The sequence below is a fragment of the Trachurus trachurus genome, assembly GCF_905171665.1.
Source record: "Trachurus trachurus genome assembly, chromosome: 24".
NCBI classification, from domain to species: domain Eukaryota; kingdom Metazoa; phylum Chordata; class Actinopteri; order Carangiformes; family Carangidae; genus Trachurus; species Trachurus trachurus.
In genome coordinates, this window is record NC_139910.1 from 17,013,870 (window position 1) to 17,302,227 (window position 288,358).

Here is a 288,358-nt window from a genome sequence, read left to right on the forward strand (position 1 = left end):
ATCTCCCAAGCAAGCCGGACAGTGGGGCAGCTTGCATGACACAGAGAAAAACTGATTCCTAGTCGGTGTTTCTTGGGTTGATAATAATCAACTGTAATAATAAACACTGTTTATCGGAATGAGTAGGAGGGACATAAAACGTAGATGCAAATATTAATCATTAATCACCACATGGCCTCACAAGAAGATAACCTATTTAAACTTTGTTTCAACTGGGACCGGAAAGGGGACTTGAATCAGTCATAACTTCTGTTCTTGAAAAGGCAATGAATCTCATGGTAATAAAAAATGATGGCTGATTTGATGATGATGACGGCAGTGAATGACGTTTCAAATTAAATGTAGCCTATATCTGCTTACACACAAACACTTCTTATTGATTTAAAATGTATATTAATGACCATAAGAGAGAGAATCACAGAGGAGCAGTGGCAAAGTGATGAACAGCTTTTTTCCCCCCTCTCCACATTTGACAACATAATTGTCACACACACAATGAGTCTGCCTGCATGAAACACACAGGCTACAAGCTTTCAATCCCACCTATGGTCTCGGGTGTGAATGTCTAACCCATTTTTTGTCAAAGGTTATGCCCTATGGTTAGAGACCAGCCCATGTTAGCCCACACTCAACACCTCGCACAAACACACGCAACCAAAGAGTGACATAATTTTTTCCTACTAATTTTGTACCACAAGAAACATATAGCCTATCTACCACAGAGGGGAAAGAAATAAGATGCAAGTGCTTGTGTTATTGCATTTGCAAGCTTTTGCACTTGTTTTTCTGTAAATAAGTCTTCATACTCATTAATGTTTGCAGGTGTGTGCAAGTGTGGTTTCTAATACGCTGTGTTGTCCTGATCTCATCTATTGTAGCCCATGTGTCAGTGAAAGAGAAGAAGATGAAAATGTCAGACAATAATGTGATACCAGTGATGCAGGTGAAGTACACTTGCACATCTGCATGGTGAAATGAAATATGAGGTTTGGCGTGTCTCCCCAACCTAAAAATAGAGCAGAATAAAGAAAGACATCTGCTTAGGTAATTGAAAAGACCTTTTCACAATGAATGGCTCATATTGCAACCGGCAGTTTGACGAAGAGCAGACTGACAGAGGTTAGTAAGAACGAGAGGGGGATCATTCATATCAGGAGCGGACGTTAGTCAAGGTGTTTGTTATTTATTGTGGCCATAGTTTTACCTCTGGTTAGGGTTAGAGTGTGCGCGTCGGCGCGTGCATGTGTGTTTCTAAGTGGGTGGAGGTTTCCCCTCTAAAATTCCACTTCCTGCGTTTTGAAGTCTTAGTTGCAGATCTACATGTCAAAATAAACAACTGTGCACATGCACACATGGAACACACATATACAAATAAACACACATAAACATGCTCTTTTTACAGGGTCACACAGGTGACACAGAGGGAACTCTTCCTTTCCATCACTGAAATGTTTCTAGGACATTTTAAAACCAAAGGTAGCAAACAGCACCTGATCTGTGATGAAAATGGAACATATTGCCTAAGTGTAAGGTAGAAACAGTCTCAACAATTACCTTATATAACATAACCTACATAACCAAAAGCATTTAAAAAAAAATCTTGCTAAACACAACAATGATTTAACTTTATTCATGTCTTAAGCACATGATATACATATATATATATATATATATACATATTCCCTTTTGTGCTTCATTTGTTCATTTGTCATTTGTATTGTTTACTGAGTCTCTCTTCTTTCTTTGTGCAGTCAGAGGTGAATTAAATATGTGTGTATTGCGTGCCGAAGGGAGGCTGAGGTGTGATTTTCACACCTCTACACACTAGCTGAACATGTATTTCCTTTGAATGTCTTCTAAGCACTCCGGTCAAATCTGTGCTGCCGACGTGGCCACAGAGTTCATGGAAAGTCTGATCAGTGAATCAGCGGCGGGAGAGAAGGGTTTCTGAGAGAATTAATGTTGGACTGATTAGATGGATTAAACAGATGGACGGACAGATTGCTAGAAGAATGGGCGAATCAGTGGTTGGGTGCTTTGTTTAAATGATGTATAAATTATATTACTGAATGATTAATAAACTTTGTGGTTTGTATCCATCATAGTTCCTTTGTAATTGAATTATAGAGATGTCACAAAATTGTTTTTTACAAGTGAATGACAATGGTGTCTTTGGAGTCCAGTGAAAGCAAAAGGTTGTAAATCTGTCAAAAACAACATGTAAATCTGAAAGCAGATTAACCCTGGTGTAATTGTAGAGGACAAAGCCTTTGTATAAGTGGGTGAGGGGTGAAGTCCATCCCAAAAAAGTTGGCATTGGGTATGAGGTAATGCTTTACATAATTTGCCAAAGGCACAAGGCATGAGGAACTCACCACTGGGGAAAATGCAAAACTTGCACCCTTGGCAGTCTTTGACAGGTGGTCCAAACAACTACAGTCAATAAAGAAACACGTGTTGGGTCCTCAAAATGGCATGTTGTGAATTAAAAGTAAAAAGAAACTAAACTCTGAGACTAAAACAAAAGAAATAGTTATTTGGTCAAATAGGTTTGATATTTGATTGACAATTTCAATGTTAAGGATTTGTGTATGATTTAATTGCTAGTTTTGTGTATAGAAATGTAGGCTACTGTTCAACAAGAATAATACCGAAATCTGAGGCATGTTTTGTAAATTACCAGGTATTTGCAATTACTCAACATGTGGGTTTATTTAACCACATAACCATACAGGATCACATTCACTGGCTGTTTGATTTGGGATCAGCCTTTTCCAAACGCAGGCCTTTACATACACATTGACATAGTCACACAGACAATTAACAATACACATTTGGCCTTCCCAGCTCTGGATTTGAAAGCCTGGTGGGATGATATCTCAAGCCCAGGGGCCATCATTAAAAATCATTCAAATGAACCAACCTGTGCACACAAAGCTTTGCAAAGGGGGCAGCCATCACAATACCTGCCCTTAACCTGTCCAATCGCGCCCATGCAAATGACCTCAGCTAAGAGTCAATGGGTCCCAGGCTTCCTGCTCAACCTAGTATAAGAGTATTTGCATACCCTGACTCCCTTCCTTGAATTTGGTTTCAGATAACAAGATGTAGTTTTTAATATTACCCTCGAGGGAAAAAAAAACACATGGGGCTTGTGTAGAAAACAGCTGAAGACCCCTACAGAAAGTTTTTCAATGAAGAAAGATTTACTTTATCTCATCTTACTACTATAGATGCCTTTATTTCCCTAACCCTTTATTTCTTCAATAAAACTGATGTTTTAGTGATTACTTTTTGTACTATATCTCATCTATACTGGCTATGTGGTAATGTTGTGTTGCAATGTACAATAGCTGCTGTGTAATTAGAGGTTGATTTGAAAAGATTAGAAGTACCACCTCCTCCAAGCAAAAGTGGCTGGAACAATGTGTACACAGGTGTGTATAGGATTTGAATCCTACAGGTGATTGCAGCCACGCAACCATACAATTATATTGCAGGCCTGTGGTTATCTGTGATGGCATTTAAAAATTAAGAGCAACATTTTTCATGTTTTAAAATGTGCAGCCATATGAATAATAAAACAAAGAAAAAATATATATCTTCAGTGTTTGTAATTTAACCCATGCATGCCCAGTCCTGGAAGTTTCCATTATTCTTTCCAAGTGCTTCACTTCAGTGAGCACTCTGTCCACGCTGTTGCATCAAATAGTGAAATTTGCACTCCATGACCATGTGTGTGTGTGTGTGTGTGTGTGTGTGTGTGTGTGTGTGTGTGTGTGTGTGTGTGTGTGTGTGTGTGTGTGTGTGTGTGTGTGTCCCTTTATAAGGCACTATAATGATGACTACCCGAGGACAATAGGCTGGTCTGGAGAGATGATAATTACAAGTGACCAGGACAATACGGTCGCGTATGGAGGAACTAATACAATGAGAAGACACATTTATACAAATAAAGTATTAACCCCACTCCTCCCTGCAATGAATGGTTCAGTGACTACAGTCTGGGCATGGGGAGGATGGACAACTCAACCAAAACAAAATAATCATAATACATGGTGGTCAGTTCCCTCAATATAGAAAAATGCAGAAGTTATGCAATACAACCCAGACAGGAGAATTGTTATTATTACTCATGTATAAAAGAGGGTGAGAAAAACAGGCTCTTCTTGTTTCTGATTTATGAATTTTTCTGAATAAACTCCTTACTCATCAGCAAGCTGCTCAAAATGAAACTTCAGGAACTCGGATTTATTGCACGTAGCCTACACTAAAACGCAGCGTGCCCTTTGAGTTATGTGCAATAAATCCACAAAAAGTAGAAGTGCCACTGCATTTCTGCATTTAACTGTCTTTGTCTAGACCAGCACAAAGGCTTATCGCTATACGATAAGAGAAGGTCTTGCGTGTTTTTTATCACTGAGAAACATCTGTATCTGTAACACCAGCAGGCACTACACAAACAGGTAGCCGAACACACTGAGTGCGGTTACTTCGCATTTCCTTTCATGCCAACAACCCATTCCGCAATTGTTTACTCCGTCCAGATGCCTTGGTTTCCTTCTCCTTTTTCGGTAGAAGAGAAGTAGGCTAACCCACGAAAATTGTTGACAATAAGAGTTTAGCGCGGACAGCCAGGCAAAACGCGCCTTCTACGAGTCTAAGCTGCAGTAACCTGGTGCCTTCATGGGCGCCTCGGAAATCTTAACACTCTCCATTGACACGCACTATCTCTGTGCAATGAAGTCCTGAAATAATCACAAAAAATGGGAATTGATCTTTTTTCATTTGTAACATATTATTCAACCATCTTTTCATCATGATAGTTATATCGTGGAATTGGTGTAGCTATTGTGTAGTTCTTTGCTTGGTAGTAGATGTAGGATTAGATAGCCAGCCTAATGCACTTTTTTCACAACGTAAGAGCATAATATAATAGAATGTATTTAACTATAGCAAATATTCATTATCATTGTATCGCTTTCTGGGATATGAACTAAAATCATGACTTTACTCATGTTTGTTCAAAGCGTGAAGGCAAAACGTCGGATTACAGTGAAGGGGGCCTATTTTAGTTGCGCATGCGCAATGGGCCGCACACATTCACTAGCGCCAAATTTACCGGGATGAGAGTGGAGGGAGGAGCAGTAGTGGCTGCTCGTAGTTTAAATTAATGTCATCCTTCCTCCTCGCCGGCAGAACAAACTCAGTGCAGATAGCGAAAGTACGTGCTCAGCGCAACCTGCGAGCCGCTCCACACACTTCAACATGGCTCGGCGGCCGAGAAACAGGTAAGCTCCAGCAGCTCTTTAACATTACAACTTTATTATTTATTCTCCATGTGCGTCTCATACGCAATTGCTTGTTTATTGCCGTTTACTCGTTTCGGCCACTACTGCTGGATACGGCGTGAGGTTGAGGGGTCAGTGGTGCATCTCATTGACAGAATTTATGATTTTATTCTCCTTTTTCAACGTGTTTTTTTATGCTTTTGTTGCTGTTTCTGGTGTTTGTGAGCCGTTTTGTTGAAGCAGAGCAGTGGTTTGGGTATCTCGCTCGCGCGCTCATGACAGGTGGTGGTCATCTGGCATGTGCGCTCCTCGCGCTGCTGTCAGTGGAGAGAGAGAGGGAGCGCGAGAGAAAGGATCCTCTCTATCTCTCACACACACGCGCGCGCGAGCGCACATACACACATTAATAACATTCGGCGGGTGGACAGGCGCGTGTCATGCTGTGCACTACACGGTGCGTGGCCATTGGTTTTAATAGGAGCCTATAATAAACACAATGCATTATTACGTCTCAGTGTATTTTTGGCTGAACGCCCTCAGACACTTTAAAATGTGTTTTGCAACAATTTCACAACCTAAATTTAGTTCGAGATAGCTTTGAAATCATTTATATTTCACGAGGCTTTGTTTTTTTTCTGCTGACCATCACTCCACTCAGACACAGGTTTTCACTTTCATGTTTGTTTAACTCGCGGACTGGACCTTACGCCTGTATCTAGCAGGTATAAAGGTCATTTTAAAGTCTCTTTGATGAAATATACCCCGATTGCTGCCGCAGCATCGCTGAAAGCGAATGGCGCTTACTGTTATTTTGGACACCGCTTTCACTGCGTCCTCTGCGCTCACTTGACCCGAGAGGAGGCTACTTTTTTTTGGATATCTTTTGTTTTGACACGCGCACCGCTTCATATGATCTCGCTCACTAACATAGGCTACTCTCTTGAAGGGCATCGATAGGTACATCTTTTTTTCCCTGAAAGGCATCTGGTTAGGCTGCTTGAATTTAAGCGTGCATGTCAAGTGCGGGCTGTTGGTTTATTCTCATGGTCTGACACAGATAAACTGATAGAAAATGTGACGAGAGTTGACTTAACACAAAACCACCCGGGCGATTGAAACGAGAGCAGTGGTCATCATTAAACAGCTTCATGCTGCAGTTTTCGGTTGATTCATCACTCTTACTATGACTTGGATGTGTTGTACTCACACGGTCCTTTGTTTGCTTGTTTTTGCACAAAGTGCTGACTTTTTTTGTGATTGATAATTGCTTTTTATTTTGTTCTGAAATGAGTGTTAGTTGGTTGCTGGTTAAAATGTGAAACGTTTGTAATTTGAATTTCTTTATTGTAAAGATAAAAGTTAAATGTCAGCTGTTTGTCAGTTTTTCCATATGGCCATAACTGTAAATCAAGAAACACAGGCACATTGGAGTAAACTGTAAAAATAAAAATAAAAAAGGAAGTAAATAGTAAATATCCTCTTACATAGATAGGTGCATGCACACCTCAGGGTTCACAGGTTCCTGTTCACCTGTTACTGTATTACACCAGAGTACCCAACCTAGCCTCCTATGTTCATGGTCTACATCCTGATTGGTTAACAAAAACAAGGTGTGTGTGCGTGTGTGTATGTGTGTGCATGGTGCATGGTGCACAATGCCACTGCAGGTCCCAACACGCCAGAGTCATGAAATTATGATCGCATGTGCCAATCCCAGTATCTGTGGAAACTAAAAACATTGGAACCTGTTCATCCATACCCCCTCCCTCCCTCTGCTCTCTCTCTCTCTCTCTCTCTCTCTCTCTCTCTCTCCCCTTGTGGGTGTCTTGGCTAAAAGCCTGCACCCAAACCTTCAAGAATGACTGGTTCTGTCTGTGTTGACACCTGATGAGTTAAAGAGTGGGCTGAGTTCTTTATGCACTCTCTAAAGAGATGATTAGGGAGTAGTGTGGAAATAGACTAAGTACTTATTGTGCTATTATTTACCTTTATTCTTTTTCACACAGCCACAGCCACCACCTCTTTTTTTAAAATGCTTTGTCTCTCTCTCTTTCTTGCTGTCCGCAGTGTTTACAGTAGTGAAGAGGATGAGGAGGAGACCGAGATGTATGAACATGATTATGATGGATCACTGGCCAAGACGGGGAAACGCCACCTCGGCAAAACACGCTGGACGCGAGAAGAGGTAGAAGCACAGACACCTGCCAAAACAATCAAATATATTGAAATGTTAAATGGAAATTCCCTCAGGAAAGATAATTACCCAGAAACCTGGGAGCCTTTTCTTAATTGTTTGGTCTTACTACACACACACACACACACACACACACACCAATGCCCTCATTTTAAAATGAATTGCAATTCTCTCTTTCCAGGACGAGAAGTTGAAGAAACTTGTTGAGCTTCATGGATCAGAAGACTGGAAACTCATTGCAAGCTTATTAACTGTAAGTAATACGTCTGTTTGGTTCACACATGCATGCACACTGAGACAAACAGAGCATGCTTGTGGCAAAGTGATGTCAAAACAAAGCCTTTTTTTGTTTTATCCCTTTTCTCCATGATTGCAAAGTTTACTTCTAAATGATATCTACTGGTTTATTTGCATATAATCTCCCACAATGTGAGAAAAGTGATAATTAATGCCCTTGTTCCATGACCTTTGCCAGAATCGTACAGATGTGCAGTGTCAGCACAGATGGCAGAAGGTGCTGAACCCAGAACTCATCAAAGGGCCCTGGACGAAAGAGGAGGACCAGAGGGTAAGGAAAAACAATGCAGATAACTTAATTAAAGCCTTTATAGTATTATATTATCAACATGAAGGCGCTCTCCAGAGAGCCATCAGTGGTGACCTTTAACACCTACCGAGGTTTCTTATATTAGGCAATTTGGAGTAACATAGTACTCACAGGAAAGAGGCAATCAGTGTCATCCAGGGTGAAAAAAGAATCTAAAAACTATTTCTTTATGTTCCTGTGTGATTAAAGCAACTGCTCTGTAGCAACTGCTTGGCTGCTGTTGCACATTTTAAGTTACCTAAAAAAGTTGCCATTACTCAACACAGAACGTGTTTAGTCTCTTACAACCTGCAAAGTGTTTATTGAACTCGTCCAAAGGAGTTATATTTCCACCCAGATGCCACTGTAATGATTAGCAGAGGGGCTAACGTTCCACTGGAAACTCCCTCGGTGCTCACCAGCAGGTGTTCTCGATCACCTCTTCAAAGTTGAAAGATAAAGAAAGAGGGAAGGAGGGAAGATTGGAAAGAAGGAGAAGGGAAGTGTTTAGTGATACAATGCATGGGTGTCTTAGTTTTTCTTTAATGGATAACTAACAAGGTTGTATTTTCTTTTTCTCTCTTGTCCTATCATACCCCCCCCTCCCTCCCTCCATATACCTTTTACTTCTTTCCCTTGTTGTTTTTCTTTCTCTGCACCACTCTACTTCTCCCTCTCCTCCCTGTTATTGCGCTTTCCTTCCTCTTTCCTCATGCCCCGTCCACTACCATTCACTTCTCTTCCCTTTTAACACTCTTCCTCCTCCCCTCTTGGCTTTCCTCTTTCTCTTTCTCACCTACCCCCCCCCCCTCCCACACACACACACACAAACATGTCCACCCCAGGTGATTGAGCTGGTCCAGAAGTACGGGGCCAAGCGCTGGTCGGTGATCGCCAAGCACCTGAAGGGGCGGATTGGCAAGCAGTGCCGCGAGCGCTGGCACAACCACCTGAACCCAGAGGTGAAGAAGACATCGTGGACTGAGGAGGAGGACCGAATCATCTACCAGGCGCACGAGAAGCTGGGCAACCGCTGGGCCGAAATCGCGAAGCTGCTCCCTGGCAGGTGAGGCAGAGATTGAAGAAAAGAGAAAGGTGGATGGGAAGAAGAAGAAAAAAAGAGAAGCTAGATGAATCACTGAACCCTTGTTGGTTGGCTGCGCAATGTTGTGGTTGAGAGAGTGAAATGGTGGGGAGGACGCTGAAGGAGGAATAAAAAGAGAAGAAGCAAATGATGAAGAAAAACACACAGAAAATTAAAGAAGATGGATGTTTGAATACAGAAAGTTTTCCCTTTTGTCTGAAAAGACACGATTGGATAGAGTTACAGCATGAATGGGAAGAGAAAAAAGTCACACAGAGAAATTCCTACAATCAAATGATGAAGACAAAGAGAATAAGTGAAAAAAGATACTGTAGTTTAGACACGATTGTAATTGCTCTGTGCTGATAACCTTATCAGTTTGAGTGTGTGTACATAAGTGTGTGTAACTGAGACTTTATCTGTGTCAGCCTGTGTGTTTGCCTGTAATGATAACACTATCAAGAGGTTGGCCATTTTGCATAGTTACGGGTGTGTGGATGTGTTTTATAATAATTGACCCCGTGAGCTAATTAAGTGTCATTCACGACTCTCAGGACTGACAACGCTATAAAGAACCACTGGAACTCCACCATGAGGCGGAAGGTGGAACAGGAGGGCTACCTGCAGAGCGCGTCGAAGGCCGGCAACGCTTCGCTCTCCATCGCCCACGGCTACGTCAAGACCAGCGGCCACATCATGGGATACCCCGGCCACTCGCTCAATCAAGCACAGCTGCCTCCATTGTCGCCAAATTACACCTACATGAACACACACAGAGTGAGTGGGCTTTACGCTACAGTACATTTGAAATGTGGGATGGATGCTGCTGGCGGGAGAAACTGTGTCTAAGCTGGAGGAGTTTCATTCATTTGACCCACGCGTGTTTCTCAACAGGTGCCCTTCTCCATGGCCGTCAACTTGAACCTCCTGAACATTCCCCAGCCTGGAACCGCTGCTATACAGGTAAGAAAGGAAAAAAGCAAGGAAATGCAATATGATTGATCACTAGTGAGGATGCAGAGAACTAAAATCTGCCTTCTGCTCTTGTCCCCCCCTCAGAGACACTATAACGAAGAGGACCCCGAGAAGGAGCAGAGGGTGAAAGAGATCGAACTGCTGCTCATGTCGACAGAAAATGAGCTGAGAGGACAGCCATCACTACCAGTGAGTCATGTGTGTGTGTGTGTGTGTGTGTGAGTTCTGGGTGTGGGTGAGCGTTGAAATGTGAAAATGTGACAGCTCAATTTATGTGCATGTGTATTTGACCCTGGCTTTAAGGACAGTGGTTGGGTCTGTGTGAATAAGGAGGAGGAAACATCTGGGGGGTCTGTTTCTGCAAAAGTGATGAAACAGGACCTCATAACCATGTTGGTGTTCATGACCCCTTGTGCAACTCTACTTAACACATCTGTCGGCATTTACATTAAAGTTCCCTTTCTCCTTCTCTTTTTCTCATTCGTTCAATTCGCACACCTCTTCCCTAATTATCAGCCTTGCATTTTTTTTTCTCTTGTGCTATTTTGACACTTTAATATTTTCAGATATATTTATGTATTTTCAGCTCCTCAATCTTTACGTCTCTTTTTTTTCCCCCCTGCAGATGAGTTCGCCCTACCAGAGCTGGGTCAGCCAGAGTTCTTTGTCCAACAGCTCAGAGGGTGTGGCCATGTCTCTGCATCATCACCTGGCAGCCGCCCCTGCCCTGCCTCTCGGCCAGAGCTGCCTACCGGAGGAGAGCGCCTCGGCAACACGTGCCCACAGCAACAACAGCAGCAACAACAACAACAACAACAGCAACAGTCACCACAGTCACCACAGTAGCCCGGCGTTCTCGAATGCCATGCCGTGCCGTGAGTTCATGGAATCCGTCATTGATTCAGTAAGTGTCTTCAGTCTGAATTGACAATATGTTTTGTTTCTCCTTTGGCTTGAAGTTGATTTTTATTCATTTTTGTGTCTGCTTTGACCAATTATGTCTAGATTGGAAAAAGATAGCTTAGCAATTAGTGGTGTAGATCATTCCCAGTAGTGGGCCTTGACCCCTATTTTCCCCCACCCTTTTCCCAGAGCCCCTCTTCAGTGGGTGAGGCCCCTACCAGTGGGCTCGTGGATAAGAGAGTACTCAAAACAGACAGGGTCTTACCCAATCAGGGGTCAAGAACTACCAGTTCACCAGTCAGAAATCTACCCTTTTCGCCCTCACAGGTAGTTAAAAGCAGCTGCATGAGATCAGAATCCATCCAATCACCAAACTGCCATCTCATGACATCCAAAACCAATCACCCAGAATTAGTGAATTAGTCTTTCTGCTCTCCATCCTTTTTAAAATTTCACTTCACTCATTCCTACTCTTGAAACACCAGTCCTGTTCACTCTATCCCTGTTCGTCTGTGTAGTTAAAGTGTGCTGCTGTGATCTAAAACATTGTTAGTGTGAAAACTTATCCTTGTCAACCCTCCTTAAGTGATTTTCTCTCCGTTTGTCCCACAGTTTCTCACCCAGTCGATGAGCCCAGACCACTCCGACAGCGACAGCTTACCGATGCACTCACCCGTGGACACCAAGCCTCTGATCGACCACTCTCTCAGGCCTCAGAAAGAGAATGAAATGTGAGTAGCTCTGTCTCTGATCTACGGGACTGTGAATATTTGTTGTTGTTGTTGTTGGTGAAGCTTTACTAACAGCAACATCTCTCCTCTCTCAGGTTCAGAACTCCAAACATTTGCCGTACGATCCTGGACTCAACGCCTCGCACACCCACACCTTTCAGGTCAGCTCTGGCCCTGCAGGAAGCCAAGTTTGGATCCCTCCCCCTCAAACTAATGGTAAGAAACACTCTAAAGAATAGTGTATTTATCCACTTTTGTTGCTCCTATCGTGTGTGTGTGAGACTCACTGAGGGATTTGTGTCTTTTCCAGAACAACCCTCTGGAGCAGCAGATGGTCAACTCCATTAAACAGGAGCCGATGGAGTGTGCGATCGAGCCACCTCTGAAGAAGATAAAACAAGAGGTACTTTCCACTCACTGTAACCACTTCATATATAAAGAAACCATGCAGAGCAGCAATGCAACACACAAGAAGTTTTAGTTTTTATTTGTAGAGAAGGCAAAGTGTGTGAAAAATTGAACGTACTTTCTGTTTGCGGTTGTGGTACTGTAGCAAATGTAGGGGAATGATTTGGGGTTTTTTATGTTTTGTTTTGTTATTTTTTCAATTTTGCAACACATTGTCGATCTGCTTTAGGAATAACTGGAAGTAGCTGTGGTGAAGGAAGCCCAGTTTTGCATGACTCATGATAATAATGAACATTACATGATGTATGATGTGTTTTGCATCTCAGGTGGAGTCCCCATGTGAAAGGAGCCCGTGCATGCAGTGGGAGGCACAAGACCTACACACACAACTCTTCTCCCCCAGTGGTCCTGCACAAGAAGTACCTGTAAGTTTCCATTTGAACTTTTCACACCACATCCCATGCACCTCCTCCTCCTGGAGTAGAGTATTTGATGTAATATAGGTTGTTGTACATTACTTTAACATATGTTTTTGTCATTTTCATTCAGGACCTACTTACAAGCTCATTATTGAATGAAGACAGGCACAAAACCTACCACCTCCCTCGCAGAGGCATGGGCAGCCCACTACAGGTGTGTATGTTTGTATATGTGTATGTATTGATGTGGATTTATACGTAGATTCGTAGCTGTTGTATTTGAACCACAAAAACTCATTCACTTCATCTTTGGTTTACAGCAGCTCAGTACCTGGGAGCAGGTGACCTGTGGGAAAACAGAGGAACACGTTCTGGCCTCGGAGCAGAGCCACAAGTACATCAACACTTACCCTACAAGGACACTGGTCATGTAGACAGAGACACATGTTGATCTGGAAACGTCAACATTCCCTGCGCTGGACGCAGCGCAGCGGGTTTCATATTTGTTGTGGTACAACAGTTGGGAGAGGCTCTATGCCACCAGTGTTTTTACACTCACACTTGTTGGATTGGACCAACCAAAGACTATTACTTTTTTGTTGTTTTTTTTAATATCTTTTACATAGAATTTGCTTCGGGTTTTTATAAATGTTTGTTCTATTACTTTTTGTCTTGTGTTATTATCAGTGTTGTATTATAAATGGGATAGGGTGGCTATATAATTTGCGTTGGGCTGTATTATTCATTCCGAATTTTGATATTAATATAAAGAACAAGTTGATTAATTTATTTCTTTTGTTTTAATATTACTTTGTTATTGTTTTTTTGTTTTTGTTTTTACAATTGGCCAATGGAGCAGTGTTGTAAGTAAAGTATTTAAGCCCTCTTAGCATTATCATATATCTTAAGGCATATTAATGAATTCAAAACTGACCTCTGAAACTTTTCTGTTGCTTTCTTTAATAGCATATATTGGGTCTACTGAGAATTTCAAGTGTTTGGTCTATGCCACCGCATGTAAACACTTAACTACAAACTACTGAATGAGAGCAGCTACGTCTGTTCTTGCATTATTAACCTATCTTTACCATAAGTCATAATGCTTTTCTCAGCAGAAGGGGCCAGTTCTCTTAGTATTACCTGATTACCACATTGGCACCTTTTATTTCATAAAAAAACTGAACTGAAAAAATTGAAATTTCATTTCAACTTTCCATTTGTCTCTGGCTGTCAAATTATCATGTATGAGGAAATATCCAATGAACAAACAGTTATATTTGTTAAAATTTAAGTATATAGATATACACACACATATATATATAATATAATTATACATGTTAAACTATTGAATGATCTTACTTGTTTGAAACCATGAGTTTTCACCCAGTAAGACTGAGACAAATCTGCACTTGAATTTTATATTCTCCATAAAAAAGTGAGAGTACTAAACACTGATATTTTATATTATGCTACAAACAAAAGCCCAGTTGAAACTTTTGTATGGTTGTTGTTTCTTAACATTTCTTTGAATAGTTTGTATTGTTTTATAATGCATATTCAGTCAGCAATTTGTTGTCATACTAAAACTGCAGTAGCCCATGTCAAACACTTAGCAGACAATCTTTTTATACATTTTAATGCATTGTTTTTATACTAGCTTTTAAATGATTTTTATAAAAGCATTTATACATGCCAAGTTTTGATGTTTTTTATACTTTTTTCTATACTGCCTAGAAAATAAAGTGTGTTGTTTTATTACAGCCTTGTGTTCAGTGTCATTTTCAAAGTATTTTTTCTATTTGAACAATACCTTGAGTGGGAGCTGCAAAAGAAATTAAAAAGCTATTCCCTTTAAGACAATAAGCAATATTTCATTGTAAATATGTTTTTTATTACTCATAACAAATAACCTGCAGTGGTTACAAGTGTAAATAGCACTGTGAGGCCACACTATTGTCAAGAGCAATTCCTCTGTTTGAAGTGAATGAACTGTTTGCTCTCTTGGCAGAAGTGTATCCTATCAGTAGTATTCAAATTTTTGTGACGACTGTAGTATTCAAAGCACCCCAGCATCGCCACTACTACCACACACACAAAGCTGCAGATACAAAGGTTTGTGTGTACAGTATTGTGCAGACCATATCATAAAACTTTTCCTCCATCTGCCAATTACTAAGTGTGCATAACTTTATCAGCCACTGAAAGGTAATAAGCAAATGTCCCCAACCGTTCCTTTTTTTCTGGGACAAGGGGGATTACGGGTTTCACAAATATCCTGGTGAAGGTGGTGCCGTTCAAGTCCTTTATGCAGAACTGTGAGCACATGTGGAAGTGACAAAGTGCACAGTTACTCTATTATACACTCACTCCTCATTGTTCTCCACAAACACATCATGCACACACGTGTATGAGCTCCACATTGAGTCTCTTGAGGAGGCTTGTTTTCCTGTGAGACCATGAAAGCCAAGGGGCCCAGAGACTCAAAAACCAGGAGCTATATTTATGACCCCACCCCCTTTGCCCTCCCTCACATTGATCCACCACAGTGCCCTCAAACATAGATTCCCATCTCAAGTAGTGGTCTCAGAGGGACACATAAACAGAAATGACATTCATCATGACAGACACAGCGGCGCAGATATCAGGAACTGTGACATTTGAGGCAAGGCCGAACAGAAATAGTTTCCTCAGGGGTGCATTGTGTGTGCCTGCTGCTACTTTTAGTGACACATACAGTATGGAATCATATCCATATGTCCAAAAGTTTTGATTGTAACTATAGTAACAATGAAGACAGCAGAGAGACGAGTATGAATGAAATGAGTAAAATTCCCTGTCAGCAACTGTATTGTGTGTGTGGTTTTACGTGACTGTGTGTGTGGTTGTCTTGTGGAAAGAGGCCAGAACAAGCAGCAGACTTTCACACTGGGAATTTCACCATCTTCTACAACACCCAAAAGAAAAGAAAAAAAAAGAGACTCAAAACCCCAAACCCCACGAGAGTCACACACACACACCTGCTTCCACTGAGTGAGAAGGCAGCTGCCTGTGTGTGTGTGAGTGTGTGTGTGTGTGTGTGTGGTTTATTGGCAAAAACAATATAGACGGATTAATATTGTGCTGTATTTTATTGACAAAACATCCTGTAGTGATGAGAAGGATGGATCAGTTTCAGGGCACGTTTGAGACCAACAGGAAAAAAAAAACGGATCATCTTAGACCCTGACATCGCTTGACCAATCAGCACATGACTGTAGAAAACAAGTCATCACCCACTTCAGTGTTTGCTCATTTGATCAAGTATGAAATTGCAGAGGAATGTGACTAAGTTATCATTGACAGTGCAGCAATCATTTCAGAGAGGCAACAGGACAGTGATACTGCACACCATAATCAAAACATTGACCAACAGTGAATTCAAGCTGTTTTTTTATGCTCAGTTCCATTTGAAAAGCGACTTAAAGTACAAGTAGCAAACAAAAGTACCCTTATTCAATCATGTTTTGCTGCCCTGTGTCCAAAAGTACTATTATATGAAATTGTTATAAACTGCTGTGCTAAAGTTTAACCGGCACTCAACACCACCCTGTAATGAATAGATGATGATGAGATTCAGAATCAATAAGGGTGACAATGACAAAGATGAAATGTGCTCTTTTTATATTCATTTTAACAGAAAATAAGATTAAACAGAAAAAATAATCATATGCCACTCAGACGGATAATGTGCGCTCAAAAGAGTTTCTCCTTTAATGAGATGTTGCATCCTTCTTCAGTTGGGATTCTGGTTGGGCCTTGATGCCATGGCAACAACTTTATGAAGACTTTGCTGTGCAATACGACAGGTGAAGAGAGGCATTAGCTGGATAAAGGGTGTGACTTTTTGAATACAAGCAGGAGCTTTAGATTCAATTTTCTCATTCAGACTTTATGAGACTATGTCAACATTTAGACACAACCCTGCAAAGGATGAATATTTGTACAAGAGATTGTTGATTTTTTTTTTTAAATTGTAGATTTTTTGTGAAAAAGTCAGCTCGAAGAGTCACTCTCACTACTCCTTTCCCTTTTCAAATCAAACATGTCTGTCGCAAGCAGATTGGCTCATAAATTCAGTTTGACGTGTCACAATAGATTTATAGCCGGATGTTGCAGAAGTGGCGGGCTTCTGAAAACGCGCGTGCATACTCACCAAACACACACACTCTGCACATGCACAAGTTGGCCAGCGTGCCCTGGGCCTGCATAGATTACTCTAGCCTAATTTCCTCATTCCCTGGGCGCTGTTGTGGTCGGAGATAGAACTCAGGCAAGAGCAGCCGCTCCCTGCTGGCAGCGGTCAGGTAGGAGGGCTGGGCTGGGCTGTCCGGGCCTGATAACTACCCTACCCATCCTTGAGGAGAGGAGCTGGGGGCAATTGAAGAATAGAATAAAAGTGATGAAGAGACAGGGAGAGAAAAACAAGGGACCTCTACAAACCTATAAATGTCTGTCTTTTTTTTAATATTTTATCCTATAAGAAAAAGAAAACCAGAAACAAAGTATTTGAAAGCAGAAATATTAACCAAGCCAAAGGATTGAAAAGTGTTAGATCAAACACTGGATTAATTAGATAAAATTAATTCTGCCATGTCTGTGTGTGAGGTATGGAGCAAAAGCTGGGTGGGCGTTCACTTAGTTTAGCTTAGCTTACTTGAAAGATGCCAAGTACTGAGAAAGCGCTAGTCTGCCACTGTCTAAGTCTAAATAATTAGTATCACCCATAAAACTCATTTTAAAGGGGAACTATGCAAGTCCGGTCCCTTTTGCAAACCCTCCATGTGCATTTGTTTTCAACGAAGCTGGCGAGAAAGCAATCCATGGAGCAGTGGATAACGTTATATAACATACACGTGTTACGATGTGTATATTTATGTAGTCTTATCTGTCATAAACAAGAGATTATAGGTTACGGGCCACATTTCTGTCATGGTTCTGCCGCAACGAGAGCTGGGACACCGGGTCGGCTGCACTGATCTTGTAAAGTTGGTTTTCGGCTGAGAGACGCTACGTGGAAGGCAGAGAGCCTCCATTCCCCCTCTATAACAAGTTACAAGTCATTTATTTAACCATCACAATTACTCCAAAGCTGTTTTAATTGAGGTAAAAATCCTGCATAGTTACTCTTTAACACATTGATTTAGTGTATTTACATACTATAGTAGTTACAGCAGGAGGCAAAGTAAAACTTCTGGCACAACATAAGTCCAGGTCCTTGGTCCGAGTCTGGCCCATGAACCGCACATCTGGGCGGACTCTAACTGTTATCCTTCTTGGTTTTTTATGTAAATGTACTAAAAAAAATCAAATTAAAATGAGAAAAGAAGAAGAAACACAGTAGCCTATGTGCTACCTTGCAAACAACAGGTGGCTGCATGGTGCAGATTGTCATTGCTCTTGCTGTGCTTGTGTACAAACTCAAATTCCAGTGTTGCTGGTCCATTTACATTTTCTTATTTACTATATAAATTAATCAACTTGTTCTTAAGACTCATCTATGACAAGTCTTTAAACCAAGCCAGGATGAGTGCTCCATATCTCTAGCTCTGTTGTTGCTGCAGGAGTTATATACGGGTTGTATTGATTACCTCACTCTTGGCAAGTCAGCTGATGCTTCATACAAGGAACTGAGCCATCATTAACTTTCTTATATATGCAGGCCTTCTCTTTCTCCTGTGACATGTCAAAATGTTCTCTGTGAAAAGGGCCAACAGGTTGGGTGAGTGTGAACGACTTTAGTGTGTCGCCTATAAGTGATATTGTGCCGTTAAAGTCTAAAAGGAAGAGGAAATTAAATAATTCAAAAGGTTAAAAAACATTCAACAGAACTTTCCCAAGCTTCAGGATGGATGGATGGAAAGAAAGAAAGAAAGAAAGAAAGAAAGAAAGAAAGAAAGAAAGAAAGAAAGAAAGAAAGAAAGAAAGAAAGAAAGAAAGCTGTGGTTCAATAAGTCGCTAAAGGTGCATGAGTTAAAAACTGTGGCCAGTTATCTCTGGCATCATATATAAATATCTATGTAGAAACACAATATGAGCTTTATCTTGTTTCATCGAAAACTGTGGTCTCTGTGTGTAAAGTGTTATAAATGAACCAAATGGGAGCAGCCTGCCTTCAGTGACCTGAATCAGACACAGATGGGATGGTGTAACCTATATGTGACAGAACACCAGCAGGCTCGGGCTTGTTTAGCATCATGACGTCATTCAAACAAACTATTTCATCGCCTATTGAAACAATAATTGCAAATGCTGATGAGACAAAAGTGTGTGAGTTTATATGTATAGGGTGTGTGTTCGAGAGTTAGAACATATAGTTCTGAACAGTTTTCTTTGATTTCAGTTGTCCGTTTGCAGATAGAGGTAAAGGTACGGGACCCCTGCCCAACACGTCCAAGTTCGACTACGGCCACGTGAGGACCACAACACACAGGCATGCATTGCTTCACAATCACAAAACGCACATACATGCATTTACTCACACACAACCAGAACACACAGATTGAGCAGATAGACCCCCTGCAATGTGGAAAGAGAGACTGAGGGTGGAGAGATAAGGGGGTAAGAGGGGTGAAGACTGAGAGAGGGAGAAGAAGAGAGGGAGAGAGAGAGCAATAGAGAGCTCCAGTGAGAGAGAGAGGGGCTGTTGGAGCTGCTGCTGAGGTGATTAGACTCGTCTGTAACAGTTACTGTCTTCCCAGATTTGGCTGCCATTCGTTTGGCCGTTTTGTTGTTTTTCAGGTCCCCAAAAAATGTATAGACCAAATGTGCCTGATGCAGATAGCCCAAAACAATAACTGTAAACATTTCAAAAGTGGGTCAGTACTGCCAAAGATCAAGAAAACAAAAAAACAAACGTTTGATCATTTGATAAATAACTGACAAAGAGGGGAATAAACAACAAGAGAAAAAAAATAAGGGAGGTGATCTGAAAGCAAGAGAAATAGATAATGATGTGTTCATGAAGAACAATCCTGACATACAGGACGTCTACCATTTGTTTCCACGACAGCTTAACACAATTATATTTGTTTTTGGTTGAATATTGAAATTATACCAAATAAGGGCATCTGATATCCAGACCACCTTGTGAAAATTAAGGGGTGTAAATAATGATTGATGAATTATGATTTAATCCAATGATTTGGATTGCTTTGATTAATCATTCAACAATTTGTCTGAAACAAATGTTAGAAAATAATATGCACACATGGGGACAACTTTAAATTCAGTCCAGAATTTGAAGATGTTCAATTACTATAAAAAATCAAATAATATTTTTTTTTTTTTGCTTTAGAAATTACATTTTACCTGGACTTTTGATTAATTGATTTATAAGAAGCTACAGATACATTAACTCAAGAATGTGTATTTGGTGCTTCATGTTTTTTTGCTGTGGAAATAATGGGGAAATTGTGTTGTAAATGATAAATTAATGAATATGTATTCATATAAATAAAACAATTGTGTTAACTAAAGGGCTATGTTGATTTGAGAATTACATTATGTAATACTTCATTATGGGCTTCATATAATTTAGTTGAACTGCACAAATTATCTGAACATAATTTCAATGAAATGCTCCCAGAACCAAAAACATTTACATGTCTCCTCTGATTGTCATGGCAACTGGGCCTCAGGTGTCAGGAGTCGTCTGACACCTGTTTGAGTTGTACAAATCCTAGTTAGATCACCTTTATTCATATAACTGTTCTACTGTGGACGGGGGAGGATGTCTTTTTAGTGTATGCTCTTACGAATATAGATGCATATACATATACATACATGTGAGCCTTTTCATACCACGATGACAAAGACACAAATAACAGGACGGCTTCAAGCGTGACTAGAAAACAAGAAGGAGAAAAAAAAAGAAGATTCATCCAAGCTGAAAATAAATCTAATTCATTGAAGCAGGTGTCATGAGTTAAAGAGGATCTTTATAAATAACCACAAACACACACATACACAGAAATGGACACGCACATGCAGACATCCTCCACAGCCTTCTGGTGCTGAGTGTGTGGTCAGGTTTGTCACCCAGTTTCCTGACTTGCTGAGGCAAAGGGCCTTTTCCCATGCAGCACCCCATAAACACACACACACCACACATACACACACACACACACACACACACACACACACACACACACACACACACACACACACACACACACACACACACACACACACACACACACACACACCCGACAGACACTTCAACCAAGACCTCTTTTTGTCTACTTTCACACTGGCTGTGTTTAGGTTTCCTTCATTACGCGCCTGAAAACAGAAAGATAAAGAAAGAGAGGAAGACAGGGGAGAAGACTCTTAAAAGTAGTTTTATGCTACTATGAATCCAAAACATGTCTGGGAATTTCTGATGTGTGTTTGTTCCCGTATGTGTGTCAGTGTGTGCTTGTGCGCACAAATGTTTGTGTCTATTTAAATTCAGGGTTGAAAGTGGGGGGTGGGGTTGTAGGGTCATGTGGCTAACTTTTTGTCTTGAGAACTTGTGCTTATATACAGTCACAAGTACCCACCCCACACTCTCTCACACACACACACACACACACACACACACACACACACACACACACACACACACACACACTTGCACAGTAGAAAATGACATGTTTTCCCGCTCAGGCTTGGTCCAGCTTCCCTATTCACCTGGGTAAATAGAGCAGAAGGAAGGGCCTTTCAGTGAAGCCCAACACACACACTCACATTGCGCACACACACACACACACACAATCACCATAACCTCACCCCTCCTGCCACCGCCTCACAACACCAGCATTACGACTGCACACAAATACTCACATTTCAATTCTCCCTCTATCTAACATCAAATAACACACACACTTATTAGTCTCGTAAAAACACCGCTCTCCTCTTCTTGTCTCCTCTCCTCTCATTCGTCCACTCCATTGTTGTCACTAAGTGATCCTGACAAGTCGATTCACATGGCACGATCACGCCTGACCGCCCCGATTTAGGATACTTGTCACCAGGGTCCTCCAGCCGTCGATAAATGTGCCCTCCGTCCACCCTCCACCCCCCTCCAAAACACACTCACACACCCCCTTCAGATACACCCCCTACTGCCCTTGAACTCATTTGGAGAGTGGGTGTGGCTGGAGGTAATGGGGTGAAAGTTGTGTGTGAGTGAGTGGAGTATAATGCACCAATGAGATAACAATACTCAGACCTCAGGCTTGTTTGTGGTCTGCAGTCCAAAACACAGACTGGCTGAAAAGGCAAACACACTCATATTCACACACACACACACACATGGATAGGCGCACACACTTGCTCTTTGTATGTATGACACCTGTTATGAAATAAACGGGTGAATAGAGCGATGACTGTCACGTCCTGACATCATCGTTGTTCCAAGTTAGACAGCTGAGGCAAGCAAATGTTCCTCTGTTGAGTAGACATATGGGAGGAAAATGTGTAATGAGGGAAACAAACAATACAGGAAAAAAACAGTACAGCTGGCAGAGGACAGTGAATGCATCACGTAGCTTTATAGGACAGTACAGCAGTGTTCTGCAAATGGTCATTATGGATAGACACTACAAAGAGAGAGGGAGACGAATAGTGAAACCAAGTGAGCCCAAAATTGCAGCATATGCATGATACACTTGTAAAGTCTCCAGTGAGAAGCAGCTATAGTTGCACAGTTTTTACTGTAAAGAGTTTTTAAAGGAATAGTTCACCAAAAAATGAAATTCAGGCATTTTGACTCACCCTCATGAGGTGAATTCTCCAGAGTATTTTTTTTTTTATATCAAACTGCATCTGGAGACCCTGGAGTATTGTTCGTAGTCCATCAAAATCCTTATATGAGAGTCAATAGCGCCCGGCACAAAAAGGTCCATAAAACTACACAAAAACCTTGTAATATTCCTCCATACTGCTCGTCCACTGCAATCCAAGTGTCCTGAAGGGATATAGTCCAGAGTTTACTCGAATTGACGTCATTTAGGACGTGTTCACGCAATGCATCGCGCGAATGTGAGAGCACGCCCCAGGCAAATTCAATACAGGACTGTTTAGGCTGTAAAAATGTCCTAAATGATGTAGTTTTGAGTAAACTCTGGACTATATATCCCTTCAGGACACTTGGATTTCAGCAGACGAGCAGTATGGAGTATTTTGTGTAGTTTTATGGATCTTTTTCTGTCAGGCGTTATTGACTCTCATATAAGGATTTCGTTGGACTACAAACCCCCCCCCCCCCCCCCCCGGGTCTCCAGATTCACTTTGAGGAATAAAGAACTACTCCACAGTATTCATCAGCATGAGGGTTAGTCAATAATGACTGAATTTTATATTTTGGTGAACTATTCCTTTAAGGTGAAGCCACACTATACACAACTAAATCGCGGAGTGTCGTGTCACTGTATTCTCAATGAGAGCGACACAATACTCTGCGATTTAGTCGTGTATAGTGTGGCTTCACCTTTAAAGTGCAGAGTGTATAGGCTAAATGTGTCAGTCAAGTTGTTCCATTGCCTCCTGTAAGAGGGTTAAATGCAGAACTTGTCCATCTCGCATCATCTGGGTTCCTCAGCCTGGTTCTGGCCTCGGGGCTTCCTGCCTGAGGCAAACAGTCCGTTGGCAGGCTGGTGGCACCCAAAGATGCAGGAGGTCTTTATTTACGCCTGCTGTTATAAGTGCCACTGATGGTGGGTAGGCTGCTGCTATGGTGATCCCACTGCAGTGCCTGTCTGTCTATCTGTCTGTCTGTCTGTCTGCAGCAGAGCAGTTGCTGTACCACGCAGTGATGCAGGAAGTGAGGGTGAGGGTGCTCTCCACCACACACCTGTAAGAAGGAAATGAGCGCTGACGTGCCAAGGCCAGTGCACTTTACAATAAGAAGCCTATTTAAGCAGCAGAGGTGTTGGTGTTGCTGCTTCAGGTGTGGGTTTTTCAGAGATTTGAGAGGCAGCTCTCATAAAGTTCACCTTCTTCTTTCTTCATTTATAGAGAGGCTTTTTATTTTATTTTCCAAAGGCCTCAAGTTTTTCCACTTCTAACCTGTAGCCAGATAATGTTCCATCATGACAATGTCTGCCATCTGCAAACTTCACAATATGATTGCTCAGATGTGAGGCGGGGCTGTCAGAGATCAACACTCTATGAATTTGAAGAAGTGACCCTGGATTTTGACAGCATCAGCGTCTATAGACCTCTCAACACAGAGATGCATCACCAGACACTGAATGAGGAATCATTCTCCTGAATCATATGGAATTGTTTTAATCAAAGAGTGTATGGGATACAGCGGTTGTTATGCCACAAAGATCTGCCTGGCGTAGGTGATGTTTTTCCTCTTTGCATTAGGGATGTCTAAAACAACTGAAGAAAACAAACTGACTTACCGGACTCATCTGCTCCAAGTGTCCTGCTTCTGGATGCTTATTTCAGCAAAACAGTAAACTGAGATGTTATTGCCCTGAATCATGCATCCTGAGCTGACTACATTGGCAATTCTTGACTAATTTCATCTCACCATGAATGCTGATTTAGTTTCTTTCCTCTCATTTCTTCTATGGAAAGAGACAGGAAGAGGAGCAAATGCTGACAAAGTGCAAACTAACCCAAAGAACTCTCAGTGGGAATCTGAGAGTTCAAGTTCAGTGGTTACAAATCAAAGTGGTTTAAACAAATACGACACTAGTAGAAATACACATGTTTTTTCATATTAAAACATTGATAGATTCTCCAGTAGGTTGATTTCAGCTGTAAATGATTCACTACTGTGTTCTGGGCTGTGGTTCAAGTTTAGAGGACAAAACACAGCAACAAAGACAAAAGCTGCAAACAGCCAGTTCAACAACAGATACATATCAATATTACTACATCTAAAGTTCCCTTTGTTGGTTGTCCATAAGACTTCGTTGGCTGTAGAGCTATTATGTTATCAGTGGCGGGAAATTCTGAGCAAACAGTTCTGTGTGTGAATTTGTGTGTGTGTATGTGTGGGTGTCTGGGTGTGTGTGGGGGGGAGGGGGGGGGCTATATGTGATTAATGTACAGAGTAATTCAGACGGCAGGTTTTGAGACACCTGTCCCCTTAAAGATAAGATAAGTAGATACCAGAGAGGTGGGAAGGTGTGATTCACATGTCGTATCTGAGCTGATGTATCTTCAGAGTCGGGCGGCATGGTACTGACACACATGTGTACACACAACACACAATAAAGATTATGCAATATCTATCTATATCTATATCTTTATCTACATATGCGTGTGCGTATGTATACAAATGGGGGGGAAAAAACTGCTCGTCATTTTTGAAAGAACATGACTATGAGTTAAAAACACTATTGAAACTGACATATACTGTACACATACACACACGCCCACATTGAATGGGGAAAAATGAGCGATCTCAGTGACTGTGATTGTTGGTGCTAGGCGGCCGATTTGACTATTTGTGAAACCGATGATCCCCTGGGTTTTTCATGCGCAATACTCTAGAGTTTACTCAAAATGGGGCAAAAAAAAACACTAAAACCATCCAGTGAGCAGCAGCAGCAGCAGCAGCAGCAGCAGCAGCAGCAGCAGCAGCAGCAGCAGGGGCTCTGTAGATAGAAACTGTCTTGTTAGAATGATAAGGTGTGACAACCAGTGAATCATGGTTTGAGGGATTCAGCCTGAGTGTTGTAGCTGAACTTATACATCCCTTTATGACGGAGCAAATGTCATCTCAAACTGGTTTTGTGAACATGACAGTCAGTTTAGTGAACGGGTGACTAGTTGTAGCACAAGTGTGCAGGGATTATGTGATTTGTGATCATGTTTACAGCTCTAGTGGGATCGATGCCACATGGACCTGAGGCTGTTTTGGGAGTGTAGTACTAAAACATTCCTTATAAAGTGCTCAGTGAGTGTATAGTATTCTTCAACAAATTTAACAAAAGTTAATCTGCTTTTTCCATTTGTTTTATTTATAAAACACATTATGATGATCAAAAGATCTGATCTGAAGTCAGTGCTCTGTTCTGATGAAAGAAAACAATTTAAAGTATCAGAAATGTTTCATATACAGTATATATTATACTGTACTAATGAGATCTCTGCCATCAGCCACATGTCAAACAAAGAGACCGTGTCCAGTGATGACCAAAAATGAATCTATATGTAATGCAATGTATGGAGAAGTTGTTGTGTAAACATGTCCTGTGCGTTGCATCACAGAACTTCATAGATGTGCAGTGTCGGCATGCATGCTGGTTCACAAACATGCAAACATGGATAAGAGTGTAGGACCATGCAGCACATCATTTGTTGACCTAATCAATTTTTCTTTTCTTTTCTTTTCTTTTCTTTTCTTTTCTTTTCTTTTCTTTTCTTTTCTTTTCTTTTCTTTTCTTTTTTGTCTTTTCTTATGAATTATTGATTATGTAATTATTACTATAACTGGCTGTGTTATCATTCTTCCTCTTTCTAGATAATCAGCTTCTTCCATCTCTCCCACAGAACAACTACAGTCGATACATATACTCTGTTACCTGAACCACTACTCTGATGAAACTCATTTTTATACAAAGCAGATTATAGAAGATTTAATATAAAGCTTAAGTTCGGTTGTGGCTTTTTTTTTGTTACACAATAGATATAGAGATAGTGAGAGTGTTTCTGAGTTATCATGCAGGCCTCTTTATGTGTTTTATTGTGCAAGGAAAAACACAACAACGTTTTATATTCATTTTAGTTTATTCTTGTCTTAAACTAACAGCATCTTGAAATTAGGGTAATTACTGTATTATACACATCTTGAGAATTGGTTCACACGCACACACACACCAACACACACACGCACACCCAAAACCACAGGCTGCACAGTGTAGTTATCTGGATGCAACATTGGGGTAATGTGACCAAGCAGAGGCGCCTTGGCTCATCAGCAGAACAAGAGGGGTTTTAGGTATATGTGAATGTGTATGTGTGTGTGTGTGTGTGTGTGTGTGTGTAGGGAGGGGGGGTCTGAGGATGGGGGGTGGGGGGGCAGGATTCAGGGGTGGTAGGAACACAGCCGTGCAGAGAGATAAGAAGTTGTGGGATTGTCGAGTCGAGAGAGGGGGAAAGAAAGCAGAAACAACAGATGGATGTAGAGACCGTGTGCATGTGTAAGTGTATGAAAGACAGAGAATGAGTGTGTGTGTGTGTGTATGTGTGTGTGTGTGTGCATGTTTGTGCTTGTGTGTGTGTTTATACCACAACTGTGCAGCTCCATTGCAGCCATGACAAAAAGCTCATCAAAGTATTAACCAACTTTCCTTCAAAACAGTTTTTGTTGAACATAGTCCAACACATAAGAACATTTAATGGTTGAGGTGTTGCTTTTATAAACAAAACAAAAAAACATGTTTATAGTCAACATGAAGTTCAGAAATTATTTTTGTTGCATCAACAGAGGGACATCATCTTCTACTGGTTAGTGAGAACAAACAGCAATTCATCATTACTATGAGCAAAGTAATAAATATAAAGTTTAACTTTATGCTCAAAACAAGAATTCATGCTGCTCTAATAAATGTTTAAAGCCTCTTTTATTCTGGAGGACATGAGTTAATAATGTACATCTGTCACATTCAGCCCTTATCCACTCACCACGTACCATCTGCTGGGTGCAGCACTCTACCTTTCTTTTATCAATGGAGCCGTTTGCAGGGGGGTTCCCGATTCCTCCCAGAGTCTTACTCCTGTGATTTGAGGATGAGAAGTCCAGTAAACGCAGAGAGAAACCTGCAGGTAAAAGGTTGTTGTTGTTGGACAATATTCCTCAAAGAGACAGAGAGTGTTAGAGAGCACAACCAGAATCTGAATGCTGCTCCTCACTGACACTGATATCCAAATAACTACTGAGGGATCATGGTCCAGGTATAGCGCATGCGTGTTCGGCACCGCTGCTGCAAAAACATGGAAGCACATGCATGTCGGGAAGCACGCAACAAGAGCACTGTACCTGCCGTACATCCTGCACATGTGCACTGCGACACACACACATACGAGAAGGCAGCTCCAGTCTCGCACCTGCCTTTCATGTACAGTTTAAAGTGTTGCTATAAAACAAAAAAAAGGTGAGAAACAAACACAGAGAAAGCTGTTACATTACTTTCACACACATCGTCTTCATGCAGCCATTCGCTTGTTCTCACCAAAACAGACCCGCAGCACGGCTAAGCTGAGGTAAGCAGATCTAGTCTTTGCTGTTAAAACCAGGCTTCGGTCATTCCTCGCACAGTAGCTCACAGCCCTCATCAAACACACACACACATACAGAGAGAGAGAGAGAGAGAGTACCTGTCATTTCCTGTCTTCCAGAGGAAAAGCCGGACTTGGAAGGACGTCCATGTACCTGCACAGTGGACATCAGGGCAGAGGAAGCCAAGGGAAGCGAGATGAGAGAGTGCACAAGGAAAAGAGAAGCAGGAGTTATGCAAAAACAATCACACGGCTCGACTTCGTCACACAATCAGCATGTCATTATCTGGATGAGTAAAAAAAAAAAAAGTGCTCAGCAAAAGCGCTGCTTGATGATGAGTTTGTATGGTGGAGGAGAAGATCATATAAATGTGCATTTGCGCAAAAGGGAAAATAAATGATGTGCTCGTCTTTGAATATGTGTGTGCACGCGCATCACACGCCGTGAAGGTACATTCAGTTTAAGTCTTATTCTGAGAACCCGTGGGCCCACATCAGATACTTGTGCCGAAGGTATTAAACGCACACACACACACACACACACACACAAACACACACACGCACCCTGTCATAAACAAAGGGTCCTGTGGGAGGAAGTGCGAGGGAGGGAAAGTACCTCATCAAGACAACAACAACAGCAGAGGTGCAGGGAGTGACAGCTGCTCACTGAGAGAGGCATGAGGGATCACCTCTGTACCATAACAACAAACACACACGCACACACACACACACACACACACACATTGCACAGTGTGACTGCTACCACACCGGCTGACAGGTGGGGGAGCAGACTGACGGACACATCTGATGTGTCCACATGAGTCGAGTCTCTTTCACGCAATGCACATCACAGTTCAGTCGGTTCAGGGGTTTACACACTCTCCTCTAACACCACTGCTTTTTGCCTCTACTGTGCCAGGTTATATTTACAAAAAAGACTTCAACCTGCTTTTATGATGCTTTTCTTCAGCCTTTCAAATCTGCACTTATGAATCCCAGCCATGTTGAACTCACATCAGCAGCTACATGTTTCCTGATAAAAATGCAACCTCCCACACATACTTCAGAGTTCACATTTGTTTTCGCCATCAGAAGCAGTCATGCACAGGCTAAAAATGGGGGCATTATTACTGTCATTATCCTGATTTGTGAAATAGTTTGTGGTCACTCTGCTCTGTTGACACAGAATTTTAGCTTTTTTGGGAAGGAAAGAAAACAGGCTCAACATTTTTTGGAACATTTTGAAAATTGGGTTCTCATGTTTTAGTGTGGATGGAGAGTCTTTGGAAAACCAGTTGGGTAGGAAATGTCCTACTTTGCCTTAGGCTACGCTGATCATGCAGCATGGCCACTGTCCAAATATACCACTTGAATTTACATTTATTCTGTTGGACAACTTTCATCATCTAAATTGTGAGTTAAAACAGCTGAGATTCAGCAATGCATCTTTGTTGAGTGCCCCACTGTTGACCTGTAGGGTTAGGGTCAGTTACTGTGTACAGTTTTATTGACTCATAAAAAACATCGACAGGTATTTATTTGTAGACATTTGTATGTTACACATTAAAAAAGAAAAAGTCTATCCATATCTTCAAATAATGGTCCATGGGTACAATGATTGCTATATTCTTGTTTGTGTTGTCTCTTCAACTAAACAAAAGGGATACTCTTTAAACACTACATGTGCTTTTATAGTTGTATTTTCTACTTGGGGGTTATCCGTAGACCTCAAATGTTTCCACTTCAAGGACCTCTACACTGACACAAATTACATGTAGACCACGGACCTTTATTCGATTTGTCCCACTGTTCCCCATCAGACAAGATTTTTGGTATAGGATGTTTTCTTTCAGGTAGCCAAAATAGTCATACATGTACATTCTGTGAGTACTCACAGATGTAGCTACTGTAATTTCGGTAAAAACAAACAAATTCCCTTTTTGCTGGGAACAACCAGGAAACCCCAAGGAATCCTGGCCCTGAAGAGTGCAGTTTTGTTTTCACAGAGATGTAGACTACAGACTCTTGGTCAGACACCAGAGGCCTTAACAAACAAGTTGTCCCTGATTCGTGGCTCTGACCTGGAAACCCCTTTGGCCTTTCTCCTACAGTCTTTCTGCAGGAAATGCCTATGGCGAACAATTTCTACACTTTCTGTGACATCACGTTGCTGACTTGACCTTTATCACTTTTATTTCTGAGTAAAAAGGGCCCCAGCCTTTTGTGGGTATGATAGGAGCAAAAAGCCCTGCCCGACTCCACCCATCCTGAGCACAAACCACACACGCACACACACACACACAAACACACACACATACACACGCACACAGTATCTGACTACAGTAGGTGCATCTCTTGACCACAATTGACTACAATCAAACCAATCCTGAGCAAAAACCAAGGCCACACCTATTGGCACGTGCTGGTCCAGCCCTACTATTATGTAAGACAGAGATGATGCAAATTTCATAGTGACATTCATTTCACCCAGACACCGAGGGTGGTGTTTATTGTTATGTTGGGAATCCTTGAATTGATGTTTGGGCTATATTAATAATATGACTGACATAATCATTTTGCCATTTAACAATGTGATGGATTGATTAGCGGAAGTTGTGAATTATTGAACTCAGGGGAAGTCCTGGCTGCGGAGTCCCTCTCATACATTCACACATGTGTAAACAGGTACACACCTGCCTCAGGGGGGGAAACCACCTCAATGGGCATGGTCTTAGATAAATCGATTAGTCATTATAATAAACAAAATGGCAGCAATAAATATGGACAGGAAACCCCCGCAGTTATGTGTAACAGAGGCAGCACATAGAGGTATTTGGCCTGACTCAGTTGTCATTAGTGTCATTGTCTGGCACGTTAGTCAGATGAGTTGTAAAGTACAGGTGCACAGCCTTCTGGACAGATAACTGCAGGGGGAGGAAGAGTTTTTCATATGCAAACACACACGTACGCATGCGCACACACACATGCACAGGTGCATCCAATTAGATAGCCTGGTGTCGTGCAATTTTATCACCTAGGTGGATGTCTCAAGTTCTCCAATAACTACTCCCAACACCCACACTGCCAAACACTTTTCGTGCCAATTCACACTTATTTGACTAAAGAAAAGAACAGTCCAGACAACTGGACAAGACTATTTGTCTTTGAAGACGTTTCGCTCCTTATTCAAGTGGCTTCATCAGTTTGTGTAGACCAGACTAGACTGGCTAATCTAGTCAAATTAAGTCTAATTAAAGGACCTTTGTTCTTTCATTTCAAGTCAAACTTGACTTGACTAGCCAGTCTGGTCTACACAAACTGATGAAGCCACTTGGATGAGGGGCGTAACCTCTTCAAAGACAAAAAACTAAGTCCAGTTGACTTGATTCAGTTGGCTAGAGTTGCCTTTGACCTAGAAAACTGAGAATTTGCACAGAAAATAACAGTGAATACTCTCACCAATCAATTAAAGGTTCAGACAGTATATGGTTCAGACAGAACAAAGAGCCACCACTGGACTACACCAAATGCTATGGCTAGCTCGTAAACAGAGACTGTGTAGGCCTATGTGTGGTCAAACTACAGCACGTGTGACCAATTTAAAAACTAACTTCACTTTCCAATTCATTCTACACAACAATGCAAAAGAAACACTTTATGCTCAAGATGACCAAATGGTGACAACTGAACCAATCAGCTAGGCTATTTTCTCTGCCACAGAATGTGGTTTCTCCCAGAAATGGTTATAATGCACCCTCTGACCAATGCTACATCTACACTACCAATGACGGTGAATCGTTATCAAAAGGTAACGAGCTGGGCCAGGGCTAGCTGGTTACCGTGAGCCTCAGTAGAAGAAAAGTTGTGATGGAAACAAGTTGACTGTGGTGTTTCCATTGGTGGAGACAGTTGTTGGTGAGGGAAGGAATGAAGTTTGATGCTGAACCCAATGTATCTTCTAAACTTTTAAGTAAACAGAGGTTCAAGCTAAGTTGTTAAAGGTTAGCAATAGCAACCCTTACATATAGCCTCTTTAGTTGTTGAAACTAAATGAAAAAGTGAATTTTTTTTTTTTTTTTTACAAACCTTTGTTGTCAACATGAGCAGAATTAGCTTGCTAACCACTGATAAAATAAAAACAACTGGCACAAATCTGTTTTTTTAGAAGCATTTTTTTTCTACCTGTGTATGAAACTAGAGTTTAATTACTTCATAAATTACTTAAAGTTATCTGTAAAGAGAAAGTTCAGATGGTGTTTCCACCACATCTGAAATGTGTTTGTCAACCTGTTGTAACAGCTTATTCCATAAATTTGTATTTATTGCAGCTGAAAAACAAGTTTGACTTGAATGAAAGAACAGATCCAAATCCAAATCCCTTTGTCTTCTGTCAGGAAAGAGTTGCCTGCAAGCATTGATCAGAACTCCTTGATGTGAAAAGGTCCATGATGTGTCTCAGGTCTGAATGCCCTCTGAGGGGGTAGAAAACATGCTGCTCCTGATGTAGCCAGAGGCAGACGTTTTCTGGGAGGGCACGGTGAGGATTACAAAACAGGAAACACAGGGCCTTGATAACTTACACACACACACACACACACACACACACACACACACACACACACACACACACACACATTCAGGGCACTTGAACATACAAAGTGTGCGTGTGGATGTTGCATAGGGCATATTTGGAAATAGGTTAAAGTGAAAAAGAAAGAGTGAGAGTATGTGCCACAGTGACAGGGCCCCGTCTGATGCTCTTCTCTACACACCTCAGTAAGTACAGGATGTTGCTGTGTTAGTGTGTGTGTGTGTGTGTGTGTGTGTGTGTGTGTGTGTGTGTGTGTGTGTGTGTGTGTGTGTGTGTGTGTGTGTGTGTGTGTGTGTGTGTGTGTGTGTGTGTGTGTGTGTGTGTGTGTGTGTGTGTGTGTGTGTGTGTGTGTGTGTGTATGAGAAGCTGTGAAGCCAAAGATGCATTTAAAGCTTACTGTGCATGTGCCAAAATAGTCACACGGTGTAATTGATGGCATGGAGGCCATCAGTCGTTCTTCAGGATAAACAGGTACCAAAAGCGGGAGGCCCAAAAAGTATAAAGGCAAAACATCACAAATGAAAGAGAAGAACACTAACATGAGTAAGCACTCATTAAGATGGATGGGTACCTCCTTCTCTTCTTGTCTCCCTGTTGTGTAATACACAGAAACACACACACTCGACACACTCTTTTCCGTGAACCCTAGGACAAGTTTGAGCATGCACATCGGCCCATAACACATACAGATGCCGAACCGGTCAGGCAGCAGCTCTTCATCAGAAACATGATAGGGTTGTCATGAGGCAGTCATTGTTGCAGTTGGTTTATTTGTGACAGAAGATCCCCCATCCTCAGGTGGCACAGTTAGGTGGCTACCACTCTGTTTATGTCCATGTTAACATAAAAGAAAATCATTTTAACTATCATGATGATCACATCTTTGTGGTTTAAGTTGTCCTGATATCACACCCGCACCTCTTCGCCAATCCAGTTATGGCTCTTTCTGTTCTTACTTCTTTTATCTCATTGTTGTTGTCATCCTCATTGTTCATTTCACTCCCCGGGGGCCTTGATGTTTGACCTGGTTCTCTCTTCTCTGCTTAATCACTTCACATTGTGGCATTTACTGTACATATCTGTAAATCAACATGATATACCAGATATAGATTTGTAACAACCTTTGATTTTACCTCTGTGGACAGATCAAGATCTAGGTAAGTCTGCACATGCTTTGCAGTCAAAAGTCCTTTTCAGACACAGTGTTCTCATTCAGATATAGGAGTAATTGCACATAATGATGAGACAGTTATGGAACCAAATGCCTTTGAGGAAGCAGTTGAAACGTTTTGATGACATAAAATAATCACCATGACTTGCCTACGCTTTTGTACGGTAAATCTCATCATACATTTTCTTAGTCATGTTATTTATCAGATAGAAAATTCAGTGCTTCTTTACAAATGTCTGTCGAAAAGCACAGGTTGGCCAGAGTTATTTGGCTATTTATCTGCTGTATTTTAAGAGTTTTGCTGAAAAAAAAAAAACTGCAAAAAGTTGAATATATGTTTTGGGAGTCCTTCTTATGTAGTTTCTGTTACATATAATGATGGAAAACATGTTATGTTTATGTATATTATAAGCTCATAAACAGAGTTTTTATTGTATCCGTCCTGCATCAGAAGCAATGATGGTAAGACGATGGAAAGCGATTGCAGATGTTGAGCAATAGACTGCCATATAATATTTTTGTTTCTCCTTGAATCACAAAAACACAGACTGCTGTTTCACATTAAATAGCATTTATTAAAATATTAAAAGTAACATACAAACCTCTACAGAAAATATCAAAACTTTTTTTCTCTGTTAAGTGAAAATGTAAAATTAAGAAGTCTCCCGCAGGAGCTGGACACTGAGACAATATTTATCTGTTACTGAAAAGAAACACTATGCAAAGGTATGTATGGCTTTGTCTTTGCCATTATTATGGGGAACTACAGTACATGCTTCGGTATGGGTGGATGTGTGTGTGTGGTGGGGGGGGATTCTCTGGAACAGGATGTAGCTGTGCAAACGCCTAAAAGCTTCTTTTGCTTGTGTTTGCACAAGAGATGAAACAGCAAAAAAAAAAAAAAAAAACACAGATCCTTTACTGTATGCGTCAGGACCGTAGTGTAGTGTACCCATGGTGGGGACTTTACCACAACCTGTCACCCAGTCAGTCTGAGGGAGGAGAGAGAACCCAGAGATCAAAATCTCAGTGTGGGATTTACTTCAGTATAACCTGGACCTTTTGACCTTCAGGCAGATGGCGAAAAGCTAAATATTTTACAAATAGACAGGTGAATGGGTAACTTGGCAAGCAACAAACTCTGAATGCAAAACTATGCAAATTAGATGCAAATGGTGAGTCAATGCTTTGATGGAAAATTTTGTCTTGGCTCAGACACTACTTTTTCAATAAGGTGATGAAATAAATAAAATGTGAATAAGCTTAACTTATGACCATGATCACGCAATAGTATGTTCGCTAAATTTATTCTCTACTCCACTACATGTCAGAGCAGACATTAGCCTACATTTTTTACTTGACTGATACACCCATCAAGTAGCCTACTTTTACCTTTGATACGTAAAGAATATTTACAAATCTTATTTAGGTATGGTTCTGCATGCAGAAAATTTACATGTAGTGCAAAAACATGACAGTAGATTCTTGTTTCAGCTGCTCCCTCCACAGGGAGGTCAAAGGTCAGGGTGAGCCACAGTTAGGAACCTTGCTGGAAGGCACCTCAGCTGAGCAGGTGCTCGTCCTCACCTGTCTGGACTCATCCCTCACAGTGTACATAAATGAAGTGGTATACATAGTACTTATAGGGATTAACGCTCTCATAAACTTGTGTCCTTGCTTAGCTCCGAGTAATTCCCCTGCATGTTCCTCAAAAGACCAGGAAGTGGCGGTGAAGGAAAAATATCCCTCCAGATCCAGTTGATAAATGAAGACAGAGAACAGGTTTGACAGCTATGACTTTATCCTCCCCAGCAAAGCCAGCGAGGGATGGATGGAGGCGTTTGGAGGAAGATGGGAAGAGGAGAATAAAAGAGTCAGCGTCACCGGGACTTCCCGGTACATTTGTGGGACACATCAGGTGCCAGGTGAACCGCACCTTGAATTTTCTTTGTCCTATATATGTGTCCGCATGCAAAATGGCAAAGGTTAGTTTTAATCGCATTTGTCATCTCAGGTGTTCTCCTGGCTTTATGAGCCTGTTTCCAAGCTGAACACCACTCAGACAGTTATAAAAACGTTGTGGTCCAGAGGTGGCCGGCTGATGCCTATCTGCTGCTTTTTCTCATGAATCTCACACTTAATCCCTCTGACTACCTGTCTGCCTGGGAGTGTACCAGACCCCCACCTTACCCACCTTTACACAGTATGTATCTATATATCTATCTCCCTGTCTCCTGTGTCTGTGCTGACTCCTTTTTTTTTTTTTTGGCTTCTCCTAGACCGAAAAACGCCCGAGGTTTTTCTCGTGGGAAACTCTCGGGGAGGTATGTTGCTCCGTGAGCAGGGAGTGAGAGTGGAATCCCGTTTTTCTGGGTCTGGCCTCACTCCCTGTTCCGTGATCCCATCCCAAAGCTTGGTGTCACGACCGGCATCGTGTCAGGACTCGCAGTGGTGTTAAGAAACTTTCGCCTGTTCTCGCTCAGCCGGATCTTGGGGTTTTGGTTGCACACTGCCTCCTCTGTCCCATCTCACTTTTTTTCTTTTTTTTTTTACTGCATCACATTTGTTTTCCTTTAATTGTCATTAAGTTTAATCATGCTTTTTCTTTCATTTTCCTTTATGTAGCTGAATTTTAGCCCCAGGGAAGGAACACATGAGCATTTACACAACCATCTACTACTGCAGTTCATAATGTCTGAGAACTATCTTACAGTTACTTTTCTCTTTCAGTCAAACAGTAACCACAAGATAAGAAATAAAACTAAACCCTCAAAAAAAAAGACTTTCTTTTCACTGTATTTCTGCCACATGATAAAAGAAAAACATAACTAAAGAAGCATTTATCTGTGTCCTCACACCTGCTGTCAGACCTACTTATCAAACTCCCCAGTCAAGTCAAACCAAGCTCTTTTCCAGAGGTCACATGATTTCCAGTAAGTGGCTTCACTATCAAGGAGGAAAAACAATGGTGAGAGGTAAAGTATGCTTTCCTTTTCACCACACTATGCATTTAGATATAGATCTTTTTAAAATGTAAATTCAAGGTTGTTGAAGTGAGTCACGCATTTTCCCATGAAGGGAGGATAGATACATTTTGCAGAAAAAAAAGGAAACATGATGATATCGTGAAGATTTTCACTCCAGATGTGCTACTATAAACTATAAACTCAAAGGTCAAAGGTCAAAGGTTACTTTATTTGTACCCTCAGATACATTTTGTTTGCAGTGAATTACATGGCATTAAAAGACAAACTAACAGCAACTGGTGGCTGTGTTAAACCTGCTGTGGATATTAAATGATGGTTGCATAAATAAGCTGGTGCGAATATTCAGGTCAAGTGTTTGGTGCTGTTCAGAATGGTCATACTTGAAGTCAGGCCACGATGGCTGCTTATCAGATGGAGATAATGGTGTCTCTGCTCAGAGATATTCATGGTGTTTTGCCCATTTGTGTAAGCAAAACGTTAAGGAGGTTAGTGTGATAAGAATTTTAAATTACTAGAACCTAGAAACTTGTGAGATGGTTTCATACCATCTGGCTGACCATCTAATTCAGTGACTAGTGAGCTATAGGATCTATTGACTTTTTATGCTTATGCCTTTGCAAGGCAGCTGGATTTCTTGCAGGTGAGCCTCCGGCTTGCCAGCGTTCCAACCTTTTTGCTTGTGGCTCCATCGTCCCACAAGGGAGGAACTCCTGGCACCTATGGAGAGTTGACTCCTTTGGTATTTGGTAGAGTGCCACTTATGCATATGAACTAGCTTTCAAAACTCCCAAAAACAATTTGTTGGGGTGGTCCTCTTCAGGGAGACATATACTCATAGACTCATCCAGTCTATATATTTTAAAAGCACCAGCCCGTTTTCCCACTCATCCCCATACATGGTACATGCAGCATTTATTTTTTATGTTAAAAATTTGTGAGATATCTGATCAAACTCCACATTTTGAACTGTCTTAGTTATGAACATTGAAACTTTCAGACTTCACTTATTAAAACTGACATTTCTGTGTCTGAATAGTAGATATCTGAAACATGACGTGAGATTACACATCATGATATAAACAAAAACATGCAAAAAAAAAACACAAAACAAAACAAAGAGATACCGTCTCTCTGACTAACTTCCTCATTCCTATTCTTCTCTCCACATTTCCCAGAAAGTGAAAAGAAAACAGGATCAGCAAAGGAGGAACCACTGTGTGAGAACATGCAGTCTTTTTTTAAATACAGATCGCTTGTATTTGTGCGTGTATTTTAACACAATCTACATAACAACTACAAACACCAGAAGGGGATTTTGTCCAGGACTTTTTGGGTCTGTATTCTTCACTACAAGAGTCTGACAGTTCTAAGTTTAACACAGTTGAAAGGAAACCACAAGCATTCGCCACTGCATTGTTATTTTGAGATGTTTTCGATGTACAGTGTATCTTAAAAGAAGCAGAGTAGTTCACATCCCCACACTACTTTCAGAACCATGTCGACTCTACATCCGTACAATGACGATGTTCACTCCATTCTGTTCTATTCTATTCTATTCTATTCTATTTATTCTATTCTATTCTATTCTAGCCATGATAGCAAGGTGATAGACATACAATAAGAGCACATACAAACATACACACACACACAGGTAGATAGGCACAGGCCACATGACCACGGCCACAGTATGAAGAGGTACACTTACAAACAGGAAAGGAAAATGAAAAGAGAGGCTGAAAGTGAGCACAGACACAGTCACAGACTCACACCGAGATGACACAACAGCCGACGTCCTTTTGCTTCGTTCGTGTGTAGAGACGAAAAAACTGAAAACGAGAAAACCAGATCTTTCCCCCCGTCCGGGCCCCGAGTTCGAGCGAACGGACGCACAGAGGGTGGACAAGAGGAGACAGCAGGAAGTGAGTGTGATCAGCTGAGGGAAGAGTGTCAGAGAAGAGGCGACACTTCCTGGGTCACTCAGACAAACACACACGTGTGACTGTGTATACATGCGCGTTAACGGGCTAACATGAACGGTGATGCAAGTGACACCATGGTGACATAACCACAATTACACATCTAACTCACATATGCTGGGATGCGTTTTTCTGCAAACATTTAAATCTCCAAACGCACAAAAATCTTTCACACATGATGCAAACTTATGCGTTTCGGTCTCTTAGCTTGTGGGGAAGGTCACAGCAAAGGTCAGATTCAGAATTTGTTGGCTGCCGGGAAGTAAAAGAGTAAAACCAAAGGAAAGTTTTATTGGGAAGCAGTTTGGTTAAAAAGGGGGAACCATCTTTATTTTATCATACCGTCTCATGGAGAACCTTGCATTAGAGGAAGTTTGATACAGGAGGAAGAACCAAAGCAATAACCAGTCCTCTAATATGTGTGTCACATTAGCAGTGAAGCATTTGGGTGTATTCTTCTTCTTAATGCAATATGCCCGCACATGCAATAACAATACACACACGGGCACACCCTCTCTGTGTGGCACATGCAGCGAAGAAAAAGAGGAAATTCTCTTTCAATGAGCTGAACAATACTTGACATATCTTGACATATTTTTTACTACACACTTCCCCTCTTTGTGACAACTTCCCCACAGTTTTCACTACCCGTACTACTTACTACTAGAGGCTGCATATGAATGAAGAAAGACGTGCACACACACACACACACACACACACACACACACACACACAAACACACATGCAGGCAGAGGGAAGGAGAAGAGAGTTGTTTTGCAACAAGAAAGAGGAAGGTACTCGTGTGTCACTCATTCTTTTGTGATGCAACATTGACAACTCAATGAAGACACACACACACATGCAGGGACACTCTCTCACACACCAATACACACAGGCTTGTGTTATGTTCCCATCTCTTATCCAGGCACATATGCAAAATATTATAGGTGGCCTTGGTTACATTTTCACTACAAAACAAAGGAACTTGTTAGCCCAGGGACAACGAGGGATCTGAGGGGGGCAAGATGGAGCATGCATGTCTGGATCCCTCTTTTTCTCTCCACATACACACACATACACACCGCAGTGTGCACTCGATCACCCATCTCTCCCTGCGTCCACCTCTCTGGCACAGCAGATTTGCATGAGATTTGCCAGTCAAATGAGATAGATGCATGGGAAAGTGGGAGTGTAGCTTTGGAGAGCAAATCTCCCCCAGAGTTTCCCTCAATGAGGAGACTCCCAAATCACTTCCAAGGAAAGGCTCGGGCCGGCTGGATTAGATGATATCTGCTGATGGTATCATCATTACTACTGTAAACTCTAAGATTAGTTAAATGGTTTTACACAAAAAAGAAAATGTTGCACACCCACCTGTGCACGTGTACGCAGCTGAAAGATTCTGAACACGTCCAAGTGGTTAAAAAATTATATCTAAATAAAAACACAGTATTGAAGATTCAATGTACTTTATCGGAATCAGGCCTAAGGGCGGATTCCTAAAGAAAAAGTGCTGTCACAGTCGGTTGTTTTGCTTGTAGATGCGCTGCTGATAGAGATGGAAATGTTGTCTTTGTTTCCTGCTAATGGGTGCGTCAGGGGGTCAAGTCCTTGCCCTTCACAGGCTTTGACTTCACAGCCAGTCTGGCACTAGTTTGACTGTGAACCCCCTGCTGAGGTCAAGCTTTTAAATGCACCACATGTATTTGTTTTTTTTTTCAGGTTGCATACTGGACTTTTATAACTCATATAAAGCATAGGAGGTACAATGTTGCATAATGCCTGGTTGGGTTTCACTGCAGCACCTATTGACTCATGATTAAACCAAACACAAATTAAAGTTAAATTAAATGAACCAAACAACAATATGTGAAGATTAATAAATTGACCTTTACCATTGATGTAAATTTTCATGCACAACTGGAATCATATATAAAATCTGCAGGAGGGTTTAACAAAAACTGTAAAACTATGATCTCTCTGCTAAGCTCACCAACATGATGGGCCTAATGACTGGGTGACATTTTGACTATGCAAATGTGGGTCTGCCCTGTGGTCTATTTGGTCCTTAAGGTAAAATAAAAGTTAATTTCACTTTGTTTTGGATCATTAAGGCTTCAATTGGGTCCTCTACAGGCTCAACGTCAGTCTTTTGTTTAAGCCTGGCTGCCTGTCTGCCTTCATTTTCGAAGACGATGCCTTTATTCAACTTATTCAAACTTGATTTACACTCTGTATTTAACACTGGCACTGCTGTGGTTTAGGGTATATGGTGCAAACATGAACACAGCTGTGGTCATGTTTTAGTCTCATAATTATAAGAATAAATCTTACATGTGAATTGCAGAACAAAACAATAGCAGATTTCAGGGGAATTAACTGTAAATGTGGGTGTGTTTCCCTGTGTAAGGCTTCTGGCACAACCCTACCATTAAAAGTTGTCATGGACAACAGCAAGCATGACAAATCCCCTCTGAATCTAGACAAAATAAACAACGGCACACACGGATTAATCCAAAACTAAAATGCAATGTTTACATCAGCAACAACATCCCGGAGCCTGTGTAATTATGACTTTGATAGCAATATGATTTGACTAATGATGCAGAGCTGGAGGAACAGGCCGAGCAGGTTGGACTGTACTTGTAAAAACAGGTGGAGATGTGACTTACAGGAAGCGGCTTGTACAGTATTCCCTCAGCTCCGCAGGCCTGAGGAGGAACTGAACACACAGGAGCGATGTGGCTTCTTGTGAATGCTGACTATTTGCAATAAAACATAAAGAATCAGTATTTAGTTATTCTGGATATGACAAGTTGAAAGACTTTCTTCAAAGCATCTGAAATTTATAGCCGACAAAAAAAGTAATTTTTTCTAACAGTCCTATAATGTCTCTGCTATTGAGTTGCATCATGGGAATTGTAGAATCGACAACTGATGGAGACGGACCCACGCCAGGAACTAAAAGTCAGGATTTCTCACGATTGATGTTTTCCTCTTTAGTGAGCGATACCACATCACTCTTCTTCTTTAGAACATTCACACTTTCGTGCAGAGATGTGTTTGGTCGATACTTTTGGACTACTGATTTCTGGGTAGCACCGTAGAGATCAAAGATCAGCATGTGCAGCATATACTATTTGAACAATATAAGCATCAGCAAAAGGCAGGAAGTCATGCGGAACCCGCTCAGATGTTTTGGTGGAAAAAACACTTTCATTGTGTATAATAAATGAGAAAGTCACAGTCGCAGGCTGCTGATGCTTTTCTGTGGAAATGAACATCTACGCAGGTCGTCAGTGCAAATCTCTGTGCAGCCACTTGCTTTCTTATCTGCTGCTGAGACTTGTGTCAAATGGTCAGAAAACACAGAAACACAATGTACATCATGTACTTTTCAGATGGTAAAAAAGAGTTTCTCATCTGCCCACACATTCTTACACATGCAATATGCAAATTTGTCGAAAGCAGCCAACAAATCTGTTTGGTGATTTCTGTTTTGTTTTGTTTTTTCGGAGGGGGGGGGGGGGGGGTTGCTGCCCGATAAACGTGGAAACCTGACCACAGATGACTGTACTGAGATGTACATACCTCACCGTCCATTACGCACACATTAACTAAACCTAATAACATAACCCCTGGCCTTGGCCTGACCCATGCTCTAACCTTAACCACTGACACCAATGGGGACACGGCTTACAGAAATGGAACAGGTGAAATGTGGCAGGTGTGCCTGTACAGAGGCTGAGGGTTGTGTATCTTTAGGCCAGAGTTACAGCAAGGGGGGATAGGGGTTTAGTTAGCAGGCAAGATATAAGATAAGAGGCCTGCACACACACACACACACACACACACACACACACACACACACCTACACATTCAGTTGGAGCTGCAAAGATGTTTTGCCTCTGGATATTGATCATGTACATATTTGTTTGCAGGGTGTTTGTGAGTGCGTGGGTGTTACATGTCACATACTGCATGACAAATTAACCCTTTATTTCCCCTAAGTGTAGCGCTTTAGTCATTCCACAACATAGAGGGCTGCCTGGAAACCACCTGCTGCAGAGACACTCAAATGCAGGGATCTAGTGGAGTGTAAACCCGCCAAAATCCAGTTTACATAGATTTTCAGTTCAGTCTATATGACCACAATGTATAGTTCTCATCACAGCAAGAAGACATACAAATTATGTAATCTAAAAAGTTGGAAGGTGATGTTAAACACAAACCCTCAGTTGGTTTCTGACCTCGCCTGCTCCTTTAAAAACAATATACAATAGTATATAGTATATGTTGTATGTGTGCAAAAAAAAAAAACCCTCATCTTTTCTAACACTCACCTTATAGTCAAAGTAGCTTTAAATGTTGTGGAAAGGTTTTAATCACACTGCCATGTTTCGAGTTGTGCCACTGATTCACTTGAAGCTGTTGCTGCAGATTATTGTATGCATGTACCTGAGGTTCACCTCTGTCTATTTAGCAACTTTATTTCGTAAATTAGTCTTACTGATAGGATTAAAAATATATATAAGTCAGATAATGTGCTAAAAATTCTCAACAAAGTAGTTAAGTGATCAACAAAGTGTTAAGTTGAGTGAGTGAGCTGCAGGGGAGTTTGTAGTTCAAGGTGCACAACATTTAAAAACCGGTTTGGCCTATAGGTTTGTGTACATATAGATGACATATAAAATACTTTAGGTTTATTAATAATTGGATGGGAGAGCCGTGTGCCAAGAGATGATTATCACTTGCTGTCAGTAGATGCAGACAGGTATTACAGTATATGTGACAGACAGCATTTACCAGCTCCAGTGACAATAGGGCAGTGCAGCGTCTTTGGAACCACACTGACTTTGATCTAAATGTGAAAACCGGCTCCTTTAAGTGTCTGACATTAGTCTTTAAAGGGACACTGGGGGGGATGAGGACATATGCAGACTCTAAATGTGGGGAATAGGGGTGCAGAGGGTGGACAAGATAAAGAAAAGGGCCAAAGGAAAGTAGTGGCTTTTGCTGTGCTTGACAATTCAGTAGAGTGAAATAAGAGGAGAGAAAGATAATGCAAAGAGATAAAGAGAGCATGTGCGGTACACACAGCAGGTGACTAACAACAAGAGATTAACCCTTTCAGTGCACGGCAAGACAGACAAAGTGAGACAGACACAGCATATGAGCACAAGTTTCATTTTTCACTTTCTAAACACACAGTCTCGACTCTCCATCTCACAGCAGTGTGACCAAATAAGTGGTAGAGAATCTTGAAAAAAAAAAAAAAAAAGGTGTGCAGTTGATTCCTGTGTAGTCTCACACAGCTATTGGTGCAATATGACCAAAAAAAAGGTTTGCATGTGGAGGTAAGATGGTTATCGACACAATGGGCTGATGGAGTGAGTGTTTTCACAGAGGGAGTGGTTGGATTGGTTGACTGTCATTTAAGGGGCAAACGAGGGGGCTCTGTTTGCAGTGTCAATATTTACAGTGACACATGCTGGATGAATGCTGACTGACTGGGATGAATCGTGTGTGTGTGTGTGTGTGTGTGTGTGTGTTTGAGCGGGAGACAGAAAGACAGATGTCATGCTCTGATGAACAGATTCACGTCTTAAAAACATAACTTCTATCTTGTCTGGAGAGACCCTGTGTGGTGAGTTAGGTGAGAGTGGGTGCTCCCATCCCTCCAACAGCAGCACCCGGACTTGGGAAAAGCCAAGAGTTATAGCTATAACGTTTGAGAACAAAACTTCACATAAGATAAAGTTTAGAGAAGTCAACCAGTAGAGTGTAATGTTATTTAATAGGTGACCAATCACAAGTGGACTCTGTCTCGGTCACAATCTACGAGCCTCATTTACATTGCAAATCTGAGATATGCAAATTAAGGGGGGGGGGGGCACAGACTGGGCCTGTGCCATTGATCCGCTCACTACACTGCATTAATAGATAATAGCAGCATATATCAGCCCTGCACTTACAGTAAATTCACATTTTTTTATTCTCTCCTTTCAGTACAAAATCCCCGTTAATCCTCTACTCAGAAACTTCCCCTCTGACTCTCTTCACCTTGCACCCCCTCCCCCTATTAGGCTCTAATGCTCTGCATCACATTCTTCTTTACACACCTCCTGTGTTACATAGATGTTTAATTTTCACCAGGTTAGAAAATGCTGGTAAACTCAGTATACGGTGACTCATTCAGCTTCTTAGAGTCTTTTGTTTGTCTTGCAAACTAAAACTAAACTCAACTTTACTCTGATTCCAGTCTGTCTTTCTTCTTACCATTTTTTTTTGTTTACATGCGGGGCCCCAGTGGCCCCCAGCTGTGCTTACATCACAGAAATTGTCATGTTGATTTACAGGCTGTCTGTTGTGTTTATACTGTATACAAAGCATTAGGGTAGAGGATCCCTGTCATGAGGAGCGATCCTGTCGCCCTCCGTGGCGTCTCTCTTGTGCACGGAGCCACTGAAATGATTTTGTTGCCATCTAGTGGTCGAACACACTCAGAACATTTCCTTCTGCCAAAAACAAAGAGACACAGCAACATGTCTGATGTTAATTTAAAAACATTTATTGTTGTTGTTCACAGTGCTCAGAGGTTGGTTGTCAGAACACAAATATACAGTTATGATTTTGGATTCACTGGGCTGAATTTCAAAGGGGCCATTCAAATATGTTTACAGTATTTATTAAGCTGGTGATTACATTTCTCCAAAGACATGAAGTTCTTCAGGTAGCGAGCATGTTGCTACCGACTGAAACACAAACTAAATGGACATAATGAAAAGACTGCTGAGTTCAAGGTCAAGAATGAACCTCTGCCTTAAACGACAAAGAAGACAAGCATCTAAAACCCACAGAGAAAATTTCAATTTACATTTCAACGTCAACAGTTCCACAACTGGTGCATCAGTCTCTGTGTTCTTCTCTACAGTTTTGCAGCAGTTTTAATTACAGTAAAACAAATGAGCAAAACACAGGAAAGTAGAAAAAAAACATTTTAAACTTCTCTCAGTAACTGTGGTATTAGATTGACTTTAATCCACTTACAGCAAAAATATTTCAAACCTTCAGGCAACTGATTACACTACATGTGAAGATAGAAGTTAAATCATTAAAACACATTTCAGTCTGAAGTGGATTAGTCCATTAAACACAGTGGTACTTTTAACAATAGATGACCCTTTGAGGGTGTAAAAATAGGAAACACTGCCACCTCAGTGCATATGCATAAAAATGTTAATAACTATAGACAAGTTGAGATTTCTCTTAAGATCATTGTGTCCAATCTTATAATGTAAACTACATACTGTATATATATAATAATATAATACCAGCTGGTCCTGGTTGAATCTCCTGTGACCATTACAGTCAAGTTTCTGCTATAACTACTCTGATATAAAAACTACAGTTCATATTAATATATGGTTGTGAACCCAGTATGGCCCAGTGACCCTGTGTCAGTGCTTATTCTGAGAGGTATTCAAATACAAGGCGGCCCGAGGCCTGCTATATCTTGACAAGGTCTACGTCATGGCAGAAACATTTGTCAGTTTTAGGTAGCATGAAATGGTGTTTCATGAAAAAACAAAAACAAGATTGAATTAATCAGTGAGCTTTCTCAGTAACTACTGGTGATCGACAACACAAGAGTACATTAAATCAGTCAGCATTGTCAGGCTTTTCATAGATAATCTACAACTCCCCATTACAGTAGAGGCATAAAAAACAGTGACAAGTACGGGGCTTAAATATAATGGGAGTTTCGGCATTGCCAATACAGTGCTCTAGTGAGGAGACATAGGAATAATTTACAAATAACCAGAGCTACAGATACATATGAATATGGCCCCTTTCTTACAACTTGGCCAGTGACTCAACTTTATTGCACTGCATCTCATAGAAAAGGCTTATATCACAGTTAGTGTAACCTCTATTCAGAAAAGGAAAACTTTTTTTTTTGTTACATCATTGGTTTAACATTTTTCATGAACAGACTTAAACATAATTTGAGTTGTAATGATCCAACAGAATTCACTGTGTGTTGGCTGGGTTGTAGGAATCATAATTCTCAGGTTATTCTTCTATTATAGTTTAGGGAAGACGTGGAGCCGGGGCCTCTGTTAGCACTGTGTGCACAGCCTCGACCATGCTAGACATGAACCTCAAGACTGACAACCTTATCTATACATATTTAGAGCAGACTGGTAAAAAAAAAAAAAAAAAAAAATTCATACCAGTATTTTATTCTTGGACCAACTAGTAATACTTGCTTTAAGTTACATCAGTGACATATGGATCAGCTTCAAATAAATCTTTAATACAAGTACCATTGGAAATTGTACATATTTTTTAATAATGAACTATGATATCTCTTTTCTGTAAAAACATCTTTATTGACTTGATATTTACTGCAGGATATTATAAAGTAGTCGATATTAGAAATGTAAATATCTGTAGTTACTAATTGGCCCAAGTCTGTTGATAAGATACAGTGCACACAGTGCCTGCAGCAAGTGTAAAAACAAAATCATATAAAAGCCTTAGAGAGGTAACAGAGCAGTGAGTCAATGTATCAGTACAGTACATTGGCACCTTGGCAAATACTCACTGAGTGTATGACCCAATCTGACCCTAACACTGGTTGGGAGAGATCAAATGGCTACAGTACTGTGTGTGTGTGTGTGTGTGTGTGTGTGTGTGTGTGTGTGTGTGTGTGTGTGTGTGTGTGTGTGTGTGTGTGTGTGTGTGTGTGTGTGTGTGTGCGTGCGTGCGTGTGTGTGTGTGTGTTTAGTATGCTGGTATGGCTGAAGAACAACAGGCAACGACAGTTTGATGGTGTAAGAAAGCTTGTCCAGAAAATGGTAAAACACCATTACAAAATTCACAGACAGACCAAGTTGCTGTTAAGGCTTTGTTGTGTATGAGCTTGTAAAGTGAGGTTATCAGATAAGTAAATGCACCCATTAAGTTTTTTTTTTAAACAAAGGTAACATCGGTATAAGGAGAGTTATGTTTCCCAAGATTCATACGCAGTAGAACGGTTGATACATCGCTGTGATTTTGGCATGTGAAGTGCTGAGGTCGTACATCACAGTCTGAAAAGATTATACTGTTCATAACATGACATGACAGGGGAAAAAAATGGCTTGTTTGTGATCTCCATGTCGGTGAGTCGGGTCTTGTCAAAAATCATCCAGCAGAAGGTTGATATCAAGGGTTCAAGCAACTCAGCAGCAGCAGCTGAAGCCGCCTCGTGTCAGTCGTTAATTGTGTGGGTCAGTCTTACAGGTTACACGGTTTAAACAGAGTTACGCGTTACAGTTTACCATACTTTGACATACCAACTTAGTGCTCGAGTTAAAACGCACTTCAGTGAAAAGTAGACAAGTGAGACACTTGTATGAAAGAGCATCCAATAGAAGTGCAAGCTGTACAAAAAAAAAAGACAAAAAGTGAAAAGAGCTTAATATGCATTGTTTAAAAGTTTAAAAAGCATAGTATAGTCGATATATAATATATTCCTTTCATATATTCTATAGCATCTTTTCCAGCACAGTCCAGCTGACTTATTCAATTTGTATATAATTTTGGCTTTTCTTTATTCTTCTAGCAGCGTTGTGCAGACACATCAGTATTCATCTTCGCTGATCCCTCTTCTGCCATCAGCCATAACCTCACCATCCTATACCTGTGTCTCAGTAGCTTTGAAGCAGATATCACAGGGTTAAAGAGGAAGGCATGACTTTGTCAAATTGGCCTTTTATTTACTAAGATTACCAATCCATCTGCTCTACCATGGATCTGTCTCCATCTTCTTCTTTTTTTTTATTCCTGCAGCGCTGAGGGAGCCACTCACTAATCAGGGCCACACTTCCATCCTGCGCTTCCACTTCCAGAAGCCGTGTGCACCCACGAGTGGGAGGAAATATGCTGGAGGATAAACAAGGAGCCTCATAAACACTCCTCCTCCGTTAGCAAAGAAGATGAAACACCCCGAGAAACAAGGAGGGCGATTAAGGGACGCTGTCTCCCTTTCCGCCCCCTCCTTCGGGCTCGGGCTCATCGTTGTCGGGGTGCGTCTCTGTGTCTGAATGTGTTTGTGTGTATCGGAGGTGGCTCCAGCGCGCCTTGTTCTTGTGCAGGTGACCCATCATGGTCTGGCTGAGCGGGCTGGGCTCGGTGAAGCGGTACCACTCCTCAAACAGAGGCTGCACAATGTAGGAGATAAAACCTAGGACACATAGTGAAGGCAGGGAGAGTGATCAGTCAGGGGGAGCTTATGAATAAACTACAAGTTCACTAGGTCACAAAGAACGTTAATCTCGTGATAAAAATATTGACGCTGTTAAAATTGATTTGCGTTAACGCGTTAATAACGCAATATTTTTGACAGCACTAGTGAAGATACAATGCTCTGTGTGTTTTGTACTCACCTATCTGGATGGCTGGGACAGAGTCAGCCTGCTGGTTACACAGAGGACTGATCTCCAAGTCAAACTTTCTCTCCAGGTCCCCTGTTAAGAAATCAAATAGATAGTAAGGAATAGATAATAATACAGAAAGACAAAAATAAAACCTCTACAATATTATGCTGAAGTAGCTACAATCAGTAAGCATCTTAGAAATGGGGCTTAAAACTAGATATTTCGCAGGCAACCACAACACTGACAGGCGACTAAAGTAAAACAGACTGTTTCCATATCGATATCAGCAAATTTAAAAAGTGTTGGAAACATTAAGGTTAATTCAAGTACCCAACAGAATACAGAACATAAGTCATTCATTGTAATTCTTGATTTTCAGATCTAAAATGCTTGGATTTCAGCAGCACCCCTGGTGTCTTGTATGAAAATTTGACAAAATATGTCTATTTTTGAAAGACAAAGTTCCCTTACATTAAAAAAAAAGGCAACTTGCAGTGTCATAGCCATATTCTCTGATGTATTTTAATCTTGAACTAAGAGAAAACAGTTAACTCACCCTGTCTGTAAAACTCTTCACACACCCTCTCACTCCACTGTCTGCTCAGCTCCCAGACCCGACAGGGGTTACAGACGTCGGCACACTTCAGAGCGATCTGTGGGCAAACAGACAGGGGACAAAGTCATTTATTTAATTTAAATTACATAAAGAATCCATGAATATACTTTGTTGTGAGGCGTGTGGCTGTGTGTGAAGTGTACCTGCAGCATAAAGTGCCTGTGTGAAGCCAGTTGAAGATCCAAGTCCTGGTTGTCCAGATGTTCTCTGAAGGTCAACAGGAACTCGTTCTGCCGGCTGATGTCTGTGGCCAGGATGAGAGAGCCCAGCTGCTGTTCCATGTCCTGCCTGCAGAGCGGAGGGGGGCGACACTGAGCAAAAACAAACACTAATGTGCTCCTCTCTCTGACTTTACCTGCATCATAAATATACTGCGTGTTTATTGGTAAGTTATCAGTGGTTTTCTACTGTTTTTCATAGTGATGAGTTAAATGGAGAGTTTCTGGTGTTCTGTATCTGACCCTGACCTCTAAACCTTCCTCTGGAAGCTGGTACATGAAAGAAGCTTATGATAATAAACGAGTAAATGTTTCAGGATTATTAACCCTAATCAAATATTCTGATTTGTCTGGTTGTATTTTATATATGTGTGTAAATCCTTTCCAGAAGCATCAGTGTGTCAAAGTCAGTTCTGTCATGACAAAGTTTTCTACAGAGCATCGATAAGTTTATTTATAACTGGTTAAAATGTCTTAATTCATATGTACCTTGGTCACATTTCAATGACAAGAAGGGGGTATTGTTTTACAATAGCAATAGCTATTTGCTTTTTGGTTCGAATTTTTTCTTAATCTGTGTTAAGTCTCTGTATTTTGTATTTTTGTTGTACAGCACTTAGGTCAACGCTGTTGTTTATAAATGTGCTTTATAAATACATTTGTATTGTATTTTGTATTTGCATATTGTGTAGTGTGTGGTGTGTTTATAGTGTGTCAATGTGTCTAGTTACCACATATCAACAGGCAGATGTGACAGCAGTCCTGACTCTCGCAGCATCCCCACAGTCGACCTCCAGTGGTGACTCTCCAGTACAGATGTGTTCTGTTGGTGACGGGAAAAGATTGCAAACATTTTTACAAAGAGACATAGTTTCAGCTCTGACACTCCAGCTACCATCACACACAAACACACACTTATAACCAGCGCCGCCTCGGCTGTGTACCTGGTAGAGCGATGCCAGGTGGTGTCTGGTCTTGATGAGGAAGGGCTGGTTGACTCCAGGATGGTCCACGTCGTGGGCGGCTGCTGCCATCAGACCCAGGAACACATCCAGGGGGCTCAGCTGCTCTGCCAGCTACAACACAAGGAACACAGACACGTGTATAATCTTATTCTGACCTGAGCACAGTTTCCTCAGTATCATCGCTGAGAGACCGACTGAGCACACAGTGAGTGTGGAGAAACTGGTATTTTTTACCTGTACCTGTAACACATTAGATCACAGTTCTACACCTGAAATTACAGATGTCAAGTCTGACCTTCAATATTCTTTTTATTGCAAGGTGCACATTGGATAGGATATACTGTATGTTGCTAACAAAGCAATCATATATTTGTTGTTAAGTGACAAAAATAAAGTAAAAAGTAAAAAATATGAAAGAAAAAAAAAAGAACCGCATCAACATCGAACATAAAAATAGATTGGATCACCAGATAAGAATATCTGAGGCCTCTAGACATATAACTGAAATTCGCACCGGTTCTGGGAATACAACAAAAGACCAATCAGAAATAAATCTCGAATTCAAACAATTTTATTCTAAACTATATACAAGTGAAACAGCAGTTAATTCTGGAACTATACAAGAGTTTTTTGATAACTTGGAGATCCCTTCCATCTGTCAGGATGATAGGAGTTTGTTGGAGGAGCCTATAACTCTAGAGGAGGTTACCTCAGCAATACGCAGTTTACAAAGCTCGAAAGCACCAGGCCCGGATGGGTATACACCTGAATTTTATAAGACTTTTGTCACGGAGGTTGCACCTCTTCTCTTGAAAGTTTTTAACGAATCATCTGAGACAGGGTTTCTTCCGGCAACATTCTATCAGGCAACAATTTCTTTAATACACAAAAAAGGTAAAGACCCACTGGAAGCAGCATCTTACAGACCAGTGAGTCTGCTGAACATAGACACTAAAATTCTAGCTAAAATATTGGCAATTAGACTAGAAAATGTACTCCCAACAATAATTCACGTAGATCAAACGGGTTTTATTAAAAACAGACAATTGACACATAATATCCGCAGACTATTCAATATTATATATACATCTAACTCCAACTCACTCTCTGAAATATTATTATCATTGGACGCGGAGAAGGCCTTTGACAGGGTCGAGTGGGGGTATCTCTTCTCGGCCCTGTCAAGGTTTGGTTTTGGTTCAAAATATATTTCATGGATCAAGCTCCTTTATGCATCCCCAATGGCTTCAGTACAGACAAATAAGATTAAATCGGAGTACTTTAGGTTAACACGTTCCACTAGGCAGGGATGTCCCCTATCTCCGCTGCTTTTTGCACTGGCAATAGAGCCTCTTGCAGTCTCTTTGCGAGCTTCAAAAGAATATAGCGGGATTCATCGAGGAGGCAAGGAGCACAAGGTTTCACTGTTCGCCGATGATTTATTAATATACATCTCCGATCCTTCTAAATCAGTCCCTGCAATAATCTCAATTTTGAACAAATTTGGACAACTATCGGGATATAAAGTAAATATTAGCAAAAGTATATTATTCCCAATAAAGACCATAAAAGACCAACAACTCCTTGATAAATTACCCTTTAGGACCTCAACTCAGTTTAAGTATTTAGGTATTAATATTACCAAAACATTTGCAGATCTATACAAGGAGAATTTTCAAAAATTACTAGACATTACAACAGAAGACCTGCAGAGATGGTCCCATATTTCCATAACATTAGCAGGTCGAATTAACATAATCAAAATGACCATCCTCCCCAAATTTCTTTTTTTATATCAGTGTATTCCCATATATATCAAAAAAGGTTTTTTTCAAAGCATAGATAAAATAATTTCAGAATTTATCTGGAATAAGAAAAAACCTAGATTAAGGATGAGCTTTTTACAGAGACCAAAATCAGTAGGAGGCATGGGGTTGCCAAACTTTAAATTTTATTATTGGGCAAGCAACATTAAAATGATGACCTACTGGCTACAAAAAAGGCCTCCGCTATGGTTAAGTATAGAGAATGCCTGTTGTCACCCTTCTTCTCTCCCAGCTATGCTGCTCTCAGCTCTGCCCACTGTAGACCCTGGCTCACTAAATAATCCAATCGTCTCCCACTCACTCAAGATTTGGTCTCAAATTCGGAAATCTTATGGTTGGCAGTCTTGTTCACTTCAAAGCCCTCTTATCGAAAATCACACCTTTGCACCTTCATTCACTAATACATTATTTAAGGATTGGTTTGAAAAAGGAATTCATACCTTCCTGGATATATTCATAGATAAAGTTTTTCCAACATTTGAACAGTTGCAGGTAAAATATAATATTCCAAGGTCACAGTTTTATAAATATTTGCAGATAAGGAGCTTTGTTATTAAGAATAATCCATCATATCCAAATATCCCAAATCGATCCTCAATGGATTTGATACTTATGCAAGATCCTTCTAGAAAGGGAGGAATATCCAAGATATACGAAAATCTGTCAAATCTGGCTGGCAAAGATACTATGGATCATCTGAGGCTGGCATGGCAGGATGACCTAGGCAGGGGGATCACAGAAGATCAATGGCAGACAGCCCTAACACAAACTCATAGCTCTTCAATATGTGCAAGACATGGCCTCCTGCAATTTAAAATAATACACCGTTTACATTGGTCAAAACAAAAGCTCCATAAAATATTTCCCTCAGTAGATCCTTCATGTGACAGATGTGGACTTGGACCAGCAACACTGGGCCATATGTTTTGGAGTTGCCCGAAGTTATCAAATTATTGGGACAATATCTTTCAGACTCTATCAAATATCTTACATAGACCTATTAATGTAGATCCATTGGTGGCGGTTCTAGGAATTATTGATTCAAGCATAACGAAAAGCAACAGGGAGCATAACATGGTTTCGTTTGTCAGCCTACTTGCACGAAGGTTGATATTACTTAATTGGAAACAAAAGGCAGCTCCAACTTATACAAATCTTATGACAGATGTTATGAGACATTTAGAGCTGGAGAAAATCAGATTTTCACTGAAAAATCAGGAAAGAAAGTTCTATAGTATTTGGCAACCGTTTATTGATTATTTTAACCACAACATAGTGTGAGGGCAAGCTATAGAAATGCTCTTCTCGAAGGAAAGACTTTGTATTTTATTTTATTCTATTTTTTATATATATACAAATATTTATTTTTCCCTGTCTCTGTTTAGTTTTTGTCTCCCCCCTTTTTGGTTTTTTTTTTACTTTTGAAGAATGTATACATTTGGTTACGTATAATCTTGTTTATTTCCTTTTTTTATTTTTAAATTAATCCCCTTCATCTGTCTATTTTTCATTTTGAGATACATAAGTTAATACAATTTAAATGACCCTTTTTATGTAAACGTGTACGTGTAAATGTGTAAGATGTCTGTTGTGTCTGATGTGTTCTATGTTCAAAATGAGAAAAATCAATAAAGAGAGTTGAAAAAAAAAAAAAAAAAAATAGATTGGAAATAATAATAATTCTTTCAACCTACAGGTTAATGTTTCATTCCAAGCCCAATAATGTGGAGCACTGAGCCTTAACAAACCTATACTGATACTAAGTGACTCCACTAAACATTACTGTAGCTTTCAGTTCAGCTGTGACCTTCAGCATATTTACACTTCAATTTGTCTTCTGCAAATCTACTTTTCATATTTCAACTTCCTTTGGGAAAAAAAAAGGCGTATTGTAAGTGAAGTACAATAGAGGACATATTCTAGAAATATATTTACCTCCTAATTCAAATGCTCTTGCATCGTGCCCTCTAAACTGAAGTGCTCACTCACAGTTATGGATTTTAATTCATGTGTGTGTGTCAGAGCATGGAGATGAATGCTTAACAGTCAGTAAAGGACACAATGGTATATTGATTGGAGAAGCAGCGGGCCTGTCATCTTATACGAGTGTGTCCTGTTTATCTAAAGCACACCAGCTCATGGTCCTTTAACAAAATATGTGCATCACTAAGTGCTTTGCAGAGCAACAAGGACACAAAACAATTACTGTGTGAGGGGAGAGATGCAGAGGCACTTAATCTGGTCAGAGGGCCTCAGGGATTTCTGCGGGCTGTGGGATAGATGTGTTGCCGAGTCTAAGCGAGCAGGAATTATCCCTCAGGGAGCAGAGCTAATAGAATATGTCAAGGAGAAGTTCAGGTCTAGTGAATCGCTGCAGTGTGTGCATGTGGGGTTGAAACAGAGAGGGTGTGTGTGTATCCATGAATACAGTGTTAGTCATTACCTTGGGCTCCTTCAGGTAGCAGTACATGGCTTGAGTGACATCTGCTGCATGGACAGCATTGTGATAGGGATTCTGGGAGTGGTAGTCCTGCTGCACCATGCCTGGCAGGACAGGAGATCTGGTTAATATCCTATTAAAATGATTTCACCTTGCATACTTTAATCGGATATTATTGCAAATCAGGAAACACTGTTGAGACACGTGAAAGCCAAAATTAGATTTTCAGATCTGTGTAATCCAGTTAATACATCAAGATGTTTTGGTTCATTGAGGAAAAAAAATACTGAATTTTACAATTATTGAAAGAGCTGCAAACACCCAGTGGACAAATGACTCGACTCGGCAAAGCCGCGAATAGATTGTGTTCACATGTTCAGATATTAAGGCAGAGAGAAATGGATTTAAAATAAAAAAGCTAACTGTGCACTTTGTTTCCATAAAACCATATAGACTCTGTTGTTGTATGGGGCAGCAATGTTTAGTATGCTGTGATACTGGATTAATATTTATTTACTATGACGTCAGTCACTTTGTCCATATTTGTTGCTGCTGTGAGGAAAATAAACCCAACGTGTCCTTTGTGATGAGTGATTGGCAGAGAAACAGCAGCTGACGTCACTCTGGGCTTTCCTGAAATGTTAAACCCTGCTCAGCTTTCAGGTGTTTTCTGCCCTGTATAAAGAGACTCGGTGTGAACCTTTCACAAAGCAAATGCTTTCTATATAGAATAGGAGGGGACAGTTGAGGGACAATGTGTATATGTGCATATCAGTCCTCCTTACCATTTAACTGTTGTAAAACGCTCTTGCAAAATGATCTTAAAGAGACCCCGAGGAGTTTGCTTTTGGTTATAAAAGCGTCTCATATTAATGTGGATGTTTCTACGTTACCCACACTTGTTAATGGGTCCATTTTTGATAAATATATATCGTTTTGTCTTTATAGTCATTTTGATATTATTATTTAGTGGCCAACTCCCAGCATTTCCTAGTTTCCTGGTTTTCTGGGCGCTGCCCGGTGGGTCATGGGAATAACGCTGCAGGATCGCTAGTTGGCATCGTTTATGGTCGGACTTTCGTTCTTGATTAATTAAAACATTTTTGGCAAATGCTTTCGACCACTTTCGTCCGACTTGCGCCGGTCCAAGAATTCCCCTGTGCGCGTGGAGGCTCATGGGAAATGTAGAGTGAAAACACTGCCGCTTTCCTAAAGTCCTAGTAGTCCCTTTAATATAATTTATGCGACGTCAGTGGCCAATAATATCAGAGCACAGAGGGCTGATGGGAGGAATAACTGCTACTGTCTTGAAACTTACCCAGAAACCTGTGCAGTTTGACCATGTCCAGCTGAAAGTGATGAATGAGACCATAGACATTGAAGAGATGGCACATCAGAGTCACCAGGCTGTTGCCTACAACACACACACACAGAAATGAAAACAGCGTCAAGTCAACTTCACAAAAATTTAATTTGATAGCTTGGTGTGGTGCAGAGTATGAGAAAAGAAGGGTTTTTTTTTTTTAATTAGGCATAAATAACATGACAACATACAGTAGGTAACCCAGTGAAAACAATGGTGTTGTTTTAACATAACTAAAGACAGTGAATGATGATGGTAAGTCGTCTTACCATTCGTAAGACGATCGAAGAGGAAAATGTCAAAGTTCCATGTGCCTACTTTTGAAAGCATATGCTGTAACAAAAAGACAAAGTTGTCAGAATTGATCAGTGATTGACATGTATGAATGCTGCTGTACCTGTATCTCTGCACCTCTGCGTGTTTGTGCATATGCATGAGTGTGCGTCCTTACCCCAGCCTGTCCTAGGTAGTCATCGTCCAGCAGGTGCAGGGACCCGGGGGTGTGGGGCACGATATCCCTGAGCAGCCTGGAGGCGTGACAGTATCTCTGGAAACTCAGCAGACGCTTCACCTTCCTCCTGGTGCAGGACTCTACCTCCCCCTGCTGGGCACTGGCTGACATGACAAAGACAAGGCAGTTCAATGATATCTACATGCAAATAAGTGACAGATGCACATCTCATAAAAGCAGTTTAGGATTTTCAGAATTATATGAGTCTCTCTCGGAAATTTTGTTCTTGAGTAATTAAATGAAATTTCTTCAGCAGGTCCACGGAGTGAGTCGACATCTGTGTGACCCACTTTTGAAAAACACCAAGAACACTTAATGTGTGTTTAATGCACAATTACCCTGAATCTGTCTCTGAGCTCTATTCAGAAACAAGTGTATCCCAAGCTTCATTACTCCACCGCTGGCAATAATTAACAAGTTCAAGACATGACATGTTGGACATGACATGTTGGATTCAACCTCAACACCACATTTGTATAAAGGATAATGATGATGTATCGTGATTATTGTACATATATTACATCATATAAGCTTCCTTCTGTTGCTTTGATTATGAGATTTGACTTAAAAAAAATGAAATAACACCATCGTTTGGCTCTCATTTTATGTACAAGATAGTATAAAAATACTGAACCACCTGATTAAACAGCTTTATTTCTTGCTAACTCCATTTATGAGAAACTCAAAAAGAAAAAAAGAAAAAAGGATCAGAGCTTGAGTGACACACATCCATCTCTTCATGCGGGCCATGGGATGACCTCATTAACCACGTGTCTCCCTACATTCTCTGAAAATCCTCCACACATTTGCAATCTTAATGGGTATTGGATGTCACTTCCCAGAAATTCATCACATCTGACTAAGTGCAAATACTGCATGCGTAGGACCTGGGTCAAAAGCCCTGGGTCTCATTTGAAAAAGACAAGTGTCCGGGTTTCATTTACTGTGTCCTCGTCATACAGCTGTAGGAGAAGTATTTTTCATGCAGGGTATCGCATTTATATATTATTGGTTCAAATTATGCTTTGTGTTTTCTTGTATAACCAGATAAAAACATTTCCCTCACAATTAGAAACTTTGAATGGAATTCCTGGATGTGTATTCAGATTTTTTCATTTTTTCAAAAAAATAGATGCGAGTTGTATCGGTGGACTGACAACCACTGACTTACTTTTCAGGATGTGCAGGTCAATCAGCGGGTAGGAGCCGCGTCTCTCAGTCAGCAACACACCAGCATGACCAGCGCTTAGTCTGCCATCAGCTAAATGAGACGAGAGAGAAAGAAAGAAGGGAGGATGAGGAGAGGTGGAACATCTGGTGATACTATGGGTGGTTTTTGTATTGACCATATTTGGTTGACATGTTTTACTTCTTCCCACTCCTTTTCGGTTACGAAAAATCTAATTATTTTCATTTTCATCAATTATTTTTATTTTTTCATGTGTTATCTTTGTTAAGTATTTATTTGTTATGTCTGTCCATTACTGTATTATTTCTTATTACTTTTAACATGTCCGAAATAAACTGAAACTAACTAACATGCCCCGCCCCAAACAATCCATGAATCCAACATTCGGGGAGGTAGGAGAGAGAGAGGAGGGGGATGTAGCGACTCAGCAGAGCAGAGGGGGATAGAAGGATAAGTCCAGCAGCCAGCGGGGTGACGGGAGGACAGCGGAGCAAAGTGTTCCCCCTGGTGTCATACATAGATGTTCGACATGATCAGCCTCATAAAAGCAGATTTAAAGTCCTCTTAAATCAGCTTCTATAAAACAAGAGGATCTTTGACTCGGCTGAATCACCAGGACATCATGCATCTGCTCTGAGTTTGCCTGAGGAGAATGGATTTTATGCCACGGTGCAGCTGTTATGGTGCATGTCTGAACACTTATTAATTCTCAGACTGGTGCTGCTTCGACTGCGAACGTTCTGTTCGTGAAGTAATTGTTCTTGTTTTTTTTACTGTTGGTGTCACACTGACGCTCATGGTTTGGTGTGGTTGATTTTAAATGTAAATGTAATGTTTTCTGTTTGAAAAAAGGACATGCGTGTGTATGTAATTTAGACACGCAGACAACACGTCGTCTCCTGTCTATTATATGATTTTCTTTCCACAGGAACGACCCCTTCTTGTGTGAGCACCTAACAGACGGAGAGGGAGCAAAGTAAGCACAACACAACGGATCCTTGAACACTGAATACCGCCTCTGTTTAAAATGCACAATCCACACACCCTGAGGCCAAGGACAACAAGGCACAACAAAAACCCGGGCTCCAAGATACCGCATACTTGCACACCGCATGAAATTTACACTTGAATGAGCTAAAAACTATGGGAATACTGAATAATTTACAGGTCAGATGTGAGGAACTGGAGCGTATTATGTCCCAGACGTTGCCAATTTACATCACCTTTGCGACTCCCAGCAGCGCAGCGGCTAAACTATCTGTTTAATGGGGCTGGAGTCGCTGTGGCAACTCCCCTGGGGTTGCCAGATCTTGCCTTTGCAAGTGCGTGTTGCCAAAGAAGCAGAGTTTGCACAGGCAGGTGTTGTGGCGCATGGTAAATGTGTGCGCAGGCGCAGGCGTAGGCATAGGCGGCTATACATAAAACATACAGTGGAAAAGAGGCATCATTCCCTATTTATGCTTGTTATAGTCCGTCCAACAAATATAAACCACTTGGGGGAAGTGACTCAGCCTGTTAAAGTGAGGCAGAAGTCCTGCTGGCCTAGTTTGAGCAAGAAAAGGGGGGAAAGCCTCTTTGCTTTTTTATCCTGTGTGCTGGCAGGGAAGGAGAGGAGGAAATACATCATCTGGAAAAAAAAAAAACACCGCAGTAACACTCAGATCACCCCCTACACACACACACACACACCAGCCTCTGGCTCTCTTCCTTCGCTCTCGCTATCTCTCCATCCTTCTATTTTATGTGTCACTCCATCTTTCGTTCCTCCCCTGCTTCTGGATCCTGTCTCCTCATCCTCCTCTCTCTTTCTCCATCACCACCCCCTCAACCTTCCCATCATCCTTCATTCCTTGGTGTTCAACAACAACAACAACACCCCCTCTTCCCCATCTGATCCGTCGTTTCGTCTCCCCCCGCCTCCCTTCGTCTTTTTCCCTCTCTTCTTTTAACTCTTTGTGTGGTAAATAGGTCATTGTCTCCATGCTGAGCAGAACTGGGTCACTCAGGATGAAAACGTGAATCAGTTGGAAAGGATGTTTAAAGATGTGGCAGCGCACACGCGCCTTGTCGCCAACCTGTGCGTGAAAACTCACAGCATGCACACACACACACTTTGTAAATGAGGCCAAACCCCTGATTCAAAATGCAAAAACAAGATCGCACACTTGGCACACGACGCACGGCACGCACACACATACACACACACAGATAAACACACAGGGGGCTCTAGTAGGAATATGTTCACTTGGCTTCACTGAATCTCTCAGTGTTTATGGTTATAACTTGAGCTTTGGGACTGTTTTTTTCCCCCCTTCTCAGAAAGAGCCGGTCAGACACGAATACAGCACTCGAATACAAACATGTTGTAAACACACAGTAGCAGATGATGCTGCCTGCAGATGCTTCATGTGGTACAAAGATACATACACTGCATCCATGCAGCTGGCTGTGATGTCCAGATACAGTTAAAGGGGCATTTCCAGTCGTAATCAATGTTTACCTCTTATCAGGTCACCTATGATCAGTTCATTTCATACCATCCATACTCTCAACTGCAGCTCATAGTCCATCTACTGTTGTGTTCTCTGACCCGGAAAGGAGCAATGCGGAATCCACGGTAAGTCCGAATTTTTTTTTTTTTTTTGATTTAATCGTAAAGTGAGTTTTAAATTTTAAATGATGGTCAAAAGGACGTTACTTGCAACCACAAAACAATTTTAAAATTAGTCCGGAGCCCATTAAAGAACATTGGAAAAACGATAGATTCTTGAACAAAAACGATTATAAACATCCATACTATGCGGTTGGGAGTATGGATGGTATGAAATTAACTGATCATAGGTGACCTGATATCTGAGGTAAACATCAATTACGACTGGAAATGCCCTTTAACTCACTGGCAGAACTAACACATTGTCTTTCTATGTGTTGGATGATCTGTGGTCGTTATGATCTGCCAGCAACAGCAGCCAGATGTGTTACAACATCAGTACAAGGCAGCGTGTAAAGGGGAAAAAGAAAGGCTTCATATCATAAATTATGCACATGGTCCGATTATTATCATATCTTCAGTTGAGTTCTCAGTTGAACATTACCAGTTGCAACTCAATCTCGGTGAACCTGATAACCTTGCTATTATATAGGAAAAAGAAAAATATTCAGCCCCTTTTCAGTCTTTGCTGCAGAGCTAAATGTCAGAATGAGTCACTACGACCACAGACAAGGTATCTCACAGTGTCTTGACCCACGCTCTATGTGGTGAGATCAAACAGTGTGCGGATGGACTTTCACCCTCTGTTAGAAGTCGTCATGTGAATGAGATCACCACAACTCAACCGGGGAAAGTCACAGGCAGTGAACGGCATACATTTGTCCGTTTTCCACCCTATGAGTCAGTACGTAGACACAGGTAATTCCCCGCGGTATGAATCATATCCTCGCCTTAACTGTAGAAAAACACAAACACGCCAAGATTTAAATGCACATTGTTCCGTTTTTGGCACCAGCTGGTTGTGCGAATCAAAGTCAAGACTTTCACCGCATCATATTCATACTGTACCATTGAAGGGCAGTGCCATTGACATTATCAGGAAAACATCTGTATTTTCTCAATACAGTCAGCATTCGCATTCCCACAGTCCACATCAGTGTAATGTCACTGTTGCTCATCACTTAATTAAAGTAGTTCATACCAACGTGTAAACAATGTTACTCATGCATCATCAGCGTTAGGGTCCTGACAGACGGACACAGGCTCCATTGATGGCGTCACATCAGTGTCATCAGTACAGCTGCGGCTCAGCAGATGGTTACACAGCTTTATCTAATGGACACTCTGGCTTTACAGGCTCAAATCCCTCATTTCACCATCCACTGGGGCCCCGGCTGTCTGAACCGCTCTGAGCCGCGTCTCGTCCCACGTCACTTACAGACACGAATGTACGTAAACATACGGCCAGAGGCGCGGCTGTCAAAGATAATCCATCACACATGCGCCCACACACGCACTTGTCGAGAAGTGGTATATTTTAAATGCAAAAAAACAGATGCACAAGAACAGACAAAAACACGGCCAGACACTCTCATTCATGATGGTGACAACAAACACCACTCCAAAGGAAAACAACTGAACAATTTCCACATAATAATTACACATTGTGAAGGTATGTGCCCAAAAAACACACAATATAAGTCACAAACTATGTGCTTTCTGTTAAAAATGTATACACAGCAGCTTGGTCAGACTAAACAGACATCATACATAACACATTAAACATTTATCAGTGAACGCCTATGAGCTTTACTGTACTTGCAACATGTATCATGTGGAAGTTACCTTCCAGATGTGTGCTCTTGTCCTCTATGTCCTGCTTCCCCTCCTCTATCTCCTCCTTCTCTGCTTCCACCCATGTGCTGGCCTCACTTCTCTCGGGCCCCCGGGGGCCTCCCCTGCGCGCCCTCCAGGCTGCCCTGAGCTGCCGTATGAGAGCAGGAAGTTCCAAGGCCAGCGACAGGCCCCCGCCGCAAGTCACTGGAGGAGTCCTGAGCGGACCCCACACTGGTGAGCGGGAAGCCTCATCCGGACAGACACCAACGTCAACCCCGACACCGAGACCAGAGTCCCGCATCCTGAGATCTGGGCCCCAGAGCCCGTCTAAAACTGGCATCCTCACACCATACAAAGAAAAGTGCGAGGAAAGAAAAAAAAATGCTGGTAAAAAAAAGGGGAGAGAAAGAAGGATGGTGGGACAAAGAAACGAGGAGGGAAAGAGAGACGACGGAAGGAGAAGCTCACTGTCAGGTAGCCATGGGTGAGAAAGCGGAGGACAGACTGAGATAGTAGCAAGTTTGGATGTAGGGCAGAGGAATAAAGACCGCAAGGAAAGACAGAACTAGGAGCAGAAAGGAGAGAGGGACAGAAAGACTGAGAGCAAACGCTTGCACAGTGCTGCTGAAAAAGACGAGACAAAAAATGCAAAGCTGGGAAATGCCGGGAAAAAAAGAGGAGAGAATCCGCCCGTATCCCTGTCTCCCAGATTCAGCTACTGACAGTCTGCTGCCTCCTTCTGCCGCATTCTCTCTTCCCTCTACAGTCTCACTCGCGCCAGCGTTGTTGTGGAGTCTAAAAGCCCCTCCTCTCTCCACTCTGAGCTCGCTGACACACTCTCTCACTCTGCCTATATGCTGCTACCCCAAGCACAGACCAATAGGATTTGTGTGAGCGCTCATGGGGCTGTGGGTTCATGGACGCATCCTCAGTCTCTCAGCGAGGTCAGGAGGAACAGGGCTGTATGAAATACACACATATTTAACAAATATTAAAATTACTATACAACATTCATTCTGTTTGTTAAGATTATATTTTAGAGCAGATTATATGCAGGGCAATGTTTTTTTTTTTTTTAGTATTTTTTATTCTAGTAATTGTTTAATTGTTTAAATTGTTTATTGTTGTTCTAGTAATTGTTTAACTTAGAATACTAATTGACAATTTAGGCGAGTCCAAGGTGAGGTCTGTATTGGTTGGATTCTCCAAAGCAAAGCCAAAAACTTCCAGGAATCCAATCTAATATTTGAGAAGCTGGAACAGATCAACTAATAATTGAATTGTCTAATGGTTTCAGTGCTGTGTGTTCAGTTTGTTTAACCTTTGAGAATATGAGCTCACAAAACAAGATAATGAGTTTAATTCAGCTTGAAGGTGAAATGAGGTATATACACAGCGCACAATGAGTCACTCCTCACTAAGGCTTCTATGGAATAGGAGCATTTGTGTGGGTTTGTTTCAATGTATTTGTGTCAAGTTGTCCTGTTTGGGTGACTAAAATAGCCCTGGGCTTAAACGCAACCAGAATTTTATGCAATATAAGCGGAAGAACAGGATTTTTTTGAAACATTAATTTATTGGAAGACATTCAGGATAATAACCTGAGATTCAGATTCAGATTCACACTCAATCTCATTCAGGTCCAACATCCAAACTCGTATCTTCTGTTGTATTATCTTCTGTTTGTGCTCTGTCTGCAACTTCTAAAATTATTCTAATGATCTGAAACAAATCAGGTCAGATGAACTGTAAAGAACTTCCATTCATGATTGAAACCACTCTCCATCTATCTATGCCATCCTCTAATAGCACTTACACCTGGAGGGTTCCCTGTGGTGGCTGAAAACCACACATTAATTAAACACCACAATTAAGTGAGTGTAAGTAGATCTTTGTGTAATCATGGAAGTTGCAGTGCTATAATCATTTCATTTTCCACTGAAATGTTCCCTTGAGAAGAAGTCACATGCTGACAAAAGAACTGACACACTCTCTCTCACACACACACACACACACACACACACACACACACACACACACACACACACACACACACACACACACACACACACACACACACACACACACACACACACACACACACACACATACAGAGACACAGAGACACACACAGACAGGCACATAGCCTTGAATGTCACATATCAGACGCAAGAAGTTGATTGCAAGAAATCACGAGGCAGGGAGCATTAAGATAAAAGATACAGACTGTGGGAAACTGTGAGGAGCAGTCAGTGAGAATGTACAGATGAGTGAAAACGCACCGTGACTATGTAGCTGTTTGTTGTCGCTGTGATGAGCAGTTGGTATTTAGCATAAAATGTTACATGTTATTGTGGGGTGAAGTGAAGTGACATCATGAGAAACAAAGCACGTCTCTTATTTTGTACTCAGTCCTGTTGTTTTCATTTTTTTGTTGAGCACCAAGAGCCAAGTTCTTCTCCAGCTTCTTCCTTTTAGTCTCAAGGTTATTGTCACTTATGACTAGATACCTCTCTTTACAATGACCTATTTCCGCCAACATACCTGCATGTTACAGTATCAAAACATCAGAATGGACCAAAGTTAGTACTGTCAATTCATACTGCAGTTTGTATTTAGAGGGGAAAAAACTTAAATGGTAGATGACGGAAGCACAGTAAACTCTCCAGAGGATCGGAGGTGAGTGAACTGCAAGAACAAAGTGAACTTTAGGTGAACTGTGGCCCTGCTCTGATAGCTGCTGGATTATCACAACTTTTTTTTTTTTTTTTGTCATTTGTTGCTATATTTCCTCCCCTGCCCCACAACTCTGTTCTGCCTCCTCTGATTATAAAATAATTGACACATTAAAGAGGAATGACAAGATCAGGTGGCAAATGAATCAAATCTTTTTTTTCTCAGGCTATTATAGACTCGTCTTAGTGTGTTCAGTCGTGGTGCCAAATCATAAGTCTCATCAGCCATTGATAATAAAACACTTAAAAGAGCCTTTATTAGCACTTTGAATTGGTGCAACAGCAGCGAAATGAAGACAGATACAGTAGCTGTCCTCTTTGTTGGCACCTGAAGAAAACATTGATTAAGACTGTGGAGGCTGACAGTGAGTGTGTCCTGTGTTCAAGGCCTGAATCACATGTGATTTAAACAGATGAAAACATGCAAAAGTAACTGTAGTGACCAACGAACACAGCTAAGATTGATAATTGTCTGAATGTGAGAAAAGAAGCATGTGACAGGAGGAGAAGCAGCGATGTGATAGTCCGTGAAGGTCTACACCAGTAAGCGCCAGATGAGCTCCTCCTCTCAGACACACACACACACACTCACATCGCGTACAGTATGACTGACTGAGATACAACTCAGTCTCTGCACCCTCTGTGTGTGTGTACGTGTAGTAATGGACTCTTTATTTTTGATTCTTTTAACGATGCCACCGGTCACGTTTTCTGGCAGGTCCCTGTAGAGAAGTGGGTCAGCCAGCAAATGAGAGGGTCCGTCTGGACAAAACAGTGGCAATTGTTTGTGTTTGTTTTTGTCTCTACCTTTCTGCTTGTTTGTTTGTGCATGTGAACACGTATCCAATTTACATGTCAGTCTCGCCTTTTTTGTCATATGTTTAAGCTTGCTTCACACGTTTTCACACTCTTTTTTTTTCCAGGGAACATTAAAACAAAGTTTGACATTAATTTGGAAGACAACTAGCTTTGGCTACATTTCAAGGTCTGACTCATCAAGGTCTCAGACAGTAGTTATGATAAACAGTTACTTTCTACTGTCTCCAGTCCAGACATTGTTTCAAAAAACACGACTGGAGGAAAAACTGAGTACACTTTCTTCTACACTTTTTTTTTTTTTTCAGAAAGGTGGACTCATGATGAACGTTCAAATGGACAGTGTATACACAGATAGCAGAATATGCTTCTCTGTTTGACATAGAGATTAAACCGGACCAAAGGTTATTGAAAGCCTGAAGCAGCGTTGCCAAATGTTTGGAAACATTTTCCACCACCAATTTGCGGCTGGCTAAACATATTAACAAACCTTTAGCACCGAGGTATTCAGGTCAGTTAGTGTTCTTACCCAGCATGCGAACTTGTGTGGCATTCTGCTCCGACCTTTTAAATGTGACAGCACCGCACCTCTGTGGCAGAGAGAGAGAGAGAGATAGAGATAGATAGATAGATAGATAGATAGATAGATAGATAGATAGATAGATAGATAGATAGATAGATAGATAGATAGATAGATAGATAGATAGATAGATAGATAGATAGATAGATAGATAGATAGATAGATAGATAGATAGATAGATAGATAGAGAGAGAGAGAGAGAGAGAGAGAGAGAGAGAGAGAGAGAGAGAGAGAGAGAGAGAGATTAATATTACAGCACCCAAAAATACATAATACACTGTAAGAGCATCAATGAACCTGGCTAATAAATAGAAGACGCGAGACTTCCTGTGTGTCAACCTACACTGCCCCCCAACTCTAGACTTATGATGCCTTAATACAGTGTTTTCCAACCTTGGGGTTGGGACCCCACGTGGGGTCGCCTGGAATTCAAATGGGGTCACCTGAAATGTCTAGCTATTGATAAAAGAAATTACTGATAAAAATGTTTTTTTAACCAATTATTATTATTTTTTAAATTATGAATAAAAATACCACACACAATCTTAAACAACTGTATTCTATACTTTCACTTTCTTGAATATAAATCGAGTTCAAATAAAATGCAGCATATAAAAATATCTGAGCTGGCGCATCTTGATTGACAGCCAGTCTGACGTGACTGCACGTTAGGGTTGTGCCGATTGGCGATCCAATCGTCTATCGGCGATTGAAAGGACGATCGGCGATGTTTTGTTTTCTTGACGATTTTACACACTCACATACTCGCTACTTTTTTTTATTGATCCAATGCGCAATCTGTTTGTTTTGTTTTAATGAAGCCGCTCCTCTCGCTGCTTCCAACAGATACTCTGTCATATGACAGTGTTTCACCAATCAAATGCAGCCACTGGCGACGTCCAATCAGACGGAGCCAGGTAGTCATATGACCGCACACAAAATCTCTGCAGTAAACAGGATGGCCACTCCGCCTCAAATTTGAGGAAACACGTTTAGCTGGTGTTGTGGCTGTGACGCTGCCGACGCCAGCCCTGTTACTTTATGTCACAGCCCGATGAGGTGTTCACTGACATGCCACAAATAAATTACGTCCGCCATGAATAGATTTTTCGGGTTTCGGCAGCGTTGCGTTTATTGATCATAGTGCTCTTTCTCCGTTTTTAGCGAGGGAGAGAGAGAGAGAGAGAGAAGCGCGCATGCATGACAGCAGGGCACGGTAAAAGCAAAACTCCTATTATGTAGTCCCCCCCCCCCCCCCCCCCCCCCGTCGAACGAACGAACGAACGAACGAACACGTACGGAACGGTCGCCCCCCCCCCCCCCCCCCCCCCCCCGGACCCCGGCGATAGATAGGTCTATCGGCGATCTCCAGGGAGGGCGATTGGGACGATCTGAGAATGTCAAAATCGCCCAACACTACTGCACGTGATTGCGGGGTCGCCATAAAAAAAGGTTGTGAACCACGGCCTTAATATATTATTTATCCACACATTTTAAAATATGGCAAACCAATTCTGATTAAATGACTGTGGATAATAATTTATAAAGAAGTCTTGGTCTTTCCATGAATGTATGAGTCAAGTGTTATTTATTGTTCTACTTCCTCTGACTTTGATTAATATTAATATCCTAATTTGAATCATGAAATTGGAACTGGATTACAGGCATCTGTTTAAAGACTATTCATCATCTTGGTGAGTCAGAGAGTAAGTGCTTTTAGTGACAGTGGCATCTGCCTTTCCAGCAGCAGCCGTGTCTACGTGTTGGACAACAAAACTGAAAAAGTGGGTCAGGAAATAAACGGGCATAAACTGGCAACAAGTAGCACATTAATCACATGCTTCCACATGGTTGGTCCTCATGGTCAGAGGCCTTAAGTCATCCTCTTTTTTTTGTCATTTTCTATCAAATGTGTGTTTGTATCTTGTTCAAGTCACATGTTTGTGTTGTTCTTTCTTAGAAAATACTGATAAGACGTAGATACAATTCAGAAATTGTTCATCACATTAACTCAATGCAATTTTTCAATCATAACCTGACCCCATTAAAAGATTTCCAATAGTGAGATGTTCACTGTTACCATTCAAAATGGGTAGAGACAGCTATAATAACTGTGACTGACAAACAAAGTTTTGTTTTTAATAAAATACTCGGAAAAGAGTCAAACATCCTCTTTATAACCTCACAGAAACCAGAGTGGAATTTCATTTTTTTTTTCATTTGTCAACAGTTCAGTTACCATAAAAACAGATGCTAATTCATTTTCCGATCAGCTAATGGATGACTAATGGTTTCACCTCTGATTAATGTTTAACCTTTATATGCAATTCCTGACTGATCCAGACTTCTGTTGTCTCACTTCAACCCCCTGCAAAGAAATCTGAGTCTTGACAGACAAATACTTTCCATCAACTGCTCTGCCCAGCTTCTGAATCAACACCAACAACACCCTGTCCGTCTCTGTCTGATGAGCTAAAATTGATAAAGTACATTAGCTGTGTAATCTGCCACCTGAACTCAGGTCCGAAGCCTAATTGCAATCCGAAGTACTGTGGTGCAGTTCAGACAGACTCAGCTCGGTACATTCCCCAATTAAGGTCATCTATTTATAATAGCTGGTAATGACTATAATAGTTATAATGGCTTAACATCTGTGTGCATAGTAGACAAAAGTGAGAGTTGACTGAGTGCACCAAGCAGTGTTGTTTTAGAGAAAAAGACAGCAAAGCAAAGCAAACCCTGGCTGACCTGCTGGACACATAACAAATCATCTGTTATCTGTTTTTACAAAGTGCTCAGTGTTGCATCTCTGGAGGAAAATAGGCATAAACAAGTACCTTGAGGGGGATTTACATCTAAATTTGCTCACTGCTGTTTACTGGAGGGCAGGAAATGGGTGGATGGAGATAAACCAGAGGCAAAGACTGTTCACTCATCCTGCCCACGTGGTTATCGCATGTTTACAGGATGCCCTCGTCATTTGTTTTCCATGATCTGCAGCCCTGTGCTCACATCATTATTCACACAGCTCTCGAGTCAAGTCTTTGTTTCAGTTTGTTTATTTCTACCTGTTGTTTAAATTGTTTGGAAAAAGTTTTTCAAAAGTTTTTTAAGATACAATATTTTATTACCGGTATTTATTCACATATAAAGTGTTGCTGTGCAAACAGTAACTTAAATCCAAGTGAAATTGAGCAGCACCTTCTGAGTAGTTTTACTTCTGTTGAACATGGTTGCTGTGATGTATGTTGTATGTAATACACATACATGAAATACATATTAGGAGATTAAAATAAGGTTGTGCCATTGAAGTTATTCAGAGAAGAAAACCTTATTATACTTTTAATGATATGGGGAAACAACTGATAAACATGCAATCATCGCAACAAAAACCACACAGTGGTAAACACAGTATATGATATATAATGTAAATGTGATGACAACTGAGTTGCCGTCATAATAATCAAGCAAACTCCATGTGCAAAGGAGAACTATAAGATATCTTGGAAAGCTCTGGAAGAAAAGTTATTTGTAGACTAAATTATTTGTGTCAAACTGTTTCCAGGTTCAAGAATCAACTCTTTGACTGAATGCTCTGTAAAACATTTTAACATGGATCTTAAGTCAACATACTTCTTACAAACTACTCTTTCTAACCTTGAAAATTATGTTTCAATCTCAATAGGCACATTTATTTACACTGGAAAACCACTCCACACGTGCCATAACTGTTAAATAACAAACTCCTTTGTTTTCACAACCAAGTTCATCACAAAATCAACTTCCTATCCATACTGTGTATGTAACTTGGCGACACTGCCTTGGTTCTAACACATGAAACCAAACACCAAACCTGCCTTATAGCCTACCTGCACCCTGTCTCCATGTGGTCTGCAGTGTCCAGGCTGTGGGGTTCACTGCTGTAAAGCTGTCAATACACTGACGTGACACAATGCAATAACACTAGGAGGCCTACTGTAGCTGACACTGCAGCTTATGGAATATACATAAGGAGTTTGCACCAAATAAACTACTCCCCTACATTTAGACTCCAAGGTCACTGTAAACTCACTAGCTACAATCAAAACATATAATCCTGTGAGAATATTACAGCACTCATGTAGCCTAGGAACATTATCAAAACCGCTAGCATACACACAGATGGATACAGATACAATATGGTAATTGTAAACGCTCTAATGATCATTACGGACGATTTTTAAGTCCAAACATTGGCATTATAAGGATGTAACACAGGTATTTCGTTGAGTCTTACCAGGCCTATTCCAATACAAGTCTGTATGTGTGTGTATTCATGGTTCAGAGAGTGCGCAGCATAGACAACAGTTAAGTCGCAGTCTACATACCTTGACCATTAAATAGGACATTTAACCATCGTGGCTGCTCGTGGACAGCGAGTGAATGCGACGGAGCTTGGCGCGTGCCGACTGTTTTCATGTCAGGGGAAGCGCAGGACTGAGCCCCGCGCGGCAGGATGAGAGGTGAGTGTGCCCTGGCTGCTTGACACCGTTTCCCCCCCAAACAAACTAACTAAAGACACAGTAGGTCTATGTCATCCTCCTCCGGTTATTGAGTGTGACCTTACGCGCCCTACGTGGATGGTGTCGCCTTTTTAAAAGGCAAGGTGAAGTTTCCGCTTCCCTCTGCCGCCCCTGTCCGCGTGCAGTCGGTGTGTATAACTTGGTTGTGAGCCGCAGAGAGCGGAGAGGGGAGGGGCTGGTTGTAGCGTCACGGAGGCGGGACATGTGGAGAACTGACCAATCAGCGCTGAATGCAATCGCCGATTCGAGTGCAATTGGTTGTCCTCAATTAAATATTATTTTAATTGAGAATTAGGCTATTTAGGTGTGAGTAACGGATATAGTTTGACCAAAGACGGTATATAGACCTGTCTCTGGTTTGACTGCCCCACGTTTCTCACATTCTCTTTGCACTCTGTACTCACCTGTTTATTCACTAAATTAATCATGCAGCTCATCATGTGGCAGCTGTGCAATGTATAAATGTATTCAGATACAGGTCACAAGTGGCAGTTTATGTTCACATACAATATCAAAATGGGGAGGGTGGGGGGATCTGTGTCTTTCACTGTTGCATGATAGTTGCTGCCACATCTGTCAGAAGATTTCTGAACTTTCACACACAAATGTCTCTAAAGTTTAACTCAGAATGGTACAAGAAAACTAAATACACCCAGTGAGCAGCAGTTCTGTGGACAAAAATGTTTTAAAGCAAGGTCAGAGGGGAATGAGCAGACAGACACTGAGGCTGACATGTCAGAATATGCCGCATGTCCAACTTTGGGGTGGATGGACTACAAAAGCAGAGGACCACATTGGATTGTACTCATGTCAGACATAGTGGCTGAGGCAAACACTAGCTCACCATAACTGGACAGCTGAAGGCTGGAAAAACGTAGCCTGGTGGGAATGGGATGAATCTGGATTTCTGCTCAGGCACGCAGATGGTAGGGTCAGAATTTGGCATCAACAGTATAAATCCATAGAGCCAACCTGCTTTGTGTCAACAGTCCAGGCTGGTGGTGGTGTCTGTTTACTTGACACACTTCGGGCCCATTAATATCAACCAATGGAGGGGTGCTCAGTGGTTAGAGAACACATCCACACACACGTTTGCCGGACGGAAGTGCCAGGAACGGTTTGACTCCCAACTCCCGACTGAGACGATCTTTAGCGCAGGTCATTCCCCTAGTCTCTCTCCTTGATTTCCTGTCTACACTGTCCTATCAAATAAAGGAAAAAATGCCTAAAAATATAAAACAAAAAAACAACTAATCATGTTTTCAGTGTTATATGCTCTTGTGTAGAAACTATGACATGCAGTCATGTCAGTATGGAGCAGGATTTCAGAGTTAAGTTTCAGTTCAGCAGTGTTGTCTTTTTGCCTGTTCGCTCGGCTTGGGCAATGGGAACACTTTTGGGGTGCAGCAAGGTCTTATATTATATCTTATCTTAAATAAAACCCTGTGTATGTGTTTGCTCCCACACAAGAGAACTTGTTCTAGCTTTTTGTCGACCAAACACTGCTGTTCTCCCCCTGCCATCTTCACTCATGCCAATTTTTAAAAACCGTCGGTCACCACACACGAGTCGCCTTGTTCATATATTGACTGACTGAGTACTGGTTAGGCTTGACGCTTAATAACTAACTTTTAAATGCAGCTTTCAGCGAATAATATTTTTACTCATAACGTCAACTGTTAGCAGTGTTGTAAGGAGTACAGTATTTCTATATGAAGCTTGATAAATACAGCCCCAGAACTAAGGCTTGGTTTGAACATGATACCTGACTATTTGAACACACTGATTTATCCTAGGTTCATGACCATTTGAAAGTGGACAGCATGATTACTTCCTCTTACTTATTTGTTTTTTTTTTGCAGTCTCTGTAAAAAAAAAAAAAAACATCATATGCTGAGTTTGCACATGTAAGTGGTAATCATAAGGAACAAACATTTCAGATAGGATTTGAGAATAAAACGAGACATCAAGAAAAAAGTATCTTGACAGAAATAGCTGATAATTTTGTTAATTTGTGATATGGTTTGGAAAATACAGCCACCATAAACAATGTCAAAACGTAATAGGCAACAATACTGACACCTTGTGGTGTTTAGCACATTATTGTACACCAAGTCAGCCAAGGTCATTCAAAGATCTAAAAAATAACACCTTAAGTTATGAGGTTAGCAGGTCCCACTATTGCACGACTAATGGGTAAGAAATAAGGACAAGTAGAAATCAAATTATTATTACATATTCATTCTCAAGTTTCAGTTTTACTTTTATAATATGCAGCACCACTAAGATAAATCAGAGCATCTATCAATGATTTCCAAAGGTAAGGAGTATTTCAAAAGTCATTCTCAAAAGGTTTTTGTATTTAGTTGGGTTCAGTTAGTCAGAGCTTCAGTTCCAGTCCTCTATGTCTTATGTGGGTGATTTTCTTGTAGGCGTATGTAAAATTACTGTCACTAGAGGGCTCAGAAAATGGAAATGTGAGCAGAGCAGAGTTAATTACTGTTCTATATACTGCTACCATAATGCTAAGTAACGTGTACTGAAAATAATCACATCTAATTGAGACAACAAATAGAACCTAAAGACTTTTCTCTATATACTCATAGAAAGTTCCATTTATCTCTTCTCTTTTAAAGCCTTCACCTGTCTTCTATGTTAATTATTGAAAACTAAGACTCTTAATAGATACAGAATGCATATTTTACAGTAACTTGAAGGTTTGGGAGATTCTGATTCTCATCTGCTTGCTCAACGTTACATTTTGGATGAATGTCTTTTTCATGTTTCTTTCTGTATGCACTTTTATCTCTATGACTTGTCACCATAAATGTTACGACAGGATGTGGGTAGCCTGCAAATACAGCATATTCTGCTGTTGCTGTTGTTATGTATTGTACACCCTTTGAGCCAGTCAAAAAGAAAACCTGTAGCACTCCAAATTCAAATTTCATAGGAACTTTTATACTTAAAACATGGACATTTAAGACAAGAATAAATACAATTTCAGTACAACTGTATCAAAATAGGGCCACAGAGAAACCACACCATGGTCAGAGGGCTCATTCTGGGCTTACAAAACTTTCTAATACATCCATACATCCCATTTATTATATGCTTCATTAGTGATCAAATAGTGATACATTTAAATATATACTTCTTTCCTTGTGCCAATTAAAAGGGAAGTACAAGAACTCTGTTTGTTCTGAAAACACCCTATTAAACAGATGAAGTTCAGCATGTAAATATTAAAGTGTAGTAAACTCAGTTTAGAGTCTGGTGAAGCACTGAGGTAAGTTTTGGTATGACTTTGGATTTTATAGACAACATTTATTAAGATGAATCTAAAAAGGTGTGATAGTAGATGTAAAATGTTTTTTCATGATGCTCATATCCATTAGAACTCAAACTGAATCCATAAGTTAACCTCTTTTAAGCTACTGCTTTTGCATTTGTTCTTCAAATCTGCCCTTCATGCCCCATTGTGCAAGCGTAGAATGATGACACATTTCAAAAGGCGTGAAGACTGGGGACTTAAATTTTGCTGGTTTTTCAATGTGGGGGTGTGGTAGATGCCGTTTCCTTGTAAATGATAACGAAAGTACTTAGAGGAGAGGAAGTCAGTTCTCTTCATGGGCTGCAAAATGATCTCAGTGGATTGACTCAGAGTATGTATTGGTATACCTAGGTATTCTTATACCTACAGTGTAGGTATTGGACTTATACCGGGTATGGACTTATACCGGGTATGGACTTATACCGGGTATTGGACTTATACCTGGGTATTGGACTAATACCTGGGTATTGGACAAATACCTAGGTATAAGAATACCTAGGTATACAAATACTATTCGTGTACCTAGGTATTCTTATACCTAGGTATACTTTGACATTTCTAGGTATTTCTGATTCAAACAAACAAGGATGAATGTGATTGGTGTGCTTTCTGATCAATTTGGACCAACATTGAAGCAGACTGACCAGAGGATAATTCCTACATGATCCTCACTGTACAAAAAACAAGGTAGGTTTTTTAGGGTGAATGAGCAATAGTTTGAATTCAGTTTTGAAAAACCCTGTGTCATCAGCATACAGTGAATGCCTAGTAAGAAATAGTTAGTAGTTTTGGAAGAGAAGTACTTACAAAAAGGAAATATATTCAGTTTAAATGATGAAATAACTTCTTTCTTTTGTACTAAGGAAGAATAGCCTAGGACAAGTCATAAGAAATAACCTATAGACCAAAAAAGTGTTTAATGTAACATTTTTAATAATTTGCTTATTGTGACGTGCTCATTATTGTTGAACATTTTACATGTGCGCCTATATGAATATGCAAATCACACAAAACGACGCGAGACAATACGAGATCACACAACATCATATCACTGATAGAGCGAAATGGAGTGTTTAAATGAAAAAGTAAGTTTAAACATCTTGGTGAAATGAACACACCAGTATTCGGTAAAGTATAGGGAGATGCTGAAGGAAAGATACTTTGTAGGTTTACTCGTAGAAGCAACTTATGTACAATCGAGTGTGCACATATTAGTGTGTACCTTTGTCCGGGCCATTAGCATTGTTAGCATGTTAACATTTAGTTGAAGAGGTACAGTTTGCTATTGTAACGGGGCCGTTAGATCATATTTAATCACATTACATTTTTGATGACATTACAGCTTTCCATCGAGTGTGTGGATGATCCCAATGGGGACGGTGGTGTTGTCGTCTGCGAAGACAAAACATACCCCATTTCTTCCCAGCAGGTGACGTTCGTCCCAGATATTTAACAAAGTACATTCTAAGCTGAACTGTAAATCTGGTTTTCTGGAATGGATCTGTTTTTTATGGTTTTATGGTCTGATTATGTTTTTGTGTTTTTTTCTGGCCAGAATGCTGCACAGGAAACTGGGTACAATGCAGGCCATAACAGGTTTCTTTTTTTTCTTTTTTTTCAGTAGCACTACACTTTGGATATGCAAAATGTACAATGACTTCCACATTTATCTTAAGTGTTTCTGTCACTTTTTACTGTAGTTCTGTGAGAGCTTTCCAACTGGACTATTATGAAGATCCTTCTGTTGGGGATTCAAATGGCAGGTAAAGCTAAAAAGAAAACAATAAAACTGAAACTCTGGATTGTTGGTGAACTTATGTACATGACGCACACAGAGAGAAACACACTCCCGCAACTTGTTTGGGTCTTGTGAATGCTGTTCGTAAAATATTTACATCCCTGCAATTTATTCAATATATTCAATGCTCGTCTTTCTGTGCAACTGTTGCCCTGCAGTTTTGTGAGCAGCCACCAATGTCCCATGGAAAAGGGAGACACTGACTTGGAGAGTGATTCTCCAGAAGCTGCATACACCTGGTAAAATGCACATTTTGATACCTTTTTACTTATTGGGCGAATTGTCTGGCAGGAGCAGGAAAATAAAGAGAGGAGGTTGTAGGAACCCTCAAGCTCAAAGTGTATTAACCAGACTAAAAACCACAGATGTGAAAACAGCATTATGTTAGGTCAAGGGAATATGAGGATTATTTGTACATGTCAATGAACAGAAAAAAACTAAAACATTTAATTTACAACTTACTTGTCTACACTTTGCAGGCCCTTTACTAGCGTTTTTAGCTCTTCAGATATTTCTGCTCCTATAAATATCTTTTATAATGCAATTTTTGAAGCTCAATTCTCCATTTTCTAATGTTTTGTTATTTACCTGTGTTCTTAAATTGTTAGTTGTCTAGCTGTCATTAACAGATATTGAAGTAGTTCATAAACAACTTATCAAAGGCAAATATGTTGTTTCTGCAGCAATGTGGCACCACCTGATTCCTAATGAAGAAGCTGGGGAGGTGAATCATCTGTTTTATTTTCCGCGGCCTTGACGAGGATTCACTGGAGGCACCTGATTCAATACTCTAACAAGATCAATAATATTGATCTGTATCATGTAACTCTTTACAATGATTGTGGATAATAATAAAACATGGTGCTAAGACAACGAGAAGTGTCTTTCATACTTTTTGTCACATCGCACAGTTTGAGGTAGGAGCACAGGCAGACTATTGCAGTGATTTTATCTTAATTGATTTAGTGGTGAAGAACAAACTGACAGGTAGACAGATAGGTAACGGACAACAGGTAACTAAGTTCAAGTCCAACAAAAAACAAACAAACAAATACACATGTACAGTTTATAAAGTTTATATTTAAACTGAAAAGAATCACTATAGAAAAAATAGTGGAAAGGATCACAAACTCTGTACGCTAAAATGTTTCAAGATTCAAGGTGTCTACAAATTGAGCACATGGAGCTGAAGAAAAGGAGGGAGGAATGTTTTTCAGCATTTTAAACTTTCATACTCTTGACATATTCAACATTGGTATATGTGTTAACATTGTATTGTTATCAATACGGTATTGCATCATATATCGAACAAAATATTATCGAATATCTGAACTCACTACAACGGAACTACCATTGGAGCCAGAGTCAGAAGCAGACATCGACAATTATGTGAAAGGACCTATGTGGAGAGAGAAGAATGTCATGTGCCTTCTCCCAGAGTTAACATTCAGTCAGGCTAAGTACCTTTTGTTCCTTTCGTGTGGCTTCTCACAGATTGGATGAGGCAGGTTCTAACAGGACAGTTTACCGAAATCTGACCAAGTGGACAGCAGTGACCGAAATGGACAGAGGTGCATTCCTAATCTCATTTGAGGCATGTTTTTAGTCACTGTTCATATGCCATGTGCCAGTGTTTATTTACCATGTAACAGAAGCAGTCAAACTGAGGAGGAGGAGGCAGGACAGAAGAGGGAACATAATAGATCAGGGTGAAGCTTGTTCCAGTGTGATTATAAGAGTAAAAGTAGATCTACTTTTACTCTTATAATCACACTATATTCACTATATCTATATTTGTTTTAGATTACACTGAGGTTGCATTGCAAAACTTAAAGGTCTATTAAGCACACTTGTTTAATAATGTGGACATGTTGTTATGGGCATAAATGTATAAAATGAGTGTGTTGACGACTTTGAAAGTTGGAAAACCATCAACTTTCAGAAGTGAAACTGTGGAGAATTTCTATTCCCTTTGGTTAGATGGTTTTGTCAGGTGGTCCTGTTCTCACAGTATAGGTTTTACTTTGCTTGGACAGGGGACAGGAGAGGATGTCTAATCAACTACAATACAATAATCTGAAGAAATGAGGTAAGTTCTTCTTGTTCAAGGGAATACAGAGATACGTTTTTTTTTTCTTTTGCTCTTCATCATGGGAAAAGTTGCCCTTTTTAGAAGCTGTCATAGGAAAATACATTAGTTTCCCAGTCCCTCTTAGTATTGTCTAATTTCTACTGTCTGACTGCTTTCATTATGTAAAGTGCTTTTTCAAAACACTATTTCATTAATTGTATGAAAAGTTGTATACAGTTAAAATCTGATTAGGGGCTGCTTGGGTGGCCGAGGGGTTAGAGCATGTCCCATATGGACCCAAGCCTCAAAAGAAGGTGATTGCAAGTTCGACTTCAGACTGAGTCCATCTTTTCTACATGTCATTCACTCATTTGCTTTCCTGTCTCTTTTCACTGTCCTTCATGAGTAAACATCTAATTCATGAGGTTCTGTTGAATTGTCTCAAGAGAGAAAAAGAGGAATTCTGTTTAGAGTTCTACTTTAACGTGTTCAACATTACTGCGCATGTACACGTATACGTGGGCAACCGGAATTACGATCGTGTCACATGCTGGGTGAACCCAACAGGACTGATAATGGCGGTGCCCATGGACATTAACCAAGTTAGTTTTATTTTTTTGAGCTGAAATGAACAAACCTGTACACATATTAGGAAAAGCTTGTAGAAGTACTTCAGTTTGAGAAGTTGTTGTTGTTGTATGTGGTTATGTGTTGACTCAGTGAATGAGTGTTAACAGAGTGTTTTCCTCGGATTAGATGAGCACGTGTTAGCATGTGGAATGACATCGCATTGTGGCTAAAGTGGTACCGTTTGGGACTGTAATGGAGCAAAAAGTTGATGTATATACTGTATTGTGCATGAAAATGTTTTACAGATATTGAGGATTTCAATCAAGTGTGTGGAAAATTGTTCTGGATTTCCTGGTGTCGTTGTCGATGATGACAAAACATTTCCCTTCCCTGTTCATCAGGTAAGGTCACTGCCAGAGATTCTAAATGTGCATTCATAACTTTACCAAACATCTGTTGTTGGTTTTTTTAATTAACATTTCTTTATTTTTATTGTGTTTTGCTCACTTGTTGGCCAGGATGCTGCACAAGAGACCGTCTACTCAGATGTTCAAGCCACTCACAGGTTAATGAATTCTACATCAGATGCACAAAAATTATGCAACATGTGAAATGACTTTTCACATTGAAGTTTTATTATTACTGTTTCCAGTGAGACTGTTGTGGACATTATGATGACATTATAATGCAGAGGGCCGAACCTAACAGAGTCTTTTTAATTATGTTGGTGAACTTATATCATGAACATTGGGAGAAACACACCGTTAAAACAAGCTCTTTTCTGAATGCTCTTTGTAAAAGCTTTAAGACTTAGTATTATATTTGATTTATTTAGTGGGGTCAGACTGTGTTCAGAGTCCTTTGTGGCTGGATTAATTTGGAAAAACACTAAGGAATGGGCCTCAGAGGTTAACTGGACTAAAAACATCTTAAACCTTGGTATGGAGAATAAAAGGAGGAAGATGTGGAAAGGGAGCACAGTTTTCACTATCAGAAATTACACACAACACAGATTCGAGAGAATTTGGGGACCCTTCCTGACCCAATGTCAGGTGTGATACCTGACTTAAACTTTCACATGGTACTTGCTTTACTTTAATAACTGCAACTATGTTTTTCTTTCTGTGAGTCTATTTATGTAAAAGGTAAATTTACAAATGTCTGGCAGCCCCTTTTTTTTTTTTTTTTTTTCCTTTTCTTTTCTTCTGTTTTCTTTTATGTGTGTCTGTTCCTTTACTGTGTTATGTTTTGTACAGTTTTGTAAAGTTAAAAACTGTAAATAAAGTATTAAAAAAAAAAAAAGAAATTACACACAACTACACCATCTTCTGATTTTGAATAAATGTAGCAATAGGAAAAGAAAGTAATGTATCATAATCAACTCAGAAACTATAAATAACTAGTGGGGTTTAAACCACTAACAAAGCCAATGTCAAACAACAGACAATACGATTTTAAAGAAATTTAAGTCATATCTGGATGTGCCCCAAAATGTAACAGGACCCCTCCTGATTCAGGCCGCATCCGTTCACCAAATAAAAAAAAACTGTACATATCAGTACTTTTGCATATTTATGCTGAAAATACTAAATCCAGTATTACTTTGTATCAGTATTTTAGTAGATACTTGTTAGCAGCAGTAGCAATGATATATTTTGAATATTTGCTATTTTGAGTTGCAGTAATTCATCAACATACAGTATGTTCTTTCTGCAGCAATTTACCACAATCTGATTCCTCCAATGATGAAAACGTCCCCATGAAGGTGAATCAGGAGGTGTAAAGTAAACATCATTCTGGTAAGGTACTGCAGTGCTATCACATGTTGCTGAAGCCTCTTTCTCACTAATAACTACTGTGAATAGAATAAACAATTTAAGTAATGGCTCATGGCTGTGTGCTTTCTTTTGAAAACTGTATTAGGAGTTTTTCTCAATCAGTCAATTTTCATTGAAAGTATATGATATAGTTGGAAATAATAATGCTTAGAGTCATCAGTTACCTGAAGTTAATACTCTGGTGTCTACAGCTGAGAGAAGCACTATGTGCAACACAAAACAACACATTGGCTGTGTGGCATCTCTACTTTTTAATTTCATTAATGTGTGGGGTTATTATGTCACTCTAAACTTCTGTTTAATTTCCCACAGCCTCGAGGATGATTCACTGGCGGTACCTACAACCATCAGGCTGCCACTGACAAAAGCACCTAGACAACAAAAGGAATGATTTTACTACACTGATCACTAATAAAGGTTTTTTACAATACAACATTTTTCTTCAAAGTTTCTCTTAGAAACTAGAGAAAATGCATATTCAGCTTGAATTAGAGGTCTACATTTGTTTTTGTTTTGGTGTTTTTTCATTGTCTTCGTACCTTCCTGTTCAGTGAAACGCCCACCTTCATTATCTATACATACATGTGATTGTGCCCTATGCTTCATAATGGCTTTATGGTGTGTAATAAAGTAAGGTAGTAAGAAGTGTGTCACCTACCTGGTGATAGTTGTGAATACATCTTCATCTGGTGTCACAGAAATCTGTGCAGAGCAATCTGAGGTGGTGAAGTTACTGAGGACATCTTCCAATAAGAATGTGGATCAGAAGATTTCATCAGGGCTATGAAATGAAGACAGAAACAATAAATCAACCACAGCTGCTCCTCTTTCAAAAAAACCTCCACATTGCACCAACATACATTCGCCCACAAATTGATATATCGAGTCTTGCCTTTGAAAAGATTGCATGAAGGCCACCGAGGGAGGGGTACTGTTTAAATAGGTTGCAATCTGCAGCTTTGCCACTAGATAACACAGATTCTACACTATTTACTCTTCACTGCACTATCTCAGCCACAGCTGAAGACAAGACTTGCTATAAATCAGATATGAGCAGAAAAAATGTTTTCACATTTAAGCTAAAAAGAAGACAAGTGATGTGACCAGAAGTGTCTTTCATACTTTCTCAGGCAGACAGACAGTGAATTTATCTTAATTGATTTAGTGGTGAAGAACAAGCTGACTGGTCGACAGATGGACAGAGAGACAGATGGAAAACAGGTAGCGTACAGTAACTAAATAGATTATTGCAAAAACAAGAGTCCAACAAAAACATACAAAAAACATGTACAGTTTCTAAAGTTTATATTTAAAATGCTGCGAAGCCTGTGAAGCTAGTTCAGGCAGACAACTCAAGCCGCACCCATCCTGATCAGCTGATCAGTCATAAACTCTCCTCGTCCAAATAGGGCGGGCTATTTAAATCTCCCAGTTTACCTGCTAATCCCTTGCTATGCTTATGCTGCTACTCTGCTGCTGCCTACCAATGTTGAATATGTCAGAGTATGGAAGTTCAAAATGTTAAAAAAAAAAAAAAAAAAAAACATTCCTCCTTCCTTTTCTTCAGATCCATGTACTCAATCTGTAGACACCTCATCACCTCATGTTGGTCCATGTTACCACCAACTAAGAGGGAACCAGATAAATGAGCCTTATTTATTACCCTATAGAGGCCTGTATGTCAATGCTGATACCCAGAAAACGGGGGGAAAGATACCAGAGGCAGAGTAAATGGAAGTGGACAGAGAACAATGCCATGCACCATACAGTACGTCCATGCAAGTGTCATGTGCCTTCTCCCATCAATCAGACCAAGTACTTTTTGTTCCCTTTGTGTGGCTTCCCACAGATTGGATGAGGCAGGTTCTCACGTGGCAGTTTACAGAACTCTGACCAAGTGGACAGAGTTGAATCTCTCTCTCATTTGAGGCATAGATGTTTTTATTCATATGCCCCAATGTTTATTTACCATGTAGCAGAAGCAGTCTGTGTAATACCCCAGAGGCGACAGGACAGGGGAAGAGGGAACATGATAGATCAGGGTGAAGCTTGTTCCAATGTGATTATTAGAGTAAAACTAAATATTTGTTTTAGATTACGCTGAGGCTGCATTGCAAAACATAAAAGGTCTATTAAGCACACTTGTTTAATAATGTGGACATGTTGCATAAATGTATAAAATTAGTGTGTTGACTACCATAAAGACTTTGGAAAGTCTCGACTGGAAAACCCTTTCAGAAGTGAAACTGTGAAGAACTTTGGACAACAGTGATTTCTATTCCTGTTGGTAAAATGTTTGGTTAAGAGATACTGTTTTCATGGGAAAGGTTTTACTTTGCTCTGACAGGGGACAGGAGAGGAAGTTTAATCAACTCTTTACAATGATTTGAAGAAATGAGGTAAGTTCTTTTTTAAAGAAACTTAAAAAAAAAAAAATTTCATGATGAAATTTTAAAAAAGAAGGCGAAAAAAAGTATTTTTTTCATCATGAAGCTGCCATTGGATCTTCTGCATAATCCAGACATTAAAGCGATAGTTCACCCAAGATTGAAATTTCACTCATTATCTACTCACTAGGGCTGGGACGATATGCTTTTCTCCCGATTCGATTCTTCTACGATTTTTTGGATGGCGATTCGATTTAAATTGCGATTCTACGATATTGCCGATTCTCTCGATTTTTAGTCACATTTTTAACATTTATCTGCACACAAATACTGTAGGAGCCTATAAATTAACATACTCCATTATAAAGTGAACTTAAACCCTTTTCAAAGCCTGTACTCTCTGTATGTAAAAGAGGGTAACAAATACACATTGCACAATATTTAAAAAATTCAAAAAAAAAATTCAAAAAAATCGATTTTTGACAAAAAAAATCTATTTAAAAATCGTCAAAAAAGATATCACGATATCTATGTGAATCGATTTTTTCTCCCACCCCTACTACTCACCCTCATGTCGACTAAGGGCTGGGAGAAGTTTCAGAGTTATCCATGGCTTCTCTGAGTTACAGGGGGTCTCGGCGTAGCAGTTTATGTCAATATAACGGTTGCAAATGGATACCAACTGTCTTCGTAATAAAAAGACACACCAAAAAACATCCAAATACCTCCATGCTGCTCGTATGTAATGTCTGTCTTGTATTGAAGCATGGAGGTATTTGGATGTTTTTTGGTGTGTCTTTTTGTTACGAAGACAGTTGGTATCCATTTGCAACCGTTATATTGACATGCACTGCTACGCCGAGACCCCCTGTAACTCAGAGAAGCCACGGAGGACTCTGAAACTTCTCCCAGCCCTTAGTCCACATGAAGGTGAGTAGATAATGAGTGCAATTTCAATTCTGGGTGAACTATCCCTTTAATAGTTTCCTAATTTCCTCGTATTATTGTCTTATTTGTACCGTCTTACTGCTTTCATTGTGTAAAGTACTTTATATATTATTGAATATTATTGATTGTATTAAAAGTTGTATACAAATAAAACCTGATTTGGGGTGTTTGGGTGACCAAAATCAGGTGTCTCATATTGGCCCCAAGCCTAAAGTAGGTGGTCGCTAGTTTGACTCCTGATTGAGTCGACCTTTTCTACATGTCATTCCCCATTCTTTCTATCTGCTTCCATGTTTCCCCCCACTGTCCCGTCTAAGTAAAGGTAAAAATGCCCTAAAAATCAACTTAAAATTATATTGTCCAACTATCTAATAGACACAGGCATTTTTAACCACATCGACAAGAATTGATCCTATTCGTCTATTTTTGTCTGGTCCTCGTGGTTGACCAACATGATTTCATGTGTCCCGAAGAAATACCTTGTTAATCAGGTTCTGTACAATTGTCTCAAAAAATGAGGAATTATGTATAGAGTTTAAGTAGCGCACATGTTCAATATATTACTGCGCATGTGCATTGTGCAACCAGAACCTCGCCCATGTTCAATAATTTTGTTGAGCAGAACAAGAAGAATAATGGAAAAACAAGACACAACAGTGAGTTTAATATTTGAAGCTGATAGTATTTTCACTAACAACCTGCATGTAGACATAGGCCTACTACAGTTTGTAAACTCATCATGTTGTCTGTTGACTCGGTGAAGTGGTTTCACTGCGATAGATTAGATTAGCGATAGATTAGCATGTGTTAGCATGCAGAAAAGTGCTTCTCAAATAGCGATATGACAGGAGGGGTGCGACACGCTGACCACTGTGGCCAGCTATGGTCACTGGTCACAGGAATTATCATGTTTCCATTTCTTAGTGTCATAGTCATAGTTTTTTTCTCTCCATATCCTGTTTTCATATAACATTCCTTATTTTGGATCGAGAGTGACCAAGCTGTGAGAGAAACACCGACGCCAGTGTTTCTCTTGTGGCTCACTCGCTCACGTTTTTTTTTTTTTTTTTACCTACAGGCAAAAACGGAAACCAGTCGGTTAGAAATAAAGAGAGGAAAAACATAATACAGGCATATGTCCAAAAGACTTTGTCCCGTGAGTGAAGGAGGATTGGATGGTGGCAAAGGTTTAGTAATGAGGAAACTGTCCTCCCTTGTCCAAGATGGAGGATGACCGAAAAGGTTTGAGAACCACTGTGTTAGCATTTGGCACTGTACTGAGAAAGTACAGTTTGGTACAGTAACAGAGTAATAAGATGAAGTATTTATTGATCCTGAAAATGTCTTTTTATAGCAGATTTCTATTGAGTGTGTGGATAATCATTCTGGATTTCCTGGTGTAGTCGTCTATGATGATAAAACATTTCCCTCCCCCGTTCATCTGGTGAGGCCACTACCAGAGATTCTAAAATACACATTCACAACTTAACCAAACATTTGGTTTTCTGAAATTGATCTATTTTTATGTCATTTTTCCCACTGCTTGGTCAGCTTGCAAGTGGACTTACGCCCTTCTGGCCCTGAAAAATACATACATGTAGGACCCACATGTTTGTTCAGAGCCAGAAGGGTGTAAGTGTAGTTGGTGCCCTTAAACAGCATCCAAAATGGCTGAGAAAACTGCACTGTCTGAGGCAGAAAAGATTTTGATGAATATTATGAAACAAACTGACGAATCCTATATTGAAGAAGTTGAAGATGGTCAGAGTTGTTTTTGAATGTATGTCCTCACAAGAGTGATGACAGTAAGACAGAATCATGCTTTGAGAGCCTTACTGGGGTCATCCCTATGTTCCCCGGGTCCTACCGTATGTAGCTGTTTTGTGTGTGACTGGGGAACATGCAAGTTCCCCACTTTTCCTCAAAAGGACACGGGGAACATGCAATTTTTGGTCCCATACCTGCAGAGGAGTTGTGACTTTGCAGATGTTTGCCTATTTTTGAGTGAGAAGTTGAGTTGTGACTTTTAGTGAGAAGTGTAATTGTCCCATTGGTTGGGTTTAGGCAATGAAGAAAGGAGTTGGTTAAGTTTAATACAGTAAAAAGACCAGGTAGAGGCTAGACAGGCCAGATAGACAGAGAGAGTCCACATAAGTAGAGAGTGTCAATCGACCGGCAACAGCGGGGAACATAGGACCCTTTTAAAATAATTAATGAATGAGTTAAATGACAATTAATTACTTATTCAAGTGTTAATTATTCAATCAATTCAATGCATTGTTCAGCAGATACGCCCAATATGTCCATAGAAAACTTGGAAATGTTTGGTGCCAAAAAGGCGTATGTGACGTTTTTGCCATATTTTTTTTATTTTAAAATGTTTAAGAACATGTTCATTGTGTTAATATGCCATAAGTTTATTACATAAATACTCATTCATATAAGTATGTCTGTGGTTGCAATGTTGTGGTTTAAGGTTAATGAATACAGTTGATTGAAGTGTGGTCAAAATTTTGTTTTGCCTCTCCTGCAAAGTTTGTCAAAAGCCACTTACGCCCCTTTGGCTCCAAGCCCGCGACAGTATAGTATTTTCACTACAGCAGTGGTTCTCAACTGGTGGGTCGCGACCCAAAAGTGGGTCGCAGACAGCTGGTCAAAAAAAAAACATTTTTTTGCGCGTCTGATGTTTGACATGTCTTTTATTTTGAAAAATGATTTATTTTGAAAGGCACTCGTCAGACACGTGCAGCCGCCTAGGCGGTAGCCATGGTAACTGCCACTTGACGCTCACTGTCTGTGTTGCAATGGCGAAGCGTAAATATGACCCGGTGTATTTAAAATGTGGATTTTCGTACATTGAGGATAATAAGGGACAGAAACCCCAGTGTGTTATATGTAGTGAAGTGCTTGCAAATGAGAGTATGAAACCATCGAAACTGAAGCGCCATTTGGATACTAAACATCCTGCATGGAAAGACAAGCCAGTGGAGTTTTTTCAAAGACAACTCCAGAAGCTGAGGACTTCACAGAAGTGTCTGACAGCGTCTTGCTCCAAACAAGAGGAAGCTCTCCGTGCCTCTTACCACGTAGCTCACGGTATTGCGAAGGCAAAGAAACCCCACAGCCGAAGAGCTTATTTTACCTGCAGCCATGGATATGGTGAGAGAGGTGATGGGTCAATCAGCGGCAGACAAGCTGAAAACCATACCGCTGTCCAATGATACTATAGCTCGACGTATTCATGACATGTCTGGTAATATTAAAGAACAGACCACAGCCCGCGTCCAAGCAAGCCCCTACTATGCCCTGCAGATGGACGAATCCACCGATGTATCTAACCATGCTATTTTGTTGGTTTATGTGAGACACATCTTGGATGGTGATTTGCAGGAACAGTTTCTCTGCAGCAGAGATCTCCCTACCACCAGGGACGTGCACATGACTATAGAGGGGCAGGGGCTCAACATCAGAAAAGGGAAGTACCTATGTACAATTTTTTTCAGGCCTTAATATCAAAATAAATAAATAAAAATAAATTACAGTTATTATTTAGTCGGTAGAGAAAGCCTGCACGCCTTCAGGACTGCAGTCAACACGCTGGACCAATTTCCCATTTCCCGTTGTAGCCCTATCACCGACACTTGACAGCGCTTTTTGCCGATCAAGACGAGCTATTAAGTTGTGTTTTATTGTGTTAGTGTTGTTGTTGTGCTGTTATGGGTGTTTTTTAAAGACATTTATGCCGGTGTCAGCTCCGTCGCTGCTCAAAGCAACTGCTGCCGTTTGAAAAGTAGTGACGTGCTTCCCCTATGTCACTAAGATGGCGGCCGTTAAGTGTGTAAAGTGTCCATTGATCCACACTCAATTTTCTGGCCGTTTGAGTGCGCACACTGCTCAGTGTGAACGCACTTCTGTACTCAAAATATTAAGTGTAAGTGCAGAAGTGCGCGATTTGAGACACACCATTGGGCTCCGAGCACATGCAAGTGTTGTATCACTCAGAAGTCCGCTGGCTATCGCGGGGTAAGGTGTTGTCACGTTTTTATGAACTTAAAACAGAAATCGCCACCTTCCTCTCAGAGAATAACTCCCCATATGCTGAACTGTTTGACAACGAAATCTGGCTGGCACGAGTTGCATATCTTGCTGATGTGTTTGAGCACCTCAACGCATTAAATGTGTCTATGCAAGGAAGAGGACACAATATTTTTGAACAGTCCAACAAAATCGCTGCGTTCCAGAAAAAGATCAAACTGTGGGTAAATTATTTATCCAAAGACAGACTGGACATGTTTCCCAGTGCTTGCCATGAAGTACAGCAGCTGGACACTTCGGCCAAAAATGACTTGAAAAAAACCCTCAGTGCGCATCTTACTAAATTTCAAGCTCGGTTTGACAACTACTTCCCTGAAAATACAGAGATAATGATGCTTGGATACGCGACCCCTTCTGCATCGACATGGAAAGCATCACGTTGCCGAGCAACGAAGAGCATCAGCTGGTGGAGCTGTCATGTGACCAGACGATGAAAAAGAGATTTGGCAAGGTAACCCTTCCCCACTTCTGGTGCAACGATGTGATGAGTGAGTATCCATCCCTCGTCACCATATTTGGCATGCACATGCGAACACGCAAAAAGTTTTGTCTGATAAAGTTGTTCAAAATGGGCGTGGCAAAATGGCTAAATAGCGCCCCCTAGAAAGTTGGAAACGGCGAGCCCCACTTCTGAGATTCACCTACATGCATGAAATTTGGTGGGGTTGTAGAACATGGGGAGACACACAAAAAATCCTCTTGGAGCCATGCCCTAAACCCAACCGGAAGTCCGCCATTTTGATTTGAAATTTTTTCCTGTTTGAACGAACTCCTCCTAGAGATTTCGCCCGATTGACTTCAAATTGGCTACACACCATCTAGATACCATCCTGATCAAAAGTTATTAAAATAATTTCTCTAGGTCAAAGGGTGTGGCTGCTATGATGTGACCAATTTTGGCGCCTTTTCGTGTTCGGCGCCATTTCACTTCCAACGGCTCTCACGGCAACATGCTTGATCGTAGCCACTTCAAACTTGCTGGACATGATGATGGCTCCGTCCTGAATGGTCCGATGTATTAATTTCCTACCTTACTCATAGCGCCCCCCAGTGGTAACAGGAAGTGACCAGTTTTTACTTTTACAGGTACTGATGGCACATACTTGGCCCCATCAACTTCATTCCACTTCTAAAACATGCAGAACAAGTTGGTGAAGCTACATCATGAACGCTGTAAAGCTACGAGCAATGGCGTCCGTGTGGCGACGCGGCGACTATCGTCCCTCGCAATGAAAATACGTTTGCCCTTTTCATGGCTTTAATAAACTCGTATCATCATGAAAATTGACACACAGATCCAGGGTGGCAAGGTCTTTGATCTGATAGGGGCGACGCCCATGGGCGGGGCCAAATGCCTCTATAGCGCCCCCTTGAAATTTTCAGAAACCCCTCCCCATAGGGTTTTTTTTTAAGTTGGAACATGAAAGTCGGTACACATGTGTAAGTTGTCAAGGCGCACCAAAAAGTCTCTTGCACCATCAGTCTACTCCAAACAGGAAGTCGGCCATTTTGATTTTTACTCGCCATTTTGCCCTAATTTCCACATGTTGTGTTTTAACGAACTTGTCCTAGGGATTTTGTCCGATCGACTTCAAATTGATTACAGATCATCAAGAGACTACACTGATCAAAAGTTATTAAAAGCTTTTCTCTACGTCAAGGGACGTGGCCGCTATGACGCCGCCATTTTGTGACCCCCGATGGTAACAGGAAGTGAACTAAAATTGATTAAAAATACATAGTTGACACAATCAACTTCATTCCACTTCTCAAACATGCAGAACTAGTCGGTGAAGCTACACTATGAATGCTGTGAAGCTACGAGTAATGGCGTCAGTGTGGCGACGCGCCGACCATCAATCCCTCGCCATGAAAATACGTTTGGCTTTTTGATGTCTTTCATGAACTCGTATCATCATGAAAATTGATACAGAGGTCAAGGGTGACGACCTCAACGTCTCCATATGCTAATAGGCAATCTCACTCATGTCACCCCCTAGTGGAAACAGGAAGTGCCATGTTTTACATCAACATTGTCCGATTTCCATGAAAATTCACATGTGTGATGGCTGTCCCACCCTGAACGCATGAACGCCACAGCCCCGGGATGCCTCAGGCCCCGCGGCTGCATGGGGCGAGGGCCCGTCATCGCCGCTTGCGGCTTTAATTATGGTTTGATATTTATTTTATTATTATTTTATTTTTTATTTTTGTCCATGCAGTTGTAATGGTCCTCCTAAGTTCCTTATTATTTCTGAATAGGCCTATATATAAGTGAAATATATAATTTTGTGGCCATAATTACTTTGTGCACTTTTGATTATTTTATTCACTTGTCATGGTATTCCTCATGTGGCCTGAATGCAGGGACCTTGTTTGTTTTGTGGGTCTTGTGCAATTTGATATTCACTTTTGTCTGCATGCAGTTGCATGGTCCTCCTCCTTCTGAATGTGCCTTGAATGCAGAGATAGATGTCAAATATCTCATTTTGCTGGTCTCCATTTTGATACTTATTTCATTCAATTCTGTACGCAGTTGTCATGGTTCTCTGGTGTTTTTAAACGCACTTTGCTCAATAAAAATGAGTATATTTATGTTAAAGACTTCAGTTTTCAAATGCTTTTTAAAAAATACATTTGCGTAGTTTGAAGGACTATAAAAGTGGGTCGCGACTTAATGACCATGGGAAAATGTGGGTCCCAGAGTGAGACCAGTTGAGAACCCCTGCACTACAGGACAGTTACACTTTCACCTACCAACAGCATACTTGCACTCTATATAAAAGGAAGATAACCAATGCAAATTTAGATTTGCATCTTCACCTGTTTGGTGGAGAACACACTTCCTCAGTGTGGAAGACGTTGTCGAAATCGGTCTGTGTTGTAAGCGCCAACGCAGTTTGCAATAAAATGTTTTTTGGAGAGTGCGTGTTTTTCTTTGATTGGTGGAGAACATGGACCAACAGGAGCAGATGAAGCATCTTACTCATCCACATCGAGAACAAGGATCTCAAGAAAAGGAAGGAGGAATGTTTTTTAGGATTTTAAACGTTTATGTGCTCAACATTACCGGATATGTATTAATACAATATTGTTTTGATATCCAATTTGGACTAAAATGTTGCCTGACATCACAGAAGAGACAGTGAGGAAAGACTAATACAAGTTCTCAAGAAGAGGTATGTTGTTTTTTGCCAATAGTCAATAAGACTTGTAAAGGCATTACATATGTTTGAGACCCTGAGGTCTACTTTTAAGTAACTTTTGTGGTTTCACTCCTCCTTTAGATGACAGAACAGGTGTTTAGCTCAGTTGGTAGAGGACCCACCCCATTTGTTGAGGCTATAGTCCTCACTGCAGGCCCCCTGTTTAGACTTTTAGTAGTGCTTAAACATGTACCGTACATGTACGTACTACGTAGCTGACCAAAAGCACGTCATGACGTACTTCCATCCAGGTACAACACAGGACTTTTACTGTAATAATGGCGGCACCCACGGACAACATGGGACAAGTTAGTTTTTTTATCTTGAAATGAACATACCTGTACCTGTAACTGTACATATTTGGTAAAACATGTAAAATTACTACAGGGAAGTTGTTTGTATTGGGATATCTGTTGACTCCGTGAACGAGACTCACACTCGAAACAAGCATGTGTGACTGTAAACCACGTGTGTGGCATGGCGTTAAGTGCCACAGCTTGGTATCGCAATGGAGAAATAAATTGACAAATCTATGTGCGTGCATATCTTACAGATACAGATTGGTGTGGGTAATCATTCTGGATTTCCTGGTGGAGTCGCCACATTTTCCCTCCAGCTTCATCAGGTGAGTCACTACCAGAAATTCCTAAAATACGCATTCATAACTTAACCAAACACCTAATATTGTTTTATACATTTTTTATTGTGTTTTGCTCACTTCTTGGCCAGGGTGCCATAAATGTGATTATCCGCTTTGATGGTCAACCCCCGCACAGGTTAATGAATTTTACATCAGATGCACAAAAATTATGCAACATGTGAACTGACTTTTTGTGCTTATTTTAAGATTTACTGTTACTGTTTTACTTGTAGTTCTGTGAGAGTTTCCCTGTGGGACCGTGATGGACATTATGTGGGCATTATAATGCAGCCTGGCAGCAATAATGGGTAAGAGTAATATCTTTGATTTTGTTAACAAACTTATTATGAACATTGGGAGAAACACTGTTACAACAAGCTGTCTGGGACTTCTGAATGCTCTTCGTAAAACCTTCGTATTTTATTTGACTTTAGTGGAATCAGATTGTGTTCAGAATCCTTCACACTAGAGGTCGACTAATTAATCGGCCGAAACGATTAATCGGCACCGATAGGATGTTTTACAAACTATCAGAATCGGCGGAACTTGGCTCCGATAGTGGCCGATGGCTGCAGTTTTTTTCCACAGCGCCATAAACTGCTTCTTCCCTGCCGCTCTCTGTCTCTCTGATCACTGAGGGGCGGGGCTGCTCTTCACACACACACACAGAGCATGGGAGAGAGAGAGACGGGGCGTGTGCAGCGGCAGCAGAGAGAGGAGAGAAGTGACCCAGGTGGGGGTAGGGGCTGACTGGAACGAAACTGTCTTGTTAATTAATGGGAAACACTGTAGTTTCCTCTTCAAATCATATATGTACAGGGTTGTTCCTGCATAGATAACAGTGTTTCCCCCAGAAAATTTGTTAGTTAAGGTGGTGTCGGGTGCGAGCGGATCGATCGATCGCTGCTGTTATGCATGTGAATATCGCTACTTTTTTTTTTTTTTTTTAAGACGTTAGTTTAGGCGGCATTGGCAATTGCATTTTGTCTTTCAATATTTCCTATTCAAATAAACAGCAGAAAGTGCCACTTTTCCCCTAATGAAATAAAATATTTTAAATAAAACAAATCCACTTTTTCTAAATGGGATAGCTACTTGACCCTCATTCTACTTCACATGTGACGGGAGCGTGCGCGCATGCTGACAGGCGACGGAGTCAAGAGATCAGCTGTCCGATCACCCTGCAGTAGAGGTCTTCGGAAAAAACCGACAACCCGAAAACCCGAGGTTCCGACCCGACCCGGCTCGGGTTTGGGTCCACTCACAAGAAGTTACTCCGGGGCCGGGTCGGAACCGGTGGAGTTTGCCTCGGGTCTTGGGGCTCTTATTGTGAAAGGCCGGGTCCTACAGTACCCGAGAGGACCCGGCGATTGGCTGTCACAGCTGTCAATCACCCCTGCCCTCCCCCTTCCGTCCAATGCGAGGCTGCGAGCTGCCTGTGTGACTCATGTCACATGATCAAAACAACTACACGACTCTTATGATGACGTCAAAGGTGACAGTTCAAGCAAAAGTTAGAGCCTAGGTCAGGACTCGGGGCAGTTAAGAAGTTTGTTTATTAACGTAACGTTATGGTTAATGGTTCAAAATAGTTAAACAATCGAGTTGCTGTAGTGTGTTGTTACCGCGGTATGCTCCGCAAAGCACATGGAAACTCCAAAATGATAACGTTAATTAAACAAGAGGGACTGGTGGATTGGCGTTAGCAACGGCTAAGAAGAAGGATTACAGTACATGACCATCTAAACAAGAAAATGACGACGTGGATTTATTTCTGTTTACATCACGTTATGGCCAGGGGTGGGGGCTGGCAGCAGCCGCAGCCGGAACCAGGTAGAAGAAGACTACGTTTAGGTAAGAAACAGAAAGTAGTAGCTAATAAAAACAAGTCTTATTTAACGCTAGACAACTTGTATTAAATCATAAAGCAACTCGGGCACTTCGGGTCCACGGGTTTTTAAGGGTTCGGCTCGGGTTCGGAACTCATATTTACAATAATAGCTCGGGGCCAGTCGGGTCCGGGTCCAATTTTCACGTGTCCATTTCGGCTCGGAACTCATATTTACAATAATAGCTCGGGGCCAGTCGGCTCCGGGTCCAATTTTCACGGGTCCATTTGGGTTCGGGTCCGTCAAATTGGACCCGTGAAGACCTCTACCCTGCAGTCTAGGTGATGGTGCGCTGTTGATGACGAGTCCGGGTCCGCAAAAAGGGAAAACCATGGGCAAAACTGGTGGATGTAATGGTTGCATTCTTCGTAGAGGACCGCGGACAATCATGCACGAAAAAAAAGAAAAAAAAGAAACCGAATGTGTGCTGCCTCGTCCGCTCGTGCCGACAGCAGCATTAATAAACCACAACTAAAGCACGTGTAGCCCCCCCCTCCCCGCCCGCCCACATAAAAAGGGGTCGACAATTCGACAAAAAGTCGACACATGGGCCTTGACAATCGATTTTCCAAATCCCGTGTCGTTTCCATCCCTACTGTTAATGTACGACGTAACCACACCACGAGCTAACGTGTTGTTGTCCTGCCTCCCCGACCGTAGTAATGTTAAAGCAGAAGTAAGCGATCCGGCCATTTTGGCTAACTTCTTGTCACCAGATGGAGTTAGCAGTCCCCGCCCTCGTCCCTACGTCACCACATTCACGCGCATCCCTTGGCTGCACACACACAGTACGTTTACATGCAGAGCTTAATCGAGCTATGCTCAAAATTCGATTTTGGCTCAAGTCGGACTTCTGTCCTTGTCTCAATATACATGCAACTGAGAAAACCGAATAACTGACGGGGTCCGCCCCCTCATGCGGCGTCACCCGTCGTTTCAGTGGGTTAATACGCCCCCCTGTCCTGTTGACTTCTCTGTCACCTCGTTAAAAAAAACTGAATATAAACAACTTAGTAGCTTAATAATAAATTCTCAACTGCAGTTCCCGACCTGACGCGCCAGTCTGGGCTGGATGCGCACTGAGAATAGGATACTGGCTTCCTCTCTTCCTCTCTCTCTCTTTTTTTATTTTTTATTTTTTTTTAAATAAAACACTCTTGCTGGTTGCGCGCGTGAAATGCATTGAATCAGCGCTGTTGTTGGGTTTTTTTCTTTACTTCGCCGGGTTCGGGCGGCTTCTCTGCTCCACTTGGTGCCGTCTCTACGGTTGTGGAGCATGCGCACATGCATTGTCCAGTTATACTCCGACTAAGGTGTATACATGACGGAGAAAATCGAATTCCAATCGCATTATCTGGGTGTCTTAATCGGAGTTCTCAACTCCGATTTCAGTCGGACTAAGGTGTTTACATGCACTTCAGTTGTCCAGTTATAGTCGGATTAAGGCAATAATTCGTTTTTTTCAAGTGTCATGTAAACGTACTGACAGAGAGGATCGCCCCTTTATGCCGTTCTCTCTCCTCATTGGATAAAGGTTGTAGGATACAAGGAAAGAACAAGAACAAGGATACAGAACTGATTTAGTCCAGTATTACTTGTCTACAATTTGCATTAGTATTTTACTAGCTACTTGTTAGCAGCAGTAGTAATCAGATGTTTTGAGTATTTGCCATCTTGAGTTGCAGTGTGTTGGTCATCTATGATTATTAAATGATATAGTAATTAGTCGAATATTCTTTCTGCAGCAATTCACCACAACCTGGTTCCCTCGATGACGAGGAAGTCCCCATGGAGGTGGATTAGCAAGTGTAAAGAAAACATTTTGGCAAGGTACTGCAGTGCTCTCACGGGCTGCTGAAGCCTCTTTCCTGTTAATAACTACTGTGAATACAACATTTGAGTAAAGTATGTGTGCCTTCCTTTGAAAACTGTATTAAGAGTTTTTCTCAATTGATTGGTCGACTTTCATTATACAGTAAGTATGTGACTGGTAGATAATGCTTCTAGTCACCAATCACTTTAAAATCACCTGAAATTAATACTCTGGTGTCTGCAGCTCAGAGAAGCACTAAGTGCTGTGTAGGGTAGTTGCGCCTCACACTTTGTTCAATATACCAGCATGACCACCAACACAAAACTGCATATCTACTTTACAGTATACTGTTTTAATTCATGTTCAGGGTTATCAAGTCAATCTAAACTTCTGTTTCATTTCCCACAGCTGGATGATGATCAACCAGAGAAACCCACAACAACGACTTCCACCAAAGTTTTTTCAAAACACAAAATGAGTTTTTAAATCTGTACCCTCTTAAATAAATACATCTTCAGCTTGAATCAGAGGTCTACATTGTTTTTGTATGTATTCAGTTTGTTCTGTCAATTTTTGTCAGTTTGTTACAGTATACAACTTCTTACACTTCACAAACATGAACAAAAAAGGTCATTATGTTAATTTATCATGTCCATGTTTTCATATTTGTAAGTAAAATTACTTAATTGTTTACACTTGGACCCAAAATGACTATAGATGTTTCTATATAAATGAGAAAATATGCTAAAATCTTTTTGTTACCCCAGCTGCAGAGGTTTTTTGACAGACCATTCCTTTCTTAATGTATTGATTCATTATTTATTCTTTTTTTTTTTTCAATTTTCTATCATTTATCACTTTTGAAAATAACAAATCAGGCTCAGATCCTCATTGTTAATCAGGGGTACTATCGGCAGTGGTCCATTAAAATCAGCCACCAAAACAGCCTTCAATCAGCTTAAGAACATATCCAGCATTAAAGGTTTTATGTCCCAAACAGACCAGGAGAAGCTGATTCATGCTTTCATCTCCAGTAGACTACTGGAACGGTCTTCTGACTGGACTCCCCCCAAAAAACATCAAACAGCTGCAGCTCGAGTTTTAACCAGAACAAAGAGATCAGAGCAGTAAGTCTTTACATTGGTTCCCAGTCAGCTACAGAATAGATTTTAAAGTTCTGCTACTGGTCTACAAATCACTGAATGGTTTAGGTCCAGAATATATGAATGACATATTAGTAGAATTTGGAGATTTCAGGATTCAACCCTTTCATTTAAACCCAGTAGAGCTCTGAGATCTACTGACTCAGGTCAGATAGTGGAGCACAGAGTTCAAACCAGACATGGTGATTTAACATTTAGCTGTTATGCTGGAACAAAACTGAAATCAGCCCCGACTGTGAGCATTTTTAAATCCAGGTTAAAAACATTCCTCTTTTCATGTGCTTATGGATGAGCTCTTTTAACGAACTTTAAATCTTAATTTTGGATTTGCAATGTTAAGTCCTTTTAATTGTTTTAGTACAAATCAATATTTCATACTACAAACTCACTCACAAAATCACACTTTTTTCCTGTACTTTCCTTTATTATATATATGTTAATGTTTCCAATTTTTACTATTTTGGGTTTTATTTATTTATTTATTTATTTTTTTTTATCTTTTTATGTTTTTTTTTTCAATGTTTCCAATTCTTACTGTTGAATGTTTTGTTGTTTTATGTAAAGCACAGTTGCCCCTTGGTATGAAATGCGTTATATAAATAAAGCTGCCTTGCCTAAAACCAGTTACTCTCAGTCTGACATACAGTATATGCACTACAAAGTGTAAAACAAACAATAACACTGGCTCAGTGAAAAGCCCTTCATTGTACATACCGGTACATGTGCTTGTGCCCTATGCTTCATGATGGTTTTATAATAAAGTAAAGTAATGAGAAGTGTGTCGCCTACCTGGTGATAGTTGATGTAGTAGATGAATACATCTTCTTCTGCTGTCACTGAAATCTGTGCAGAGCGATCTGAGGTGGTGAAGTTACTGAGGACTTCTTCCGATAAGAATGTGGATCAGAAGATTTCATCAGAGCTACGGGATGAAGACAAAAACAATTATTCAAATGCACCACAGCTGTTTCTCTTTCATATAGGCCGTCACATTGCACAAACATATTTCTACAATAGCCCAAAATGGACACATCAAGCATTGCCATTGGAGAGATTGCGTGAAGCCCACCGAGGGAAATAGGGAGGGGTATTGATTCTGTAGGCTGCAATCAGCGGCTTTGCCACTAGATGTCACAATATCTTACACAACGTGAAACTGTCACTGTTACTCTTCACTGCACTTTGTAGCTTCTAATGTGCTTCCAGCATCTTAGCAACAGCTGTAGACATGAGCAGAAAGATATTTTCACACGTAAACAGAAAGCAAGTGATGACCAATATGACAGGCTCTTCAGGAAGCCGGTTCAGACTCAGAGTACCTCTGGCCAAAATAAAAAAGACATACTCTTTTACCCCCACTGCAGTGCACATTCTGAACGAGAGGAAATAGACACTGGGTTTAAGCTGCACTTGCTTTTATTACAACTGTTTTATGTGAGTTATGCATACATGGAAAATCCACATTTGAACTTATAAGCTTATACATTTGGTGTATGTTTTATTGTTTTGAGCCCAAACTGAAGGCGATTTTCTGTCACTTGTGATGGACAATAAAGATATTTGAATTGAATTGAATACTACAGAAGTAAAACCAAACACCTTTGGTCTGAACCTAGATGGCAAAGACGGTTTATAAACTCTTTGTAGATGGTGCAACAGTTTTATATCTATTAGGAACAGAATAAGCATTACTCACCAGGTTTTTTTCAATGAACCAAGGGAACAACAATGTCAAGAACAGCGGTCATGAAACATCCGGGCAGTTACATGTTGGTGGTCTCCTTGAAAAGGTGCCTTCAGGAGAAACCTGGTGACCTGAACATGAACCACAGCAATAAAAGACACATTGTTATAATATTGCACAGCTTAATGACTGACAAAAGTGGCAGTAGACAGTACCAGAGCTATTGATATAAGTTAATATCGCTCTGGACAGTACTAAACAGTAAAATTTGGGGTTCGCCTCTGATAGAGAGCTTCATACTGGTAAACAACGCAAGCTAGCTTTGCACATCAGGTAGCTAATGCTAACTAAAATATCAAGTTGCCCGGCTGTGCGTTTACCTCCTCCCTCGAGAGAGCAGCCACTTTGAGTAACAAGGTGTCGACAGATATAAAAACAATCAGTGTCTAAACTGTTCATTTGCAGTTTCTGGTTCTAGCTAGAGTGCTTTAAAAAGCTGTCACCGATGGCGATGACCAATACTTGTCGAGTGCAGCGGGAAACGAGTCCCGGCGGTAATAGTCCCACCGCACCTCGACGTCAAAAAAAATGCGCTCACTCAGAATAGCTATGCACATTTGTTGTGAATTGCTGTCTGTGATTTCTTGATATGGATCATTACGTTATAAATGTGCCGTTGTGATTCTATGATTATGAAGTTTCTGATGTCAAGGAGTGTCCTCACCTCAGTCTGTCACTTCTGCCCTGAGGTGCACATTTAATTATGGATGTCCTGTGTGGTTCTTAATATCATTAATATTTTCATGTGGAACATGGGTAATCTGAGTTTTCATTCATGATATTAACTTCTTCAAATGCAAAAATCTGAAATTACATAAAGTACTTTTTGTTTTTTTGATTAAATAAATGTCACAACATAGCATCAACTATAGTGCTACAGATCCTACAAATGTTATTCTCCAGATGTCAAGGAAAAGTTTATTAAAATGTAATAAATTACCACCAAAAATGAGCTCACAAAATAATCTCAACACAATTTCCCTGCACGTCATTCAATGCCTAACGCCTTAATTCAAATGCAAAAATTAAAACTTAAACTGTATTCGGAAACTGAAAAATTGGGGAACACAAAAAGAGAACAGCTGAAAAAAAGGTCAGTGCACATGAACACTTTAATAAAATAAAACAACCTGAAACAGCAATTGCATAGAACAAAGCTATGTGAATCTCAAAACACATTATTATTCATTTCACTTGACTGAGGTAATAATCAAGGCCTCAAAAAGTGATTTTAGAAATGCAAAGACAGATAGCAGTGCAGACCTAAAGTAAGTGCATCGCATCCTTCAAAAAGGAGCTTTGCACACAAACATAAAAATGGAAAACACAGAAAACAGAAGACACTAATACACAAAAATGAAACAGACTGTACCTAAAACCTTGTTTACAGCTTTACCTTTCACAAAAATATACATTCACGCCTCCCAAAGAAAAACTTAACAGTATCAAGCACTTTGTTCATTGTGAAGCAGAAACTCACAAAAACAAAAGATTGGACAAACAAAAATGACATGCCAATAGCTGCAGCAGTAATCTGTCAGTGAGGCACATCTGTGGGGGCTGTGATCAACCTTTGGGGGTGAAAAGTAATCATTTAATGGGATAACAGATGGCGGCGTCCAAAGCTGCGTCTAGTGTGGTGAGGAACCTGCAACAGAAGAATGAGGTCAGACACTTTGTGCACATTGACTTTATCAGACTAATGACACTCTGACCAGTATTTGTAAAGTAATGTAAACAAAGGAGTATGGTTTTAAGATGTGTCTGTGGAAAACAAACCTTTGGTGTTTCTGGACTGCCGAAAGGTGAGAGTTCTAGTGAATTCTCTTTGTCAGAGGAATTGTTGTGGCGATGCTGGGCAAACTTTCTCTTTAATGCTTCTGCAATAAGAGCCGCTGGATCGTTTAGCAACGCTGTCCCTCCCTTACTGCGTCTCCTCCCGACTGGTGTGCCCCCTGGGGATCTGGAGGGAATATTTAATGAATGTACGGTTACTAATGGTCTATTTCTTCAACATTAAGACATAAAGTGTCATATTTCGGGTGTTAAAGCAGAAGTAAACGATATTTTTGTGTTAATATAAGTCTTAAATAGTTATATCTTCCGACAGCAATCACTTACATAGAGTGTTTGGACCAAAACACGGGTCTCTCAGTCACTCTGCTCTGCTCTGAGCCGAGGAGAAAACTTTTCTCGTATCCTACAAGTTTTATCCAATGAGGAGAGAACGGCATGAAGGGCTGTGTGTGCAGCCAAGGGATGCGCGTGAATGTGGTGACGTATGGACGAGGACCAATAGATCCATGACGAGGGCGGTGGCTGTTAACTCCATCGGCTGACAAGAAGTTATGGTGCGTTCAAGGCAGCCCGTAACTCGTGTTTTTCCGACCTGTGAACTCGTACCAGTTCGATCTGGTACGAGTTCACAGGTCGGAAGTTACGAGTGGCCGTTATAGTGACTTTCACAGGTAAAACAGGTCGGAAAAACACGAGTGGGTTGCCTGGAACGCTACAAAGTCGTAAGTTGTGACATGAAGCTGTAATTTACGGTTTCAAAAGCCTGCCTGGAACGCAGCATTAGCCAAAACGACCGGATCGCTTACTTCTGCTTTAATATTGAGTCAAGTCAATCAGATTCACTAATACACAAATATTCTGACAACCTTAAGGCCTACCTCTCCACAGTGCGCAATTTAACTTGATTTAAGTCCTTGAGCACATCCAGCATGGATGGCATCGCTTTAGCATCTGACCCCTTGCTGAGGTTGGAGCCCTGGGGCTTGAGCTGACCCTTGTCTTTCACATTATTCCTGCGCTGGCGGATCAGCTCTGATACAGACAAAGTCTCAGTGGAGGAGCCAGAGCAGGGAGGAGGTGGGGGCGGGGGCGGAGGCGGTGGTGGCGGTGGAGCAGCACTGCGTGGTGTGGAAGTGTGAACTGGTGGAGGGTGAGAAGACATCAAAGGTGTGCCTGGGGCGTTCTGACACTCAGTCAGACCTGAAACATACGAAAGACAAAAAAAACAAAAAAACAATATGACACTTGCTTGACCTACATTGAGAACATTTGTGATAAATTGTAGTTGAAGAGTGTGTACCTGAGGCTGGAGCAGCAGTAACAATCATGGCGATCTGGGCTCGGAGGTTGAGCAGCTCACTCTCCAGAGCCGAGATCTTCTTCAGGGCATCTGGATCAGTTGCGTGTTTTACAGGTCTGACTCCTCTCTGGGCTCGATTCGGGGCCCGACCTGGGTATCTCACCACATCTCGATTTACAGTGTTTAGTTTCTTAGGAGGTAAATGGTTCCTGTAAATGGACAAGTAACATACCAGATTAGAAGAGGTGGTGGTGGCGTGTGAAGAGAAAGATGACTGGTTTATTTGCTCACCTGGTCTTGGCAAAGGTCTCCCCTTCATCCTCAAACACCCACAAGACGTCGGCGAATGTCGGGATGGCCGGTGTGTCCTCAGCAACGTCGCCATATCCGTGAGGTCTGCAGGCGAGCAGTGGGATCTAAAGCAAAACAAGAATAAGAATGAATTATACCCTCTGACGCTGACCACATGATAACAGTTACAGAAAATCACTTCAGCTAGTTGTGATAATTACTGTAAGAAATCAGGTGAAATTCTTTTTGTCAACAGCAAGGGTTAATAACATAAAACACAAAGGTGTATTCGATTTGCTGAGAGTGAAAAAATAATGACATTGTAAAATAAACTGTTAGGAAGTTGTACAGCACCTGAAAATGGACACGTGGTGTTGGTGTTAGTGGGAGATTTGTCCCAATCATCCGCACAATGCTGCGATACTGACCACACAGCGGGCTGTCCCACACTGGAACCAGCTACACATGAGACAAGAAAAAAAAAATTAGCAAAAAATTTATTTAAAAAAATATCTTGCTTGAAAAAAATCCAGCTTTACAAATGAACTCAGTCAGTTAACTTTAAAGGTGTGAAGTAACACTAGTGATGTTTTTTTGCACTCATGAAAACCCCTGGACTCTTTTAGTAGCAGTTTTAACAGGAGTGTGTCTGTGCACTAACCATGTCTGGAGGCACTCCAAAGTACTCCAGGACGAGGCGCAGCACATCCAGAATATCCTCTGCTAAAGACATTCGAAGGACTTTTCCTGGCATCAGCTGACGACTGCAAAGCTCCTCTTTCTGCTGACTGACTTGGAAAGACGCCAACACACAAGGGATGTCACTAAGTCACATACTTGGCACCTGCAACAAAACAAAACATAAAACACTTTAACTGTAGAGATCACACAATTAAAGATCACCTGGATTCTTGTACATTCAAGGCCACAAATCAAGGCAGATGCATTAATGTAGTTACAGACATGAATTCTAACATACATAGGACAATCACAAAAATCAACCTGATGTCACCTTTAAACCTAGCAGGTCTGCTCACTGTCCTCAGACTCAAAACTGAAAGTGGAGAAGCAGCATTGAGCTCCCTTGTTGTTAGAAGATGTTATACAAATGTGATTTCCTTGCAGGGCTGCAACTAAAGACACATTTCCTCATCACAGTCTCTATGGGTAATTGATCTCAGTCATTTGAGTCAGTTTGTGAGCAAAATGTCAAAATCATGGTTCCATATCATATGGTTCCTCATCTTATGTTGTAGTAAAATCAAATATCTTGTGGTTTTGGACTGTGTGTCATTAAAAGTAAGATACTAAAAAACGGTATCTTGAGCTCTAGGAAACTCTTTTCTGAACAACAACAAACACTTAATTCAATCTATTTCATGACTGCACCCACGTTATTTCATGAAACTGTTTCATAGAGCACTAGATATCATTTCTAATACCTTACTATAATGTAAACTGATTATGTAGGATGAAGAAAGGAACAATATGTTAGTATTTTTGCTTGAAAATTGACTTGAGAATTGATTAGGCTAACAATTAATCAGTCACCAAGAGTCTGAGTCTGTGCAGGTTATCCATACAGTCTTAAAATGCCAGTGGTTCTATGTAATGTTAGGAGATATCCAATCTGCAAAGAATGTACAGTAAATTCGTGATGGGTCAGCTAAATCTCTGAACATCTGCCTAGACCGTTGACTAGAAATCTGTCAAATAACTCAAATAAATTGTGTATGGATGTGCTATTTTAAAAGAAAACTGGATGCAGCCCATGGAGGCCATTAGTGATCCAACTGTCAAAGTGTCACCTGGTGACAGACTGATGCTCAGGGAGACAGCCGTCTCCGTCTGTACCGCTGGATGCTGACTCGGCTGCGATATTGTAATGGATCGGCACAACGGATGGTACACACTGGGTTTTAGTTTTTAGATAACGTTACAGCGAAAAAGACCTTCTGTTCAAGACGATGCAGGTAACATTAGTCCCGCACAGGCACCGCAGTGAAGCATGCAGCGTGAAACATGCGGGATAAGCAGAAATATGAACTCACCGTGAACTCGTTGTCGTGTCAAAATGCTCTTTAGCAGCTACATTTATCCAAAACTTTCCTCCAAATCAACAACATAAACTATTACTCCTGCTAAATACTAATAACTCGCAGCTTCCCTTTCAGCTCACGCGTCCAGACAGCGGTTCTGTGAAGTCAAATAAAGCCGCAGCAGCAAAACCTTCTCTGATTGGCTGTTGATGCTGAGCGAGTACAACAAGCCAATAGGAACGCAGGACGGAGCAATGTGGCCGACCAATTACGTGCCGCGAAAACAGACCACCAAATTTGTATTTTTGTGCACGTAACGAGCTACTTCGTCTTTTCGAGAGTAAGTAAACTGAATTTAACTGCTGTACTACTACAATTATAGCACTTGTATGACATTTGTAATACAATATCTATACTTTTAAGTCCAAACGGTGCAACACAATAAACAGACGAGTCTTTACGCGGTTGTTCCGCTTCTTAACGTGCCAAAAGTAGTTAGCTTATTTAGCTTAGCCACGACGTTAGCCCCAGCGAACACGCTAAGTTGAACTGAACTTATGTAAACTACCTGCGTTTCTACCTCAAATTTAGTCCTACGTGTGTGTGTTTTTGTCGATCACGATTTTAACGTTAAACTGGGCATGTGGGCTTAAAATATCGCTTTCTGTTTCAGGTCTCTTCCACGTTAATAAGATGATGGACGCACTGTCGGTGGTGAGTCAACTGCGGGACTTGGCCTCCGAACCGCAGAACCGAGAGGTGATCGTCCAGGACCAGGGCTGTCTGCCTGGGCTGGTTCTCTTCCTCGACCACCGGGACCCAGAGGTTTTGTTTGCAACGCTACAGGTGAGTGGAGGAGCCTGGTCTGGTGGTAGTTTATATAAAATGGTCATTACGTGTTGTTTTTTTCCCATGTAAAATCCTCCCTCAACATTTTAATGTGTTGTATCTCTTTTGAATGCGGTTGCATGTGGGGACAGACAGAACTACTGCCTGACAGGAGCAATTAAAAAGAAAATCTCCAGATTCATTCTTTTATACCTAAAATATTAGGAAACTAAAGCATGAGGTTGAATTTGCCTGGAATTGTCCTTTAAAATTGTGGCAGTTTTCTCATGTATTTAAAGAATAATTGATTGCATGTTCTGAAAAATTAACTTTGATCATGTTATGTGCAGTGACTTTGTTTCTAGCAAGTGATTAAAAACATCCAGAAACAGCACTGTGATTCTTTGCAACCTTACATATTAACAACATTAATACTAACATTAATCCATGCTGTCTCCATGTATTCTCAGACCCTGCGTTACTTGGCTGAACTGCCTCCCAACATCCCCACCATGAAGAATGAACTGGGTATGATGGTGAGCTTGGAGAATCTCATGGCAAGGTGAGAAGATGATGATTCACTTTGTGACTTTTGCATGTTTGTGAGCATAGGTTTTTCAAAACACTTGATTCCTGTTACACCTTTGTTGTGACATTTGGTCAACTCTGACATATGTTGCTTCATACAGGGAGGGCGTGTCTGTTGATATCACGGCTTTGGCTCAGGAGGTGTATGATATTTTGTGTGCACCTGTTAATCCTGTACCCACCGTGCCTGAGAGGGAGAGGAGAAAGAAATCCCAGTTCTTCATCAACTCAACCAAGAAGAACGCCAAGTCTGTGACTCTGCACATCCAGGGGCTGGACAGCACTGTGAGTAGACTGGATGACAGCCACACACACTCCTGTGTTACAGTATTGTTATTGTTCTAAGTTAACTAACAAAGTCTTTATCTGTCAACTAGGACCAGAGAGGCCTGTGTGAAGAGGCTCTTCTGAAAGTCAAAGGAGTGATAAGCTTCACTTTCCAGATGGCCTCAAAGAGGTGCACTGTCCGTATCCGCTCTGACCTGCCCACTGAGGTAACAAGGATTAACATTTACTATCATTAAATCAGACAAAACAATCGCTGCATCTTGTCTAATAATTTGATTAATATCCATTTTCATTAATGAAGCACAGAATGGTCACTGTTCTCTCTTTATTTGCAGAGTCTGGCCACTGCCATCGCTGCCACTAAGGTGATGTCAGTTCAACAGGTGGTGAAGAATGAAGCAGGAGAAGAGGTGGGCAGTGAACACTGAGCGCACATGTTTAGAATCCATTGGAAAAATAGCACAATCTGTGTGGGTGCAAGTTCACATTTTAGTAATTAAACCAATTATTTTCTCTTCTTTTATCGCCTTCTACAGATGTTGATCCCTCTCAACACATCTGGAGTGAAGGTGCAGCAAAACTCGGCCCTACCAGACTACCTGCCGGAGGAAGAGGAGAGCCCAGAGAGAGAGGTTGACCGTGCAATTTCCCGCACCACAGCTAAAGACGACACCAACGGCAGCTGGCTCAGCTCTGCTGCCAGTTTCCTCACAAAAACCTTCTACTGGTGAAACTGGAGCACTTTGAATTTCTGAGACCCAGTGTCACAGACATGTGCTACGTACTGCTCCCTACTGCTGAGTATGTTACTGGAGTGGACATTACTGGAGGTGAGCACACGACTGTGTCCTGGCATAGTGTGCAAGGGCAGAACCTCAAATATCAACACGCTCAAAAGCACTTCAGATTTAGGAAGACGGAGACTCACTTCAAAACATTGATTCCTCTGGACTTAAACAATGCTGTTTTCTATTCACTGTTCTTAAGTGTAAATATTTTCTCCACATCTGTTTTTCCAAACTGTCTGTTTTCATCTCATGTAAAAATACTTTAAAATATTAGTAGTTGTATGGATTTATCCTAAAATAAATGTACAAAACTTTGCATGTGGTGTTCATGTGCATTGTAAAAAAGAAAGCAAAGCTATAAGATCACATCATTGGGCAGGTCATCAATTCAAAGTTTTATTTTTTTGCCAAACATTTCAGCTGGAACAGTTGTACAAAGATTTCAGTTTTACACTGGTTCAAAGATCTTATCCCACAGCCCTGTGTCCTCTGAAGTAAAGGGCTTATTAGTTTTCAAAACCTTGTGGTCAGTCTTAGTAAAATATATCAACTTTTATACATAATTTATAGGATATCTATGTATAATATACTTTACAAGAGATCTTGCTTGTGTTTAAGCAATTTCTTTGCAAGCTACGTCAAGTTACCATGTTGATAACGGCATGCTAAGTACTCTTCAAAACTCAGATATGGATAATCTGAAGTTTCCTTCATTTCGGTGGTACTGCAAGACTTCAAACAAAGAGGGAGCTATAAGTGCAAAGGTATGAGAACCAGATACCAAGACAGCAGCATTATTGGGAGTTGTGTGAAAAAGTTGCAGGTGTGGATCACGGTAGTGTAAAAGTTGAGTTCCAGTGTTTTACTTGAATCCCACCTCTTTGTCTTTCCTCATAGAAAAACTGTTAGAGCTTCTCTTCGGTCCATATCTGACATTTCATCATGATCTACTTTACCATAATTCAGGAAGAGTTGTAAGTGTGTGGTCAGAACGTCAAAGCTCATACAGGGAATGCATATTTTCATTTCAGTGAGACTGAGTAGACGAGTCACCTCATTCTCTGTACAATGCAGTAAGGCAAAGGAACAACACAATTAGCAGCATTTCTTCTTCAATTCTTAATCAAAAAAAGATCAAATTAATCAGATTATTTCAAAATTAACATCAACAGTAAATTATTTCCATCCATTTTGTGCTCACTTGTCCAGAACACAGGACGACCTCAAACACGAGGTCACACAAGTCCTCCAACACTGCTCCGTGGCAGTGTGACAGGGTGTAGCTTTAACGGGGTGAAGAAGTCAAAGGAAAGGGCAGTAGTTAACGTCAAAGCAGATTTTTTTTTTCATCTTAATTTGAACAGAAAGATAAGACGAGGATGAGGACAAAACAAAGAATCAGATTTTATCTGTACAGCAATTAAATAAAACTAAACAAGAAAATCTGTAGTTTACACCCTAATTCCCAGTTGTCTGAGAAAACAATATTTAACTTAAACTCCATGATACTCCCAACACTGCTGCCTCACCCCAATAATAACCTCTAGTTTTAAACACTGTAGACACAGCAAAAATATATTTTACATCACATGAGCCTTTCCTGTATTCTTAATACAACTCCATGCACTGACATCAATCCTACATCCCATCTCTTTTGCAGCATTTCAAAAGAAAAGTCGAAACGTGAGAATAACGAGGTTCCAGTTAGAGAGCACACGCGTTAATGAAACCTTATCATTCTGAGCCGGCCGGGCCAGTTCCAGTTATAGCGTCACATTGCTGATTCAGTCTGATTACAGTAGTTCTACAGAAATATCTTCAAGTATCATGACTGATCTCACCGACATTGCTATTAGTCTGTCACCCACTCATACGCATTCACACATTCACGCATTCACGCACACACCACGGGAGTAAAAAGATTAAACAGGCGTTCAATGCCCTCCCGTGGGTTTTCAGGACATTCACTTAAGAATCAGGGGTAGTTGGGGCTGTACACAGAACAAACGCTGTGACCGAGTGTAAACGTGGTCACAGACAGAGAGACGATCTGTTCCCCCCGAGAAGAGTCCGATGAGGGGAAAAGCAGCTTCTCTCTGGAGACGCGCTGGGGAGATCTTTGGAGACACCATCTTTGGGAAATGGCTGCGGTGCTCTGCTGTGGCGGGCGGGTGAGAAAGTAAACCTCCGGTGCTGTGAGTCCTTCCTTTGATTCAGTCCATCAGCTCTGTGTTTCTCCACCTCTCTGTTGACCACCTCTCTTCCCGTCTCTCTGGGTGAGGAACATCTCAGTCTCATGGGGGATCAGGCAACATCTAAACGCAACAAAGGAGGACAAACAAAACAAGACATCAGTGGCAGTAACGCTTTAACACGGACTGAAAAGCTTCACCTCTTCACAAAGTCTCAGTAAAGTAGGGAAAATGTCAAATCTCTATCTGCTAAAGCCAATCAGTCCTATAGCATCTCATGAAGCTGATGTGACAATGTTATCATAATACTGAAAACTGTGTTTTCAAGTTGCTCTGAATGAAACAGTTATACAATTCATAAATGTAAATTGCACCAACTGCCCACTACAAATGAAGCTAACGTTCATAAAGAGACATCAAACCCAGGCAGCATACATGGAAAAACAGGAAATGGGATCATTTTGTAACAATTATCTTAAGAAAAGCAGTTAGAACATGGGTTTACCTATTGTTTCACTGGGCCTTTGGATGCTGCCAACTCATTCTTATTTAGTGCTTTAATGTATGAAATGTGTGTGAGAGTAAAAGTTGGGAAACTTAAATAAATGCACTAGAGGCAGAGATATCCTGCCCTCCCTACATGATAAATGCCTTCACATTTTAAACCACAGTTTAAAAAAAAAAAAGTCGTCATGAGGCTAATTTTCACAGACATCCTCGGGCTGAGAAATAAGTTTCTCAATGTCTGTGTAGAAGTATCAGCATAATCCATATTGTTTTTATGTATGATGATCAATAACTGCGACTGACATTCTCTGTAACTTTATCGACAGTATAAAGAGAGGAATAAGGAGGTGTAGTGGAGGATGCTGGTTGACCTGGTCCCTGCTGGGCTGATAAATCCTCCATTCCACTCAGAGGCTTGAGGAGGCCGTTCTCTCTGAAGGCTACGACAGGAACTCTCTCCACCTCCTGCTGCTGATGCTGCTCCTCCTCTCCCTCCGGAGGAGACAACCTGGAATGTGAAGGCAGTTCGATCACCTCCTCAAACTCCCCGTTCTCCCTGGAGAAAACACAAAAGGAGAATTTAAAAAATGTCGATTGCAGAAAACAAGGTGAGAAGTTCGTAACGTATTTGCACTGCAGTGCTGCTGGCCTACAGCTCTACCTCTCGTCAGAGTGGCTCAGTGCTGCAGCTCTTGGGTTTGCGTCGGGCTCAGGTTGCCGACTGTTGCTGTTGCTGTTGTGTGTCGGCGACACAGCCACTGCAGATGGTGAAGGAGAGGCTGGTGATGATGAGAAAACACACACACACACACACAGCAGTCAGAAACACTACAGGAAAACTACAGAAGCAGATTGAAATATTAACTAAATGTATAACAGAGAAAGATCATTTAAGTTACCTCCATTATCTCCATTCCTGTTAGGAGTGACCTTCTGGAAGTGGGAAAGAAGAAAAAGAAATTAAAGACTCAAAAAGACCAACAATTCTCCACAGATGCCACGTTTCTCTTAGACTTTACCTTGTCTGCTGTGTCTGAACGTCTTGTTCTCTTCATAATCTCCTCCAGGCGCTGGTGATTTAAAAAAAAAAAGTTTTTACACTGTGTACTCTGACAAGGACTGTTATGAAGACGACATGTGTATTTGTGAACATGTGTCACCTTTTTTCTCTCCAGGCGCTCAGCCTCCTCTTTCTGGAAGTGTTTCTCTCTCTCCTGCTTCAGTCGCTCTGCCTCCTCCCTCTGTCGTGACTCCTCTTCCTCTTTCTGTCACACACATTTGCGTTGTGAGATCAGCAGATTTCTTAAACGGGTTTTTTAGTCTAAATTGTAGTTTTGCGTTTCCTCTGACCTGTTTCTCGGCCTCCTCCCTCTCTTTCTGAAGTCTCTCTTCCTCTGCCTTCTTCTCCTCCTCCTCCTTCCTTTTCCTCTCCTCCGCCTGCCGCTGAGCCTCCTCCTCTCTCTTCGCTCGCTCCTCTGCCTTCCGGCGAGCCATCTCCTCCCTCGCCAACCTGGGCGGACGCAAAATGATTCAAAGTGAAAGATGCACATTCGCTCTCCTCCAGTATTATCTGCCTGCTCTCTAGAGAGATGCACACACCTCGCTTGCTCCTCCTGTAGTCGGCGCTCCTCCTCCTCTCTGTCCCTCTGCTCCCGGGCCAGCCGTCGATTCTCAGCCAGGATACGACTCGCCTCCTCTGGATCTGTGGTGCCGGCTGAAGGCTTGTGGGCTGGAGGGCTGCTTACACTCTCTGAAAGGGCATAAATGAACATTTGACTAAATAAAATATACACAGCTCTGGAAAAAATTAAGAGACCACTCCCAAAATGATCAGTTTCTCTGGTTTTACTATTTATAGGTATGTGTTTGAGTAAAATTAAATTTAAAAAATGTTGTTTTATTCTAACAACTAACGACAACATTTCTCCCAAAATTGAAATAACAATATTGTCACTTAGAGCTTTAATTGGCTGAAAATAATTAACTAGTCTAAATAACAAAAAATATCAAGTCTTTTCAGAACTTGAATAATAATAATAATGCAAAGAAAACATGTTCATATTTATTCCTAAACAACACAGCAAGGATATTTAACTCAGGAAGAGTTTATAAATCAGTTTTGTGGGATAATGTCAATGTTTAATCCCAGCAGTGGTTTTTATAATCTTCCTATGAAATCAGATGTGGTTCAGGTGATGACCTCATCAGTGTCTCATTTAGTAGAATGAGTTGTGTTTGTGTTGGTATTTAAAAAAGAAAAGAAAAGAATGACTATCATACATGTAGAGATGCTTTTAAGAAACATTTGTGAAAGTGGTCTCTTATTTTTTTCCAGAGCTGTATATATAAAAAACTGGTAATCATCCAGCCTGAATGAGAATGTGAACGTGGTTGGAGGGTGGGAACGGACCGCTGGTCGCTGCTGGTGTCGGCTCATTAGAGGTCTTGTTCTGGCCCAGCGGCTGAGGTCGAGGCTGAGGAGGACTGAGGACCTGCTCCTCCTCGTCCTCCTCCGGAGCCCTGGTGGGCGTTGGGGGGTTTGGGCTCTCGGGTGTGACTCTGACAGGACGAAGGTTACCGGGGTCTTCCGTCCCAGGGGACTTCAGCAGCTTCGGGGTCGGAGGACGCCCCGCTGTCTTCTGTGGAGGCCTGTGTGCAGAAATGAAGACTTTTATTGTCCCTTTAGGGAAATTCTTTTTCACATTCTACCACAGAGCAAGAAGATAACACTGGGGGAAACACACATTATACAACATATTATAGACATAACTAAACATGTGACAAACAAAAAAGTCCACAAGGTTGCAATGCCTGTGTTGTTTAGATCTGTTAGGTTTGGTGTGGGGAAGCTGTGGTGGTTATGCGTGTGAGTTTTGCTTTGTTTTTAACAGATAACATGTTAAAGAAGCAGGTGGAACAGTACGTGAGAATGAAGTGCTTCAAAAGCAACGACTGGGAACAAAGTGCCAAACCTGTAAGTGCTCTTATTTTAGGAGCAGTCAGAGGAACAGTTCCCCTACCTGCCAGGAGAGGGTGCTGCCACTTTGCTGTTCTTCTTGGTTGGGGAAGAGGAGCGTTTGGGGGGCAGAGTCAGAATGGGGGCCAGTGGGAGTGACAGGTTGCTCCATGACTTCCTGACGTGGTCGCGGTCCTTTCGCTGATGATGCGGGAGAGTTTGAGGGGGAAACAAATTATTAATCTAAGTGGGAGGGATTTTTTTTTTCCTGCATCTTAATAAGAAGCAGAGTACGCCACCAACATAATGTCACCGAAATAGCACTTTGCAAAAAATGTCCTTAGCAACGGACAGAGTAATCAGGTGGTACAGACAAGTGCGCAGATCCAGGTGCCCCACTGACAGCAGCAGAAGATGATCAGTAACAGGATTAGACTCAGACTTCCTTCCTGTGGCCGCACGTTACCTCCAACCTTTGCTTCACCTCCAAAATTAAAAAATCAACCAACTAAGAAGCCATCTATCGTTTCCATTTTTTGACAGCAGTCTAATGTGCAGGAAATCAAACCCTCACTCTCAAAAAAAAAAGGTTCACAGTGATGATGAACAACAGCACCAACTAAAACAAATACCATTACAACAGAACACATACTGTGTGTAAAACTGCATATGGCTTCATTGTCTCTGGGTACATGCATGCGTATGTCTGTGGGTCAGTGTGTGCAGAAGATGCCGTCCTTCTAAGTCCTTAATGGCATAAGCTGTGACAGAGCAGCAGACAGATGGACAGTGGGTGCAGTGGTGTGTGAGTGTGTGTGTGTGTGGAGCAGAATTAGACAGATACTCTGATATATTGTGTCTGACTGATCTGGAACATCATCCAACAAAACAAGGAAGAGGAGCAAATATAGAGCATGACTTACGTGCTTGAACTTGTAACAAAACAACCAACCAAAGAAAAATAGGATCAGGCAGCAATTATAGAGATTAAACAACGACAGACTATTTCGAGATGTGCAGTCAAACACGTGCAGATGAATACGTGACCTACAGTACCTGTGTGGTTCCAGTGGTCCTCCTGCGTGGGGTGGCGGAGGACGAGCCCGTGTCCCTGCTGAGGCTCCTCTCCTGGCTGTGGCAGTGAGGGAGCGGCTGCGCCTGCAGGGCCTTGAAGGATATGGAGCCCATGGGGTGGCAAGACACTGAGCGAGGACACACAGGCATGGCTACGGTGATGTACGAGGCGGGGGTTTTGAGAGGCAGTAATGGATCGGGACAGCATTGGTGTGGGTTTATGGAACATTGGTAAAGGGTTTGGTAAAAAAAAAAGGAGCGAAAGATGAGGATGGAGGGGAAGAGAGGAACAAGGAGGATGTCAGATAAATTAATAAAAGAAGAAGCCAAGTGGTTCGGGAAGGAATGAAGAGAGGTTTTGGTAGAAAGAGAAGAGAAAGAAAGCGTTAGTGCTGCTACTTGGAAGAACGGCTGTTAACATAGTGCGACCATCACTTGGGCATTGTAGGTTATAGAAAGTCTATTAGTGGTTAGGCTTTTAAAGAGAAAAATGTAGCGGGTCTGATTGATCAGGTTAAAAAATCATTTGATTTGTACCTTGACGTATCTACAGTAGATAAGAGAGGGTTGGTAAACCACTCCCTCCTGAAAAAAAAATGTCCCAGTGGTGGAAGCATTTCTACTTTGTCACCCAGTCAGAATACACCGCTATTAACAGGCACAGTAGACCCAACACCTCACACCGAAACTGAGCATGCAGCATTATGGAAAAACATGCAGCAGGTGCATTATCACACACATGGACAACACAATTTATAAACGTGTACAGGGTAAAAGAGAGCACAAATAAAACGCAGAACTTGTGTTGTGTGCCGGTCAAAGGGTTGTGATAACACAAAACAGAGAAAAAAAACAAGTTGCAGAGTTGCTGGGCAACTGCAAGATGCTGTAAATGTCAGGAAAAAAACTCACAAAACTTCAACAAATATTTCAACGCCTTTCCTTAAAGCCCCTGTACAAACTTTTCATTTAGTGTTGATTCTGGCGGCCCCTGTGGACGAAAGCGGTGGTGTTTTGCTGGAATGAAGACTGCATTTCCCATTGTCGTGAAGACGTTTGTCTGGCCGGCGCGTGTAGATTTGTTTTGGAAACGTCGGAAAGAAGATGGGACTTGCTTTGAAAACCTTTTTTTTTAGCAGCTATCTGCAGCGTGCATATGGATGAGGTAATGTATCTATTCGTATCGTTTCGTCAGTGGTCCAAACCGACTATGCCTTCCAGAGGTATAGAATTAGACTACTTAGAAGTAGCGTATCTTCACACTGATGGGCTCATTTGCTGTTGTAGGTAACAGAGACACATCAGCAGAAACCAGAGACTTTTGCGTATCCAGTTAAAAGCTCCGTACCGGGGCTTTAACAATTACATTTTATTGCATAAAATAAGAGATGACATCATTCAAACCAAACACACGCATGCATGCACACACAAACTCTCTCGACTGAACTCACTGGTCACAACAGAGGACAGGGTAATACTTCCTGATCAGCTCACATGTTTAGACCTCTGTGTAGTGTGTGTGTTTATGTGTGTGAGTGCCAGCATTAGGTGCCTGATACAGGCTGGTGCAGAAAGTTTCAGACAGTATAATGCTTTAAGCATCGCCAAATCTGATTAACATCTGAAACTATTCTGGCCGAGAGACAGATATATAAACAGCATAAAGTCTCTGAGCACTACAAGCAGTGATTTATAGTTTTGTGTGTGTTCATAAACATCCTCTGTGTGACTCAGTCTCTTCACCATGCGGGGGGTTGAGGGGTCTCCTATGAGAGATGTGCGTTACCTGTTTGGTCTCCAGACAGACTCATGGCACTGCGACTGCGGGCCAGGTAGGAATGCGTTGGCTGCTGCAGGCGGTTCACCACATTGCTCTCCCATGGCGTTAATGGAAGACGGCGCAGGCCTGAACACACACATACGTAACATTTGAGGTTTGTTAACAACTAAAGCTATTAGCCGCCCACTGATTACCCGAAGCGAGTCAGTCAAAGTAGATTATAAATGATGCATAATTACAAACGTCGGTACCAGCTCCTTCGCTCACACTGCACAGCAGTGTAGGCGAGAGCTGAAGGGAAGTCACAACCATGCACAGGCTGTTGTGTTACACCTACACCTGCATGCACCAGACTGTGAATTATGAGAAGAAGCAAACGGCCTGAAGTGAAGCACAAACCAAGAACAAAAAACAGAGGAGAGCATTCAAATAAACAGGCCAGAGGGTAATTTAACCAATAAATAAAATGATAATTCAAAAAGTGCCAAAAGCTTTTAAGCAGGTAAGATACGATATTTGACCATGCAGAGTCCTTGGTACCTGGGTAGGAATGATGCAAACAATTAGTCTTTATGATAACCTGATTTGCCACTTAAAAGAGACAAAGGACAGTTTATCAGGCAAAAGACATGCAGCACTGATTGCTGTGATAATGAAGCAGAGTTACAAGGGTTCGGGTTTCACAGAGAGAGGCAAAAGATACAACTGGGCTGGAAACTGTACAAAGGAGTGAGTCTCCAATACACACAATTCTCTTGAGTCGTATGTGGTTTGAGTGTTCATGTTAAATGTGGGGCGTTTCTCACGGTGTCTATATTTACGTGCCCGTCCGTCCCCTGGTGGAAAAGTGGGTGCTGATTTTTCAGCCAGGATAAAAACGGCATACAGTGTTCCCACAAAAACAAAAAGATTATCCTACAGAGGATTAGAGAAAGGGGTCACGCCAGAGGGGGGGGAGAAAAATCTTGATCCCTCTGATGAAACACACAAGTGCAAACACATGCATATGCAGTGTGTTCTGTGAGCTGAATGTGGGCATTTAATATAATCTCAGATCACATCACTGTGTAAGAAAAGAACATCGGCATCAAAACTTAGTCCCAAAATATGTTAGGATGTATTAAAAAGCCAAAGACTGTTCAGCTATATTATTCCATTAAATGAACATTCATGTTTTCTTGAATTCACTGAAACATTATACAGGATGGCCATTATTTTTTATTGTAGAAAATCCCTTAACAGTTTCCAGCCCATTATCTTTTTTGCTGTGCAACCAAGTGTGTAATGTAAAAAATAAAAATGAAAGGACAAGCTGCCAAAAAATTCCCAGAAAACACCTGTATTTTTGTGCTGGGTGGTCTTTCCCTGGTGTAGGCGAGGTTTGGACTGAGCTTTGCTAATGACAGGAGTGGAAGTTGTTCTCATCTTTAAGCCTGTCAGCAAAAATCAAAGAATATATAACTAATGTTGAATTAACATTCAAAATTTTAACTTTAAAGCAGCAGTTCTCACTGACACAAATTTGACCATGGGCCTCAGTCTGAAACAGTTTTTGCTTTTAGATGTATGATTACAGAGCATGTTTAAAACCCAGCGACAAGAAAAGTCATACATCATGTCATTGTGTTACTTATGGTTGGAATTATGAAAAAAATACATTTCTCTCTTTTGCTAGGAACCCCCTCAAGGACCCCTGGAGGTCCTGGCGGGCCAGTTTGAGATCCACTACTTTAAAGAATAGGTGAACATTTTGAGAATTCTGTTCAATTCTTTTGTCCGTAGACGAATGACACCTGTCTGTGTCATATGAAGCTACAACCAGCAGCCGATTAACCGATAACCAAGATAAACATCTAGCCTGGTTATCAGCTAGCCAGATATGCTGCGTGAAGGTGTTCAAAAGTGCTCAAATGTGACAGGAAAAATGTGTAGTTTTATGTATTAAACTTTTGTCTGATATAGTAAACTTAAAGGGACAGTATGGGACTTTATTGGCTTTTTATTGACAAAAATCAAATATCGCTTTCATAAATACGTATTTCACTGAAGTGGAATCGTGCCCGCATACAAACGAGCGCTTTCTCGTACCTTAGAATGAGATGTTACAAGTCGTTACAAACATACAGGGGGGGGTTCACCGAACCTTCTCTGCCATGTTGAATCGCCATGTTTTACGTTCAGTGTCACCGTGGCTGTAAGTAACCTCAAACTCGGGCCGCCGGAGCTTCTCGGCTCGGGGAGAAAGTTTTCCAGACAGCGCCTGTTAAAACTGTCACCACCGTGTAGCTAGTGTGAGGAAGGACGGAGGCACTGGTGTTGCCTTCAGGTGCAGTCAGACACCTGAATGACGCCGTGAGTGACGCCGTCGGCAAACCAACTGGATGTTATTTTACTCGACGAGAGAAAGCCGGTAAAACGTGGGTCAGTAAACAATACGACCATCACCATCACCATGACAACATATTGTCACGCCTGTATTGTTTTGCCTCGTGCTGGCGGACCGTTTGTTTACATAGAGGTTTGTTTATCCTGATACATGCAGCGTGTGTTGTTTTTCTGACTTCTGCCCGAGTTTACGTAAACGCAACAGCAAGAATACGTGCCGACATGCAACCGCACCGCTAGATGGGGGTAAATCTCACATACTGTCCCTTTAAGGAGTGCTAGTAAGTTCACTTTCACTTCAAGTTCAAGTTCACTTACAGGCTTGTAGTTCCTGCCTGTAGAGCAACGAGGACTACTGATCTTTGAAAAAGTAAATGAGTGTGTTTTATTTCTCCCCAGTGTCACTGTATTCCTAAATATCATTGAGTAAAACAACGAGTGGTTACAAGACCAAGCTCACAACAGACACACATGACATAAAGATTCAGCCAAAGGTGGTCCATCATCACAAATGAATAATGTCACGAACAAATATTGCTGTTTGGGTGCACCGCTCATCTCCGTTACCTCGGTCTGGTGAGTGTAGGAGTGTGGCAGAGGAGGAGGAGAGGCGCTTGGTAATGATAGGGTCTGCATGTCTGGATAAATTCATCGTGGACACTGACCGCCTGTCAGCATCTGACAAACAAGCAGCACAACAAAAACAAATTAATGCTATGTTATTGAAGGGAGCAACTTAAAGACAGAAAGGAGAGAGAAAGAGAGAGAGCTGGAAAGAGCAATCTATCTATGAGTTTTGGTTAAATCAGATTAGAAATGAAAAAAAAAACTACAATTATGTTGCTAAAAAGGGGAAAAATATCAAAATATGAATTAGTTGCTAAATGGGTTTCAATTCATCTAAAAGAGAGGCTACGGTGGTTTGAATGAATGATCCTGTGTTTCAGCATTTAACTTCATGTCACAAACTGGATTGCTACATGCAGGTAAAAACAACAAATACTAACCATGCCATTTACATTGGCCTACATTTACACTAAAGCCAGTGTGCTAAAAAAATATATATATATAGGGCTGTACGTTTGCAGTGCTAATGTCAGGGGTCTAACACTACAGTAGTCAGCTAACTGACACTGTGCTATAATATTCACATTGGGAGGTCATTCCGTATCTGCGGTAGAGACTGAAAGCACCCTGCATGTGCTCCAGTCCAGCAAGGTCGAGTGGATAGAGGAAAGCCGACTCGACAAAACCTGGACCAGGAGGGGAAAGGACAATGGCAGAGAAACAAAGAGCAGAGAGGAGGGAGATCCGAGAGCGAGGGTGAGAGAGAGGAGAGAGTGAGTCGGGGAGAGGTTGAGTTTGAGAATAAGGGGGAGAGAGAGTGAGAGAGAGAGAGAGAGAGAGAGAGTGAGGGAGGGAGAGGCAGAGAGGTAGAGCAGGGTGTGAGTCAGCAGTAACAACAGAGGGCAGCGGATCTGAAAAGTTCAAATATAAACATGGCAGAACAACACTGACACGCAGAGGCAGGCAGACATATTTACACAAGAGGCACGCTGTCAGACAACAGGGAGATAAGTGCTCAGTAAACCTGATAGCACTGATCATTCTCACACCACCTGTGTGGATTGAGAATTTTACCTCTGTATTGACTGTGGGAGAGTGCTGTGTGGTGTGTGGTGTGTGTGTGTGTGTGTGTGTGTGTGTGTGTGTGTGTGTGTGTGTGTGTGTGTGTGTGTGTGTGTGTGTGTGTGTGTGTGTGTGTGTGTGTGTGTGTGTGTGTGTGTGTGTGTGTGGGTTGCGTGACGTGTCAAAGTACCGGCTGGTGTGCTGGGAGTGTTTGTGTGCAGAGCCCCTCCCCACGACCAGCGGTTGGGCTTGGGTCTGGTCCTCTGACTCCTCTCCAACGTCCGGCGAATCACCGCCTCGTGACGAATCTTCAGACACAACAACATTGGTCACATAATCGGCATTCAAGAGAAACAAAAACAGCATCCTAACACGTCGATAGTACTGCCACAGTGGAGCACTTTGTTACTCTGAATGGACTTGTTTAGTCTACAGTCGTGCAGTGTGCTTTGTGCGTACCAGTTGTACCAGTACTTGACAGATAGAATCAAACTTGTAATTATGAGGCACTCAAAATGAAAACAAAACAACTCTGTGCATCTTAAAATAGTACCGACAGTTTGTAGTATCCAGGAATGCAAAACCCCCCATTCCAAACTGCATTTTACAATAGTAAGACGTCAGCGCTACACATGAGTAAGCACATGTCAAGATTATAATGACATTTAACCTAATCAGTGCTGACAATCCAAGACACTGTCAAGAAAATCATTTATAGGAACACTACACCTGACTCCATTCAACGTTTCCCACTTTCTCACTTAAAATATAGCAGGAATATTTCCCGTAAGATGCAACAACCTTAAAAATCATCTTATTCTTATTCCAGCAGGATAACAACAGTGTTTTGTTTGTTATTTTTGTGTAGTCTCTCTTTGACTGACAGCCAATTTAATTCAGCCAGGTGCTCTTCTCAATTCTTAATCTCTAACCATGAAACCACACTCTGACAGTCTGTGACAGCGTGAGTGAGTAAAAACTGGAAATAAATGTGCAGGCTGGGGATAGCAGGGAAGTTCAAACTCCAACTGAGTGAAGAGGAAAAGGTTGAGTCTGTGTAAATGGTTTACTTGAGAGATATCTATTAGCCAGCGTATTAGTAGGAGATGATGCATGAAAATATGAGGAAATTATGCTGAGCTCAGATTTGGGGCTGAGAAGCTTGTATAAATGTGTGTGTCTGTGTGCTGAAGTAAGGCTGGAACGAATCTGGATGCACAGGTGTGTGTGTGTGTGTGTGTCGGTACCTTGTCCTCCTCCAGTTTCAGTCGTCGTTTCTCCTCCACGGCAACGCGCCTCTTCTCCTCCTTCGTCCTCTGCTCCTCCAGTCTTTTCTTCCTCTCTTCCAGTTGCTTCTCATAGTGCTGCTTGGCCCGCTCCTCGCGCGCCTGCCACTGAGCCTCTTTGACGGCTGTGACATGACATGATGCAAATGCACACACAGTTAACATTGACTTCATGCACATGTGTTGGAAATGAGCTCACAAGTCAAGAAATCATACAAGTGCGCCACCTAATCAGATGCATATATACACATGGCACATGGATACACACAGGCTTATAGCAGCAGTGTGATGGGTCAGCTGTTGATCATGTGATTAGGCTTTAGCTCTCTCAACACAAAGAAAATCCCTCTGTCCCTCAGCTGGGGCCAGAGGTATGACCACTGTACAGTACAATACAATGGTTTATGTTTATGTTTTTTTGCACGACTATAAAAGCAACAATAAAAGCAAACAATTAAATTGAAAAAAATACATGTGCGGGTGAGGTAGAAACCCATTACGGGCTTTTATTTAAACCTCACCTATAAAAGCAATTGCACAAATAGCAAAGCATAACAAACAAAAGAAACATTAATATATCTTGATAAGCATTATAAACAAAAAAAATACAAAATAAAAAGAAAAGAGAAAAAAAAAGATTTTGAAAATAAATAAAGGGAAAAAAAACACACTCAAGTGACAGAAACTCCCTAAAAAACCACATCTGCTGCGGTATATCACTCACACACACATGCATACAACAACATGCATTCAAGACACCAGCTTTCCTAAAACCTGTCCCATGGCCTGACCCATTATGTAACATGGGTGCCATGGCAACGGGGGTGCCGGGCTTCAGCCAAGACTTTATGTAACCAGCCAGAGAAACAAGCACCTCAGTACAACTACCAACCAAGCTGGGTCATGATATGTTGCACTGAAAACAAAAAACAGTGAGGGATGCATTTAACACACACACACACACACACACACACACACACACAAGCGTACACACACACACACACACAGCTAAAGAATACACACCATTCTGTTTCTCACGCTCCTCCCGGCGCTCGCGGGCCAGCCTCTGTCTCTCGTCAATCTTGTTAAAGAGCAGTGAGTCTGCGGCATAAACAACAGTTAAACAGCAGAATGAACTCGTCTGCAGCTCGGCTGAAAGACTGAAGAAGACAGAAACCAGTTGGGACTTACCAGTTTTGGTAGCAGCATTGTTACTGGGGCTGTTGCTGGTGGTGGTGCGACTGGGGGTCAGAGTCGGGGTCGGGGTCACGGTGGGAGTGTAGGTCTGTCCGGAGCCGGAGGAGCCCGGCCGGGTGGCTGAAGACACTGTGCCATCTTCCGATTGGTACTGGGAGTAAGACGCTGTGAAAGAAAGAACAAGGATAGTGTGTTAATACCAAATTAAAACTCTACTGAATGTGCACGCAAATACCATTCACCTGCAAACATGGTCTTGAATGCATCACAAGTCCATTTCCAGCAAACTAATAGCAGTAGTCAGCGTACTGTACAGTGGTCTGTGCGTCATTTGTTCAATACTTTTTCCATCTCTTTTTTCTGATTGATTTTTTACCTCTTTTTTGTGGCACATCTATTTATAGAGACCTTACATCCTCACTTACATATAATACATCGGGTCATAGTGTTACACTACTAGTTAGTTTGTGACCAGACTTGAGAGTTAGTGAGATTAAAAGTCATGCATAAGGTTTTGAGTAGTGACCTTAAGATCGTGTGTGTGTGTGTGTGTGTGTGTGTGTGTGTGTGTGTGTGTGTGTGTGTGTGTGTGTGTGTGTGTGTGTGTGTGTGTGTGTGTGTGTGTGTGTGTGTGTGTGTGTGTTATGTGCTGTATGAAGACATGTGAAGTCTAAAATATATTTTTATAATTCAACGAATCATGTCAAGCACAACTGTATAGATATATTTTTATATTTAAATTAATCATGTCAATCGCAACAGTATAGATATATATTTTTTTATATTTCAATGAATCATGTTAATCGCAGCTATATAGATTATATATTTTTTTACAATTCAAAGAATCATGTCCAAACCTCCTGTAACTATGTAAATGTACTTTTTCTGTTATCTACTGGTCCTCCGTCTTTATGGACTTTTTCTGTTAATTGTTGTATTGTTTTGGGGACTACGGATGTAATTTAGCACATGTGCTAAATCCGGTGTATTTACTGTGGGTACTCTAGCACTCACTGTCCATTAATATGCATTGTCCCGACTAAAAAAACAAATAGAGAAGCTGCACTAGGCAAACTATGTGAATGACACAGACGCATTCAGAGGGCTTTGACCACCTGACCATCTACCTGCTCTCTCTGCAGCGCTGTCAAACTCTGCAGTGCAGTCAGAGTCAGACAGGGAACAAAATGGGTTGAATCTATATATAACATATTTCCTGTATTCTCAAATGTTCCAAGTGTGTTGCAGTGGTCCTGCAGCGCTGGGTTATTGATTAATGGCACTATCAGGCTCAGGGTGACTCAGCACTTTCAGGTCAGCCTCCTGGACACAGACACAGAGCTTAACATTGGGCTTTATGCAGAAGCAGATGGGCCTGCCCCAAATGTGCCAAAATGAAAACATGCACATGCCTTTGTGCTTTGGAATGGAAGGTTGGCTCGATTAGTCAAGGAGCCAAGGACAAACAGCATTAGGATGGCAAAAGATTACATTAGAATAATTTACTAACACGATTGTTTTAGGAATTCCCACTATATACAGAGGTGGATGTGCAAAATATTTAAAAAATAAACTGCTCCTTTGTGTGTGCGTGTGTGGCGAAGAGTGAGCGAGTGGAGTCCCCACAGAGACCGATCTGTCCCAGAAAGTTGACTACCAAATTAAATCTGTCCCCCTGATCCAGACTAAACTGACAAACTAAAACAGATGGCCTCTACCTGAAATAGCACAGGCCACGCAGCCTAGTCCACATTTCTCTCTGGCTCTCTCCTCTTTCCTACAGGGTTTCTTTATCTCTTCATTTCAGTGACATGTCACCTCAGTTGGACGATTAATGATGCCAGCGGAAGACAGGAACAAAGCACAGAGACTTCATATCCAATACTAGAAGTGGAATCTCTTGTGCCTTGATGAACACACTTGAGTGCACTTTGCATTTCAATGGATGTACTTTTATATCTCATCTAATACTAAAACTAAAGTGCAGTTAATACCGAACTGTGAACAGATAAAAGCCTTCTACGGACTAAACATTTATTTTCCTCTTTCTAAAAATCTAATGATTTTTAACTCAAGGTACACTTATAAGCTTATGTCTGGATTTTAAGGCTGAGTTTTACTCAGGTACAGAGATTTTGTTAATTTTGCTTATTTCTGGATTTATTGTTTGTGTTGTTTCAGAAAATAATGAATCCAAACGTTTGATACCGTCTCCGCCCTGACACATTCAGCTGCTTACGTTAAGTCACAAAGGACATGCTGGACAAAGACATGAGGTCACCGTTGCAGAGGTATTGCATGTCACAGTCTATGGGACAGCTACACAGAGGTGTGTGTACACATGTATTAACAGGCCTACCCTGCCTCAGGTGCACCCGGGCCTTGGAACTGCTCTCATAATGGCTATTGTTGTAACAGGAAAGGCATGGCTGGGCCAGGTTACAATAATGTCTAGTCTAGCTATTCCTTCCCCTCAAATCGTTTTCCTCAAACAAAAGATTGGCTCTTTGACCGAGGAGGATAATATCCTGCAGCCAAATATTGAACTGGGAATTTGTGAATGGGCATTGCATTACGTACAATAATGGCATAAATAAGAAAAACGTTGAATAAGAGGTCATATAGCCATTAATCAGAAAGACAAGAGAGGAAGCTCATTTCATACAAGGTAACTTCTGGAGGATGGTGTAGTTGATTTTCTGATAGGCAGAGTAGTAAAAGGGCAGGGGCATCTTCCTTAATATGACAGTGATTGGAGCACTTCATTGGAAAGATCTGGAAACACCTTCAACCACACAAATAACATTTTAAAAAAAAGCTACCTTCCTGGCACAGCAACACAAAGACGGCAGAAGAGAACAAGACAGGTGGGAAAAAAATAATGAAAAGAACTTGTAGCATTCACAAATAAACTAATAATGTATCAAATTGTGTTTAAAACAACAGTGTGTGCATACATCTAGTACTGAAATGATTAACTACCCATTTAACACAACATAATACCCATTACCCACTTCCATAGGGTCTGGCTGTAAACGATTCTTGTGGGAAACTTGACTCACTGCAGCGAGAAGCAGTAATATGATAACATCAAGAAAAAAATAGTGATGACAACAGGTGTGTGTATTAAGTGTCAACAACGTACAGTAAGTGTGCAAGGTGCTGTAATATGTGGCCCAAATTCACATTACTCTTAATAGCTTACCAGTGAAATTTGAATGACAGCCAAATGTCCCCTTATCAATCTGTTTGCATATGACACACACTGATAAACTACAGTATGTTAAAGAATGTCAAGTGAAGCCATGTCAGAGGTGATTTTGCATGTTTGTATTCGATAAAACACTCGCTGTGAGTAGCATGGCTGTGTCTTTATTATGGGGAGACTGATGATGCCTGGAGTGTATTGGTGTGTGCAGATATATGCTTGACCTTGTGTTACATTACGAGGAACAGAATATACAGCGAAAATTCACATCAATAACCCTGCAGCGATGTTCTACACAGTCTTCTACTCTCTGTGCTCACATACACAGTGCTTTTATACAGATGAATTCACTGTAGCTGTTCTCATTTACATATTTAAGACTACATATTAACCAGCAGTCTTTTCCAAGCCATTTTCAGGCTGCTGATCTGCGCTGTTCAAAAAAAATAATCTGATTTTGTAATGTTGTGACGCAACAACATCAAAAATCATGAAACTCATATCACTGTCCTGTGATTTTGACTACTGTATATCAATTCACATGTGAAAAATGTTCCTGAAAACAAGTTGACGGATATGGAGCGCAGTTTGACTTTACACTTTCCCAGACAGAGCCCGTCAAATAAGTACAAAGCGGTCAACTGAAGTCATCCTGTATGTACAAGAGGTCAGCTGAGGTCAAAGGGCATCATGTGGCTCAGAGTTGCAAATGAGGCCATGTGCAGATCAAGGCAGCATTGGGTCTTAGTTTGGCTATACTATTACCCTACAGAGGGAATTACTTAAAGAAATAAAGCTTTATAGATAGGAGTGGATACATGATTGGACTAGGACTGATCTAGGGCTTGTGGTTAATGAAGCTTCTCCGCCATGTGCAAACCCCTGAATGCTGCATGAGGCCTGAACATATTGTATTCATGTACTTGTGGTTCACATTATCCCTTTTATATGAAGGTTCAACATCCACAAAAGGAGATGCTAACCTAATAAAAAAAATGTCTTCTGCCTTTTCATTTGTCAGCATCATGTTTTCCACAGGCAAAAAGTTATAAGTTATAAGTTATAAGCGACGCTGCATTTTGCCTTGACCACTGCAGTGTTCACCGGGTGTCTTATTAAAAAAATAAAAAATACGCAGGAGCAGTGGCTCCTAAAACACCATCATGTGATGTTTTAATAGTGTAGGCTGGGTTTATTTCTGCAGAACAGCCTCATACAGTAGGTTCATCCATCTGTTGTAGAGGTCATTAAACAAACAAACCTCAAATAGCAGCTTGTGCACACTAGACAGCTGTTTAACAGCCTTTGCAAACACATCAAAGTCAATTTCAATTATATTGCTCTATCCTGTCCACAGAAGTCCACCTGCGAACCTCTAATAAACCCCGACCACCTTTTGCCATGTTGTCACACGAGCTGTCACCATACAGTATTTCCAACCTACTGTCAACCAAAAAATGTGGAAACTGCACCATACTAAGAGAAAACAAGCTGCGACAGCATTGAGGGAAAAACTAGACAAACTGTAACCATAAAGAGACTGTCCCCACTCTAAGGCAACATCCAAATGAAGCAATGGCTTTAAGGTCATTTAGGGTCGTTCAAATCCCTATTGGGTAAACAATACAGGGTTCGAGCCAGCACTTTAATCTCATGGTAACTGTCATTTTAAATCCAGTGTGCCGGGGTACAAAGCAAAACCAAAACTATCATGAAACCTTCAGATGGCACTGTGCTCATGTTCATTGCCACCATGCATCCTGTTCAACCTGTAATGATTTATCAATGACAGCTACAGAAGTCCCAATGTCTCGGCACAAGTTGTTACCTGAGTTTTGATTCATGATTCCAGGAGAGTCGATCCCAGGACAGGACCTGTTGAACTCCAACTTCGACTAGTCAGACCAAAGGGCCAAAATCAATGCTCCTACTTCCTGAACACATCCTACACAAGGCAAGATAAGCTCAAATCCAAAGTCCATGGTGCAACTGAGTGGAGGAAGAGCGAAAAGATGAAATTCCAAACAACCGAAAAAAGGACCACCCAAAGCGCTACCGTTTCTGAAGTAAAGGGGAAAGCAGGAAGAGAGACAGAGCAAGAGGTCAGTTGTAGTCGGCGTCCCTGTTGTTGAGAGCCGACTGAGTGTGAGACAGGTTGTGGTGACTCTCCAACCCCCATCCTTTTGTCCGTGTGTGTGCGTGTATATGTATGTGTGTGTAAAAGAGACAGAGAGTGAGACATAGGGAGAGTGTGACTGTTTAATCTGGCCCTCCCTCCCTCATGCTACAGTAGTGTGTGTGTGTTTGTGTCTGTGTGTGTGTGCTCCCCACCCCCAATCTATCTGCATTCATTGGCAGTCAGATTAAATGGTCAGAGTTAGCGATTAATGCTGTGCCGTCCAGGCCAGTGGGTAGCAGGCAAGCACGCTGTGTCTCCTACCTCCCCTGCAGCCTGAGAGGATTAGCCGCTGCTAATGCTAAGCTAAACGCTAAGCTCCAGCCAGCACAGGCCTTTCAGGCCTGGATAACAGGTGCAAGAAGGGTGGCTGCTACTTTTCAGCACATTAGGCTGCAATGACTGGACACTGCAGGTCCAAGTTTCAGCCCAGAAGATGGAGGGAATGTCAGGCGTCATCACCTGCTACGGTTTCTGACAACATGTTTGGTAAAAATAAAAAGACACATGAATAACAGAAACTCCTGCCATCCCATATGGATATGTTGCCTTAGTTAGGAAAGTGTAATATTCATCACAACTTTGTTTAGCGACATATCATTGATTCCAGTTTGGAGTTTGCAAATTGATTTAAGATGTCACATTCAGAGATTAAGGATTAGCAAAAAGCACTTTTCCTCAACCACTGTTATCAAAACTTAATCTCATCCTCATCTCGGTTCATCAAATTAGATAATCTATCCAGCCCAACATTTTTTGATCAAGCCATGTTTTTTCACCTCATACCTACTGTGTGATCTTTATAAATGAAAGAGAAAACAGAATGAATGAGGGCAGGCATCTCTCTGTCTATCCTCCTCTATTATTTATGGTTTAAGTGAGCTCCACATGCCTGCTCGTCCCATGAGGAATCTGCAAAACCCCTGGTATGAGAATCATGTCTTGCACTAAAAGGGGATGTGATTATTCAGAAATTAGACCAACTCCTGTGTTATCTTGTTTGTGCAGACACAAATAATTTAGATGGAGTCGGGTTAGAGCTGAGCGCACGTATTGTTGCAATGACTGAGGTTAAAACAACATGGGTATAAATCATGTGACAACATTTGGTCATGCCTCTATGTCTCTGACTCTTCCTCAGTAAATCTGTTTCTCAAATTAAACCTGATATCACCGAAACCAAGAGAGAAAATCTATCAATGAAAGGAAGACAATGGTAGAAACAATCTCTGCTGACTGTTTTCAGAGCAGCAGTGTGCTACCAAACCTGAAGGAGCCTGAAGAGCTCAATTCTTTCTCGCTAGTCGACCCGTCTTTGTCCAAACCCTGACACCCACGAGTTCCAAAGACCCTGTTCAGACCCGGTGTTAACATTTATCTCAAGTAATTCAATCACAAGTACGCAGCTCTGAGAACAGTTCTGAATGCATCCGAGTCGTATGAAGGATGCATTTGAGATTCAGTCACTCAGACCACATTCAGAGCTGGTTTAGGCCACGTAAGTGTGAATGCAAATGTGTCCCTTGGCCACACTGTAAGACTGTCCACTCAACTGAGGTCATCTGCAGCTTTCTAATTTGTCAGTTTTAACACTTGTCACAGTGTTCCCCACACTTTTGTTGATCTGTGGCAGCCCGCCATCCTCTGTCACACTCTCTCTCTCTCTCTGTGTCGTATGTGAACTGAATGATATGCTTGGAGCTGTCTACTTGTGATTGAATCAACCAAATCACATGTTTATGTCAGGTCTGAGGGGCTGTAAGATATAAAGAACCCCTTAGTTTTCTACTTAGACTTCAGAATCTGATCCGAAATCAGATAGAAACAGGTTCAAGAGACCACCTGTCCCTGGAAATATCACAACAAGAAGGTACAAATGAAAGATTGATTGAAAAAGTGAACAAATAAATGACAGTGATTAAAGTCTTATGTTGTTTGTTGGGTGTTTAACATTTGAAACACAAGAGCAGCAAGAGAAGAGTTAAAAGTGTGTTGCACAGTTGTACCAGCTGTGGCTGCAGACGCCATCCTGTTGACTGACTGCTCTGCTCACTGATGCATTAAAACCACACACACGCGTCGAGTGGACACCATCTTCACTCTCATCTGTTGCCCTTGTGTTCACCTGATGTTGCTTTGTCAGCTGGTTTCTACACACCTTCACACACACAAACAAACACACCCACACAGGCACAACAAACTGTGCTTTCTCATCAGACCTGTCAGCCACCTGTCTCTGGATGGCTGAGCACGATGATGGCTTGAGACGTCTTTTCCTCTACATCTGCCAACAGTACACACACATGCACGCACGCACGCACACAATGTAAAACAATTCTTTCCTTGTTAAAGTTCTTGCTTCAATAATTCACTATCAGATACAATCACGTGTCTTTAATGCCCCACAATTTCAGATCTTTTCCTAATCGTCCGCTGCTGTGACTCTCCAGAGAGATGTTAACCATCCCTCTGCCCCAGTAGCCTCTCTGTCCCAGATATTCATGCCCTCATTCACACACATGCAGACACACAAACACAGAATTTAGCAGTTTCAACAGCAAAAAGTACTCAAGCGGTCAAATTCATTGCACTCTCTCCACTCTAAGTTCCCCTTTCTCCTCTCCCCGCTGTACCTTTTTTCTTCCTCCTCCTGCTAGCACCTCTTCGTTTTTCCCCCTCCTCCTCCTCAGTGATGGTGAAGAGCGCCGGGATGGCTGAGCGGCTGCCTCCTTTCCTCAGTTTCCACTTGCCCCGCGAGCACCCACCTGCACCACCTCCTCCTCCTGGTCCTGGTCCTTTACCCTCTGGCATGGCCTGCCCCGTCGCTAACCCACGAGCCCCTGGCTAACTCGCCCAGCCCCCTGCCCATCCCACCCTGCAGCGGTCGGTGGGTGAGGGGACAGGGTCACCCCTTAGAGCCGCCCTCTCCTCTCAGTGAAGAAATAGATAGCCAGTTGCTCGTAGCTAATGCTAACAGCTATTTTCTTCTAGCTGCACATTGCAGCTCTGTGTGTCTGAGACAGCAGGAAGAAGACAGGGTGGAGGAGAGGATGGGAGGACAGAGCAAGAGAGGTGGAGGAGTTCAAATGAAGTAGATGAGGGGGAAAAGGGAGAAAGAGCAAGGTGATGAGCAAAGAGTAAAGTAGAGAGCGATGCTGAGGGAGAGTGTGAATGAGGCAAACAGAGCAGCTCACTGTGCCATGTCCATACTGCCTGCGATGGCAGTGCCAGGCATAGAGAGGAGCGTGAAAGAGACACAGAGTGCGACAGAGTCTGAGGATGAGCTCTTGTAGTCTGTCTTAGAAAAGAAGACTTAATCCACAAGACATGGCTCGGCCAAGAGCTGGAGGGATTGCACTTCTCTTGACTCTCTTACTCCTCAAGAGATGATGCTGCTGTCACTACTACTGCTGCTGCTGCTGCAGCCCCCCCTCCTCCATCCTTCTCCCTCCCTCCTCAACTCTCTTCTGCCAGGTCTACTCTGCAAACTTGACAAAAAAAAAAGAAAGAAAAAATCGTATCACGCAAGCACAGGCCATACAGCACACACACAGATTCAGGCCCACTGATATGTGGGTAACAGAGAGCGGCAGGATTGTTAAAATATTCTGTGAGAATCCAGCGATGGAAGGTGAGCCGGTACCGGTAAAGGGTTTCCCTAACAACAGCAGCACATGGGCCAATGACGCAGCGGGAGTGAGAGAGTAGAGGACAGACACACTTTAATGAAATGTGCGCGCATGCACACACACACACACACGCACACACACAACTTGGGATACACGCCTATGCACACACCAAGCCAAACAATGCAGCACTGGAGCAGCAGTGTCTGTAGAAGGGGTGTGTTCATAGAGCACATGGTATAGGTCCCCACCCCATTCCTCACTTAAAGAGCCATCAGCTATTTGACACAGCGCAGCTGCACAGTAAACATGGAAGTCCTCCAGTTGATGTCTGACTTGTCTTTACACGGTGACATAAATGCAACAAGTATTTAAACCGTGAGCCTCGTTTACAGTAAATCTGCAGAGCGCTGTTGCAGCAGCACTGAAGTCATGCTGAAAAGATTAATCATGCAAAAATAACAACCACTCCATTTCCACGTTCTACACACATGAGGATTTGCTGCTTTTGTTAAATAGTAAATTCATGACCCATCTTGAACAGAGTTGAGTTTTTTGTGATCAATTATTATTTGCACAAATTAGAAAATACAAAATAATTCAGGTTATAGCTGGAAAGATGAAACATGTGCAACTATAGTAGGATATCCTCAGCTTGTTATTCATGCTAATATAGCAGGAGCATCCCCAATCAAGCAATGAAAACAGCACTGAAAAAAGTACAGAATACTGCATATTAATAATGACAAATAAATCAAGAAAAATCAAGAGGAAACATAAACACGCACACAAGAGAACAACCTTTTTATCCCCTTTCACCACTCCTCACTGCTAAAACTATCACTGAAGTCATGCAACTGTGATTTTGTTTCATAGGACAACCAGATTCATGATTATCCTCAAATGTCATTGATCAAACAAATAATTAATTGATTAATTGATAGTTCAATTATCTTTAGCTGCAGTAACCCATGCTGAGCTTTACTTTCATTTCAGGTATGTGTAGGTGCCATGGAAGGGAGGCGGAAATAAAGGGGCAAGAAAGTTACCACAGTAATTAGAAGCCACATGATTGGAGGGTTGGTTCCATAACAATGTAAACACCAGCCTGAACAACCTGTATTGGACTTGTGTACTTGTGCACGCTTATCTCACATCTACCAGAGCAAATACGCACGGAGATTAAACAAACAGCATGGCAGCTTGAATGCTCAAAGCCACTTAAGACGTTGTGGTGCAAAACATCAAGGTGACAAAATGGTTACAGACACAACCTCTGATAGGCGTCTTGGCACAAACACTTTACAGGTGCACTTGTTCTTATGGTTGGCCTAGATTTACATACACTTTTGAGAGAGGGAAAGAGAGAGAGAGAACAACCCATTGAGCAGACTAGCACACTGAGCATGTGCTAATATACACATGCTGTATATAAAGGAATTCAGAGAAAGATTTGCTGCCTCATCTCCTGAGGGAGCACATGCTGTACAAACGCACACAGTCATCAAAGAGCAATCTGATCTTTGTCCCTGCAGGATAGAGTAATTCTACACCTGGACTTTAACCGGATAGTCTAGGTTACACACCCTTTTCACAACTAATGAATGTGTGTATGAGACACACAGAAACATATGAACTATTTTGACAGCAGATACATTTACACCTCTTTTTTTTCTACCAAATCTGAATCTACAGTTTAACAGCTATTTTTTGTCAACCTGCCAACCTCAGGTAAAGCTGACTATTGTCTTTCATGTGAATGCACAGAGGCTGTGACTATTATACTGCAGCCTGCAGTAAAGGTTTTACCTCACCATTCCCAGCAGACACTGCTACTGTGTATATACCGAAACGACAGCAGCAACAATGAGCTCAACGCTGGGGGCTGCATGTATAACTCTTTTAAAGAAAAGAAACGGTTGTAGGACAAATACATGAACAGGATGAAATGATAAGATGTGCAAAAGCTGTTTATCGTTAAAATAAGAGGCATACATGCCAGGAAAGTAAAAATCCTGATTGAAAGGAGATTAGAAACAAACTACAATACATTTTGCAACATGCTGGTAGTAGTAAACCAGTCAGGAGTTCATTTCTCAGCTGATGGGAAAGGAGATATCAAAATGTGTTTGGCTCCAGAGTATACAGGCTATGAGATGTCACAGATTGTCCTGTAGGATACAGTGATGTACAACATAAAAGTCAGACTCACACATCTTGCAGAGCTCACCACACCATAGGAATATAAGATAAATAATGCATATGGAGGGAGATTGTTTATGCATACTAAGTTAGCAGCAGGACTGTAAAGCCCTGAAAGCAGCACTGTGTTATAGAAAATGGAGATGTGTGTTACTTGCAAACTAGATTTCAAGGTGAAACAGGAATTCGTGGGGAAACTCAAGTAAGAGGAGCTGCATGGTAATGTTAGCATGCTTGTTATGAAACGTTTTATGATAGTTATGATACTTATTCCCTCTGGTCAACAACTGCAGTATGAGGCACAAAGTGATCCTCCTATTTGTGCTGGCAACCTGCTAGTGATTGATGAGGACTGATTGTATCATGGATGGGTGTCACACCAACAACATTTTGTGGACTAATCCATTATTTCTTTTACTATCTGAGCTGCTGCATGAATACAAGAAACACCGTATCATTATGGATCTTGACCTCACATTTTGTCCTTTCACTTCACTGGGCAGACAGATCTAGAGGAAAAAAAAACTCCCTGACAAATGTGTACATTCTTAACCTTTCATGTGAAACTTCAACTCATCTGTATACTTTTACTCCTGAAACAAGCTCGTCCTGATTTGACTATCCAAACATAACCAAGTTAAAGATCGTTTACAAGCGGTGCTTTCACAATTGAAACTTGTTAGGCTACAAAACTTCCATGCAGGAATGATACCCTGAATTCACAAACTCAAGGTTTAAGTTCACATATTGACCACGAAATGTTGCACATTTCCTCTACAAATGTTAAAGTTATTATGAATATTAAAAAAAAACTCTCTTCCTGTCAGTGAGGTTATTTACAACCACAGTGATGATGTTAACCAGTTTTGGCATGGTCATATTCAAAATCTTCTGTTTTATCAGCACCTCTTGGCAAATTTCATCTTAAAAAAAAAAAAAAAAAATCCAATACTGCATTACAAAGATCTAGGAAACCTGTTGCACTGCTCTGATCACATCCAGGTGTGATGCTGTAGTCAGCTGTTTTCCATTAACATAGAAAACATCTGCCCTGTCATCACTCAGAAATGGAGAAATGCAAATTATAAATCAACAGACTGTGTTTTGCAAATGTTCAGCCTTTAATACTTATATAGGCTAATGAATAACGAAAAGGGTTTTTATCCACAACAATATTGTTTAGGCTACTTCCTTTGAAACAAATTAGACTGACTGTTGCTAATTTTGCTGTTCGGTATTTAATATTTAACATTTATGTTAGGCAACAATTAAGCATCCTATTTGGGGTTGAATTGACAAACCAGTTCCTAAAACGTGTTGCAGTGAGGGCTGTGACCAGTTATTTTCTGTCCTTACGTTTAATACAATCAAATTTGACGACGCCATAACTTCACAGTTTGAGTCACAGGTGTCCGGTTACACATTAAGTTGATTCTATCAACAACACGTCAGACGACGGTGGGTTGAGGGAAACACATAAAATACTTTATACGAGCCAGTAAGCTATAGCAATAAAGTTACAGGTAGGCCACTGTAGCTGGCGTCGCCCCGCTGTTGGTTTGCTTTAATTCACCTGTCACGTCAAGTGAAGGAGCGACGGCGTCGACCGGTTGACTGGGCTAAATGTCAGCAACAGGTGTGTGAGCTCGCGGTGTCCGTCAACAACAGCGACAATGGGTAACGTAAAATTATAAACAATGTCTTAGTAGTTTAAAAGAACAAATCATGTTTAATAAACATAAAGAAGCCGGTTGGGTGAGTCGGTGGTTGGTTTGATAGTTAATCCCACTCCCGTGACCGACCGGCTCCGAGTTTACTTGAGTCTGAGTTTAACTCAAAACACCGACACATTAACACGAAGCCACTCGCGCTCACACACACACAAAAAAAAGACTTACGTCGTTTAGTTTTTAACACTTCTGTCTTGTTTTGTACAGTTGGTGTCAAAGTTGAGTTTCTCGGCCGTGGGAACTCACCTTGGGACTCGGGAGGAGATGCGTCGCTGCCATCCTGGTCCGCCATTTCTCCTGACGTCAGCTGAGAGGGATCAGAGACAGGAACCCGAGGAGGACTGCGTCCTGCTGCCGGACTGGACCTGAGGCCTGAGGCACCGGGCACCCTCTCCCGGACAGGTGGGGGGGGAGCGCACCGCACTCACATCAATGTCAGCATGCAACAAGAAAAAAAATGAGAGCTCTGAGAAATAAAAACACACACGTTGAATTTACTTCTACTTTACTAGCTTGCATCCCAGGAGTCACCATATGTAAGGAAAACTGAAAGCATCTCAAAGGAATTCCCTGCTGCTCTGTTAAGTCTGAGATGGTGCAAGGTGCTCAAGTGAAACTATATGGCCTGCAGGGCTATAAAGTGAAGTATTGTGGTGACATCTACTGGCAATAAGACTATATCAATATCATGATATCCAGTTGACCACAAATTCAGTTGTGCTGTCAGTCATGACATTAGTTTTGTACTTTTAAAATACCATGGCCATCAGATAATTTTTATCCTGTCATATTTCAGCAATTTTAATATTGTTATCTTTTCATACCTGCCTAAGGAGTTAGACTACAGGTGGAAATTAGCAAATGCTGCTACATTATGACCTGGCTCAAGACATCTTTTCTTGTCCTGCAATATTAATGTTAATTTGTGCATTGTCCCTAAATCAATAAATTCCTATCCTAGGCCTACCCTATCCTGTTGGGGTAAACAGAGAACCAAATATCTGATCACACCTTCCACATTAGCCTATATAACTTAGGCACATGAGTGACCTTAGGAAGTCCCATCAAATCTTATATCATAATCTTGGATATCATAGCGGAGGGTTGATTCAGCCTTGCAATCATGAAAGAGAAGTTTGTGATAAAAGACTAAACAGGGATGTTATGCAATTCCACATTTCCCAGTGGATCTTGAGGAGGTGGTGAAAGTTGGAAACACGTTTTTAACTCAAATGTTTTAATGGCATACAAGAGAGAAATAAAACTCCAAATGTTCAGGATCGGCAAAACTTTATTGATTATCACAGGGAACTTGCTTTGTTGAAATTGCTGCTACTGGTAAAGTTATCACAATGAATACACACTGAGTAGCAAAATGTGTGAATACAAATGTATGTAAAGTAAAAGGAATGTTAGAGTGAATTCACAGGATGGACAAAAATAGAAATGTCAAAGAAGATTAACAGCAAATTTAATTCAATTTTCAAAGTTATCCTGAATGAGAAGTGCTCTGTAGGTCAACAGAACGTTAGCATCAGTAGAAAGGAGAGGGATTGTATAACTGGATGGCCAGAGGAAGGAGGGACCTCCTGTGGCGTTCAGTGGAGCACTTAGTCATTCTGCTCCTCTGGCGAACGAGAACACGGTGCAGAGAGGGTGAGAGACATGATGGAGAGTAGTTTTGACAGCAACATCCAGAGGCTCCAGCTCCACCACCAGGACTCATACAAACACCACAGCTTCCACAAGAAAAGAGAGCCGGCCATTCTGGTCCAGATCCTGGTCCAGTACAGTCTAGTTTGCAGTTTTTTGTCAGAATACACACATATTTCGAGACTCATACCTTATGTTCACTGTCCAATTTACATGAATTTTATACCCTAACGCTCAACAGAGTTAGTTAAGCAATCATTTGTATCCATGCCCTGGAACAGGTACTGGGGTTTAAAAGGGAATTAGCTCAAGACTGCGAGAAGTATTGAACATAGTTCACTCGAAAGTCTTGTGCATGCACAACATTTTTAGATTACAACCTGGAATGGACAGCATTTTGAAGCAGCTAAACGTAACTGTATTTAGGGAATATTTTGTCAACAAAAGGAGAATTCCATTTTTCTGTTTTAACAGACAATCATCATCGTTTTCACCGGACAGGGATTAAGGAACAAATTTGTCGTCATAGCTGGAGGTTTTTACTTGGCAACCCACCAATCCCAAACTATATTGAATGAATTACTACTACTACCACTACTACTACTACTATACGACCAGCAGAGGGAGCCCTCCTCTTACAGTAAGAATCTTTGACTTATCAACCCTACAGTTCAGTACCTTTCTCATTTAGTTTCACTGCAATGCCAATAAGATGTTTGAATCACAAGATTAAGCTAATAAAGCTCTTGAAAAATTAATGAGATGTTATTCAATACCAGGGATACGTATATCCTGTGAATAACAGAAGCTTTTGTGTATTCACAAATAACCACAAATCTATTAATTTAAAAAAAACTGTATTTAGCTGAAAATATCAGGTGAACATAAACATAAAGAATATTTCACTTCACAATTAACCTTTAACAAAGGATCATTTCAGATGGACAAAATGACATATGAGACAAGAAATAAAACAGATCGCTGTTATTTTAACTAACCCAGTGATGTGAGGCAGGATTTACTGTTCCTGGCTGAATGTATGCTAATCTCCACTCATATCATTGCTATTTGCCAGACTGTGCAGGCTTACCCCCCCCCCTGGACCCCCAGTAAAATGGCTACTGATTGGTGCGCAGGAAACAGGCAACCATGGCAACCAGCTGTTTGGCAATTCCTCAGATGGAGGAAGTGGAGGGAGGCGATCTTGGCCTGTAGGTATGTACCCACACACTGACAAACAGACACACACACACACACACACACACACACACGTCTGGACATCACTGTGGTGCTTGTTTCTCAGACACAATCCCCTCCAGATGAAGTCTGCCTGCTGTTTCTCCACTGTTAGTGTGTGTTTTGGGTTTTTGTTTGGTGCTTCTGTCAGGAGCCTTCGGGGCTAGTCATGAGGAACAGGGTTAAGTCAGTAGGTGGTGGTGCAGCCTGGGGCGAGGTTCAGGGTCATGTGTGTCTGAGCGTGCTCACATGTGTGTGTGATGATGATGAAAGCCTCCCCGAACCATTTGTAATTGGTTCCCACAGGAATAAGATCTCTGGATTCTCCCCACGCAGAAACAAAGCTTTGATTGCTCAACAATAAATGGTCACACTGAAAAGAAGACACACACTTGAGTGTAGCCTATTTATTTACTAACCTGAAGTGAGGAAGGACAGTGAAAGAGTTTGTGTTTTCTTACTTGACCTAAATATGTACAAGATTTGTGGGGAATTGATGTCAGACATTTCCACTTTAGGACGCCTGATCCCCTGTTGATTAACGCTCAGGGCTCTTCGTGAAAGACTATAATCAACTGAGAGTGGGGGTGGGCTGCCGAGGAATAAGCAGATCGAGGAACAGGCTGATTTTGTGGACAAGCAGCTTCTTTTGCTCCTCACTGATTCATTTGGATTAATCTTTTGCGCCCGCACAGGATCCAGAGCACGGGCCGACGAATGTCATAGGTCAGATTAATTTCTAGATTAAACAGGCTGGTTTAACAAGCTTGATAAGCAACATAGCACGGGGACAAATAGCAATTTTTTTATATAAAGAAGTATCCAGCATTGAAGCCCTTAAAAAAACTGCTTTCAGGTCTTTATAATCTCTCCATGTGACGTCACAAATTCACAGCAAAAGAACATATAAGCAACATGTCATGTTTATTTGCATGTTTCCAAGGAACTTGTTATATCCACCTGTACCTGTAATTGCAATATTTCCGACAAGGGAAGGCAGCTTTGTAGCTAATTATATGGTGCTGAACAAAATCTAGGAGATAATGAGGTAAACAATACATAGGCTGCAAAGATTCATTTCAAACCAGCTTGCAGAGACGTGCCGCTGTGTTGACAGTGGTGACACATCGGCACCTACAAAAACACTCATCAACAAAGTAAACAGATGTCGGTGGATGGGCGAATCCCATAATCTTTGATTTTTTTGTATTCAGTGCCTCACGCAACCAGAATGCATTTGATTTTGACTTTTGATTTATTCCGTTTTGCAGATACTCTCATGATGGCGAAATCACAACATAGTACTGATGATGAAACACGTAACTGAAAAGGTTTAATTGCTGTTATCTAGAAATCCACGTACGACTCTGCTGGCTTGTCCCAGCAGAGATGAAAGATGATTAACCATTATCGTAACTGTGCTGATTACATCACACACGTAGTATGTAACACACTGTAGCCTGGACTTATTTTTCTCCTCACCTGTCTTTATCTTTTCCTTTAAGTCTGTCTCTGTCTGCCTCTGTCTGCCTCTGCCGCCCTGTCTCTTTATCCTCACATTACCTTTTAAGGAGAGAACTGACAGGACCGTTTCTCCATAGCAACAAATCATTCATGTCATTGATTTGACAATTGAGGCCTGTTTATCTCACATTTATAAAACAAATGGAAACTAGCCAATCAGAGGACTCGTGATGCTTTAACCTGCCCAGGAATACCATTTAGAGGTTTCCCATTGGCTATTCTGTTGTACAAAAATAATAGAGGTCAGTCTTAATTTTTCTTTTGATAAGTTTATTATTTATTAATCAAATCTCAAATATTGTTTGTAGTTTTAAGCTGTGTCTCCACTGCTACACACAACTGTTGTTGGTTGTTGTTTTGGTAGCATGATGCTAATAGCCTCTTTAATTATCTCGATCTCTACATAATTCACTAGAAACAGATGGAATGATCTGAACTCACCCCCTGCAGATAGATAGGCAGATCCCCCACCAGGACTCCCCCCATGTTGTCTAAATAGACTTGCCCTGCCTTGAGCACACACTCAGCTGTGCACTGCATGCTGTATCTAGGTATGAAACCCTTTACAACTGACCAATCTCAGCCCTCTGGGTACACACAGAAAGAGCCAATCACAGCAAAGAAAACAAACCTCGAAAACAATGTGTTCATACACAAACAGGCCAGCAGACATATGGCTATGTGACCCAAGTAAATAGTGCTATTAAATCTAAATCTCTGCAATTAATCCCTCGGGTGGCTACAGTGCTATTGTCTACACACTAGTGTTTACAACAGCAGTGTTTACTGTCTAATATCCAGGCATTTATTGTGCTGGATAGGCTTAGGGGCCAGTTCAACAGCAGAGCATTAAATCCTCAACATGTAGGCTCCGTATAGCTCCCTACTGATACTGTCTACTACCTGTCTATTCTAATGATACGGGAGAACAACACAGATGCTAATGAGCACTAATGATGAGATTTTCCTTGCCAAGAGTCTTTCCAACATGCTACTGTTAATGTACAACAGTTAGTTAATAAAAGTCCAACAAAGGAGCTGAGGTTGCGTGCACTCTGCTGCAAACGCATACTTGATTATGGTTCCTTATGTTTCATTAATTACCCAGAGTTAATTATATAACACAGTGTGCAGTGGTGGGAAGAAATTAAGTTCCTTTACTCAAGTACTCTAGGTTACATCCGTTTTGGGGTACTTATGATTTACTTGTATGCTACTTAAACTTTTACTCTGTTTCTTTAATATCTATAAATACTTGTTACTTTCAGATTAATGATTCACGAAGTCCTCGTCACATTGAAAATACAATACATTGTTAAAGTTGATACCAGTGATTCCCAACCTTTTTTGCAAGTCTGTTTACATTTCATACATTAAACTATGGACTATTGTGAACCTATCAGAGGTCAAAATACCCAATAGTTTACAAAAATAATTCTTCTATCCTTCTGTATCAATAATCTAGTGATTTAGTCAGTTTTAAATTACATAATTAAAGATCAAGCAGTTAAAACTATCCCCACATTGAGCAGCTGTAACAATAACTATTGATCCAGCAGTAATGACAATCCAATACAATAATGACTCAGTTCAGAGTAGTACTTTCACCTCTGTAGTTTTACTTTTCCCGGTACTTTTCCCTGTAATGCAGAATTTTCAAATAGTGATAGTAGTACTTTTTTCTTGTATAGGATCTAAGTGAGTTATTTTTCCCGCCACTACCTGATGCACTATGGATACACACTCACATTTTGTGAGCTACACTCTTACAATGAAATAATAGTAAATGCTTTGAACTTGTTCATACTTGAAGTGCTTTTACTCAATCAAATCATCTCTGTGTACACGCACCTCCAGCTGTAGGAGGAGTAATAGTAGTAGTAAGGAGTCAATGTTGGCAACAAAGTCTGTGTGATCTTGTACACGGCCTACATGCACACTACTGCTTGAAGAGCAGGAGTTGTAACATTTATATTTGGAGTGCTGGAAAATTGAAGGGGCTCAGTGTAGCGAAATTAAACAGATTTCCCACGAGATGCACTGCAGCTTTGCAACACACACATATGAAAACAGAATAAGCAGAGCATGTGCATGTGCATGTGTGTTATATAGTATTTATAAAGTGAAGGAAGGCAGTTGTTCCCAGGGATTTGTTTGCACTTAAGGTTGGAGTTGAATAAAATATTCAGTTTGTATCCAAAAGGGATACTTTAGCTGGAAATGAATGAGTTTTGTGGTAACTTCTTCTGACCCTCTATTTGTTGTAATTTATCTGTCTCTAGTAATGACTCCATCATTATAGATCAGTTTCAGGTTGATGATGTAACCTGATAGTGTAGGGAGAGACGCTGGCGTGCCGTGTCTTTGTGTCCTAGTGTGCAGCATCACTACAGGCCTGTACCATGGAGGAGGTGACAGAAGAAAACATCTCCTCCTTTCTCTTCACTATCTGTCTGGCTAATCACCGACGCTGTTTGGCTGAATTGCCTGTCATGTGAATAAATGATCCAGCCGTAACAGCGTGACAAGTCGCCCCAGCGTTTGTCTGATGGGACACTTGGGTTCCACAGCAGTGGAGACGAGATGGGATCTATCTTCCAGCTGAGGGGAACCGTGGAGAGATGCTGCTGGTGTCACCCGATCTCTCATCACTCTCTTTGCCAACCTGGTCATATACAGTGTCTGTCTCTCTTTTTATGTTCTCAATATGCCCCCCCCCCCCCCCCCCCCCCCCCCTCCCCTCTTCTCTCTTTCTGCCTCTCTGAAGTATTGGCGTGATGGATCACGGTATCCACCAGGGAGAGGGGGGAAAACCGAGAGATGAAGGGAGAAGTGGGGGTTGAGAGGAACGTATAGGATCAAGAAAGGGAATGGGAAAATGAAGAGGGGGGATGGGAAGACATAAAATTTACAGTAGGGTCTGCGGGGCCATTTCACATAAGGAGATATGATGTATCGTTGTTGTATTCCTTGATAATTTCCAGTGGCTCTGACATCCTCGCTGTTGCCAAGCTCATCTCATTTCCATACAATTTCCTCTCCTCTGTCAAACAACTGCCTCCATTCACATCAGTTTCAATATTCTAAAAGACCATGACCAACAACGACTCGAGGACTGCGCTGGTGTGAGATTTGCTGGTGTGCAGCCAGCTGACTGAACCCAACGCGCTGGCTGGCGGTGAGGAGGTGGGGGCTCCCATCCTTAACTATTCTCCTCACATTCACCTTGCAGTCCCAATTATTCAAGGCAGCGTGCACGAGCGCTCCCTGCCAGCCAGCCCCAGCTGTGAAAAGTGGGTCATGGAATTTAAAGGCACACGAAGCCTTATCACGCCGCACAGTCGCACTGGCATCACTTTGGCTTGCAGCAGCAGCAGCAGACGCAGCAGCATCAGCAACAGCAGCAGTGTGGGTGCAATTCTGTTTCCTGCAGTGAAATCCACAAGGCTGTTTGGGAATGTGTGTCAGTGAATCAGAAGACATTCATTATCATATTCTCTGCGGGAATAAAAGCTGTGGAGCATTCACCAAGTGTCTCTCTCTCTCTCTGTCTGTCTGTCTCCTCTGTAAACTGGCCTATATTCTTCCACATGACTTACCTTAAGAGATAAAGAAACTATATGAGCTTTGACTTGCACTGAGGTCGACTTATTCCCTCACAGATCAGAGAAATAACATGTAATGACCACGCAACATTAAGTTTAATTGGAATGACCCACAAAATGGCCTCTTAAATAAGTGTGAAACATTTCTCAGAGATGAATGAACACTTTCTACTGTACCTAGCAACAATGTACAGTAGGCCAGTAGGCTAGTCCATATGGGGCTAGACATGCTGCAGAGAAAGGCTACTCATGCGCACAATGAGCAATAATGTCATACCCTGATGAGCTCTTTACAGAATCAGACAGTGCACAGGAGTGTCCCACTAAACCATCGCACACTGTGTGGCACCGAGAAGGAACACATTGACATGTTTCATAGGATGCCCCAATATGCCTCTTGTGCACAGTGAGGACCGCACACCGACACACACATGCATCTGTATGAATACAAACAAATTCCTGGCTATTAGTAATAGTTTGACATTTTGCTAAATACGCAAATCTGTTTTCTTGCTGAGCAATAAGATGAGGAGACCAGTGTCAGTCTCTTGTCTGTACTGTAAATATATGGCCACAGCCAGGTGATTGTTAGTTTAGCTTAGCATAAAATCTCTGCCCCATGTGTAGGCTACAGTCTGTGGGGCTAATCTAACCAGTCGATACCTGTAAATTAACCACAGGTATATCTTACACAGGAGTGGTATCTCTCCTTCTATCTACCCCTGCATTCATGTGTCTGAATAATTAGATTCAGATCTGAATGCTTTGTCAAGTTTGAACAACAACTTGTTCAAAACTATCATATCTGTAGAAAATTGGTGGATGACAATTATTGTCAATGTTTGGCTGGCAGTAAGACTGATTGATAATACACATATGTATTGCAGTTAGGTTGTAACTGTTAGTGACCTACATTAGACAATAAGTTTGTTTTTAATTTGATGTAACCCTGACAATAAGCAACACAAATACTGGAAACACTTTTACCACTGGCTAATATAATGCAGTTCATCATCTGTGTAGCATCTCTTGAGGTTGACGTCCCAACCTGGGAAACGGGGCCATCTGAGGAGCATGTGAATTTAGCATTATTTGCAAACAAACCATCAAGTAAACAAGCTAACTTGTGCTTTCAATAAACCAGAGGCACTCGTTCTCATCCATAAAAACCTGAAAAACACACAGTGGGATATGTGTTTAAACAGTACAGAGTCATTCTGCCTTTTTATTATCAGCAAAACAAACCACACATCACATTACATTTTAAAAACAAGAACGCTTATTGTGGATGTACAGAAAAACAAAACTGCAGCTGAAAAACATAATATTTTAGTCCTAAAAATAATAATAATAATAATGATCATAATAATAGTACTAATAAAGGTATAAAAAAGGAAAGTGTGTTATTTTGTGAAATAAAAACCTTTGGGCCAACAAAAGTTCCCTTCAACATGCTACTTTAAAAATACATGCAAATGTAAAGCTCTCTAATATGGACACTTTCAAAATACTCTCCACATGAAATCCCATAAATTATAAAATATCAGCCTTTTGCCCCTGAACTGTTTCTTGACAGAGAAAATCCTAAGGAGTACCTCGACATGAATCCTGGAAGCATCTCCATCTATAATGGCTTCCTCCTCAACTCTTCCTTCCCATCCACTGTTTCAGAAAACATACAATCTTTTTGAATAAATCAACCATCGCTCACTGCCCTGTTCCAACCGAGGAGAGGAGGACGCCACTCTAGACTGCACGCACTCCATCAATAAAGACACACATATTTCTTTCAGACACATTTCTCTGGCATCCATCAACAGTGAAAATGCCTTTTTATACAACCGAAACCTGGGAAGAACATCAAAAACAGCACCATTTTTTTTTTTAATTTCCTGGATTCTCTCCAACGTGACAGTCACGTTGTTGTCAACACAAAAAGTTCTACAAAGTCGTACATGGTAGCTAAGTCAAAAAAGTATTTTTTGCTTGATTATAAGTTCATAATATCTATACTCTTTATGAATGTTTTCTCAGTTGTTAGCATGCAAGACGGGTGCTTTGCAAGTGTTATGTTAAAACCAAACATTGCCCTGCTTTTGTCTTTGGCAGCTGAGGGTATATATCTCTATATATATCACATGGCAGGTTTAGCTCTGCTCCATTCCTGTTGGTTCACGATTGACTGCTCGGAAATGAAACTGGGCCCAACCCCATAACAGAGTCATGATTGTACCAGAGCTTACAGGTTTTTGAGTGTGTTGGTGCACAGAAGGTCATTAACAACAATAAATAATTAAATCTACCTCTTAAACCTGGGATTATGCAATTACAACATAATTTCTGCAACCTGGAAAAAGTTCAAACACATCCTACTCGAGGATTGTTTCACAAACTTAACAAACAAATCCCTGTGGAAATGCTGTGTCGCACTCACGCCTCCATAACGTCTTAACATAGGATGCAATACTCCCAGTTTTGGCACACCTTTCCTTGCAGGACCTGGCAGGTTTTAAATGTCAAAGTTTCAAGTTGTCTGCAGGTTCTGACTCAACCGCATTTGCCTCTAGGTTGTCAGTAGTTAAGGTTCAGTGCTGAGTAAAAAGTGAACTGATCCTGAATGTCTTTAAAGGCAACACCAACCACTATTAGAGAGGCTAGTCAGCAGAGTTAAGTGAAGCCGGGTGTGAGAAACAACTAAAACGTTTGGGCTCGGTGGTTAAACCTAAACTGATATGTAATCTGATGAGGGACAGCAATGAACAACACCACGTAACATGGGAAGCGAAAGGCTGCCAATCATACAGGTGTTGCAGCGTCACACAGAGAACCGCAACACCCATCATGCCTTGCTGTGATGAAACATGTACAGTGGGTAAAAAGTAAAAATCTTAATACTAAAAATGTCCCCACTCTTTCCAGATTTTACACATCACAAAAAAGGACAGAATTGATGTACGAACGCCTTGTGCTTAAAATAAAACTGCAGATCACCCTCACATCTCCCTTCGCGAGCACTGACAGAGTAAGGATGAGGAGGTTGGCTTAGAAGTAGGACAAAAATAAAAACCGTTGAAGACCACATTTTAACCACGTGAACAATAAATGGCAACGTACAGTACATTTTGAAAAAGAAATAACAGCAAAACACCTCAGTAAAAAAGACAAAGTCATGAAGCACTGTGTACATAGTGCTACAGCTAATTTCACACCTACTGCGGTACAAACGTTTTTTCTTTTCTTTTTTTTTTCTTTTTTTAACCACCTCCCTTTTTGAGATTTATCAGTGTTTTAGTCTGTATGGCTGTTGGGATTACAACATCGGCTTAAAAAGTTTAAACATGGCTCTGAAACGTGGAATTATAGGCGGTGTTCATGTTAAAGCACGGTCGCAGTTCTGGCACGTTGCAAGGGTTCGACATTTTTAATTTTCGCCACGTTGGCTCTGTTTTGCTCACGTACCTTTCAACAGTCAAATAGTTAGAATACACCTTGTTGTGCTATATGCATTATGGATTTTATGGTGCGTGTTTGCAGGTTGCAGAATAGTTACTAATGTTTTGATAAGTTATTCTGTGTGACGATGACAGTCCATGTGGAGTGGATTAAGCAGGTGGAGCTGAGATGATGTAGTTTATGATTTTTGATTGGCGTTGACACGAAAGCCATTATAGGCCCTTCTTGGTTGGCGCACTGAGTTTTCTCATCCCCCTTATCCTGCCCAGCAACTCCCGGACAAAGTCCTGAAATGAGGGAAAGAAAAAAAACAAGTTAGGCAGGCAGTTGCATTCAGGTTACACACGTTTCTGTCTTTAATCATTTAACATGCAATTACCAAACGGTTTTTGTTTGGTTTTGTAGTTAACACAAGACAACTCCCACATGAATGCAGACAGTTAAAGACTGATATTTAAAGTAATACATCTCATTTGCTTTCTTGCAAGGAGTGAAATAGTTTGCTGACATCTCTTTCTCATCTCACCTAACTCCCTGCAAGAAAGCAAATACGAGAGGAAAATTCAAAACCCAGACAGCAACGACTTCATTCTGCTGTTTAATACTGTCATCTGATGCAATTTAGCTAAATATGACTGCCAGCTCCTCATTCATTATGATCCGACTGAAATAGATGTTTTGAAGTTGCTCGTGCCACGGGGGAATCATCAGAGCGACGGCAGCACCGTGATGTTGAGCACAGCTGACTCAGAAACATCCGACTTTTTGCTTCACACATGTAAAACAAACAGCCAGAAGCAGGGGGGAGGGGGAGGAAATACACACGTAGCTGCAGCAGCAAACTCAAATCATGATGCTAATGTATTTTAAATGACAAAATAGGAAAGAGTGGATTATGGGATAGAAGCCTCTCCGTAAAGACACTTCCTCATCTTGGGTTTAAGTAAGGGGTTGTGTTGAGGTGGTGAATGTGCTGGAATATAATCCCCCTCATTATACCAGGGGTGACAATGCTTGTGACCTAATTACTGACGCCTTCCCCTCCTCTCACTCCCTCTGTACCTCTCCTCCTCCTCTGTCCCCTATACCCTGCTCTGTCTCTCTCCCTCTAGCTGTCCTTTCATATATCCTCTGCATCCCTCTCTCCCTATCTCTTTGTGGCGGCTTCTGTCCTTCACTTCCTCCCATTCATCTCTCTGTCTGTCCTTTTTTTTCCATCCTTTCCTTCATCGTTCTGTCTTTCAGTGTTTATCCCCAGCTGATGTCATCTTTGCGGGAGTGTGTTAAAATGGCATCTGTGCGCGCTTAATGGATTACAGCGTGTGCGGGCGTTTGTGTGTAGGTGTGACATATATAAGCGGCCGTCGACCTGGGTGGGACACTCTGGATATCCGTGACCTTGTAGTGGTCGTCACAAGCTGACCTAATGCCACACACATAACAGATAACAGATGGGGAGACCAGGCTGGACGACCCTGCCGTACGTAGAGTTAATGTGATTGGTCGGTACCACCTATAATCACCAAAATAGCTTAACCTTGCCTCACCCCAACCCAAACACTTAACACCTTTACACACACAAGCACACACATCCATTCATCTTCTCTCAAACGCATGCAGTATCAAACATACTCAAGTATAGACAAAGTAAACCGAGTGTGTATACGTTAAAAACACGCTGTATTGACAATCAGTGTCCTCTGTGTGTATGTGTGTGTGGATCTGAGGTCTTTTGAACCCTATGTTGTATTTAGGTCAGGGTGACAGTGGAAAGAGAGAATGATTTGTGTGTGTGTGTGTGTTTATGCATGTGTGTGTGTCAGACATTTATTAACCACATATACATCTGGGAAATGATGACAGTTCAACATACAGAGTCTATACACTGCAAGTTCACCAGTGCATGAGAGCGTCAATAATGTCTAGGTCGCTAATATTGACCATTTCATTGTGTGTGTGTGTGTGTGTGTGGATGACAGACACACTACACATACTAACCTCTGTTGGTTTGTAGCAGTCTATTAATGATTCCTGTGCAGAGAGGGGGGGAAACAGAGAGAGCAGTTCAGGGATTAGACGTGCTCCGTGATTGTTTTCAATTCACCGCAGCTCCTGGGGCCAGATGCATAAATGATGTGTCCCCATTTCCTGCACATAAATTGGTCTTTATAAATACAGAATCTACGGTGAGAAGGTGCACACCTCGTATATTCCTTTGACTATGCAAACACCTGGTTTTTTAAAGGCGATCCAAGATAGTTAGAAAAGAATGCACATATTCAGTCACAAATCTACACACATCTGACCTCTGGACTGTACTGTGTTTATGTGAATAGCTGTTTCACATTAAGATAAAATCATCTTCCACTATTGTAAGAAAAACGCTTTGATTGTCTGAAACTTTCTATGTCTCAAGCTTTGGTATCCATTTGCCTCAAAGTGCCTTTGAATGCATCATTGTTAAGAATTATACAAGGGCAAATCAAACATCCTGTTTAAAAAAAAAAGCAGTGGTAACATTTTTTTCTACTGGCTGGAGACTCAATAGACCAACATTTAAGACATTTGGTTCATCCAATCTGGAAAACCTGATGTTTAGCTTTTAAGCATTCAGGAAGAACAAATAGTAAAAAGTCAGTGGGAAGTTAAGAGTTGGATAACATCTCTAATCTATAATAAAAAGAAATAACAGAAATCATTATCTATTTAGTGTCAGTTATGCTTAATCGTAGTGCTATAGGTCTTAGTAGCATTACTGCTTGGTGATACAGGATTCAACTCTTTCCCTTTTCTTCTAAATCTTCTATTTGTATTGTATATTACAATGATGTTTCCTAAGAAATAGACATTAGGATACAAAAACAGACCTGCAGTTTGCTGGCTCGCTCGTCATCACTGGTGACCTCCAACAGGTCATCGATGTCTATCTCCACCTCTGGCATCTCCTCCTCCTGGAACATAAAGAGGCTCTTGGTTAATAGGCTGATGAGTCAAAGGCAAATCGGGAGGACAAGGACAAACAAGAGGAGAGGACGTAAACAGGAAATTACAATAGAAAAACCAAACAGGAATCTCTGTGGTGGAATAGTCACCACCAACCGCTGAAACATAAAGCTGAGTTGTTACATCCTTGTACTTGTAGCGACACCAAAACCAACCTCAATTACCCACTTTGTCTCACTTTCAGTTCCTTCATTTCACCTCTCAGCACGACTCCAAGTCTGTATTCAAAACACTGTTTCCACGTCTCTGCACTCCAAACTCCAAACAGCTCAAACATACTGTGTATTTGCCTATGAGGAGCAGACATCATATGGAAATGTCATTGTGCCGGGGCAGGGCCATTTAGCGGCTCGGTGGTTAGAGGCTGTATTCAGCTCAACGCCACTTCAAAAGGTCCTGTGTTCCTCTGGTTCATTTTATTCTACCACGAGGCTTGTGCAGAGGAGGTATGCAGGGAGGATCAACCCTTCCCTCCCAGCTACCGCATGATGCATCTTCCAAACTCTGCCTTCTGGGAATTAAATCCAAGGAAACCATGTTAAAGTGCAGCTTCTTCATCCAAAGCAGTGGCCTTTACCAACAGCAGAACTGTTCACTGACATCTGGATGATTGCAGCAAAATGGACTCTACGGCTGCTATCTCACCACAGTGTACCTTGGAAATATGTTGATGCTGAACGACTCCACACTTCATAGTTTAAGTTCAATGCTCACATTCACTGCCAGTGCAGAAAGGACTATGTCCTTTAATGTAAAGGGTGTGTAGGGTGACCAATAGGGATTGTTGCATATCGGACTTCCAGGCAGAGAACCACAGTTTTTTATTACAGGCCTGCAATTAATGTTTGCCTTTTAATTAACGGTAGTCTATTCCTCATGTTTACCATCCATAGCTTTTCTTCTCCATAGCTACAGTCTTATTTTAATCTATACCAGCAAGAATTCCTACAGCATACGGGCATCTTGTTGCAGTAAATAATCAAGACCCAAAGTACACAACTGACTGATTATAAATGAAGCTATATGGAGTCGTGTGGTGCCAGTTTATTGCATCACCTATGTCTCTGAACGCCATATGATGCAACAAAAAAAATCAGACCTTTTCATGTTTTATATATTATATTGCCTCTCAAAGCCTTATGGGTTGGCAAGCAATGTGGGAGAGACATGAAAACATCGAGGTATTGAAATCTGAAAATGTTTTACTTTGCATAAATTAAACTGACTCTGTGGGGATTTTCCACAAAAGCAATAAGAAATATTAATGTAGCAGTGGGTCAAGAATTTTAATCTTTATGATTGCACCCAAGGCTGAGAGTGTTGTCTTGGCTACAGCAATGAGCAAGAGGTCATCAAAAAAAAAAAGTGTTACTCCAGAGAAGCCCCTTCTATTATTTACTTCAGCTGGAAGGCTCAGGCTGAGTGAACACACCAATTGACAGCAAACACGACTGTAAAATTTAACTTACTTTTTGCTTGCCATATGCAGTCAAACGTCCCTGGACCAGCAGCCAGGGTACCATAGTACTAAAACTGACTCTAGTTCTTGGTTGTGTGTGTTTGTGTGTGTGTGTTTAGACCTCTCAGAGGACTCTTATATAGCTACCTCAGCCTGGAGCGTGAACTGGTATTCAGACACAGGAACAGGGAGGATGGAAGGATGATTTGATTTTAGCTCTCAGCATTAAAGCTCAGTCACTGTGATTTCAGTTTTGCGTGGGTGGGTTGATGTGCACAGAATGGAATTAGCTCACAATTATACCTTTGAAATGACAATACCAACTGCGAGACATCGCAGTAGAGCAAGCGCGGTGCATTATATGCAGTTTATTTGACGGCATGACCACAGAGGAATTACTGTACCGAGTGCAATTGAATTTTTCTATATGATTACTATGAATATGAATACAAAACAGGAATGTGTAGCGTGGAGCTCTAATCTCATAAGTCTTTTTAACACAGTAAAAAATGTACACTTGACATCTGTGACACTTTGGTCTGACTCACACATATCTGCATTAGTTCACTCACACACTAACACTAAAACACACTAACACACGCTTGCACTCGTATAAGCTAGTCCACCTTCATCCTTATTCCTGAGCTGTTAAGAGGCATTTACACAACCAGCATTTTAAGCATCTTGGCCTCTCTGAGCGTCCTCTTCGACTTCTTGCTCTGAAATCTCTCTCCATGTCTTAGTGAGAGGGTCTCGCACTGAAATCCCCTCCTCGTTAAGGAGACAGAAAACAGAGGCAGAGAATTGAGGGAATGTGACAGATCATATCAAAGCCTGTCATCTATTAGTATTGGAGTGAGAGCGCAGTGCAACCAGAGGACCGAGGTTATATGCAAATGCAAAGCATCAGAGGTAAGATGAGCTATTTCAAGGAAAGGAGGAAGAAATGGATGGGAAAAAAACAGAGAGAGATGGAAAGAGAAAAAGGGCAGTTGTGTTAAAGAGAAGGAAGGAAGTGATGAACATTCATAAACTCTCATTCAATTAGTGTTTGTATTTTCACATTTTGACATTTGTTATATAAAATTGTACCTTAAAATGTGAAATGAGGATGAAAATAAAACATTTGCTTCAGGCAACCTGAAACCAAAATACAGCTTTAGCTAGGATAGCCTGATCGCTCCTGCAATTGAAAACTTGATTTTACCCTCCATCATTTTAGAAATTTAGAAGGTTTTTTACCACACAAATTAGTAGCCTAAATAGCTAAATAATTATGGAGGGGGAAAAAACAACTAACTACTTACTTACAAACAGCCTAGATTAGCTGTTACAACCATCTCTGCTGCTCTGACTGTAGCTGTAGCATGCTAATAGTACCTTTAAATCACATAGTACCTAAATGTAAAAAAAAAATGAAGATAATTAGCTCATTAGTTTAAACAAGAAACACTTATCTTTGAATACAGAGTTTTAGTTATTCTTAGTTAGCAACTACTAACTAACATTTTACAGGTTGAAAACCATCATTTGGGTGGCTTGATAGAAAAACTAATATGTCATTCAAAATTTTCGAAGCAGCCCAATCAAGTAAAGTAATGTCTACAATTTCACTGCAATGGCAGGAACAAGAGATCAAATGTGCAATAAAAAACAAAAGATAGGCCTAGTGACTGGTGTCCTGCTCACTCAGTCTGCTAGTTTCCATACAGAGAAGCTTTAACCTAATAATAGAAATGAATAAGTGAATTAGAATGAGTAACAGTCAGGAGGGTGAATTTAACACACTGGCCTACTTCTAAAGGGCGTGGAGGGCAAAGACATCATCCACAGTATCTATCTATCTATCTATCTAGTAGGCTAATTACATTCTATACAACTTGGCTTGTAAAGTGTCCACCATCATCACCACGATTGTTATTCGTTTGTTTAAGTTTGACTCGCATTTCATTTTCAATCAACAAAAGTAATGTTGTGCGACCTGGGCCCGCACAAGAAATGTGCAGACAGCTGCTGCAATGTAGATTTTTTTTCACAATAAAAAGGTTTTTTTCTTTTTTTTAAACTTGATTATACAATTAAATTTAGAATATTTCTTGACACGACTCTAGTGTCTCTGCCTATTTCTCGTGTGTGTCTGTGTGCGTGTGTGTGCATGCGTGCGCACATCCCTGACTATTCCACTTGTCAGCAGGCAGTCCGTCACCCTCTGTCATTGTGATTGGTGATGACTAGGGAAAGGCTTGTGTGTGAAGCCATGGCTGCAGGCAGTCACAGAGAACGTGAAAGTCTTCACACATACACACACACACACACACATACACACACATGGTTTTTTGGCCACCATTAGTCTTCCGCAGAGAAAACAGTCACCACAGGGCCTTGTCTCTCTGAACTTGTGAGAAAGTACCTAACTGAGTTAAATATACTCCATGCAATGACAAGAATGGAAACACACTTGCACACTCAGACACTTAACAGGCAGATAAACACTGAGGTGGTTGTTGTCCTGCTGGTGATTGAGAGCCTAAAATAGTTGAGGTCACACCCACTACCCCTGGGAAAATAATTTTCCATCTTGCCAGCAGTGGGGTGATAAAATGACAGAGCACATTTTTAGAAGACAGGAAGGGACAACCAGAGATGTACAAACTACAAAATACAAAGATCTGGTTTTGTATTGAATTTCTAAAACAATAGAGACATGAGTTTAAAAGACATTCACACAATCTTATCCTATAAATACATATTTTATAGGAGATGGGGCTATGTTTTCATTGTTTTTAATATGGCCTCATACAGCAAGAAAACAATAGAAACCAGACAGAAATAAATAGCATGCAAATGTGGAGGAGAACCACGAGGAGACAGAGGCTGTCTGTTGCAAACTGCATCCAAATTCTACCTGTTTTGTTGAGCGCGTAGTCCATTTACATCGAAAACACAGCAAAGTATACCAAAATAGTAGTGTTTAGTTTTGTACGACCTGCATTGTGTGAAATTGGGAAGCAAAGTGATTTGTATTTACATGTTTACGAATAACAGAGGCAGCCTTTGTTTCAGATGAGGGCAAGTTTGTGTGTTTGCATACGCATAAGAAAGAAATAATGATGAAAACAGGAAAAAAGAGTGAGTGTGTGTATATTATATGTGTGCAAGAGAGATAACAAGAAGGCAAGTGTTTGTTGTGTTGAAGGCAACTTTGTGTGTAGACTGTGTATAATGCAAGCCAGCAAGCAAGAGAGAGTCGGGTCGGGACAAACGGAGAGCGAGGCAGACAGACAGTGTGTTTGTTGAGTGTGTGCATCTATGTCAGGACTTGTTTTCACCAACAGCTAAGCAGCCGGCAGGGTTTTCGGTCTGGTTGGTCTATGATGAGGTGAATCAAAGCTAATGTAAGCAGCCCGACCCTGTGACTCACAACAAACTCCATTCAGACTCTATTCAAACACTCAACATGAACAAATAAGTCAAACTCTCTCTGACAGGGTATCACTTCACTCGGCCAAGTGATTCATTATTATTCCTATTCACGGCCTATTTATATAAACCAGAACTACCAGTTACATTGAACTGCACTTGGACCCTCTGAGGAAATATTTGCAAACAGCTTTAGCTGAGGCAGCTACTGTACCAATAAATATGATGATTATGTTAAATACATAATTTATTATTTCTGAAAAATGTTTCAGTATCAATAGCCTACAGAAGTTCACAATATACAGTTAATGATTAGATAATGGTTGGCTGCTATTGTGCTTGAAATAAAAAGTTGTTGTACCTTAGAAATAAAGTCTGTTTGTGGACACATTTCTACAGCAGCTACAGTAGCAACACATGACAGACATGTGACTATTATTCAGTAGCTTTGCCAGCCTATAACGTTGTTAGGCTACTGATGCTAAAATATTCAGATGCAAAAACTAGAGTGTCCCTTATATGCCATGCCAAAATATTTTTAAACAGTTCATGTTCATGTTAGCACTGAAAAATATTGTTGAAATGTGTGTTTTTAATGCCCAGTTAAAGTCCAGCTCAAGAAACATCATATTATGGCGAAAATAAAAAGACAAACATATCGTGACTCTGCCGATATGCAAGAGGGCACATGTGTTAAATTTGTTAAAGTCAAGTTAACTAAATTTTGGTTGTGTGGGAGTAATGAAGACTTCTTGGTTTCCTTTACACAACAGAAGAATAAATTACAAAGAAAAAACATCGGTACCAGTGTCGGCCATCGGCCCAATTGTTATTTTAAACATGGGTATCGGTGTCGGACTGGAATTTCACAATTGGTGCATCCCTAATTATAACATAAAGACAATGCATAGGTCAGGACTACATTAAAGATAACATTAAGAATTGCTGGTAGGTAAGCTAGCTAACTTGTTGTTAGATCGGGTACCTCTAAAGTCAGAGGCAGAGCCCTGCCTTACAATGTTCAAAGGAAGGCACAGAGTGTATGTGGCTGATTGTTGACACAGTCTGGTTGTATTATGAAGTGACAAATTGTGCCAGTTATTATTTTAGCACTGGGCTGTAGCATTACTGCAGCCTGGGCAATTTGCTTGTGGGACTCTAATGTGACTAAAAGGTTTTGTCAGGAGGATCATGACAGCCGTCAGGTATAGATGCTGAAAATGGAGACTTTGCCATCGACATCAGTGTCTATCAGTTCCCATTTTGTCCGTGGTCATTTCCTGTGAGTGTGTTGTTTATGTCCCGGTGGTGCAGAGGGAACATTTAGTTTTTGTCTGTAATGGCATCTTGAAAGTGAGCGTCTCTGTACACATAAAATGTGGCTGACATTGACAGATCCCCCACATAACTTAGATAATACTGAGCACACACACACACACACACACACACACACACACACACACACACACACACACACACACACACACACACACACACACACACACACACACAGAGACTAATCCGATTTCAAAGAAAAGTTACCTGGTAAATAAGATAATAACACCCACGCTGCTTAGTCACAGCTCTGTATGAAAATTGTAAGATGACAGGACAGGAAGAAAACAAGGAGAATTTGAAGGAGATGCTTAAAATGTTCCAACGATACTGCAGACAAAGAAACATCATTAAAAAGCAGAGCACAAAAAAGAAATTTAATAAATCAAAGAATGAAATAAGAAAGGATGTGCATTAAATCAGGAGCCAAGCAGAGAGTTGCAGAGGCAAACAGGGGCTGCAAGAGGGAAGTGAAAACAAACGAAGAGAGTTATGTATGAGAGCGGTAATTAGAATACATAAGAGGAGAAAATAAAGATACAGGGAGATGGGGCGCACACAGATAAGTGGGTCACTGTGATGATGAGGCAGAGGGGAAGGAAGAGGAGGATTGCGCAACACAGTAAAACCTCACAGCTCAGCTTTCTTCGTCTCTCCGCGGTGCCATGCTGTGTCACATCAAAGCGAGAAGGAGCTCAAGGTTGGATGAATTCATCTTATGAGACCCAGTGAGGTGAGGGAAAGAAACCACGGCACGACAAAGTGCACGGAGATGGATAGGACAAGGAGGGAAAAGACGGGGGAAACTGAGGGGATCAGAGCGAACAAGAGAACAGAGACGGAGAATAAGTTTTACAAAACGCGAGGAAACAAAAAGAAAATCCCCGGAACATAAGCGACAGATAGCGCAATGGTAAAATTAAGTGTTTCTACAGCATCTTCCTCTCCGCATCCTCCATCCCCCACCTCCCTATTGCCCCTCCAGTGAAGCGATTTGCTGAAACCCTACAGCACAGATGAAGCAACTTCACCGGTTAAAGTTAGCTGCTGCAGCAAAAGCTCATTCCCACGCTGATTCAGCTGTACCCTACAGAGGACACTGCATATCAGAGAGGGGAACTGGTAGAAAAAGAGTCGGAGAGAGAGGAATTAATCCTCTGCGGGGACATTAGAGTTATAAATAGAAATGATTCTGAGTGGTGATTTTGCAGGCTAATTGTGATGTAAATGAATCATTTACCCTTCAGTGCTCAACCTTCATCTGGATAACAAAGGTCACCTTTTCTGAAGGGGGGGGCACAAGGTCAGATTTAAGTTAGCAGTAAGTAGCTGTACAGTTTCATGTATTATGTATTACATACTAATCTTTATTGATCCTTCATTGTGTTCCCGTATTATGTGAGTTCAGATTTACGTTGTGATATAGCGGGACAAGTTGAATGAGTTTCGCATTTCAACAGCATGTATGCTTCCTCATAGGGATTGGTCGACTATCTTCAAAAACAAACACTGATGTTTCCAATGTGGTTGAACAACTCGTCAAACCTAACCCCACACTTCCAACGGGAGTTATATGAAGCTATTTTAGAGAGCAGCAACTGTAGCAAGCAAAAATGTATTGATGTAGATGGAACAGAGGTCACTGAAAGGTGAACGACTCCTTAGTCTTTCTTCAACCTGCTTAATGTTAATTATCAACAGCATTTGAAACTTGAAACACAGTCAAACCTTCAGTCTCCATGTGGCATCTCTCTCCTCTGAGATGTAGTTATGTTTTGAGGAGGCGCATGTCATCATAGTTATGGCAGCTACATGCAATGATTCCAAAGGTCAAACACTTGGAAATCATCTCATCCTCCTTTGATAAAAAATCCTGATCCAGAGTAAGTGTGAGTCTATTTCACAGTTTTGTGGTTCAGACGTGTGTTGTTCATTTTACTGTTTTACCAGACAGACAGTTTCTCCCTCACGCTGATGTATTGACTGTTGGGGCCCATTTGGACCTTTGCCCTCAGGTCGAAGCAACGCCTCCAGCCAAACTGGACTTCAAACATCAGTAGCATGAGGGTCACAAGCAGTCAGCCAGTCAGCATTACAACTATCTAGTGAAGACACTAGTGGATATATTCAAATTCAGACACTTTCCTGTGGTGTTGCAGCAACAAAACAAAGCTGTCAGAGAATAATCAGTTTTTAATCTTATTATAGATTACAGTAGTGTATGACTGACAGGACCCATCGCTTACAAATGTGCCGAGTCATTGAGGACGCGCAATGGTAGCCTTCAAGAAAGCAGCACACCCACATATGAACACACCCCATTGACTTTGAAAGTCAAAACAATAATCTTCCCTCCTCTCCCATTTCCCCCTCATCTCCCCCTCTCTCCGCATCCCGCCCCTCTCTCAGACACACACGTGAATGACGGCAGCTTTTCACATCTATTCGCGGTGCCAACTGTGGAGAGTGAGTCAGTGTTTTGTACACAACCAGTTTATAAATCGCGCCAGCCCCGCTGACAATGAAACCAGTGATTAACTGCATCATCTCGGGATGGGAGGAGATGTCATAGGAAGACAAGAAAGTCAGTGTGTGAGTGTGAAAAGTCAACATCTCTTCCTTTCACAGTCTCACAGTCTGCTTGCCCACTTTGCAGCTGCTTCCCTTTGTTCTTCTATCAACCTTTAATCACGTTGCAGCTGATGTCCCATATGAAACAGTTTTAAAGACTATAAAAATCTAAATGATCAAAATGGAAAGCACTGGAAGTTGACAATGATCGTGAGTTGCACTTGCCATTTTAAGATCTTTTTTTTTTCCTTGTATAACGATGTCTTTAGACTCCAGGGCTATATTTGCAAGACCTGTAATTCAAGTCAATAACCTGCAGATATTTTCCAGATCTTTTTTTATCCAATTTTATTTTCTCCAACAGACAGGCTGATATGCCTCCCTAAGGTTGGCAGTAATATCTAACACCACTCTAACAGTGTTATGTTATCATAGCTAAGCCCATAAACACAGCGTATGGGGTTAATAAGAGTGGGGAAGCACAAAGGAGAAGGTTGAAAGGGAAAAGGAAAGGAAAAAAAGCTTCACATCATTACATTTCCACCTTACATTTTCTTTTATTTACTCATCATTATTTTCTCGCCATTTTGAATACTTGTCTGTCAGGAGCTACCACTGTATCAGTGTAACAATTACGCCTGTTTAAACGGTTGCACTCACTGGAATCATATCATCATATGTCATTAGTTGTGTCAACTACAGATATAAAACCTCAAATGTGTATGTGTGTGAAAGCCAGACTGACAGTAGAACAGATGCCGGAGGGAAAAAATCACAGAGAGGCGGAGGAGGATAAAAAGCAGGTGGGCGGGTGTCCCGATGGGTCAGACGCTGGAGAGGAGAGGAGAGGAGTTTAAAGTGTAGAAAATGACAGCGGGATGGAAAATGGAGAGAGATGACAAAACAAGCGCACTGTAACCTCTGCCCTCAAGTTTTGTTTCTCGGGTAGGCATTTGACACCTTTTCTCCTGCGTGTGTGTTTAGATCAGTTTTCAGCAGCTGGTGGCTATCGGCCGTCTTTTTCAACACCTCTGATTTGTTTAGCAGCAGATGCATGTGTCTGCAGGTGCTACGTGAAACATGTCAACACGTGCTCGGACCCAGACGCCAGGCTATTTTTGTCAGTGCAATTGCAAGTGGTAGATGGATAAATGTCTGCTTTCCCCAGAGCTGACAGCAAACACAACACTGACCTTCCCCCCCACCTGCTGCCAGATCCATAAACACATCAGAGCCACTTATTGTCAGCTGAGCTAATGATAGTCACTCTACATACTATTTTATAATATACATGTTTATTTTTCTTCTTCCTTTCCCCTCCCCCAAACCTAATGTCTTTTGTTCTCCATTACACTCTTTCCTGCTTTCTCTTTTTCTATATTTTGAAATTATCATTTTAGAAATAATGAGGTCATCAAGCTTAACCCACTTCCTGTCGAGCGAGATGTGTTCAATTGATCACACCCATCGGCTGTCACAGGTGATGGATGCACCTTTGAATGAACCAGTGAAGTGGTAAATAATGAAGACACTTCCCATAAACCTGCAGCAGAGAATAACACACTGTCTTCTTACACCTGTATGTCTGTACTAGGGTTGCAAAGGGGTGGACAATTTCGGTAAATTTCCAGTAAATTTCCGGTAAATTTCCAGAAACTTTCCATGGGAAGTTAAACTGGGGAATTTTGGAAATATTCCAAATTGGAAACTTTCTATGGGAATTATGGGAATTTCTCGGAATTAACTGGAAATTGGTAGCCTAGAAATCTAGACGCACCCTAGCGGCAGCAAAAATATTTGCTCCGTAGGTGTATACATTTTAGTGATATAGTCTGGCTCGTCAGGCTAGGAAATTGGGGTAATTTAAACAAACTGTATCATATCTAAACATAAATGTAAATGTTTTGTTTTGTCATAAGCAGACATCCATGCAAAATAATACAATTAAAAAACATGATATTTCAACAGATTTATTTGTGAGTAAAACTTTATCAAGTTTTAATTCTTGTATGAACAACAAAAACATGAATGTTGAGTAAAATGTTACCCCCCCCCAACCTTCAATTTTTTAAATTTCTGATTTATTCCCGATTATTCCCATATATTCCCGTTTATTCCCATTAATTCCCATATATTCCCCCATGGAAAGTTTCCAACTTTGAAAATTCCCAGAATTTTGCAACCCTAGTCTGCACATACATAGTGCATCCAGTAATCTTAATGGTAATACAATACTTCTGTCTTTGTGTGTCACTATGTGTGTGTTCGTCTCTGACATGCTACGCCTAAACCTATTGAACTTTGCTAATGACCTGGCTTGGATTGCACTGTTTACTCCGCCTCTGCTGCCCTGTGAGGTTCACATGATACACATTTGTTCTCCTTCCCAGCAAGAAAAACAGATAAGACGAGCGCGGGGGAAAGGTTATTGACAAGGTCACAGGAGAAAACAGAGGAAGGGGGAGGAGGAGGAGATAATGATACAGGCAGGGAGAGATGAAGATGCTAATTTTTTTCCCTCTTAGAAGTCAGTGGTGACGCTGATTTGATTTGATTTTATTAGGATCCCCATTAGCTGCTACACCTGGTAGCAGCTACTCTTCCTGGGGTCCATTAAAAGCCACTGAGCCACTGAGAAGGGCCAGAAATCAGCAGCCAAACCCAGATGACAAACACACACACACCAACACTGCCTTGAGACAGACCCACATACACAAAACAACCCCCCTTCTTTATTGCGGTGATGATTACCCAGAGAGAAAGAGAGCACCAGACAGAAGAGTCAGTATTATCCTGGAGAATGTGCTCCTGATGATCTCCTACTTCCCTTTGCTCCATTTGATCCCAATATGCACACTGACCTGTACATATGTGTGTCTGTGTGTGTGTGCATCCATTCATGGAAAGTACCCCCGACCGTTCACCACCCCATATCTGCCAAAGAGCAGCGGAATATCATCAACCCAAAAGAAATTCATGCATGGCCTTATACACATATCCATAGACACAGACATAATCACACACACATACACAAGGCCTGAGGGCAGAGCACTGTCTCTGTGCTTGTACACATGAATAAGCTTCATTGAGTGGGGCTCTATTGAAGCTGAGCCATGGAAAAGTAGGGCATTACAGTTTCTCTCTCCCCTCATCCTGCAACTTGCACCCCAACAACACACACACACACACAAAAACTGCAGAGTGTACAATGGATTCCCCACTCTACCACTATCTGTCACTCTGTTATTCTCCCTCACACACACTAAGTAAAAGCCTTTTCCTCACTACACTCCATTGATTGTGCTGAGGAGCTCTCAGACAGACGGACTAGTCACCGTGCTGACACATTCTGCCTTTTAATCACCTGGACTTGACCTCAGCAATAAACTGCAGTCCAGTTTAGACCAGTCTGTCATAGTGGGAGAGACTGAGTGGGTGGGTTTTCTCCTCCTGAGGTATAAGGAAAGTGTGAGGATGAGGATTATGCTTCAGCTAAGTGAAAGATTAGGACGTTTACATCTCAGTATTTCCCCCAGAAGTACAAAAGGAGCGTTTCGTCAGATTTCATCAGTGCTGTGAAATGTTAAAGTTTTTCAAAGTAGCCTACATGATTAAATGGTCCGCTTATGAGAACATGGGCCCCTGAGGCTCAAAGCAGAACGAAGGAGAGCGAACATAGTTGCATTGTTTGTAGTCATTTTTATGTCTCTCCTCGAGGTTGTTTAAGGACCTCCTGTGGTCGCTTTGTGTCTCTTTGTGTTTGTTTGTGCCTGAGGTCGTTGATTTTCAACCTATAGAATATTAACAGTCAGATCTGGGGCAGGGGGTGTCCCTAACCTCTCAGCCTCCTGGGCCTGTGCCAAGGAGGCCTGCCTGGTGATCCAAGGATCAAAAGCTATGATGTCCACATGTCTTTCAGATAATAGCTACACACCAGAAGCAAATAAGAGTCTTCTCCTCAGATTCTAAATGTTTTCAATAAATAGTTGGTCCATTAACCAATTAGCGTAGTCAACAGAACATGAATCAGCAACAGTTCTGATCATGCATTGATCATTACTGTCTTTTAACAAAAATATCAAACTTTTTTTATTTTCAGTCCCTAACATTTAATTATAAAGTAGTATACCTGGTTAACATGGTAACACTTTGTGATTTAGATTGTTGTTTGGATTGAATGAGTGATGTGCTGACATCATTAGCCTTCAGGAAATGTATACAGACATATTTTTCTTTCCCTAGTTTCTGACACTTTCTTACAAGCAAACAGAATCAAACTGAGAAGAATCAATAAGAAAATGATTAATCAATATTGAAAATAATGATTAGTTAAAGCTCAATCAAGATACAGTGTAATGTTAAATTGAATCAGTAATGGTTCTTGATTAATTTATTTAGCTATACATACAACATTGTAGATTATTGCTTTAATTTTAATTGGTGTTGTAAAATATATATAATAATATCTAAATAAATGCACTAGAGGGAGAATTCCTCCAACAGCTTCTGTAGGGAAATGATAAGGAGACAATGGGATGCTGTATTCTTAGCCTCCACTATATTAAGAGCTGCACTGGGAGCACTTGGGTGCTTGGCTATCTCTCTCCATCCCTCTCTCTCTCCACGTCACCCCTCCTCTCTGTTCTCTCTCCGTCCTCTGAAGCAGCCAAATGAACAGAGGCAACACATCCCAGGAGAGCAGAGAGGAATCCATCTCTGACAGGACTCACCTTCTGTTATCCTATAGTCCAGAGAGAGCAAGAGGAAGAGACACAGCAAGAGGCTGGAGGCAAATTAAAATCAATGTTGGACAAAACCATTTTAATGAAAGACACAGTAAGAGGGAAAACTTAAAGTCAATTAAGTCTTTTTTAATAAACATCTTGTTTTTGTTTTAAGATTAAAGGAATTTGTTATTTTGAGCAATATGCTATTTGCTCTCTTGCAGAGAGTCAGATGAGAAGACCTCTCCCAGAACATCAGCTAGCTAGAGCTACAAGACGTGAATTTACACATTGGTTTAAACAAAGTGCAAGCTAGCCATTACCTGTTTCCAGTGCTATGCTAAGCTAAGCACTATGCGAGTGTCGTATCAATTAGCCTATGTTTCTTGTATGCTAGCCCGTTTTTATTTTCTAATTCTGGATTTTATTGTTTCTATAACTGAGACATTTTTTCAGACACAAGAAAATATCCCCAGAAATTCTCACCATAGAAAATAAAATCCAATTTTTTTCTGAGTTAACCCCATCTTCGGCCTTTCAGCATCACTGTACCCCCACCCACACACAAACACACTCTGTGATGTTCTCTAGTATCAGGTTTTTGTTATGAAACAGATACAGTGACTGACCTTTAAGCCAGGCCAGTGCAGCCAAATCAGCAGTCTCTCCCTCACTCCGTCACACACACACACACAAGTACATAACATACACACCTGTGTCCACCTTGGGTCTTAACATGGAGGCGTTAGCTGGTTTGAAGGTAGTGTTACTTCCACTTTACAATCATGTGACCAAACACCATCAGTAAAGCAGTGCACAGATGAAAGAAACTTGAACAATGCGCCACAGTGACAGCGTGTCTAAACCAAGATGTATCCGTTTCATTACCTGCTGTCCTCTGAAACCCTGCCAGCCTCTCTACTGCCATTCAACACTGTGCTTATTCCAGCATCCAGCATGATATCAGACCGGTAACGACGCCACAGAGCCAGGGGATTATCATGCGATATTATCCCATTTGCTGTGCGAAAGACATAATATGAAGAGGTGTCATGCTGCTGGGAATATCTACACTGAAATGCGGACCGCCGATTCCCCGCTGTTAAATTAAAGTCAAGACAAAAAATGAAGTCTTTCATAACAGTAAAATAAAACAGGTTTCTGTACTACATCTAGAAATCACAGCAGGATAATGCATCTTGTGATCTTGATTATTCATCCATTTGCATTAAACAAATCACTGCCTGGTATACAAAACCGCACATCCATTTTTAGAGAAAGGCAAATGATGTTGTGGCCCAAATGTGGCAGTCTGAGATAAATGCAGGACAGGTGCATTCCAGCTCTCATCGAAACATCAAGTGGGCTGGCCAGTCTGTGTGTGGGGAAGACATCAATCATACGACTTGTAGATCAAGTGCACCTGCTGACAACTGGACTGACATGCAGCCAAGAGCTGGCTTTGAAATGTAAACCAGTTCACTCTCAGACAGGATATACTGCTCTAACCACAGCACAGCATAACTATAAAGAGGAAGAGGGGGGGGCTCACAAACAAAACGAAAACCCATAAAAACAGCAGCTGATAGTTGGAGCGCTGCAAGAAGGATGGATGCAGTTTGGAGCGACTGGAGATCACAGTGGTTTTCATTAGAAAATCTGTTTGCTTTCAGTATATGGGCGAAAGATATTTGCATTTGCAACACTATGTCATGTTGACAGTCAGAGTGATGCTGTGATTTGAGCAGGTGTTTCCCCCATGCACATGCACACACACATTGCAATCAATCTTTGTAATAGTCTGAAACACAGCATGTCACAGAAATGATTGCACTAATGTGTTGCACACACGCACACACACACAAATACATGCCTTGTTTATATCTCAATAAAAAGCATCCCCACAGACTGGTCTGGCAGGCTTATGTGAGCTTGCACGTGTGGATGCACGATCACAGCGCCTGTTTCATCCCTCATTGGCTGAGCCCCGTGGATGCAGACATACTGTAGCCATGCCTACAGTGTGCATGAGTGCATATGTCTGTGCAGACCCTCCGCTGTGAGGAAGGGGGTCAGAGCCAGAGGAGGTGATTGGCTGGTGAGGAGAGTCACAGCATCAGCACATCCTTAACCCACTGCCCTTCTTTCCTCTCCCCCAGTCCTCCACCCCCACCCCCACACCCCCCAACTTGGCTCTGGCACACACACACACGCACATCACCTATAGAATCTCTCTCTCTCTCCCTTTCTCTCTCTATCTCTCTCTATCTCTCTGCGCCCCCCCCCCCCCCCCCCCCCCCCCCCCCCCCCCCCTTCTCTTTCCTCTCCCGGCGCACATAGCCACATAGACTGACACGCACTCAAACCCTCCTCCTCTTTAAATGTTAAAGAATGCGACTTGTGAACGTGAGAGCGCAGAATAATATGGCTGTCAATATCTCTATCAATATCGTCTGGTGTCAGATCACACCTGACGTCACCTCGAAAGGTGAAAATGGTTTCAAAGGTTAAAAAAAAAATCAATCAAACGACATGGAAATCAGTTTCAGCGTATGTAGACTATTCTCCCTCTACAAAATCACAGAGAAAACATGGATTTTGCTCTAGAAAACAACCAGATATAGAGTTAAATACCACGACAGGGAATTAAATGATGACCCGTGGACAAATAAGCGTCCAATCAATTTCAGTGAATTCAATGGAACCGGTTAATTGGCACATTTCATTTAAAAGACCGAGGCGACTGGTGCGTAAAAGGCGCAACCGTGCGGTTTCTCTCGACCTCCTCGGTCCAGCCATCAATCTCTCTCCCAGCGTGTGACAGAGGAGGCAATAAATCGTCTTTGGAGGCAAGATCGTCCAGCGATGAGCTACACTATTAAACCAGACATGCTTTGTGTCGCTCAGACTCTTCATGCTATACTCCCCCTCCTCCCAGACATAAGCCAGCAGGTTATCAGTGCTGCAGAGGACAAAGACGCACCGATACACCTAAAGGCACAGGCTATTAAGTGGAGGATGTTAGTCCACTGTGAACATAGGTGCATTTTGAGGTTTTATGGGAGAAGACAGAATCACAGGTGGGAGATGAGCTGCAGTTCCAGCTGATCAGCAAGTCAAACAGAGCAGATGAGCAGGTTATATTTGAGTCACAAGGCCACAAAGCAGGTGACCGGGAGCAGTGTTTCCCTCCGTCTCCATCTGGTTTTCAATGTGTGTGTTTTTTGTGTGGTATCTCTGGTTTGTGCTCCACTCACCTCGCAGTCATACAACTCGCTGAGCTGCTCAATGATCCACTCCTCCAGGACGAGTCTTTTCCGCAGCTCTTTCCTATCGTACTTGACCGTCACTTTGCCTTGTTTCTTCTGGACCGGGTCGTCCCCGCCGGTGATGGGGCCGGAGCCCACGCAGCCCACCCCGGGCGCAGATTGGAAGAAGACGCGGCCGCCGGGAGCGGTGGTCTCGGTGCTGGCGGCCGACATTGCGGGATGCGAAAAGGGGGGGACTTGGTGTTAAAGAAACGTGTGAATGAGTGAGGAGTGCGTGCTGAGCGGCAGACAGGAGAATGGTGAGGAGCTTTTAAACAGCTGCTATTTAAAGCGCAGCGCCGGAGACAGCCGAGGAGGCGGAGCCAACACTGCAAGAAGAGCGCATCCCGCGATGCTCGTCTCCTGTTAAAATCACCAGGATTTCCCTTTTTCTGCAGAGTGGAATAAAATTACCAGTTTCCACCTCTGAGTTTCATAAGACAAATTCCAAGTCATAACTGTGAAACATGACAGAGAGTGACCTGCGTCGCCAAAATGGCAGCGAAATTAGGGAGAGTCTGCAATTATTTTTTTATAAGGACAAAATCTCAACATGGCACTGAAAGATCATTACCAGGCTATAAGAAATATAAAAGAGTCTTAACATGCATTAACAGGCTGTGCGATTCAAAAATATGTTTATTATTTGCGCTGTTTCAGCCAAATCCCTCAATGGTTCCACAAGAAGAACAGGCAGATGTTGGAAAATCTTTCCCAGCTCCAGCTCCTCTGCCATCTCGTGTTTTTGTTCACTTATTGAACAGTAGGCTAAAATGTCTGCTGAGTGTCCATGTTCCATACGTAATGTACAGCTGACTGTGCAGAAAGAGACTGTGATTCTATGGCATATGCACACCTGAATTTGGATCATCAGTTTATGTTGATATGCTGAGTGTGTCGACCCAATCACTCCAGGCAGGCGTTTGGGAAAGTCAGTTGCGCCACCTGTTGTTGATATAGAAAAGTACAGCCCTATTGGCTATTGGCTTCAGTCCATCGCCTATTATTTCACTCACTGTATAGATTGCAAAACTTGATGTTGTACATTGAATAGCCTCATTCATTTTGGAGTTTAACACTTTACACTTACTGTGGGATTATGCAAAATAATGTGTAAATATTCTGCAGGTCCTATAGTCCACATCTGCTGATTCATGATTAACACCTGTCAATAAGATCATTTCTCATTTTAAACTAAAACTTGTTCAACTAAAATAAACATTAATATAATGCAGGCTAACAGATTTTGCAGAGGCTATCTATCCAGCAGGATATTTCTGCTACTTTATGATAAAATTGGGCAAGTTTGGAGCATCGTTTAGGAGAGGGGTCTTGTCTTTAGCTCACTGAGCAGGTGTCCCTTATACAGAGACTATAGTCTTTGCAGCATGTCCCTGGTAATTCCACCGATGGCCCTTGCATGCTGCATGTCATTCTCCCTCTCTGTCTCCCCATGTCCTGTCTCTCTACAGCTGTACAGCCCCAAAATATACAAAAATTAAAAAAAAAAAAAAAAAAAGCAAGTTAAATCCTGAGAAATAGGCTAAGAGGCTTCTGTCAGATTGTCAGAAAACGTTCAACAGGCCAAAAAAGTCAATAGAGAAATTAAAAATTAATTAGAAAAACCCAACTCAATGTGAACCTTAGACTTACAGACTATAGAGCTCTCATTGCAAACACAGGCAAAAGTGGAATATTAACTCTAGGCAACAACAGGACTACATCAAAGGACTTTGTAACAGTGACATCAAACTCTTTTATGTTGCTCATGTGTTGTTTGATGACCAGCCTGTTATAGGCTACAGTACCTACACCACCCGAACCAGCATCAGGACTATAGTGTGTGTGACTCCAACCCAACAATCAGACCATGTTCAGTTTGTAGAGGAGCAGCACTATAGTGGATCTGTACTATTTTTCAGCAGCTGATGGGACGGTTCCCACAGACACAGCCCTGACTCAGCGTGTATGGACCCACCCCAGATAACACTGTAGTGTTTTATAACAGCGGCTCTTCTTCTGCAGCTCAGCCTCTCGGCGGATCAAGTGCCTCCAGTCAACGCTCCGTCGGTCATGGCTCTCCTGTCCGTCCTCACCCCTGTCCTGGCGGTGGTCCTGTGCCTGGTCGTGGGCTTCTTGCTGCTGAAGCCACGGGACTCAGGGACCAGCTCGACCCCTCCGGAGAAAACTAAAACTAAAGCTGCGTCGAGACCGTGGGTGGACCAGGACCTGCAGGACGATACAGAAACCACAGCTGCAGAGGACGGTAGGAGCTGAAAACAAACTTTCCTCACTTGACGTAGGTCAACTTTTGTTCCCATGGCGACGAGCAAGTGGACGTGACAATCACTCTAAGCGTTCATGCTCCACTAAAACCAATGGTTTCAAAGCCAGAAACAACAAGGACTTCATGTAGGCTATTTGAGGGTCGGCCCTGTGGTTGTTGTGGGTATTTCTTGGGTATTGCGCGCCACGGTAATGGGCACGCGCAATATGGGAGCGCGCACAGCAAACTTTACAGCTTTCAAGGAACTTGGCCTTATCACATTATCATTCACAGAATCCCAGCTATAGCCTAGTTAATCAATGATTTCAAATGGGCTGTAACTGAAGTGGTATTATGATTTTTCTATTCTGCCTCTCTTTTTAAAATTGACATTATAATGACAGTTAAGGGATATTTTAAGTGTTTTCAAAAATGGTCTATATTCTTGTAGCCTACTATGAGATTGTTTTTCCCCCTTTTCCTTTTATGAGTCAAATTTATTATCTAAGTTAATACCTACATCTTTTGTGATGCATATTTCCACATTTGTTTGTGTCTAATGAGTTGAATTAAAATGGCTTCTGGTGCTGTGGACAAATGAATGATTGTAATTCTTCAGCTGTTTGGTAGACAGACAGTAGACAGAAAATGAATTGGCAACTCCAGTCAGAGTTATTTTACTGGTTGTCAAGCAAATATGACAAAAATGATGGCTACAGCTTTTAAATGTGACAGTTGCTGTTGTTTTTCTTTATCATATAATTTAAATATCATGAGTGTTTAGTGTTAAGAGGTAAACTGATGATATTATCATAACCTGAAGGTACAGAAATTATCAAATACATTTTTTCAGTGTTTCATGGACGAAAGATGAATCAATCATTTGAACAGAATAATGTACAGATTATTCAATAATGAAAATGACTCTTGCAGCTAACACTGAAGGTAATCCGTACACAAACACATCAAAGGGTCAACAGCTCTCAGAAACATGACTCTTATCTTCTTTTCAGATGCCTTTATCAACACTTTAATAGTTTCGAATGTTCTTTTTCTTTTCTTTTCTCGTCCATCATCATTTTAGCGGATGGTGACTGGGTGGACAGCAACGAGGAGGAGGAGGACCTTCTCCATGTGCCCTACTCCCCGAAACGTTACACTGAGGAGACAATGCTGGAGAGATCCAAGGATTTCTACACTGTGATGAACCAGAGGAGGTCTGTCCGATTCATCAGCCCAGAGCCGGTCCCACGAGAAGTCATAGACAATATCATCCGCACCGCAGGCAAGTATCAGTGGACCAAGGACCACTATATATCTGCTGTGAATTAAGTTAGATGCTGCTTTTTAATGATTTCATCTCTAATTCTTGTGTGTATATACCCCCTCTCCTCTGGGCAGGTACGGCCCCCAGTGGAGCACACACAGAGCCCTGGACGTTCATTGTGGTGTCAGATGCAGAGACAAAGCACCAGATCAGACTGATTGTGGAGGAGGAGGAGGAGATGAATTACCGTCAGAGGATGGGGGACAAGTGGGTCAATGATTTGGCCAAACTAAGGTGAGCACCAGTACCCCAAACCAGTAGCCTACCCTTCATTTAGATCGGTCATCCAGGACCAAGAAAAACGTTTACCCACATACATATCTCTCCTCTCCCACAACATCTTTCCTCCTGCAGGACAAACTGGATTAAGGAGTACTTGGATGTCGCGCCATACCTGGTTCTCATCTTCAAACAGACCTATGGGATTCTGCCAAATGGCAAGAAAAAGACGCACTACTACAATGAAATCAGTGTCTCCATATCGTGTGGAATCCTGTTGGCCGCATTACAGGTAAAGGACTAAATCACGCATAGAAATACAGACCAACCCTGTTGTCCTGGTTATAAATGCAGTTATAAACCAGACCGTACAATAAGGCATCTGGTCAAGCAACTAATTGTGTTTTGTTTCTGTCCATTTGCTTATCAGAATGCAGGTCTTGTTACAGTCACATCGACTCCCCTCAACTGTGGCCCTCAGCTCAGGCTGCTCCTCAAGCGGCCGGCCAATGAGAAGCTGCTGATGCTTCTTCCTGTAGGTTACCCTGCTGCAGACGCCACTGTGCCCGATTTGAAACGCAAGCCTCTGGATGAAATCGTTGTGCACATCTGATGGAATCAATCCACAGAGAGAATAAAATGCAAAAAGCAAAGTGTTTTTCCTTCATTTCCTTCGTCTTCTTTGACAAACACATTATTAATATGACTTCAAAAGTTTTTATTTTGCTTTTAGTCTTGCTGACAAGTTATAGCTATTGTTTAACGGCCTGCACCTTAAATAAACAATAAGGAAGGGGAAATCAGACAAGTTTGACCTGAATCAATGCAAACACTAAACATTTAACAAAGTTTATTACTTTTTGTTTAGATTCATCATATAAACCTGTATAGTTTACCAACCATGTACATCATTACTGGGGGATTTAAACTCAGTGTCGGCGTTGGATAAAGCCCATGGGTACAAATGTACAGACATTTGAAGGTCAATCGTGGTGAAAAACAAACTGAAATCCTGATGGTTTCCAGAAATGCTGCCAAGAATGAAACAGCCTACAGTCTGTGTTCAGGTGTTTGCACTGGCACTGCTTGTGTAATTTGTTATTGTAAAAACACAATGTAATGCCCCTGGATATTAAATAAAGACTTCGACTTTGTAGGACATTTGTTTAAACTGTAATTAACAAAAAATAATATATAAATAGTCCTACAGCAATTTAATGATTTTTTGGAAGCAATTTAATTTGTTATGATAATGGATCAAACAAGAGCTGCACAAAGTTATGGCGGCTGTGTGCCACTTATGTTTTCATCGGGGTATAACACTTCACCACATCTGAAGAGGGTTTGTCATTGTCATAATTCTAGGGGCCCAGCGCCCAGTGGGGCCCATAAAAAACTCCAGTAGTCTAATCTTTGTATGACTGAATTATTCTGCATAAGACCCTGACTAATACTCATAGTAATGCTGCATTAGCATCAAAACAAAGTAGACTAAATAAAGTGGAAAAGTCAGAGGCCCGCGTTAGTATTCTTTAAGGAATTTGTAGCAACGGCCCTGGTCATTGTTTTAACTTTTAATATTTTCATCAGAAAAAAAGAGGGAAAATTAAAGAAACAACAAATCATTCAACAAAATGATGACCTTCTGTAACTCTGAAATAAACATTGCTTCTCCTACTTTTTTTAATGTCATTTATTATTGATTTTATTGATTGTTGCCATTTATTATTGTAATTATAGATTCTTTTTTTTCTTTTCACATTTTATTGGCATGTATTTAATACGTCTGATTGTCAGAGACGTAACCAGACATTTTTGATAGGGGTGGCCCACGTGGGGCACTGACATATGGTGGGGTGGCATGAAGCGTGAGCATGTGCACACACAAAACCCATATCTACTTAAATTACTAACACTGCAAGAAAAACAAGACAGAGAAATACAGAAAATACAAGAGTGGCAACATACAATTGTGAGAAAACCTCAATGAGAAAAATAATTACTAGACAAAAGCTAGTATAAACAATGTATAAAATGCCTCTGACTGGGCATGTAGCCCATTATATTTTGGGGTGGCACCTGGGGTGGCCACCCAAGGCCACTCCCTGAATACACCACTGCTGATTGTTGCAAACAACTGCCATCATCTCCTCCTTATTGCTCAAAATGTAATTGCGTGTCTGCACCTCCTCCGCCGCTGGGTGTCGCTGTCGCTCGGGGGAGAAGCGCTGAATCACCCGTCGAAGAAGCCGAGGGGCCCACATTGCGCAGGCGTACACCACGTACACCGATGATCACCAGAGATCTGCTGCTACTGCTGTTGCTGCTGCTGCTGGCTGGATGCTAGCTGGCTAGCTCAAACGGGTCTGTCAAGTAGTCCAAGTCGCACACATTTGCCTGGGCTTAGATAGAAGAAGGAGGGGAAGCTCAGCCGGCGGAGAAGAGAAGCAGGGCGACCCAAGCGCCGCTACGAAATGGCCGGGCAACAGTTCCAGTACGATGACAGCGGCAACACGTTTTTCTACTTCCTAACGTCCTTCGTCGGGCTCATTGTGATCCCAGCCACATATTACCTCTGGCCCCGGGATCAGAATGCTGGTAAGGCCCGATGTCTGTGTCTCTGAGCTAACTTAACTGAGCTAAATAATAACCGGACCACGGACAGCCGCGGAGCAGCGTGAAGGGTCCACGACGGCGCCTCGGAGCTGTTTAATCTCTCCGGTTATTTCTGCTGAAGGCTGAGGCGGTGCAGCCTGAGCAAACGGCTGGTGTGGTGACTCAATGTTAGCTAGTCCACGTCTCTCTCTTTCTGTGTGTGTGTGTGTGTTCAGAGCTTTAGTACAAGCCAGTCACTGTTAACACAATCTACCCAAACCTGCTTCACTCATTACCAGCCCCGTTTGGCTACATAACCGTCTTAACTCCACGTATCTAGCTTGATTTTTGCCCGCTTCTTGTGGGTTAGCTTCACTAAGCTAAGTGCAGGCTAGCAGCAGCTCAAAGCCTTGGTAGCTTTAAAAAAAAAAAGAAGAAAAAAAAAGCCAGCTTTGTCTGTGTGCTTTTTTTTTTTTTTATTGACCTGCAATATCCCTTATCTCTCAACAGTTTGTCAACAAAGCAGCATATCTAACATGGGTTATGTAAGAGGTGCTAACACACTTTATACAGCTGGTCCACTGGGAGTTGATAAATGACAGGTCACCATAGAGCTGAGCATGTTGCTAACAGCCCCAGATACTGATATCGTGATATAAGACCAAATACTGAATGTAAATGAGGTTAACCAAGCTATATTTATGACATTTATCAAATATTATTTACTTAAACATAAATATCTGAACCTATTTACTGATTGAGGTGAACATACACTATGTCTCTCTGCTTAGCTAACGTGACCACAGTAATGATATTTCCTCTGTCTACCACTCCCCCCCCCCCCCCCCACGGATGTAAACCTAACTTCATGTACCACCACATCCTCAGTATTATTGATTGTGACTGGTTTTTGGCAGCGCTAATGTGTCGTTTATCTCTTTCTGTCCATCCTGCCTCCAGAACAACTGCGTCTGAAGAGCCTGAGGAGGGTCCATGGCAGGTGTCTGTGGTACCGGCTCAGGCTGATGAAGTCACAGCAGAGCATCGTCCCTACACTAAAGTGAGTATGATCAGTGGAGATTTTGTGTTTGTACGTTAGTCTTAAAAAGATGCAGACCAGTTGTTGAAGAGCTGACTTACCAGGACTTCCCTTTTTACAGAAGCTGATCACGTTCTTCTTGCGTAAAGTTGGACTGAGATGCGTTGAGATGACGAGGCTCCTGTAAAACTTTACTGTTATTTATAGATATCTGCGGTGCCCAAGCGCAGCCTATGATGGATTACTTTCATGCAAATGTCTTGACACGTGACTGATCTTGTCTGTCAGCATAGTGGCAGGTTTTCTCTGGGTCTCCTTTGTTGCCTGGTGTGACATTGCTTTTATTGTTTTGGTGTGTGTGTGTGGCCTGCCTGTAGCTGTTTGCATTGTGAAAGCTCAAGTCATCATCATCATCATCCACTATTCGCTGCTGGAGCTGCTCTCTATTGCTCGCTCAGGTTCCAGCTGGACAGAGTTTGTGTCTGTGGTGTGAAGATGAGACATGGGGGCCGTGCTGTTGCTGCTGCTGCTGCTGCTGCTGTCCGTAGCGTGGACAGATTCGCATGTGTGCGTGTGAGGAAGTGCTTGTTTTGATTAATTCAGGGCGCAGGCAGGTTCAGCTTGTGATGTTTTTGTGTGTAAACCCTCTCAGTGACGTGTGCGGTGGTTGGTTGGCGTAAACACTGCGTTGCACTGTTTACGTTTCTCTTAACATGATGACCCTGTTTTCCAAGTGTTGTTTGTTCGTGCTGTGTGTGTCTGTTGGTTAACGGCAGACCCGCACGATATGAGCAAAATGTCAAAATGTGTGATGACACTATTCAATATTGACAATATGACTTGCAATGAATAAGCAAATAGTTAATTGTGCATATTATCCATACAGTTCCTTAGTCTTTCTGCTTTAATAGGGTCCCTAAACCACTGAATAGAATAATATATAGGAGCATATCTTTACTGAACAAATTGCACATGAATAATCAATCAATTAAACAAAACATTAATTTACCCCCTCAGGCCTCCTCTTCTTACTCATCATGTGTTTATTGCGCATGTTCCTCTCGCGATGGCAATGAAAATGCGATTAATCCCTCGTTAATGGAAACATGGGTGTTGGAGAGCTCTTGGCCGTCTCACTCTCGCCATCGTCTCACACTCATTTGCCTCCTCGTCTCAGTGTGTCTGTCTGAGTATCTCGTCTTTGTTCTGTCTCTGCCGTTTCATCTGCTAAGCTTCGTACTTCCACGTTCCACTCCTGCTCTGTCACTAGAACCACATCCTGTTTTTTTTTTATCGCAACATTAATCATTTCTTGATTTGCATCACCTGATTAGTTGTGACAGAGGCTGTTAAGGCGTGTTCAAGCAGTCACTTCAATCAAATAGATTTTCTTTTAACTTTCTTTCAAAAAAAATCTTCATGTTTCCTCTTGGCTATGGTATCATAATGATGAGTGTTTATTATGGGGATCCATCATGTATTTTTCTGGTTGAGCTACTCAGACAACTCTGAGGCTAGTGAGTGGTTGTCATGGCAACACATGCTGCAGAGCGGCCCATAGGGGTTTGCCATTGTCATGGAAACAAGTTCAACTTCCATGTGTAAATACTAAACAACAATAATGTCAGAGCCTGTCCTGTCTCTGCTGCTTCTATACAGCAGGTTAAGATGATTTAGGGTTTAGTGTTTTAATTACGACTTCATGTTTGTGGCTTCAAAATGCTAAAAGCTGGTTGAAGGATTGGATCAACACACAGTCGTGATAATTGTACACCATAGTGATAAAGGGTTGTTGTGTGGATAATTCAGATCTTTGTGTCTTAACATTTTCTTCCTGTTTGTCTGTTGATGTTTTCAGGAAAGCAGCCTTGCTGTTTGGGTGGGCTGTGTTCCTGCTGCTAGCCTACAAGGTGTCCAAGCTGGACAGAGAGTACCAAGAGTACAATCCATATGAAGTCCTCAACTTGGACCCGGTAAACACACACAAAATTTGAACAAATGATGTCCTTAAGGTTTCAGTATTTGAATCTGTCTGCTCAAGATATGAAATAATTTCTTGAACAGGATAAAACATTTTATCCCTCTGGACTTTGATGACTACAGAAGAGTTGCATTTGACAGTATTTGTTATGTATGGCTGGGTTTTGGAGCTGCTATAATTATATTTCTGTCTCCAGGGTGCATCTCTGTCAGAAATCAAGAAGCAATACCGTGTGCTCTCACTCAAGTTCCATCCTGACAAAGGTGGTGATGAGGCCACATTTATGAGAATTGCCAAAGCCTACGCTGCGTAAGTGTCAGTCATGTCTCGATTTCACAACCCAGACCACAAAACTGCATCTGCCATCGGTGATGAAAGCAGTCGTCTCCTGCAGCCCAGCGTTTGCTATCGATTGATCCATTTATGTGTCTACTTGTTTTTCTTTTTCCCCACAGTCTGACCAATGAACAGTCCCGACAGAACTGGGAAATGTACGGCAACCCAGATGGTCCAGGAGGTAAGAGACGATTCCCTCAATCCCACAGCAGGCTTTTGGATTTTTATGTGTTGACACACCTTCTGTGCTTGAAGCTGGTGAGTCAGCCTCTTATAGCAATGAACGTGTTTAACAGTGGAAGATGGATGGAAACAACACGGCCCATTCATTCCGGTGCGAGCTGACACCCAGACGCCCGTGATGAGTGGCTCGCACTTTAGCACACGCATTCACCGATCCAAAAATAACATTTTCTACAGATTTGGGGAGTTCTCTGTGGTTCAGATTCTGTGTATTAAAGCCATAATTGTTGAACATCATAAATAATTCATCGTAGTTTTGAAGATGTTACTTTTTAATGGATGTAAATGTTTTTGTTTCTACGGTCGCCACTTACATGCAGATGGAGATTAACCATGAAGCTGAAATTTTCAAGCAGCCCAGTGCTGTTGCTGGGGGGGTTGATACTGCAGTATGTAACCAGTGTGTTTTATGTCTGTCTTTGTAGCTACCAGCTTTGGTATTGCCCTGCCTGCCTGGATTGTTGACCAGAAGAACTCAATGCTGGTACATAACATCTATTTATGTGTATATATATATATATATAAGTAAATAAGTAGTTTTAACTTGGTTTTTGTATTTAACTGGCAGATAATCAAAAGACTATGATGTTATCCAGGACAAAACATGTCTGGTCTGATAGTTTTTCTTTTCCTTTGCAGGTGCTGTTGGTGTACGGACTCGCCTTCATGGTCATCCTCCCTGTCGTTGTGGTAAGAGAACGATGTCCTATCGTTGACTTTTCTTCCTTTTATCCCATCGGTGTTTCAGTTAATTTATATTTTTTCCTTCTTCATCTTAGGGCACATGGTGGTACCGCTCCATCCGTTACAGTGGAGACCAGATCCTCATAAACACTACCCAGCTCTTTATGCATTTCATGTACAAGACGCCAAATATGAACATGAAGAGTGAGTATCCTGTTCGATTGATGGTCGGGAGACATTTATGATGAGCAGTGCATTGATTATATTTCTGAACCTTTAGATTCTGGTCATCCATACTGATCTGTACTTATGTTATGTCTGAATCTGACCTGCAGGGCTGGCCATGGTGTTGACTGCAGCGTTCGAGTTCGACCCTCGCAGCAATAAAGAAGCCACCATAAGACCAACAGACAATATTGAAGTGCCACAGGTAATAACACGCACCAGAGTTTAATAAGAAATGGAGGTGCAGTGTGTGTGTGTGTGTGTGTCTGCTAAACGACCCATCCCGTCTCTGTTGCAGCTGATCCGTGAATTAGGAAATATCAACGTGAAGAAGAAGGAGCCTCCATTCTGTTATCCTTACAGCTTAAAGGCCAGGGTGTTGGTGCTTTCTCACCTGGCACGCATGGATGTATCAGAAGAGTTAGAGGAAGGTAGGAGACTGAAAAATGAAATATGTGACATTTTTACTTGTCTAGTAAGTTATAAGTATCTAACCATTCTTTAGATTTCTAAAAATGGAAAATAAAACATGGTCTAATGATGGAAACAATGTATCATTTATATCTGTATTGGGGGACTGCCCTCAAATTTTATACCTACAAAGTCCAAGCTTTTATTTGAATATATAATGATAAAAGAGATTTTCATTTTGTTCATAATAATCAGGTATTCATAATATAATCAGGAACATGTGATTTAGAACATGGTGTGTTTCTGTTCCCAGATCAGAGGTTTGTGACGAGGAAAAGTCCAGCTCTCCTGCAGGAGATGATCAACGTGGGCTGTCAGCTGACCATGATGGCCAACAGTAGAGGAGGTACATGCATTTTACTATGCGTTGTGTACTGCATATTAATAACCACTGCTGAAAAAACAGCACACTGTATGGTTAAAGAAGTAGTTTGGTCTGACACTGTTTTTTTATGCTGTGTTGTGTTTTTATGGCATGTGCCTAGATTTTTTTTCAATAAGTTTTACTGGTGCTAAATCAACATTGTCTATACTGAATGTGAATATATGAAAACAGAGGGGAGCTGTGAATCTGTAAAACTACACTAAACAGTGTTTGTTGCATCTGTCCCTGGCTATATGAGTATTTCAGTTGTTTTATAGGCAGCATGATGCCTTGATTAGGTTTGTAAGTATGTGCTGATACACCGCCTCTGTCCAGGTTTCCATGCTCCTCGTCTGGTGACCATTGAGAATTGTATGAAACTGACCCAGATGATAGTGCAGGGTCTGCAGGAGTCAAAGTCACCACTTCTGCAACTGCCCCACTTTGAGGAGGAGCACCTCCGCTACTGCATCTCCAAGAAGGTACCTGCTGCATCTCTCCAAATGTGCGCGCACACACGCTTTGTAGATTTTTAAAGTAAATATATAATTTAATTTGTCCTCTCCTCTTTAGTATAAAGTGCGGACCCTTCAGGACCTGGTGAGTCTCAAGGACTCTGACAGGCGCAGCATGTTGCGCTTCCTGGGGGAGGAGAAGTACGATGAGGTCATGGCGGTGCTGGGCAGCTTCCCTCACATCACCATGGATACCAAACTGCAGGGTCAGTCCTAAAATACACAAACACACACACTTTGTTTAACTCCCTTTTGGCTTTAAACACTAATTTCAAATCAGTATTTCTGTCACTATAGAGACTCCACTGTAGCACAGCCTTTGTTATTCCAAGCTGCTGTTACTGATAACCATGTAGTATAGTGTAGTATAGCCTGACATGTAGTATGTAGTATTGGTTCGTAAACTATATTTCAGTGTTTTTTTCAAGCAACCTGATCAATAACTAGTGAAACTGGTTTGTTTAACTGCAAATATTTTGTCTGTGTTTTGAGGTTTCAAGTTATTTTTCCTCTCTCTACAGTCCTCGATGATGAAGACAGCAATAACATCACAGCCGGCTCTATTGTCACAGTAACCGTCACCTTAACCAGAAAACGGATGGTGGTAAGCGAGGATTACATTGGGTTAAACAAGGACATCATTTCATAGAGCAAACATCAGTGAATCTAAGTGATTTATGATGTTGCTACTCTGTGCCTGCATTACCTTGGATGACCACTAGAGTGAGCTGCTGACTTTGTGGCTGAAAAGCATGAATTCACTCTGTATACCTGTGTGATGTGTGATGTGTGTGTGTGTGTAGGACATGTTTGAAAAAGAGCAGGAGTCCACGCCTTGTCCAGGAGAGGAGACTGCCACCACAGAGGAAGCAGTAAGAATAACAAAAAAAAATACACTCAGACAGTCACATTGAGCCATAATTAAATGTTTATTTATTCAGGAAATCTTGGCATCTTTACCTAATCCTAATCCTAATGTGACTGTGTGTGTTTTTAAAGCCAGGGGACTCAAGTAAAGCCAAAACCAAAGTATGGCAGAACAAGAGTAAAGGGGCTAAGAAGACAGCCAAGTCCAAGAAGAAAAAATTAACCAAGAAGAAGGCAGCTCCGGTACCTGCCAAAACCAAGCAGGCCAACGGCAACGTGGCAGGAAATGTGCGTATGCGGGAACAGCCGACTTGTATTGTCACATATTTACCAAAGCTAAGCTTCTTCAGTCTTTAATTCTTCTTATGGATGTTGTCGTTGCAGGAAGTCGTCGCTGCGACATCAGCGGCAGCAGCAAAGGAGGAGGAGGACGAGGCCTCAGATAAAGGCAGCGAGTCGGACGAGGGCGAAGCCAACAAGGACTCTCCCAGCGAGAGAGACGACGACAGCGACAAGCAGAGCGACACGGAAGTGGACGAGATGGCTGGAGACGACGAGGAGGTCAGGAAACTTTGTTTAGGTCCACATGTTGGTGATAGGATGTGATTTAACGGAGTTATCACTCCCTCCTGTTGCATCGTTACTCACAGATATTTTAGTGGAATAAATATTAGAGAAGCACCACCTCCAACCTCTCACTGTTCACATCTGACCGTCAGGAGTGGGAGGCGTTGCAGCAGAGCATCCAGCGGCGGGAGCGAGCCCTGCTGGAGACCAAGTCGAAGGTGACGCACCCCGTCTACAGCCTCTACTTCCCCGAGGAGAAGCAGGAGTGGTGGTGGCTCTACATCGCCGACCGCCGGGATCAGACCCTCGTCTCCATGCCCTACCACGTCTGCACACTAAAAGACACAGAAGAGGTGAGCTTGTGTGTGTTATTATTTGTCCATGGATGTAAAAAAAAAAAAACAGTTTATAAAATCGCGTAAAACTCAGACCTGTGACATGCTCAGATCACTTATATTGTCCAACTGAAATTAATCAAATTTCATAATGATTTAAGAAAAAGTCACATATCACATATTCCGTAATAATTCCCTTAATTACTGTAGTGTCATTCAATATGTTTTAGCACTGGTTAGAATATGTCACATTAAAATGCATAGTATACTATGTCTTATGCTATAATCCTCATATAGTAGAAAGGCCTTAATAAGTTACAGTGTGTTTACGTTTCTTGTTTCCTGTGCTCCGTAGCCACACATCTTGTTGCCAGGCAACCTTTTGCACTTGTGTCGTTAGTTCCTCGGAGCAGCCTGTGTGTGTGTGTGTGCGTGCGCATACGTGTGCTTATTTTTTGCACCATTTGCACCTCTGATCCCGCCGTTCCCCGGCGGCAGCGAGGACCGGCGGCGAGGTAAAAGCTTAACGAGGCCCGCGTGACCAGCTGTACGCGGCTCTGAAGGCACGTAACGGCAGGAGGTGACCCCAGCCGGGCGTTTAAACGGCTCACTGTCTGGCAATCAGCTATTCTGTCGATTCAACAATTCCTTCTGTTGTTTGTGTTGTGAGATTGCTCGTACGCTGCGTGTTTGACAGTCGCGCTTTCGGGGGGAGGAGGGAGGGAGGGAGTGCACAGAGGCCGCTTCCATCAACAAGGCAGGGCAGCGAACCGCCGCTGTGTTCGCAGCTCGTCCTCCGCTCACACGCCGAATAATAATTAGCCTCATTGTGCTGATAATTAGGTGTTTGCCATATGTAATTGTGCGGCATTGTAATCACAGCTTGAGGTAATGCTGCTCTAATATTTACAGTTGGATCCCGTCATCATCATGTAGTGGGTCATTTGTGATTACCTACCTACCGCACAGCCAACTAGATGATCAGGCGTCACCATCAGCATTCGGCAGCATCATTTTTTGACATTTTTTGCTTTAGCTTCGTGCATGGAGCGACAGTCATTCTTAGATGTAATCCATTTATTTGTGTGTGTGTTTGTTCCTTTCCAGGTGGAGCTCAAGTTTCCAGCTCCCTCCAAAACAGGCAACTACCAATATTCTGTCATCCTCCGCTCTGATTCCTACCTGGGACTGGACCAGATCAAACCACTCAAGGTGACAAAAAAAAGCAGTGTGTATGTGGTTTCATGTAGAATCAATGTACTCTACTGTACTGTAGACTAGACTGCTGAGCCATTTCCATTTCCAAAGCCAAATCAGTGTAAATTGTCCTGGATATAAAGGGTTCTTTTCCTGCCAAGGCGGCTGGGACAATAGACCCACCACCCACAGAAGCTCACTGAACAATTGTGTTAATTGCTGCCAAGGTGTTTGGAAGAAGGGGATCCGTTAGAAGCCAAACCAGAGAGAGAACTGTTTGTTTTTGTTTGTTTGTGTTTGCGTGTTCGCACCACCTGTTAGACATGTAGCCAGAGTGCACTTCAGGTGTGAGGAGCTAATCAGAAAATACTGTGAAACAGCGATCTTAAATTCTGTTTTCTTCAACACATCTAAAGCTTTGAATAAAGACCATGACATTTTTTAAAGATTTTGAACATTTTCCGGCACGATTTTTAAAAACCACCTCACGCAGTTCTGAAAATAGACTTCTTTCCCACCAGCAGCAGGTTTCTATTTCAGTTGAGAATTTAATCAGTTACAGTTAATTTAGACGAGCCGGCTCCAGCACACGGTCTCTGTTATGCTTTCATTTCACAGATGAGAATTCAACGTATTCAGTGTGATTTACAGTTAAAAGAGAAGCGTTGCAGCCTCTTTTGTAAAACAGTTCAACACGTTCATTTCCACTGGCAGTGAAACAGTACAGCACATCTTTTTTTATAGCAGAAACATGTTGTACTGCCATTGTTGTACTGACCCTAAATGTTTAAGGGCTGGTGTACAAATTATCACACAAAACACCAGTTTCATGCAGGACTGTGATCTGCTCATTACTTTTGTAAATTTCAGATGTGAGCTGGTGGCAATGACATGATTTCTGCCTCTGTCGACATTTTTGAAAAGAAAAACCCAATCAAATCCACTTTATTTATATAGCACATCTTTTTTTCTGTTTTGAAAAAACATAAAAGTTTACCAAAGTGCTGCACAATGACTAACATACAGGAAATAGACAACAAAATGGTTAAATAAACATGTAATAAGAATGAAATAAATAAATAAGAGCCATTAAAGGATAAACTGATTTAAAAATACAATAAAATGAGAATAAAAAGACAAAACAAGAACAGAGGTCACACAACTCTTGTGCTGAGTTAAAAGCCAAAGAATATGCAACGTGATCTAAAAGTAGGTTGAGTGGGGGATATTTTTATTTCTAGTGGTAGTTCATTCCACAATTTAGGAGCCACCACAGAAAACGCTCATCACCTCAGGTTTTTAATCTACGACGAGGAAGAGCTGATCAGCCGACCTCGGGGATCGTGAGGGAGTGTAGACATTCAAGATTTCAGAAATGTATAATGTTAAAAAAAATAACGGTCTGTCTCGTGCAACTTTTAATTTTTATGCTGAAGTGAAAGTCGATCACAGCCAGTTGTAGGACAGTTAGGCTGAAGGTTCAGCCATGAGGGGTTGACTGTGTCTTGATACATCCTTGATATTATCACAAATTGTGGGTCAGATTCTCTATAGGTCGTATTCATAACCGCTCCATATACCCGTCTTCTCATTTGAAATTTAAAGGCCCATTGCCATAATCCCTATAGTCATAGCAGTAGGTTCATTACCTTTATTTATCGGTGCGAGATATTTTTAGAATGGTGGAGCAGAGCCGCAAGAAATCCCATGAGCCTCCGTAGCGTAGCTCTGAGCAGCTTGCGGCTCTGCTCCGCCGTTCAAAAAATAGCTCGCACCGATAAATAAAGGTAACGAACCTACTGCTATGACTATAGGGATTATGGCAATGGGCCAATTTACTAAAATGTTGAACTATCCCTTTAAGGCTGTTCCATTGGGCTGAATACAATATTCACCAGCAGAAGTCTGTGAACTACACTAGTTCCACATCTCAAACTGTGTGCGTGTCCTTTGTGTCTCCCCAGCTGGAGGTCCACGAGGCCAAGGCCATGCTGGACAACCACCCGCAGTGGGACATCCCGGACACGGAGGAGGAGGACGAGGAGCAGGAGGACAGCGACGGCATCGAGGAGAGCGAAGACGACGACGAGGACAACGACTGAAAACGCGGACACACATAACGCGCACGTGCATACACACACGCTCAGCCTTCTCCCATGGACTGGCCACCCACGCACTCCTGACCCCACAACAGCACTCAAGAGCAGTGAACGAGGAGCAGCAACGCCCCCCGCCCGCCACACACACACACAAACACACACTCAAACACACACACACTGGATCATTGGGGACAATTTATACACTCAGAGCCCTCCTCCTCCCCCTCCTCCTCCTCTTCTTCCTCCTTGTCCATTTAACCCTTACAATGACATGGACTGTGACCCCGCCCCCTCCCCCTTCATCTCCCCTTTTCTACAGAGACTTGTTCCTTCACTTTCCGTTGCTGGCGGAAGAAAATTCTGTGAATACTTAACCAGGCCCGTGTGTGCAAGTGTGCGTGCATGTGAGTGTGTGTGTGGGTAAGAGGGTGTGTGTATGTGTGTGTGTGTGTGTTTGTAACCTTGTATGTGTTTGTACAGGTATGAAAGATTGACACACTGTGGACTGGAGGACCTATTATCTGGGCTCTTTTCTCGAGGGGGAGAGGGGGATGTATAACAGCTAATTCTGTTTGCAACATTAACAAAAAAAAACAAAAAAAAAACAACAACCACACATGACTTCCGTACGGAAATCGTGACTTTGCTCTCGCTCCTAATTTTTAAAAATCACTCGGCACCAATGTTTTCCACACCAATGATACTTTCTATTGTACACTTAAACTGCAGAAGTGTGAGCTTTATCCCTGCTCGCCCGGGATCACATCCGAGTCAACCGTTGGGACGTTCGCTCCGCTCAGTGCACAGGAGCACGGTTCAGTCTCATCAGTTTTCATGTTTTGTTTTTTCTCGTTTTATAATTTCTCTGCTGTTACACCAGCCAGTCACTTGTATGTACTTAATGTATGTCGAGGAGGACGACTACAGACCAGATGCTGACGTCCAGCCGGTTCCGTCAGCGATGCCTGTTCTGCCCCTCCCATCCACATCAAACTGTATTTTTCTGGAAGAGACGACTGTTGGTTGAAAGCAGGTGGCTCTGGAAATGAATTGCGACCTCAAGTGTAGTGAGGGAACAAGACAAAACGGTGTTGCAGTGTTAAAACTTCTTTCTTCTTCATATACTACACAAAAGTTGTGAGTTTTCAGTCAGTTCTAAGGGGCTCAGATACTGGTATATAGTATATATAGATATATACATAATCAAGGCTTTTCAGAGAAGTGACTTCCTTACTCTTTCTCTCTTCTTCTTTTTTTAATTTACAATTGTAGCACATTCCAGTGTATACTCATTGTCCAGAAAGGCCTTACGAATACAACTGAAATACTACAACATACACGTCTTTGGGTGCTATGCACCAGTGGTTCTTGGGAGAGCAGATAAAAGTACATCTAGTTTTTTGTGTTTGTAAAAATCAACAGTATTTTTCCTTTGTTTCAGTTTAGAATTAGCCTCTTAGTAGTAACTTTAAGCTCCTCAGTCGTCGTTCTACATATCACTGATCTCATCTCGCCATGACAAAGTCACCAAGAAGTACAGTTTTGTCAGGTGAAAAGAGGGTTTGCAGTCAAGAGTGACAAATGTCCGGCCCCGTGATGAAAGGGATTGGAGTATGAGGTCCCTGACACACACACACACACATACACACATGCAACACTCGTGATCTGAAAAGTGTCTCGAACAAAAATTGTTGAAAGTAACTCGTAGTGTAAGTCAAAGCATATTCTGTCCAGCACCATCTCTATTTTTTTTTAATTTTATAATTGCTGCCATGCCATCAAATGTTTTTTTTTTTGTTTCGTTTTTTTTTAGTCTGAGGAATACAAAATCGTTCTGACCGGGGAAATCCCAGATTCATTTAAAATTTATTTTTGTTTGTCTCAGTTCAGCTGTAGTTATAACAAATGTACCACCTAGACAGGTCTCTGTCTCATTTTCTTTTGTTCTAACTTTTGTTTTTACATCTGTTAGTTTCATGAGTGGGGGTAAAAAAAAAAAGAATATCAGAGCTTCCTTGAACGGCTCTGTGGGCTCTCACTATGTTGACACCTTGACGGTTTATTTTTAAAATATATATATATATATAAAAAAAAGTCTTTCACTAAGAATATCCACACAACGGTTAATTGCTTCTGTTTCGGTATATTTCAGTGTGTCATGTTAGTGTGGGAGAGAGAAAGAGAGAGAGAGGTTTGAATATCTGCGTGCATACTCTCCCAACACCACATACACACTCACAAACAAACTGACATGTGCGCACTATAACCTCCTTCAATTGTGTTCAAAGCAGGTGTATGCTAACAGGTAATATTGTACTCTTGAGTATTTATCGCTCTGCAATAGAATGTAGCATCAGTGATTTACGCTGTGTGGAAAAATAAAACTGCAGTGAGGTTAAATACGACAACATCTCTCCCATGACGGACTTTGTCCAGGCGACAGGCCAACAAGTCGTCTCAGTTTGGACAAACTACCCAATGACTATCTGCCACTTTTGTTTACAAAGGAACTGTCATTGTAAATGGAAAAATATATTATTTGTATTTAAAATCATTTCAAATAAAAACTTTTAAATGACATGGTTTCATTTTTTCCCTCCCTTGTGCTGTAGGTGGGTGATTAAAAACTAGTATTCAAAATTTCTGCAAATGGGGAAAATAAAAGTCTTGACATTTTCTTGTAATCTTTAAGTTGTGTTAAAATGTTTGACCATTTGAAACCCCATTAACCAAATTCATTGGGATATTAATTGCAATCAGGGCCGTTGTATAGGGGAGAAAGGTGATGATAATTTTAGGGACCCAGCGCCCAGTAGGGCCCACAAAAAAACCCAGTAGTCTAATCTTTGTATGACTGAATTATTCTGCTTAGACCCTGACTAATACTCATAGTAATGCTGCATTAGCATCGAAACAAAGTAGGCTAAATAAAAAATGATAATACATATGTAGTTGAAAAAAAATGTGGAAAAGTCAGGGGCCCACTTTAGGATTCTTTCAGGGGGCCCAGAATTCCTAGCAGCGGCCCTGATTGCAATAATATGAGTTTGACCTGTAATTAAATCTTTGTGATCATGGCTTAACTAGACAGGTGTGGAGCTAATTGTGCATTGAGCTTATTTGATTAAAAAATGTTGGGGAACTTGCTCCACCGAGTTACACATCAGCCTAGCTTTGTTTCTTACTCTTGTGACCTTGTTTTGTGGAAGGTCCTGTCAGGTTGAAAAAACAGGGAAACTGACATGCGTGTTCGTTTATTCCAAGAGAGGACAAACAACGACGTTCCGGTTAACTATTTATTCAATTGGATCATCAAACGAATCAGATACAAAAAAAACTCTCCTGTTCAAGAAATCACAGTCCACAAGCGGTTAGCTGCAATCATCATCCCAGGAGAGCGAGAATTCTCTGTCATCTGCTCAAGACAAAAGCGTTTTTTTTTATACTACGCACTATGTGTGTGTAATTACAGTAATTCTTATTGGTCAAAAACAGGTGGGGACTGGCTGTGGTTTAGACTTAGACGTTGGTGCCCTCAGGCTGGCACAGGTTGGTCCCATCTTCCCAGCACTCAAACCTCTGGACCTGAAACACAACAAAACCCTCCCTACTCTGATGTAAATTTTCCATCCCAGAGGGTCCAAGGCAGATAATACAGATCCTCTTCCTCACAATTCACTTCACTTCATTCAGCAGGGCTCACAGGCCTCTCATCCTCTGCTCCCTTCGGCCTTGGAGATGTTTTCCTTTCACCGTGGCTCTGTGTGCTCTCAACTTGCCGCTGAATGATCAAACAGGTAGGCTACTGGTAGCCTACTCATTGCATTATGAATTAAGCTCAACACAAATCTTGGTTTGCTTAGGCTACAAGTTTCAGTTGTCTTTAAACTCAATGGTAGTCAAAAATATAAGACACAATAGGTTAGTTAAAACATGAGACTAAACTTTACCTAAACTGAAAGCATAAACATCTTTCTATAGGCCTATGTCCTGGCTCCTCTCTCTCCATGTGTTAACCCTTCGTACCACGGGGCTAATGCTTGACTCCCTCTCATTCTTCAACAGGACACAACAGCTCATATAGGCTATATAGTTAAGAACAACTTACATAAAGACAAAAGTTTCACACCAGGATTAACTTGTTTAAATGGGTAAAATGTGTAAATGCAATCTACTGAAAATTTTAAAACAATTATTAGTGAGATATATTCAGTATCAGTAATGTCAAAGTGGAGAATATATAAAGTTCTGGTGATGAGGTAGCCTAACTGTGTGCAGTTTGGCCATCTCCAGAGTAGAGACAGGTTCAGCTTTATCTCATCAGTCAGTAAGACAATGGTGTTCTGTTTTATTTGTTTGTCAGTAAGGCACAATATCAAACTCAGTTAGTAAAGGCAAATATTCAGTGTTTAGACAGTTTTCACCCAGTCCCCACATCAAAATCATGTTTTAGACACATGCTTCATACTATTCCTTCATAAACTGGGTCTTAACAATCATGGCTGCCACAGCAGCTCAAGATAAACCAACTGAACAGGTGAGGGAATTCCCTGCCAGTGGGTTTTTTGTTGTTGTTGCAAATTTAGGGTAATACTGTAGAGATAACACACATCTTTCCAGGATATGCTGCAAATTTTTTTTCTGTGTTAGCAAAGTGAAAAAAGAGGTGCAATTCATTAATAAATAACAGGAAACTATAACTATTGCACTAAATTTCGTTACTTTATCAGGACTCAGCTAAAACACACGTCTATCAAAGAGTAGCTATTTGAGTTTCAGTCGGTTGCTTCTGTTTTATTGACGTGTCATAGTTTCTACCAAACCAGTGCAGGTAAATGAGACGCGACCACCACCACCTCCCCCCTCCTCCTCCTCCTCCTCCTCCCCCCGTTAACGAGTCTCACTCACGTTTGTTTCCCACTAACTTGCGCCCTTGAGGATGTTACAACTCTCTCTACCACTAAAACAAAAATCTACGAGCAAAACGTATTGCGGGTTGTTGAAACTGTTCCTTCGTTTTTCGACGCGGTGCTCGCTCGCTGCCCTGCCCGCATCTGCAGGGGTGGAACCGGGACTGATCCAGGCCGACAGTCCTGCTGGTGCTTCCGCTCCACATGCACCGGCTCACGGTCTGAACGAAGCCGGAGCTCCCCTGCCTGACAGCCGGCCGTGGAGATATGGATTTCCGCCGCTGAGCTACCACCACCGAGGTAGGTAAAGATATGCACCACAGACTCTACCGCGAAAACGAACGTAACGGCATGTGAATAAAAAAGATTAAGTGTAGGTTATTAACAACAAGGTCAAAATCCACTTGTCACTGTCACTGTGTGTTTCTGTAGGAGAACTAAATTACCAGTGCCATAAAATACAATGTCATTAGAAACTGCATGTGATATCTCCACGTGTAATGTGATTATTTTTTGTTGTCATAGTAGTGCTTTAATTAATTATTTTTGGTCAGTTTCATTATTTTCTCATGATAACACACCCAAAAAGTTGATTGCAAATAATGAGTTGATGCAAGATATTGATAAATTCTTGTTTGCCTCAATGCAGACTACCAAGTGTGTTTTTAAGATAATAACAGAGTGGGGCCCAAGGGAGATGTCTATTTTGAGTGCACCTGTCTTTATCTATCAAATACAACGCTTCATCTTCTCTTCCTTTCCCCTCTCTTCTCAACCATGGGCCTAATCTTATTCTATAAATTTGAATATACTGCTGACAGTTAACCGTTAACCCTGCACCAACCACGCATAATTTTGTAATGCAAAGTTGTAATGCAAGCATGCAGTGATGGTGGTATTTTGTGTCTCTCTGTGTGTTGCTGGAATAACAGATGGATACTGGGAAAGCATGCAAATAGTAAAGAACACCACACCACCAAGAGCTATCACTCTGCATTCATATCTGCCAGAACATCTTGGCCTGTGACTTTGGGCCGGAAGCCAGGCCACTGGAGGTCAGTGGATTCAAAACATCCTCATACAAAAGAAAATGTAGTTGACAAATAGTGTTTCAGCACAAAGAAAGAGTAAAGGCTAAGGACACGATTTCTGCAGACTCTTTTTGGTATTATTTCATTTTGATCTCAATTTTGTCTCCTTCTTTATCAAAATATTTTACCCTGAAATCAAAAACACTGCATTGGTAGTGAAGGCCCCAGATCTAAAATCAAGGCCCAATATTGGAGGAAGACACTTTTCTTGAAACCTTTTATACTTTTTCCAAAACTGTGGATACCAAACTACTTTCACCAAAACTCTTCTTGCAAAACCAAACACACACCTTCATCTGTGCTCATAAAAACACAGTGTTTATTGCACACTACACAAAAAATGGAAAATGTGTAGGCAGAGAATGTAACTCCAGAAATGTTTATTCTTTGTATGGAGAAAGGGCATTTTATGTTTTCTTTACAAACACTAAAAGCTGACTGTGACAAAAGACAAATAGCCTACAGTTCTCAATACAGCACAACCACAAAGACACCCCACTGTTTGGTTTGAGCCTCTTTCACCTTTGTCAGACAACATTTGAGAGAGCTCTCTAAGGGAAATGATTTCAGGGTGCTGTGACCCTATAGAACAAAATGAAAAGGCCTTATGGTAAACACAACTTAACCTGTGTAGACAGAGGCTGTTGTGCACAATGAGAAAGCTGATGAAATTGTACTTTAACCTGAATATGCTCCAGGAAGAGTTTCCAAAGGCGCACATGAATGGATCTTTTGATTTTGTGTAACCCAGACTGAGGAGAAAAGAAATCAATCAGCAACAAGTTTAATTTTGATAACGATTTCAAACATTTTTTTTTTTTTTTTTGAGAAAATGCCACACATTTCCATATTGTATCTGATTTTTTAATAACAATCTGTGATTGAAAAAAATATGTTTAGTGGTGCTGGTTCAGTGAACATGCAATGTGGTCTGCACATTCAAACACAGGAGCAATCTGTTCGATTCAATTTATTTGATGATAGCAACAAAGGGTGATCAAAAGATGAACAAATGGTGGTGGATGAGTTCCTGCACAAAAATAAAAGAAACAACATAAATTATGAATAAAATATGTTTTGCTGAGAGAAATTGCATTGGACATTTTCACCCTTTTCACACGTTTCACTGACGAAACTGAATGATTCATCAACATAATTGTTAGTATAATTGTTAATTGTTAGTTGCATCTCTAAATCCAGTAATTATCTAACTGTACACTGTGATCAAACCAGAACTTATGGACATGAGACTTGCAAATGTTTGAACAGTTTGAAAATGTGCTCTGTTGATTCACACATTTCATATCTCGATGGAAATGGAGCAGCGTTTTTGTTATTAAGACCTGAAAGCAACATCCCACATAATTTGTGGCCCCATCTACCAAGATTTACAATTTATTTATGTCTCTGGTAAACATTTCCACTCTAACTAACTGTGGTCTGACTGCAGAACAGCTGTAACATAATGTGGAGAGTGTTGTCCTGTAGGCGACTTAAGTCACTGAAAAACTGAAGCCATGAGATTTGAGTTTCTTTCAAGCATCTCAGGTGCTCCCTCCTTCACTACTGTATATTCCAAAGCTTATGGGAACGGAGTGCAGCTGTGTGTGTGTGTGTGTGTGTGTGTGTGTGTGTGTGTGTGTGTGTGTGTCCATGCATTTTTGATTTTGTTAAAGAAATCTCCTCAGTAGCTTCACTCCTGGCAGAGCTCCAGGCCACAAGTGTTTGGGTAAAGTGGTAAGATGAAGTAGTTTTCTGCTCTCATGGGACCCAGGGCCCAGAGACAGTCTCCTGTGTGTGTGTGTGTGTGTGTGTGTGTGTGTGTGTGTGTGTGCGTGCGTGCGTGCGTGCGTGCGTGTGTGTGTGTGTTGGATGGGTTACATTCTGTTTCATCAAATCTAACGTCTATCACTCCGGTTGCTTCAGATAGCTGCCGTGTATTTGTGTGTTTGTGTGAAGGAACCATCTTCTTTCATGTTTTTTTTTTTTCCCAAAGATAACTCTTTGATGTTTCTGATTTTTTTTGGTAAATATGAAATATTGCAGTTGAAGGCTGATTGTTTTTCATCTCCAACCTGATCAATCTGACAGCTCAGCACTGATAAGCTCTTCACTCATTCCTCTTATTGCCCCACTTCTTTTCTGTGTTCTCTCTTTTATACCTCCTTCTTTGACTTCTCTATTCATTTTAATATTTTTTAAACAGACAATAAACAAAAAGCACCACAGTGAATTTTCTGTTTTCGTTCATCCACTGGATGAAACTTACAATATGTTTCACAATAGCATACTTTTACTTTCTCTCATTTGCTCTCCGTCTATTTTATCCCTGACATCTTTATACCTCTGTCTCTTCATTGTTTGCTCCTTAAGGTTTAGAGTTCAAGTTATATTCCTGCCTTTATATTTAACTAAATAGCTTTTTGTGTTTTTTTGAGTAACATGAGTCTGCCTAATGGTCTGTGGGTCAGTCAGTTTACCACTTTATATAACAATTATTCAGTGGCCTTTAATGGAACTTTGCACAAACATTCATGATCCCCAGAGGATGAATTGTAATTATGTTGGTGATAACTTGACCTTTACTTGAGCGCTTTTTTTGTATTTTGGCAGTATGTTTCAGCAGTTATTGGGTAAATTGCCTTGAAATTCGGTACATGGTTCTCACTAATCACTCTGGTTACGCTACGCATTAATTTTTAATCTAGCGCCACCAACACGTCTCAACATCTACCATGGAGACTTATACAAAATTATTTTCAGACATTCATGGTTCCCAGAGTATGAACCCCAATCCCTTGTTTTTTGTAATAGAGCAGAACTCCTTCTTTTCTTTTCTTGGAGTATCTGCTCATAATCCTTAGAGCTCTTTGGAATGAAGAAGTCTTTGTCTTTTTGTAAATACCACTAGCTGTTTTTAATTAATAACATTTTTGTGATGAGACTGAAGGCTTTAGAGCTCATGCTAAACCTCTGATGCTGAAACTCAACATTTAACCTTCAAATGAGCAAAAAAAAAGGCAAGAATTGTTCTTTCCCCCCCACCTCCAGCCTGAAGGTGGTAAATAAAGCCCTGGGTAATTACTGCACGACTAACAACCATCAAACAAGAAAATAAGATCTGCTCTCAGAGCAGAGTAACAGGGCGATAATGTGTACGTTTCCATCAGCTCTAATAAGTTTCTCAGCTTCCGTCTTTCTCATCTTCGTTGCCTTTGTTCCATCCAATATGGAGGAGACTGAGAGCTTAGTTAAAGTTAATCAGTAAATCCAGTGCCCAGAGACCAAATTGCATTCACTTTACAGCACAATAGACACATTGTGCTCAATACTTTTATCATTAGTAAAGCCCTATTCTCCTATTAGCCTCCAGTTTATTTCTTTGACCTCTGAATGCAAAGTGATATAATTACACACACACCCCTCCCCCTCAATTTCTTTTAGTTTTTTAATGCTCCTTTCGCTCTCCCTGTCTATTTTCTCTCTATATCACTGTCTGCCAACCATTGAACGATCTGGAATTAATTTTTACAAGATGTGATTAATATTGAGAAATGAAATGATGGAGTACTTTGTTTGAGTGAAGGGTGATTGATAGAATTCAGATTCATAAAAAAAACTGTATATATTTGCATTTGACAGCAGGCCATTGGACCCATGTAATGTGTTTTTACATTATATATAATATGAAACACAGTATGAAGTGATGCAGTAGGGAATTTGAGCACTTAAGCGTTTTAGCACTTCTGAGTTCTTCATCCTGATGCCTGGGTCTTTGTTGCCTGAAATAGGGTCTTTGTTAACACAAGCTCAAGACATTTTCAACTTGTTTTATTTTAGGATATAAAAATCAGTTATCACCTCAGTCGAGATCCTGAGACGGTTGCTAACAAGTTGCTAAATTAGACTGTAGAGGCTGTTGGAGACGTTAAATGTCATCATCACATTAAACACATAACCAATCTTTGCACCAGTCAACCTTTACAGTGTATCCACATTTATACTTTTTAAGGCATTACTTAATTTCTACAAGGGAAGACTGTTATTGAGGAAGTCATTGCTAAATCAAACTACTAGCTGGATGTTTATTATACTAGTTATGGTTGCTTATGGCCTAGCATTAGTTTTTTACTTCCATTGAGGCGTAAAAGATCATAAAAGTAATCTTAATTTGTGAAGATTATCATAGTCATGCATCAATCTTAAATCTATTAAAAAAGTAAGCACATCCTGCCTGCAGAGGTCTAAATGGTGCTTGTTAAATGTTTTCTTTCCAGTGTGATGTCTCTCCCCCTACGTGGGCGGGCTGTGAGGGCATGAGATTGCAACGAGGGCAGGATTTCAACTCTGACTCCCACCTGGAATTGGGCCCGCCTCCACCTGCGCCTGTTACCTGGTTTCCCGGTGTCCTCAGCAAGGGTGTGCGCCTGCGCCTGCGTCTGGATCACCGCGACGACCGGGGACGAGGCTGCTGGCAGCTGGTCGACCTAGAGACAGAAGAGTCAGAGCCAGGTGGGCGGAGACTGGGGAGCCACGCCCCTGACACCCACGCACAAAGTAAGAAAAGTGAATCTCTGCTGTGAAGTGACCACAGCAGCCTAATTTCTAATGTGTGTAGTCTATTTAAACATTGTTGATGTGTGAGAGAGTGTGTGTGTCTGTAGAAGAGGGCAGTTAATATTTACTCCTGGATGTGGTTTATCACATTATCCCATTTTTTTTCCCCCTGACACAAAGCTGATGAAAAGAGCCATCCTCTTCACCTTCCCTTTCTCTTCAAGTGTGTTGTGTTTATGAAGGGTCTCAGTGGAGATAAGGAGGGGTAGCGTGCGCGCGCGTGTGTGTGTGTGTGTGTGTGCACGCGCGCACGTGAGAGTGCCTATTTAATACACACATTGCTGTTTATGCGTTTATTTATTCCCACCTTATCACATGACTCTGGCGCAGGATCCGATTTCACTGTCTGTTACCATGGTGACGCCCTGCCTGAGCTGTAAATAAATTCAGGGGGGTTGTTACATTGTTACATTGATTACAGAACACACGCACACACTCACACAGAAGCACACACACACACAAAGATCTATTCATCTATTCTGCAGTCAGACAAGGGCATATAGTTTCTACTTAAAATGCAGTTATTTTATTGTGTGTGTATGTCTGTGTGTGTGTGTGTTTAGACTGTTTATGAGTGAAGGTGTGCAGTTTAGAGAGGCATTAGCATAACTCACTTCATTGCAGTTTCCCCTCTGCATAAGTGAAAACAGATACAAATCTCCATCCCCCGAAGCTAGTGATTAAGTTATGCTAATCATTGCTGATCATTGCTGCATTACTGTGGCCACAACACCATGAGGCTTTCCAACAGCTTTCCACTGCCTTCCTCGGACATTTGGCTTCCAAAAGGAGACGACCACATATCCTGTAGTCTCAAAATAAAATTGGGTGTAGGGGTTCACTGATTGCTTAATTGCTTAATTAGCCATAAACAAATTAGGCTGAGCTCCCAGATGTATTGTGTGAGAGTGTGGCACGGTGGTGCAAAGCCCCCCCCCCCCCTCCCTCGCCTGCAAAAAATGGTGTTGTTTCATATTGTCAGTCAGTGTTAATGGGTGCCCCCCCACCCCTAGCCCCCCGCCCAATCCAATTCTTTTTAAGTAAAAGATGATTATCTGCTCTCTCTCAGTCTGTCTCTGTCTGTTACGTGATGCTCCGTAATGGGACAGGACTGATTGAGGAGGGGCATCAGGATTAATCTTACTGTGTAATTACTTTTATGATTTATGGGTCCCTTCCTTCACACACACACACACACACACACACACACACACACACAGGCCTCCTACAATCACGGTCACTGCAGATTAAGTGAGTGAATGTGTGCCAGTACTCAGTATCATAGCCTTATTGTCCTGACCTTGCTGTTTATTGTCTCTGTTTTTATTATCATGTAACGGCTCCTAGCAGTGAAACAATACAATTTGCTTGGCCTGTCACATTCATGTGTTAAGGCATCTCGTGAGCGACCGCTTTATAGCCCACTCCTGACAAATCTCTTTACACGCTGGCGGCTGTGCGTACGAGCGAGGGCACGCGGGCGTTTGATCCCCCCCTTTGAAAGGTTAACCTGATTTTGATTGAGTGTTAAAACCCACAAATGCGGCTTCGTATACAGCAACCTGAGCGTAACTAATCAATACGAGGAGTAAAGCCCTGAGTTGTACTCTACACTTGTAGCGTATGAGAGCAAATAAGCACTCAGGAGCCTGCTTTTTTTTTTTTTTCCACCCCTCTCTCTCTCTCTCTCTCTTTTAATACCTGTGCCTCAGCAGGGAAATCACTCACAACCTTGCCTTTGGCTGGTCTTCTTTTCTTTCCATGTGTGTTTTTTTCATTATAGATAAAACAAAAGCAGCGTGCACGGACTGACACAAAGACAGAGGAAGTGTATAAATACAGGGAAGGCAGTGAGTTTTGACAGAAAATAAGATCTTTTATCACAAACATAAGCAGCAGAGTAATCCTGAAGGGCTTCTCCTTTAACCTTTTTGATGTTTACAAAAGAACCAATATGTAGTCGTTGGAGAAAAGTTTAAGTATTTAAGAGTAGTTAAAATATTTATTATAATTAGATTTTGGTATATTTTTCCTTTTTTTTTTCTTTTTAAATTTTAATTCCTTCAGAAATGACTACAGTATTGATTACAGTTTGCAACGTGAACGCTTGTAGCTCAAAACACTGCACAGCTTGAATACCTTGTCACTTGCTCTAAGCCTTTTTTTTTTTTTTTTGAAGAGGGACGAGAAAAATCCTGAGCTGCGGCAACTGTAATTACATTACAGCCCCACACACACACACACACACACACAGACGTCGCTCTGAGCTCAGCACGTCTGCCAGTTGCCGCGGGATGTTAGAGGCGTGTTGCTATGACAACCGAAAGGGGACACAGAGGAAGAGGGGGTTAGGGTAGAAGTGGGAGGGGAGGAGGGGGATGTTTCGGTGGAAGACGGAGATTGAGGAACAGAGAGAGAGAGAGAGAGAGAGAGAGATGTGCAGAGTTGCCGGTGTCTTGAAAGTGTAGCAGCAGCAGCAGCAGCAGCAGCAGCAGCAGCAGCAGCAGCAGCAGCAGAGAACAGTAGAGGCAGACTGCTGGAGATCCATCAGGGGAATATCCACAAAAAACCTGCAGCTGGAGTGAAGCATCATCATACAGACATTGATCAGCAGACGGCTGTGTGCATGGTAGGCAAAGCTCACATACGATGCGTTCGGGGGGGCTCATCTTTGACGTGTTTTTCTGTGTGATTCGATCCGAGGAGCAGAAAGAGGATGGAGCGGGTGGGGGTTGGGGGGGGGAGTGGGGGTAGGAGGGGGGGTTTGTGGGGGGGGGTGGGTCATGCATATTCACGTGTTCTGTCTGTCTCTGTTCCCGTTTGCCCCTCTTTCTGCCATGACCAAGTATTTGTCATCACAGGAAGAGGCTTTTTTATTCTGTAACAGTTGCCAGTCTGTCTGTCTGTCTGCGCTGAGGCCAGATGTGTGCATTATTTAGCAGCTGATAGAAATGAAAGAGTCGTACGAGGTACGAGGCGGCTGCTGCTGCTGGTTGAGTGCAACATTAACCTCTTCATGTTAAAGGGCCGTACCAGGTAAGGGATTGTGTTGCATGAATGAAATGATGGAGAGGTCATTTGAAAGAGGGGGGTTTATTGTGGAAGTCAGGGCCATGTGGATGAATAGTAAGACAAACACTTGAAGACACCGCTCTGTGTGTGTGGTGTGTGTCTATGTGTGTGCATTTGATTGATTGTTTGATTGTGTGGGTGCTGCAAGTACACACGCTTTGCTTTCACTTCCTCTATGTGTGTATGTGTGTGTGTGTGTGTCTTTGTCTCTCTCTCACACACACACACACACACACACACACACTCTCTCTCTCTCTCTCTGTGCAGTAATGATATTTATTGCAATCTTTGCAGCTGGAGAGGGGGAGGGGTATGGTAGAGTACAAAGCTTTATGTTGCTTTGTTTCTATTTCCTATAGTTTCTCTCTCTCTCCACCTCTCCCCCCTTCTCTCACTCTCTCTCTCTCTCTCTCTCTCTGTGAGGAGGGGGTAGTCTGAGTCTCTCACATGTACATCTAAGTTTCCGCTCCAGTTTGGAGCCAAGGCAGTGTTGCGTGCGCTTTAAAGCTACCACTTCCTGTTACTTTCTATTCAATAATCTTTCTGTCTCTGTCAGGTCTGATGAGTGCCCTGTCTGTCGGCTCCGAAATGCAGACTCCCACTCCTGGCCCACAGTTTATAGCGGGGCCCCAGGGTAAAGTACCTGGCAGAAAGAGAGGGCGGCCCCCCATCCGAAAGCTGGAGTTCCAGACTCACTACGTAGAAGCTCTGTCGCCCCTCAAAGTCCCGAAGAAGAGAGGCAGGAAACCTGGCTTTAAGGTCGGTCAAGCATTGTTGTGTTTTCATTTTCAATCTTTTAGAAATTACTATTAACTTGCCATGAGAGTCAAACAGTGTCTACACAGGCTGCAATAGTGAAAGCAACAGGAGCTTCCAAAACAGGATGCGTTCAGGTACAGAATTGACTACAGGTCAGGTCTTTTGACAGTGCTCAGGGCCCAATCAGTGTAATTATGTGTGAAATTGACTCAAAGCCTGAGACAAACTTTGCAGTTACTTGCAGTACAAGTGCACTGTTGTATTGATTAAAGCAGTATTGATTAAAACCAAGATCTTTTCCACCCAGTACGTGTGAGATGGATGACTAAAAAAATCTCCTCTGTAGACATTAAAGCTCTTTAAAGGTCCCCCCTGTTACTTTCTTGTATATATTTTCATTCAGTTTTTTTTTCTCTCCAAACTGCACTCTGTGTTTCTTGAAATGTTGAAAGCATTTCCTTCCTCATGAAGCATTCACAACACGGATTCATAAATAACTTGAGCACCTGTGTTGTTTGTGTTCCTGTTTACATCGGCTAGCAGTTTTCTGCTTTTTTTGTTGGCACTTTTATTTTTAAAGCTGTTGTTGCACCACTTTCACTAACGGCTAGTCAGTGGCTTCCTGTTTTTTTTTTAGACAGAGACCTACTTTTCAAAACATTCACAGGGTACCTTGTTGCTGTTGCTTTTATTGACACTGCTAATAGTGAAATTCTTACGGTTGGTGTTACTTTAATGAATGGTAATGCAGTTGGTATTGGCACTGGTATTGTGTTGATAGGGAGGGGGGGGGGGATGCAATCAAGGTCCAAAATCGTACCATGGAATTGGCTGTAGAACTGATAGCTACAATATTATTGGTACAGCAATGATATTCTATGCTTGTTGGGGAACAAGGCTACTGTTACTGTAATAGCGCCATTGTTTTGCCACCAGTGCCAATTTGAGGACCCTCATTTTGCTTTAAATCCTGATCTGAGTGGATCTGAGGATATATTTTAGCCTCAGCTAAATTTGCTAGTGTAGCATTCCCTGGCCGAAGCATTTTATTCTTCACTGGAGGTACTGTAAGGATGTAATTTCAATACAGCATGAATACAGACTTACAGCTCTACTGGAACACCATTGATGTGTGTGTATGTGTGTGTTTGTAGCTGAAGCCCAGGATGGTGATGTCCCCACTGGCCAACTCTCCTCCCAACAGTACACCAGAACCTGAGATGGGCTCCATCCCACAGGACGCAGCTATTGTCCCCCACTCTGCCACGCCACAGGCCCTAACAGGTAACACCGCCGCCATCTCAACCATTACAACCTTTACAACCTCCTCTATCCCATAAAAAATGAAAAATGAATTATTCTTGTATCTTATCTTCTTTGTCCCTGCTCTGACTATGACTGTAATTCAGCACGAAACACGCACTTGTGTCTTCACAAGTGTCAACATGGTGTTTTTCTTTGTTCTCCAAACACACCAATCACTTGTTCTCTGTGAGGAGATGTGCTTTTAGATATGAAACAGTGACTCTTATGTGCGTGTGCATGTTGAATCAGAAACAGCACTACCGTCTGTAGGATTAGTGCCAATGTTTACGTGCTTTAAAATGAGAAATAAATGCCTTCAAACATAACCCAAACATACCATCTTTCATATTCTCTTTGAGTCTTACCGCTGAGCTTTTCTCTCCTGCTTTGCCCCTGGAGAAAGACATATTTTAATATTTCACAAAAAACACACACACACACACACACACACACACACACATATTTCACACAGCCACCCTATCTGTCTTGCTCTCTATTTTCTTTGCTTTTCTCCCCAAAGCCTGTCCTGCTCTGAATAAGCAAATATTTAAAGATTGCCTTTAGTGTATTTGAGGTGGGAATGGGAATCTCATGTGTCAAGGACCACGGGTTTGCTCTTTGTTCTTGTAAATCATGGAAACTGTTTGATGTCACACTGTAGACATACAGAAGCACACACACACACACACACACACACACACACACACACACACACACACACACACACACACACACACACACACACTAAAAGCAGTTTTCTCGCTGTGGTGCCACCCAGACAGATATGTAAATGATTTCTCTTGTGAACTGGAGACGCATTTCAAAAATAGTCTCTGTATTTTTGAGATATTATTTTGGATGTAGTCTGAACTGTAAATTCCTTGCATTTGTTTTCCATTTATTTATTATTTATTATCATTGTTGTTAATATTATTATTATGACCAAATTTATATTATTTACTGCTTACATTTAGATGTAGAAATTAGAGTAGAAATTGTGTTTATTATCCATTTTAAAAATGACTATATGTATATGTATTTTCAGCATTAACATATTAAGCATTTGCTGTGGGATATGAAGGTAGTTGAGTAAACAGTGGATCTCTGCGTATCAGTATTTAAGCAGCCCCAAATCACATGAAGAGATCACGTAAAAGATCTTGCAGACGGCAATAAAATACAAACAAAACAAACATACAATAACAAAACAATAAGAGATTTGACCTCAGTGTTGCACATTGTTTAATCGTGCCAGTGGAGTGTTTCCGCTTTATAAATCTGTCATCAGGTAAATCCATAAGCAGCCAGCTCTGGCATAAGCAGCAGGCATCCACCTTACTGACAAGCTGAAAAATGGTTAGCACAAAGGAGGCAGATTCAGAGGAATTACCTCTCAGCTGTTTCACATCCATACAGTAACAGGCTGAGGGGGTTTTAGCGTAGCTTACCCAGAGATTAGCATTGTATTTATTTCTCTGTATCGGAAGAACATGAAAAATATAACTGTGGTATAATGTAGCACATGAAATCTGCAGAGATTTAGCCACAGCAGTCCTTTGTGCTAAATGCTTACATTAGTGGACACAAGTGCATTGTCAAGTAGATATACTATGCTAACGGTTGCTAAATAGCATTAAACACAAATGCTGATGGGAAGGGTATTATGCTGACCTGATATTTAAAGGGATAATTCAAACATTTTGGCAAATTTGCCTATTGCCATAATCCTTATAGTTATAGGGCTAGGTTCATTACCTTTATCGGGGCATGTTGTTTTGAAATCCGTGGGGCAGAGACGCGAGCTGCTCAGTGAACACAATGGAGGTGAATGGTACAATGTCCCCTGTCCCCTGATGCGACCATCACTCTATCTATCTATCTATCTATCTATCTATCTATCTATCTATCTATCTATCTATCTATCTATCTATCTATCTATCTATCTATCTATCAAAACAACATGCACCGATAATTAAAGGTAATGAACCTAGCCCTATAACTATAGGGATTATGGCAATAGGCGAATTTGCCAAAATGTTGAACTATACCTTTAATCAGTAATTGTTACAAAAAGTTGCCATTGATTATGTTACATTCATGCAACACCATGGACAAAATTTAGTGTTGATATTTTACAGGGTGAGTGAAACCTTTGACCTACTGACCTTTCCTCGTGAACCTGGCTTTAATGATGATGACTTCCTGTCTCCTCTCCTTCAGCAGAGACACCAATGCCTGATGACTATTTATGCGACTCAAAGCGCTACGCTGTAGATCCTAGCGACTCTGCCTTCAATGTCATGACATCACAGTACCCAACGAAGCACACTTACGCCTATCGTGGGAGCAGTTGTTCCACCCCAGTGGCCGTGTGCAGAAAAGCATCAAGCCCAGGAAGCTTCCAGGACGGGAACAGAAATGGTAAGGCTGTGTGATAACGTGTGCCGTGTGTGGTCAGATGGTTTTTTGTAACCAAGACCACATAAATAAATACATATTAAAAGTATACATCTATTTTGTCCATCACTGCAATGGTGCATAATTAGCTAATTATTTGCTAACCTGCTTTCTACCAATGCTTGGCACAGTGGTGGTGCCAAATGTGTTTTACTGACATCACCCTCTCTCTCTAGTTATCTTGTTAACGTAGGATAACATAATTTATTCTTACAGGTATGTCGAGATAGGATTGCCATCATGGTCTTGCCCAGGAGCAGACATCCAATCAGTCAAGCTCATAAATTAAACAATACTCTGAAAAACCCCAAGAAAGTCTTTTTGAACCAGAGAGATTCTTCCTAGAATCTCAGTCTATATTGTTTCTTGTTGCTAAAGTCAAAATGCTGGAAAAACTCAACAAACATACTATAAAACCACAAATGTTTGTTTTTATATATTCTTTTTTCTTCAAATTTAAACCAATAAGACAGTATTAGTTACAGTAACATGAGTTTGTGAGCTGTACAGGTGCTGGTTGGATCCTTGTGTTGACTTCACACAGAGTCAGGTGGAAACAGCAGGCTAAGCTAACCTTCTCCTAGCCGTAGCTTCTTCATTACCAGGCATGAGAGCTCTATTGATCTTCTAAGTCGAAGAAAGCAAATAAACCCACCTGGATCCCAATAATATTGAGCATTTGAGCATAACATCTTGACTGTCCCTGTGCTTCATAGGTTACATGCCTATGCCAGACTCTGCAGAGTGCAAGCGTCCTGCTGACAAAGACCCCTCCAGCTGGGGTGTGGAGGAGGTGGTTTGGTTTATTAAAGACGCTGACCCCCAAGCCCTAGGACCTCACGCTGAAGCCTTCAGGAAGCATGTAAGTCCATACTGCTTTATATTGCAGACAGCCCTTGTCAATGACCGATGCTGCAATACAAAATGTGTTGGAACAAACCTGCATATGTCAGGGTGTAAGATTTGTAAGGTTTTTATTGTTGTGCTCGTGAAGTTCACCACGTTATGTGATGTATTGTGGATTCTAGTGGTAACACGGCTCTGTGGTGTGTTTCAGGAGATAGATGGAGACGCTCTGCTCCTGCTGAAAAGTGAGATGATGATGAAGTACCTGGGACTGAAGCTGGGGCCCGCACTTAAACTCTGTTACCACATCGACAGGCTTAAACAGAATCGGTTGTGATTTTCTGCCGAGGAGCCAAACTCCTGATCACTGTTCACTAAAACTGAACCAGTGCTGACTCTCTCGGACTTTCTCAACCATCAGCAATAGATAATGAGCGTCTTTGGGATTCGGATTACACACTTGGCGGCTTTTACTGCACCTGCACCGACATTTTGTTGACAAATCGGACACGTTGACTGTACATATTAAGACAGTTTAAGGATACATTTTTTATAATTTAATGTTCATTTTATTAGAGAACTGAATGGCTTTAGATTGTAAATAGTTCAGCTCCACACTGATGGCAGCTACTGTACACTGAAGTGTGACCTGTAATAACTTAACTATATCTAACTTTCAACAGCATGGATGTGTTCAGATCTTAATCATGGACACAGTATCAACACCTCTGAAGATCTACTAAGACAGGGATCTTTATAAACCAGTATGGTGCTTTACCTCAGTCGCATATTTAAACTTAATGAAGAAGCTGCTGTCTTTTAAGATAGATAATCTGTTTTGTTCCAAACCGGTGAGAATGTTTAAGTAGGTATCTCAAAAACTCTTTATTAAGTTCATTAGCGAAACCTACTGTGTTCAAAAACATCTCCAAAAAATCAACCACAGAGCTGCACTATCACTGTGGGGACACAGCTGCCAAGCCTAAGAGATGTGTCAGCTGGCAGAGCAGATTTTCAAAGCCAGTGATCCTTAGATTCATTCTTAAGTATATCCACTGAGCATCAACAGCTGGATGCATCTTAAGAGGAATTATTCTCAACAATAAGTGACAAATCCTTGTTCATTTAGCTTTGTTTTCTCTTTATACTGAAAGACGTTAACTGCATTAGAAAAAGTCATGTATCTCAACACCATGAAACGTGACACTAAGTTGGATTTTTTTTTTACCACAAACCACAGCTGAGTTACAGTGAAGCCATAAGGCTTTTTACTAAGCAGAGGTGCTAAAGATCACACTGTGTTTATTGTTCTCAATGATTGCATATCATGTTACATTTGCTGGTTTTAAAATGACTATACTGAGTTGCAGGCCACTTTGTAGCCGTCTTAGTATTTAAGAGAGTTGCAAAATGGTGTAAGCAACAGCAACTTGTTACAAACCCACGCACAACTTGGTGCTCACTGAAACCATTGCTGCCACTACAATCACAACACTTCTCATACACTCACTCACTCTTCTCATACACTTCATACCTATCTCTGTGTGGCTTAAGGTGCACAAGGCTACGGTTTACACTCCTCTCATGCAATACCTCCTCAGTCATCAAAGAATAAACCAATGTTCACCTCCAAACTGTGAGAGATGACAGATGAAATTTTTTTCAGCATTAATATAACATTTTTTTGAATCCACCAGTTACAGTTTATTTCATTTACAATTGTACAAACAGCAGCTTGTAAACAAGTAAATGATCAATCTCATGCAGTAGCTATATGACAGATTTTCAAAATGCTTTTTTTTATTAATCCTTCTGTACAGTTCTCATTCCTCGCTTCGATATTTTGTGTTCTGAGTGTTTAATTTGTTAAAGTCTGTGTGCCTCAGACAGACTTGTGTGATGAACATGCATGTATGTCTATGTCTGTGTGAATTCTTTCTGTACGTCATGAATTGTCCCCAGCTTTTGTGAGCTATGGGTTTTTTTAAAACCTCTTTTTCGGGAGCTCAATTATATAACTGGAATTCAATGGTGAGTAAGAAATGAGGGAAGTGCATTGCACAAGAGCTGGTTCCCCACACTTAAATAGTTTCAAACATGTTTTCATATTTCATTTTTTTTAACACACTTGTGACCCATGTTAAATGAATTTGTACTTCCTTTTGACCTTACTTTCTTTTTTTACTTTGATTAACCACTATTTACCTACTCAAAATAAACGTGTTTTTAAATTAACCCTGACTTGCCTGTCAATGCTAAAAGGTTATTATTATTATTATTATTATTATTATTATTATTATTATTATTATTATTATTATTAGTAGTAGTAGTAGTAGTAGTAGTAGTAGTAGTAGTAGTAATAGTAGTAGTAGTAGTAGTAGTAGTAGTAGTAGTAGTAGTAGCAGTAGAAATGGTAATAGGCTACAACTAATACTACTAGTGGTAGTGGTAGTAATAGTATCATTTTGGTAGTTGTAGTATCATAATACGTCCGTGCCCTCGACTTTTACTTTGAAGAGCGCGGGATTACCGTTCCTGTGTTATCGCGTGAGTACGAAAGATTCACTTCCTGTATGAGTGTGGCTGATAATTTCATGCGGCTTACACAAATGTGTGCATCTGTCAGACAGAGGTGAACATGGCAGAGGTCTCGGAGAGGACACTACAAGTGGCCGTGGCGGTGTCTTTCGCCGCCGGCTTCCTGGCGGGCTGGCAGGCCAACAGGATGAGGAGGAAGTTCCTGGACTGGAGGAAGAAACGGCTGCAAGACAAACTGTCGGAGACTCAGAAGAAGATAGACTTGGCTTGAATGGTAAAGTTAAATGTGTGTAGCTATGGGTAGAATTTGGGCCTGTGATTCTTTGGTGAGTCTGTAGTTGTAGTAGAGGAATGCAAATGTTTTGAGCATAAAGAAATAGGCTAATAACTTAATTATTAGTCTGTGAGCTTTATTTTCTCAAATAGGTCATCTGTGTAGGACAACTTGTTTCAGACTGACACCATGGATCTATTATAAGAACATATCATAGATCCGTGGTCAGCAGTGATTGTGAGTGCCTAACCATTTTACTCTCCTTTACTTGCCAGATTTTGGGCGCTTGGATTTGGATGAATCCTGAAACTGCTGGATCCTGGTTGGATCTCCTACAGTGGACAAGACATCTCACCATGATCTCACCTGTGTTCCACACCACCTGCATTTTCCTAACTTGTCTTTTAGATCAAGACTGGACTTGATATTTGCTGTGTTCTTTGGGAATCCACTCACTTCTTGCGTACAACTGCCTCTCATCTGCCTTAAATCACTATGGAGGAACATGGGAACTTTGTCTGTGGTGGTTTTTCAACCCACCGTGTCTCAGTCACCGTCTGGTATTTTATTCGGTCAAATAAATTAGGATTTTCATGTTGATCATACTAAGTTTTTTTTATTTTTTATATTTGGACAATATTCTACACTGAGGTCACAGGACTCTTGTCTGTTTGCTCTTGTCTCCATTACATTTTCCTTCCACATCTGCTTCACACTTGGGGTTAAATGTATGAAAACATGTAAATAATATGATTCATGTTTAGAGCTTGTAGAGGTGGTAGTTCAACCTAAGCCAAAACCTTTATAGCCTATGCCTAACCTTAAACACACTGGAACCCCACCACTAATGTATCGGAGTCTATTTGTGACAAATGTGAAATTGTGAAGTGCTTTGCTCTGCTGCATAAATACAGCTTCTTTACCAACACATTGTTCTTTAATTAGCCTTCATTACAGGTGAATCATGTGAGTCTGGACCTGGCTGGCTTACAGTTGATTATTGTTAACCATGTGTTAAAGCTCAGACTTTCCAGGTTTTACTTTGAGTGAGGACGCCATCTGCTGGATGAAATCGGGAATAACAACTTAACTGTGGGTCTGTCAAACACCAAAGCCATTGTTGTATCAGTCATTAGACATGGATATGGCTGTATATCAGGACTAGGATCATTGTTGTCATTTGTTTAAAATATGAAGCTGCATCAAACAAGACCAGTGAAATCAAATGTTCAAAGAGAGACAACAGTGATTTTTTTTTTTTTTTTTACAAAATTCATGGAATATGATACACAACATTTGCCAAATTTGACAAAATAACATTCACCTCAAGTCCACTTACAGTACTTTCAGCCAGATCTGACAGTGAGATGCGGCTGCAGATCCCTTTAAATCCCTATGTTTAACTACTGTTTTATAGTGCAGAGGGTAAAATTTCATGCACAGTGATCTAAATGAGCTGATAGTATTTGTGTATATAGTTGTACATACATATTCATCACACAGTTGGTGATTATGGTCATGATTGTTACTAATTGTGCACATATTCTGCCTGCCTATAGGTGGCGGTAGTGCACTTTCATACTCTGCACACACAAAACAAGTTTTTGCCCACAGCATTTTAGTCAGTGGTTCTGAAATTATATCTTGTCAAGCAGATCTCTCTTTTTCATCATCATCATCATCGGTCTAGCAGACCTATTACTACCTCTCAACAAGCTTCTGACAAGACCTTAAGAAGTCCCTTTTCCTGTAGCACTCCATCTGTGGCTTGATGAGAAAGAGGATGGAGAGGATAGAGGGGAGGTATCAGGAGAAGTTAAGATGACAGATAAATACAAAGAATCTGTACTGAGCTTCGGCTCCTGCGATGATTTGAGTATCTCAATATATTTCAATTTTAAGTGTGCAGAGCAAAGAGCGTGACATCAAAAGGATGGTGCAGCTGTCAGTGCCCAAAAACAAACTACAAGAATTCTTTCTCTGGAGACTTATGGTACAATATAACAGAGTGGAAATAGTAACAGACTTCCTTTTAAAGGTAACCTTTAAAAATGGCCTTTAAACTTGTCCACAGAACAAAATTTCAAGTCACTTCACTTGTAGCATAGTTAATGGGGAGGTATTACTATAAGGTCTTTGGAAATTTCTCACCAGAAAATTGCAGTTAAGCTGCTAATGTATATACAGGCTCTTTTAATATAAACACCCTCCATGTGTTAACTTTTGACATTTCAAGCCTGATTGAATATAGAAAAACATATCCTCACATATATTCAACACAACAACATAAGACAACATACATTGCATACTGCCCACCGGCTAAAGGGTCATGACTGATCATACAATACCAATAAAGAGATCCAAAAAATAGAGAATATATAATGATCAAATCAAGTATTCATCTGATCATGGACATACGTACTTTATAGTCTTGTCACATATACATGGATTATCATCACAAAAAAGTGTTGTTTTTAGGTTTTCTTTGACTCTTGCTTTATATTCAAGTGGATAGCTACTACAGCCTAGATTTAGAAGGGAAAAAAGGGGGGTGACAGACAGCTTAGCAGGAATTAAAGTGTGAGAGAGTGTGAAGGGGAAGATTTGTGTCATGGGAGGAGAAGTGTGTTGTTTGTGTTTTTTTTTTTTTTTTGGTATGGTATTCGAGGCAGGGTGTTATTGGTCCCTCAGTGTCTAATGCTGTGGCTAAATTGTGATGAATAGCCTGCTGGAGTGTGCTGTGTGTGCATGTGAATGTGTAGACAGCAACTGTCTGTTCCCTGTTTATTTTGCTACAAGCTGTGCGCGTGATTGTGTGAAACAGCATTGCTGGAGCGTATATCTGAGAAGGATTTTCAAGGCAGATGAGAAGGACTGTGACTGGAGGAGATAATGCGCAAGAGTGGCAGAGAGTTCACATTGACTGTTATGATTGATCTGATTTTCCTAATTGGCACGTAGACCTCAGAGCCCATGTCCTTCGCTTATATTGAGTGTGCTCAGTGAGTGTCATGTTTAATAAGCTTCCTGATTGGCTTACTGGTTGTGTGATTGTGCCCTCTGGCTATTGGGTAACTGCAAATCGGGGAGAGGAGAGGAGCAAGAAGAGAAAAGAGTTAAGAGGAGAAAAGACGGCAATAATGAGAGGGCTGTGCTAGTAGTTGCGCTTTTAGAAAAACATGTTTTGGCTCAGTGTGGCTGTACACGCACAGTCGCTACTACTAACTATGAACTTATCCTTAACATTGGCATAGTAACCATTTCCACATGCTGATTGAACTGTGAAGTATATTGATGTTACTTTTATGTTAATAGACAACTGTATTGTACAACTGAGGTTTTTTCACTGAAAGTGCCCCCAGTGAAAAGACATCACATCAACTCATAGTTGTCTGTGAAACATTCAGTAAAAACAGGCTTACATGTTTGTGCAAAATAATCTTTTCTCTCAGCCACCGTGTACCTACACTGAAAACAGACTGCATTTATGTGTAATAAGGCAGAAAAACATGTCTCTCCCTGATGCTTTTCATCATTCTCTTACAAGTATAAATATTGTATGAGTATAGGCTGCACGAATGTGGATACACACACACATACACATGCATGCACACACACATATCACACACCTGAGATTACTGGCCTGAGCTTCAATCCAATCCAATGCAATACACCTCACACAGTTTCTTTATGGATGACTAGAAACATGTCTTGGATAAGTATTGAGACTGTAGAGTAATATGCTGAAAAGATTTCCATTGAAATAGTGATGTGATTACGGCTCGCTTTATTTGATTGAGGCTTCTTTTGTGACATCCTTTTAGAGGGTCTTTCATATAAAGAGCAACACCTCAGTCCTGTTTGATAGTAGAAAAACGACTACATGCAGGCAGATATCAACAACGTTTCAGTCTACAACAATTATGTTGTAATGATTAACATTAGCCTACGTTTATTTGTCAGGTATTTTTGGAAGAGACTTCCATTTTGCCCATAAAAGAACACACCTGGAGCTATTTGGTGTTTAGTGTCCTACACAATTTGACATGGGCAACAGCCATGTTTGAACAGTCTATTTTTTTTTTTTTTCAATTTATCATAGGAAGGGTTGTTGTCTACACATGCATTAAAAAACGCCTGAGCAGTCACATCCCTCTGTTTTCTGTCACTATAATAAACTCAGACCAAGTTGCTTTCACAGTTTGCCCAGAATAAAAAAAAAAAGTTTTAGTTTGAGCAAACAGCCAAGCCCAAACATTGAACAGCCAATAAGAACGTCGAATGGTGACTGTTTAATTGTTGACGTCACAAACAGGGGACGTGGTCGTGGACAAAAACCATGACAAACAAACTGAGAGAAAGCAACAAACCCAGAGAAAAACGGCATTCAACTCTTTTTTAAGAGGACGACCTGTTGGAAAGCGTCGAGTCCCACGTTTAAGGAGAAAAAAACGGCAGGTCTCCAGCTTTACCGGTCGCGGAGTAATTAGACGCTGTAAAATGTTTAAGGTAACGTTAGCATAAGCTACCATCAGTTCAGTTGGACAGACAGCAGTCCAACTCAGCTCGACTCAGTGACTGTGTGCAATGGACTTCACATGACAGTATCAACAGCTTGGACTATCATTTTGACTCTGTGAACACCCTTTTGAATCTTTTCATCAGTGGACATATGGACTGGACGTATGTGGACAATTAAGACCAAAAGGGACAATCAGACTTCAAACCAAGGTAAGTTGTTTACCACTGTCTTGCTTTCTTCCTGGTCAGTTCTTCACCCGAGTTAGGCTACTTGACTTGTTCTTTCATGCTCATGGTTTCTGTTGGGCTGAGCCTGGCCAGTTTAATTGTACAGAGTAGAAGTGAGGTGACATGTTATTCAATAGCTTTTTATACTTGTTGCTATGCTGTTTATGCTTAAGCTAACTGCCAGTGACCAACATGAAAAGGTGAGTGGACCGACTGGTGAAATGTGCGTGATGGTTCAGGTGATCTCAAAACTTATGAAACTTCTCAACAGCATCTTGCTGAACAGGAGACAGACCTGCTTTTGTGCTGTGTGTGTTTGTGTGAGTCGGTGAGTGTCATGTGTAACTTAGGCCTACACTGCGGATTGGAGCTGGCGCTGAAAATACCTGTGAGCTGCAAATGTTTTGAGTGTAGAAGGCGCCATGGTTGTAGTTGTATTTTTTGTCCTCACTGTTTAAGCATCTGGCTGGTTGAAGGTCCAGCTGTAATTGTCAATCTATACCACTGTACCACAGATAATCATTTAATCAACGATCACAGCAAAACTTAGGCGGTTGGGTGAGTTATAGATCAGTTTTGTGGTTCAACGAAAAACAACTGGTTTCCTTCCTCCAGTATGATTAATGGCAAACTCTGGCTGAGATGAGTAGGGTCTTTTGCTTTCCTGGCAACCTGCTGTTTTGTGTGTTTGGTAGTGTAAAGCAGTGGTTCTCAATCCTACTCGGGCCCCTAGCTGTACTTGATGTAATTGCAAGGGGTACTTAAAACTATAAGCTATCATTTGATTGAGTGACCATTACAGACATTTATCATTTTACTAAAATATTGACCAGAGCCATCAAGCCAAGCTAAGCTAAAGCACTTTTTCTGATCCCATATGTTTTAATGGGATTGATCATATTTTAATAGGAAGCCACATCTTGATTCACTCTCATTTGTATTTTTAAAGACAAACTCAACACTCCCTGCGTGCGTAAAGTGGACAGTGTCCATTAATGTCTTAATTGGGCTTTTATTGTGAAATATCGCACAGGAAGATTGTGTAAAAACTCAGTAAACTGCAATGTGCAATGTTCAGTATAACAGCATATTTGCCTTCAGAACCGTTAATATGAATTAATATGCAACGGTGTAATCAGAAAGGCTATTTTTTTTATTTCTGTCAAATTGGTTTGGGACTTTTTTGCACCCCACCGCACGCCTGGGTAGTGGTGGGGGGCAACGGGGGTCCTCAGGGTTGCTAAAAAAAAAATATGCAGGGGGTCCAGTGCTCCGAAAAAAGGTTGAGAACCACTGTGTAAAGGGTACAGTGTGGTGGTGGTGTAACTGCTGGGTTACAGCATCATTTCCCACTGGGAGTGCTAAATGGATGCACTCAAGATGCTCTGGATAAAAGCACCAGATGAATGACAGATGTGGCACTGAGTTATATACAGAGCCACGCTCACATCCTCTCATCGCTCTGCTTTTAGTATACTTGAACAATCTGGGCACACTCAGGAGAGGGTCTGTTGTTTATGCTCGACACTTGTTACGTAATAATAATAATAAAAAAAAGGAGCCACATGCTTTTGCTGATCTTTATAAAAACTTTAAAGCAGAACCACATCTAACCAAAAAGCATTTACACATGGTGAAAAGATAAACCTTCAAACCACAGTCACCATTATTTCCTCAATGACATCACGTCTCCAAGAATGTTGGATGAGTTCTTGACAGTTGTTCAAAACTAGAAGGAACAGGGCATTTTACTGGCTCAACCACACAGTTTGCAAACGAGTTGCTTCTCAGTGACAGTCACTGTGTTTTGTGTCAATCAGGTCTTTCATGAGTGAGGACAAAATGATTGCACGTCTGTTTTTGCTATGAAATAATTCCTTCTGCTGATACAGGCTATAGCACCAACTCACACATTGTAATTTGTTTTTGTTAAGATGGTTTCCCACCGTATGAGTAAACCTATGAAAGTTATGGGTGATGATGTCACAGAGTAAATCTTCACTCTACGATTGTTTCTCTTGTCACGTATGGACCTGTCTGGTTTGGCATTTAATTTAACAGCAGGGTTATACTGATGTACTCTTGTGTTAATACATTAATAATATATTATGACATTGACATATCATCAACAGGCCTTATTTATGGGGGATTTCAAAAGCTACACCCAAGCTCAACATAAAGTAATGAGGGATAGTATTATATACAGTAGAATAGAGTATTTTAATCTCATTATTCAATCCTCAAGGTCACTAACTGTCACCAGCCCAGACTTTTAACATATAAATCTCACATTAGTCAGATGTGCCAAAGGTTCTTCTGTCTAATAGCTGGGATGTAGGCTATATTTAACTCGGAGCACAAACATGTTCTATGAAAGCCATTAAGCACTATATCTTTAAAACGCAGACTGAAGAAAGCAGATCAGACAGAAAGGGGGGAAAAAAAAGAAAAAGGACACAGCTATGGATTCTTTGAGAGAGCGAAAAGCCACTTGAAGGACAGACAGTTCTGAAGTTCACTTTACAAAGACCATGTAAATATAAAGTGACAACAAGACAAGTTTTGTTCATTTGGGGACGACTTCTGAAAGTTGTGGAAGAAATGGAAAAAACTAGAATAAAGCTCCATCGCTGATCTGGGGGCCCAGAGCTGCTGCAATGCTCATTACATACACACACACACACACACACACACACACACACACACACACACACACACACACACACACACACACACACACACACACACACACACACACACAAACTGCTGGGTTGACAAAAAATTTGAGACGCATTTTCTATCCTTAAATCCTCATCACTAGGGGCAAAACATCTGGTTTGAGGGTGCCACAAAATATAACTGTTGTAACCAAGACCTCATAGTAAACAGAATGTGTTTTAAATCTCAGAGATTTGCATTGCGACCTTTTGTACTGTTCTAAAAGTTAGTGGTGAAAGGTCTGACGACGTTTTAAAGTTGTGCAGTTTTTGAAAATGAACAAGAAGTATGACTATCACATGTAACTACAGTATAATTTAATTAAAATCTTTCAATTTGATCTGAGAGTAGAAGTACCATCATTTGTGCTACTAAAAGTGCATTTAAGGTCTAAAACATTATGTAGTTGCTCTCTCTGGTTCTCTGGTTAGCTTATCTTAGCAGCAGGAGCATAGGCATCCAAACCAGTGAAGACCTCTGTGAACTAAGTCTTTTTTTTAGAGAGCACCCTCTGCCTCATTAATTCATGGAACAGTCAGTGGAATAGCTCTGTTCTTTTTGTAACTACAGTATACATCCAAATCTGATATGAGGACATGTTGACAGTAACAGTCACTGTCCTCATTTGAACACAGCTGGCCAGAGACGGAAACAATCTGAGTGTGGTGTCCAACTTTGGTTTGATTCAAATTAATCTAGTTGGATCTAAACACAGTCACTCCCAAAGGAAAACCCATCACATTCATTCTTTTCGGTATCCGCCGTCTGTCACGTTACACATTTTTGCACATTTGGCAATTCTTCCTTTTTGAGAAATTTGACACGGTCAATAGCCTTGGTGTAATTACTGTGGTGCTGACTAAAAGAAAAGAAAATGTACAGTATGCATGGGAGTTTAGTTTGCCCCTCATAAACATGCCGCACACACAAATGCAGTTTCAACAGGGGCAGTGCGCGCACAGAAAGTCAGCTCATCGGTGGAAACTGCTTATTCCAGCTGATGGAGTGTATAATTCCAACATTGGAATAATAATGATGGCATTGTAATTCAGATGGATCGAGTAGAAATTAGATTCTCTGGGCTTTTTTCATATTGTCATAATTGAGTTCTGCACCATTCTCTTCCTGAAAGTGAAATGAATAGAGAGATGGGCTGGGTTTACAACTTGCTGAAGCGACCCGCAAGTCTCACCTAGCAGCAATTTGTGAGTCTAAAGTGAATCTAAAGTGCATCTTAATTAAGTCCCAAAATGAAACGGTAGCATGCGCACACGCTCACACATGCACAGACACACGCAGCCTCCCTGTTGGTATGCAACCTGAGAATAAATGGTTGCAATCACATTAAAGATTCCGGCAATTACAGCGTGAACAAACAACATTTCTATATAGCATTTCTCATAATGCCACTTCACAGAGTGGAGTGCCCTAATTGTGCACCGTTTACTGCAGAAAATAATGTGTGTCACTCGCTTTGCGTCACGCATGCACCCAAACACCTAATCAAAGCCCTGAATGTCCCTTTATCTCATGCACTCAGAACAGTCAAGTGTCTTTGAATAAATACAGAGCATCTAAGTGTCATCTAAGGCCCCCAGAAAAACCAGAATGAGATGTTCTTTTTATTCTTTTACTCCTCTGCTTCCCTTCCCTCGAGGCACTGAGATGGCTTGTGGCGAGGGGTTTGCTAAGATTTCCCAGTGTTGATCAATAAAGTATTGTGTTATGATTATTATTATTATCACTTAAGACAGCCTGCTGCCTTTCCCACTTTTATTTAGAAAGATGGAAGGAAACTGGGAAGACAATGTTCCTGTCGGTGATTTCAGCCTTCCAGGGCTAGAAAGGAGTCTAGTGATACAAGTATTCATTAATCACAACACCATTCTCAAGTCACAAATAACACCGGGGCTAAACTAAACTTTAAGCGCCCTAGACTGTGATTTCCATTATGTTACCTTCATCTGAAGAGTGTAGTAAAGTCTAGTAAATTTGCTGTTTATTGTTTAAAGGGATAGTTCACCCAAAATTGAAATTTCACTCATTATCTACTGACCCTCATGTCGACTAAGGGCTGGGAGAAGTTTCAGAGTTATCCATGGCTTCTCTGAGTTACAGGGGGTCTCGGCATAGCAGTGCATGTCCATATAACGGTTGCAAATGGATACCAACTGTCTTCGTGACAAAAAGACACACCAAAAAACATCAAAATACCTCCATGCTGCTCGTGTGTAATCTCCGTCTTGTATTGAAGCCCCGAAATGCGAAATTGTCCCAAAAAAAATTAAATAAGTCTATATTTCAAGCTTGTTTTGTAACGGAAGTTCTCAAAGCTCCTCTTCCCTGTTCGTCAAATTTGGACGAACTGGGAAGAGGACAGACCCTGGTTTGTCCAAATTTGACGAACCGGGAAGAGGAGCTTCCGCTACAAACAAGCTTGAAAAAAAGACTTATTTAATTTTTTTTCGGGACAATTTCGCATTTCGGGGCTTCAATACAAGACATAGATTACATACGAGCAGCATGGAGGTATTTGGATGTTTTTTGGTGTGTCTTTTTGTTACGAAGACAGTTGGTATCCATTTGCAACCGTTATATGGACATGCACTGCTATGCCGAGACCCCCTGTAACTCAAAGAAGCCACAGTGAAATTTCAATTTTGGGTGAACTATCCCTTTAACAGTGGTGAAACATGGAAGGGACGACTCAAAGAATCTGGAATCTGTCATTACAGGTGGTAGGCGAATGTGTGTGAGGATCATGAATGAAAAGGAAATGTGAATATTTGTGTGCGCCCCTAAATTTTCTGCTTGCGCTCCTATAATTTTAAAGGGATAGTTCAACATTTTGGCAAATTGGCCCATTGCCATAATCGCTATAGTCATAGCAGTAGGTTCATTACCTTTAATTGTAGGTGTAAGCTATTTTCAGTACGGCGGAGCGCAGCAGCTGGCTGCTCAGAGCTACGCTATGGAGGCTAATGGAATTTCTTGGTTTCCCTCATTAAACTCATCAAATTCAACATCCCAAAACTCCACAGCGCTTTTGTAGACAAGTTGTGACCTGCACAACCACCACGCTATGAGATAATGACGGAACGATACGAAACGGAGCCGTTTTCGAGGTAAATACAGGGTAAATACGGAAACTGCTTGCTGAAAAACTGTCCCTGAACGCAACGCGCATCAGCGGTTTTGTATGTATTTACCTCGAAAACGGCTCCGTTTCGTATCGTTCCGTCATTATCTCATAGCGTGGTGGTTGTGCAGCTCACAACTTGTCTACAAAAGCGCTGTGGAGTTTTGGGATTTTGTATTTGATGAGTTTGATGAGGGAAACCAAGAAATTCCCATAGCCTCCATAGCGTAGCTCTGAGCAGCCTGCTGCTGCGCTCCGCTGTACTAAAAATAGCTTACACCTACAATTAAAGGTAATGAACCTACTGCTATGACTATAGCAATTATGGCAATGGGCCAATTTGCCAAAATGTTGAACTATCCCTTTAAGTTAGGGGCCACTGCCACTGTGTTAGCCTGGAGCTGTGCAGAGAGAATTACTCATGCTGAAGTTCAAACTTTTTTTTAAAGCCACTGGATAAGAATTAGTATTGGAGTCATGTGCTGGTGGGAATAACATGACAGCTAAATATTATTTTACTTTTGGCAATGGCTTGCATTACAGTGCCAGAAAGGAGATTTGCAAAGTTAGTGATAAATATGCTGATTGTTTCACTGGACGCAGCAGGCACGTGCTTCTGTAGGAGCATGCCAGTTATGCTATTAAGAATTGGAAAATTTGGACCTACATTTAAGCTGATTAAGTAAAGAAAGGCAAAGTCTGTTTTGTTTGCAAGTCTGTGCTTTGTTTAAGATACATAGGTATTGTTGGACAGCGGAAAATATGACTTTCATTTCAAAGTTATGTCTATGGATATTCTCATTCATCCAGGTCATTGTTATTTGTGGGCAACAAATTGAATGGAAGGAAACTGGACTTGTATTTGTCTAGGAAGACGTTTCGCCTCTTATCCAAGAGGCTTCATCAGTTCGCAACGCATCGGTCTAACTAGTCCTCAGTAGTCTGACGTTGAATAATGTATTTGCTAATGATTTTAGCTTGAGGCCTTCAATTAACTGGTGCTTTTACAGAGATTGTAAAAAGTAAGTTGAACTATTGCCATGTTATCCTTTACTTTTTGTGACAGGGGTAAGATAGGACACACTCACGCTTTTCCACAGCATTTAGAGCAGTGATTCTTAACCATAGGGCCGCGGCCCACACCTGGGCCGCGAGCACCCCCCAGAGGGCCGCGAAAAACTTTCAGTTTTGCACCTGTGGGCCGCGAGGGCCGCGGAACTGCGTAGATCATGTCCAAAGTCCGGGCCGCGTCTCTGGCCTCCAAACAGGCTGAATGACAAGAGGCTTCACTCTGTGACTCGGTCTCAGCACCTGGGCGCGTTTGTTCCATAGCGGAATGAAATGAAGGGAGTGAAGCCTCTTGTCAGTCATCCAGGATCTTTGTCTCTGTGGGGGGAGGCGGGGCCGCTACCACACACACAGTGCAGGTGCAGCATGTCAGTCTGTGAGGAGCAACGCTAGGTAACGTCAGTGTTGCCAACTTAAAGGGATAGTTCACCCTAGAATGATATTTCGCTCATTATCTACTCACCCTCATGTTGACTAAGGGCTGGAAGAAGTTTCGGAGCCCACCGTCCCTTCTCTGAGTTACAGGGGGTCTTAGCGTAGCAGTGCATTTCAATGCCATGGTAGCAAAGGGACACCAGAGCTCTTCGTAAAAAAAACACACACAAAAAAACATCCAAATACCTCCATGATGCTCGTATGTAATGTCCGTCTTGTGCTGAAGCCCCAAATTGCGGAATTGTCCCGAAAAAAATTAAATAAGTCCACATTCCAAGCATGTTTGTAGCATTAGCTCCCAGTGTTGTTGTCCGGTCTTCCGCTGCCAGCGCGCATGCGCAAGAGCACATGAGAGCACTGAGACCGACTCGAGTCTCAGTGCGAACGTTGCGCATGCGCGCTGGCAGCGGAAGACCGGACAACAACACTGGGAGCTAATGCTACAAACATGCTTGGAATGTGGACTTATTTAATTTTTTTCGGGACAATTCCGCAATTTGGGGCTTCAGCACAAGACGGACATTACATACGAGCATCATGGAGGTATTTGGATGTTTTTTTGTGTGTGTTTTTTTTACGAAGAGCTCTGGTGTCCCTTTGCTACCATGGCATTGAAATGCACTGCTACGCTAAGACCCCCTGTAACTCAGAGAAGGGACGGTGGGCTCCGAAACTTCTTCCAGCCCTTAGTCAACATGAGGGTGAGTAGATAATGAGCGAAATATCATTCTAGGGTGAACTATCCCTTTAACGACTTTGCAAACCCTCTTAAAGACTTTATAGTCAAAGGCGAATAGCGACAAATCTAGCGACTTTTCCGGTGCTGTAACTGTTACAACGTTTCTGGTTTGGAGACTCGGACGTGAAAGCACGTCATCACTACTGTTTTCACCGAGCAGCGGTGCTGCCGTGAGCCCCCCCCGTCCCTACAGCACTCAGCGGCGGTGTCACAGAGCTGTCCCCGCTACAGAGACCCGCTCCACGCCGCTGACACCCCCACCACACCGTCTTAGAGCGACATACACAGCCTCAGTCACTACTCACCTCATCTACTGTGATGACAAGGTCAATATCTTGAAGTGCAGTTTTGTTGAGACTTGATAAGCCATTTTATTTATTGTTTTGGTTGTGTGTGGTTTTATATTTGAGTGCATCTTTTCTTAACAGAGACAGGGTCTATTCTTGTTTTTGGTTGTGATTTTTATTCGAGTGCAATTTTTGATTTTTGAAAAAAAAGAAAGAAAATCCAGACGAATTTTTCTTCATTTTATGTGGTCTTCAAATATGAAAAGTGATTTTACGAATTTATTTATTGTTTAGATTTATTTATGTATTTGAAGAAAGGAAAATAATGCCATTTGCAATAAAAAAGTATTAAATAGTTAATTTGCACACACACACACACACACACACACACACACACACACACACACACACATTTATATATATATATATATATATATATATATATATATATATATATATATACAGTGTGTATGTATATATATATATATATATATATATATATATATATATATATATATATATATATATATATATATATATATATATATATACAGTATATACGTATTTAATGGGCCCCGGGCCACTTTGTACTATAAAAATTGGGCCTCGAGGTCAAAAAGGTTAAGAACCCCTGATTTAGAGAATCCAACCAGCCCCTATCATGGCTGCCTTTTGACCACAGCCTTGGCTTGTGTGTATTGTTGCCCTTTTTTGGTTTTTAGGTTGCCTCAGGGGCAACGGATGAAATTAGCCTTTCTGGCTAACTCTGGCTCACTTGCAGTTTTTTTTTCTTTTTTCAATACTGCTGATTAGTGTTGCATTGTCCCTGTTAAATAAACCAATACATTTTTTTTATACAAGATCACCCTCTTGTGGCAATATGAGTTTTGAGCAAACGGATTAATAGTGTAAAAGCCTCAGTGTCTCATGTAGAAGTGGATATTAGTACAATAATATATTTTCTTGCCTAATGAGGATGACTTGTTTTCCAGGATCAGCTGGATATCCGTTTTATAATAAATGCCAGTTGATGGACACCATAACTAGTTGCACTTTCCCACCCTGACCCTGCGTTGTAGTTTGTGCCTTATGTGATAAGCATAAAAATGATTTCCTGTCGTTGTGTGTGTGAAGTGAAAGTAGCTTCCCAGGAAAATAAGCAGTCGGAAAGGGATCTTGACAGGAGCTTTCAACCACATCTCACAGTCTGAGGAAAACCTTAGTAAGTGGACCTTACAGTTGCCTTCCACAATTGTCATTCACTGCAGCAGTCAAGTTGGAAGCGGGATTCATCTGTGCAGACATTAGACCATAAAAATACTTTATCAGTGATGGATGAGATATCCTATGTGACTGACTGGCTATTAACCCCCGTATACAGGCCCGAGTGCGATACGTTATATGGTCCAAAACGGGCCATTGTGTCCCGTAATTGGATTGTGATGTTCACTGTTGTGTTGTGGGTCAGTTATGGCCTCAACAAACACGTCTTCAGTGTCCATTCACCAACATCCACCTCCCATGGCAAACGTTAAGATGAAATGTTTTGTGTTGCGGCCCATTTGTTGTACACCTTCGGGATTGCTTTCTGTGAAAGCATCAGCAGCACTGCAGCATCGCTCATTGCCCCTCCATCATTCACTTTTCAAACTGTGTTAGATCCTTCAGCCATCTTTAGTGATCCATTTACAAAGGAACCTGAGTTTCGCCTGCATATATATTGATAAAGAGTAAATGGGTACATTGGTGCCAGTGTTTTCCCCTGCAGAGGTACGGTCCGTTTCTTTTCTTGCCTGTGCGTGCTATAGGCCACAATAGATCCAAACTTTGTTCACATCGATTTATTCTAACAAAGAACAAAATTAGTTGCTAAACTTGCAAGTGGTGTAAGAAACAAATCACCAAATTTAAGATAAAGAGTGCCCACATGAACTCTTACTAGAATTCTGATCATGGCGATGCCAATGGTATCAGGTATCATGGAGGTACAGGCTGCTGTTGTGGTAAACACCATAGACGTAAAAAAACAGGTAATAAAACAAATAATTTTCACACACAACCAGATGCACAATATTATCGTCACTCTCTCTTATTTCAGTTTTCACATTCACCCTCCACTTCCCCTTGTCTTGTTGTTTCTAGCCACTTGTTTCTGTCACTGTTTAGCTGGGTCAGTGGTGCATATAGAAGGGGAAAATAGAATTAATGAGCCTCTGGGTAAATAAATGGATTTTGGCATTCGGCTCCTTCTTTTTCTTGCTCTCTGTTTCACCACAGCACTGACAGTGTAATCAGTCCTTCGGTTAATGATTTAATCAACCTTTGAAAAGGTATTTTTTCCTTTCCAAACAGCTTCACGCAGTAAGCCCACTGATGGCCCTGACCGTAATAAGGTAAAGCACTGTTCTGTTTAATAGGGAATTAGGCAAGAGCGAATCGAAGCAAGGATACGAGAGAGTGATAAATGATGGCAACCTAATGAAATCCTTACAAAGCCATTTTGTATCCCTTGTGTGGTTACCTGGCCTTACCTGTCGGGCATTCACACGGGACGTCACTCAAATACGTTTCCTTGATTCAGGCAATTTGTTAAAGCTAAACCAATCTCAACTCGGACCCTGAGGGCAACCCATTTCGGAGAGATAAAAGGTTGATCATAATCAGCCGTGCACATTTATTCTCAAATTTGACAGAGTTGCAGTTTAATCGAATGTGTAATCACACTCAGACATTATTGTGTTTGCCAGGGGGATGAGCACACTTTGCACCCACTTTGGCTTCGGTAACAGATGCACAAATCAGAATTCTTAATGGTGTTTTCCAAAAAATGTCCGATAGTTGCCATCGTAGACCGTGGCTGGATGACGGAGACTGGAGCCAAAAGTTGATAATGCCTTCCTGTAATGCAGAAACCCACTCATTTCAACTGTGTCCATCCTTATTGTCCTCTTTCATCTTCTGTCCCTCTTTCCTTTTACCTTTGATCTTACATTTCTGACTCCATGATCTTGTTCCGCTGCAGCACTTACACCCGTAGACAAAAAGGGAAGAGAGGAAGTGTTGGGGCTTTTAGCGAAAAATTGTAGACACACGCACACACACACACAACGGCGCGCACGTGGCTACTGTACACACACACAGCCTATATCATCTGCAGAACATCTGCTTGCCATCAAATGTGGCATCAAAGGCTTCTTGTTACTTGGATTGCATTAGCTTCCTGATGTTTCAGCTTTGATATGGCACAGTGTTACTTCAGCGAGTGACACATCGCTCCCGCTGCAGTGCCTGGAAGTCTGCAAGCCTCAGTTCTTCATGTCCCAACAATACAAGTGTCTTTCTGGCTGTCTGGATAATGAAATGAAGACAGATGATTTGGCAGAACTCCTGTAAACACGAAAACTCCCTAAAGTTAAGGCTGTATCACTGTGTTTAATATTGCAGGCTATTACGGTTTGTCCCTTTTTTTCCCGCAAGAGAGTAGGTGAGCTTAGGCATGCTTATCAATACTGTCACTTGAGCAACAGACATTTTGTTTTTCTCCATACTCAGGCAGCTTAAAGGTGTCAGAGTGAGATAAGTGGAGCTGCCTCTTCATGTTGAGCACATCAGTAACGTGTTGCCGTTTTCTTCAAGGTCACTCTTATCTGAATTAATTTGGCGGTCATGTATTTTATATAAAATTAGCAAGCAATACCACTTTAATTACGCTGAATATCAGCATGAGCCCATTAGATTCTGTTAAGTCTTTCATAATGTATATGAACATGAATAATACACATATGCTGAGGCTGTATGTGTGCGTCTACGTGTGATGAATTTTTTCGGGTAACTTTATGTTTTTTTTGCATCCGGAGGGGAAAAGGGAAATGCTCCAGTGATTCGAAAATGTATTAGTCTCTGAAGAAGGCAAATGCTTCTCCAAATCGTGGTGTTATTATCAAAGAGAGAAGCACTGGGAAAGAGCCTCAATTTCCGGAGAGGCTGAATCGACTCAAATACCTGCCTATACGTGTGTCAACTTAAAACACATCAGATATCTCTGGATATTTGCCTGATTGAAATCTGTTTTAATGTCCTTAATTTTGGTAAGTGTGCTATAACTTTAATGGGACACACTTGAAAGCCCCTAATTCACACACTCCTGATTTCCAATCGTTTTATATTCCATATACATATACCATAGTCATAGACATTAATTTATGTGATGCAATCAATATGAAAGCCAGTTGACTGATTCTTGATGTTTAAGGGCTCCCATAAAGATTTTATTGAAACTGTACTGGGTTCAGTTTTTAGCCATGGCAACACTTATGTTCTGACACCGTAGTTTCAAAGCCAAGAACATACTGGGTGTGAGTTAAATGTTAATACAGCTTGGACTCCTGAAAAGTGATGAAATTTGTGTTGTTGGCTTGTTGTTTTCTTATTTCCGCTCTGCAAACTAAACTGCTGGTATTATCTTTCCGTACAGCATTAGCAGTTCTAATTCTGGACACAAACAAAAAAAGAAAGTAAGCATGATTATATTCAGGGTTAAATGGGAGGAAAAGACTAACTGTTTTCATTTAGTTTCCAAGCCAAGAATTAGTTCGTTTCGCTCACCTCACATTTTCCTAGCCGTTGATTTATCAATTTGCATGATTGTGGTATTTGCAACTTAATCCATTTAATCCATGATTGGCTTGTTTTTGTCTTTTCTTGCTGTGTTTGTTTGCATTGATTTGCACTCCGAGTTGGCGGATGAGGCCTAATCACACATAGCATCTTTTTCACCGAGCCATATGAAGAGGAGCTGTCACATTGCGCCTATATGATATGCATACACCTTTTGCATATACACACAGATCTGATATGTCAGCTCATCAAATACCAGTGCCCACTGGGATTTCACAGGAGAGCGCTGTGTAGAGTTATGCATAGTAATTACATGGCTCAGTGTGCCCCTTATCATATATTCACTTTTACATTTCTATTTCACTATTGACATGGGCGTCTAAGCCAGCACGGCCACAGTTAGATTGGTTTGCTCTGAGCCTGCCAAACCAGGATTAGCAGGATGTCTTCATTCTAATATGTGAGCTCTCTATTAGCTGTCACACACGGCCTGTTTACTCTGTCACACTGCTGTCACCAGCACGTGTGTGCGCGTGTGCGTGAAGGCAAGAAAACAAGGAAGCATGAGCCGTGATAATGCAAGACAGGGGTTTGTGGACTGAAACTTTTTCTTGCTGAAACAACACAGTCTCACCCCTTTGCGTCAAACGGTTGACGCTTGGTCAAGGCCCCTTACGTCAATATACTGACGTGGAGGGGGTACCCTCGAGGTCGTTTCTCGACGAATAGGGCCACTCATAGACTTGAATGCAAATCCCTCATCCTCGGATTTTGACGCAGGGGGGCGGGACCGTTTCTCCCTCGACGTTGCTCCAGAACGCAAAGGGCCACTCATAGACTTGAATGCGAATCCCTCATCCTCGGATTTTGACGAAGGGGGGCGGGACCGTTCGCGTTGTTTCCAGACACTCAAGGTACCCCTCAGCGTGGGACCTGAACGCACAGGGATTTCAATTGATTTTAATTCAATCCCCTCCGCGGCGATATGTGACGCTCAGAGCAAGTGCTCCAGCCATCCATTCACTCCTATTCCGATCCGGCCGCGGTGCTGAAAGACGCCGTGAGCTCCCCTCCCATTGGATAACTGATCCTCGTACCATTTGCAGCTGAATTCGTATATTTATACAGCAATTTGGCCGCAAAAATAACATTTCAACATATATTTATGACATTTCTAACGAGAAATGTGTGTTTTACTTTCAAAATCTATGTTGAACGAATTCAAATTATATTTTGTTTGGCAAATTGAATCTGTTAAAATGTGTACAATATGTTCATTCAGCTTTCTGGCCATAAAAACAACATTTCGGGATATATCTGGCATTGTTTGAGGACATTTCTAGCGAGAAATGTATGTTTTACTCTCTAAATATATGTTGAATGAAAGCAGATTGTGTTTTATTTGTCCTGTAACGATATCACAGCTTGTGCTTGTGACTGTCGAGCCGCTTTGGGCGTCATGTTGCCATAACAACGGCCCGCAGACCTATTTCTCCAGCCGACAGGCGGACATGCAGCTTCCGCGTTGTTGCCGAGGATGTGACGTCATTGCAACGGCGCCACCGGTCGCGACCATAGCCTGCGACACTGCCATCTACGGCGTCTGGACGGAACTACAACACCTTAACAGTGTGGAAATTAAGCCATGTTGATTTAATTCAACAACATGTGAATAAACAGTGAGGAATCAGAACAGTTAGACAGCTCTTTTTCAACAAAGTCCAAATAATTCAAGTAACTCAAGTCATATAGGCCTTTTTTTTTTTTAATTCCAGAAAACAACATTTCTCCCCCCTTCTCCCTCCTCCCGCCCAGGAACCTTAGTTTATAATATAGTGTAGAATGAACCCGTCCACTGTAGTAATGTTTATGCACAACTGCACCACTTTAGCCAGCTCCTTTATTTCTGGTTTTACATTGGACAAACTGATTAAGGCTCCATTTTCAGGAGACACAGCTATTCTTTAATAACTTCCACATTCGTTGGGTTACGTTCAGAGGTTTATCAGGGCAGGGCCTAGGGTCATCCAGTGTTAGCAATTACAAACCCATCTGACCTTCACAGGGGTCACAGGTCAACTTTTCATGTGAAATTTGACGATTTTTGCTATCAATTCAGGCATAAAACACCAATCCTTTGAGCCGAGAAGCTGAAATGTTAGCTTCTAGTCCAGACCTTTGAGCAGATTGAGCGTGCCAAATATCAGGGCTGTGTTCCACTCAGAAGTGTCCAAAATGGCCAAAAAGCAGTGTTCATTTCTAATCCTTCATTGTGTACAAGACTAAATTCAACAGATATTCTTTAATAACTTCCACATGCTTTGAGCTGGAAGCCTGAAAGTTTCGGGGTTTTATCAGGGGCCTAGGGCCATTCATCATCTGCAATTTCAGACCAATCCCACATTCAGAAGGGGTCAAAGGTCAAGGTTTAATGTGAAATTTGACGATTTTTGCTATTATTTCAGGCATTACTTTGAGCTGGGAAGCTGAAATCTTTAGATTCTAGTCCAGACCTTGGAGCAGATTGATGGTGCCAAATATCAGAGCTGTGCTCCACTCAGAAGTGTCCAAAATGGCCATGGTAAGTGTCAAAGGTCGCAGGGGTCAAACATCAAAGTGAGTCCTAACAAAACACACACACTTTAAGTAATCATCATGAAATTTAGATGAGTTGTATATCAGAGAGTCCTCTATCAAAATATTGCGTTCCCGCTGCACTGGGGGCCCCTGGAGGCCCCTGGGGGCCACTTGGCTTTCCCATGCTCCCATAGAGTTGGGTGTCGGGGTGATGAATAAAGGGCCTCACAATGAGTCCACAAGCCAAGTTTCAAGTGATTCGGTTGGTTTCTATGGAAACAGCGGCCTCCTGGAGACAGAGGAATGCGGCTGTTTGAAGCCCCGCCTCTCGAAAAGTAATGGCTCAATCAGGACCGAACGCACATCAACGCGTTCGTCTTGGGCCCCCGGAACCACTGATATCAAATTCAGAACTGTACGACTTTTAGAAATATATTTCATCCATTTCAGCTTTTCTGACTCAGAAGGTCTCTCAGGCATTAAGTCTGAGAGGCTCTGAATCTGAAAAGCTGAAATGGATGAAATATATTTCTAAAAGTCGTACAGTTCTGAATTTGATATCAGTGGTTCCGGGGGCCCAAGACGAACGCGTTGATGTGCGTTCGGTCCTGATTGAGCCATTACTTTTCGAGAGGCGGGGCTTCAAACAGCCGCATTCCTCTGTCTCCAGGAGGCCGCTGTTTCCATAGAAACCAACCGAATCACTTGAAACTTGGCTTGTGGACTCATTGTGAGGCCCTTTATTCATCACCCCGACACCCAACTCTATGGGAGCATGGGAAAGCCAAGTGGCCCCCAGGGGCCTCCAGGGGCCCCCAGCGCAGCGGGAACGCAATATTTTGATAGAGGACTCTCTGATATACAACTCATCTAAATTTCATGATGATTACTTAAAGTGTGTGTGTTTTGTTAGGACTCACTTTGATGTTTGACCCCTGCGACCTTTGACACTTACCATGGCCATTTTGGACACTTCTGAGTGGAGCACAGCTCTGATATTTGGCACCATCAATCTGCTCCAAGGTCTGGACTAGAATCTAAAGATTTCAGCTTCCCAGCTCAAAGTAATGCCTGAAATAATAGCAAAAATCGTCAAATTTCACATTAAACCTTGACCTTTGACCCCTTCTGAATGTGGGATTGGTCTGAAATTGCAGATGATGAATGGCCCTAGGCCCCTGATAAAACCCCGAAACTTTCAGGCTTCCAGCTCAAAGCATGTGGAAGTTATTAAAGAATATCTGTTGAATTTAGTCTTGTACACAATGAAGGATTAGAAATGAACACTGCTTTTTGGCCATTTTGGACACTTCTGAGTGGAACACAGCCCTGATATTTGGCACGCTCAATCTGCTCAAAGGTCTGGACTAGAAGCTAACATTTCAGCTTCTCGGCTCAAAGGATTGGTGTTTTATGCCTGAATTGATAGCAAAAATCGTCAAATTTCACATGAAAAGTTGACCTGTGACCCCTGTGAAGGTCAGATGGGTCTGTAATTGCTAACACTGGATGACCCTAGGCCCTGCCCTGATAAACCTCTGAACGTAACCCAACGAATGTGGAAGTTATTAAAGAATAGCTGTGTCTCCTGAAAATGGAGCCTTAATCAGTTTGTCCAATGTAAAACCAGAAATAAAGGAGCTGGCTAAAGTGGTGCAGTTGTGCATAAACATTACTACAGTGGACGGGTTCATTCTACACTATATTATAAACTAAGGTTCCTGGGCGGGAGGAGGGAGAAGGGGGGAGAAATGTTGTTTTCTGGAATTAAAAAAAAAAAAGGCCTATATGACTTGAGTTACTTGAATTATTTGGACTTTGTTGAAAAAGAGCTGTCTAACTGTTCTGATTCCTCACTGTTTATTCACATGTTGTTGAATTAAATCAACATGGCTTAATTTCCACACTGTTAAGGTGTTGTAGTTCCGTCCAGACGCCGTAGATGGCAGTGTCGCAGGCTATGGTCGCGACCGGTGGCGCCGTTGCAATGACGTCACATCCTCGGCAACAACGCGGAAGCTGTCCGCCTGTCGGCTGGAGAAATAGGTCTGCGGGCCGTTGTTATGGCAACATGACGCCCAAAGCGGCTCGACAGTCACAAGCACAAGCTGTGATATCGTTACAGGACAAATAAAACACAATCTGCTTTCATTCAACATATATTTAGAGAGTAAAACATACATTTCTCGCTAGAAATGTCCTCAAACAATGCCAGATATATCCCGAAATGTTGTTTTTATGGCCAGAAAGCTGAATGAACATATTGTACACATTTTAACAGATTCAATTTGCCAAACAAAATATAATTTGAATTCGTTCAACATAGATTTTGAAAGTAAAACACACATTTCTCGTTAGAAATGTCATAAAAATATGTTGAAATGTTATTTTTGCGGCCAAATTGCTGTATAAATATACGAATTCAGCTGCAAATGGTACGAGGATCAGTTATCCAATGGGAGGGGAGCTCACGGCGTCTTTCAGCACCGCGGCCGGATCGGAATAGGAGTGAATGGATGGCTGGAGCACTTGCTCTGAGCGTCACATATCGCCGCGGAGGGGATTGCATTAAAATCAATTGAAATCCCTGTGCGTTCAGGTCCCACGCTGAGGGGTACCTTGAGTGTCTGGAAACAACGCGAACGGTCCCGCCCCCCTTCGTCAAAATCCGAGGATGAGGGATTCGCATTCAAGTCTATGAGTGGCCCTTTGCGTTCTGGAGCAACGTCGAGGGAGAAACGGTCCCGCCCCCCTGCGTCAAAATCCGAGGATGAGGGATTTGCATTCAAGTCTATGAGTGGCCCTATTCGTCGAGAAACGACCTCGAGGGTACCCCCTCCACGTCAGTATATTGACGTAAGGGGCCTTGACCAAGCGTCAACCGTTTGACGCAAAGGGGTGAGACTGTGTTGGCTGAAACAAGATGGGAAATTTATGTAAATCTGTTTTAAAAGAAATATGTTTTGAATGAAATCATTAAACTTAAATGGTTTTCATTCCCTGGCACATCATCATCACCATCAGACAGCTGCAAACAATAGTTCTACTGTTTGAATATTTGGAGTATTGTATTCCTAATATAGCCAATATTTCAATAGGCTCTTTTCAACTTTACGCTGACAAACTGTACTGATGAGGCAGAACGAAATATTCACCATCGCACAGGGGACTGCTCTTATCTCTAGAGGTGGGGAGGAGGTGGGGTGCCGCCTGCAACATCAAGCAACCGAGCAGCACCCCCCCAAAAAAGAAAAAAAAAAAAGACAGACAAAGGCGGAAATGATGAATGCACTGCAGAAGTGAGGGTCTAATTTCCCCCCTAGTATGCAGTTTGTTTGCCTAATTAATTTGCTTTGGTTCAGGCACTTTGCCCAAATGCAGTTAGATAGACGGAGAGAAAGATGGGGGTGGTGGTGGTGGGTAGGGAGGTGGTGGTATTGTCTTGGCTTGGCTTTCTAAATGTTTCAGCGTGTGTGTGACTGTGTTTGTACTTCGGTGTGCACGGTGGCTTTTCCCTCTGGTCCACTAATTCACTGACAGTAAAACACATGAATTTGTTGATTAATGATTCTGCAGACTTTGGTCCAGACAGTTTGTTCTACTTTACAAAAAAAATAAACACAAACACAAACAGACACAAGCTTTGCCTCCCGGGCTTATGTCGTTTGATTCTTTGTGAGAATCTGCTGATCTGTTTGATTGAAACATATTCAAGATCCTTTTTTAACAGGATGACTGGAGTCGAATAACAAAAGGCCGGGCCGAGACGAATCAAAACAAAATGATGACAAAGAACCTGAGCAGATGCCCAAAAAACCTACTGTCAATACAATACACCTGAACATATGGAGGGATTATTTGTTTACCGACACGGCGGATACGTGTGCAACCTGACTGCAGAAAGAACCGGTTGTCACGGTTACCTTGAAGTTTACTCCATGGATCTGGTTTACTCTAAGCGATGTTAGCTAGCGATGTTGTCAGCAGTTCATCACCTAGTGATAAAAGTGTTTTATAAGGGCAAAAAAAACGGCGATCATTCTCTCGGGATGGAGGATCGAGTTGAGGACCGAGTTGCTGATTGGCACAAGCCACAGACACTCAGAGCATAGCATCGGTTATCGGTGACAAACAGCAATGTGCATCCCAGCTCTGTAACAGACAATCATGTTCCAGAAAATACTCTTACACAATTACAAAACTTAGTGGCTGTGAGGTCTGAGGTACTGCCTATAGACAAGGGAAGAGGACGGACATGTATAAAGTCTGGGTCATTGTGAACAAGGAGAACAACTGCATCCTGACTGTGAACTGCACCTGCATGGCTGAGTATGTAATTTAAAATAATTTAGCCTAACGTTATTTAATCTTAGTTGGTTTTCCATTACTATGTGACCTCGTCCCTGTCATTATTGTAGTAAACATTTCACAACTCATTCGCTGCAATTACAGCTGTGCCTGTGGGTATATCTACACTGTAAAAAAAATTCCGTAGAATTTACGGTAAAATACTGGCAGCTGTGGTTGCCAGAATTTTACCGTAGAAAATACGGTCACAATGTATTACACATTACGGTATGCTGTTTTGGCAACCGTAAATTTCACAGTAGAGAACTGTTATTTGTTTACGGTAATTTGCTGTAAAAATAACAGTTATAATATAAACCTGTTTACGGTAAATTCTTTTAAAAATAACGGATATACTGTAAACCTAATTACAGTCCATCAGTGAAAAAACACGGTAAAACTGTAAGATATAGTACGGTATTTTATTGCAAAATTCACGGTAAAATACTGGCAGCTGTGGTTGCCAGAATTTCACCGTAAAAAATACGGTACAACACATAATGGAATTACAGTTTGTTGGCGTAGATTTTACAGTCAGAAAATGCAAATGGTAAATTATAAAGGAAATAACCAATTAAAGGACAATTCCAGGCGAATTCAACTCGGGGGTGTATTTTCCTATCATTTTAGGTCTAAAAGAAGGAATCTTAAGATTTTCAGTTTAATCGCTCCTGTTTTGCAGTAGTTGCGTCTGTCCCCGCATCGCCATGGCAGCAATGAATGGGAGTGGATGTAAGTTCCGCTGTTTAGGCTGTTTCCAGCCCTCAAAGCCGCAATTTTTTTCCACAGACAGCGTAAGATGGAGACTCAAACATGCACCGAGAAGTTTATTTGCTTCAAGCAAGCCGACATGTTTGTAAAACTAGATCTAATTCAAAGTCTCCCAGAGTCTTGCGCGAGCCCGAAGTTGCAGTGCTGGTGTATTCAGGTGCAGTTGGAGCTATCGTTTGTGTCATAAACACAGGAATACCAACTCTTGACTTGCTTCAAGTGTACTTTTTTTTTTCCACAGACAGCGTCAGGTGGCTACTCAAACATGCGCCGAGAAGTTTTTTTTACTTGAAGCAAGTAAAGAGTTGATATTCCTGTGTTTATGACACAAACTGTAGCTTTCCTACTGCACCTGAACACACCGAGCACGGCAACTGGGTCTCGCGCGAGACTCTGGGAGACTTTGAATTAGATCTAGTTTTACAAACATGTCGGCTTGCTTGCTTAAATAAACTTCTCGGTGCATGTTTGAGTCTCCATCTGACGCTGTCTGTGGGAAAAATTTGCGGCTTTGAGGGCTGGAAACAGCCTAAACAGCGGAACTTACATCCACTCCCATTCATCGCTGCCGTGGCGATGTGGGGACAGACGCAATTACTGCAAAACGGGAGCGATTAAACTGAAAATCTTCAGATTCCTTCTTTTAGACCTAAAATGATAGGAAAATACACCCCCGAGTTGAATTCGCCTGGAATTGTCCTTTAAGCCCATTGTAAACCAAAGTACAGACTATAATTGATAAACTTTAAGAACCTCTCTTTGCATATACACATTCTCTGTGAAAAACAGAACTTGTCCAGTATACTCACAAGGCAGTGTTGACATCTTGAAAAGACAGTGTGTGTCCATACATATGAAGAAGGATAGTCCATGATAGAAGAAATAAACATAATGAAAAAAGGAGCCACTTGCCCTGTGTTGATCAACACTAATGAGTCACTGAGTCCAGACTTGGCTGAAGAGGGCTCTTAACATATACATGGTGTTCAAGAAACTGGAACTTAAAGCATCCAGCAGTCACCAGTTCTGCTTGAAGACTGATATATTGTCCATTTGGTGTCCACTGTAGACTGGCATGATCCTCTCTGCAGCCAGAAAACAGAAACAAAGCAAAGGTTAGATTGATGCAGTGCCTGAGCATGGTGCCTACAGAGATAAATTCAGCCTTCTGTTGTTAAACTGAGCTCCAATGAGCTATACATAGAATGAAACCAGCACTCTGGAATATAGTTTTGCAGGTCATCAGGAGTATTTCATTTATTTTATTGTATTAGTGTAAAAGGTAGAAACTGTCACTTTTCAGGACTAAATTATCATCAGTATTTGTTTCACCCTTGTCGAATTGCAGCCTAAATCCTGAATCCTGTCCGTAATACTGATTTTTTTCTACTGTATGTTTGTATGAAGCTGTTGGCACCGTGCACTTGTGGGAGATCGATTGAGTGAAGTTTGAGTTGTGCTTGCATCTACTCATTTGCTACACTGACATAAACCATGGCTTACCTCTAATTAGCCTTGACAAGACTGGTGTTTGAGTCATTGGGTCCAGACTTGACTGAAGACAGGTGGGACAGAGTCTCATACAGACATGGTACAATGTTGAAGAAGCTGGAATTTTGGGCAGGTGTTGTCATCATTCCTGCTTGAAAATTCACCAGCAGTCTTCAATCAGGTGTTTACTGTGGACTGGCATGAACCTCTCTGCAACCAGACAAAGAAAGACAACAAAGAAAACATTGTTAATGATAATGATAATTATTATTATATAGCACACTGTTGCAAAGTGCTTCCTGCAGCAACAACAACAAACAAAACATTAATAAAAGAAGTTGGAACAGAAAAAAAAAATGGTGAATGAAGAGCAGGTTTAAAAAATCTAATAGAAAGGCCAACCAATAAATATGATTTCAGGAGGCGCTTAAAACAGTTAACAGATTTAGCAGATCTAATAGATTGAGAGAGATTGAGGGAGAAACTGTGGAGGCTACAGCTGAAAACACACAATCCTTTGGATTTGACATTAAATCAGTGATTTTGATGTTTTTTTTTAAGGATAGTTCCGAGGATTTATCCTTAAGGAACTCCAGATAATAGGGTAGTAGACATAAATGGGAGACATAATTATTGATGTGGCCATGTAAATATTTGACAGGTATGAAGAAACAAAAACATTTAGGCTAATGGCAGCACCAGTTCAGAAGCCTATCAATTTAAATGTACTCACTGAAGCTGAGTGTTGATAACGCTGAAGATGTACTGGCCATGCCACATTCCTGCAAAGTAGGCTGCCTTGCATTCTCCAGCTGCACCATGCTGAGGAGAAGGTAAAATGATTTTGTAGTGTTAAAAATGTGTACAACTAAGGATGGGATGGTTCTGTACAAATATATATGTTGAACACAAAATGAACTCATGTAACACTTCAGTAATAATGATAATGGACAGAAGTAGCTACATGGATATCTGAACAAGGCAGTTTTAGGCCGGTGTATTTTCCCTCTTCCACACAAACACAGTAACACATAACTTTACCTTAACAGTAATGATGTTGGCCTCCCTTAGGAACTTCTGCACCTCCATGAGAGCAAGGCTCCTCTTCAGACCGTCTATCTCCATGTGCTAACGTTAGCTTCCACATACTTTACTCTGATTAGAAAACACAAAAACTCTGGTTACTCTCAGGTCCTGTCTCTCACGCTAGTCTCATGCTATAGTAGTCAGCGTTATTAGCTTAACGATCCACCGTTTGCGTTAGCATAACGACCGTTATCGTTATTAGCATACCGTAACAATAGACCGTTAGCTGTATTAGCATAACGGTCGTTAGCGTTAGCCTAGCCATCGTTAGCGTTAGCCTAGCTCATGTGCTAAACGGCCAAAGTAACACAAACCATGCTCATTTTTAAATACTTACAGTTCATCTGTAGCTTTTCCACGGACAGTTGGTATCGATCCAACCTGAGAAAGTCCAGTCCGATCCACCGACACTCGTTGCTGAAGCAGTCAGACTTTTTTGCAGACTGAAGCTGGGGCATTTCCATCAAAAATAAAATGAATCCACTTTACTTATGTCGTCTTTGGCTGACAACAGAGCAGCTTGGTTGTAACCAGGTTGTAACCAGGTTGTAACGGCGCTCCGGCCAAAAATAACGGATCTTGGTGGCGCGCAGCAAACCAACCGTTGACCCAACAAATGGGTTACTATGGTTACTGCTGGGTCACCTGTGGGTCACCCAAGCCAGAGCTGACTCAAGCTTCTTCTTTTTTTCCTTTTTTTTTTTTTTTTTTTTTTTACTGTGTGTAGGTATGTTATGGAGACTACATGTTTGTACAATAGAGATGTTTGTATTTTAAAAAATATATATTTATGTCTAAACTCCATGTTTGCACATTTATTCTGAAATATATGTTACATATAGGCTATTACATGTTATTTTGACTTAGTATCTTAATCTTATCTTAATTCTGTTTTGACAACATGTAGTTTTTCTATTGCATTAAGTGCTTCACATCGACCCGAACAATGCCCACGTGACCACAGCCTGTCCTGATACCATACTTTTTAACATTCTACTTTCTATAGAAATGATGGTATGATTTAATGGTTGTGTACCGTAAATTTAAACGTAAACACCAGCAAAATCTGTAATTCAGACAGAATGATACCGTCAATTTTACGGTAATTACACGCTTGTGACATTATGGTATTTTACCGTGAATTTTGCGAACTTTTTACAACATTCACAGTAAAATTCCATATTTTCTACTTAGTAAGACCGTAAAATTTAAAGTTATTTACTGTATCTTGATTTACGGTAATTCAGTGTATTTATTACAGTGATATACTATTTTTGATTTTACGGTATTTTACTGTTGCTATTTGACAGTTTTTTACCGTAATTTCTACGGACATTTCTTACAGTGTAGCTTCATCACCATTCAAACCAATGTGTCTTACACATTATATTGCTTGAAATGAATCTCCGATGTACTGTTTTCTCTCTTGTTTGTCTTGAAAGGGGTGCGAGTTGACGGTATTCTATAAAACTTGCACGTTTTGTCATTTTTATCAAAGCGATTAGTGCAAACTGCCGACATGCGCAGTAGAGCGTCGTCGGGGCTACAGTGACGTAGACTGATAATCCCTCCATAAAAACCAGTTTTTAAACACCCTAATTAACATTCTAAAGCTGACAGGCTGACATGTTATTAACTATAATAATAACTAACTGGTGTAGGAGGAGATTACAATTAAGTGTTCTGTCAGATTGGGATGTACAGTACTACAGTATGTCAGAGCTGACATCTGTTACGTGTGGCCAGATCCGTAACGCATCACACAGGTAAATCTGACTTTTAATTAGCAGCTAATGCGACGAACATGAGCAGGAGGATTTAAGAGAGAACGCACTTGAAGTATTTGCATAGAATCAGGACACCGAGGTTCAATTTTACTCTCTTCTTTGAATGGTTTGTATAACGCCATGGACAGATTCGTTAGGTGTCAGTTTCATACCGTGACGCTGACATTTATGAGGTTCTTAATTGGCTGTAGTCAGATGTACTCACTTTAAATACCTGGTTTATTCCAAGCCATTTCTACAGCAATCTACCTTCACAGAGTCTATACAGACAGGGGTAAAGAAGAGTTCTCTACAGAGGCGTATACTTTGATCTTTGTCACACCAGATTCTGACTTAATGTTCGGTCACATTGCATTTTTGGTGAATGGATATTTGCTGCGACTTCCGTGCACGTCTGCTGAAGCCTGACTCAAGGACAAATTCTAATGTGTGTCTCGCTGTGTTCTTTCAGCATTTTTCGGTGTTAAACTTCGTTTGAACTTACCAGCGAGGAATAGTTAAAACAGTATGTCTGCTGCTGCATCATCACACGTCAGTACCAGCCAAAAGTTTCTCCCCAAGAGGGAAATGAATCTAAAGCAAGAGCTACCTAGAGGCAAGGATGTCAATCTGTTTTATGAAAATAGTTGGCAGTAATATGAATAATAAATAAAATATCAAATCAAATATTAAATGATTCAAATGCTGTCATCTACCAATAGCTGTATAATGTTTAAGTTGAAGTGTAGGTCATTTGATCTTATGTATAATTAAAGTTGGCCCTGGGTTATGTCTCAAATATTTTTTCATCATAATCTTTAAAACATTTTTAATTAGCACTCATCTGAGAGATTGTGTGTGTGTTTTTTTCTTTCACATGAACACAGATGCTGAGACCTCACAGGAAATCATACACATCTGAATGGAAATGAAGTAAAAGAAAGTAAAAACAGCTCCATTTCCATAACTTAACCTTTGGCAAAAAAATGTCTTTTGAAAGCTTTGAAAGTTCAACAATAAACAGGAAACTGTTTTATGTTTATTGTTGATTTATGAAGAAATGCAGAAATAAATAATGAAAGAAATCAAGAAAGGAAAGAAATTGGTGTCATGACATCAGTCGTCCATGTTGCCAAATAGAAAGTCAGTTTAGATGACATTGTCGAATGAATGACTTGGTCTGGTGGCCAGCTTCTTCTGATCTGCAGGCTTTTCCTTCTGGCTCTCCTAACTGTTGATCTTCAGGCTGTCTCTCTCAGACTCAAGCTCCATGTGCAGCTCAGAGTTGAGTTGAGTGAGAGCTGATTGTTCAGCTTGGATTTTCAGCTCCTACAGCTCTCTCTCCTGAACCAGCTCCTGCTCAGATGATGTTTGAGCAAGGATGACGCCTTTGTCCATCCTGTATTGGAGGTTGTCCATCTAAGCCCTCAGGTTCTTCTCCAGGAACAGGTCCTCTGAGCCTCTAGCTTTCAGCCTGCAGACTTATTTAGCTAAAAGTTTCTCCTCTGGGGTTTTCATCTGCAAGTTTGGTATCTTGGTTGTTCTCTCTCTTACTGGTTTCTGTGAGCTAGTGGTCACTGAACCTGTATTTTGTATCTGCTTTGTTTTTTTCTCTGACCGAGTAGAGAAATTCACCCAGTGAATATTTTCTATTTACAGTCAAATAACCATACAGTCCAATTTATTTTTCGGTTTTGTTTTGTTTTTCCAATGTTCTCCAATAAAGCAGCATGGCTCCACTTGGTAAAAAATGTAGTGGCCAGGTAAGAAAACCAGATTGTGAGGATCAGCAGGACACGAGCATGAGCCAAAACACAGTTGCAGCAGTGTTTAGGAGGAACAGGAAGAGCCATACTGCCAATAATAGCCGCACAGTGGCCATCCTAAAAAAAAATGATGCTATGCACAATTTGCTATGAATGCAACCTTGTGCTGAGAAACAGATGGGTAGGTGTTCCTGCCTCGACATTAGGATTATCTTAGGAAATGTGATGAGGTGGTGTGAAGGACATGATGTCGAGCTGTACGAACAGCATCCAAGAAGAAAACTATTACTCACAAAACGGCATAAAACTTCAAGATTAACTTAGCCACAAAATAAACATGTAAAAACAACTGTGTAGTGCAAACAGTGTAGGGGAGGTGACATTTATAGCTGTGAATACAAATTTGAAATACACTGCAAAAGTAACTCAAGCGTTTTTAAAGGAGAAAAATTTGCCTGGATTTGTGTCCTATAAAACACTTTTTTTTTTCAGATATTCCAAAATATTGAAAAATCAGAACAGATTTTTCAATATTTTGGAATATCTGAACAAAAGTTATTGTTCAACAATAACTTTTGTTGTAGTAGTTTCTGTAATATTGAGCTTTATTCGGGAGATCTTATGGGGGAAAAAAACTATGTTACCTCAGCAGGATGTGTAATTACTTAACATCTCAGTGATATTGACCAGGATATTAGACCGTTTTGTTGCATACTGTAATGGGCTAAAACATCAAGAACCAACCAGTATGTTGCTGTAACAACATCTTGTGCTCAGACCTGTTTATCCTCCTCTCCTCTCTTTTCTTTCTTCTCTCCCTCCTGCCCCCTCCGAGTGAATTGCGCTGCTATTGATTCTCCCGCAGGGGATGATTAGCCCTAACCTGTGTCAGAGCGCCAAGTCAGGGCAGTGATAATGCCTTCACTCAATGCACAATAACAACTCAGGTGCCCCAGGAGCGAGCGCTAGCTGCTCTGTGCAAGCTAGCATGCTAATTTGCAGAGACTTGTGATAAATGCATGCTGTCATTCCCACTGAACAAAGTCAGCCTCTCAGCAGTGCTGCAGCAAGGCCGATCCGATAAGCTACATCAAACAAATAGGAGGGGATGGGATTGTTTATGCAGTGCTTTCATGTACTTCAACAGTCTACTCGACGTACACGTATGTACACACGCCTATCTGTCGACCCAGTTGGAATCAAAACAACGCAAACATCACGTTCCTACATACACAAATCCTTAACAGCCAGAGCACATCCAACATGCCTCTGACACCTCATTAGTCTTCATGTACCGATCAGAGACCCGCTCAGACCTTAAATTTCAGCTCCAGGCCAACCTCTCTCAATTCACGTAAGCACTGCTCACACACTGAACCTTAACCGCAGCACAAATCCTCCGTATGGTCCTACTCACACACACACACACACACACACACACACACACACACACACACACACACACACACACACACACACACACACACACACACACACACACACACACACACACACACACGGTGCACACAAAAAAAACTGGAAACACATTCAGTGTAATACTGCAACAAAGACAGCGTTTACTCTGCTGCTGTATCTGCCTCCCCATCGTGATATAGAGGCCAGTCAGAGTGTAAATGAGGACATAAACAGTGGTCATGGAGCTCTCACCAGACATTAGTAAGCTGTTGTGACACGCGCATATACACAACGTCCAAACCTCTCTCCACTGATAAAGCGCACAAACAGTCATAATTATAGACATGTGAGCAAGTGTTCAGTAAATCAGAAGTGACTGACCAATTTACCTCGATGGTGACAAAAGGCAAGTCGGCCAATATTAACCAAATCTTCACTTACCTTCTATAAATCCTCAGTTAAATAGCATAGGCAGCTGACGAATGGCAAATGAGCATTCAAAAAGAGAGGAAAGGGTGGTTTGTTGCAGACTGGGGGAACTAAGGACAAATTGGGTCCATGTAGAAAAGTTTCAGATAGTTAATCAGTGAGTGGGTGGGAAATAAATCTAAGATCATTTGAGTCTGGTTATCAGCAGATCATCCAGTGTGGAGACTGATGTCCCAGGGGAGGTTGAGTCTTCTTTTCATTCATTCATTCATTACAATCCACTCATGACATTTGCCGTTTTCTTATGTATGAAAAATGTGAATATTTTCTTTATTCGTTATCACTCTATATTATCTGATCTTATGGAATCTGCATGAGATAAGGGGGCATGCATACATGCAACATAAAAGTCCTGACTTACTAGAATTGTTAATTCTAACATCTATATTTAAATCACAGAGACAGAGTATATTTCATCAGTATTCAGAGAGGACCAGAACCTGGCATGAATATGTCAGAACCCCTCGCTTCCTGTCAGTCGCTCAGGGGGAGTTATCCTCACACTTCTTTATGCTGCTGCCACCTCTTTATGTGCCTGCTTCCTGGCCCTTATGGAACAGTCTCCTTGACTACCTATGAGTCAACTGGGTTACAAATTGAAGGAGATATATGAATAAATGAATGTGGATGCTTCCCTACTGGGCACGGGGGTCACTGACTAGTTTGATGAGTGAGAAAACGATTTAAATAACACGCTGGAGCCTACGCAGCTACACATCTCAACTGAGTTAAGCACCTATGGGAGATTCTTGACCAAAGCGTTACCACTGAGCTCTGTGACGCCATCGACTAAACACAAACTGAGGAGATATCTTTTAGAAGTATGTTGATCTATCCATTAAACGCTCAGAGACTTGGAGGATCAATGGCAAAGGCGCATTAAAGACGTCCTTGCAGCCGGTGGTGGCCTCCACCTCGTGAAGACGCTTTATATTTGTTTTTCCTTTTTATTTGTCACATATCAAAGTTGTTTAAATGAGCCTCGGCGTCGCCAACCATCTGCACAGCCATCACTAAAAGCATCAGCGTAACACTTTTAAAAACAGGCTTTCCTTATTTACTGAATTCGGACAAATGTCTTACATGCGGCGCACTGAAGTTTCAGTGTAATGGGCAAACGCACAGTGTGCGTTTCAACACAAAGACATACAGTACAAAGAGGATCTGTTGGCAGCGCTGGCACTCGGCGTCAAAATGAAAACTGCAAAGGGAAAGAGGGAGGGAAGCTTTTGAGGGGAATTTGTGATCCTCTTGCTCTTACAAAACACCACAAATACCCACGCAAACACACACAGACAACAGCATGTATGAGGGCTTTATTTGCTCAGGCTGAACGGCGCGCGTACACACACACACACACACACACACACACACACACACACACACACACACACACACACACACACACACACACACACACACACACACACACACACACACACACACACACAGAGGCAAAAAAAAACAACACCTATTTCCAAACCTCTTTCTGTCCCAGGCACATAAACACATGTATACAGAGTGCTGATACACACACCCTTAATCAGTGATCCTCTCTTGGAACGGCTCTCGCATCTGAAATGAGACAAAGAGGAAGAGGAGGTGGAGGAAGGGAATAAAAGCAGATTTACAAGGCCTGTTCCAGCACCAGTCAGCAACTTCATTCTCTCCAGCTTCAGCGATGCTCTACAGCAGTGACACATGCATGCATTGCACACACACGGACGCACGTACACTCGGGCCTCTCTCGCACGCACACACGCGCACTTTGATTTCTTTGTCTCAGGTGTAAAGAAACAATCTGTAGTCTTGGCTCCATGTTTTTGTTGGAAATGACTTTTCCCAGTCTCTATATTACACTGTGAGCACACAGGGATGTGTTCAGAGGAGCATCTGCAGGAGAATAGTGCAGAGAAATGATAGCAAGTGATTTTCCTGATGCTTAGTCATTATTCAAATGTGCAAGCTGAGGGTGGATGCACAACGTGGGCACAGATTGGTTGAAACATCCAGCGCAACAATTACATCTTTTGATCCGTGACAAACCAGTTTGTCAATTTTCTATGCATGTTGACCTTTACCACTTTGCTCGCAGTGCGAAACAACAACAACAACAACAACAAAATGTATTTTTAATTCACTGCATTGCAGATTGTCCTGCAGCTTCAACAAACAGATGTTAAACGAAGTATTTTCATTAATTCCGAAAACTTCTCGGCGTGATGTGAGGATCTAGGCGTTTTCCTCCACAGAAAAATCAAACGGTGATCATTTATCTTACAGATACACACAGCTGATAAATAAAAACTGCCTTTTATTTCTCCACCACCATTTTCATCCCTGCAGCCAGGCATGTGCTTCTGTCTGATCTTTGCGGCTCTCAAAAAATACAGGAATCAATTTTTTTTTGTGTATGTGTGTGCGTATGTGTGTCTGAGCTTCACTTCTGTTTCCAGTGTTGGGATTACCCGTCCCTGCTCAAATGAAAGATTGAATCTCTTTCTTTGAAATGAGTTTGCATAGCACTTTCTTAAAAGGTTCAAGACATGTTTCAGGAGACGCTCATGAATAAGTAAGCAGTGTTTATAGTAATGTCTCTGTTATGCAATATTTATGTGACATGCTCCTGGTGTCAAAATAAAAGTCCTCTGGACAAATGTAATTTGCGATCCGACCTGTATTATTTAGCAGAGTGCATTGAACACATTTGTTTTGGGAATAGAGGATACAAATGAAATACAAATGGTCCCTGCATTGTGCAGGTTCAAACATCACTTTGCTGACTAGACTGTTATGTGTGTGTGCCTTATGAAGAAAGAAACAATAACTTTTCCAACAGTGTGTGTGTTTTCATATATCTTACATTCTGTAATGCTTGTTAGGAGACGCAATACTTAAGTTAATCCAAGTGGGTGGGCAGTGGTGGCTTTGCTTTGTTTCTAAGCTCAATTTAACCAGCATCTCATGGAGATTTAATCTTGTTATGGTGGCTGAGGCTGGCTGTCAAGAATTATTCTTAGATATGATAATCAGTGCGGGCTCACACTGAAAGTTTATATGGAGTTAAAAAAAAAAAAGAAGAAGATTTAAATCCTCATGAGAAATGGTCCAAGCTCAGGAATTATCTCAGGGGATTCCATCTCAAAAATAAAGATGTCATAAAGAAGTAAAATGTGCGCTGCTCACAGCGAGACGTCTCGGTACGGGAGTGAAGTCGAAGAATTGGCCCATCTTGCATTTTAATGACTCAAAGGAGTGCCCCCAATACTACACCCAAAATGCTTGTCTCATATATGGTACTAAAGATGATGTAAAGCCATCCTGAAATGAGCAAGACTAAAACTACATCGATACTTACATTAAGTGATAGCGACCTGCCTAGTCAAGTTGGAGGCGATGCTGTAGCTAATGCGCACATCCGTACACAAAAGCCTTTTTGTGTGTGTTTTGACTGCGCAGTTGGGATTGAAACTCTGCCAAGTTCAGCCCTATTTAGTGCACAGTAAATATAGCTTAGATCCTCTCTGACTGGCTCCATCGCCGGTCCCCCCTCCCCCCCTCCCCCCACCTCCTCCTCCTCCTCCGCCTCCAGCTGATTTGGCCTGTGGTTGTTGCAGGCCTGCGTGAGTGAATAGACCCTCGCCTCGCCAATAAAGCAATCATTAGAAGCAGATTGAGTTTGTGCTTGTGTACTGACAGCGCATTGGATGGGGCGAGTGGAGGAGGAGGAGGACGAGAGGAGCAAGGTAGAAAGAGGGACGCCGATGGTGAGATTCGATATTTTGATTCCTGTCGGCTGAATCTGTCTCAACCAATTTAAGAGATGGGAAACACTCATATTATCTGTGTGTGCGTGTTTGTGTGTATTTGTAACACACACACACACACACACACACACACACATGAAAGCGTTGTAATATATCTTATTTAAAGCACACGTGTTCTCACATGTATTTAATCACAGATGTGCACGTTTCTCATTTCTCAGTCCAGTAAACACATCCAGTTTCTTCTCTTCCCGTCCTTGCTATGTCTGTCTTTTACACAAACACAAATCTATTTCCTGCAGCAGACAGCTGGAGTTAAAATAAAACAGGCTCGTGCAGTGATAAGACTTTGCAGTACAAACTTTGTTCCCCCTCCGTCAGTAGCCTCTTCAAGCCCACCAATCCTTCTTTCTGTCTCCGTGTGACCTGCGAGTCCTCGGGGGGTGAGACTCGGTCAGTGCTCAGCTGTGACTTTGTTGTGTGTGAAATGCAATCAGCTCCATTTCTCTGCACTCTATCTGGCCCTCTAACAGGGAGCCTGGAGTCCCCGTCCCCCCTCCCTCCCTCCCTCCACTGAAGCCCACAGTTAAAGGGAAAGCAGAGCAGACGGGGCCAGAGGTTAAAATAGGGGGGTGTCAAGAGAAGTTGGGTGAAGTTACACAATAACGGAGTTTGTGTTGCTGCTTCTGTCAGAGCCATCTCTGTTAGGATGTGCAGCATCATATCGCTTTAGTGAAGGATTCGGAACTTCCTAAACTGTGTGTTAATGCTTTATAAGCTCAGACTCGCCTACAGCTGTCACAACTGACTTCTTGTCTTTAGATCAGAAGCTCTCAGCTTGTAAATACAAGAAAGTAGCTGAGATCATCCAGCTGCCAATTCTGTATATTTCAACAGTTTATGATCATAATTGATAACCCCAACAGCTAATATTGTAAAACCTGTCAGCATCCTGATTTTGTGTCTTTTTTTGACTGACACGAGATAAGAGCAGACAGGCATAGTAGTGTTAGATGCAATGCAACAAATGCTCCACTAGACAGTTACAGCTCTGCTTGGCTCGACTCAACTGTACTTGACTCTGTTTAGGTCATTTTCCATTCATAGTACCTCCTCAATGTGGGCGGGGTCACCATAGCACGGCTGCCATATGTTCACCGTCTTGCTGTCTTTCTTCAATTGACAGACCATGACGTGTTTTTCCACACAGCATGCATTTAACTCGTGAAAAAGAATAACAACAGTCGCAGTACAGATCAGTGTTCTCTGTCGCCCGTGTGTTTTTAAAGAAAAGTGTGTTTGATTCTCGTGTCGAATGTCACGCTTGCAACTCTTCCAGTGGCAACGCTCCAATAAGTGGCTGGCAGTCGGTTGACGTCACATTTTAGTATCGGCTCAGCTCGCTTGGAACCTCAGCTGAGGCATTGACAAAAAAGGGCCAGGTACTATCCAAAAAAAAAGTTGAGTCGTGCTAGTGGAAAGGGCCAAAAGGTTCCTTATACAGGAATCAAACAGAGGAATTTGCAGTTATGTGATGTGCACATTAACCATCAGACCACCTGACAGCCTCTGCAAGCTAACATTGTCACAGTACAGCACACAAGATAGATAGAACGACACAATAGCAGTCTATACTGTAGCTCAAGTTAGGATACACACATTCAGGAAACTTCTGGGATTTATTATTTCAACCTTTTGGTCACTTATGAGAATGAGAAATAAAGTCTAAATACAACATAACATTTACATTTCCAGCAACTACAGAGCAACGTTTTTGTCCCAACAGAGAAATGTCTGTCTACAAAATGCTCTGCTGTGTTCTCTACCACATCATTTATTTTAAATTAATTGCCGGACAGGTAGAACACACTAGATATCTGAGAGTGTGATCCACATTTTCTTTTGCTGAAATCAGCTGCCTGCTGCATCTATAATGAGAGTGATGGGACTGAACAATGGGCTGAAAGACACTTTAAAGTTCTGTGCAGCTATAAAGAGAACTGGGTGAAAGTTGGCTGATAATTACCTCTCACATCATTTGATCTGATGTTCATATAAAAATGTTGACTATAGCAGCTTTAAGGCTTCTTTAAGACTTCGCGGAGAACAGGTTTAATCATGCAGTGTAGTGAAACATATCGTTTATCAACCCTCAATCTGACCCCGAGAACAGAGTCGCATTACGGCTCTGACATGGCCACCGGAGTGGATCCCTGCAGCCACCTTTAGAAAATGGTGTCGCAGAAGCAGCTCTCTGCTAAAAGTATGTGCCCGGTTTATGTTTGACTGGACCATATCAAGCTGCACAGAGCAGATTGAGCTGGACAGAAGGTCAGACACGGGGATGGCACAGAGCTTCCAGTCAATTTTCAAAATAAAACGCCTTCTGCAGACGCCTGCTTGTGTCTCATATCACTACATCACCAGCGTAACCAGCGGCACAAGGCCAGAAGGCAACGGGGTCAACGGATTTTCACCTCTGACCGACGGCAGAAGCACAGAAATGACACAGTGGTGAACTCGATCTGCTTCTGAAACACTCCCGGTGGAATACGAAGCTGTGGGATGTCAAAGACCAACATCTACTAGAATCCAGGGCTGAGAAAAAGCATCAACAGTAAAGTGAGTAGCTGTTATTATGTTGATTGCCTAACAATCAAGAGTCAGAGGGAGTTTGACCTTCTTCAGGTCACAGGCCGACTGAGTAACTCATCCGAGTGGGTCCGATGCTTAGTCATTATTCAAGGAAACTTGTGACATTGTCGTTATTCATTGGCAAACATAATCAGACGTCTTGCTGGAAGATGTTTCTTTGAAAATAGCTACGAACCTTTCTCGATGCATCTGCCATATTAAATCATGGGAAATTAATGCTTGTAACAGTGACTGGTAAATTCTGTTTGACATTAATGTGTCCCTCTGGTAGACTTCCTGTCTCCTCCCTGTTTTCTGTTTCCTTAATTCCAACAAAAAAAAGCTACCACTACACTGGGGCAATGCACGTATTGTGTGTTTGAGTGTGTTAAGTGTGTACCTCTGTAACTTGTGTTACCATGATGCAACACAGCATGTCTCAGTCAATGATATTTATCCATTTATCAGTGTTTGGAACCGTGCCATTCTCCTCTATCACCTCTTTTTCATGCTCCATTAAATGTGAATCCAATTTCCACACTTGTGTACAACTATCTAGCGCCACATGAATAATGTGCGCCCTCAAAGTAAGTAATATCTTTGTGGGTGTAAATGGGCTCCAGACAGAACAAGTCCAGTGTACATGCAGCAGCCTCCTCGAGCGGGTACACATACGTTTGACATGTTCGTTTATTACCTTTATGATTTGCGCTATCTGTTCTGCAGGGTGAGCGGGGAAACTCGGCACATCTGTTCGTGTTGGGATTCACTCTGCGACGTAAAACGCCCCTAGCCCATGGGCAGGCAGCTTTATCTCTGGTTTTCATGAGCTCAGGGGACTTGGATATGCATGTACACGTTTATTGTCATGGATTCCATGGACGCAGATTGGATTGTGAACAAAAGTGGAAGGAGGGCAGGATGGCAGAAATGATTAATTTCATTTTAACATTATCTTTGTTTCATTTTCATATAAATTATCGTTCCAGTTCTTTTAACGTCAATATCAGGTAACCATCCCTGGCACAATAAGTCACATAGGAGCTACACACAGGACTCTATTCAGAATGATGGACTGTACTGTCCTCTCTGTGGTTGTGGTGGAAGACACCAGGCAGTGTTGATACACATCTACAAGGCCATGTGGCAAACAGCACCATTCACTAACCACCTAATCTAAAAAAATGCTGGCTGGAGGTGTGCATTTGTCAGTGGTTTTATCAAGTCGGCAGTCCAGGCACACGTCCTCACCAATATTTCATTGAGATACACCAGTGACACCAACGAGAGGCCGCGGTCCCAGAAACAGCCCTCCCCCTTCTTCAGTAATCACACTCACCGCCCTCCACTTTGACTTATTGCTTGTTCACACAAAACTCAGTAATTTCTAAAGTCACGATTGGTCTCGACAACAGGCTAATTGGATGGCTGACCCTGCTGATTGAAAAAGCCCAGTCAGCTGTTTGAAAACCAAAATCTATTAGGAAATACAAAGCTAAGAGCCGTCAGCTGTCAGTAATTTACAGATGGGTGATGAATTAAAGGGGAAACTTGGTGAGGTTCCTCCACCACGAGCCCTCAGAACAAACACAAGGTCCTTTGTTATAGATTATCAGAGTCTCTGGAAGTCGACCGGAAAATTATTTACTCATTTGTTTTTGTTGTTTTTTTTGATGATGGAGCGAGCTGTGCAACACAGTAATAATGGCCAAAAATGGACAAACTGTTGTGTTCTACTTGGATTCTGTGCGAGTTTGAGTTGGCGCTTACTTTAGGACTGTGTGACAGATATTTTAGCTCGGTTTAAAGCAGTAAGTGGTGACTGACTTGCTTGTTTCCTCCTCGGGGCTTACCATAGCTTTTGCACATGCTGCTGCTGATACCAGCTGTTGTGCATACTCGCTGCCCTCGGCACATCCCGTTAACTCCAGCCTGTACACCAAATAATAGTGAAGAGACCACCTGGGAGCTCACCGGATTTGATCAAGAAGTGCCTAGTGAGAGTTAGGCTCCGTGCTCATTGTTAGCTTTTTAGCCTGTGGATATTATTACAGATTTTTCCTGCCTACGCATTTTGGAGAGACTTCTGCAAGTTGGTTAAGTTACCCAACTTTTGGTATCTGTTAGTACTAATAATTGTACTGAATTTTGATTTAAAATCCTTAATTTAATATTACATTACATGATTTGTGTTATTACATGATTTGTGTTACAGATTGTGCCATTTCTGTTACTGTCATGATGTCGCATAAGTTACCAGCTTATTTTTTTGAAATTTTATTTTTGTTGATTTATAACTGCTATCAAATACAAAGAGAAACTAAAAAAAAAAAAAAAAACAGACCAACAGGACAATAAATAGATCTAAAAATAACTGATTGGGTCAATGAGTGGCATTGGTATATTAGGTAAATTTAGGTATAGTTTAATTCCAGCCTTTGGAAGATGTGGTTCCTCTTGTATGACCAAAATTTGAGCATCCACAGTGCATCCTATTTTTAAATATTATTATTTAGGTCCAAAATCCCTTTGGCATAAGTGACCCATTTAATGCAGTTTTATCTGTCTTTTCATTTAAACTTGATACTGACACATGGTATTCATATTTTGGCACTTCATATGTGGCCTGCTGTGCATCACTCATGACTCAAAGATTTTAAATACTCACAAAACTCACAAAAACACACGTACCTTTGCATTATAAAAGTTGCTCCAAAATTGCCTACGATTTTGATCATACTCATACACAGCTAACACTTCAGTGTGATGCAGCTGACAATCAAAGGGCCACTGCAAACACTGGAGCCCACATTTCCCATAATGCAACTTTTTTGCCACAAAATCAAGATCCAAGCAGAAGAAGATTCCTTCTGCAATGAACAGAACTTGATGAGTAAAACTGGTGGATAGCCCCTTTAAATCAGAGAAGAGGCCATCAGGAAGTGATCACTTAATCAACAGAATGGCATGCAATCAAAGCCATATCTGCAGATGTCTCCTACCCGCCTCACATCCCAGGTTAATAACTTGCCCATAGAGCACTAGTGTTTAATTAGCTCCCATCGCTGTTACTTATTATGTGCTCCTGTCCTGTAGATGATTTTTGCAACAGTCCAATCTCACCACACATCACTGTAGCTTTCAGTCCATGCTGTTCCAGCTTTTGCAGACTCAGTGGTGCTAAGAATTGCATTTCTTTCCTACTGTGTCCCTTCCTGGCAATGTGAACTCCAGCAAATATACAGTCTGCTGCACGACAACAAGAAGTCTAGCTTTAAGGCGGTTTTCATCAGCTACTGTTGACTGAACAATTCCATTTCCATGTTTTTCCATATTCCATGTTGTAAACAGTTTTCTTGCCTGTACACAACATCTATTGCATGTCAGCCTGTCCTCATGAGGGATCCCCCCTCTGCTGCTCACCCTGAGGTTTCTCCCGTTTTTTCCCTGTTCAGCTTTTCTTTTGAGTTTTTCCTCAGTCAATGTGAGGGTCTAAGGGCAGAGGATGTCATGTCTTGAAGCTCTTTGAAACAAACTGTTTGTAAAAATGGGCTATACAAATTAACTTGCCTCGCTTTTCTGTGTCCTATGGGATTATCATCTTTTAGTCCAAATTTTACCTCTTAGTTTCAAAAGAACTTGAATATGGCAAATTCTCTGCTGATTTAGAGAGAACTGATCTCCAGGGGGAAAGGCATTTGTGCACTGGTCAACTGTCTGACATCTGTTCTTTTCAGTGTGTTGGCTGCTGAATAGTGTCGCTGCAAGGCTTTATGTCGCTTCCTCCATCTGGAAAAGTACCAGGCTGACACATCTCAACTGATGGCACCATTGCACTCACCAGTTTTTATAACAAGGCATCAATTGCTGTTCTCTGGCCTTTCTCCATTGCCTTGATGTGCAACTTGGTTGGCAGAGTGGCCTGTGCACTGAAGTTTTATTCAATGCAAACTACTGTCTAATCACTTCTACAGCTTTTATGGTTAATGTATGGCAGTTGGATGAATATGTCTTTACTTATATTAGCTGCAGTTGGTTATGTTTGAATTACAGTCATTTCCCTGCATATATGCATGTGCATTCACTGCAGAATCTCTTGGCCAGGGTCCTCACTCATCATCTCCCTTTTCCATCCACACTTCTTCCTGGACTTCTTCCTCCACGTTCTCAGGTCGTGAACTGACCTTGCTTACTTTAGCTTGAGAGACAAACTCAGCACATCCTGCTGTTTCTCTGTACCCACTGATCTTTTTTGTTCCATAGCCATCCTTTTTTTTTTCTTTTTTATCCTGAACAGATTTTTTTCTGTTCCATCAAGTTTGGTGTATACAGGGCCTTAAGCCCCCCCCCCCCCCCCCCCTCTTTATTGCATCAGTCCTGCAATATTACTGTGCCTGACCGTGCCAACGAGTTTTCTCTACACTTCGATGAGTCTTAAGATTGTGTCAGCTTGTATTTCAAAGCTGCAACATACTGTAGCACAATTTTTTTTCGCCTTTTGTCTCACTGCGGGATTTGTTTTATCGTCTTCTTGAAAACTTCCTTTCCATTTCCCCCCTGGGAAACTGTAGTATATACTCAATGTGATTCAGTAGAACAAAAACAAAGTCATCAAATCATTACATTTCTTCAGTAAGCTCTGAATTCAAGATGCGGCAGTAGTCACATTTGTTTGCATCTGCTGGATTGGTTGGAGGCACAAGTGTCCCTGCCGGCTCTCTCCACCTACACCACCATCAAATCAGTTTGATGGCCTAATGATCACTCATAATACCATAGAGAAAGAATGTGGGGGTTTGTGCATCCTGTGATGATACTCACTGCACTGTGTTGTAATGAAGCTGGTTTTATTATTATGCTAAACACATCCTCTGACCATATTTTTATGACTCTGTAATGGTGGCTGAAGGCATCGTGAGTACAGTACAGTACATCAGGAGCTCCTTGAGGATTGAAAGGTCAAAAATCAAGATCACCATGACCTCACAAAACACATTTTATAATTAATTAATTATGGAATTAAAAACTTTAAAATAAAAAAAATCTTAAAAAGCTGTGTTGTATGCGTCTGGATGGAAAGGGATGTTAATTCGACTGGTTGGTTAAAAAACAAAACAAAACACAAGCACGAGGTGGTAATTCCAGTTTTATGATGTTTTAGAACTTGAAAAGCCTCCTGCAAATGTCATTTGGAATCACACTGAACACATTATCTGGGTCCAAAAAACACTCTTCTCCTCCTGGGCTGAGTAAATTTCATGCAAAATTATACCAGTGTATTCCAAGCAGCGAGAAAAAAAACAAACTGCGATGTTAGCTTCTTGTGTCAAAGTCCTTTTTACAAGACCATGAATATGACCCCTTTCATTAAGGAGTTGGGCAAAAAATGTCTGCTTTTTGTGCAGAGTTTTGGTTTGAAACACATTTGAATAGATTGGAGAATAAACCGATTCTTCTGTGGTAACGTTTATGTAAAAGCTGTTCCCTGGAGGTGCTGGTTGTTTGGGCTTTTTCCACTTGCATGGAGTGATTTTTGGGCCAGGAGAGTCTAGTGGCCTGTGATTCAATTGTTAACACTATGAAAATAATGATGTATTTACAAGAAATGTACAAATTGGATTTTAAATACAAAATTCAATATTATAAGGACTTATTATAGTTACCCTTCAAAAAACTCTAAATGATAAACCTCTTTTTGGCGAGAGTCTATTGGCATGTGTGCGTTTGAGCCTTGTGGGTTTTGTGTGTGTGTGGTGTGGTGTGTGTGTGTGTGTGTGTCAGTATTTTCTTTCAACCTGTGCACAAACAGCAGGTGATTTCCAACAACTGGCACCGGTTGAAGCCAGAGGGCAGACGCCCCCCGTCGGTCTTCCATGTGCTTTGCTCAGGCAGGCTCTGAGCATCAGCGCACACAAACGCACACAAACACACACACACTCCTTGTTTTAGCTGCACAGCACCAGTTGTATATGAACGACTACCAAAGCTGCCAGACAGAGTGTGGCTAGATTGGATCTATATCATCTGTCAGACTGTCAGTTACCCCCAACAGAGAGATCACTGACACGCTGGACGGCTGCTTCTGCTCTCTCTTGCCCTCCCTCAATCGCACGCTGCTGCCCAAAACTTTTTCTGTGTTCTCTCTTTACTGCTCGTGTTTTCTTCTGTTGTTTCCTTCTATCCTGAGCCCAGAGAACTAGCTCAAAGAAATGCTGATAGACAATTTTGCTTGGCTTCTTATCTCTTGTTAAAAGTGTACTTGAACACATCTAAAAAAATTTTTTAAAAATGCAGCCAGTGGTCATCTTGCCCCTGTGTTCACCTTGTGTAAAGGTTGTGAGAAAACAAACAAAACAGACCGTCCTGAGCAGCTTGTGATGGGGCCAATAACGTCCAAAAAGGGGAAAATAAGTGCCGACTCGTGCCAAAGGTGCTGGACACACCGCCAGTCGCTGGCCGGTGTTCAACCACATACCCTCAATCATTTGTCTGAGAGCGTCCCGATGGCTGACTGTCAGCTTGATGTGCCAAGGTGCTGATCTCTGAGCTTTCTTGTTGTCCCTCTCCATTTTTTAATTTGACCGAGTCACCAAGATGGTGCATAGTTTCTGACAGCGTTCAGCACCTCTCCGAGCATCTGTTTGTTTACCTGTCCTTGTGTCTCCCCACTCCTCTACTTTCTCCACCCTCTCGCCCCCCCCATCTTTGTTCTTCTCGCTCTGCCAGTCACTGAGGTCGATGGGCCAGGTCTTCCCCGAGGCTCCAACACACTCGTATCAATTTAGTTATTAATAACATAGGTGATGGAGATGTGCTCGGAGGAGAAATTGATTCTCCTCCTCCTCTCAACCTCCCCTGGCTCTGTCTCACTCTCTGATGAGCCAACAAAAGCAAAACAGAACCAAACCAGTCTGGTACACATTCTCAATTTATATCTAGTGAACGAACCAAACTTTTATTGTGAGTTAAACATTGAAATGTTACTGACAACAAACTCAGAAACTCTGCACAGTGTGACCTTCACTCAAGTAACACAAATACTATATGACTGAAAGGCAACGCTGGAGCATACTTAAAGGACAGTTCCAGGCAAATTCAATGGGGCTATAGTTTTCTAATATTTTGGGTCTAAAAAAAGGATTCTGAAGATTTTCCTTTGAATTGCTCTTGTTATGCATTAGTTGTCTGTCTGTCCCCGCATCGCCATGGCATCAATGAATGAGAGAGGACCGATCTACGCTGTTAAAAGATAAGTTAAAAAGATATACCTTTTAAAGTCTACACAGCATATAAAATAAATAAATAAAGGACAGAGAAAAATTCAAAAAAATAAAGACTAGAGAGAGAACAGAACTAGGGATGTCCCGATCCGATCACGTGATCGGAAATCGGGGTTGATCACGTGGTTTCAGACTCGATCGGAATCGGACGTTACATCCCGATCAGGAATCGGATATATTACATATCTACATGTCAGGGTTTTCCTATCTGTCTAAAGCGAAGACGGGCCGCAAGGGGGGGCGTATTATTGTGAGATTGTGATATTGTTACATCCCTAGTAGAGCACAAAGAACAGAAAAATAGTGGGATGATACAGTTGATCTACATTAAAAACTTTACTGCATTGCCAAAGTATCGGATCGGGACTCGGCATCGGCAGATACTCAAAATCAAATGACTCGGACTCGGACTCGGGGGCAAAAAAATGTGATCGGGACATCCCTAAACAGAACCTAAGATTAATTTGATAAATTATATGATACAATGCAAATGCAATTAATATATTCTTTAACACATGTGCAAGTACAAAAAATATAGATAATTCAGTGGTTGTTGCTGTTTGTCTGAGTTCTGGATGGATGGATGGATGGATGGATGGATGGATCATTGAACATATCACTAATAAATGGTGAGCATTGTGTTCACAAACTGAAATAAAACTTGGAGGACAAAAAAGGTGTTGTTGGGCAGCGGCTGTCTCCCAGCAGCATGTCAGTGCTGGAAGAGTTTGAAAATCCATCTGCTTTACTGAGCAATGATTGGAAAAAGCTGGTGTTTGTTGTAGAGGTGTTCAGGATGTTACAAACAAATCTTAAGCACTGAACTCTTAAACTGAAGCGAATATTGATGTACTACTGTCACTGAGTTAATCAGCTGTTTTAGTGGTGCAGCTCCCCTCACTGGTGACTGAGAGCATCATCATCACCATCATCATCATCATCATCAGCTGATACGCTCTGTGTTTCCTCCTCCTTAGAGGTTCTCAGACAGTAAAAGCCACAGAAACATGATATGTGATAACTGTCACAAATAATTAAACAGTGTGTGAAGCCACAAGTCACTGAATGTAGCACTGAACTGAAGACTGAACGTCACAGCTGTGTGAATAGTGATGCGTTCGCTGACTGACACTACATGCTGAAGTGTGTTTGAAGAGTGATGAGATCGCTCAGCTTGGACTGAAAATGATCTGCTACACAGACACTGACAACAGCACTACACTGACTGATGTGTAATTTACTGTTTAGTATGAGTTACATGTGAACGATTCAAATAAAAACACTTTGAACTAAATTGTGAAAGACTTTGTACAAAATAACCCAGAGAGGAGGGACGATGTTGAATTTACAGGAAGTTGTATATCCGCGTGTGTGTGTGTCTGAGAGAGTGTGTGTTTTAGTGCCTTAAGCCCCATGGCTAGTGCACTAATCCTACCCGTGCTTCCCTCAGCTTTTCTCATGGACCACGGACAGAGCAGGAATAGGTGATGAGCTTACGATGCGGAAGCCACAGGAAACATTCATTCGTAATCTAACAGAGGTATTGGTGTGGAACCTCTCCTGACTGACAATATTGCACCCAAAAGTGATTTTGTTCTGCAGTTCTGAGATTAGATAGTTTGTCTGCATGGATAGCAGAGGAGGAGCGGTGTATAAAACTGGAATTCAGGATTTTCTGTGCCCGGATACATCTATTTGAAATGTATTGCCGGCAACACGTTGTGTGTGTGTGTGTGTGCACGAAGGAGAAGAAGCGACCGATGGTGAAAGACAGAGATAGGGGAAGGAGAGAGAGAGGCTGCACTGGTGCGTGGCGGGCGGGTTATTACAATAATGAGGATGGATGTGTTTATCATGAGTTGTGTATCCCGTTCCAATCCCTCTCTCCCTCTCTTCCTCCCTCCATCCCTCTTTCCCTCACTTGAGTAGCTCCGTCTGCGTCCTACATCTGGCGGACCGGGACCTCATCGCCACGCTCCTGTCTCGGCGTTACAGCTTGTCTCAAGAGGAAGGTGTGTTTGGGTGTGTGTGTGCGTATGCATCGCCCTCCTCCGCCTCCACCGACCGAAGCCGCGCCATCCACCTTTGTGGCTAAGGGCAGGTGTAGCAATGGGGCAGGGTAATGGGGTGTGGAATCTCGGGCAGGAGAAAAAGAGCCACTCCACAATTCAGCGCTTTTTCTGACGGGGCCCTCGGCGATAACCCTCAATCTCTGCTGCCTCTCCTTTCCCAAACTCCCCTCTATTTTCCTGTTGTTCTTAGCCTCCCTTGTCAAAGAGGCTGAGGCGAGAGAAATCCAATTTCCAGGGCACCTTCTTTCACGCACCCTTGTGCACATCCATCCATCTGTCCATCCACTTTTGAGCCCCAGACCACTGGATTTTCTCCACAGGTCATTGCATCTATATAGGATTAGGACATTTGAGTGACAATAACAGAGCTAGAAATATCTCTTGTAAATGATAGGAGTTGCTAAAAGGTGCCAGACTTTCATTCTGAGCATACTAGACCTTCTCTTCTGGGAAAATAGAAGACAGCGAAAAAGAGGAGGAAATGTAAAACCAATAATCTAAAAAGTTCCAAAACACCTCTTCTGGAAAAACTGTTTCCGACACTCTTGCTGAGATCAAAAGAGCCGAGCGTCTGACTCAGAAATCCTTGTAACTTTGTCCTGGATGCACCTTGCAGATTTAATGATGGCTTGGTTGTTTTGAAAAGGGCTGTTGACCTAAATTGAATGGAGCGTGGCTGGGCCGGATGACTGCTTCGCAAAAGAAGGGAGGGATCAGGGTGGGGGATGCTCTGATCTGCGACGTCACTTGCTATCACTTCAACCCTCCCAATTAAATCATGGAATCTGGCTGAGTGACACTAAATCAAAGTGATCATTAGGTCAACAGATCAATAGTGTGCAAATCCTCCTTGCAAACACCCTGCCACTCAGATTCTCCCCGTCTCTGTCTTCATTTATCTCTTTCACACACACAAACTTTCTCGTCCTCTTTCCTCACATTCACTCCATCAGTTCAGTTCAGTTCAGTTCAGTCAGCTCACTGAATCAAGAATAAACATTGATTTAATGTGAACAAAGAGTGCATAGTTCCTAATTAGAAGCTGATCTTTAATGTTGGAAACTTTTTCTTTGACCTTTTTGTCCGACTCAACAAAAACCTGGTATCCAACAGTTGCCTGCATGAAACGTCAGATTGACCGTAGCAACTGACTGATAAAAATTCATGGTGAACCTCACCTCTTTTTTGCTTTGGTTAATTTTTTAAAACCCAGCATGATAGCTATGAGTTGTGAGTGTCGTATGAATGTTACTGGAGTGGGAGTACACATGTTTTCTGTGTTCCTTTCCCAGAGATGGCCTCCTCATTCCTGGAAATGAATGTGAAGCAGCGAGTGAAGTGTTAATCAACGGCTGTGTGATTGGCTTTGGATAATCGTTACAGAAAATTGCTGTTCTTTCTTGATGAGTCAAGAACTGACATGCCCTTGAATGAGTTGCTTAAGCGTGAGTGCAGTGTAAAAAAATACCCACTTTAGCGTACTATTTTAACTTCTTTGCAGCACTTAGATTATACTTCTGAGGCGAGTGGATAATCTCCCGATGAGATGAGATGATGTTACCCATTTCAATAAACTTACTCTGAGGGTTTTCTCATGACTGACTTTAAAGTGGCACCATCTTGCAATCAAGATGACGCTTAAATTAAATTTGAAGTTATTGTGAAAGGACATCTTTTAAAAAAGTTTTTTTCAAGTGTTTATTACAGTTACACTTCTGTATAATTTTCAAATTTCGATTACATTTGAATAACATATTTTTCCTTGAGTGACAAGTTAAAGCTGTTAAAACTGAAATGGAGATGTTACATCGAAATTCAAAAGTCACAGAAGTACTTTGTGTTAATTTGGCATAACATGCTCACAGTGACAGTGCTGTCAGGCTAACTCAAAGGCATATTGTTTTTCATGATCGTACTCTTCCTCCCACGCTCGTAATGTTCGTGCTAACGTTTTTTGATTAGCACCGAACACAAACCGCAGCAAAGACTGATGGGAAAGAGATTGATTTGTCCCAAATATGAAAAGGCCAAAAAAACATTGAGGAGGTGATGGTCGTTGTTCTGTCATTCCTCCTTCGTACGCCTACAGACTGAGATTTCAACAATTATGTACAAGCCACACTGTGTGGCATGGATCTACAGTAATAACCTTGGGTCTAACCTCAAGATGAATGTAAGGCAAGGCAAGGCAGTTTTATTTGTATAGCCCAAACAAACAGTTTGTCTCAAAGGGCTTTACATGGCATCATAACAACATCCTCTGCCCTTAGACCCTCACATCAACTGAGGAAAAACTCCCAGGAAAATTAACAGGGAAAAATTGGAGAAACCTCAGGATGAGCAACAGAGGAGGACGGGCAGACGTTCAATAGATGTTGTATACAGACAAGTAAACATAGCACAGGATATGCAAAACATGGAAATGTTAACAAGAGTTGACGAAGGCAGGTTCTGTTGGGAGGGAAGGCAGGGAGAGCAGGCCCTCCCTTCCCTAGTTCATGGGAAGGGAAGGCAGGCCGGTTTAACAGCAGGGGAAAGGGGCGATGCAGGCGGCAGTTGGTGCAGAGATGGAGCTCAGGTGGATCTGTGGAAACACAGAGAGTGCGAGGCCAAACTACAATGTGCAATAGATAAAGATAATGCCAGTTCAAAATGTAGGAGAGGAGAGGGCTCCATATGACCTGATGTGTCCCCCAGCAGTCTAAGCCTATAGCAGCATACCTATAAAATGGTTCAGAGCTACCCGAATCAGCCCTAACTAAAAGCTGTGTGTGACTGGTTTTAAGCCTGGACTTAAATGTAGATAGAGCATCTGCTTCTCTGACCCATGGAGAGAGCTGGTTCCACTGTAAAGGAGCCCGGGAGATACTGGGAGTCACTAACAGACCTGCATTCTGGGAGCGGAGTGCTCTGGTAGGACAGTAAGGAATGATGAGGTCTTTCAGATAGGACGGAGCTTTGTCATTAAGAGCCTTATAAGTCAGCAGAAGGATTTTGAAGTCTATTCTAAATCATACAGGAAGCCAGTGGAGAGAAGCTAAAGTGGAAGAGATGTGTTCTCTCTTACCGACTCCTGTCAATACCCTCGCTTTAGCGTTCTGGACCAGCTGGAGACTCTATAGAGAGTTTTTGGCCCTGAAACTGGACCTTGTGGTACACCATACTCCCAATGGTCATTATTAACATTAACAAATTGAAACCTGTCCGATAAGTATATGCAGCACTGAGGTCCAAAAGTACAAGTACAGAGACGAGACCTCTGTCTGAAGCGGTAAGGAGATCGTTAGAGACTTTGACCAGTGCTGTTTCATTGCTATGGTGTTCTCTGAATCCAGACTGGAAAGCTTCAAAGAGCTTGTTACTGTGCAAATGTTCATGTAGCTGCTCCACGACAACCTTTTCAAGGATCTGAGATGTAGAGGAGACTATGTAGACTAAATGATTGCACCTACTCAATCATAAGCTAAGATGCAAGAATAAAATGTCATCAGTGTCAGTCATCCATCTGTGTTGCCCTTGCAGTAACTTGGGATGCAAATTTTCCAAAGAGAGCCTGAGGTAAATTATTGAGGTTCTTTCTTTTAATTTATCATACATACATTTATGTAAGCATTATATCATACTGTACTCCAGCAGTTGGTTAGTACAGGTATATGGGTGGCAGCAGCATTAACACTGTGGCAACAGCCATCCTTGAACTTCTTTCAAACAACAATGAAGGGACCATTACACTGAAGCCAGACTAAACATATCACCACTTTTCTCTCACTTGTTGCTAATCTTTTGCCAGGAATAGCCTCAAATCACACGGTGCAGTTTACCAGCCATTAGGGGACCATGAATGACCTGCTGGTGGTAGTAGATTATAAAGGCAGGGGACCCAACACCATTATAATTCATCTTCTGGGGAGCATGAATGTCTGTGTGAAGCAATCCCATAGCAATCTGTCAAATCTTCAATGAGATATTTAAGTGGTGTACTTTAAGAAACTCTGTCAGTCTCTACAAAAAGCTCCACAAAAGCACAACAAAAACATTTGTCAAGTCAACTCGACACTCACTTAAAGTCTCTGAGTAAGTACAGCCTGTGCTGTGTGTAGCTAATAAGTGCTGCCTTTCAGAGTCTTTTGCTGTCAAGGCATGATGCACCATGTAATCTTCCCCTCGGACTGCTGGAGTTAGTGTGATATTTGAGTGTCATGGCTGACAGAGAAGGTTGCCCCCCTCAGGGCCATGACAACTGATGTCAGATAAAACATCTGCAAGTCAGCCATCTGCATGGGGACGTGATCACATGCAGGATGCAGCACAGTAAGCGAGAATGTGACTCGTCGCTCATCATGAAAGGTTTAGTCGACCCCATTCAATTTCAATTTTAATTTCACTTTCAATATCAATCTCTGTATCAGTATCAATCATTTCCAACCTGTCTGTTTATAATGTCATCAATCATACTGCTAGGCACATTCATTAGTGAGTAAAGATGAGACCAAGTATGGGTATACATGATAATACTGCATGCCTGATTCCACTTCATACTGATGATGCTGCTGCTGTTATTTTTGGTATTTACTTAGCACTGGGCTAAATATGCATCAGAATTCTTCTCCAAAGGACAAGAAAATTAGATTTTTTTTGTGTGGTTTCAGCCATCCTCTATTTCCCGGGGCTCATAGAGATGTTACAGATTATGTAAATTATGACAGGCAGAGCCCCACTCTAGTCAACAATGTGATGGAGGGATTTTGTCTGAAATACTCGGCTCAATACAAAATGGGGAAGCTTACAAGGCCGTTGCTCTAACCCCAATCTCCTAACAACGTTCAAAGATCCAGCAGCTGGTCATCCAATGCCGGCTTAACAAGTTTTTCTCGGGCCAATCGACAAGTTTGCATCATTTCCATTCTAGGTGATGGCATGAAACACGATAAGCAAAACAACAGGCGATCAGGACAAAAACCACACATGGGATGATACGATCAGACTAAAACAGGCACTTTAAGTATAGATTGTGTGGACAACATGACCTGTTAGCTCGGTGACGTTCCATAGCTGATTCACATGATCATCTCTTTATCAGGCAGCTGCAGGAATTCAGTACTAGCTGATCATTTAAATCACCTGTTTTGGAGCAAGAAGAGATGGAGAAAATGACCCGAGTAGTAACAAAAGCGTTTTTTCATTTTACAGATGAGTTGACAGTCCCCTATATTGAACTCTTTGGATAGTGAATAGGGAGTAGTGAATGAGTGAGTAATTACAGTTCCTCTTCTAACTTGCTACTGGATTTCCAAATTTCCCTTGGGCTAAATAAAGTACCTGCCTACCCACCCACCCACTCTCAATGTGTCAAACTTAACTACAGTACGTTAACTACATTAGCTAAATATTGTCCTACAACTTAAAATACTACATTTTGTTCATGCTTTGCCTTTTGTGTGGACATACAGTAATATGAAACTTCACCTTCAAAACTGGCAGAGTCCTAAATGACTTAAGACTTGACCTGAATTGAGATATGATTGATGTGGAATTACATTTTTGCTCCCAAAAATCTCAAAGATGCTTTTGAGCCTGTATATATATAATTCACTATAACTACACACACGTTTGATTTGACTGTTGTGTTGAGGCATTTTCACAGAGACATACTGTACTGTTAAAAATAATAACCAGCCATCACTGTAAGTCATGGTGAGGGTTTCACATCTATCACCTCTGTTAGAGAGTGAAAATGAAGCAGGAGAGAAAGACGATTTTATTCCAGTCTGAGTGAGGGCTAACAGAAAATTGTTTCTGAGCCACTCTAATAGAATGAAGAAAAGAGAAATATTGATCATACCGGTTGCTGAAAAATCTCCTCTTACTCTGCCATCCTCACGCTCATCTCCACCACCATGCCTTTCTCTCCCATCTTCCCCTCATCTTAATCATTGTGTGTGTGTGTGTGTGTGTGTGTGTAGTTTTTTCCATCTCTGACTGATAACAGTAACCATGTAGGCTGGATATTGCAGGGGGAAGACGATTTCATTTCAGTCTGGATCAGCAGAGGCAGGAGTCTGGTAAAAAGAAAAACATTCTTAAGACCTCTGGTCGATGGCACAGTATTTTGGGAGGGAAATTGATTTATACATTTTTAACCAGACAGTGATGAAAAAACATTATGTATCAGATTTTGGAGGGCGAGGACGCCCACTGATGTACCCCGTCATTACCCGTCCCAGAGTGCATGTGTGTGTGATGGGTAATGGAGAGTAATAGCCCACCCTGTGGAGAACTGCCCTAGCTGTCGCAAGATGATGACAGATGAAGCCCCATGTCCCCCGATGATGATGATGACACTAATGCATTCACAGTCCGTTTCCCTCGCACTGATCTCTGCATGACGAAACGAAGTAGAGGGGACGGGGATGGGCGGCGTGTGTGTGGCTGCAATTGAAACAGAAACTGAAGATTTGCAAGAAGAGAGGGAGAGGTCAGTATCAGCCAAACATTAGAATATTAATGGCGGCCTCTAGTCACACTTTTTCCTCTCCCTCCTTCTGCAGTTTTTAATCTATGTTTCTTTACCTTCCACAGCTTTGCTTTCTCAACCCAACTTCCTTTCTCTCGCCTTTTCTTCAGTAGGAAAGGATTAGTGGTCATTAGCAGGGGACTCTGATATAATGAGGCTCATCTTCTCCCACGTGAAGGACAGTTTAATAGAGAGTGAGAGCTGCCTCGTCGGCCCAGGGGTGAGCACATTAACCCCGACTCACATTCAGCCTTATGGACGCCCCAGAGGTGCATGGACGCTGCTACACACACACACAGTTCACATGTTGAAGGATAAATTATGCACACACCACGCACTGTGGAGGGCACACTTGATGCAGGTGCATTTATACATAAAATGCATAAAACCGAGACAATTCACGTAAGATCCCACCGGTTGAAACAGACATTTAAGTGGCCATTGTGAAGTTTCTGTGCTTTAACTTATCATTATGAAGTAAATGTTGATTGCACAATGTAATGGCATCATCAGCGTCTCATTTGGTTCCCTATATGCCTCCCTTCCACTGTGCTATTCTCTCGGTGCTGCTGTGTATAAAATATCCAGGAGAAAATGAAAGCTTGATTTACAGCATAAAGGAAGTGCATCTGCAATTCAAAGCGGGTATCAACAGTTTTCCTCAGGTAGTGAAAATGACAAACGGTAGACTAACTTAACTAACTGTGGAAACTCTGCTGGGCAAAAGAAACAATGCACCATTGTCAGAGACAGCAAAGAGGGAGAGTGATAATGACTGAGGCAAAACAAGAGTGAACGTCAGATGGGCTTGTACTTGATGAAAAGAAAGCTCCAGGACCTTAGAGGGCTCAAAACTGAAGTTCAGTCGGCCTTATTCCTACTATACTGAACCAAAATAATCATGCAACATTTTTGTTTTTACCTCCAATTTTCATGAATTGAAATGAAAAATCTAGTTTTTTTTTTCTGCACACCCACAGAGGCCTTATTTCTCCTACATTTTGTTCCTAATGTGTTAGTGAGCACTTCTCCTTTATCAAGATCCTCCATCCACCTGACAGGTGTGGGAAACCCAGATGCTGATTACACAAGCATGAATGTTGCACAGGTTTGCCTTGGGCAGGTCACAACAAGAGGCCATGTGTGGTTTTGTCACACAACACGATGCAACAATGCAAAGTGCTGAGCGTTTTGAAGTAGGGCTGACCGTAGGCCGTAGGGCTTACAGATTAATCTTATTTTCATCATCATCGCAATATCACAAAGGGTTGCCTGAAATGTGATGAGTCAGTTTTATTTACATGCACCAGGCCTTCCCATGCATACACCTCATACCTGTAACGTTACAGTAGCTACACCGCTAAATGTAACCTAACAACAGCAACGGCAGACTTCCGTGAGTTCCTTCAGATTCCGCACCTGAAACGCATCTATGTGGCATCAATCTGCATATTTGTACAGGCACAACTTCATGTGTTTAGTGAACTTTTAATGTTTGGAGTTTGTTTGGTGTACTTGTGCAGCAGTGTTATAGCACCACTAGGCCTGGCATCTGTACTACAGCGTATTGAGTCGTTTTCAGAAAGACATAGGAACTGTATGGTTAATATGCACATGTGAATTATTTATCACAAGTCATATTGTCATCACAATATTGAACAGTGCCATCGCACATTGGACATTTTGCAGATATCGTGCAGGCCTAGTATGAATGATACCTCAGTTGGCTGCTGAATGTCCACAGTCCTCGGTAGGCCTCTCAGATGTTTTCTGAGAATGTGGCAGTACATCCAACCAGCCTCACAACAAATAATCACCTTTGATGGCATCTGGCACTTCACAGATGAAACCTGGCACTGGTTTCACAGAGATAGGCTCTGACTGTGGTTCAGATATAACAAAGAGTCAGACTTCAAATGGACGTCTAAATTCATGTGTTGCACAAAGCAATACAGTTCTTGACTTCCTTAAGGCGTACTGTGCTACAATTTTGGGAAAAAACTTTTTCTGGGTGGGGGGGGGGGCGGGAGGCTGCCCAGGAACCTGCATTCCAATGCTGACCTCTGACCTCAGCAGAAAGTGTTTGTTTTACTTAAGAAAGAGTGAAACAATGAAAAGAAAATTTTGATATGATTCCAACAACTCTTCCCTGTCTTGCTCTGACCATAACAGTTTTAGCAAACCACAAATTATGAGTCATGCTTTCCTGCTGTTGGGTGACAATGGCCTGCACAGGTGTCACTGATTACCATATTGCCATGGTAACATTGCTCTTGCCTGAAGGTAAGGTCTAATTTTTTGGCAGTCTGTATTTCTGTTAAACAGTCTTGTACTAACATTAGACTGTAAGCAAAATAAATACTGGACCAAACTGGCCCCTGGTTTCTCTGTACTGGGCAGATGGGAGACAGCGTGGATGGCATCACGTGGTGAGCGATTTTTCTAACATCAGTGTTGTGAACAGAGTACCGCATAGGAAGTCTGATTATGGTGTTATAAACTACACAGGTGCGCTGTGTTGAGGGCAACTTGAACGCACAGAGATACAGCAGTGAGGCCCTGAGGCCCATTGTCGTGCCATTTATCTGCCACTATTGCTTCATGCCATAGCATGATGATGCATAAACACAATAAACAATTCATGGAGGCTGAAAACATCCCGATTTTTGCACGTGTTGAAAACTCACCAGACATCGTCACCCACAGAGCATGTCCCCTGCCGTTATCTACCACCTTTGCTGCCACCAAAAGAGTGGGCTGCAACTCCACAGGCCACAATCAACAACACGATAAAGTCTGTGCAAATGAAATGCATCACACTGCAAATGGTGTTGACATCAGATATTGACTTTTCCGATCCACGACCCCCCCTCCCCAAATAAAATCTGTGGTTCAGTGAAAATGGCCTTTCATCAAAATAAAACAGACTGTTGTGAGCAGCCCAGGTCACACCTGTGTAATAATCATGCTGCGTAATCAGCATCCTAATATGCTACACCTGTGAAGTGGATTGATAGAGTTAAACACATTTATGAACAAAATTTAAAGAGACAGAAACCTTTTGTGCGCAGAAAGTTTTGGATATTTGATTTCAACCTGTGAAAAATAGCAGCAAAAACAAAACTATTGTATTTATATTTTTGTCCTTTTAGATCTGTAAGTGACAAAACCCACCCACTTATTAACACAAGGGTTGTTGATGATGTCTTCATTGTATTACTGATTATCAGGGTTTCCAGTTGAAATTGGGACTCTTGCTGCTGTTACTTGCTTTGGTTTCTTTGTTGTGGATAACAGTTAACCATATTAACAGGTGTTGATCATTTTGTGTCCTGTGTTTTTGGTGGTTGAGTTTAGTGCCAACAGTGATGTAACTTGGAAACACTTGCGAGGGGGTGGGGGTGGGGGGCCGTCTATTGCCACTTCATGTAGACACATCCGTGCAGATTTTTATTTGGATGGGAGACAATTTACATTAGATTCGTACATTACAGAGATTACACACACCTCGACACACACGCACAAACACCCCTCAACCATGCACCCTCCCACCTCCGACTGTGAAATTTGTTTCTCGATATTTTCACCGCGTCTCCCTGCAGTTTATTCTTTTACTGTGCGAGCCAGACCTGTAGGTGTGTGTCAGAAGTCTTTTCAGCGGCGCCCATGCTTCCGGCTGAGAGCTCTATCTCCTATGAGAGCTACCTCTCTGAACACGACAGATAAGGCCTCCTCAATGCCACAGCTTCTACCGTAAGCCAGCAAACACACAGAAGCACACTCTCAGACACACATGCACAGACAACGCCCACACGCATATTCACAGCACATAGGATAGAGCTGGTGACATGCACAGCTGGATGTGCACAAACAGGTGCTTCAACACACATAACATAGCCATGGGTTGTGACACACACAAGCAGATGTAATTTAAAGGAATAGGCTTAAATGCGGAAACATCTACTCCTCAGGCTCCACTCCAACTTGCATCAACATGAGTTTTACTTTACTGTACAGTGCATTCAGAAAGTCACACTTTTTTTTTTTTTTCTTTTTTTTTTTTTACATTTTCTTACTTTGAGGCCTCGCGCTTAAATCATTTACATACATTTTTCCCTCATCAATCTACACCCAAAATGCTGACATGTTGAGACAGAAACTGAAGTTTAGAATTTTTTTTCAAATATATATTTAAAAAGGGTTAAAAAAAAAAAAGGAAATACCACATCGACATAAGTATTCAGAACCTTCACTCAGTACTTAGTTGAAGCACCTCTGCCAGCGATCACGGCCTCCGGTCTTTTTGAGTATGATACGACAAGCTTTGCACACTTGAATTTGGGGATTTTCTATCATTCTTCCCTGCAGATCCGCTCAAGCTCCGTCAGGATGGATGGGAATCGTAGGTGGACTGACATTTTCAGGTCTCTTGTGCCCTGTTCAGACGTGGTATAATATGCGGCTGTGGTGATGTGACCACAAGTGGACAGCTTTAACAACATCAGTTCAAATGTGTCTCGATGTCAGATCAGATCGATCTTCCCTGCTCTCATGCAAACCAAGCAGGTGTGCTTTGTTGTTGTGTTTGTGACAGAGAGAAAAGAGAGTATAGGATAAGGACGGCTTGAGCAAATCAGTGTGTGTTCGACAATGAAAATAAAGTTTTAGCCATTTGAAATAGTAAAATACCTTTGGTTCATAATGAAACTGTGGTCGGACTAGGTGGTTTAGGTGGGAGTAGGTGGTTCACCAGTGTGGAGACATTCACACTGTCCACATATGGACCTCACCGCCTGTACGTGGTCTGAGTGATCAGACCTTCAATGTGTCTTGGGTTTGTTTCCACCTGTACTTAGAGCTGAAGACCTTTAATCGCCCAAGACGAGAGTTGATAACAGGTTTGAACGGAGCATTTGATTGAGTTAGGGTTCAAGTCAGGCCTCGGTCCTGAGTGCTCTTGGGGAGTTTTCATTAATGGTATCTCTGTATCGTTGAAAAGACGATTCATCCCACAGCATGGTGATGCCACCATCCGTGGTATCGGGCAGGTGATAAGCAGTACCTGGTTTTCTCCAGACATGACGCTTAGAAATGAGGCCAAACACTTCAGTCTGTTTTTCACAGTCTGAAACTTCCATCTTTTTTTTTTGCAGACTTCAAGCAGCTTTCATGTGTCTTTCACAGAAGAGAGGCTTCTGTCTGAACACCCTGCCACAAAGACCAGATTGGTACAGTGAGGAGAGTGCTACAGTCATGGTTGTCCCTCTGGAAGTCTGGAGCTCAGCTAGAGAGAACCATCAGGTCCTCGGTCGTCTCTGTTACCAAGGCTCTTCTCTCCTGGATGCTCAGTTTGGAGGCCAGCTCTCCGAGGAGTCCTGGTTGTTCCAATGTCTTTCATTTCAAAATGATAGAGGCCACTGTGTTCTTGGGAACCCTTGGTGCAGTTTTTCTTTATGCAGGTCCTTCCTTCCTCCTCATGGATTAGTTTTTGCTCTGATCTTCGTGGTCAACTGTGAGACCTCATATAGATAGGAGTGCGCCTTTCGAAACCATATTCAGTCAATTGAATTTACAACAGGTGGACTGTAGTAGCATCAGTGTAGTGTAGAAGCATCAAGGTTTCATCAAGGGGTCTAATTACTTATGTTAAAGCGATAGTTCAGTTTTTCTTTTCAATAAATTAGGAAAAAATCAAAAATTCAGTTTTCACTAATGATGAAAAATGAATTGTAATGATTTCAGGCTGCTTCATAACAAAATGTAGCTAAAGTGAAGGGGTCAGAATACAGTCTGAATGCAGTGTCTACCCTTTCCCACACTGTAAACACCATGTAGGCTTCTCTCACTCCGTCTGGAAACCAATGAGTGGGTGTGACAGAAACCAGATATACCAGATGGTAACTATGTGTTTGTGTGTGTGTGTGTTTGTGAAAATGTGTTTGACTTTGAAATGTAAATGGTGTGAGTGGATGCGCTGCCAGGTACATTGACAGAGCGCGTGGCGGGGGAAGTGAGCCCGATGTCACTGTGTGTGCAATGAGCCACTTAAGTGGGTCTCTGCACAAGCAGACAAACGTTTGCTGCTGGTAAAGACACAGGCAGCTTTAGATTAAAGAAGCATTATAAACAGCCAAAGGCAAAGCAGCTTTTTTTTTTTCCTCTTCTACAGTGCTGAGTGCCGTATCCTGCGCAGGGTCACTAGCAGTCAGATTTGGTGTCAGACTTTCACAGGCTGCTGCCGATGTATTTTTGGTGTCTGTTCCCCTCAGGGCCGTGACATCAGCTCCATATGAGCTCCATATGAGAGGATTGGAACATTCAACCATGTATTACATGAGGGATTGAATCAGCCGGCATAGATCAGTATAGAGACTGAAGCATCTAATCTAAGTGTTTGAACAGTGTTACCATAGAAACCTGCTGTAACCAAAAGACCACTAGACACTATACCAATTGGCTGTGCTGAATACATTTTTGAAGGTATGAGCTGCCAAGATTAGATATTGTATGGACTGTGGATGAGGCACTTTGATACTCGAGACGGGAGGTTTGTGTTGTTATCTACAGGTTACCATGGCAAAAGATATTCAAGTTGAAATATTTGTCAAATCTTTATGAATATAGTTGATTGGCTTGTGCATGAAGAGCATATAGGGCTGGAAATAGAGTTTCACAGCCTCTTAAGTCATCGTTGTGTGTGTATTGACACACTATCGACTATATCAGTGCATCACTGATGCCTGATCAGAAGCAGTGATCAAGGTTTAATTTCCAGCAGTGGATGTGGGAGAGAAATCAAACAAAATGCATCAAGTGAACATTTTTGTATTGGCAGGGAACAGTTTGCGGATATTTTTAACAGAATTTTTCCTTTAGTTGCCTTCTGTATGAAATGTAACTTTTATGAGACAATCTGACCAAAAGAACATACACAGAACAAAAATATAAAATGCAACACTTTTGTTTTTGCTCTCATTTTTCATGAGCTGAACTCAAAGATCTAAAATGTTTTCTATGTACACAAAAGATCTATTTCTCTCAAATATTGTTCACAAATCTGTCTAAATCTGTGAACCGAGATAATCCATCCACTTCACAGGTGTGTCATATCAAGATGCTGATTAGACAGCATGAATATTGCACAGGTGTGCATTAGGCTGGCCACAATACAAGACCACTCTAAAATGTGCAAAGTGCAGTTTTATCACAGCACAATACCACAGATGTTGCATGCAATTGACATGCTGACTGCAGGAATGTCCACCAGAGCTGTTGCCTGTGAATTGAATGTTCATTTCTCTAACATAAGTCATCTCCAAAGGTGTTTCAGAGAAGGGGATGGGGTTATGGTATGATTGAAAACACTTTTTACTCATATCGTAATTGCAGCTTAAGTGCTCTTGACCAATGTACTTTGCACATTATCTAAGTGTAGTGACTGTACTGTATGGCGCTGAGCTGATTCTAATTATATGATTCTGGTTATGTTGCCTAAATGACTACACTTGCTTGTTAGAAAATGATAGAGGTAACCAAGGGGAGTGTTAGTCACTGCTTTGTAAAATTACTTTTCCCAAACACAGCAGGTTCTGGACGTCAAAGTAACATGAGCTGATGTTGGAAATGAATGATGTCAAAACTCAACACATTTTGGGTGAACTATCCCTTTTACTGCTGTGACATTTAGCAGGCGATTGGTTTAACTTACAACCAGATTGTATGTATTTTGACAGATTTTGGAAAAAAATATCAATGTCAGCAGTCAACAGTATTGATCCTTTGTCAGTATCACTAATACCACTCAAAAACGAGGGGCAGGAGCCAGTTGACACAGGGTGGGGATGGGATACACCCTGGACAGGTCAAGTCTATCACAGGGCAAACAAAACACCTACAGGCAATTTGCAGTCAGTTTGTTTGGGACTATTGAGCTGTTTTCTTTGGGAGATCATGCAGAGTCCATAGAGAATGGCTGGCCCGCAGGTTCAAGAACCTTCTTGTTGTGAGGTACAGCGCGAACCACTGTGCCACATTTTGATTTTGGCTCGGCATCAATCTGATATTGAATTTTCATTACAGAATAACCAAAAACACATTCAAGCAGAGATGTGAATTTTGAGCGACGTTGGTGGTCGGCTGCCTGCCTGCAGGGTTAAACTTCAGCTAACACGACCATGCACTCCAGAAGACGCACACGTGGTAGCAAACCCGGAAACAACAACAACAACAAAAACAGGCTTTACATTCTACACTGCCAGTGAAGGAAGAGCTTAAAACTATGAATATGCATAACATCTGATTGCAAATCCTTCATTTAAGGGATATACAAGGCAGAAAGGGATACAAGTGTTCATGTTTCATGTCGCAGTCAAGCAGCATTTGTTCATTTACATATAGCATGCTCTTAGATGAATAATGGAATGTAGCAGATGCCCTGAAGGAAATGAATGTTTAATGTTTACTGTATCTTATTAATTTCCCCTTTTGCTGAACACACTTGACTTGCCTGGGCCATGCTGACTCAACCAATTTTAAGACAGAGGCAGTGAGAAACACATCTTTGTCCTTAACTACTGTCTTATTACTAATGTACAGCGCATTATCCACAACAGCCTTAAATACACATGTGTAAGTCTTGTACTGTGCATCCTCTCCAGTGTTGTTGAGAAAGGAAAGAAGGAATTTGTTTCTTTGTTTCTTGGCTATCTCCACGCACCATTATTTATGGCCTTGCCTGCTGTGTGTCCTGAGATGTATGTGCTGCTCGGATCAATACGGCCAGATGGGACGTTTTTCACAGAGAACCATTAAAAAAAATCATGCAAACACCAACCACACCTCCCTGATTAGCTGCATTAACACACATATTGACAATATACATCAATGCATCTGTTATATCTTGATGGGATTTTTCCTGTGGCTTCACCTGAATGACCTTCACTGATGTTTGAATATAAACAAACCCCGCTCTCACAGCGCATTGTAAATATGCTCAGTGTATAGCCTACCTCTTTACTTTTGATGAAAGTTGCATTTTGTTAGGCTTTCACAGAAAATGTTAAGCCGTCCCTGTCAAATGTGTTGTCTGCCAACGGCACCATCTGGAACACTAAGCAAAAGGCTGTCAGTGGGTAGTATGGAGGAGAAAAAAAAGAAAAAAAAGGCACTTTTATAGTAACAAGATATGCAGACCGTGTGTCACGAGATGATGCAGGGGATAAAATTCTTCTCAGGGACTCGTGCTGGCCCAAGATACACTCCCGCATTTTTTATCTCCTCTCCTGCAGTCTGACATTAGTTTCACAGCGCAGTAAAACTCAATTTTACTGCAATGGTTACTGAGCTTTACAAGTCATTAAGTCTCATATTCGACCTTAAAATCGCTTTTTTTTTTTTCATCCTAAAAAACTTGAAAAGTTCTGCCACTGGAGAGAGATAGTTCCTCCATGTTTTCGGTGTTGGCTGAACCTTATAAAACAAGGCAGGAAAAGGCTAAACTACTTTACTGGTGTCATGATGAGAAATCACACTTGAAGTAACAACTTGAAAGAAGCTCATTTGTGCTGCACTTGATTGAAATTAACTCAACCTATCGGCAGCTATTTTTTCTTCTATGAAATATAAAATTTAATGAGTAATTTCTTGATGAAATGACTCGCTGTAATAGATATTTTACAGCATATGGAACACATTGTATTTTACTTGAAAGCAGAGGTAATAGAAGCAGCAACACAGTCCCTATCATAGGTGCAACATTTGGCGTTAAATTTATTTCACGCTATATGGCAACAGAGCTCAGATTTTCTGTCTTGACCTTGTGCTGTAAAGAAAAATGCTTGCTCACTGTGGATCTGATGTAAAGTGAGAAGAAACTGCAGGAGGAAGGTCCCTTCAATGTACTCACATCTTTCTGCGTGGAGTCACTGAATATGATCCATGCCCTGCTATTGATTTTGCTATAAATCTGAAAACGCCCATATAGCCCACTGTCAGGGACTGTGCCCGAGGTGAGAAGCAGGCATTAACAGTGAACACACCTCACTCGTATCTTTCCTCTGTCGTTTCCTATGTTGTTTCAGACACACACACACACACACACACACACACACACACACACACACACACACACACACACACACACACACACACACACACACACACACACACACACACACACAACATGGTTTTGACCCAATAAACCGAAACTGCATTGATATTCAACCCCACCACCATCTCTCCTTTTCTCTCTGCTTTCTAAATAGGTTACCTCTCAGGCATTCAGACACAGGGGAACACTGACTTCCCCATGAGTGTTTCCTTAACTGCATCTGCACAGAGAGACCAGCGTCTGTGAGAGGGAAAGTAAAAAACCTAGAGTAGGGGCGGTGGGGGTGGGGGGTATATTGTCTAGAAGTAGGTCAAACTGACCGTAGCTGCAACTGTTTTGGTCGGGGGACAAGCGCAAGGGGATGGACCAAGAGATGGACTTAATTCTGGGCTTGGGGGGGGGGGGGGGGGGGGGGGGGGGGGGACTCCAGAAAAAAAAGATGTTATGGTGCACCTATGGCCGCTGATGAGATAAAAAGATGTGTGTATATTAAAAGTAAACAAGTCAGCCTTCACATGAGAGATAACTTGTCAAAGGATTAGATGTATTTCAATATATTTCTCGTTTTTCATTTTCAATTCAGTGAAATCTTTAGCTGATATAAGCCATTCCTCTTCTGTTTTGTGTTTCCTATCTCTCCGGAGAAATTGTTGACGCCTTCAGAGGTCCCTCAAACTAAGTCCAAACTTTTCCCTTCTCACAAAAACCTTCTCTAAAGCCATCCCCGCTGCTGTGGCTGGAGATAAGAGCCAAGACAGAAACCTTTTGAATAATAGGACTGTGGGACTCTCACTGTATTAGTGTGTGTGTGTGTGTGTGCGTGTGTGTATGTGTGCGTGTGTATCTGTGTGTTGCATTTGAGCGTACACGGCATGGATGCAGCTCTGTGTGCAGTGGTGGAAACTAAGTGCTGCACTTAAGTACAATTTTGAGGTATTTATATTTTTACTCTACTGCATTTTAGAGGAAATATAAAATAAGTTTTTACCCCTAGATTGGGAACCACTGGACCAAACTAACTGCTTTTAAAGTAGTTGAAATTTCTCTTGCAACAGCACACTGCGCTACTTTTACAACTTCTGTATTTGTGTGTTTTTATGAACGTGCATAAGCTTTTTATTTGGTCACTACAGCGCAGCAGGAACAGACTGTGAACTCAATATCACCACATTTCTTACTTAATACAGTGAACAGTTGTTTCACATCCAGCTGTTACAAAAATCCAATATTTATGTTCTTTAAATTCTTTGTTCATCCTGTAGTTGCCAGCTGTGTCTGTCTAGTGTTAAGTGCTGAGCAGGTAGAGTAGAGTGGGCTTATCAAACAGCTGCTTGTTGAGCTCTGAGAGCGGTGAGAATGAACCAAACCAGAAGCTGGGAAATCAAGACAATGAGCTGAAAGTCACTATAAGGTAACTACAGAGTCAGGTGGTAATTCTTTATAGTTTATGTTATTATGAAACTATTATTAATGTCTGTTTTTAGTAGATTCTTCTAATAATGATTGTTTGTTTTCAGGTCATCCCTCTGTCTGTCTGTTTGTCTCATTCTTGTGAATGTGATATCTCCGTAATTGAGTCTTGAGGAATCTTCTTCAAATTTAGCACAAACATTCAAATGGACCGAAGGATTAATTCATTAAAGGGATAGTTCAACATTTTGGCAAATTGGCCTATTGCCATAACCCCTATATTCTTAGGGGGTAGGTTCATTACCTTTAATTGTCGGTGCACACTGTTTTTAGATCGGTGGGGCAGAGACGCAAGCTGCTCAGCTAACGCAACGGAGGCACACGGTACTTTCCCTCATCAAACTCCTCAGATGTACAATCCAACAACACCAAAACGCTCTTGTGCGACCTGCACATTCACCACGCTGTGAAATAATACGAGACATAGTTTTTTTCCCGAGGCAAATGCATAGCCAGAACTACATTTCAGACACGGCTGCTGGGCGGAGTGACTTCAAAAACACTAGTAGGTCCATATTCATAGACTATTGGATGTAAGGATTATGACATTGGTCTAAATGGCCATTAACACTCCCGCTGTAGCTCAGAAAGGGAAGATTGTGATCATATTACCTGGATCTTGACTGGTTGGTTTACACACACCACCACCATAAAGCAGTAATCCTAGTTTAAGTGAGTGATCTGAGAACTTTCCCACCACCAGTCTGTGTATGGACACACTGGGAGACGAACCTAAGACACCGAGTGGTCAGGAGGGCGCGAGAGCAATGAAGTCAGGCCTAAGTTAGAGATTTAGAGCGGCAGCCTTACTACATATTCAACGACACAGAGCAGACGAAAAAAAAAAAACTCTCTTTCAAGTTCAAAACAAGCGGCACCACTGCAAGGTATAAAACCCACAGAAATTCAGCTTTGATGCAGTAAATCCGATCTGCCTTCGATATCAACCTCACTTCAAGAAACTGTCTATGCCACAAATACTTTTCCTTTACCTGAGTTTACAGAGTAAAACTTCCAGTTCATACAAACTCCAAAGTCTGGTGAACACCCTCCTCGGCTGTGATTCAGACTGCCTCAAGGAGTCACCATTATGGCAGGGCTGAGGGGCCGCATGAGTGGGCTGAAATAGCTCTCCTACTTTACTCCCCGAGTCTGTGCAGGCAGGAACACACTTTACTCAAATCCTGATTAGTGGAGTGTTCTCCAGGCACAAAAGCATCGTGGGACGATGCACGCTGTCCACAGGACTCGCACTATATTAGAATTATTTCAAATTAGACCAAAAGCCTTTTGCACAAAATTGCAGTCCACAGCCTTAGACTGTTAATTTTCCCCCATTCTTCCACCGGCACAAAGTGGCTCTGCTACAGGGAGTGATTGTTTTTCACCAGATGCAATCAGTTTGTGTGTTTGTGTGTGTGCATGCGTGCGTGCTTGTGTGCGTGCGTGCGTGCGTGCGTGCATTCATTTATCATCTATAATCATCCCAATCAAGTCATAACACAGTGGCCCGGTCGCTCTGACAGTCACCCTGATTACTGTGAGGATGTATCAGTGGGATATAAAGGGTTATTTAACACGTGAAACATGACTCTTATGTATAGGTAAACTACAGTAATACACGCTCATGCATCCCTCTCTCCCACACACATTCCCACCCACATGCAGCCACTCGCTCCCCTGTTTTCTATTCCAGCTCAGATATTGCACTGCTTTACAGCTTTACTCCATCTACCACCACAATATGGTGACACTTCCTCCACTAATCTGCAGCTGCTTCGCCAAACATATGCCTGTGCATGCGTACACACACACACACACACACACACACACACACACACACACACACACACACACACACACACACACACACACACACACACACACACACACACACACACACACACACACACACACAATATCATATCACTTCAATATGACCTCATCTGTATTGGAGGTGTGTAAAAAGGTGCAATCTCAGCAAATCCTGCAGTGAGAACAAGAGCTTGGAGAGAATATCTGTCTTTCTGTCCTTCTGCCAGCCTGTTCATCAATCTTACGTATGTCTGTCCATCCGTCCATCCGTCCATCCAGCCGCCTGTTTGTGTTTGTTGTTGCCTTCACTCCTCTCTGTCCTCTTTTCCCATGCTGTCTGCAGGCTGTAAACTCCCTGTGTGTTATGTGTTTACCAAGTTTAGGATGCATGAGATGTTTTGCGCGTGTGTGTGTCTGTCTTGTTGGTGTGTCCCTATTTTTGCTGGTTTTTTTTGAGTCCCTCGTGGTATGCTACGTGTACAGGTTAAAGAGAGGACATGTGAATACATCACACACAAACACACACACACACACACACACACACACACACACACACACACACACACACACACACACACACACACACACACACACACACACACACACACAGTCACTCATGCCAGACAAACACAGGCGCACAGATATAGCTCAGACTACCATGGCCCAAAGCAGGGACATGTTATTTTTTATATGAGTGACTAGAGGGTGGGGTGGGGGTGTGGGGGGAGAAGAGAAGAGAAGGGAAGAGAAGAGAAGAGAAGAGAAGAGAAGAGAAGAGAAGAGGAGAGGAGAGAAGAGAAGAGAAGAGAAGAGAAGAGAAGAGAAGAGAAGAGAAGAGAAGAGAAGAGAAGAGAAGAGAAGAGAAGAGGAGAGGAGAGGAGAGGAGAGGAGAGGAGAGGAGAGGAGAGGAGAGGAGAGAAGAGAAGAGAAGAGAAGAGAAGAGAAGAGAAGAGAAGAGAAGAGAAGAGAAGAGAAGAGAAGAGAAGAGAAGAGAAGAGAAGAGAAGAGAAGAGAAGAGGAGAGGAGAGGAGAGAAGAGGAGTGACAGGCAGTAGTTGTCTCCTGGCTGTAAGAAGCAGAGAGGGAGGGCGAGCAGAGCTGAGAGATGAAGATGGGCTGCAAGTTGTAGCTAATTAAGGCTCTCTAATAAAAAAAAAAAGAAGAAGAAAAAAAAAAAAGAAAAACCCTGGACATGGCACTGAGGAAGATGTTATTAAATCATAGCCAGTGGTGAGGGAGAGCGTAAAAACATTAGTGCGCACATTCAAAGTACTGCCCAGGGCCTATTGGCTAGAGTTAGATTTAAAAAGTAACTAATATGAAAAATTAATTAGGGCTCTTGCATCGTTAGGGGGAGGGGGCTGTCTCTCTGTCATCTTGAAAGGGAAACCAGAGGCAAACCTCCAGGTGACCCAGCTGACAAGTAGAGAGCAGCCAGAAACAATGGACTTATAAATATAATACCTGTGACCTGTCGAGAGGTGTAACAGTTTAAGAAGTTATTCCTCACTCAAATTTTTGCAGGGTGTGATGTTGAAAATGTGTTATCATTTTAATAAAGATGGAACACACAAGAGCAACAAATGAATGGAAAACAGTCTACATCATTGTATTTTCTATATATATGTATTCTATAGGTTGGCACTGAATGCTCTTCCTGATGCAACCTCAAAGTTGGCCAAATTACTTGATCTGAACTGTTTCTGCCCCACATTCAGAGCCGTTGCTAGGAATTCTGGGCCCCCTGAAAGAATACTAAAGTGGGCCCCTGCCCCCTGACTTTTCCACTTTTTTTCTTAGACTACATATCGGTTGCAAGTTTTGATGCTAATGCAGCATTACTATGAGTGTTAGTCAGGGTCTTATGCAGAATAATTCAGTCATACAAAGATTAGACTACTGGGTTTTTTTGTGGGCCCTACTGGTCGCTGGGTCCCTAGAATTATCATCACCTTTCTCCCCTATACAACGGCCCTGCCCACATTCACACAATAAATGCAATATACAACACAAACTGAGATTTTCAGTTAAAATTATGATTTAGTTTTGTTTATTGATAACATTATATTATATTTATAAAAAGAAACAAAACAGAAACAAATTTGTGATTAAGTCTTGGACCACTTTCCGCCGTGCTGGTGTTTTCACAGCATTTGATATCTGGCAATATCTGGAAAATAACAACTGAATTGAATCAGATGAATGATCACATGAGGTGAGCACAATGGAAAATCCTTTCGATGTGACATGTTTACATTCTGTCATCACTTTTCTGAATAGTAATTTTCATATCCTAGGTCTCCTATTTTCAAATTACCTCCACATCCCCTGGTTTGCAGGAAACACAAGGTCAACCCCCACAACAGTCGAGCAGGGTTTCCTGTTGAAATGCCACTGAGCTTTTCCTCTGATTCCCTACCTGCCAGCATAAAAATTGCATGAAGACATACATTATTCCTACAGACAAACACAGCAAACTTTCTTTTACCTTCATCCAATGGGGGGAAAAAAGTGGAAACATTTTAAATTAGGATAGAAACACATCTTTAGATTGACCATGATCTGATCTGAAAGTATATTTAATTATTGAACGCATGAGCAGTTCATAATTTATTGATTGTTTTATGAGGGGGGCGAGCTGAACTGAAAGAAAATCATAGCTTTGAAATATCACATGACCTACATTTGTTTTTACTGCATGCATTGGTGTCAACTTGCTAAATGTCTTTTCACCTACTTTTTAACTTCCAAAATAATTCACATGTCTGCTGCGTGTGCATACAGCAGACTCCCATAACTTTCAGACAAAGACGTTGTCTTGGTAAAAGCAAAGCACTTATTTGGAAATAATAATGCTGGCAAATAGAATACCCCCCCCCCCCCCCCATACCCACCAATACTCTTGTTTAAGACATAAACATAAAGTCTTGTGAGTCAATAGGTGCCAAAGTCGGCTCTCAGAGTCAAAGGAGCAGACGTGGGATTCATGAGTGCTCACTATTAGGGTAACAAAAGAACAAAGCACAGGAGGGAATAATAGCTTTCTATTGTGTTGGAGAGAGGGGGAAAAGAAAAAAGTCTTTCCGCTCCCTCTCTCATCTCCGGGTCTTAGCAGCACAGAGGCTGATGATCCGGAGAGCTGCTCCGGTATGCCGGGATAAGCCGTGCCACTCGGCTCCATCACCATAACACCGGAGAGGACGGATGGGGGTTGGGGGGGGGGGGGACTGACGGGAAAGAGAGAGAGAGAGAAAGACAAAGAAGTAGAGAGAGGCCAAAGGGGAGCGAGAGCAATAAAGACAGGTCTAACACTCATCAGAAATCGCACCTCTCCTGACCGGGAAGCCTGTGCACACATCACACACACTCATTACTTGTTGATGATTCACTCCCAGTAGGTTCTCGGGGTGTTATTCGTGATGGTATGAAAATGGAAAACCTCTTGCATCTGCATTATTGTTTCCCATTTTCTCCCTTTTCATAAAAGACATTCAAATTCTTTTTTTTTTTTTTTTTTTTTTTTTTTTACAGCTTGTGTATATCTCGCCACTGGCTCGCTAACTGAATTATCCAAGCATAGCTGCGAGGCATGCTTTGGTGGTTTAAAAACCTAGTATAAAAAACCAGCACTGCCTGGTGAAATGTAATATTAAACTTAAATGTAAAATGTTAGATGGTCTCCAGTCACGTTGATGAGTTCTTTTTTTGCGTCTTTCGAAATGAGATGGACTGGGATTCGCAGATTGAGACAAACACTTATCCCATTTGTCTCTTTACTGTAGCCCTTCCACTGCTGCCCTGTGGCGCTGCTGTAACTCATATTGTTCTGTTCAGGATGAGTTATTTTTGAAATCCAGGCGAGCAATTTCCATTCATTTGCTGCATAGGTGACTGGCAGCTGGAGCTCTTCCAAGGCTTAGATGGGCATGAAACTCTCAGGGTTGAATCATTGGGACTAAAGTTGAACAACTGTGTGTGTGTGAAAATTGTGGTTGTTGGTTGATATAAAAAAAAAAGTCTCCCAGCTCATCCCCTGTTCCTCCTCCACCAAAGAGAAAGCTTCTATTTTTTCTCTTATTTGTATTTCTCTTTTATGATTTCGACTATCGATTACATTCTCTGCTCTGTCATATCTTATAACATAGGTCCACACACTTCTAGCACTATTGTGTTGGGAAAATAGTAAATTGTAACTCGACTTGGACTCATGACTTGGATTTGAACTTAGACTACACTCAGACTTGAAAGTCTGATATGAGAACTCAGACTGTTGTATTATTAATTTAAGTGAGTGCACATGCTTGTGAGTGCATTTGTTTGGCTATTGTGTCACACACGGTGACTCCCTTTGAAAAGGTGACAGCTGCACCATTTGTGTTTGATGTAGACCCTTTTTATTTGTCCTTTATATCAGCTCTGTGCCTGTGCCAGAGCACTGGAGCACATCTTGGAACTTGAGTCAGACTCAGTAATGGGGAGTGTACTCAGACTTGACTTGGACTCTGGTATTAGGCTTGACATGTTGACATTTTTTTTATGTTTCATAAGATTTCATTGTGAATTCATAATTAGGGATGCACGATAACTCTTTTTTTCCCCACCGATACGATAACCGATCTGCTTCTCGTAACCAATGCCAATAACATTTTAATTGGTTTATATACACACCTGAGGTTAAGAAAGGCTAAGATGTAGTGAGTAAAGATGAAGTTAACATTATAGGTCTGCCTCTGACTTAAAGGGGAACTATGCAAGTCCACTCGCACAGGTATGACTCTTCAAAAATCAACATTTGGTATTGTTTCAAATCACAGTGGGGGCAAACGGACTGAAAACGAGCAAAATCAAGGCAATGTTGGCTAATTGGAATTGGCGCTATAGTAATGTCATAATTTGACTATTTGCCAATAATTATTGGCTGATAATTATCAGCCAACATCGGGCTGATTACCGATAGTTTTTGTGCATCCCTATTCCTAATCATATAAGTTATACTGTAATGTTTGGTTGCAAAGTCGATACAAGGCTTAGTTTTATTTTGAAAAGTAGCGAGTTCCATGGTCAGAGTTTAGCTTTGTGTAAAACCGTGGTATTGTGGGTCAGAGAGGTGGAGAATCTCTTGACAGACAGAGGAGGGATATTAGGATTCAGAATGGCTGTAGAGGTGCACACAGTAATTGATTTATATTTGTGTATAATGTTATATTTGTATAATGTTGTTCACATGCTTAATATGGACGATGTGATGCGTTTCTGTGTTTTTATCCGTTCTCATCTGTTGATTCCTAACGTGGTTGGACCTTATTACTGATAGACTACCCACGTTTTAGCCTGTGTATATGATCATTAGCCAGACTTTAAAATGGTAGAGAGACATAAGTTTGATCTTTTATGTTTGTTTTTTTCACAGAGTCCTCTGATGTCGTTGAGAGAGGGAGAGAAAACACACATTCAAAAGACATCTGTATGAAGTGTGGCCATTATTTATTGGCCCAGTGTGGCTACACTCTGATACAACGTTTAGTGACTCAACTGGAGCCATTTACCAAACTGAAGCAGAAAGAAACAGGGTTTCTTGACTCAAATGGAGTTTAAATAATTCAAGTGACGGCTCTAATATTAACACACATAAAATAGTTAAAAATGAAGAGTCTGGCTATGCCGATGTATATTGAACATAAAAGGAAACCTTCAAATAGGAATTTATAATGGTAAACAACATACATACATACAAACCGGCACCTCCTTCCATTTCAACAATCAATAACATACATAAACACGAATGCTAAAATGATTGCGGTCGGAGAATCAGCAGTCTCCTCCTCCCCCATCACCCCCTATAAAATATCATACAGAGGAAAGCTTTGGGAAAAGTCTCCCCAAAGGCGGCTGATACAGTATATCTCTCTTTCATTTATCCTCTCATCTCTCCCGAGACTTCTCTCATTAAGCAATTGCATCACGTCGGAGTATAACAACGCTAATAGGAGCTGATGATCAATCCTAATTGGTCTCTTCAGAGCGCCTGTCCGCTGTTTGAGAATGTGACCGTTAGCTGGTGCCTCACCACCCCTAATGAACTATTCATCTAGTATCAGTGCGCCCAAAGGTCAGCCTCCTCATACATCACACCAGCTATCCAGAAAGTCAACAGATACACACACACAAATGCACATTCATAAGTGTGCTAGATATGGACATTGACATCTATACGATACTAATGTCTGCTCCATGAGGAAACATGTTGTGCTCACACACACTGACACACATATGCAAATGAGACTGCCTCACATCTTCCCATGTCGGCACACTACCTCCACTTTTATGGAGACGAGTGTTATCTGTATTAATGATGACAGTGAAAGATGTTCTGGGCACACAGTGTACAGATAAAAGAGATGAGAGAGGGAGAAAGAGAAAAGGTGGGCAGCATCCACAGGATCTGACTTGACCGCACAGTAAACACAACGTACGTTTGCTGCGTGCTGTCGTGATTTTGGGGCATCTGTTGGAACGTCAACGCCGGGCCGACCTCTCACCGAATGTGAACATTAACCTGTTAATGTGGGCGGAAAATGCTAATCCGGTCTCCCTCAAGTTGTTTCACCATATGCACAGAGCACAGCGATGGCACCGAGACGTTCTGTACACACTGTTCAGTCAGCCACCTCGCGCACACGCGTCACGCACGCACGCACGCACGCACGCGCTCACACTCACAAAATGACAGAAAAGGGAAAAATTGCCAGGCACAGTGAGAAGTCAGTGTGGTCAACCATGAGAAAAATAACATCAAAGATGGGACTTGCTGATATGGGGAAGGGAACACAGTCACGTGTGTGTGTCTAGACTGTGTGTGTGTGTGTGTGTCTCTGAGCTGCTTCCCACAGGCTGAGGGCGAAGCTGCTTGTACACTCTGACTATAAGTCTAGTTCGTTTCAGCTTGGATGGTTAGAATAAGGATTTGGTTTAAGGGAAAGCTGTTCCCAGATCTGTGTCCATGAAGGAAGACATCCTCAATCTGACTTAAACCCCCTCTGAGCTCTCTCTCTTCCTCTCTCTCTCTCTCTCTCACACACACACACACACACACACACACACACACACACACACACACACACACACACACACACACACACACACACACACACACACACACACACACACACACACACACACACACACACACAGTGAGCCCTCAGTTAATGTAATGCTTCAGTAGAATGAGCATCAGGCACCGAGGGCATGACCAGCAAACAGGCTGCAGGTTTTCTTCTTCTTTCACTGCAGAGGAGGGAGGGAAGGAGGGAGAGAAAGAAATATTACCTGACACAGACAGAGGGAAGGTGAGGGCACTCTTCTGACACCATTCCTCATCTCTCTCTGTCTCTCTGCCCTCCCTGTCTTTCTAATCCTCATTTTAATTTTCATCATCCCGGATGTAGCAGCCACCTCTGTAACCTCTTTTCTCGCTCCTCTTCCTCTCCCCCTCCCTCTCCCCCTCCCCCTCCCCCTCCCCCTCCTCCTCCTCCTCCTCCTCCCCCCCCTCCTCTCTCTGTCTTCCAATCTCCACACATTTTTCTATGTTATCTTCATCATCCCCTCTATCGCCTCATCAACAACCCCATTATCTGTCTCTCCTTGGCCTCCTGTGGCTGAGGTTGTGGCGGTGAGCAGGACTCTCCATGAAGCAGGTTCAACAAGGAGATGCTTGGGAATATATGAGCCCTGCACCTCTGCTATGCAAATAGTGTGACTGTGTGTGTGTGTGTGCGCGCGCAAAAGAGATGAGGAGAAAGGGAAAACAAAATGAGCACTTGTAAGCAGTCTTGTGTGAGCACTTACTGACTGCCACTGCAATCAATACCAGAAACCTCACAGCAAGTGGTTGGTATACACAAACACACACACATGCGCTAGTTGGGGGGAGTGGGCTCTACAGAAATCATTTAGATGTACAGTGGGGTCCAGAATTTGAGAATGCAAATGGGCAACTAGACTTGCAGACCCCCACTGTGTGCGTATTGTGTAAGCACGCCTAAGAGGGTGCACATAAATGCAGCACGCACATAAAAACCACCACATAGTACACATTTATCCTCCAGCTAGACCTTTTTTTCTTCCTCTTCTTTCTCTTGTCCTCTGTTTATTGATTTGTACAGCAAGCTTTCCCCTCATTCTTCTGTCTTTCCATTTATGAACAGTGAAGAGCGAGGGCAGCTCAGTGCTTTATTTCCTATGATGGGCCCATCAGCCGTGTAAATCAAATACAAATAGAGCAGATGCAAAACATGAAAAAAAGACAAAACGTATGCATATACTAAATCAATCACAAAGAGAGCGCAATGAAAAATGAACGCTTTGTCATAATAAAAGTGTTTTCAAATGACAAGAGATTGAGACAAAAGCCAGGAGTAACATTGTTATATACAGTGGAGCTCTCTCTTTTTTTAATAACCTCTCTGATGATTATTATTCATCCTGCCTCTCCGTCCATCTGCTTCATCCTTCACTTTGCCGCACCATACATCCTTTGTCAAGTGTATTCTCACTTGTTTTGGCGATGTGTTTTGCATAAGATCAAAATAAGTTTCCAGACACGAGCAAAACACTTGAGACAAAAACATTTTTATAATTAAATCTTCCCCCTCTGCCTCACTGAAAAGGCCTGCTGAGTGTCTGCACGTGTGAATACACCATACTTCAAAAGTGAAACTGCTGGACACAAGATACCTAAAAACATCATCTTCACTGGAAGTCTTTAAAAAAGGGGGGGAAAAAAGTTTCAAACTGGACCATGACCAGTTTGTGATGTCACAAAATGATATTCATCCGTGCACGTGCTCAAATCCCATTTAAGGTGAGCACGGAGAAAGTTTCTCAACTTCAGCAGATGAAAGCGAAAAGTGTCAAACTCTGCACATATGCACATACATCATCTGGCAGCTCAAACATCCAAGTGAAATAACAATAAGCAAAATACATTTTCGACTGAAGGCAGACTTTGAAATGGAGAAAAGTTTGAAAAGAAAAGTTGGTCTCACCTGAAATGAGGCTTCTTAAGTGTTGAACATAGAGTTAAAGAAGTAGGTTATGATCAGTCAATAAATGTCAATCAATAAAAGTGCAGTATTTTATAATTAAAGGAAATACAAGAGTCTTGTAATTGTGACATAGCCACTGATTAAATTTTGTCTAATTGACAAAATTTGGCTTTAACCGTGGTTGTCGTTTTATATGCTGTTACTGGGGGATCTTTGTTATTGCTGACAAATTAACATTAAGTAAAATGAAGCCAGTGAATCGTAGTTACACTGATTCTGCAGATTTTATTCCTCAACATGCGGTTTTGCATCAGTAAATAAAAACATAATGACGGGGACAGAGGTAGGCTCACTTGCAGCTATGAGGACACTTGAGCGTGGATTATGGGAAATGAGGAAATGGAGCGTGAAGGGATCTGTTCCTGCATTTAAATGGTACAAAATTATTCCTGCTCTTGCAACATTATTCAGATTTTAAGATTTGCATGGAATTTATTAGTTTGAGGTTACTCCCTATAGCATTGTGAGTCCTGCACAGGCGCTGATGGCAAATGTAGCCTCCACGGAAACATGGAACAGACTCTTGAAATCCAGAGGCACATGATGGGTGCTGATGCTGATGCTGCTGTTCTCTACAGTCATTTGACAACTGAACTGCTATTGTATTTTGTAAAAGAGTCTTATTTATCAAAAAGGAAAAATTACTAGACAAATGAACAAATGAGAGTTGTTGTCTCTACAAACACTGGACCAATCATAGTGCAGGAGTGCTTGTGGGCAGGCTGGAATTTCTCTTTCACAATCACCGTAGCCTCTGCAGTAATTTCAAGGTAATAGTATAAGAGGTTTGTCAGTGTCATTGAAATAAACATCTCCAGCCAGACCAACACTGCAAATCCTTTCCTGAATCCTCTATAGTTTGTCCTTTCTCTGTTCATGTGGGCGTTCTGCAGGTGATTTTCTCTTTCTTTCTTTTTTTTTTTCGCATTTATTTCCACATATAACTGCAGTGGACAAAAAAAAATCTACACTATCAGTGTTTGCCAGTAATAATCTGCTCTTGTCAATTTAAAATTCAGTGTATTTCCTCTGCTTTGAAAGCAATGTATGATAAGAGCAAATGCACAAATAGAGGACGTAGACACTTTTCTTGTGAATTTATACAACTGAGACAGGACGCAGCTTCTTTTTTCATGACGTGTTGACAGAAATCTGTGGTAGAAAACTTTGGAGAGCCATCCCGCCTTTGGATTTCTCATATTATCCACACATAAATTAGATATAAGATGTTTTGACAGTAATCCATTTTGATGAGCAAGTCTTTGTAATTTGTCACAATGCGCTCACTGTACATTGAAAACATTATTTCCCCACACATGCGTTCACTCATTACCACACAAAACTCCCCCAGGACTTACACTGTTTCTCTGCATCGTGGCTACTTTAATTATTGTTTATTTCCCTGTTGGTCATTTCACGGCACTTGTTATTTTCCATGTTGTTTCACGCTGTCAATTAGATTCTGTTATACAGTGCGGTTTTGTCTTTTGCTTGTCATCTTGAATTTAGCTCTTATCTTGTTTGTTTTTAGTGATGTTTTCAAAGGGCCTTTCCAAGGTTGTTTTTTTTTTCAATTCCGCCCACCACCACCCAGTTTTTTTTTTTTTTTTTTTTTTTTTAAGCCACATGTGATTATTGATCTCTCGCTTCTGTTTTTACAATGTTTTAACACACAGGATTTTTTTTTGTCACACAGCGGATATAAAATGTAGAAGTTCTTTCTGCCTCGCTGTTGTGTTGATTGAAGAGGGGAAGGACAAGTGCGAGTTCATTTCAGCTGTAACACACAAAATATCTCTAAAGATGAAGCTTGTGTGTCACTTGGACAAACAGCGCTGCCTCTTCTCTCTCCCTCTGTGCTCTGCTGTTTATGTTCTGTGGTGTGTAAGTAACAAATGAATGGACCTTTTGCTCACTCACTCATAATTACTGCTAATAGCTGCAGCATCTACCGCACGCCCTGTAACACACAAAGTGTTCCACACATGCTTGGTCCTGTTTGTGACCGACCATCACACATAATGAACAAAAACTCTAGCTATAGAGCCTGAGTTGAAAGATCTGCCATTCACTGATTCACTCGGTATGTACCTGTGCTTGTGTGTGCCTGCTTGTGTGCATTTGTGAGTCTGTGTGTGGGTGTGTAAAGAATCTGAGGGATATCAGCCCTTGATCCCTGAGTTTTCAGAAAGCCTTCATAAATGAAACCAAGATTCTATTTACATGAGGAAATGGGAAGATCGGTTATCTCTGCTGCTTTGCTGTTTTGTAAACACACACATTCACAGACACACACATACACATATACACAGTGACGCCCTCAGAAAAAGCCACCAAATGAAGTGGCAATCCTCAGGTGAGGGGCGATATACAACCAGCTCAACAGATTCTAGTCAATTATTTGATATAATGAAAAATATTTATACAGCTGATGATAGTCTGTGCAGTCGGGGGCAAAAAATCCAATAGCTATAGGCCAGAGGATTTTCATTCTGTTATGTGTGTGTGCTTGTGAATGTGACTATAATTGGGTTTTGATTGAAACCCCTCTAACCCAAACAAAATGGGTCGCAGTATATAAAAAAGATCAAGTGCGTGTCATGGAAAACACAGAGAGCAGACGTTCATGAACTAACAGGAGAGACCCCATATGTAAGAATAACAATATGGAAAGTTAAAGGTGATAAATACACTGTCAGTTCAAAGCTCCGCATAAGGGAGGGTGAAATTCTCAATCGGGGAAAATGGGAAGTTAAATGCAACAGCCTGATCAGAAGAGTCATTAGCTGATGGAGTGGTAATGACAACAAAAGCATTGAGAAAGCTAGAATGAAATGAGCTGAGACATTAGCTGTGTCAAGGCTAATGAAAACCACCATTAATACAAGGCCAAAATTGTCTGTATCATTAGCGGATGTGTGACTAATATGAAAACAGTATTAATTCAAGACCAAAATTAACCAGGCTGACATGGAGGGGGGTAAGAACTGATAAAACTGTATTTAATAAATGAGTTTGGAGGTGTGTGTGTGTGTGAGTGGAGGAGGGGGTAATGAAATAATGAAATGTGTGAATACCTGGACTCCCAGCTGACAAGTCATATAGAGCAGAACATTGGCTGATTAGGGTTAATTATCAGTTAAGAAATGATCAATTTAAAATTAACAATATGAACTTCTTTTCCCATGTCGAGATTGCTTAATTCTGGCTCCTATTAATTTTTCCATGCAGACAGATTAAGTTTTATTCAGAGTATCGGCACTTGCATTAACAGCACTGTTATGAAAGAGTAAAAACACAGCGTTTAAACAGAATTTCAAGGCTTGTGTTTTCACATACAAGCAATTTCTAATTTTCCAGAGGTTGTAAGAAGAAAATCTTGATATTTGGTGAACCAATAATTCTACCATGAAGCCTGTTATTTATCCATTCACTTCATAACTGCATGAAATTTCTATGGTGTGGTGGTAATTTGAGCATTTTGTTAATGCTAACTGCTACATGCTAACATGCACAAATGTTTAGCAAGTGATGTTTACCATTTTAGTTTTGTTTGCTAACTTTTCCCCCCTTTTCTTTCCCCTGTCATTAAATTAGCAGTGAACACAAAATGCAGATGAGGCTGACGTGAATGTCATAAGATTTTAACGCGCTGGGCTAATTAAAGTGTGGAACTGATGATGGTGCTAGATAAAAATAACCAGAGCCAACAACACTGATGAGGGAAAACGTTTGCCAAAATGGCTGAGAGCTATTTTCAGTCACAGTGTTTTAGTCCATAGATTGTAAGATGGAGCCTATTTCAAATAGGCCAGTGTCTATTCTGTGTGTTTGACTGTGTCCTCTGTCTGCCCCACAGCATCACAACCACTGAGGCTGACATTTGCTGACTCTGCTCAACTAGCACAAGAGGGTTAGATGTGTATTCATGGCTGCTCTGTGTCCATTTGAAGATAACATGATCCAGACACCCCCCCCCAAAGAAAATGTACAAGTGGAGCAATGGAGCTGACTGATCCACATAAAGTATGCATAAACTACAGCTAAATGAGGGTTTAAATTTGAAATTGATGGTCCAGGCTATTTGATGTGGTTGCACTATATCTATTCATAGGTCTGTCTGTAGATTTTGGGTTGGCACATTCCCAATTTGGAGATACCAGGCACAGAAACTAACTGATGCACTGCTGTGGATGAGGCAATCCGCAAAAACACTGAAAAAAAATTTAAAGCAGATATCAGCTTCACGGCCGTTTCGGCTAATGCTGCGTTCAAGGCAGGCTTTTGAAACCGTAAGTTACAGCTTCAAGTCACAACTACGACTTGGTAGCGTTCCAGGTAACCCGTAGCTCGTGTTTTTACCATCCTGTTGTCTGTGAAAGTTCCCTATAACGGCCACTCGTAACTTCCGACCCGTGAACTCGTACCAGATCGAACTGGTATGACTTCACAGGAAGGAAAAACACAAAGTACGAGTTTCTTTGAACGCACCATGAGTTAGCAGCCCCCGCCCTTGTCAGGCATCAATTGGTCCTCGTGCTACGTCACCACATTCACGCGCATCCCTTGGCTGCACACACAGCCCTTCATGCCGTTCTCTCTCCTCATTGGATAACACTTGTATCCCACAAGGAAAATTTTCTCCTCGGGTTACAGCAGAGCAGAGTGACGGAGAGACTCGTGTTTAGGCTGAAATACTTCATGTAAGTGATTGCTGACGGAAAATAGGACTATTTAGGACTTATATTAACAAAAACATTCCACTGATATCTGCTTTAAGTAAATCGCAAGCAACTCATTCGTATTTTTCATGCTGCATTTTTTACCGGCTTTCTCTCGACTTCTGTGACTAAAATGACATCTGGTTTGTTTCCGACGGCCGTCTGCCCGACTGCACGTGAATGCAGCATCAGTGTAACGCCCCATTCCTCCTCACTGCGTTACCACAGTGACTTTTCACAGACGCCACCTCGACCTGAGCCGACAGCTCCGGTGTCTCCGCTGAGTTTCCGTGGTTTCCTACCGTCACGTTGCCACTGAACGTAAAAACATGGCGACACGACATGGCAGCACCGAGCTTACCCGCTCGATGTATATATGAATGATATGGACGGCAAATTCAGAGC

At 41.5% G+C, this 288,358-nt stretch overlaps 10 protein-coding genes and 2 long non-coding RNA genes across 15 annotated transcripts; 7 read left to right on the plus strand and 5 right to left on the minus strand.

Annotated features, from left to right (window-relative positions):
* Positions 1–5,153: 5,153 nt before the first annotated feature.
* myb (v-myb avian myeloblastosis viral oncogene homolog) lies at positions 5,154–13,745 on the plus strand. The gene is made up of 15 exons (XM_084000421.1): positions 5,154–5,291; positions 7,359–7,476; positions 7,667–7,738; positions 7,961–8,053; positions 8,917–9,137; positions 9,710–9,932; positions 10,050–10,118; positions 10,215–10,319; positions 10,756–11,034; positions 11,646–11,764; positions 11,860–11,980; positions 12,075–12,167; positions 12,499–12,597; positions 12,722–12,805; positions 12,912–13,745. Exons 1-15 carry the CDS (start codon positions 5,269–5,271, stop codon positions 13,023–13,025), a joined length of 1,833 nt encoding a protein of 610 aa, XP_083856547.1. The 5' UTR covers positions 5,154–5,268; the 3' UTR covers positions 13,026–13,745.
* A 31,409-nt stretch (positions 13,746–45,154) lies between these two features.
* LOC311007668 (3',5'-cyclic-AMP phosphodiesterase 7B-like) lies at positions 45,155–71,277 on the minus strand. 2 transcript variants are annotated; one of them, XM_084000926.1, is made up of 14 exons: positions 70,961–71,277; positions 66,543–66,603; positions 62,472–63,422; positions 58,118–58,207; positions 56,887–57,050; positions 56,705–56,768; positions 56,391–56,486; positions 55,076–55,176; positions 50,786–50,917; positions 50,573–50,664; positions 49,767–49,911; positions 49,564–49,660; positions 49,017–49,097; positions 45,155–48,814 (listed from the first exon to the last, which is right to left on the minus strand). In XM_084000926.1, exons 3-14 carry the CDS (start codon positions 62,800–62,802, stop codon positions 48,597–48,599), a joined length of 1,611 nt encoding a protein of 536 aa, XP_083857052.1. In that variant the 5' UTR covers positions 62,803–63,422; positions 66,543–66,603; positions 70,961–71,277; the 3' UTR covers positions 45,155–48,596. The 2 variants fall into 2 exon arrangements, with proteins under 2 accessions (XP_083857052.1, XP_083857053.1); XM_084000927.1 differs by lacking the exon at positions 62,472–63,422.
* A 4,552-nt stretch (positions 71,278–75,829) lies between these two features.
* On the plus strand, positions 75,830–76,526 carry LOC311007638. The gene is made up of 4 exons (XR_014596432.1): positions 75,830–75,918; positions 76,045–76,085; positions 76,190–76,252; positions 76,446–76,526. It is a non-coding gene; the product is annotated as an uncharacterized lncRNA (long non-coding RNA).
* Positions 76,527–100,164: 23,638 nt separating this feature from the next.
* mtfr2 (mitochondrial fission regulator 2) lies at positions 100,165–104,229 on the minus strand. The gene is made up of 8 exons (XM_084000728.1): positions 104,091–104,229; positions 102,701–102,883; positions 102,394–102,498; positions 102,040–102,164; positions 101,749–101,957; positions 101,327–101,648; positions 100,431–100,614; positions 100,165–100,299 (listed from the first exon to the last, which is right to left on the minus strand). The coding sequence occupies exons 2-8, from the start codon at positions 102,791–102,793 to the stop codon at positions 100,246–100,248; spliced, it is 1,092 nt and encodes a 363-aa protein (XP_083856854.1). The 5' UTR covers positions 102,794–102,883; positions 104,091–104,229; the 3' UTR covers positions 100,165–100,245.
* A 172-nt stretch (positions 104,230–104,401) lies between these two features.
* On the plus strand, positions 104,402–106,612 carry armc1l (armadillo repeat containing 1, like). Its single transcript, XM_084000427.1, has 7 exons — positions 104,402–104,418; positions 104,752–104,924; positions 105,377–105,468; positions 105,596–105,779; positions 105,872–105,988; positions 106,118–106,192; positions 106,319–106,612. The coding sequence occupies exons 2-7, from the start codon at positions 104,772–104,774 to the stop codon at positions 106,511–106,513; spliced, it is 816 nt and encodes a 271-aa protein (XP_083856553.1). The 5' UTR covers positions 104,402–104,418; positions 104,752–104,771; the 3' UTR covers positions 106,514–106,612.
* Positions 106,613–106,950: 338 nt separating this feature from the next.
* map7b (microtubule-associated protein 7b) lies at positions 106,951–134,821 on the minus strand. 3 transcript variants are annotated; one of them, XM_084000861.1, is made up of 19 exons: positions 134,765–134,821; positions 121,571–121,741; positions 121,403–121,480; positions 120,341–120,504; positions 119,284–119,401; positions 118,032–118,142; positions 116,417–116,512; positions 115,086–115,205; positions 113,282–113,427; positions 112,290–112,426; positions 111,680–111,918; positions 110,869–111,019; positions 110,620–110,779; positions 110,430–110,534; positions 110,289–110,339; positions 110,169–110,202; positions 109,931–110,048; positions 109,641–109,825; positions 106,951–108,885 (listed from the first exon to the last, which is right to left on the minus strand). In XM_084000861.1, the coding sequence occupies exons 1-19, from the start codon at positions 134,808–134,810 to the stop codon at positions 108,875–108,877; spliced, it is 2,241 nt and encodes a 746-aa protein (XP_083856987.1). In that variant the 5' UTR covers positions 134,811–134,821; the 3' UTR covers positions 106,951–108,874. The 3 variants fall into 3 exon arrangements, with proteins under 3 accessions (XP_083856987.1, XP_083856988.1, XP_083856989.1); XM_084000862.1 differs by lacking the exon at positions 134,765–134,821 and adding an exon at positions 126,613–126,938; XM_084000863.1 differs by lacking the exon at positions 116,417–116,512.
* Positions 134,822–143,942: 9,121 nt separating this feature from the next.
* On the minus strand, positions 143,943–166,323 carry ppp1r14c (protein phosphatase 1, regulatory (inhibitor) subunit 14C). The gene is made up of 4 exons (XM_084000393.1): positions 165,759–166,323; positions 148,857–148,940; positions 147,988–148,020; positions 143,943–146,276 (listed from the first exon to the last, which is right to left on the minus strand). Exons 1-4 carry the CDS (start codon positions 165,981–165,983, stop codon positions 146,202–146,204), a joined length of 417 nt encoding a protein of 138 aa, XP_083856519.1. The 5' UTR covers positions 165,984–166,323; the 3' UTR covers positions 143,943–146,201.
* A 1,080-nt stretch (positions 166,324–167,403) lies between these two features.
* On the plus strand, positions 167,404–170,288 carry iyd (iodotyrosine deiodinase). The gene is made up of 5 exons (XM_084000374.1): positions 167,404–168,075; positions 169,160–169,360; positions 169,477–169,636; positions 169,757–169,913; positions 170,052–170,288. Exons 1-5 carry the CDS (start codon positions 167,883–167,885, stop codon positions 170,232–170,234), a joined length of 894 nt encoding a protein of 297 aa, XP_083856500.1. The 5' UTR covers positions 167,404–167,882; the 3' UTR covers positions 170,235–170,288.
* Positions 170,289–171,879: 1,591 nt separating this feature from the next.
* sec63 (SEC63 homolog, protein translocation regulator) lies at positions 171,880–185,710 on the plus strand. The gene is made up of 20 exons (XM_084000860.1): positions 171,880–172,219; positions 173,177–173,276; positions 175,114–175,228; positions 175,433–175,545; positions 175,692–175,753; positions 176,241–176,299; positions 176,455–176,505; positions 176,595–176,703; positions 176,835–176,929; positions 177,023–177,155; positions 177,449–177,541; positions 177,896–178,041; positions 178,133–178,280; positions 178,596–178,678; positions 178,878–178,946; positions 179,074–179,229; positions 179,326–179,502; positions 179,661–179,861; positions 180,951–181,055; positions 183,005–185,710. Exons 1-20 carry the CDS (start codon positions 172,096–172,098, stop codon positions 183,140–183,142), a joined length of 2,277 nt encoding a protein of 758 aa, XP_083856986.1. The 5' UTR covers positions 171,880–172,095; the 3' UTR covers positions 183,143–185,710.
* A 7,746-nt stretch (positions 185,711–193,456) lies between these two features.
* On the plus strand, positions 193,457–203,059 carry scml4 (Scm polycomb group protein like 4; the record flags this gene model as incomplete). Its single annotated transcript, XM_084000775.1, has 6 exons — positions 193,457–193,697; positions 197,386–197,588; positions 198,743–198,872; positions 201,114–201,314; positions 202,067–202,212; positions 202,408–203,059. 6 exons carry the CDS (start codon positions 193,457–193,459, stop codon positions 202,531–202,533), a joined length of 1,047 nt encoding a protein of 348 aa, XP_083856901.1. The 3' UTR covers positions 202,534–203,059.
* A 1,722-nt stretch (positions 203,060–204,781) lies between these two features.
* Positions 204,782–205,005, plus strand: lnc.lemp (lncRNA encoded micropeptide; the record flags this gene model as incomplete). Its single annotated transcript, XM_084000888.1, has 1 exon — positions 204,782–205,005. The coding sequence occupies exon 1, from the start codon at positions 204,835–204,837 to the stop codon at positions 205,003–205,005; it is 171 nt and encodes a 56-aa protein (XP_083857014.1). The 5' UTR covers positions 204,782–204,834.
* Positions 205,006–232,074: 27,069 nt separating this feature from the next.
* Positions 232,075–233,453, minus strand: LOC311007401. Its single transcript, XR_014596416.1, has 4 exons — positions 233,370–233,453; positions 232,988–233,101; positions 232,680–232,768; positions 232,075–232,156 (listed from the first exon to the last, which is right to left on the minus strand). It is a non-coding gene; the product is annotated as an uncharacterized lncRNA (long non-coding RNA).
* Positions 233,454–288,358: the final 54,905 nt, after the last annotated feature.

Bases quoted from the DNA above. Each gene is read 5' to 3' on its own strand.
- mtfr2 (XM_084000728.1), bottom strand. From the start codon at position 102,793: ATGCCAGGAAAAGTCCTTCGAATGTCTTTAGCAGAGGATATTCTGGAT. The intron at 102,499-102,700 runs GTTAGTGCACAG...TCTCATGTGTAG, and splicing joins TTGGAGTGCCTCCAGACATG to CTGGTTCCAGTGTGGGACAG. The intron at 101,958-102,039 runs GTGAGCAAATAA...GTCCATTTACAG, and splicing joins GAGACCTTTGCCAAGACCAG to GAACCATTTACCTCCTAAGA.
- iyd (XM_084000374.1), top strand. From the start codon at position 167,883: ATGGCTCTCCTGTCCGTCCTCACCCCTGTCCTGGCGGTGGTCCTGTGC. The intron at 168,076-169,159 runs GTAGGAGCTGAA...TCATCATTTTAG, and splicing joins AACCACAGCTGCAGAGGACG to CGGATGGTGACTGGGTGGAC. The intron at 169,637-169,756 runs GTGAGCACCAGT...TTCCTCCTGCAG, and splicing joins AATGATTTGGCCAAACTAAG to GACAAACTGGATTAAGGAGT.
- myb (XM_084000421.1), top strand. From the start codon at position 5,269: ATGGCTCGGCGGCCGAGAAACAG. The intron at 9,138-9,709 runs GTGAGGCAGAGA...CACGACTCTCAG, and splicing joins GCGAAGCTGCTCCCTGGCAG to GACTGACAACGCTATAAAGA. The intron at 10,119-10,214 runs GTAAGAAAGGAA...TCCCCCCCTCAG, and splicing joins CTGGAACCGCTGCTATACAG to AGACACTATAACGAAGAGGA.
- LOC311007668 (XM_084000926.1), bottom strand. From the start codon at position 62,802: ATGCCAGTTTTAGACGGGCTCTGGGGCCCAGATCTCAGGATGCGGGAC. The intron at 58,208-62,471 runs GTAACTTCCACA...CGTCTCATTTAG, and splicing joins CAAGAGCACACATCTGGAAG to CTGATGGCAGACTAAGCGCT. The intron at 50,918-55,075 runs GTAATGACTAAC...CTTGTGTTGTAG, and splicing joins GCTACCTGAAGGAGCCCAAG to CTGGCAGAGCAGCTGAGCCC.
- sec63 (XM_084000860.1), top strand. From the start codon at position 172,096: ATGGCCGGGCAACAGTTCCAGTACGATGACAGCGGCAACACGTTTTTC. The intron at 173,277-175,113 runs GTGAGTATGATC...TGATGTTTTCAG, and splicing joins AGCATCGTCCCTACACTAAA to GAAAGCAGCCTTGCTGTTTG. The intron at 176,704-176,834 runs GTGAGTATCCTG...TCTGACCTGCAG, and splicing joins GCCAAATATGAACATGAAGA to GGCTGGCCATGGTGTTGACT.
- ppp1r14c (XM_084000393.1), bottom strand. From the start codon at position 165,983: ATGTCGGCCGCCAGCACCGAGACCACCGCTCCCGGCGGCCGCGTCTTC. The intron at 148,941-165,758 runs GTGAGTGGAGCA...TTTATGTTCCAG, and splicing joins GCGAGTTGTATGACTGCGAG to GAGGAGGAGATGCCAGAGGT. The intron at 148,021-148,856 runs GTCTGTTTTTGT...CTCTCTGCACAG, and splicing joins AGCGAGCCAGCAAACTGCAG to GAATCATTAATAGACTGCTA.
- armc1l (XM_084000427.1), top strand. From the start codon at position 104,772: ATGATGGACGCACTGTCGGTGGTGAGTCAACTGCGGGACTTGGCCTCC. The intron at 104,925-105,376 runs GTGAGTGGAGGA...ATGTATTCTCAG, and splicing joins TTTTGTTTGCAACGCTACAG to ACCCTGCGTTACTTGGCTGA. The intron at 106,193-106,318 runs GTGGGCAGTGAA...CGCCTTCTACAG, and splicing joins AGAATGAAGCAGGAGAAGAG to ATGTTGATCCCTCTCAACAC.
- map7b (XM_084000861.1), bottom strand. From the start codon at position 134,810: ATGGCGGACCAGGATGGCAGCGACGCATCTCCTCCCGAGTCCCAAG. The intron at 112,427-113,281 runs GTACTGTAGGTC...CCGCATCATCAG, and splicing joins GGACCACTGGAACCACACAG to CGAAAGGACCGCGACCACGT. The intron at 111,020-111,679 runs GTCCGTTCCCAC...ATGCCCTTTCAG, and splicing joins GACACCAGCAGCGACCAGCG to AGAGTGTAAGCAGCCCTCCA.